Source organism: Mercenaria mercenaria, chromosome 1 (assembly GCF_021730395.1).
Source record: "Mercenaria mercenaria strain notata chromosome 1, MADL_Memer_1, whole genome shotgun sequence".
NCBI classification, from domain to species: Eukaryota; Metazoa; Mollusca; class Bivalvia; order Venerida; family Veneridae; genus Mercenaria; species Mercenaria mercenaria.
This window is the reverse complement of record NC_069361.1, coordinates 14,634,330-14,922,687: the sequence shown is the minus strand read 5'-3', so window position 1 is coordinate 14,922,687 and position 288,358 is coordinate 14,634,330. Positions and strand designations below refer to the sequence as shown.

At 35.5% G+C, this 288,358-nt stretch overlaps 9 protein-coding genes across 15 annotated transcripts; 4 read left to right on the top strand and 5 right to left on the bottom strand.

Annotated features, from left to right (window-relative positions):
* Window positions 1–8,767: 8,767 nt before the first annotated feature.
* Window positions 8,768–35,963, bottom strand: LOC123544920 (3'(2'),5'-bisphosphate nucleotidase 1-like). 2 transcript variants are annotated; one of them, XM_045331076.2, is made up of 8 exons: window positions 35,804–35,963; window positions 30,315–30,419; window positions 25,829–25,939; window positions 25,070–25,118; window positions 24,254–24,397; window positions 20,555–20,697; window positions 17,377–17,745; window positions 8,768–14,395 (listed from the first exon to the last, which is right to left on the bottom strand). In XM_045331076.2, the coding sequence occupies exons 1-8, from the start codon at window positions 35,927–35,929 to the stop codon at window positions 14,384–14,386; spliced, it is 1,059 nt and encodes a 352-aa protein (XP_045187011.2). In that variant the 5' UTR covers window positions 35,930–35,963; the 3' UTR covers window positions 8,768–14,383. The 2 variants fall into 2 exon arrangements, with proteins under 2 accessions (XP_045187011.2, XP_045187010.2); XM_045331075.2 differs by having other exon boundaries at window positions 9,043–10,483.
* A 13,249-nt stretch (window positions 35,964–49,212) lies between these two features.
* LOC123544916 (N-terminal kinase-like protein) lies at window positions 49,213–111,263 on the top strand. The gene is made up of 20 exons (XM_045331072.2): window positions 49,213–49,441; window positions 58,744–58,803; window positions 59,237–59,317; window positions 64,174–64,296; window positions 65,464–65,690; window positions 65,927–66,017; window positions 66,175–66,330; window positions 67,320–67,478; window positions 67,875–67,982; window positions 69,929–70,042; window positions 71,016–71,108; window positions 72,830–72,892; window positions 75,313–75,501; window positions 79,251–79,326; window positions 87,061–87,183; window positions 95,097–95,272; window positions 96,385–96,528; window positions 98,152–98,502; window positions 98,971–99,190; window positions 109,901–111,263. The coding sequence occupies exons 1-20, from the start codon at window positions 49,328–49,330 to the stop codon at window positions 110,041–110,043; spliced, it is 2,811 nt and encodes a 936-aa protein (XP_045187007.2). The 5' UTR covers window positions 49,213–49,327; the 3' UTR covers window positions 110,044–111,263.
* Window positions 79,335–84,293, bottom strand: LOC123544918 (complement C1q subcomponent subunit A-like). Its single transcript, XM_045331073.2, has 2 exons — window positions 83,795–84,293; window positions 79,335–80,145 (listed from the first exon to the last, which is right to left on the bottom strand). The coding sequence occupies exons 1-2, from the start codon at window positions 83,883–83,885 to the stop codon at window positions 79,733–79,735; spliced, it is 504 nt and encodes a 167-aa protein (XP_045187008.1). The 5' UTR covers window positions 83,886–84,293; the 3' UTR covers window positions 79,335–79,732.
* A 2,640-nt stretch (window positions 111,264–113,903) lies between the features above and the next one.
* On the top strand, window positions 113,904–117,131 carry LOC123544919 (uncharacterized). The gene is made up of 3 exons (XM_045331074.2): window positions 113,904–114,337; window positions 114,643–114,753; window positions 115,294–117,131. The coding sequence occupies exons 1-3, from the start codon at window positions 114,155–114,157 to the stop codon at window positions 115,420–115,422; spliced, it is 423 nt and encodes a 140-aa protein (XP_045187009.1). The 5' UTR covers window positions 113,904–114,154; the 3' UTR covers window positions 115,423–117,131.
* Window positions 117,132–118,691: 1,560 nt separating this feature from the next.
* Window positions 118,692–124,723, top strand: LOC123545780 (uncharacterized). 2 transcript variants are annotated; one of them, XM_045332089.2, is made up of 3 exons: window positions 118,692–121,752; window positions 122,007–122,114; window positions 123,021–124,723. In XM_045332089.2, the coding sequence occupies exons 1-3, from the start codon at window positions 121,570–121,572 to the stop codon at window positions 123,147–123,149; spliced, it is 420 nt and encodes a 139-aa protein (XP_045188024.1). In that variant the 5' UTR covers window positions 118,692–121,569; the 3' UTR covers window positions 123,150–124,723. The 2 variants fall into 2 exon arrangements, with proteins under 2 accessions (XP_045188024.1, XP_045188023.1); XM_045332088.2 differs by having other exon boundaries at window positions 118,696–121,752; window positions 122,004–122,114; window positions 123,021–124,722.
* A 2,820-nt stretch (window positions 124,724–127,543) lies between these two features.
* Window positions 127,544–143,842, bottom strand: LOC123544915 (uncharacterized). 3 transcript variants are annotated; one of them, XM_045331071.2, is made up of 5 exons: window positions 143,681–143,842; window positions 142,888–143,084; window positions 135,899–136,105; window positions 130,034–130,141; window positions 127,544–129,581 (listed from the first exon to the last, which is right to left on the bottom strand). In XM_045331071.2, exons 3-5 carry the CDS (start codon window positions 136,091–136,093, stop codon window positions 128,739–128,741), a joined length of 1,146 nt encoding a protein of 381 aa, XP_045187006.1. In that variant the 5' UTR covers window positions 136,094–136,105; window positions 142,888–143,084; window positions 143,681–143,842; the 3' UTR covers window positions 127,544–128,738. The 3 variants fall into 3 exon arrangements, with proteins under 3 accessions (XP_045187006.1, XP_045187005.1, XP_045187004.1); XM_045331070.2 differs by having other exon boundaries at window positions 142,979–143,084; XM_045331069.2 differs by lacking the exon at window positions 142,888–143,084.
* Window positions 143,843–146,361: 2,519 nt separating this feature from the next.
* LOC123544914 (uncharacterized) lies at window positions 146,362–150,021 on the bottom strand. The gene is made up of 3 exons (XM_045331068.2): window positions 149,509–150,021; window positions 148,528–148,629; window positions 146,362–148,263 (listed from the first exon to the last, which is right to left on the bottom strand). Exons 1-3 carry the CDS (start codon window positions 149,782–149,784, stop codon window positions 147,835–147,837), a joined length of 807 nt encoding a protein of 268 aa, XP_045187003.2. The 5' UTR covers window positions 149,785–150,021; the 3' UTR covers window positions 146,362–147,834.
* An 18,070-nt stretch (window positions 150,022–168,091) lies between these two features.
* LOC123544913 (protein c-Fos-like) lies at window positions 168,092–172,724 on the bottom strand. Of its 3 annotated transcripts, none has more exons than XM_053540319.1 (6): window positions 172,590–172,724; window positions 171,958–172,221; window positions 171,294–171,497; window positions 170,671–171,131; window positions 170,335–170,442; window positions 168,092–170,154 (listed from the first exon to the last, which is right to left on the bottom strand). In XM_053540319.1, exons 3-6 carry the CDS (start codon window positions 171,487–171,489, stop codon window positions 170,011–170,013), a joined length of 909 nt encoding a protein of 302 aa, XP_053396294.1. In that variant the 5' UTR covers window positions 171,490–171,497; window positions 171,958–172,221; window positions 172,590–172,724; the 3' UTR covers window positions 168,092–170,010. The 3 variants fall into 3 exon arrangements, with proteins under 3 accessions (XP_053396294.1, XP_053396275.1, XP_053396285.1); XM_053540300.1 differs by having other exon boundaries at window positions 171,993–172,221; XM_053540310.1 differs by lacking the exon at window positions 171,958–172,221 and having other exon boundaries at window positions 172,590–172,721.
* A 28,150-nt stretch (window positions 172,725–200,874) lies between these two features.
* Window positions 200,875–215,666, top strand: LOC123544911 (uncharacterized). The gene is made up of 3 exons (XM_045331064.2): window positions 200,875–201,467; window positions 204,471–204,537; window positions 211,785–215,666. The coding sequence occupies exons 1-3, from the start codon at window positions 201,384–201,386 to the stop codon at window positions 212,330–212,332; spliced, it is 699 nt and encodes a 232-aa protein (XP_045186999.2). The 5' UTR covers window positions 200,875–201,383; the 3' UTR covers window positions 212,333–215,666.
* The last annotated feature ends 72,692 nt before the right edge of the window (window positions 215,667–288,358 follow it).

Genomic DNA, 288,358 nt, shown 5'->3' with positions numbered 1-288,358 from the left:
TAATGAAATTATTTGCTTATTAGAAACATCCTCAACTATTTACTGGATATATTTCTTTGCCATTCCTCAACACAAACCCATTCGGTAGATGATACCAATTCATCGTATTTGCTTGTTTTTGCACAAATTTTCCCCATGATGAGATGTGTCGTGCGCAAAACTAGAATCCCTTGCTAACAGGTAAAGGGCACACTCGAAGGTCAAAGGTCACCGGGGCTCAAAGAATACAATATAATACATTCTATTTTCAAATGACCATATGGAAGGGTTCCTGTGCTGGAGACCCAAGTTTGAATATTTGAGAAAAAATGTGTTAACTTTACATTTTGTCAAGCAGATTTGTCTAAGACAAGGTGAAATGAGTTTCAAGTCAGTTTATCTGTTTGACTTTGTGTCTGTTTAATGTTGTTGTTTTTTTAAACTTGAAATTTTTGTGTCCTCAGTATCATTTATGGAAGCCAGGTTTCACTGTGACAGTCAAACATAAAGGCAAAAACTGTAATACAGGTACTTTCAAGTCTTGGATTTTATGTCTGGTCCATACTTATTACCGGTACCATCTGAAGTATACATGTATTTCAGGAAACTTGAATCTTCCACTCATTTATAGGGACATGAAGAACTCTTGGTTGGTTGGCCCAAGGTCACAGTATCAAATAAGAAAACATTTTGGTACTTGGATTTTGTATTTGGTCTATACCTTTTAAACCCATTGTCAAATATTATTTGTTGCTATAGCATCTAAAATTTCAGCTGTAGCAAAAACATGCCTGCATGCTTTGTTTTGTTCTGTTTCAGTCAAGTAAAAGGACCTGCATATTCTCCAAACTGTCTGCCATTAATTTAATACACCATAAAAGACACAATAATGACATAATTTTTTGATGTATTTTTCATTGATGCCATAGCGTGACTTTGATGTGACAACAAACTAAAAGAATATGCATAGTCTCCATATGGTCCTTATTTACACACAAGTTTCAATATTTTTCAAATTCATCTTGGGATGCAGATTTTGAGGATAGACAAATACTGAAGCGTCTTGTAAGGAAATAGTTCCTGAATCTATGCTGGCAATTTTTGTATCATCAGGTCAAGCTTTAGTGCTGACCTTACGTGAAAGCCAGACTGCAAAACTCTCAAATTTGACTTGTAATATTTTACTTATTGAGCAGACTACCAGAAGTTGTCAATTTTCTAGATTTTGACATATTCAAGGGTCATAACTCCAGAGACTTTCTGAATGGTTTTAAGACTTGGCCAACATAACATTCCAACAACAGGTTTGGTTAACACTGGATAAGAATTGCTAAAGTTGTTACATTCAAACCTGTGTTACACAAAGGAAAAGACCAAACTGGTTGCTTAATACAGGTGACCACTTAACACAGGTAATGATTTTTTTCAGGAGTATAACATTTTGTTTCGAAGTATGAATAATGTTAGATATTCAAGGGACACAACTCCAGAGCCACAGGGACACTCTGGAAGGTTAACTTTCGAAAGGCTTGAATATTCAGCTGACAATCAAACCTAACTGAGATATGCCCATAAACATTATGATCAAGTCTGATGAACACTGGATAAGATGAAGGGCAGAAACTAAATTTTCACAATTTTTGATAAAGGGCCATAATTCTAATGCCGCTGGGAAAATCTAGCTGGTTATTGAATCTAACACTAGTAACAGAGACATGATGTCCATAAACATTTTGACTACAGTAAGTTAATCACATAATACAAACTGTTTCACAGGCATGTATACTGGTTGTCAAGGAAGTACCCACTTAGTAATGTTGGTATAAAATAAAGGGCAAGTAATAGAGATATATCTTATTCTGGAAATAGACCAAACATTTTAGAATGTGGTTTAGCACCAAAAACGTGAACTGATTCAATACTAAAATTCTCACTGTGTTAAATGTGCACAAGATGAAAATAAGAAGTCAGACCTAATAGCAAGTGTGTCCATCTCGAACATCAATACATGCTTGTTATCTTGGCGAATATTGCAAATCAGACTCTGTATATAATACTTAGGGATGGCATTCCATTCGTTTACGAGCGCTTGAATCAGCTGCTGAGGGTTTTGGATGGTATTACCGTTATTGTAGACCCTTCGACCAAGTTGTTCCCACAAGTGCTCTATTGGACTGAGGTCCGGTGAAAACGCTGGCCATTGTAACACGTTAATGTTGTTAGCTATCAAAGTGACATCGGGGTGATTAGCAAGAAATGGTAGCACTTGCGGTTGCAGCACATCATCAACCTAATGCTGTGCCGTAAGACTTCCATCAATGACTGAGTGGTGTCCTATAGTTCCGTATGATCCCGCCCCATACCATTACACTCCCTCCTCCCCATTGTGGTGCCTGGCAAACACAACAGTTGGCATAACGCTCGCCGCATTGACGCAATACTTTACGACGTCTATCTGGCATATCCAAGCAGAAACGAGACTCATCCATGAACAAGACACATTGCTATTGATGCTGCGTCCATTGCAAATGATGACAACACCAAATGACTCGATTTCTCTGACGTTCTGGTGTTAACATATTGCCACAATATGCGTCATAGCTTAGTATCCCAGTTTTATGGAAGCCGAGAGCATAGCTGACTCACTGACACGTCCAAGGACACTTACAGTCTCTCAAGCAACTTGTACTGTAGTGCAAAGCCTGCCTATAACGCAATTGCGAAAGCACAATATGCCGGTCCTGTTGACATGACATAATTCTCGGATGTCCAGAACGTTCTCTGTCACACACAGAACCAGTTGCATTCTGCCGTTTGACAAGTTTTCTTATTGTGCAATGTGTAGAATTCCACCTGCCAATAAGACATACCACCCTATATTATGCCAACGGCTTGGTTTGGTTAAACGCCATTCAAATGTTCTATTTCAGTGCAGTAATAACAAGAGCTGTCCGTAAGACAGCCAAGCTCGACTATTCGAAATATTGTCACAGAAGCAGGAAATTATTACCCAAAATGTTAAATATCAAAAGAGTTTTAAGTTCGAAAGGGGACATAATTTGACCAAAATGCATATCAGAGTTATGGGACTCGATGCTATCAACTAGTTTTATAATCCCGAAGAAACATGTTAAGTTTCAATTCCATAATCTGCATTAGTTTTGGAGATAGTAACTTGCATGTAAAACTTTAACCAGAATTTTCTAAGTCCAAAAGGGGGCATAATTTGCTCAAAATACAAGTTAGAGTTATGGAACTTGACCCAGTGAGCTTGGTAATTGACCAAGAAAAAGAATAAATAAGTTTCAAAGCTATATGCCTTTTGGTAATAGCTGTATGTACTTGCACGCAAAACTTTAACCAGGATTTTCTAAGTCCAAAAGGGGGCATAATTTGCCCAAAATACATGTCAGAGTTATGGGACTTGATTCTATCAACTAGTTTTATAATCCCGAAGACACATGTGAAGTTTCAATTCAATATCTGCATTAGTTTTGGAGATAGTAACTTGCATGTAAAACTTTAACCAGGATTTTCTAAGTCCAAAAGGGGGCATAATTTGCCCAAAATACATGTCAGAGTTATGGGACTTGACCCAGTGAGGTAGGTAATTGATCTAGAAAAAGAAAAAATAAGTTTCAAATCTATATGCCTTTTAGTAATAGCTGTATGTACTTGCACGCAAAACTTTAACCAGAATTTTCTAAGTCCAAAAGGGGGCATAATTTGGCCAAAATGAAGGTCAGAGTTATGGGACTCGGTGCTATCAACTAGTTTTATAACCCCAAATACACATGTGAAGTTTCAATTCAATATCTGCATTAGTTTTGGAGATAGTAACTTGCATGTAAAAACTTAACCAGAATAAAGTCCAAAAGGGGGCATAATTTGCTCAAAATACATGTTAGAGTTATGGAACTTGACCCAGTGAGGTTGGTAATTGACCTAGAAAAAGAATAAATAAGTTTCAAAGCTATATGCCTTTAAATGATAGCTGTATGTACTTGCATGCAAAAACTTAACCAAGGTGTGACGCCGACGCTGACGCCAGGGTGAGTAGAATAGCTAGACTATTCTTCGAATAGTCGAGCTAAAAACTATGGTGTTTTTCTGTAATATCCTTACACAGTGATTGATAACACACAAAAAAACTTTGTAATGGACTCTTGTGCTACAGGCCCATTTTGCAAGTGCATCACAAGCAAGCCAAGCGACAGTTATATTCCGTATATTTAACCGTAATGTCATCTATTGTTGACCATAAAACCACTTTATACCATTTGAATTTCAAGCTCAATTGCTTGGGACAAAATAAAAAAATTTTCAGAGTGGGTACTTTCTTATGACGGTGAGTATATAAAAGAATTATAACAAGAGCTGTCCGTAAAACAGCGCGCTTGACTTTTCTCAGTGCTTGACTGAATTAGAGCTTTGCCAGTAAAAAAAAAAATCAAAGTTATAAAGGGACATAACCCTGTCAAAATTCAAATCAGAGTTACAGGAATTGTGTGTCCTGGTGAAGACTTTAATAGTAAATAACTATTCTGAGTTTCAAGTAAAAAGCTTTAATAGTAAGAGATATTTGACTATCAAAAATTTTAACAAAAAATTCTAAGTTAAAAGGGGGCATAATTCTGTCAAAATTCAAATCAGAGTTATGGGGATTGTTTCACCTGGTGTAGACTTTGATAGTAACAGAGATATTTGACTTTATCAAAAACTTTAACCAACAGCGACGCCGACCCCGGGGCGAGTACAATAGCTCTACTTTTTCTTCAAAAAGTCGAGCTAAAAATACAGTAACTGGGTGATGAAATTAGAAAAATAACAGTTTTTTCTACTTATTTTGAATTTATTAATTCTACTTTGGTTATAATTCAGGAAGAATCTATCTAACATTGCTTTAATTGATTATAAAGGTAACATGTACATTGAGTGACATAAACATTGTAACTAGCACATTTTGTTTGCTAAATCTATAAGTTCACCTAGCATGATAACAAAATATAACTCTGTTTATAAAATATCAAGAATACAGATATCAAAGTAATATACTTGAAATTAAAAGCCGTTAGTTAAGGAACTGTCCTTTAACAACGATCGATAATTAAAGTTAATTGTTGATCATTCTACTAAAGCATTACATGACTTTCTGTAAATGAGAATACAGATTTCACAAATAGAGTATACAAAAAGGAACTGCAGTCATAAGGTTGTAGTCATAGAGTATTGGGAAATTTTACACTAATGCTTTGTTGAGATAATTAAAACTATAAATTCATAATTTTCCAAATGTTCCATACATTATAAAACTTAAGCTTCAAACAATTCCAGAAAATGCATAAATATACTTCCATGGCAAGAGAATAATATTGTGAGGCATGAGGCCTCACGACCTTTTTTGATGCAATTGTTTTGCACACTGGCACTAGAACCGCAAATTTAGCTTTGAGTGGCCTATTTTCATAAATATGTGCATTATTTTTCAATTTATAAAGAAATATAAAAGAAATGGTGCCTTATTATATATTACGTCCCACCCTCTTTTCTTATATTAAAACATGGTAATGAACGGAATCCGACATCACTCCGTTTCGCCGGTCATAACTTTCCGTAGAAATAAGCTGTCGCTGATACTCATGTACCGATCGGAAGGTCTTACATTTATTTAACAATGACAACAAAAAATCCCCACCAAAGAATGCTATTTTTGCAGAAATCAAGCGAATTTTATCGCTTTAGGAATTATTTACATCTCGATCACCCATCAACTTCCGCTTTTACCAAGTGCGAGCGATCTCATTGGACGGAACAAAAAGAGTCAAATGGCGCGATATTTGAATATAAAAAATCCAAACAAACCAGAACAGTATATATTTCTGTATAACTTCTTCTGGAAAAAGTCATGAATGAGAAAATATCCAGAACGATTTGTCCAACAGAAATAGTATAGTGGTATCCTGCTTTTATGAATAAAATAATATAATTTTTCAATTTGATTTGCCGTGGTACTAAGATGTAATTGATGGGGCAAATCAAATTGAAAAATTATCTTATTATATTCATAAAAGCAGGATACCACTATACTATTTCTGTTGGACAAATCGTTCTGGATATTTTCTCATTCATGACTTTTTCCAGAAGAAGTTATACAGAAAAATATACTGTTCTGGTTTGTTTGGATTTTTTACATTCAAATATCGCGCCATTTGACTCTTTTTGTTCCGTCCAATGAGATCGCTCGCACTTGGTAAAAGCGGAAGTTGATGGGTGATCGAGATGTAAATAATTCCTAAAGCGATGAAATTCGCTTGATTTCTGCAAAAATAGCATTCTTTGGTGGGGATTTCTTGTTGTCATTGTTAAATAAATGTAAGACCTTCCGATCGGTACATGAGTATCAGCGATAGCTTATTTCTACGGAAAGTTATGACCGGCGAAACGGAGTGATGTCGGATTCCGTTCATTACCATGTTTTAATACAAGAACAGAGGGTGGGACGTAATATATAATAAGGCACCATTTCTTTTATATTTCTTTATAAATTGAAAAATAATGCACATATTTATGAAAATAGGCCACTCAAAGCTAAATTTGCGGTTCTAGTGCCAGTGGTTTTGCATTGTTTTTACGGCCTATGGGTAGTTTTTATTTTTGATGTTAAAATTGTCAGGCTATCTGTCAGCTACTTTTTAATCACAGTTCATTGTTCTGTAACATTTCCAGACATTGACTGATAACCAGTCGCATTGTTAAATTGTTGTTTACTATATTACATTTCAAAATGTTAGAACTCTACTTATGTCGTGCTTGTGTCAGTTAGTGAAACTGTAATTCTAGCTTTTTCACAGGGATTTTCTATAAAAGTACGCAATGTCAGCCTGAGTTATTCAACAGTTCAATCAACAATCACCTGCTGTATTAAATTAAATCGATGTTTTCATGTAATGTCCATTGTTGACTTTGTAAAACTTCATAAAAGTTTATGTCAGTTGAAATTTTGACAGTTGTCAACCATCTTGGATTTTTGTACGTATGCACCGGGTGACTAAATCTCTGTTTAGGCGGACCGAAATCGCTTCATTTCTGCAGAAATAGTTAACTTTTATTGTCAAGTATTTGATATTTAATACTTGGCATGTAGTGTTGATTCGTAGCGTTCTATATTGTTTTATTATTTATTTCTGTCCGACTTTGTTTGTTTACACTAGTTTAGAGGTTAAGCTCCGCCTTATTTGCATATAAGGAAATGTTCGTATCCCGAATGACGTCATGGTCGGCCGAAGTAAGTTCGTAGCATCAACTCGGTTACGGACCTGTCCGGGTATTTCCGACTTTGACCTTATTTAGACTAATTTAGATTCTGGTATTCATCCTCATTTGCATACCATGCATACCACAAAGGTTAATTATTAGAACGCTAGACTCATCACTTTGCCTCCGTCTCTCGTATAGAAAGGCTGTTTGTCAGTTTGTTCTTAGACATTTTTTTATTTACACTTCTAAAGCCTATACGAATTATTCAAACTTTGAAACTGCACGGTACTTATTATCATTAAATTATACAGATATATTTATTAGCAGTATTTGGCTGTTTTTCTCTTAGAAAACTCTGTAATTTTAGAGTTGGTTCTCGGTCCGCCTGCTACACGACTTTTGCCTGATATTTTCATTACTGATTATTTTATTCAGTTACTGGTTTCCCAGTAGTTTCCGGACCGAAATCGCTATTTTTTGCCTGTAACTTTCAAACAAAACATAGTAGAAACATAAAATTTTCACAGAAAAAAACCTAGGTTCTTCATGAACACCATGCAGAATTCGTATTACACTTGCGTTCATAACACAAATGTAGATGAGGCCTCAAATGGGGCAATTAATTCCATTAATATCTCAATAAGTCCGAGTAGTTTTCCGGACCTTTCATTGCACAGTTGTAACCTTTCTCTAAAAGCAAACATTTCTGATTTCGTTACACATATTCAAAATTAAAACATAATTCTAAGGCGAGATGATGATTAGAAAAGAATATTTCAAGAATTTAACAAATACTAGATTTATAATACGCTCATTACAGTTATGTCTAATTACGTTTGAATGACGTTTGCAACGTCGCGCTAAAATGACGGGACGTATTGAGCGAGCTGGTAATATTACAAAAAAGAAATTAAGAACTTTTAATACAAATAACAACTATTTTCTAAAAAACAACAAGACCGGTCTCAGAATTGGTAGTCTAACGGCCTGACCACTCGGGCATGGACACTGATGCTAAAAATTTGATTGATAGACGGTATCATAGGTAAATCCCTGTCTATTTTGGTTCCTATTTTAATAGATGATTGAATGCCGTAGTTAAGTGAAAAGGTCGGTTTTTCTGACTTTCGTTGTTTTATCGTATTACTATCAGTATGTTTTACTGTATCGTCTGTAAATGGGAGCATCAATTGTCTGATGTTTACCTTCAAGGGGCCTCAACTTCTGCGCATGCGCACTGTAACTGGAATTCCCCTGCGGTTGACAATCTCTTTTGTAAACATTACATCGAAGTAAGTTAAAACAACCGGGATTTTCAAATGATAAATAAGTTTAGTAATGCTAGGTTTTCGCTGCTAGGTAAAGGCAACAAATGTCTAGATAATATGGTATTGTTACTCAGATGTTTTACTACGGCGTAAAGTCTATACAGCACGAAATGTGAAAGGTCCGGAAAACTACTTGGGTCCGGAAACTACTGGGAAACCAGTATAATTAATAGTTATTGTTAAGGCTTCCCATAAATAAAAGTTGTTTGAAGCCGAAAGGAACGTTGTCATTAGCTTATTTTAAACTTTGAAATAAATTTGAACTCGGGCGCTACCAGCTTTTTAACTTAATTGGGCGCTACCAGCCTTGTCTTGGGCGCTACCAGCCTATAGGGTCGCGACCAGACCCTAGTTAGTCAACATATTGTTTATCCCTGAACAATGAATAACCTTGTAGTATTTTAAATGGTGGACTCAGTCCCCTGACTGTAGTCCCCTTGCCCTTGGTCTGTTTACATTAACAGTCTTTTTACCCTAACCCAATTAAAGTACAGTGACTGGGGTGGGGGCACTACAATATAATTTAAAAATATCTGAAAATAAAAAGTGCAAAATTTTGAAGGAAATGGTCCCTTTTTAATGTGACAACTTACATTCTGATTTTAATTAGCAAATAATTGTAATTCAAAAGAAAGATGTTATTCAAGAAGTTCAAACATTGAAATAATGACAGTTCACTCAACTATACTTGATACCAGATGGACATGATTAACATAAAAAGTGTTGCATATTACATGATTTTCATCAAAAGACTATGTAAACTAATGAAATTGCACAGTGTTTTTTTTATAACTTTTAAATACTTCGATATTCAAGTTCTCTCATTTTTATCCTTTTTATGGAATTCTTCATAGTTTATACACATAAACAATTTCATACTTAATAAACTGGAATTAAAGTAAAAATCCAGAATTGCCAACGTTAAGTGGCTAAATACATTTTATCAGAATTTTAGCTTTCAAATTAGCTGTAAAGAAACTAAGCAAGTTTGGACAATTTTATCAATAGTGGGTCTACAACAACATTATGCAAAGTTTTTTAATACCACTAATACCAACTGAATATGCTAATAATATACACAAACTAAAGAATAATCACTTTAGGTAGTTCTGCATGTTTGGAACGAAAATTTTTTCTACAATGTAGAATTTGATTAAACCATTATTTTTCAAAACTTCAGAATATACTTAGAAAATCCAGCAAATAAAAAAAAATTGGGTCGCAAGCTTGATTTTTTGCTAGACTGATTTGAAAAATTTGGACTCACACAATTATTCATATAAATGGGAGTCTATGGCAAAATCATCTTTCACAAGATTTTTGGGAATAGAAATTTTTCTACAATGTAGATTTTGATGGAACGTCTCTCAGTTATATAAATCAACATATTGCCTATAAAGTGGTGAAATTAAATGTATAGGTCCATGTACTTATTTTTGAGATATCTGACCATAATTAAAGTGATTTTATTTTATTCTATTTTGGGTTTTACGGCACACCAACACAGTACAGGTTATATGGCACCAAACAGGACTACAAATTTTGGTTCCACATCTCAATTATAATTAAAGCAAACTGCACATTTCAAGCTAATTTTAAAACATTATTTTGAATCATTTAACGTGTTAGATGTTTTTATATTACATTTTAACTTTAGAAAGAAGGAACAGTGTCATTGTAATAAATTTATTCACAGGTCTTTAATTCATTTCTGTATGCTGAATCCAGGCTTAATTCTATGTTTTTCGGTTAAAATTTATAAGTATGACCCTATCAAACATGCAAAACTACCTTAACAACTCAGCTAGGATCAGATGTGATTTTAAACAAAAAGCAAGTATGTCCATTTAGAGCTTTGAATCTTCCTGGTCAAGACGACGTTTTCTAGCCAATCTCACAGCATCATCAACTGTATGTTCCTAGGAGAAAGAAAACAACGCCTTATTGGACAGCCCTAGAAAAACATCCTAAATTTTAGCATAGAATTAATCCTTAACACATCTGAAAATAATTCTTAGAAATTTTTCCTTCTTAATTTTTTTCTTTCAGTTACACAGATAATTGCTACACAGTGGCTGGGTCTATAAAAAATAAGTCTGGAATCAAATCTTAGTCAAAATTTTTTGGGACAGACCATGTAACTAATGCCAGATGAACTTTTGGTTCAGTCCTTTAGCCTTATTTTACATATTAACTATATTTATGTACAATGTATTAAAACCAGTCAAAAACATATTAATGAGCCGCACCATGAGAAAACTAACATAGTGCATTTGTGACCAGCATGGATCCAGACCAGCCTGCGCATCTGTGCAGACTGGTCAGGATCCATGCTGTTTGCTAACGGTTTCTTTAAATTGCAGTAGGCTTTGAAAGCGACCAGCATGGATCCTGACCAGACTGCACAGATACGCAGGCTGGTCTGGATCCATGTTGGTCGCAAAGCCACTATGCTTGTTTTCTCATGGTGCAGCTCATTTCTAGTCTGATTTTGTCTAGCAATAGAATCTTTCCTCACAATCAGAGAATTATAACAAAATACATAATAAAAGTTGATACTATTAAAAATTCTCTTTTTTTTTTGTTTCACTTACAGCCGTTCTAAATATACCAGGCTTTTCAAAGATATAAAAGATTGGCCAATATTGGCATTTTTCATTATCATGAAAATGTAAATATACTTAAACATTATCTTCCTTCGTCTATTCTCATGAAATAACACTGTAACACAGTCAAGTACACACCTGCTAACAAAAACTCTCAAAAATGAAGGCAACATAGTGCTTTATATAATACTAAATTTTCAATAAAAATATTACTGAGGTAAAAATATGTTTTTTTGAAAACAGTAGTGAAATCTCAGAGTCACCTTACTTTCAAATGAAAATAATTTCTCAAAAAAACATTCTAACTAATACTTTGATCATTCATTCCTTTTTCTTTCAGACAATTTCTTTTGTTGTTATTATCGATCACTACATCAAACTTATAAAAACAGTAACCCATATTTTTAACCAAAATGGCCAAAATGACAGTGTTCTACAAAACAGTATAGTGACATAGTGTAATTCCATACCAATTATTAATATAGAGTGATTCCATACCTATTACCCATATAATACAAATAAATTTTAAAAATTGTACAACATGTCCTAATAAACATTTACTATTTACATAAACATTGACACAATAATTTGGCATAAAATCTAAAAACTGTCAACAGAATATAAAAGAAATTTGTTACTATAAATAATACTATAAACAATAACATGTAAAAGTAATGAAAAGATGAAAATGGAACAACAATAGTATAATATGTAAAAAATGATAATAATTGCTTACATTTGTGTCTAAATAATATATATTTAAGTGAAAAAAATCCCTTTTTAATCAGCAGTGTTCTTGAAGAAACTTACAAAAGATTTAAGTCAGTACTGCTATATAAAGGCTCCAATAGATTTCTGTGTTAAGAGTTGAAAACTGGAGAGTGCAATACAATTAACCTCACATATGTAAAATTTATTATGCAGAAATCGACAAAAAAAGAATATTCCAGATACACAGAATCTGGCAAAAGACATATTTTATAAACACTGAATGGAAGTAGACAGACTAGTGATTATACAAGCTACACATTGAAATGCTTGATAACATCTTTAAGTAGACAAGCTCCATACACGGTCTATACCTTTCAGTTGATTTTGTTTGTTTGTTTTGGATTTAACGCCGTTTTTCAACAGTATTTCAGTCAAGTAAAGGCGGGCAGTTAACCTAACCAGTGTTCCTGGATTCTGTACCAGTACAAACCTGTTCTCCGCAAGTAACTGCCAACTTCCCCACATGAATCAGAGGTGGAGGACTAATGATTTCAGACACAATGTCGTTTATCAAATAGTCACAGAGAACATACGTCCCACCCGAGGATCGAACTCACGACCCAGTAATCCGTAGACCGACGCTCTATCTACTGAGCTAAGCGGGCGGGCTACCTTTCAGTTGAAGTTAAAGTCAAACTTATACAGTTCAAGTAAGTCTATATAACAAACATTATCTCAGTAAATCTCTAGAACTGACTGCTTTTTTGACTCCTATAAAGTTAAATTAATCATCAGTCTAGAGGCTAGTCTAAACGTTTAAGTTTCTTGAAAGGAAAATTAATTGATGATACCGTCAGTGACAGACAAAACATAGTTTATTGATACTTGCTGCTAAGCTAATCTATTAACATAATGCAACTGTTTAATTAGCTAAACATTTTACAAATGATGGACGATACATACATAGAGTTAGTGATCAGTGATTTTCATGGTCTTTTACAATGTAAACAGAATTTACATGTTGTATTATATGTTTTATTTGCTATGTAATAACATAATATTGTTAAAATTACAAAGAAGACTTCATTTATGTCAAATAAGTAAGTAAATAAGTAAGTAAGTTAATATTTTATTTAACGAGGCTACACATTGGGTGTCCCCATCTACCACGTGGGCCTCAACGGTTTTATTTATCATTCAAATTACACTCGTGCTAACCTCTCAATAATACATCTTATGCACTACACATGAAGTTAAAGCACTCAAGATAATCTCACCCATTAACCAACATAGTGTTTTACTGTTTGACACAAGGGTGTAATTTGATACAGACATTTTCACAAGTAATAGAATAACAAAATTTGTGATATTTCACTTTGACCCTTTGCTGACAATAATTATGTATACCAGTATATGTATTTGTAATACTATACTGCCAGTAACAGGAAAAACATTTAAATAACGCAACTTCCGTTATATTTTAACAAAATCAAAAGCAGTACCATAAATATGTGACAGTAATAAAAACACACAATGCCTTGTATCTCCTGCTGGAACCATTACAAATTAGGAACAGTAACTCCTATATTTAATAGTTTTCGCCAAAAATTCACTTCCCTTGATAAAAACAACAACATTGCCATAAATTATTTGTTTGATTGATCTGGGTCTGAAACAGGGTTACATAAGTATCTAAGTTACCCGTACCTGTATGAAAAAGCAGACAGTTATGCCTTTTCCATCTGAATATAATTGTATCAAATCATCTGACATGTTTTAGATCGGTGCACGACACTTGGTCGAAAGACACTTGGTCGAATATGACACTTCGTCGAAGATGAAACATGGCCGAATCCGACACTTAGCCGAATCCGACACTTGGTCTAATTTTCATATAAAACCAGTATGCCATTATGTAAAGATGTATAGTTTCATAAATATGGACTGAGATATGCGAATTACGAATACGAAATTCAGCCATCACTTGCTGCTTTATCAAAATATGGCACTTGCTTAAACTGGAAGTAAAAGGTTGCACTTATTTTTCATATTTGTGAAGACAAACAGGTGAAAATTGCATAAAACATTTGCTTTTTATGTAGAGTGGAATGGGTTATAATTTGGAAACTGGTTTTATTAAGTATCACATCAATTACACTCCATACTGAGGTAAGATTACAAGAAAACTACACAGGAACATCTTTGAATTGTGGTGACCACTCAAACACACTGTGTCCATCTGTTTAGTTACACTGTGCAGGCACACAAACTGTGACATACACACATGTATAGATACACATTGAAAATTTTATTTGCACTTAACAGTTATCATCAAAATGCATCCTTTGAGCATGTAAACAATAAAAGTATACAAGTACTATAAAAGACTGACACTTAACATCAGTAAAGCAATTATCATTTAGAAATGACTAAAATTGTAAAAATGACTTGTGAAGAAATGTCCAGGTGCGCAATGAGTATGTCTGGTACTAGCAAAGCAGATCACTGGGATACCTACAAAATCACATATACAAACATGTCAGTTACACAGTTTAAGGAACAAGACATGTTAATTTATTGTGAAGGCTTTCGTAGCATAGCAGAACAGTTACAGAAGTGAATATAGAGAAAACAGATGGAATTTCAAACTATGAAATGTATTTAAAGCTTCAGGAGTTTCATGCAATTGTATAATATCCAAAAAATATTCTATAAGGGAAATATTGACTACTGAAATGTGTCTTTTAAGGCAGTATACCCGCGATATTCCAGACTTTCTGTTCAATTACATATTTTTTGTATGCAATTTCGGCATTTTATGGTATGAACGGAAAGCCAGATGCTCGTATGTGCTACATATCATCCCAAGAATGCCATAAAAGAATACATAAAGGCATAGAAATGACCAACTGAAATTATAGGTCCACTATCTTAAAAGTAAAAAATAATCAATAAAAATCTTAAAATATTCCAGAACTTGTGAAATCTGTAGAACAATACAGTCACAGTTTCTATGATACAGACCAAGAAGTATTGAATTTATGTCATCTATAGATGATCATACAATATGCTACAGCTCAATGGGAAAATGATCATAAGATATACGATATAGTTCCTGTGGAAAGACCATATCAGACAGGCTGCATGCAAAGTTCTGAGAATGTTTGTTGTTGTTTCGTCAAAGAAAATGGGAGGATTTTGCAGCACTAGAAGACAAGCAAGTTACTGTTTGATTAATCTAGGTTTTAACTAGACTTCACTTTCAACATTAGATTTTAAACAATAACAATAATTTTCTTCCAAGAATAAAGGGTGTAAAATAGTTTTTTTGACAGGTTACTGTGATATCAATATTCATTTAAGACTAATTTACAGTGATTTCATAACTGCTTCAAACCACAAATAAAATCTCGACAAATGAACAATATTTCCTTTTTATGTCAACAAAACAATTATGTTTATGATTTTGAAGTGAAAAAAAAACTGCATCTACAAAATAGTCATTTATGAGGTTTGGTGATGTTCAGCCAAATGGTATACACCAAGTAGTGTAAACACTGTAAAATTTGACAAATAAAGGACCAAACTCTACTGAAAATCATTGTACCGGAACAATTCAATCATAAGCACAACTAGGCTTTGCAATAATCATTTCTGTGAAGTTTGGTGTAAATCCACCTGGTAGTGTCAGAGGAGTTGTGTGGCAGACTGACAGACAGCACTAAATCAGTATACCTCCCCCACCCCCACTATATCTGTGGGAGACATAATGATATTAAAAAGATTTCACAGTATCTGTCACTGCAAATTTAAACTATTCTGAACAAATGATTTTTGAAAAACTGCAATTTTCACTCAATTTAGCAATAAAATTGAAATTTTCAGAACATCTTAGTAAGCAACTTACACAATGTAAAAATTCTGTAAGAGTTTTTTGATAGTTTTCATATGCCAGAAAAATCCACTCCATAAAAAGTAAATAATTCAAATCACCTCAAAACTCAAGAACAGTTTCTACTACTAGCCCTGGGAACTTGTTTAATAATGTATAACATTTACCTGGGTCTTGCAAAAGAAAGAAGAAAATAATGAAAACCATATTTTGGTGGATCAAACAATAAGATGTGCAGCTATCATGTAACAGTATTATTACATCTTGAAATATAAAAGTCAATTGTATCTCAGGGTATACCTCAATTTTTAATATACCATTTACAGTATGTCAACCTTAACTTAATATCTGTAGAGAAATGCAACTGTGTTGAATCCTTCCGGTAGTGTAAATAAGCAAATTTCATGTTTTGAATACAATTATTTCGCAGCTAAATCATTTGAAAGTTCTGGAATACTTGAGCAAATTAAGTACAGATTACCCTGCTTTGTTATAATTATGTACAACAAATTGCTTCTTTGAATCAGTGAAAACATCCTATAAATGAGCCGTGCCATGAGAAAACCAACATAGTGGCTTTGCGACCAGAATGGATCCAGACCAGCCTGCGCATCCGTGCAGTCTGGTCAGGATCCATGCTGTTCGGTAACAATTTCTCTAACTCCTATAGGCTTTGAAAGCGAACAGCATGGATCCTGATGCACAGGCTGGTCTGGATCCATGCTGGTCGCAAACGCACTATGTTGGTTTTCTCATGGCACGGCTCAAATGTCAGTAATACCATATAACCATACTTTAACATGTACAACATGTATGTTGTCTCTGTAGCCCTGAGGTTATATCTCCAAAAAATTGTTTTCATTTTTTTCCTGTCTTAAGTTCAAACTTTCTTTTATATTTTATTTCATATTAATCTTTAAAACATTCTTTTTATTGCTCTGTTGCACAAATTTTACTGTTTTTTTAATTTATACAGCAGATGAATATGTTTAGGCATGAAAAATCTGTCAAATATAAAAGCTTGTTGTTTTTTTTTAAATCTTGATGGTGAATGGCCCAATAATTTTTACATAAATGAGTTGAATGGAACCTTTACATGTTTTATAATATAATTTTTATTATAAACTTTTATAAAGTTGTGTTTATGATGGTATTGTCTTACGTGTTACATTTTTCACCTGACAAAATAAATTTGGTAAAATAAACCTGTCACTCAAAATAGCCCCATTATTATTATACTGACTCCACATATTTCCATGGAGGGTCACTAACAAATCCTGCAATAGATTTGTTTCATCAACCGTTTATTTTTAGCCTAGAATAACATGAAAATCTACTGACCCTCCACAGATATATAAAAGGTCAACATGTGACCACCTTTTATCTAATGAAAATGCTAGAATCTTATGGGAGGTAAAACCAATGAGGTAAAGGCTTACGTTTGTTTCATACAGATACTCTCTAGTTACTACAATTTGATTCTCAAAATGACAGCATAATGACTACAATGTGTATTGTGTTTCAGATCTTACTGAATGATTTAAAAGACAGCAATTTAGAGATGTGTTGTTTCAGTAGTGTCATTGATTAACTCTGTTATTACCTGATCACACTGTGACTGCTTGTTGTTGCCATCTACCTTGTCTGCTGGGGTCACATTCAATTTTTGTTGTGATAACGTAGCTTCAAGTGTAGGTGGCGCCGGCTTCACTGATTCGAATTTTGCCAATGTCTCCTCACCTAATGTCTTTATTTTATCAACATACCAGTCATGATTTTCAACAGTGGCTAACACACCACCTGTATTTTTATGAACAACATTGGCATGGTATGGTATAGGTTTTCCGTGTATATCGCTTAATTTACCACCTATGGCATGTAGAATAGCTTCTGGGGCACAAGTGTCCCACTTCTTACAGCCCTGGCTGGCAAAAACATATGCATGAGCTTTCTTCTCTATCAATAACAAAACCTGAAATAATATCAATAATCACAGTATCCATAGTCAATATCAAAATAAAATAAGCTGCATTCATAGTCAAATCAATTTATGAAACATATGAAACTAGAAAATCAAATTTTCATGTTACTGAAAAATCTTATACTCAAGTTGACATGAACTTGTGCCACATCTAAGGCAAGGATAACAAGAGCTCGTTGAACACGAAATGCCCCCCTTGATGCATTTAGTAATTGCACAAGGAACAGAAATTATATGCTCACTGTAAACAAAAGTTCTACCATTCTAATTTAATCTGACCTCGACCTTTAACCTATTAACCTAACAAGAGATTACAGAGTGATCTTGGCGCCGTCCACTGAGCCATTTTTTAATGTTTCAAATTTCAAGACTAGCTCAAGGTCAAAATCAATGTCAAATTTCATTTCGGTACAAAAACAATGTGTATGTGGTCCAAATTTGAAAGCTGTGGCTTGAGAAATGTGAAAGCAGGTCACTTGATCAATTTCAAGGTCAAAGTTCATTGCGGTAGACAGAACTATGCATGTGCTTCAAATTTGAAGGCTGTAGCTTGAGAAATGTGAAAGTAGGTAATAGGTAAAAACAATGTAAAATTTCAATTCAGAACACAAAAATATGCATGCGGTCCAAATTTGAAGCCTGTAGCTTCAGATATGTGAAAGTAGGTCACTATGTCGATCTCAAGATCAAAGTTCATTTCGGTACACAAAACTATGCATGTGGTTCAAATTTGAAGGCTGTATCTTGAGAAATGTGAAAGTAGGTCACTAGGTCAAAATCAAGATCAAATTTTATTTCGGAACACAAAACTATGCAAGTGGTCCAAATTTGAAGCCTGTACCTTCAAAAATGTGAATGTAGGTCACTAGGTCAATAACAAGGTCAAAGTTTTTTTCGGTACACAAACCTATGCATGTGGTCCAAATTTGAAGGCTGTAGCTACAGAAATGTGAAAGTAGGTCACTAGGTCAAAATCAAGGTCAAATTTTATTTTGGAACAAAAAACTATGCATGTGGTTCAAATTTAAAGCCTGTACCTTCAAAAATGTGAAAGGCGGTCACTAGGTCAATAACAAGGTCAAAGTTTTTTTCGGTACACAAACCTATGCATGTGGTCCAAATTTGAAGGCTGTAGCTACAGAAATGTGAAAGTAGGTCACTAGATCAAGATCAAGGTCAACTCAGGTCAAGGTGCATCTTGCCACTCAAAACTATACATGTGGTCCAAATTTAAAGCCTGTACCTTCAAAAATGTGAAAGTAGGTCACTAGGTCAATAACAAGGTCAAAGTTTTTTTCGGTACACAAACCTATGCATGTGGTCAATTTTTTGAAGGCTGTAGCTACAGAAATGTTAAAGTAGGTCACTAGGTCAAGATCAAGGTCAACTCATGTCAAGGTTAATCTTGCCACTCAAAACTATGCATGTGGTCCAAATTTGAATAATGTAAGTTATGGACATGAAGGTTCTAAGTTTTTTCCCTATAAAAGTCTATATGAACCATATGACCCCTAGGGCGGGGCCATATTTAACCCTACAGGGATAATTTGAATAAACTTGGTAGAGAACCACTAAATGATGCTACATTACAAAATATCAAAGCCATAGTCCTTGTGGTTTGGACAAGAAGATTTTCAAAATTTTTCCCTATATAAGTCTATGTAAACCATGTGACCCCCAGGGCGGAGCCATATTTGACCCTAGGGGAATAATTAATAACCACTAGATGATGTCATATACAAAATATCAAAGCCCTAGGCCCTGTGGTTTGGACAAGAGGTTTTTCAAAGTTTTTTCCTATATAAGTCTATATAAACCATGTGACCCCTGGGGTGGGGCCATATTTGACCCCATGGAAATAATGTGAACAATCTTGTTAGAGGACCACTAGATTTTGCTACATACCAAATATCAAAGCCCTAGGCCATATGGTTTTGGACAAGAAGATCAGAAACAGTTTTAACTGTTCCTGGCCAATGTGACCTTGACCTTTGACCTAAAGACCTCAAAATCAATAGGGGTCACCTGCTGGTCATGGCCAACCTAACTATCAATTTTCCTGATACTAGGCCCAAGCGTTCTAGAGTTATTGCCTGGAAACCATTTTACTGTTCCTGGTCACTACTGACCTCAAAATCAATAGGGGTCATCTGCTGGTCATGACCAACCTCCCTATCAACTTTCGTGACCCTAGGCCTAAGCGTTCTTGAGTTATCATCCGGAAACCGTTTTACTGTTCAGGGTCACTGTGACCTTGACCTTTAACATACTGACCTCAAAATCAATAGGGGTCATCTGCTGGTAATTACCAACCTCTCTATCAACTTTCATGATCCTAGGCCCAAGTGTTCTTGAGTTATCATCCGGAAACCGTTTTACTATTCAGGGTCACTGTGACCTTGACCTTTGACATACAGACCTCAAAATCAATAGGGATCATCTGCTGGTGATGACCAAACTCCCTATCAACTTTCATGATCCTAGGCCCAAGCGTTCTTGAGTTATCATCCGGAAACGGATTGGTCTACATTCCGACCGACCAACAGACCGACCGACCAACCGACCGACCGACCGACCTACCGACCGACATCTGCAAAACAATATACCCCTCCTTCTTCGAAGGGGGGCATAATAAATAGTTAGGTCATATGTACAGTCTGCACCTATCAATCCATCAAAGCAGCTTGCATGTTTTAATGGTCATATGCATGTAAAAATGAATTTTATCCCGCATTGCAACACAACTACAAACCTGCTAAGTTTCTACACCTACTAACTTAGACTAACAATGTATACAAACCTTATGTCCAGCCCCGCCCACTCTGAGAACCTCGGAAGGTTCACACGCCTGTACAGTCTTGGTAATTGTGTAGTCGGAATGAGATCTTGTTGTTGTTATTATTCTACCATCTAAATTCTCATTTCTTTCGAAACCAAATGCACCTGCCAGTATAAAAGTAAAATATTACAACCTGCAGGCTTTACCCGCAATTCTATTTGTCTGTCTAGAATGATATAATTTTGTCAGACTGCCGCAATGAAATAATCTGTTGCCTCATGGGACACTTTGAGACAATAATCAAGAAACACAAAAAGCTAAAAATTAATAAGCAATAAATTTATTTTTCAGTTGGTTGGGGTAATGTGAATGTGGGGGACAGCAGGTTGACAGGATTCTAAGAAACAATAATTATCAAGAAACTAAACAAGAGCTGTCTGTTGACAGCGCGCTTGACTATTCAAAGAATTGATGTAAGTATGGGGTCAAAATATTACCAGAGATTTTCAGAGAAAAGAAGAAAAATAGATAAGACAAACAATGTACCTGTATTTGTGGAATTGGATAAGTCTTGCACTATATCGCAATGTGTGACCATGATGGTAAGCAAGTGTTCAAGGTTTCAAAGCCATTATATCAAACAGTTTAGACAAAATATAGAATGTTATGTGAAACTTAACTAATTTCTATGTCAAAAAATGGCCATAAATGAGCTGAAGTCCTTGTCCTAGTTATGTAGTCTTGCCTACATATGAAGACTATGATATTAAACAAGTGGTCACAGTTTCAAAGCCATATGACAAACAGGTAAGGCAAAATATGGACTAGTATGAAAAAGTTAACTGACTTCCATGTCTAAAAAGGGCCATAATTCAGTCAGAATAGTTGACAGAGTTATGTACTCTTGCCTACAGATGGAGATCATGATGATAAACAAGTGTTCAAAGTTTCAAAGCCACATATCAAATAGTTTTGACAAAACATTGACTTGTACGAAAACTCAGCCAATTTCGAAGTCCAAAAAAGGCCATAATTCAGCTAAAACAGTTGACAAAGTTATGTACTCCTGCCTACAGATGGAAATCATGATGATAAGTTTCAAAGCCACATGTAAAATAGTTTTGACAAAACAAGGATTAGCATGGAAATTGTACTAATATCCAAGTCCAAAAAGGGCCATAATTCAGCTGAAATACTTGACAGAGTTATGTACTCTTGCCTACAGATAGAGCCTGTTATAATAAACAAATGATAAAAGTTTCAAAGCCATATGTCAAACAGTTTTCACAAAATATGAACTGGTACGAAAAACTTAACCAAGATTTTTAAGTTAAAAGGGGCCATAATTCAGCCAAAATCCTTGATGGAGTTATGTTCTCTTGTAAAACTGATGGTACACAAGTGTTAAAAGTTTCAAAGCTTTATCTCAAAAGGTTTTGTCAAAATGTGGACTGGTACGAAAATCTCAACCAAGGTGTGACGCTGATGCCGTGGTGAGAAGGATAGCTCTACTTACTCTTTGAACAGTCAAGCTAAAAATTTAAAATGTCCTTTTTTTTTATTAATAAGCTAGTGTCAAGAAACAAGTAAGTGAGAGGGAGGGGGTGAAAGGATGTTGTAAATTTGGTTCCTGAGATACTTGCCATCAATCATGAACAGAATTTTGTTGGAAGTACAAAAAGGGCAAGATTTCAGCAAAATGATAGCAAGAGTTATTGAAAATAAGCCATTCAGTTGGTCTTATCAAGGGAAAGGCGTGAAGTTTCACTCAGTTGTGATGAGTAGCTGGGATATCAGCATGCTGCAAATCATTAACAAGTTGTCTATACCAGTGCCAAATATCTCTTGTTACATCTGTCACAACAAGCTTAAAAAGCTATGTGCTCATCTTTTGATTAAGATATTTAATCACTAGCAAATAACTCAAATTTATGAAATCCTGATAAAATATATATGAATTGGCTGAAAGTAACTAGAGCTATAACTGATGCACTGACACAGTACATTGCAATTTGACACACACAAGATTGCATAATTATGTGGACTGTATGTATATAGACTCTTATGTATATTTTATTTATTTATTTATTTTGTTGGGTTTAACGTCGCACCGACACAATTTTAGGTCATATGGCGACTTTCCAGCTTTAATGGTGGAGGAAGACCCCAGGTGCCCCTCCGTGCACTATTTCATCACGAGCGGGCACCTGGGTAGAACCACCGACCTTCCGTAAGCCAGCTGGATGGCTTCCTCACGTGAAGAATTCTACACCCCAAATGAGGTTTCGAACCCACATCGATGAGGGGCAAATGGTTTGAAGTCAACGACTCTAACCACTCGGCCACGGAGGCCCCTTCTTATGTATATAGTATTATTAGTATAGTAACAAAAAAAAGTCCCGCAACTCTGCAGAATATTTTCCTGAAAGAACCTAACATGCACCATGCACAAGTAAGGTTGCTACTGATCACTTGACTGAAGTTTCATTAAACTGTGTGCAATGGTTCGGGAGAATAGGCGCGCACAAGATTTCATATGCAGACTGTATGTATATAGTATAGTAACAAAAAACAAAGTCCCATAACTCTGCAGAATATTTATCTGAAATAACGTAACATGCGCCATGCACAACTAGAGTTGGTACCGATCATTTGTGTGAAGTTTCATTAAATTGTGTGCAAGGGTTTGGGAGATTAGGCGCACACAAGATTGCATATGCAGACTGTATGTATATAGCATATTAACAAAAAACAAAGTCCCATAACTGAGCAGAATTTTTTTTTGAAAGAACCTAACCTGAACCATGCACAACTAGGGTTACTACTGATCTTGTGTGAAGTTTCATTAAACTGTGTGCATGGGTTCAGGAGATTAAGCGTGCACAAGATTACATATGCAGACTCTATGTATATAGTATAGTAACAAAAAACAAAGTTCCCTAACTGTGCATTTTTTTTGTCTGAAAGAACGTAACATGCACCATGCACAACTACTGTTGTTACTGATCACTTGTGTGAAGTTTTAATTGTGTCAAGGGGATGAGGAGAGTTGGTGTGCACAAGATTGAGTCTACAAACAGACAGACAGACAACCTGAAACTCACAACTTCGTTGTTCGTGTGTACAAAAATGACTGTTACTTTGTATGTAGAGTTGCAAGTACACTTTATGTCATTTAAATACAGCCATTGTCAAAACTTCCAGTTTTGTTACAGCTGCATATACATATTCAAACTTCATATACCTAATAAAGTATACATTATTAGTATCTAGTATGTTAAATTTATGTAGTTTCACTAGTCTAAACTTCTCATCAGCATCCAGAGATTTCCAAATTTTTGTGTCCCTTATTTGTATATTATGCCTGATTACACAGTATCTAGTGAATCCATTAAGTACATCATTTAGTTACCAATGTTGGGGTTGCTAATGGTTACCTAAAGTTTAACTTGTTGAACTATACATTGTCATATCACTTACAGATCTTCTAATAAATTAAGTTAATGCTTTTACTTCCATGTGCTTCATTACTAAAAAACCTTAATTTACTTTTACCTACTTACTGCCAGAACCTCCTAACTGCCTAGTAAACAGTTACTTTTAAGCAAAATATTTCCATCCATGTCCAAAATCGGCGAAAGGGTCTTTTAATCAAACAAGAAACTTGTACTTTTACTAAAAACCTTTTGAATTTAATATGTAAATTAAGGGCTGGCTTACCTAGACCAAGAATTCCCCAGATACACCTGGATTTACCATATCTAGGAAATGCCTCATAATCATGGAAGGGTTGGTTAATGATTCCAGCTGTGGCAACACCATTTACAGCTATACCTATCAACACTGTCACATGATCTAGAAATCCTAAAAACAAGCATTCCAGTTTATATAATGATTCTAACAAATTGAACTGCATTTAAATAACAAACAGGAGGCCCAAACTGGCATAAGGCGATCACCTGAAGAGGACCTTGACCATATGACCTTGTTTTTGACCAAGTTTGGTGAACAGTTCATTAGAACAAAAGTTATCAAAAGATTTTTTTGCTATATTTTGCAGTGACAGCCATGTTGGTGATATGCACAATAGGCTTGGTACTGGTCACTCCTGTGACTTTTCGTCGAAATCCGGCCAGCAGTTTGACCTGTGAAAGCCAGACAAGCTTTATATGGATGGACGGACAGACGGCGAAGGCAAACAATATGTCTCCGCCACCTATGGGGGCGACATAATTATACACCTTGAGTAAAGTATAGAGTCCCCTGCAGTGACAGACAAGCTAGTTCAAGTGAAAAATGTTAACCACATGGCTACCAGGACCCAAGCTACAAACTGTCGGACTGACCCACAGCAAATAATCTTGTACTAAATGGTCTTACATGTATACAAACTCAGTCACAAGTTTTCAACACTATATTCACACTTTCATTTTGAAAGTCTTTGTTGTTTTGTGTTATATTTATCATAATCCTATCAAAAATCTGATACATGTTTTACCATCTATCACATCTATACATGATAACTTTATAACAAACCCTCTGTGAATTCTTTAGTTCCATCTAATGGGTCTACCCATATAACTATCTGAAAAAATACAACACATTTTTTTTGTTACTTATAAATATAGAAAATTTCATTGTCATAATAAATCTATGTGCCACTTCAATTAATCCACCACTTGCCTTCAGTTTAACATTACAGGCAAGCTTGCTTAGCTCAATTGGGTGAGCACAGATCTATGGATTGCGGAGTTGTGAGTTCGATCCCTGACCAACGCATATGTTCTTCATGATGATTTGATAAAAGACATTGTGTCTGAAATTATTCATCCTCTAACTCTATTCATGTGGGGAAACTGGCAGTTACTTGTGGAGAACATGTTTGTACTGGTACAGAATCAAGGAGCCAGGTTAGGTTAACTACCCGCCGTTACGTAACTGAAATACTGTTGAAAAACGGAGTTAAGTTCAAAACAAGCAAAAAATAACACTACAGTGTATTAACAGACTTTTACTTGCCCACAGCTGGGGTGAAATGTTTCAATCCATTCCCATTAGTGGATACCGAGATACCAGTCAACCTTAACCAAATTGGGATACTTACACACGAGTGATTGCAACACTTCTTCCTATTCTTTGAATAGTTGAGCTATTAAAACTTCAAGTGTATAACTTAACATGATGAATTACAATCTTATGATGTCTGATGACACTAGGTCAAATTCTTTTTGAGATATGCATGACAAAGACTGATGAATCCAAAGAGTGCAAGGAATATGAAAATTTCATACTTACTTTCTCATCAGGGATATTCTGTAAATGCTTCGGACACTCATGTTTCAGCACCTCTTCATCAAACCCTAGCTCTATAAAATCATCAGGGATTTTTGTGGTTGGAGCCAACTCCTGCAAAAAAGAAATAAAACATCCATGGACCACCTAAAAAGATGAAACGATACACATTATACAGCTATCAATATTATACGTAGAATTGGAAATTTTCAATAAGGGAATGGCTCAACATTTTCATATATATTTTTTCACCCTTCTCATGATGAAGGAAAGCTACAACAATACCAGCAGTTGCAATAGCCTTTTCAGCAACATTCCTTATACTAGTACAGCAATAACCCTTAGAAACATCAATATGTTCAATCTGTATGATCATTTCCCATATCTAAACAGTGACAGCTGAAGGAACTATAAATAATGGATTGCAACTTTCAACATCACTGCAGACAATCTGTACCTGGGGAATGGTGGCAAGGCCCATTAGGAAGGGAAAATTGTGTTGTCACAACTAAAACAGAGGAAAAATCGTGCGGTAGTGAAAAATTTTCATAGATATATTACATTCAAAAAGAAATCATTTGATCTTCATTAAACCTGTAACTAAAAGAAACTGGTTATCAGCCATAGCATGTAATAAACTTACTTCATATCAGTCATGGCTTATATTAACCATCCAAAATGACCGTGTCCTAGTTTTTAAATGAGCCACGCCATGAGAAAACCAACATAGTGGCTTTGCGACCAGCATGGATCCAGATCAGCCTGCGCATCCACGCAGTCTGGTCAGGATCCATGCTGTTCACTAATGGTTTCTTTAATTGCAGTAGGCTTTGAAAGCGAACAGCATGGATCCTGACCAGACTGCGCGGATGCACAGGCTGGTCTGGATCCATGCTGGTCGCACAGCCACTATGTTGGTTTTCTCATGGCGCAGCTCAAATTAGTTCTTAAGTAAGAGGTTATGCAGGCCAACAGTCTGCTTTAATTAAGTGGTCTAATACTTTTTTTTTTACCATACAACCCTATGCTTCTATGATTTGTAATTTTCTAGTGGTTTGCTGATTAATCATGACATTGACAAATCATAAATAAATGCTTCATGAAGTAAACGTCGAAGAATTTTTTTGACTGTTGAAGAATTTCTTCCTAATGCCCCCCAAAAGCAACTGAAACTGAAACTGAAACTGTTTCATTTGATTAAACGCCTATTTTTACGCAAAACATATTCAATGGCGTTTTACAAATACATAAAAATACGACAAAAATTAAGATATTTAATGACATATAACATAAATGAGCATAAATACCATTGTGAATAAACTATTTAGTAAGCATTTAAAAAAAAAAAAAAAAAAAAAATGATCAGACATCAGATAAAATTAATAAAATATTAGAATATTAAGATACAGTAAGACAGCTGTTTGTTATTAAGTAAGAATAAGTGGGTTATTGCGACATGTCCAGAAGTTATTACCAACAACTGTATTTTATATTTGTTATAATATAGTTCATTTTCGAATGTATTTACACAATAAAATCATCCAGTTCACGTTACTTCAGTTTCTTAAAAATTACAGTCACAGTCTCTAAAAGAGTGCAAAGTAATCTCCAAAATAATGAGTTTTCAACTTCTTTTTGAAAACATCTATTGAGTCCGAGTTCCTTATTTCCATAGGCAATTCATTCCAGAGTTTAGGTCCAACAGTACCAAAACTTCTGTCGCTGAACGTTTTGCGCTTGTTCAAAGGAACAACGAAACACCCAGTAACGGAGTTTGAAGAACGCAAGTTTCTTGTCTGTCCAGTAAATTGCCACTTAAATTATAAATGTGCATTCAAAATGATTTCTAATTAGACAGAATAGTGAAAATTGACATTTCCTGGACATTGTATTCAAAATGACCAAAGTATATGCAACAATGTTATTGGCCAAAATCGAAAGATTTAGCCTTTTCATCTTAATTTGGTCAGAATTATTCAATTACATCTTATTTTCATCAAGATCATTTTTTTGTATTAAAAAAACTGGCACTGAAATTTTTGCAATATTTCCAAGTTCTAGTGCTTCCGTATATGGCGTGACAATTTGTATTAAGACAAATGACTTGTTTAATGAATATTGGCTTGAGAACTAGCTTACATATAAATGCTTTTCTAAGTTGAAAAAGGGGCATAATTTTGTAAACTGCAAGTTTGAGATATGTAACCTGGTTCAGAATGATATTTGATATGCTCAAGACTTATGAAGAGTTTAAAAGGGGCATTAATTTGTTAAAATGATAGCCGGCGTTATAAAACCTGCCATGAACGGTCATCTCATAATGGTAAAGCTGTGACTGTGTAGAGAGTTTCAAAAATTTATTAAACAGTTTCTGAGAACAGGCTTACAAGGAAAACTTTCATAAAATCACAATTACAAAGGTGTAACTATTCAGTCATGTAGTTTCTGAGAACCCTGCTTCAGGCATTTGTATGTTAAAATGGGACATGATTTTGACAAAAATTAAAAGCTATAATTATGTAGCTTGTACTATGATAACTTCATAATCCCGAAGACATGTGAGAAATCTGAAACCATATGGCTCAATAGTTTCTAAGAAACTTTCTTAGTTCTAAGCAATACTTCCATGAAATTTCTAAAATTAAAAAGACATAATCATAATTTTGATAAAATAAAAGCTAGAGCAATCTGACTAAAGTACTTGATCTTCTAAACGAAGATCTGAGAACGACCCATTCACATTCGTCTTCTGTATATTTTGGATTTCCAGTATTGCTATTTTTATTTTATCCAATCAGACGACATGTTCAAATGTCAAAGAGTAAGAAAAATGTGCAGTTATTCCAGGGCTCGAACCCAGGACCCCTCGCTTACAAAGCAAGTGGCCTACCGACTGAGCTAACCTGCTATCTGATACATTATGACATAAGAATTGTAAATATCAAAAGTCAAGGCTACAGGTAGATTTGCAAGATGTTGTAAGTTAGGCTCTGATTGGCTAGTGAAAGGGTCGTCAGAACGAGGCAATGAATAGGTTGTTCTCAGATCCTATGCGTAGCGTAATAGGATATGTACTTAAGTCAGATTGAAAGCTAGAGTTAAGTTACTTGCCCTGTGAGGTCAACAAATGATGTCAAATACAGGTGAGAAGTTTGGTATCATTTAATCTAGCAATTTTTGAGAAACCTGCTTACATGCAAAACTTTTATTCTCTTTGAAAAAAAATTCAAATAGTTGAGCTAAAAAAGAACAAATTCAGTATAATATAATATGGCAATTATATCTTGTCACCATATTTCACAACTATGCTTAAATTTACTTAAAGAATGTTTTCTGGTAATAAATAGACTTTGTTTCATGCTGATGTAACAAATCTTATTTTTACATCTTTTAAATTTCAGAATGAAAATATTTTATACTTGATAAAATGGAAGAGGAATGATGTTGCATATTGATTCACTTACATAAGAGGTTAAAATCTGGGATGGTTTTTATCAAAGTTAAAGGGTCTCATGTATTTTATCAGGTTAAAAGCTGGGACGGTTTTTATCAAAGTTCTGATGTTTTTTATCAGGTTAAAAACTGGGATGGTTTTTATCTAAATGGCAATATTGAAATAAACACTTCACACATTATAATATCTAGTACAGCATTATACTGATAGCCAAGGTAATATTAGTTCAAATTATAACTTTCTCATTGCTGTCCATTTCTGACTGTGATTGTTACTTGTATATACTCAGAACTATCAGTTTAAAAATACAAATATGAGAAAATATCTGAGTGAATCTTAAAAATGCAGATTGCAAGCTGAAGTTGAGTTTAACAGAATTATACTTATGTCTAACTACTTATGACCAGCTCTATTTCACCTTAAGCATGAACAGATATACAAGGCACATTATATGTAACACAGTGGTGATGTTTTCATAAAACATATTGAAAACATTACCTTTTTGATTTTTTGCCATTAAGTTTTGTTTGTTTTGGGTTTAATGCCATTTTTCAACAGTATTTCAGTAATGTAACAGTGGTTAACCAAACCAGTGTTCCTGGATTCTGCACCAGTACAAACCTGTTTTCCACAAGTTACTGCCAACTTCCTCACAAGAATCAGAGGTGGAGGACAAATGTCTTTTATCAAGTCATCACGGAGAACATATGCCCCACCTGGGGATCAAACTCACTACCCCGCGATGTGTAGATCTGTGTTTTCCTTATTGAGCTAAGTTAATGTGAAGAAAACAACTGTTGATTAGGTTTTTCTCAACCTTTTATCGATAAATAATACAGTTTTCTGTGACTTTTCTCTATAAAAATGTGCTCAATTTGAAAGACATAGCAGTGATCGCAGTTACTTTGGAAATATTGGGGTACAGGGAACACATGAATTGCTCGACTTATTTGAGGTGCTTGATCCGTCAATTCTCCATCAAGCAGTGTTTGTATCTTGAATTTTGTACTTTCTATACACATTAAGAGTACATACTTCCTCGCCATATATTGCAATCTTAGGAAACTGCTTGTGTAGTGAAGCCACAATACATCGCTGTGCAGATCTATCAGCCTCTGTCTGTACATCATTTTTGCCGCTCTGAAAAATAATCAGCCAAATAAATGCTGCTTTAAAGGCATTAGCAACCAAAATGATACTTGAAATTGTGAGTATGAAGTTGGGGAAGTGGAGGTGCCTCGAAGATTGACTGACTTATGGTAACCTTTTATACAAGAGGGCCATGATGGCCCTATATCGCTCACCTGTTATCATTGCACTTGAGGACAAGAAGGTCCTCAGAAAAAATATCTAAGTCCAAAGGACAGCAACAACAAAGGGAAGAAATTTAACCAAAAAGAAAAAAAAAATCTTACAAGGTATAGATATGTTAAAATACACCTAAAAATTGGAGGTACCACAGAAAACTGGTCTCGTGTTTTCCCTACGACCATTAATAAAAAAAGTTACTAAAAATAAGCTATTTATAGTAACGTAAAAGGGAAGTAATTAAAAAAAATAAATATTGTAAGTGGACAAAAGAAGGATCTGCCAAATAAATCTGTTGACATAAATGAAATTTCAGATCAGTATCTTCATTAGTTATGGAGATATAACAATTTTAATTTGAAATAAAGGGAGGTAATTTGACATAAAATCAGTCCATAGTTATCTACCCTGATTGTCTCAGTCCAACTAATAACAATAATGAAATTTCAAATAAGTCCTGTAAGTACATACTGATATAAATCCATTTTGATTACAATCAGGGGAGGTAATCAGATATAAAATAACTCTGGAACCTATGATTGGATCTGATTTGTCATGGAATCCAAGATTTCTTGTTGTTAGAGGTATTTTGGAAGTTTGTATCAAATAAAACCATAAATGAAGTCTCTATATGGCTGCAAAAGCCAAAATAGCCAATTTTGGACCTTCAAGGGGCCATAACTCTGGAACCCATGATGGAATCTGGCCAGTTGATGAAAGGAAGCAAGATGTTGTGGTGATACAAGTTGTGTGCAAGTTTGGTTAAAATCAAATCATAAATGAAGCTGCTATTGTGCAGACAAGGTCAAAATAGCTAATTTTGGCCCTTTCAGGCGCCATAACTCTGGAACCCATTACGGGATCTGGCCGGTTCAAGAAAGGAACCGAGACCTTATGGTGACACAAGTTTTGTGCAAGTTTGATTAAATTCAAATCATAAATGAAGCTGCTATTGTGCAGATAAGGTCAAAATAGCTAATTCTGGCCCTTTCAGGGGCCATCACTCTGGAACCCATAATGGAATCTCGCCAGTTCAAGAAAGGAACCGAGATCTTATGGTGATACAAGTTGTGTGCAAGTTTGGTTAAAATAAAATCATAAATGAAGCTGCTATTGTGCAGACAAGGTCAAAATAGCTAATTTTTGGCCCTTTCAGGGGCCATAACTCTGGAACCCATAACGGAATCTGGCCAGTTCAAGAAAGGAACTAAGATCTTATGGTGATACAAGTTGTGTGCAAGTTTGGTAAAAATGAAATCATAAATAAAGCTGCTATTGTGCAGACAAGGTCAAAATAGCTAATTTTGGCCCTTTCAGGGGCCGTAACTCTGGAACCCAGAATGGGATCTGGCCAGTTCAAGAAAGGAACCGTGATCTTATGGTGATACAAGTTGTCTGCAAGTTTGGTTAAAATAAAATCATAAATGAAACCACTATCGTGTAGACAAGAAATTGTTGACGGACGGACGGATGCACACATGACGGACGACGGACGAAGGGTGATCACAAAAGCTCACCTTGTCACTATGTGACAGGTGAGCTAAAAAGCCAGTTGACCTATGACTACTTCCCCATCCTCCTCCAATTTTTTCAAATTAGGTTTTCAAATAAATAATAAGTCATGAACAGAATATCCGATAAAATAACTTTGTAGTATCAAAGAATAAACGTTTGCACTTATCTACAAATCTGTGTAACAAAGAGCAACCCCAAATTATGTTTTGAAATGATCATATAGTTATCTGTATCAAGTACCCCTAATCTCTCTCGAGAAAGTTTTGCTAAGCAATCTAAAGGTCATCTACTGGTAAAGACGGCAAAGAATGAAAACAGAAAATATGTAATCTAAATACATTTCTTTAAATCAGCTACGCATGTTTCATAGTCTTGCAATGGTGAAAGTTTGTGCAAAGTTGCAGACACAAAAATATCATCCCCTAGCACTGAATGTGACCTTTAAACTAGAGTTCTTGGCTTTGCAAACAACATGTTACCTTGTTATAATAAATATCTGAGCCTACACAGTAATTTGTAATACATCAAGTGAGAAGCACAAATTTAAAATGTATATGAAATGGTTTGCACACATCTCTACTTTTGTCACAATTAGCAAATGTGCAAAAAAAAACACATTTTATCTCCCCCCAAAAAGAATTTTTTGGCAAAAATGCATGACACTGTTGCATATACAGCTAAATTCAACAAGTGGATGTACTTCTTTTTTAAAAATTCAAGCTTAGATGGCTAACCTGCTAATTTTTTAATTTTACTTGTTAAAATCTTTTGTCAGGGGAGTCAACACCTGAATACATCAGTCAAGTATAGATATCTAGGTGTTGTCTTGACACTTCACCTGATGATGCTGAGATAATTATTTACCTATGATGTAAATGCAATGCATGTATTAACTGTATTTATAGTTTGCAGTGAAGAGACAGAGACCCATAAGCCACAGATTCAATATGAATCCCAGTTAGAGCTGAATTTGTTGATCATGGTCTCTACCACTCTGTTACTCAGATGCCAGTACCGATCAGGTGTTGATGAAGCAGGCATGAAGCGTATTTTAAACTTTTTCCACAAATGCAAAAATATGGGTCCTCTGCAGCACTGTGGTTAAGGTCACTGACTTTGAATCACCTGCCCCTCACCACTGTGGGTTGAACCAATTCTTCTTCAATGATTTAACCTAATGATCTAGTTTTTAACCCAAGTGACCAAGTTATAAACTTTTCTCAATTTTAACAGGCCAGCATTCTGACCAAGTTTCAAGAAGGTCCAGAATTAAGGGATGTCAGGAGTAGGTAGGGATGTCAAATATATAACTCAAAGACTGAAGACAATTAACATGTAACATCCGCTAATAACCGGGTGAAAAACCCTGAGCTGTATTTTCATCCACTGCACCTTTACAATAAACACAGAGTGACTTCAGAAGTAAATATCACAGTAAATCAGAAAACAAGTTCAGTTTATTTAATCAGACATGTCCTAGATGGTATATCAAAGGTTCATTTAAACATCATATTTTCAATTAATTGGCATTACTCCTTTTAGAATTCAATTTAAAATTTGAGACTTTAAACAGGGAGTCTGATAAAGTCCAAGTAAATTTTTATGATAATCACTATTCTTTACGTCTACGTTCCTGCAAGGGGTTTGGCGTCAACAGAAGATAGATAGATTCTGCATTGCTCTGGATATGCTGACTATGAGTATGAATAGGTTATCAGTAAGTTTCTTGATCTTGATTACATTTTAATCTACATCTACGGAGATACTCCCAACAATCAATCTCTGATCATAACTGGGAGGTCGGGGCAGTTGTTAAAAGCATGTTGCTATGTTACATGATACATGATATTCATGTTGTTAAAAGAGTGAGAGCAGTAATATATACAGCTTGTTAAAAATAAAAACAGGATGATGACGTTAGTACATCAGGTCATTTGTGGGTTTCAGCCATTTTTGTTGACTTTGAGTTTTTGGCATTTTATGAAAAATCAAAGTCAACAGAAATGACTGAAAGTTTTAATTGCCCTTTATTTATACATACCATAAGTAAATCAATTAATTTCAAGCTGCGATTTTGTGTCTAAATATAATTTTAGCAGTTTTCAAACACTTGATCTGTAAATTTACAGATTGAAAAATCTGTAAATTTATAGATTATCTGTAAATTTACAGATAATCTGTAAATACTCCACTTTCCTAGACCTGTACATATACGAATCTAGGTCAGATGTGAAGCACTGTTAATCCCAAATAAAAAAAAATTATCATTCAAAGCATTTATAAAATGTGTAAACTTTTTCATGCTTGTTTATTAAACTAAGTCAATAGTCAAACTATTACTGGTTCGAGTCGTAAATTCGGCCAGGTCGTAAATATTCGGCCACCCACTTTAAAGCTTTTTTTTCGAGCCAGATGCTTGAGAACGCATCTGTGTCATCACAAGCACTTGCGTTAGCAACAAAGTTGGCAAAAAACAACTAGTTGAGGTGTGTAGAAAAAAAGTTGTCCTTCCCTAAAGTTGTGTACTCTAAATAGCAAATATTTTGTCTCGCGGGTCGCGTGACGTCGTTGCACACGCTCGTTTATGCTGAGGCCCGGCAAGGGTTAATTCAAATCTAAACTTTATAACACAAAAAGAACATGCGCTAACTAGCATAAAACGCGTTAAAACCAAGAACATGAATATATTGTCCCTCAACGTCATTGAATTTCCATGTCTACGTTGTTTTTTCACGTTGACGTCATTTCCTTTTGAATTATTCGTTTTGGGGCCGTAATACCTTTATGCTTTGTCACGGAACGCGCATATATAAAAAGGTGTTGTAATAGCACGTGAGCGAGAGATTCTCTTTACTCTCCTGTTGAAACACCCCCGAAAAGTGACAAGAACAGCAGTTTTATGCTAGAATGTGTGATAATCAGTGACGTAAAAATTAAACTACGTCATGCTGGTGTGAGAAGGATGACAGGCGCTTTTTAAATCTCTGTTGGCAAATATTTCCCACGAGGTATGCTATTGAAAATTGATTGCAGTTTGTTGAAAAAAGAACAATTTTGGCTGTAGCATCGATTTATTTCCAAGAAAATGTTGAAAATACAACCAACTTTATGTTTAAAAAGTGGCCGAATATTTACAACCTCTAGAAGGTAAAATGTGGAGGCTAAACCTGTCTGTTATTTTAAGCGCGGTTGTATTGTTTACCATACTGTAAACGGCCGTTAATGATAACAATCAATGTTGCTTGTATCAAAGCACATACGGTAGAAATTTTGTACAAATCAATTGTAAAACGAAAGAAATATTTATGAAAAACCGCAAAAAGTGGCCGAAATTACGACTCGAACCAGTATGCTGTTTCAGGACAAAATGAGTCCCAGATAAATTACTGTCTGATACTAGTAACATTCACACTAAGGTCATAAATTAGGACGTTTTACATACACAGTTATCTCTCGGGTAAGTTATCTCTCTTGTTAGCTGGTAGGACAGATAAATGCAAACAATAAACGATAAAGAAATTTGCAATAACATAAAACATATCTGATAATAACTCAGCTTGTTTATTTCTTCAATTAGCTACGACAATAATTCACACAAAATCTTTGATCATATTATTTGTAACATGTTCGTTCACGAAAAACAAAATGACAACGGATTTACAGCGAATATTTACATGTCAAAACAACAGAAAAATACATGCCTTTTCAACTATTCCTAGGTCACCCTTTGAAAGAACATCCCGAGCAATCTTTGCTGCTCTGTATGACACTGCTACTGAGGAAGACACAATTCTCATCAACAACGGTACTGTTTCTGCGACGGCCATGTTTGTTTATGTTTGCGACTAAGATATGTCGTAAAATGCTTATTAAAATCAAAGAAGTATATTTTATAGCTCTTTGTTAAAATGCAATGTTAAAGTCTTTTACTTGATAAAAACCGACAATCGTACGTTAACACTACTGATAAGGAAAGTAATTTTCTTGCAATTTGATGAATTTATTTAGTCGTAAATTTGCTATGTGCACATACGGTGTTTGTCACACTTTTATATCAGCCGAGTGTCCTATCTTTCAGCCAGAAATCTAGAACAAGCTAGAATTATGTCAAACACCTTTACTGGTTAGAATATCGAATGATATTTCACGACGAATGTGTCGCATTAAATTGATGAATTGTTTAACAGAGTTGCGTCACAGTCAGTTGGAGTTATACAGACATCAAATCTCTCCTGTTATGGATGTACGCACGAATACATATAGATTGATTTATACAAATAGCACGGTTTTAATATAATTTCACAGAAATATTCATTGGAGACTTTCTTCCAAAACCCTTCAAATCATTAAGGTATGTTAAAAAGGTGACCAGAAGGGGCTTTCTTGAATGTGGCTATATAGTAGGAACATTGAGAATTTCCTTGTCAGATTGGTTTGATTTTTTTTTCAGTTGACTTCTACCGAAGTGTTTAAGCCAGCTGTGAAACTCAGTTTGGCGATCTAGGGACATCATAATTCTCTTGTTTGTAATTCTAATCAAAGAGCTATAAAAATAAATTTTATAATTTTATACTTCTTTGTTCTAATAACATCTCAATTGGCAGGATTAAATCCAACGGACCAATCTTTTTCCCATGTCCCTGGTGAATAAGGTTTAGGTCTCTTACTTGGATCTGATAGCGAGATAGACAACAGTATCTCGTGAAAAAGTCTAAAAAAACAAGGAAAAATATCAAACAGGGAATGCCACGTTCCTTATCCAAAGGATGTCATTGATATACTACAGAAAAGTAATGTGTCAAAATATTTACCTTCAAAGTCATCCTGCTGGTAGGGTGACTTTCGGAATGACTACTCCAAGTTGTTTACCTCATTATTTACTGATGGCCTTACCGAAATACAGTTATAATATGGGTTTGTTGACCTTGTTCTAGATTGTCATAAATCTCCGGTGAAACTCACTGTTTGGGATGCACTGCTGTATGTTGCGTTCTGGGGAGGCTGCGGTCTTGGGACGTGGTTTTTCCCCGTTAAATAGTTATCCTTATTTTTCTATATTACGTTTCGACGGGAAGCCATGCTGATACGGGCTGAGAATGTTGTTTTCATCACAGAAGGACATGGTTTTGGATACTGAAACGTGTTCCATTAGTTTTGATGCAACAGATGTTAGAAAGACTGGTCTACAATTCCTGTGTTTCATATACGTTATGCACATAATATACTGAACAAAATTTCTAACAAGACTCCACATAAAAATGGCTGCGTGAGGGTGTTGCACATTTCATTGCCCCTCGTGAACAGACTCAATCAAATCTTTAGTATCCTATTGTGTTGTCTGGTTGCATTCTATGCTTTCAAAGAATCTTTTCACAAATTTCTGTTTATAATTTATGCTAGTACACCATATCTTTTGAAATCTGATAAAACTCAGCAAAATTTGACGCCTGTTGACCAATACTATTATCTAAAATTGCAAATGCAATATCTTGTACGGCAATGAAATATCTTTTGCCTAGCTCCTTTTCAAGACAAACAAGCTGGATTGTTAACCCGACTGTTCGAAGAACAGGTCAAGCCTTTGCACTCACCGGTTCGCCAGTTTCTGCGTCCGCGTCCGGATTGGTTGTTCTTGCCAGTGAGTTTGTATCTTATCATGGCTTGAGGAGGACTCTATGATAAGCAGTTTTTAAATCCTACCAGGACTGAACTGTTTTGATATCTGTCTTTTGGCCTGTTTCGTCGGGCCCTTAAGGGTGTTTCTCTTGTTGCTCTGTCTTCTGAAAAGGCATTGAGTACATACGTTTTTGGTTCTTAAGGTTTGCTTTTTATATATTTATACACGAGCATTTTTGTGTTTTACATACCATGCCTTTTTGTTTCCATTACGTGTGTTAAAGATTCACCTGGAGGGGATTACGTTTATTTACACTGTCCCGTATCTTTGGAACATGGTGGGGGTAAGAGTGAGGTTGGGTGCGCACCATAAACCGGTTTAAGCTCCCCAGTGGTGTTTTTGCCACTGACCGTTCCAAGGCGATGCCCCACTGTGTTCCTTTGTTTGTTCGTTTTGTCATGTGTGCAAGTTTGCGTGTGTGTGTGTGTGTGTGTGTGTGTGTGTGTGTGTGTGTGTGTGTGTGTGTGTGTGTGAGTTTGTAAACGCTGCCAACTGGGTAATTTCGTATGAATACACACCAACGTACTGGGGATACGCCTCGAACCGGGGAATTCCCCAGTTCATTTTAACAATACCACGTTATTCCTGACCTTCAAATTAGTCATATCTCGAAATTTGAGCTGATTCTGAGCGATAGAAATTTATTCCCCGGTACGCCGGTTCTGGTCATACACATATCTCACACACAATCAGAATTTTACAACGGTGTGTATCTTTCGCTATTTACTGCAGTTCCCCAGTTTACCTGTATACAACTCATAGTACATACACACAAAGGTTTAAATTATTTTCACTAATTTAACATAATGATTTCGTCATTATAAGCTTATGAGTGAAAAGATTATATTGATTAATTCATCAATTACCAATTAAATATCTTTTTACGTTCACAAGACAGTATTACATATTTATGTTACCGCATATCTTTTCCGGTTTATTGTGTTATGCGCTTTTATTTCTAAGTTAATGACTTGATTGACAATACTGTTAAACTGAGAATATTATAATACACAGGAACATTACTCAAAATATACATTCTATATAATATTCATCGCATTTAACACCCTTTCAACTTCAGGCGCGGTGCTGAAATATACTAATTCCTTTTGAATTACCGTGCTGCATTTGAAAAAATAAATGTAGTATTACCTCCAAAGATGTTCATATATTCAGCTCATAATGCAATTACCTAATTAGTATGTAAATTCAACAGTAATTAATACAGCAAAGCCAGAGAATTTTAATACAGTTTCGTTATTTGTAAGAAAAGAACAACAACATTAGTACATTAACTTATTGATATTATTTACTACACATCAAAGAAATGCATATGAGGATCTGACTCCAGTACGTTTTAAATACTGATTAAGAACACGTGAAAATAATAAAACCTATATCATACAGTAGCTAACTCATGCAATTATCTTAACACAGGATTTTCATGCTATTTTCGCGCTGATTTTGTTCAGCAATCGCAATGTGTTGAAATCTATGATGTAAAAATGTCCCAAAAGTAAAAATGATACTAATACCTCTCAAAAACCTGTGCTGCATTTGAAACAACATTTGTTATGTCATTACCTCCTACGATGTTTATACATGTAAAAGCAGCTGTCAACTTGTTACGCAATTATCTACGTATGTTGAAGAGAAATGAATACTACAAAGCCGAAATAGTTTAATACAGTTTTATTTTATTAAGTATTTGTCAAATTTAGAGACCACATTAATCATAACATTAGTACATTATCTGAATGATTTTATCTACTACACATCAAAGAAAAATGACACAAGGATCTGACTCCAATACATTCTTAAAACTGTTTAAACACTTGGAAATTCTAAAGCCTAGATCATAGCTAACTCGTGCATTTACCTTAACACGGGAATTTCATGCTATTTTTGCGCGATTTTGGTTTAGCGACCGCCAAGTCTAGAAATTCATGATATAAAAATGTTTCAAGAAAGCATAGGCTATAAAGTGTGTTGTACATGTCCGAAATAATTGTAGTTTACGACGGTTCAAATAAAATGATAATGCTGCGGCTGCACGGGTTTAGGATCATTTGGCAAAAAATATAGAAACCGTGAGACATTAATTAAACACATGGGAATCACAGCAGAACAATTCTCATGCAAAATAAATAAATAAATAAATAAATAAAATAAAATTTGATGTTCACATAACGAACAGATATATCCTACAGAAAAATTGTCCCCAGATCCTGCAACCTGAAGCACACTATTTTAAAACTTATATCATGAATTTGCTTTATTTTAATAAGCGTCTTATCTTTATAAACTGTCGCTTTTAGCATTATAAAAGTTATTAAGTTGTTACACAAAAACCATTGACGTGTAAAGTTTGAAAGCTCAAAGTCTCAGTGCGTTACTGACATACCAAGGGTAATTTTTACAATGCATATGCTCATTAACCAAAAGGAGTTTTTTCTGTCACTGACATTCCTATCATTCTACAATAAGTATGAGTATGACATACAATTATATCTGCGCATGATATTTTCTTCGACTTCAGGTCCGTATAAGTTCAATTTGATCAAAACAACGTTTTAAGAAATTTTGTTTGTGGGAACGACCTCACACACCTGCTTATCAGTTTTGTTCATTCAGCGATATATCACACCGTGCGTTTATTGCGGTAGCATTTTATGTGGTATTTTGGGGAAATAAAGAACGAAAATTATTGATGATTGAACTGACAGTGCTGATGAAATAGAAACAATCACAGTATTCTACAGATGAGTTCCCGAGTAATTAGAAAATACAATATGTAACGCATCGTATGAATTCACAACTTATTATACGTGTACTAATCGTTTGATTGAAACTTGAAAACAGAGAAATTTTATTGCGATTGAAGGATTTTATTGAATATAAAGCTTTTAAATACATAACGATATTACTCGTTGTTACATATATGGTTATTTCATACTTCACTCATGTAACTGACCGACACAAAATAAGACATTTCCCTATTCGGTGGCACATTAACGCAGTATTTATTATGGGTGCAAGTATATTTATCTTGATTTACTGGTATTAATAGCATTGAAGGAAACACAAATATATAATAATCATAAAAATACTTACGATATAAATGTTTTGATTAAAACAACAATATCATGAATTTAAAATACCTATGACTGATTTCATTTTAATCTTCCTTGATCAGAACGAGTTTTACACGAGCATTCCGTTTCTGCATGTACTTTGTTTTGAAAGAGTACTGATAAACTTTGCGGTAAATTCAGCTGTTGCTTCAGTTTTCATTCTCCAACCTTTGTAATGTTTTACTTTATATACATTTTTGTGATCGAAACTCCAGATAGTTTTGTTTGCAATTAAATCATGTTCAGTTTCTAAAGGAAAAATCGTCACAAAATTGGGAAAAAGACTTTCCGAGTGTGGGACTCGAACACACGACCTTCACAAATTTTGAAAGATTAACTATGTAAAGTCAACGTTTTACTGAAGCCTGGTTTTCTAAAAACAAAGATAAAAACAAAACCTTTATATGGGAAAATAGGTTGGAAACAAAATAACTATGACTTGAAATGCTGTAAACTTTGTTTAAGTCTTTTTTAATATTGATTTTCAAGCAAAAGTCAGGGACTGCGAGTCATTGCGGAGTTTGAATTAAGATTCAACGATTTTTATTTCCTGTTTCAGCATATCGAACCTAAAATTTTACTAAATGCATTTAAATAAGCGCAAAATTCTTTTTTTTTTCTAAGAAAATCAAGTTTTCGTTAACCTGTTATCGGAGAGAAAAGCGCAAATAAAATTAAATGCTTTGTTTCTGTCATTCTTCCTGATTTAGAGTCATGTGTTTGCCTCAGTTCTATCTTATTCAAATTAATTACCTACTACTATTGTTTTCGTCTCAAGCCTGAGTCATGAGTTGATATCATACTCGGGGAACGTCATTTTTGTAATGCCTTATCTTTTTGAAACTTATCATTATTAAATAGCAAATGGTACTAGAATTTAAATCATGATAATGTATACAATGTATATATAATAATACACAGTTTAAATGTAGGAACACAACAACTGAACAATATACTGAATATTACGCCGATTGGGAGATTATCCAAATAAATTGTCTGTGTTTTTGTTGTATGCATGATTTCGTTTATCCGAATGGTTTTTCAAGGAACCACACTGATATGTTTGACTGTTAATTTTGTCTTTTGAACGAGTAGAATTGAAGGAAAAATAAACTGTCTGCTTAGCACAGATTCAAGGGTAGATCCAGGGATTTGGGAATTTTTTCTCGCCCGCTACGCTTGCATAGGTAATTCATCATTTGTTTTGGGGTGAAAATATAAATATGCATTTTTTCTCGCTCGCTATACTCGCATAGGCACTTTGTCTTTTGTTTGGGTAAAACCATGCATTTTTTTCTTGCTCGCTACGCTCGCACAATAAAAGTCCGACAAGTTTGCACGAGTTCCTATAAAGCTTTTTATTTTACGTTAATAAACTTTAGTAACCCCTCCCCATAAAAATCCTCAGAAATCGGGCTTAGAAATTCCATTCCGAGATACTTTTAAAAGCAAGAATAAGTCTGACGAGTCATTAAAACATGGACTATACGTAGCATGTTATTTGGGTTGATTGTATCATAAAACCTGTCCTTTTTCAATACCAAAAAAAGCACCTCAGAACGCCAAGAATGCACCAGATGGATCTATTGTTTTCAAAATGTTCCGGTGGCGTGGGGGGGGGGGGGGGGGGGGGGGGGATGAAGACATGCCCACGGACCCTCCTAGTTGTTCTACTACAAATATTTTGCACCCCTTACACCAAATCCTATATCCGCCCTGAGATTTGTGAATGCCTAACTATTTTTTTTTAGTTAAAACATAAAGAAGGAACTAAAACATACAATATTAGTAATACTTATTCTTGCAAACCAGACGGGGATTTCCGGTATCTTTACCGGTGCTGGAAAAGTCCATCTTACACCCCGGGGTGGTGTAAGATGACTCTCGTGCTGTAAATGACGTATAAGAACTACATATATGTAAAAGATTTGTGTAGTAATTTATATTCTATTTAAAAACGGAATAAAAATTCAACACCTTGACAGTTCCTATTGGTTCCTGATAGTATATTTCTCGATTCAAATCACGTTATTTTATCAAAAATTCATAACGTTACGCTGCAACTGGTAAAACAAAACCGGAACTAAACATTGTTGTTTGTTTTGAAACGTCATGACGTCTTTCGCTGCCCATACAACCAGTGAAAGAATCTTATAATATCGTTATTAACATTTGACATAGACAATTTTTGATTGAATGTCGAATGATTGACGTGCTACATGTACCTACATACAGAATATAGAACTTTCTCTATTGTCTGACCGCCTCTGTTTTCAGGTGGTTAGAACCGCTGACTTAAAATCACTCGTAAGTACTCACTGATTGAGGGCATGGGTTCAATCCTTGCTACCGACCAGGTCTCTTTATGCAAGAAAGATGGCAGCTTGAGTACTAGTACTTGATCTTTCCAGGAACGATTGTCGGGTAAACTGCCCACCTGGCATAACTGAAATAGTGTTTAAAATGGCGTAAAACCCAACAAATCAAATTAAGTCCCTCGGTTGTCTTTTCTCATATATATGATATGTAACAGGAGCTTCCGCATTCACCATTTTAATAGCTAGTTCCTCGTTTCAACTTTACACACGTACCCGGTTAGTTATACACTTGTACCTTATTTAGTCTTTACACTAACTCCCCGTTTTGTTGAAACACACAATTCCACATTTCGTCTATACACAAACACCCGGTTTGTTACACATTCACCTCAGTTGGTTTAAACACAAAATTCCCCGCTCTGAATGTGAAAAATCTCATAGCTTAACAATTGAAGATAGCTTTAATCTAAAGCCTCGGATAATTTTAAGATCATAAGAATAAGAGTTGATAGAAATATGATAACTGTAGCTACAGTAATAAAGAAGTTCCCAGTTGGTAGGTTTATAGCTTACATCCCCGATTGGTTGCGTTTACATGTATGTGTGTGTGTGTGCGTGTGTGTGTGTGTGCACGTCTGCGTGCTGTGGGTTTCGTTTCGGGGAGGCTGCGTTTTTGATACGTGGCATTCCCTGTTTGATATTTGTCTTTGTTTTTTTTATATATGTGGCACCCAAAGATCAACCGAACGACAGGAGGACATGAGTTTGACCACCTTTTTTTACCAGCCTCCGGCATTTATCAGCACAAAGAAACATTCACTTTTCCCGAACCAGAAGAGACTGGAATCAAATGTCAACCGCTACAGCAGATATTCCTCCCTTTCATGACTTCAGGACTGTTCTGAATGGACCCTATTGAATTGTGAATATCACTAAGGACCGCTTAGGACTGTTGAGGATGTTTTAAGGACAATTTACGTGAGTTGGAGTAAAATAACTCAATTTGTATGCTTTTAAATAGTTACAGTGGTCAGCATTTTTGCTGATGGTGGCAAATGGGTTTACAAGTTTTGATTTATCCAAATCATACTGCGAACATAATAAGTCTCCTTTGCTCTCCTTCTTGTTCTCATATTTACTTTTTATTTAAACCGTATTATTTACTATTGCATTTTTGGTTGCTTTTCAGGTTCTTATAGCAGTTTTGAATAAATCTGAATTTAATAAATACCGGGCGGTTTTGTTTATACGCCCAGTTTTTAGTGATCATGAGTGTCCCTTAGAACCCCTAAGTGCACCTTAGTTATTTATAAAGTCGAACTTTGTTCGCTCGAACTTGACGGGACCGGCAAAATTTGTTAGAGTTATCGGCCTTTCGAGCCATCGGGGATTGGTTCATTTTAACAAAGTGCGTACGTGGTTGCTTGACTTCAGCATGTGTATACATGTTACCGTACGCGTTGTAGCCTCCTTAAAATCCCTACAGTAAGTAGTACATGTGTTTCAAGTATTACCTTTTTCAACGATAAAAAACAACTGCTTAATTTCTCATAATGTATATTTATATGCATCATTTATGCAGTAATCATTATACAAAATCTTTTAGCTCACAAATCATTAGAAATCGACGTAAATGACATAATTTGTCTAATTTTACTTCGACCGATCATACTGTGCAGTCGTTTCTTATGTACTCTTTGAATTGTCACTGATAGTAGTTTAATTTGTTTACTGGCTTAAATTTTACAGGTAATAACTGACATAATAGACTTCAATTTTTACGAAGGTTTTCTACGTCGTGTCAAACATTCATTTGCTGCAAGAAACAATTACCGTTCATAATATTAAAGTGTATACCAAAAACTCCCTTGAGTGAAAAATGACACAATGGTCAAAATCCCCTCAAATGGAACAACAGGGTGGTCATAATCCCCTTGGCAATATTGATGGAGTAGTCAAAATCCCCTCGATAGGTAGGTAAAATCCCCTCAGTGATAAATATAAAATAGTAAGGCAAAGATCCATTTTTTAACTGTTTTATCATTCCGATTAAATGTTTAAATGAAATCACGGATGGATGACATACGACGACGGAAAGTGATCATACTAGCTCATGTTGAGCGTTTCGTGCTCTGGTTAGCTAAAAATTGCTCATATGTTACACATGTATTTAATTAATAGATTTTGCAAAAAATAATAATAACAAGTAGGTTTCTTTTAAAATAGACACCTAGGAGAGGTACAGTGTTGCTTCTTTTAAAGTTATGTCAGGGACATAGATCTGGTTATATGATAGGTTGTGCTATAAACGAAAAACAGTTTCCCTGATGCAGATCACTGTGACCTATTAGGGGTCATCATTCTGTTGGTGATGGCCAACCTTCGTATCAAGTTTAGATCGTAGGCCCAAGCTTCTTTGGGTTATAGTCTGGAAACTGTTTTCCTGTTCCAGGTCACTGTAACCACGACCTAATGATCTCAAAATTAATAATAAAATCTGGAAAGTAGATCCCTCGGAAGCACCGAAAACAATGCAAACAGTAAAAATTGCAGACTCGGTTTGATTCTGTTCATGAGTAGTAATGAAAATGCAACACTGCCCACGCCCCCTAGCACCGGCTTAAGCAGTATTCAATCTTCAAATCTAAATGAGTTGAAATCAATGATCCCGAAGGACCAGAAAATATAACAACACTGAGATGAAGTCGGGGCGACTTTTTACGGCCGCCACACAGCACTTAACACCCGCTGTTGTGAAGTAAATAAAATCTGGAAAGTAGATCCCTCGGAAGCACCGAAAACAATGCAAACAGTAAAAATTGCAGACTAATAAGTCATCTTCAGGATATGATCAACCTCCGCCAATCCGATGACTGTTATAGAGACTTAAGCATTTCCTAGTTACTGAATTTCATTTACAAATGTTCAAAAGCTACCACTGCATTAATTGTACACTGAAGTCTTTGGCTCCAAGTCCGAACTTGGCCCTGGTGAAAGCTGCCAAACTGGCATCTTACCATTTTTGCGAGAACCTCGCCTGACAAGCTTGTTTGTCAACTGCCCCATTCGTTTGGGCTCCGAGAAGCTTTAGAAAAGCTTGGAAGAAGGACGTCTGCCGGAAGTGAAAAATATATCATTCTTTTTTTAAATGTTTTTTTTTCAGAGATTTTCATTGTTAATGTGCTATTTGAAAAAGAAATTCTAAACATTTTATTTGTTCTAGTTTATTACTCAGTTTGTAAGTTTTATATGTCGAATTTCTGCCTTGTTTTGACATGGAGGTAATATAGAGATGGATCTCTATATTACCTCCATGGTTTTGACCACGTGATTTACATCTCTGCTACCACTTCCGACTATAGGATGGAAGACACAGAAGATCTTCTAAAAACAGAAGACGCACAATCGAACATCTCGGAAGAGCTCTTCTTATTCCGGCAGATGTTTCGTGGCCCAAACGAACGGGGCAAACGCACCGCCAGTTTAACAATAAATTTATTTAATTGAACGAAATATATATTTTAACGTTATTCAATGCATGTGCATATCTTTGAATACCGCGAACAAAGAATAGCAAATATAACTGAACCGTTTCCAACATTTGTAACAATAGTATTACACTATATTTCTTTATTTTAAACGAACAATTATTTTCGTCTTTGGGGATTTCAAAACTTACTTGTGCGCACGCGCATTGGGCCATTTCAGACTGGCTCACCGTAATTTGCGTTAGAAAGTGAAATCTAACGCCGTAAAATTAGTAGATTAGCCTAAATCCTTGTAGTTCGAAAGCCAACACTATGGAGAGGTCTAGACCTCTCCAACAAAAAGGACTAATGTGCAAATTATATGACTGATTATTGTTTATTAATTTTTATCCTTCAACAAGTACATTATAATGGCTTAGTAAGTTAGGTGCACCATTCAATTATTTTTAAGAAAGGTACTCTTTCCCCTGCTTTATTCCTGTCTCCTAATAGTCCCATACTGAAAACAACCGCTGTGTTCAAATGACAGATATCAAAATGAAATTAGAAATTTGAGTGAAATGGATAATTATGAAATATATAATAAAATTTGAAAGTTCTTCCTGACGGTATATATATTGGCTTTGCCCTACATAAGTAGTGTGCGCTTCACTGGTTTGCGACGTGGGGCACACATGTTTGTTTCTATGAAGATTGAGTGGTGATCACTAATGCCAGGTAAGGCTCTGCATCGGTTGATCAGTTCTGGTCTGTTTGTTTTCCCATATACTTCCATTATATCATTATGGCGTGTACGGCTTTCTATAAACCAACGTATTCACCGAAGCAAAAGAACAACGAGATGATATTCCACTGAATGTTATTGTTCTCAATTGTTAATCCACTGCTGGTAAGAAATCATCATTTGAAGCCATGCTAAAAACCATTGGAGCAGACATTGTAATTGGTACAGAATCCTGGCTGACATCAACTCACCACAGTGCTGAAATTTTTCCAGACACATACAGAGCTTATAGGCGTGATCGGGAAAAGGGCAAAGGGGCGGTGTTTTCATTTTGGTCAGTAACAAGTACAAAAGTATGAAACCAGGGTAACTCTCTACTGACAGCGACTGTGAGATACTTTGGACCCAGGTGACGATTTGTGAGAATAGTAACCAGTTTGTGGGTGCCTTCTATCCTGCATGCGACATCCCCAGTCCCAGTGGAACACCCTTCCCGTATATGTACAAGACTGAGGTCAAGGAGGACGGAATCCTGAAACTACAGAAGCACATCAACCCAAGGAAAGTTTGAGGTCCTGACGGTATATCTGCAAGGATTCTCAAGGACCGCACCAATCTTGACTATGATATTCCAGCATCCCCTCAACGAAGGCAAGGTTAAAATTCCGGGTGACTGGAGACAAGACAATGTTACAGCAATTTACAAGAAGGGTCCCAGACAGGATCCTGCCAACTACAGATCTGTCTCACTAACTAGCCTGTGCTGCAAACTACTTGAGCACATCATTGTAAGCCAGACACTGAAGCACCTTGACAAATACAATATCCTCCATGATTGCCAGCACAGATTTAGAGCTGTGAAATGCAGCTTCTAACACTTGTTCATGAGCCGGCTTCATCCCTGGACAAACGGATACAAACGGATATGATAGTCCTTGACTTCAGTAAGGCATTTGACTGAGTCCCACACCATCATTATGGAATAGGAGGTCAAACACATAAATGGACCCCCTCCTTTTTGCATGACAGGACCCAGCTCATATGGCCCAAAATGTGTACCCCTGCACAAGTGTGTCCATTTGTAACCCACTATGTACGGTTGGTTACCAGGGTTACATGCTCTGTGACTTTGGTTACTTAATAAATTACTCTTCAACATTCCAGTGTCAGTGTTCTCACACTCTATAACGTGATAACGCGACACCACAAGGAAACATGACACCAGATCGGACAACTGAAAATATATTCTGCGAAAGAAATAAGCCCCCATTTTAAACGCAAAAGTGCAAAAAAAGGTATTTTATGGGTACTTCTTCAGTTACACCACGAGGGCACATTTTCGACCCAGAGGGTATTAGTTGATGGTCAGTGTTCAGATGAGGCCTCAGCCGTCAATGGTGTCCCCCAGGGATTGGTCCTAGGTCCTCTCTTGTTCCTTATTTTCATCAACGACCTCCGTGAATACATTCCAAGACACGCCTTTGTGCAGATGACTGCATCCTATACCGACAGATCACGTCTGAACAACTTCTACAAGAAGATCTGGACACACTGGCCAAATGGGAGTTGACATGGGGTATGGACTTCCAGCGCCAGAAATGCAGCGTTATGAGAGTTAAAAGGTCAAGATCTCCATTACAAGCACAATACTGTGAATACAGGCTAAAAGCACTGGAGCGGACATCAAAATATCACGGTGCCGATATCCAGTCTGACCGCAGGACCAGTCTACGGCGACCGTATCAGATTATTTTTTTACCAAAAAGTAGTCTTCGTTTCCGGTTTGTCACTTCCGGGATTTTTGACACGCAAAATGTTTACAATTTCTTTATCAATGCGCTCCAAGTCGTTTTGAGAAATGGAAATACACTTAGCTAAATTTTAAAGATGTGGTCAATATTTTCGCGTGATCCGGCAAAGGATTTTGCGTATGTTATCGGCGAGAGAGTCCCTGGCTTAGAGGAGAAGTCGGTCTGGTCACTTCACCAGGGAAAGAAAAAGGTAAAAATAAAAATTTTGATGTATTAATATGTATTAAGGCACCGCCTGGAATGGGGATTTTTCGTTTTTATATCCTATTATATGCTTACAATGGAAGTATTCACTACTCAAAAGAAAGTGAAACTTAAAGAGAACGTATTCACTTGAAACAAAAAGTTTTAGCCATCATGCCTGTTACAGCGAATATCATACTTTGCAAAATTTATGGAAAGCTGGTGTCACGGTGTTGTCATTCGCTGTGTTCTCGCACTGGATTTAGGATTTTTTGTTTGTTTGCACTCCACGCAGAAATTTGACAGCCTTTACACTTTCTTACTACCTGTAGGATGATTTTGGGCTCTGTAGTGAAGACTAGGTACTTTTTAAGCCCCTCTTCTTTCGGACTTTATTGATGACGTTATTACTGCGAGATCTCAAAACAAATTTGGTAGTTGTGTTGGTAACAGATAAAGAGTACAGGGCATTCAGTTGACCCGAGGTCCGGGTTTTGACCCGCGAATATCGAGAAAAACTCATATTTGACCCGCATAAAATATGCCCCGTGCGTCGGCTTGACTCGCGGAAATTTACTTTGATGCATCTCGAGTTCGAAAGTTCTGCCCCTTGTCAATCAAAATCCTAGTGAATTTCAATATTGTTCGCCTGCACAAGCGGAAGTATAGCAGTAGGCGGAGCGTCGTATGTTAATTAACTACTGACAGATGTCAATCACACCACGCGCCAACTGACACATGATCATCTCGCGGTTTGTATTTAGTACAATAATGCCTCATCATTATCAAAGGTGTTTATTGATCAATTTGTAAAAGTTAATTGATAAACAATGCAGCCTTAGATTAACGTGTTTGTACCACTTGTTAATTATTTTGTGTGTTTGATACGATTACATGAGCCGGTCGGCCATCACGGTCTATAGCATATTTATTATTATTGCCGAGGCTGTTTGGGCCAAAACAAAGTTAATACTTTAAATAAGCAGAAATTATACGTTGTATGGTGAAAAAATGAAATTTAAAACAGGTATTTTATCAAGGATTTTAAATGTTTACTTGTCATTTGTCACTTTCACGAACACCATTTTCGGACATTTTTATCATTTGTTACAAGATTGTTATAGTACAATCTAAATAAAAAAGCCAATAAAAAGTCTGCATTTAAGAAAAATATGATCACTGTTGCCAAAGCAGTTCTGATTTAGAAGAATTTGCCGAGAATAAAAGCATGCAAAGCATCAAACCCCACCCACCTTTAGGCAATGTGCAAAATAAGACAACTAAAATATGAATTGCTTAAAAAAATCTGTAATGACTAATGTATTTGTTTTAGATAAAGTCTGTGGGAGTTGCATTAATAACAGTATAGCTTGACCCCTGAAAAGCTGATCTTGACTCTTGAAAATCTGATTTTGACCCTTGAAAATTTAGGCTGAAGAGTCAATGACTCTTGAGTTTCAGAACCTGTCGAAAGCCCTGGAGTACTTAGTTACAAAAGTTGTCCCATGACAACATCTATTCTGGTCTCAAAACTGGTACAGCATGTCTCCCTGCCAGTGATGGTCAAGTCTGATCTTGAAACTATGGACATCCTTGGCATCAACTACTTCTTGAGACAACCGATTCCAAATGTCAATCGCTCTATGTGAAAATTGATTTTGACAAAAGGTTGTTCTACAACGGGGCTTTTCAAGTTTTAAGTTGTAGATGATGAATAACAGAAAAATTTCTCAAAGGAACAGTCATCTATACCTTTAACAATTTTGAAAGTCTGGATAGCATCACCACGAATTCTAAGATGAGCAAGTGTTGGTAAATTCAATTCCCTAAGACGTTCTTCATAATTATGTAAGGTTTGTAACAGAAGGCACTAACTTAGTAGCTCTTTTCTGAAGTCTTTCTAAACTATCTATGTCTTTTCTGAGATACGGATACCAAACAACATTAGCGAATTCCACATGTGGTCGAACCAAGGCTGTATACAGTTTCAAGAATGCATACTTGTCAAGATATTCAAAAGATTTACTTATAAGTGCCAAAATACTATTTGCTTTATTAATCTTAGTAAAAATGTGTTTACTAAATTTCAAATCGCGTTCAAATAATACTCCAAGGCAGTGATTTTTTGCGCCGATTTGACTCCGAAATTCGGCGTCTTCCCAATTGACAAAAATGGTCAAAATTCCCAAAAAATGCTTAAAAATTCCCCCAAAAAAAGATGATTTTTCCCAATTAGATTGATTTCTTGTGAAAGTTGAACTAAAACGATGCAAATAATCATAAAAATTCCGACTGTAATTATGGTTTATTCGCAGAATTTTGTTGCCAACTCGAAGCGCGTTGTTTACATAAAACAGGTCACGGCATAGTACGGCATTTAGTATGTCTTTCATCACGATCGCAAAACGCTTTTTAATACGTCAAAATGAGTCGGAAAAAAATTGTTAGAAAATTACCTAAATTATAGAAAAATGTCGCATAATTCCAAATATTATAATAAGAAAATAAAACTTAAACACGCCATCGGTACTCCGGACATTCGAACATCTTAAAATTGGTAAAGTTAAAGAGAAATTAAATTCAAATCAAACGTCAGAAAAGCAAAGTGATCTGTCCAAGAAATCTGAGTCCCCACAAAATGACCCTCAGAAATCAACAGAAGCTCATGGTGACCCTAAGCTATCTGAGCCATCAGATCCTGTGACATCAGAAAATAACCTGTCTGTTCAACCTCAGTGCATATTTGAATGAAATAAATTTACCTTAAAATAAAACTTTTCAAAATGATTTATTTATTAAGGTTTGTTAATTTTTCCCAGTTTTGAAGTTTATCGCGCTAAAAATTCCCAATTGAAAAGGCATGGGCTGTTGCCAGAAAAAGTAAAAAAATCACTGCAAGGTCTGTTTCTTCTATATCAGATTTTAGTTTGTTTGTGTTCATAAAATATTCTTTCTCTGGGTTTCCATACCCATAATGAATTACTTTACATTTGTTCACATTAAAAGTTAGTTCCCATTTTTCTGCCCAATCGCAAATTGAGTTCAAGTCAGTCAGAAGATGGTCAGATTCTGTAGTTGGTGCATATAACTTTGTGTCGTCAGCAAAGATTTTAATGTTGGTGTTAATTCCATCTACGACACCATTTACATATAAAATAAAAAGTACCGGTCCCAGCACGCTACCTTGTGGGACACCACTATCAACATTTCTCCAACCAGAGGTTTTACCTGTTTAAAAATTGTTTTTCAGTTGCATATAGTATACTCGTTCAAATTGAAAAAGAAATAAAAGAATCATGTTGGCACTGTTTACGAATTTCTGTGACTGATTCGGGGTGCTGTGTTGCTCATGCAGACAACTGGCAAAAAAATTTCAGCTCAAGAGATGTTTAAATGCTGTTACGGATCTCTGAGATGAAACGAATCCCATACTGAGACCTAACCAGGAATCATGCCAGAAGTCTGTCACGCTATAATTTCATCAGATGAAATGCAGTGGAATACCCTTTACTTTAAAATATTTCTAATCCATTATTCTTATGATCTGGCATAAAATATTCCATGCAACATAATTTTAACACAAGTTGTTCACACAAGTTTCAAATTGGTACCCCTGTCTGCAATATCTTGTCCGCCATTGCAGTTGTCACCTGATCAGGGTACTCTTCACTTTGAAAACCAATAGGCAGTATAGAATCGTTATTTATTGACTTTTTCTGAGAACTTAAACCTTCTACAAAACCTGTTCTAAGGTATGTTTTTATGAATTTTATCGAAAATGGTTATGTTTATGATTAAATTAAATTCATAAACATTATAAATAGGTAAAATTTTGATCTTGATTTTCAAAAATAACCATGTGCTCGGAACTGTTGCATGATGTCATCAATTTCTCACGAGAGACTGTGCGAGAAGTTGCGGTTTGATACTGGTTACTTAACCAAATGGGGTTTCACCAGAACTTAATGGACGCGACCATCAGAAAATAAAAACAGCGTCAGTTAAGTTATGGTAGTCAGAACTAGCAGACAACTAGTCTACGGACTATACATAAACAGGAACCAGAAAACATCGAAAAAAATTGCCTCTGTATATGCAGACAACAACGATGAATAACTATATACGGACGTTACCGTCTTGGGGATTTTCATCCCCTATTATGCTTCCTAATAATGAAATAAGGCAAGCCTCATAGCTAGCTCAACGAATTGTGCGCAAATACACAAGGTTAGACCAGGGTTTTCATTTGATCCGGGTCCGGACCCGGGACATTTTCAAGAGATGCTCATAGGACCCGGTATGGTACTTGCCTGTGCGTCATTCGGGACTCGTGGGCATTTTCCTTTGATAATCCATTCTCTTACAGGGGTCGTGCTGTCAGTTGCCAATGGCGCCAGATGCGCTGATTTACAAAATCTGGCGCTAATTTGGATTAATTGGCGAAAGTTTCTGGCGACAACAAAGCAAAGATCGGGCCGAGACATTTCTTCTTCATCATCTTACATCGTAGCTGTAAAATCTGCCACTCCACCTAATTCTCGCCTCCGGGCGAAATCTTTCAGAGTGATGTAATCTGTTTACTTAAAGTTGTGAAACTTGATGCACACACGGCATAATACAATAGATGTAAATTATCGATAAATCCATGGTTACTTCCGCCTACTCGCCTGTCAAACTTCAAACTGTCAAACCAATCATAGCGTTAATTTATCAATATTGTAAGCTGATAATTTTATCGAGTGCAGACTTAAACCTCCTTTAACATTATCTTATGCATCAGTCGTATATTATTTCTTGATTTTATTATAAATTACATCAAAATTGATTTAAATATGTCCAATTTCTATAAATGAATTGCCCGGTAACCGATTCCACGGACGTCTGAACTGCCGCTGTAGAATTTGATGAAACTTGAAATAAACATGAACCAACATACTGCGATGATGCCTGTCATGTTTTTTTTTTTTGATTGGTCAATTTCCCTCAGAGTTATTGCCCTTGATTTAATAAAAAATGTCCGTCTGCAGCCATTGCTCAGTAACTAACAGGTAGAATTTCATCAGATTTAAAATAGACATGAACCAAGATACTGCACTGATGCCCGTCAAGTTTTTTTTTTGATAGGTCAATTTCCCTCAGAGTTATTGCCCTTGATTTAATGAAAAATGTCCGTCTGCAGCCATTTCTCAGTAACTAGCAGGTAGAATTTCATCAAACTTGAAGTAGACATGAACCAAGATACTGCGACAATGCCCTTCCAGTTTTTTTTCGATTGGTCAATTTTCCATATAGTTATTGCCCTTTAATTGTTTAAAAATCCACAAATCTGTACATAACAAACCAACCAGTTGGAAGAATTTCATTAAACATTAAACTTCTTCCATTCTTTTCCATGAACATTTATTATAAACATTATAAACATGTGATGTTGTGTACCTACACCTGGTCACCACCTTACCTTGCTCACCCCCCCCCCCCCCCCCCCCCCCCCCCCCCCCCCCCATTTTTTTTTTTTTTTTTTTTTTTTTTTTTCGTTTTCTTTGTTTGTTTGTTTGTTTGTTTTGGGTTTAACGCCGTTTTTCAACAGTATTTCAGTCATGTAACGGCGGGCAGTTAACCAAACCAGTGTTCCTGGGTTCTGTACCAGTACAAACCTGTTCTCCGCAAGTAACTGCCAACTTCCCCACATGAATTATCAGAGGTGGAGGACTAATGATTTCAGACACAATGTCGTTTATCAAATAGTCACGGAGAACATACGCCCCGCCTGAGGATCGAACTCGCGACCCCGCGATCCGTATACCAACGCTCTTACCTACTGAGCTAAGCGGGCGGGCGTTTCGTTTTCTGTCAATATTTATAATCAACATGTAAACTGTTGTATCCTCACCCCACCCCCCACCCAAACAAACCATTCATTTTCTTTTAATTTGATTTTGACTAATGAAATTATTTGCTTCTTGGTAACATTCTTAACTTTTTGCTGGATATAATTTTTTGCCGTTCCTCAACTCTGACCCTTTCGGCGGGGGATTCCAATCCATCGAATTTGCTTGTTCTATTTGTTTTGTAGTTTTGAAAATAAAACTTAAGTAAATGAACTTGAATTTTGGTATTTGTTTTTGTTCTTGTAGTTTATAATGCAGGTAAAATGAACTTTCATTTCCCATCTTCCTTTGGCACCAATGTTGGCTCTAGTTGCGCCTCTTTGGCTCCAACTTTTGCCAAATGACGAAAGTGTTGGCGACAGCTAAAAATTATCCAAAACCATCCCTGTCTTATCATTAATTTCCTACAGTAAAACTGTGTCCACGATTAACTCATATATTCTAAATAAACAATGCGGTCACTGAAAGCACGTATGTGAATCTCCAATACACAAATAATGATATGCGTGACATAAGCATTAAGGTATGGAAGGCAGAGTTAAACAACCGTTGACAGGCGATCTAAAGGCGGAACAGCAGTAAATTTCTAATGTTTGATGTTACGCTAGATGTTATGAACACAAGCTAACTTAGAGATGTTGATGACTCGCACATGTTTGGCGACAGATTAAAACGTGCGGCTGGTCATTCATTTTAATTGAGTAGGGATTACAAACAAAGAAGTTCATTACGGATTACATCAGGTGAGAAGTCCTTTTGTCTTTAAAGTTCAACACTGTGATCCGTTTCGGCAAATTTAATTGCGTTAGAATGTCAATAAATGATCTATAACCTGTACTTATGATGCACTGTTGTAGGGAAAGTCATTCTAAATTTACATTTCAAAGGGTAAACAATGTTGATAGTTTAATGTCATTTACATGCATTCGTAATGTGCGCTATGTTGCAAACAAAGGTGGTCAAAAACGACCCTGGATGAAAATCAGGTTAAATGTGAAAATTTGCCACAGACTCCAGCTAAACAACTTTTATTAATGATATTGTATTACCAGCTGCACATTACTAATTAAGTATTTTGGAAAAGGACCCTTCAAAATTTGGTCCCAAGGGTCCTGGGACTCTTGGGTTTTCAGGTTTAGCAGGGATCAAATTTAGCGGTCGCTAACTCACAAAATTTGAGTAAGAATAAAAAAATGCGAGTAGGAAATCATGGCGATCACTTTCGAAAATCAACAAATCCATTGCTCCAAACTCCTTTGGGGTAGTTGTTTTACCGATAATCACGTGACCGCTTGTAGACACTTGTCGCTTTATACAAATGTAATTATCGGATAGCTAAGTAAGCGTCTAGACGATATTTGTTTTCGTTTTGGTTGGTGATTCACAACTGCGAAAATGGAGAGAAAATAACAAGTTTCTTCGGGCGAAACGGCCCGGAGCAACCGAAAATGCTAGCAACATCACGGGCAGTGACCTGAAATAACCTAAAACTTCCGAGTCCAGCCAAAATTTCAAAGAATCATAGAGTGCATTGACTCTTTCTTCCGAAACCAGAAAGTCCCGGCCTGATCGAACCATGAAAAAGTGGGAAACGCAGCTGAACATAAAACTTTTATATGAAACCAAACAACAAAACAACTTAATAAATTTAGCTTGTAAACAACCTTTAAATAATTGCTAGTGGAACCCACCATTTTGCTAGTGGAAAGAAATGGCACTAGCAAAAAATTTCTAGTTGGAAAAGAAGTTAAATTTGATCCCTGTCTAGTGGAGCCCCTGGTTTGATACTCAGTAAATTCCAGAGAGCAATATTGGTGGGCATTGTCACCCGCTTGTCATTGATAGCCGCTTATAGCCAATCAGTGTTACCCTTTTACACTACTCTGTGAGACAAGATGGAATAGGTATGATCTATGCAATTACATGTGATTGTCGGCATTTTTGCATAGGTCATTAGGTGACAATCTCTGATTGTAAACCAACAGTTTATAAAGTGTTTGATACCGCTTGAAGTAATTTCAATTGTTTTCTCGGTACTTATTACTTGGTCAATCATAATTATGAATCTTTGAGTAATTTTAAGATGCTGTCATTGTGGTTTTACAGTGATTATTTCTCTGCAAAATTGCAAAGAGTTTGTTTCAAATTTTGTTACAATGCCGGGAGCCCGCCCGCTTAGCTCAGTAGGTAAGGGCGTTGGTCTACGGATCGCGGGGTCGCGAGTTCGATCCTCGGGCGGGGCGTATGTTCTCCGTGACTATTTGATAAACGACATTGTATCTGAAATCATTAGTCCTCCACCTCTGATAATTCATGTGGGGAAGTTGGCAGTTACTTGCGGAGAACAGGTTTGTACTGGTACAGAATACAGGAACACTGGTTAGGTTAACTGCCTGCCGTTACATGACTGAAATACTGTTGAAAAACGGCGTTAAAACCAAAACAAAAAGTTACAATGCTGGGTCAGGAAACATTGTTTAGTGTAGGGGTTAAAAGAAAAAGAGACAATGCAAGTGAATCCTTGGACTCTGAGAACAATTGTGACTGTACTAAAACAGAAACTGAAATGCTGAAACACATTTCACCTATTCTGTCTTTACTTTTTTAGGTCACCAGAGCATTGTTTAGGTGAAGTATTGTGATCACTAAATGTCTGTCATTTGTCCACAATTTGTTTGTGCAATAGAGGCCAAAGTTTTGATGAAACGCTCAAGTCTATCCATCAGTCTAGTTAGGACTGCAATTTTTTCAACTTTGGGAGCTTGAAATTGCTAGTGAGAACCCAGGTCAAGATGTCAAATTGAGCTTGAAGGTTGAATCTGTCTCTGGGGCATAACTTATAAACTATTCAAGGTATTAACTTCAAGCTTGGGATGTAGGTAGGTGGTGATGAGACGATATGCATTATAAATGAACCAGGATGGTAGGCTAAAGGTCAAGGTCACAGCAAGGTCAAATCTGCCCATCATATTTTGTGTCCAGAGCATAACTTAAAAATATTAAGGTATTCCCTTTAATAAAGTAAACTTTGAATATAGGCAGGTGATGCTGAGACTATGTGCATACTGCAACAATATCTACATTACACCACCCCCCACCTCCCACCCCAAAAAATGAGTATTCTGTCTGACAATTCTGACTGACCAAAGGGATTTCACCATGACTGCTGGTCCTGATTTCAGGAATTCCTCTACATACCTCTATTGAAAATGGACATTTCAGGCATAAGAAAATATATTTTCAGGTTGATTCACAGTCCTGCTACAATACTAAGGTATACTTTCTCTCAATGCCTTGGCCATAGACCTGAATCAGCTGTAATCACAGTTCCACTTCCAAGACTGGTGCTTGATATTGCATGAATGAAAGTTATAAATTATATGTGTATCTACTGGTGATTTGATTTCTTTCTTAATTTCAGACAGGAGGAGAACCAGTGTCAGTGTTTGTATTTGACATAAAATCCAGCAGTGAATCACAGGTAATACTCAGAATTGAACTGCTTGTTGAAGTGATTAAATTAGCTTACGGTAGTTTCAGAATTATTTGAGAGGACATTGTCTCATAAAACTAAAAGAGATATTTAACAAGAAATTTACTCTTTAAACTTTTGTTTACAATTATACATAGTGGGCAAAGGTTTTCTAGATGAAAACATTCTCACATACAAAAATGATACATGTAACAACCAGTTGTTACGTTTTGCTTCAGTGTTGACTGATTAGTACATAACAGCTAGTTTGGCTTTCCTCTTGCTGAAACAGTAAGATGTTGTCTTGAATCAGAAAAGATCTTTTGAGTACCAGTTAATGACGCCACTTGAATATTTGATGATAAAATAAACTAGTAACGCAAACTAATGAAGAGATAAAATATTACAATGTAGTATTTTAAACTTACCATTATCATTTCAGACTGCACTAGCAAGGTCATCCTTCAAAAGAATTAAAACTCTGAGACATCCAAACATTCTCACCTTCTTAGATGGAATTGAGGTAAGACACATACTGAAATATTGCCATATAAACTTTTAATTATGTCTCCCCCAGGAGACATATTGTTTTTGCCCTGTCCGTCCGTCCGTCTGTCCGTCCTTCCGTCTGTCTGTCCGTACGTCACACTTCATTTCCGAGCAATAACTGGAGAACCATTTGACCTAGAACCTTCAAACTTTATAGGCTTGTAGGGTTGCTGGAGTAGACGACCCCTATTGTTTTTGGGGTCACTCTGTCAAAGGTCAAGGTCATAGGGGCCTGAACATTGAAAACCATTTCCGATCAATTACTAGAGAACCACTTGACCCAGAATGTTGAAACTTCATAGGATGATTGATCTTGAAGAGTAGATGACCCCTATTGATTTTGGGGTCACTCTGTCAAAGGTCAAGGTCACAGGGGCCTGAACATTGAAAACCATTTCCGGTCAGTAACTTGAGGACCACTTGACCCAGAATGTTGAAACTTTATAGGATGATTGATCATGAAGAGTAGATGACCCCTATTGATTTTGGGGTCACTCCGTCAAAGGTCAAGGTCACAGGGGCCTGAACATTGAAAACCATTTCCGATCAATAACTAGAGAACCACTTGACCCAGAATGTTGAAACTTCATGATTGATCATGAAGAGTAGATGACCCCTATTGATTTTGGGGCCACTCCATCAAAGATCAAGGTCACAGGGGCCTGAACATGGAAAACCATTTCCGATCAATAACTGGAGAACCACTTGACCCAGAATGTTGAAACTTCATAGAATGATTGTACATGCAAAGTAGATGACCCCTATCGATTTTGGGGTCACTCCATTAAAGGTCAAGGTCACAGGGGCCTGAACATTGAAAACCATTTCCGGTCAGTAACTTGAGAACCACTTCACCCAGAATGTTGAAACTTAATAGGATGATTGGTCATGCAGAGTAGATGACCCCTAACGATTTTGGGTTGACTCTATGAAAGGTCAAGGCCACAGGGGCCTGAACATTGAAAACCATTTCCGGTCAGTAACTGAGAACCACTTACCCAGAATGTGAAACTTATAGATGATTGGTCATGCAGAGTAGATGACCCTAACGATTTTGGTCTCTAGAAGGTCAAGGACAGGGCTGAACATGAAAACCATTTCGTCAGTAACTTGAGAACACTGACCCAGAATGTGAAACTTCATAGGATGATTGTCATGCAGAGTAGATGACCCCTAACGATTTTGGGGTCACTCTGTTAAAGGTCAAGGCTACAGGGGCCTGAACATGGAAAACCATTTCCAATCAATAACTTGAGAACCTCTCGACCCAGAATGTTGAAACTTCATAGGATGATTGTTCATACAGAGTAATGACCCCTATTGTTTTTGGGTCACTCCATTAAAGGTCAAGGTCACAGGGGCCTGAACATTGATAACCAGTTCCGATCAATAACTTGAGAACCACTTGACCCAGAATGTTGAAACTTCATAGGATGATTGAACATGCAGAGTAGATGACCCCTATTGATTTTGGATTCAGTCAATTAAAGGTCAAGGTCACAGTGGCCTGTTCATGTAAAATCATTTTTTGGAAATAACTTGAGAACCACTTGACCTACAATGTTGAATCTTAATAGGATGATTGGACATGCAGAGTAGATGACCCCTATTTATTTTGAGGTCACTTGATCAAAGGTCAAGGTCACAGGAGCCTGAACAGTGACTTGAGAACCACTAGGCCAAGAGTGTTGAAATTTAGCAGGATGACTGGACATGCCAAGTAGATGATCCCTATTGCAGCCAACCATCAGTGTCTCTTTGACTTTCGCTCCTGACCCCTATTGACTTCTTGCCTATAGGACTTTGCATTTGGGGAGACATGTGCTTTTTTACAAAAGCATTTTCTAGTTTATTTTGTGTGTTTGCATTGCTAGGCTTTAACAACATTTTCATGGGTGAAAGTTTTCCGGACCACTCCGGAAGTTCCGGATTTTCCATATCGGCTGGGATCGTTTTTCCAAATCGTCTAAATCCAGGGGTGGTTAGATTGTCATCATTCAACAAAGCTTGAAAAATCAAACGATCGCCGACAAACACAATTGACTCTATTTATCACATATGCCGTTTGCAGCGCATCTCGCATATCGTCAATATATAACGACAATTTTGATTGGCTCGCGTAGGCGCTGTACTCCAATGAAAACAACTGTCACATTTTTCATAAATTTTACATGCGCCGAAAAGTTCCCGCGCATCAGAATTTGCAGCATGCATTTCTCGATTTCTTGCATGCAATTTTATCTTCAAACACGAGGAACATGTAGACGTCACCCATATTGCGAGTTATGTCTTATGCGAGGAAATGATGCAGACAGTAAAGACAAATTGTCCATAATAATTCCGGAGTTAGTTAAATTACCATCCTGGATATATTTAGAAAGTCCCCGTTGTGCACATTCTAGATATAAATTTTGTTATGAAATATAAAATAAATTATTGCTGTCTTGCTTCAAATTTCCTTTAAAAACGGACTTTCAGACAGAGAACGTGCTAAGTTTTACGATAAGATAGAGCCGCATCAAAATAGGAATATATAATCAAGTTTAGCATGATTTTGTGGTGCCTTTCCTTTAAAAATTTATTGTATGGCTATACTGAGATAATACATTCTAAAAAAATCGAAAATCAAAATGAAAGCAGCTCCGCTGTGGCACTATAGTGATAACCAAAATAATAATTAAGTATATTTTTATGACATTTTGACAGCTGTTTCACGTGATTGCTAAGTTTCGCGTGACTTCACCACAAGAATGACAAAATGGCATGAGCTTCTCAATTAAAACTGATAACCAAAGGTGTGATCCCCTTTTTTGTTACCATCAAATGGCAAGTAATTTCCGGCAATTAACGTGTCACCTCGTGTCAGTTTTGTTGTTCACAGTTTGATCTTGGTTAAAGATAATATTCGATATCTAATAGTAGCATAATATCTGTGATTTTTTTTATATTTCTTTCATCAAAATACTATTAAATTTACACGAAATTTATTTTGTTTGAAAGAAATATAAACCTCTCGATCTTTTACGGAGCGTAACGGCAATCTAAGATTTTAGCATAGACAGTAAGCGCGGAGAGTAGCTTCCCTTTACCAAAATGGCAACAAATTGTACACAAACCTGTTTTGAAGTTGGAAAATTGTCTGTAACAATTTTTATGGTAAAAAAAAACACGCCGGAGTTTTAGATTGCTGTGAAGACCATTCGTCTTGATACTCAATGCAGTCTGGCAAAGTTTTAACTATATACTAGGAATGTTAAAATTTATGAGATTGTTGATATTCACAGTTTAGTCAAGATTCTCTTGGTATTTTATTACATGAAAAAATAAAAATATTGCTAGAATTTGAAGCTTGTTTCAGTCTGAATCTTACAAAAATATGTTGAGGGTATATTGTTGAAACAAGTCCTTGACTTAGAAAAGTTACTGTTAACTGAAAATCATGCATTTTGTGCATTATAATTAGTAAATTTTTGGCACACATAAAAATTATAAGGCTAGAATAGGGCTGTTCTAAGCGTTCAAAATCACTTATTCTCAGGAGCTTCCGGGGCTCTTACCAGGGCTTTGCCCTGGACCCACCGCGGCCCCCAGCAAAATTTTCAGGATTTTCAATATTCCATACTTTCACCCTTGCATTTTCAACAAATTATATATGTAAAGCAGTTGACAATTTTACCTTATTTCTTGAACCAGTACTTTCTTGTTCCCAGCAAGCTACCTGAAACATCCCTTACATGAAAAAATTGAGATGAGTTACTTTAACCATAGTGTCATTGTTACATCTTGATTAAGAACACCTTCCTTAATCAGGGACCAGACTTGAACTTCTCCCCCAGTATTTCTAGCTGGACAAGCTAGACTTGTTGCATAGGTAAATGCAATTGACTTTTCTGTATTTATTCTGCCTTTAAGTATAAACAGCTGTGACACTTGTAAAGAAATGAAGAAGATCTAACAAAATTTGTTTTTGTCATCAGTCTTGCATCGTGAAATGCTGTAGAAAAATACTGGTAGTAACATGGGTGACCCTGTAATTTCATTTAAGTATTAACTTACTGTTACATCATTAAAGTGCATTAAACTAAAGCTATTTTGCTGTTATCAGTTTCTAATTTTAAGTCTTTTTGATACATGCTTAAAACAGCCTCAGCAAAGGATTTTTCATTTACTTTAAAACCTAGTAACTTGTTTATACCTGGTAAGAGGTCACTACACAAGGAATGCTTTGGTTTGTTTGGATGGGTTTAATACCATTTCTACAGTATTTTATTTAGATATGGTGGTTAATTTACTGTACCACTGTTTCTGGATTCCTTACTTATTACATGTTATGTAGTGAATTACAGAAAAATTAGAGTGAGATATGTCTGGTATTTTCGCAGTGAAAAATATCAAATATGTTTTTCACTGGTAAGAAACTATGAAATGGGTAAATTATGTCAAAACATGATTTAAAAAGAAAGTTTGTTTGTTTGACATGTAAGATCAAAATATCTTTCACTCATGTACACCATATCTTGTATTTTCACTCGTGGCTGTGCCATTCTTGAAAATACAAATGTATTACATTATGACATCTGGTGTTCACTTGTGAAAGATATTTCAATCTTACACTGAAACAAACAAATATTCTCTATTTGTTCTGTCTTGTTCTCTGTTAGTAGTTGGTTTCTTTATGACTTGAATCAGAGGTAGAACACAAATGACCTTAAAATGACATTAGACATGTTTTCTGAAGTCAGTCATAACAGTGAACCTATGACCTACAATATCTGTAATATGTATAATGTGTCAAACAGCATTACCGGTACTTTAATAACTTTTTTATAGACAGATAAAGTGATATACATAGCCACAGAGCCGGTCACTCCCTTGTCAACATACATAGAGAACAACGATGCTTCAGAAAGGCAAAATCAGCTGGCAATTTCATGGGGGCTCCATAAAATTACGGTATGTATCACAGTAGTACAGCAGGGATCACACTGGGTTTTCTTTTCTCTGAGCCACTGCTTTTTCCGAAACATTAAATTTTTTAGGCAAACAACTGCGAAGTGCATAGCATTAACGTTCTTGTACGACTACCAAAGTACTCACACCACTCAAGAAATTAATGTATTTATTAAATCTTTTTACCCCTTTAAAAAGCTATTGAGAAATATCAATTTTTGTCAACTTCTAAAATTATTATTGTTATAAACATCTGCCATTTAATAAAAAAAGACTTTTGAAAATCACATTTAAAATAAAGATGCCAATAAAGAAGATTTTTTAAGCAATTTTCGGAGCCACATTTAATTTTTTGTCGCAAATGGCTCGAGTGGCGATCGACAGCGTGACCCCTGTACAGTGAAGGGAAAAGAAAGTTTTGGGCCAGTTTACATGGTCAAATTTAGTCTCAGCATATTAGACTATTATAAAAAAAATTGGTTTATCTGCAGAAAATAGCGGAGAATAATTTTGGCAGTGCCAGAGAGGAAATATTGAGAAATAATGCAAGTGGGTTGAGTATACAAAGTTTATGGAGAGATATCCTACTCAACCCTACGTTGATGTCTCTATCTGCAGCTTTGTCAAAGTTTTTGTGTACTTTTACATTATGTCTATTAATGTAAATGCATTTGCTGTAAACTTAAAATAGTTGTTCCACATCATAGCAGAATTCATCTGACAGAAGGGCCATAGTTTTTGCTTAAATATTTCATGAATTTTATATTTCTCCTTTTTACTTTGAATTTCAGTTGCAGTTTTATGCACTTTCACTCTGTCTCTGTGTTTACTAAATGGATTTTATTTAGACTAGGGATAGTTGTTCCGCATCATCCCCCATGTTATATATCACAAGAGCCATAATTCTGGCACCAATATTTCATGAAATATGCCTCTTTTTTACTTAGAATTACAGTTTAAAGTTTTGGTGCACTTTCACTTTATCACTTTTTTTACAAAATGAATTTGAATCAGACTGGAAATAGTTGTTCAGCATCATTACCCACATTGTATGACACAAGATCAAAATGACTCCTGTGGTATTTCTCGTTTCCGCAGATGTGCCCTATTTCACTATCCAGCATCGAAATAGTTGAGCATCAAAATATTTTTCAACTTTTTTATTTACAGAAAGGATTATCATTCTTGGTGAATGACTGCAATTTGATACACAATAATACTTGTATGTCATCGGTGTTTGTGGACCAGGCAGGAGAGTGGAAGCTAGGTGGGGTTGATTATTTGTACCCTGCCACAGGTCCTGAGAGTGTTCCACCAGTTAAAATATTGCCCTACCTAGAAAGATATGACCCTCCTGAAAAGTCTGACTTAAAGAGGGGAATCAAAGGAGAACAATGGTAAGACATTGAATTGTTTTCTATCAAATTATTTATCACAGTTGTCAGGAGAGAAAAAATCATTACTGTATTAAAAACACACTCAAAACTAGATCATTAAAGCAGCTGAGCCACTTGATTTTGTAGATGGTATTTCGTTTATATATGAATACGTCTTATGTTAGCCTTTTTAGCATTGTAGTAAAAACAGCATAAAAGTTACACGTTTAATTGGTTATTATTATTATTATTTATAGGTCCTCAGATATGTGGGGCCTTGGTTGTCTGATATGGGAAGTCTTCAATGGACCTTTACCACGGACGTCAGCCCTCAAAGCTTTTGGAAAGGTAAAGGAGCTGTTTGGTCTTAATTGTGAAGCACAGCAACATTGATGTTCTTTTATATAGATTGGTAAAGGGAAAAAACATAAACTGCAGTGTTTATTGAAATGAAACTTTTTCTCAATTGCAAAAAGAGAATAAATGGTTTTAAATTATTTTGCAGATACCAAAGAACCTGGTGCCTAACTACTGTGAACTTGTGAGTGCAAACCCGTCGTCCCGTCCCAATCCTGCCAAATTTATCTCTGACTGTTGTAGACAGGGAGGCTTCATGAATAACCCTTTTGTGAAAACTATGCTCTTTCTTGAAGAAATCCAGGTACGCAATTCTATGATTTCAACATGCAGAATTCTCTTTTCAGCAAAACTTTACATGTCTGTTGTTAACATAATTATATATATAGATACATATATCAATGTAAAAGTCTTACTGTAGACATTCTTGTTTGTTACATGTGTTGAAAAGAAAATATTTGAGCCGTGCCATGAGAAAACCAACATAGTGGGTATGCGACCAGCAAGGATCCAGACCAGCCTGCGCATTCGCGCAGTCTGGTCAGGATCCATGCTGTTCGCTTTCAAAGCCTATTACAATTAGAGAAACTGTTAGCGAACAGCATGGATCCTGACCAGAATGCGCGGATGCGCAGGCTGGTCTGGATACTTGCTGGTCGCATACCCACTATGTTGGTTTTCTCATGGCGCGGCTCATTTAATGTTACCAGTTTCTTTTAGATATGTTTAATTCAGCTTTGCAATTATTTATTCATAATGTGTTTTCTTATTTTAAATTTAATTAAATGTCTTTGACATATATATACTAAGTAGTCAGTTGTTTGGGAAATCTTCACATTTTTATACCCATAACTACAAAGAATAGGGGGGCGGGGGTATATTGGAGTTACGCATGTCTGTCCTTCCGTACATGTTGGTGTCTGCTCCAAGATTATTAGGTTCAAGGTCAAATTCACACTTGAATGTCAAAGGTCATGATCACATTATTTTGCTTTCCCAGTATCAGAGTGGTGACTGCGGGTATTAATCACCTAAAGTGTTAGCTTTATAAGTAAGTAGGGGTATTTTTATCAAACTAAAAAAGATACTGCAACTACACTGGTGTTTTAAAGACATCTATTTAGTTTATAATTTTTATTAAATAAATCAAAAGTACCATTTATCATACATACCTAGTGAACAATCAACATTTTTATACTTATGGAAATATAGCTCTCAAAACAAATCCTGTGTTTGTTTACTATAGTCCAGAGTGGTACTTGAGATGTTTATGCTGAGGTTGATTATTTTCAGATAAAGGAACCATCGGAAAAGTCAAACTTTTTCAGCAAACTTACAGATGCTATAGACACATTTCCAAAGCAGTTAAGTCGACACAAAGTGTTGCCCCAGTTACTGCATGCCTACGAGTTTGGCAACTGTGGATCAATGGTGTTAGCTCCTCTGTTCAAGGTACTCGTTCTTGCTTTTCTGTTTATCTAAAAAAGTAAAATAAATGTCACATTTTTTGCTTATTCTGATTTTGTTTTAAAACAGCTTTTGATTGGTTTTATAAGATTTGGCAACGTTTGTTTAATTTAGTCATAACTTAATTAGTTAAATTCATTAGCTTGGAATATTGATCTGAATGAAAAAGGTGGAAGGTAGGCAAAATTATCAGTTGTAATCATTTCTCCAGCATGTTCATGAGCATGAATGCTTCACTTGCATGTTACTGAATATCAACAATAACTGAATAAAAAAACGTCAAAACTAAGGACTTAATTCATATGAATGGTTCTTCCAGCTTTTGGATCTGTTGACATTAAGCCTGCACTTAATTTTTCAGCTGACTGTTTTGTTTTATAGGTAGGAAGGTTATTAGACAATGATGAGTACCAGGCAAAGATTGTACCTTGTGTTGTCAAACTGTTCTCCTCAACAGATAGAAATACCAGGGTGAAACTACTACAGCAGGTGATTATTCTTAACCCTTACCCGGCTAAATTTCTATAATGAACTTGTCCATCTCTGAATTTGGACAGTACCATTAACTGTTAAAAGGGATGCTTACCAAAAAGATACTGACTGAATAGCGAACAGTGCAGATCATGATCAGACTGCACGGATGTGCAGGCTGATCATGATCTACACTGGTCGCAAAGGCAGAACCAATCGTGTCCAGCATGCTAAGGGTTAATATTCAAAGTTTTGGTGATGAATATATCACCATTGTAACTGACTTTCATTTTCAAATGTACAGCAGTGCTCAACATGTTCATGCCAGTTTATTTCAGTCACGTTATTCAAGATATATACAGTAGTTTCCCCATGCAAGGCTTACTGAAATGTTAAGTGACTACGGAATGTTCAGCTACTATTGAAACATATAGAGAAAACAAAACATCAAATATAAAGAATGAACCTGAGATTGTAGGCAAGAAGATTTAAATAGCCTTGGCACACCTGCAATTCTCCTGGTGCTTTTCTTATCCTTCGAAAAACTACAGAATACTGTTCTGAATTTAAGAAATAATACATAGCAGAACCATGTTTTAACCCTTAGCCTGCTGGCGGCGATTGGTTTTGCCTTTGCGACCAGTGCAGACCAAGATCAGCCTGCACATCCGTGCAGGCTGATCATGGTCTGCACTGTTCGCTATTCAGTTAGTAAATTTTCAGTGAACACCCCTTCAAATAATAAATGGTATTGCCAAAACTGAATGATGGAACAGTCCATTTTAGAAATTTAGCAGGCTAAGGGTTAAGGTAGTTCTACATGTTTGATAAACCGGAAGTGATGGCGTAACGTCATTTATCCGGAAAACGTAGAATAAAACCTGGATTCGGTGTACGGAAAAGAAAATAATTTTATGAATTAATGGCAACCTGTGAGTAAATTTAGCACAATGACACTGTTACTATATTTCTAAAATTAAAATATGATAATGAAACATCTGACGCGTTAAATCCAAAAGAATGTCTTAGAATTAGCGTGAAATGTGCGGTTCACTTTAATCTTGGTCAAATATCTAATAAAATAAGCACACCGACCTATGCATTTTATTTCACCACAATATAGGCCATATGTTTGTTTTCAGTTTTGAGAAATTTCATTAAAATCTACATTGTAGAAAAATTTCTGCTGGCAAAAATGTTATGAAAGTTATGATTTTCCCATAGACTCCCATTATGAAAAATTGCGCAAAGTCCAAATTTTTCAAATCAGTCTAGCAAAAAATCAATCACACAACCCTATTTTTTTATTTGCTGACTTTTCTAAGTATATTCTGAAGTTTTGAAAAGTCAGAGTTTAATCAAATACTACATTGTAGAAAAAATTTCGACCTGAATGTGCAGAACTACCTTAACATATCGAAACAATACGATGAGGTTATACTCTTGCTGAATAATATGGCTGAGTGAGTTATACACACTGCATATAACTGATTTGTAATGTTGAGATATGTTAAAACTGGCTTTATATTATTTCCATTTTAATGTCTTTAATTTAAACAAGTAGATGAAATAGGGAAGCACTATTTCATGGCATATGTATGGTGCCTGACATACTATAAAAGCACATATTTTTGCTAGGTCAAAATTTTGTTTATTTGACATATTGAGTATGTTTTCAAGTTTTACTTTTAGATTATAGAAATTGTAAAAAAGTAAATCTGCTTGTTTTGGCTTTTTAATAAGTCGGGTTTACATAAAAGTTACTCATCGTAAAGCGTTACCTAAAGATTGATCGCTATTAATTGTATGGTTGTTTTAACATCTTTAATTACATGTAAACCTTTTAGTGATTTCTTGTATGGTACCAATGTTACAGCTTCAGACACCAGGAAAATATTTTAACAGTTTTGCAAAATCACTTTCTTGTTTTGCAGTTATTATAGATAGATTATATTTTATTACAGATAGACATGTTTGTTGAACATTTACATGCTCAGACTGTGAATGATAAAATCTTTCCCAGTATTGTCACGGGCTTTATGGACACAAACCCAGTAGTGAGAGAAAGTACTATAAAGGTAATATTTTCTGATCTCTAGAAATTTGGTGGGGTTTTTAATGTCATGACTCAGGGTTGTCTTTATTAGGCATATTTCTTATTAGCAGAGGGTGAAAGCAAGGCAGCATGTATACCTGAAAACAATCTGTTTTTGTGCCCCCTATAGCGGCTTACCCTCCACCCTGCACCCACAAAGTCTTTGATACGAGGAAGTCGTCCACTCACTCGTTCTACCCAGATGACTACATGTGTAGGAAATTACCAGGCACCTGGAGTCTTCACCATCAAAAACCGGATAGGGGTCATATGACCGCTACTAAGTCTTGTGTCAGCGTGACATTTAAACTCAACAAAACAAAAATTATATGTAAAATAATGACATTTCTTCAACTGATAACATAGGTCAGATAATAGTAACCCATTGTTAGGTAATATTTAAAGTGTGAGTGATATTTTCAATGTAATTAAAGAATTAACTTATTAAACATTAAAAAGTAAAGGGATTTTTATTTGTAATTACTGTTAAAGTAATAAACTTGATTCCTTTTAGGATGTTGAGAAATAGATCCAGCCTGTATGATTTACACTGGGCAGGGGCATACCCCAGCAGTTGGTCCTTCAATCTTTTGCTTAAGGCATTGTTTTATCTGTATTTGCTACATTGTCAAATAAAAGATTGCATTTTTAGCTCACCTGAGCACAAAGTCACTTGACTGTGACCTACTGACCTACTTTCTTGTGTGTTAAGACAGAGCCTTGAAATTTCGATGACATGTACAGTTTTGCACACCGATTTTAACACTGAATTTCAGTGACCATAAATGTGACTTACTTTCTTAATATTTTAGCATCAGTTTGTCATTTGAAACATGTAGCTCATATTACTCAGGTGAGTGATCCAGAGTCATCATGACCCTCTTGTTAATTACTTCGGTCAGAAAACATTGTAATGAGCTAGTCAAGCTGTTGAATTGAACTTCTGCTACTTTCAGGCCATGTTACATTTAGCACCAAAATTAAACTACAAGAATCTGAATGAAGAACTGATGAAACATTTTGCAAGATTGCAGGCCAAAGATGATCAGGTATGTGTACTGAGGCCATAATCTTCAACTTTTAAAGCATGAATTAAGAAGAGCAATATTTAAGTTGCCTTTACTCTGATTTTAGCATACCTGTACTTATGATATTTTGCAAAGATCCAAAAAATGGAAGACTGCACATTCATGTGGAGTTTAATTTACAGTCTTTGCTTAATTAAGAATGATGGAGGAAAACAAAAAAAATAGCTTTTTGAAGTCTTCGGTCTTGCATTTCATATATTAAGTACATGTATTAATGTTTATGGTCCCTGTTTGTATAGTTGTTGTTAGAATGCATGGAGCTCTTAATGGTACAGGGTTTCAGAAATCCCATGTCCGGAGCCCGGGGGCTACCAGAAAATTCTGTCGGGCTACTAAATTTTTTCAGAGCGTGCCCGCCGGGCTACCTTGAAACTCCGTATCGAGTAGCCCGGAAATCAATTATTTAGTCTTCAAATATAATTTTGATAGTTGTCTATAATCCCCTTGTTTATCAAGAGATACATGCCCGAGGCTTTAATTATCTTACCACCTACTGTCACAATCGGCAAACAATTAACCGTTTAACCGTACCCGCAGGCAGATGTTTACAAAAACATGTGCAAGAGTGATTTTAGACTGATCCAATAACATCGAAATCGCTGATCGGTATTGTTTAAAACAATATGCAGACCAGTCTTAAAATTACGTCATTTTAGCGCCACCTGCCAAAGTGTACTTTCGATTTCGCTGACCTCAATACTTATCGTGCGATCAGAAAGAACAGATATTTGATTTTGAGGCAGATTAGTGCTTACACTGATTGTTTATGCTTTTCAATTTAAATACTTGCCTAACATGCAAAAAAATCGACCATGATTTTGCAAAATATCAGAAAGTATACAGAATTTTGGACAAACATAAATTCGGATAAGTGAATACACAGTGCCAAGAAACTGAGAGACGTTATATACGCGGTTCTAGTCCGTTTATTAAACCAGACAGATGTTTAGAATCAAACAGGTTCAACTTTAAATAATTTTGAGATAAATTACAATTCATACAGCTCTAAGTAAAGTTCTAAGGAATTTGCAAGTTTATAAAAATTGATTTGCATTCCTTTTTTTATTGCCATGTTGCAATAACTATCAGGAGTACTCCTGATAATATTTCTCAGTTTAAAAACATGTAGTTTTATCTTTTAAAATGAGAAAAAGTAGTAATGATAATTGCTATTTAAGAGAACAAAATTTATATGGCTAAAATTATGAAACCTCTAATAATTTAATCATTCCATTCACTTTAGTTTAGAAGCACATAGTAAATAAACCTAAATGTTCGGGCTACCAGATTAAAATTTTGGTAGCCCAATGGGCTACCAGTAAATTTGCAGATTTCTGAAACCCTGATGGTAAATGCCTTTTAATGACTACCAAAATGTATTTTTATTACCAAAATGTATTTTTTATTACCAAAATGTATTTATTTATAAAACTTGCCAAAATATTAGGGATGTAAGGGTAAGAACTCCCTGTAAACTAATTCTAGAAATACTCTGTAACTTTGTAAACCACAAAGCAATTGCAAAATGTTAGTTGTTTCATCATGCCTTCCTGTAGTGGTATAAATGGTAATAAAAATTAGCAGCTTTTTGATAAATTGCTAACAAAGTTTTCAGGGAGTTAAAATCACAGTACCAATGTTTTGTAACTTTGTGATTATTCAAAAGCAAAATATATTTTCAGGGAGGAATAAGAACGAACACAACAGTATGCCTGGGTAAAATTGGCTCATACCTGAACCCGCAGGTAAGTCAGCCTTCAGTGTTGCTTTCAAATGTGAATATATTCTGTAGTATGTATTGTTTTACGTCATTTAATTCACACTTTTAAAGACAACAGCAGTTGAGATGCGAGAATTTCTTTCTTGTGAAACTTTTTTAAACAATACCGTATTTTACCTAAGTCTTGGGACAGCATAAAATAATTATTTTTTTTCACTGTCCCAAGACATTTCTCGAAAAATAATTATTTTGAAAAGTGTCCCAAAAATATGGACACAATAATTGTCATCGGGTAACATCCCCCACCCACCCGTGTTGAAAGCGAAAAAAAAAACGATTATCAGAAAATAAACAAAGTAATTGGCCTTGTTTTTATCATCAATTAACACCCCCTAAAAGAGCTAAAAGAAGTGTGTAGGTATCATGACATTAGAAGTGGAGATCAAAGCGGTACAGCTTCCCCGAGATTTTCATAGTATAAAGTCATGTTTTCGTGCCATGTTGCACATCACTGTTTGATCATACCGCCTCGGTTCTTAAGTGCTGAGAAGTAGATCTGGTGTTGTAAAAATCAATAAAAAAAAGCTTCTTGTTAAGTTGTTAAAGCGAATGTGCAATATCCCATATAAACTGACAGGTAAACGTGTCAAATTATAATAGCGGATATCTTACCTCTGTGACCTATTTGCCCTCAAGGAAATTACAAAATGGTTTGAGAAGAATATCTTATTATAAAGTGTTGTGTCAAAAAATACATGTACATGTACAAAGATTCATTCAAAACTTATTAAAAATACGCAACAACATCATTATTGTTGTTTTTTTAACCGCATTTTCTATTTACGTTCACGAGGTCACGTAACAGAAATCTGTTTGCCAAAAATCTTTTTACTTTGTATTTTTAAATTGCTGCCGCCTTTTCATTATTTAAGATTTTTCTATTCTGTTTTTTGTACTTTCTGGTCAAAAGTCTGAATTTTATGCCCATAGTTTGTATCATTTATTTACTTTTAGAAAGAAATAAGTATTTAGGATCGCGCTGTTTGAAATTTTGCAAGTAATTTTATGAAAATTCGACCGTTTTTTATAGAATTTTGCCAACATTTCTGTCAAAAAATCAAAAAATGAATGCGTGACGCGCTTTTTTTGTATACGTGTCGATGAACAAAAGTAACGGCATTGTAAGTTAGACATTACGATAGGTCGCACGTGCTCGAGGAATGAAAAATTACCAGCATGGCGTTTTGATATCTGTACGATTCGCGGGTAAATTCCAGTCAGTGGTAAATAAAAGTAAATAAATAACGGAAAATGGACTTCCTGGCTGCAGCAAAAAAAAAAAAAAGTACAACACTTAACTGGTATGGTAAAAAAACACTTTACAGTTAACTAGTAAAAACACGACACGAAAATGGTAAAAAAAAATAGTCTTTGGTTCTCATAATTATTTGATATTTTGATCGATACAACACCATACAATGTATAATAACGGTATTTGGGTTACATCTTGAATCAGTACACAACCATAGTCCCAACACTTGGGGGACGAAAAATACGCTGAGAAAATACATGTCCAAAAACTTTCGGTCAAGAAAAATAATTATTTTTCCACATTTTAGGGGTGTCCCAAGATTTAGGGTGTCCCAAGACTTAGGTAAAATACGGTATATTATAGATTGTGTATATATCTATCATAATATTTCAACAGGCTGAAGGCTTGTGTCTTCCATATATACTTGTCTATAGAATTTGAAACACTGATTAGACAAGTTACAAGAGGAATGAATGATACAATATTTTTCATTTAAATGTTGAAGCTGTGTTTCTTCATATTTATATAGTATTTTTGGAAATTTAGACAAGGCTTTCTTAAGTTATTGCTTTAGGGGGAAAAAATAAGGTAATTTTGTGCAGTTTAGGAACTTTCTATCTACAATAATATTCTGTTAGTCAATAAAATATGTAGAAAACTCACAAAACAGTCACCTTGCAGAAATTTGTCATACAATAGAAAAATTTACTTGTACTTTATTTAATCATACAAATTAACCTATAGCCTGCTAAATTTCTAAAATGGACTGGTTCATCATACAATTTGGGCAGTACCGTTCACTAAAAATTTACTAGCTGAAAATCAAACAGTCAGACCATGATCTTGCTCTGCACTGATGGCAAAGGCAGAATCACTTGCCACCAGCAGGCTAAAGGTTAAAATATCTGTTTTAACAATACTGTTTTAGCATTTTCAATATCTAATATCATTTTAAGTTTTGAATATGTAAAAAATGCTTTGTAGAATCAATGAGAGGCTAACTGCTAGAAAGGTAGCATGTAAGTCCACACTAAAATTGATATGGGTTAAAATTGTCAGTAAGTTTTAAGCTGACATTTATTTTGTACTGCATTTAATTGATGCTAGTATACTGAATATTTTATGTGTTGCAGTTAAGACAGCGTGTTTTATGTTCAGCATTTTTACGTGCTATCAAAGATCCGTTCCCGCCAGCACGTCAGGCAGGTATTATTGGTATGGGTGTCACCCAGCATCTGTTTACTATGGCTGATATTGCACAGAAATTGATGCCACCGCTGTGTATGATGACCATGGATCCTGAGAAAATTGTTAGAGACCAGGTATACATGCTTTATTCTGAGTCCATCTGTTCTTTTATTTAAAAGGTTAGTTAGGATGTTACTGTTTGTACATATAATTAAAGTACAACAATTTCTTTATTAACTGTATGATATTATGAACTTCTGAAAACTGAAAATAGATTTTACAATTTCAAGAAATGTTATAGCGCATAAAAGAAGAACTATACATAATTTTTTTTTTTTTTGTTTATTAAACAACTTTCCATCAACTGCTTTTATGAGAAATAAGCAATACACAACACAGGAGTACATTGTTCATAATTAAGATGTTCTGTCATGGTATACATGGTAACAAAAATATCAAATTCTAAAGAAGTTGAGCTTCTATATCAGCTGACAGTACAAAAACAGCAGTAGAACCATTAGATATCATTGGTTCAAACTAGGACCTCAACAGTTTTGCACAATTTGAATTTAGTTATGTATAATCTCGTTAAATATAATGTTTGATCCACCTTTTCTGTAACAAGGTTTTCCCTTGATTTCTCTTGAAGTGTAAGACAATACCTTTGATTTTGTACATCATTCTAAAGAACACCTTTGGTGGGTATAGGATTTCTTAAATTCTCAAAATATATTGTTTAGTTTTGAATTTATCATCAAAAAAAAATATTTTGGTTGGTATTTTCCATTTTAATTTTCAAGCATTTTTACCTCAACATGTTTGAAAACATCAGTTTTGGCTTCATTTGTGAACTGATTTTTGTAAAAAAAAATCAGGATAATTAAGCTAGAATAAAAGCAACATTTCAGTGCAAATGCAGTTTTTATGCCCCCAAAGGGAGGCATATAGTTTTTGAACCGTCTGTCGGTCTGTCAGTCTGTCAGTCTGTCGGTCTGTCTGTCGGTCTGTCAGTCTGTCCGCAATTTTCGTGTCTGGTCCATATCTTTGTCATCGATGGATGGATTTTCAAATAACTTGGCATGAATGTGTACCACAGTAAGACGACGTGTCGGGCGCAAGACCCAGGCCCGTAGCTCAAAGGTCAAGGTCACACTTAGACATTAAAGGATAGTGCATTGATGGGCGTGTCCGGTCCATATCTTTGTCATTGATGGATGGATTTTCAAATAACTTGGCATGAATGTGTACCACAGTAAGACGAAGTGTCGCGCGCAAGACCCAGGTCCGTAGCTCAAAGGTCAAGGTCACACTTAGACGTTAAAGGATAGTGCATTGATGGGCGTGTCCGGTCCATATCTTTATCATAGATGGATGGATTTTCAAATAACTTGGCATGAATGTGAACCACAGTAAGATGACGTATCGCGCGCAAGACCCAGGTCCGTAGCTCAAAGGTCAAGGTCACACTTAGACGTTAAAGGATAGTGCATTGATGGGCGTGTCCGGTCCATATCTTTGTCATCGATGGATGGATTTTCAAATAACTTGGCATGAATGTGTACCACAGTAAGAGGACATGTCGCACGCAAGACCCAGGTCCGTAGCTCAAAGGTCAAGGTCACACTTAGACATTAAAGGCCTAGATTCACTACTATATAAGTGTCCCCCCCCAAATCCAATATACAACTCCCATCTTATCTGCTGCTTATCAGCGATTATGTAACAGTAACTGATTAGAGGGCAGTTAGCACAGCAGGGACCCCAACTAGACCATGAAGATGTGTGCAGTGGAGTTGAAAGAAATTAATTTTTTTTCAATGAATGTGGAATGATAATAATAATTATTATTATTTTGATATTATATAGATTATAATAACTATTACTTTAATGTTATAATAATAATAGTAATAATAATAATAATAATAATAAAAATAATCATAATAATTATTATTATTATTATCATAATAATTATTATTATTACTATTATTATATTACATATAGGATGATAAAAGATACAGTAATAATATTGAAAATAATAATGATAAGACACAAGTATAGTGAAAACTTCATGTCAAGTTCTTTGTGCTGACAAAAAATTAATATAAAATTATTGTATCTATCTATTCTGCCAGCTTTAGATGAGTGAAAGTCACATTTTTCTGAAATATCACAATTCTCTAGACAGAATTTGAAAAAAATAAAAACTTGCATATTTCTTTAAGAAAATTCCTCATTATCTTATTATTGTGAAAATAAGTTTCTGATTATTTTATTATTGTGTTTGATCAACAATATTTTTCTTTACATAGAAATGCCAAAAAAAAAACCTAGTATAACTTTAAATGTTATCAATTATTCATTAATTTAAAATAAATTACTTTGTTTCCCCTTCTCACTAATTGATACACTTGAAAGGTAGACTGACTCTCTAATAAACAACGACCCTTGTTTATTGGAACCATACTGTGATAGTCATTAGCCCCCAACTGTGCTGGTGAAGACAGAAATCCCTTGGCCCACTGCCAAAATCTAGGCCTTTAAAGGTCATTTTTCATGATAGTGCATTGATGGGCGTGTCTGGTCCATATCATTGTCATTCATGCATGGATTTTAAAATAACTACGCATGAATGTGTGACACAGTAAGACCACGTGTCGCGCGCAAGACCCAGCTCCGTAGCTCAAAGGTCCTAAACTCTTAACATCGGCCATAACTTTTCATTCAAAGTGCCATCGGGGGCATGTGTCATCCTATGGAGACAGCTCTTGTTTTCTTTTCAAAATTGTGATTTTTCTTTTCTTATTTTTTAACAGAAAAATACAGTTTTGGCCATAAAAAAAATTCTGTTATGGATTTGATGGATCAAACATTAATAATGAGAGTCAAGGAATTCATTGGGCAGTTTAATTGCTTACTATGATAGGATTTCCTACATCCATGAACCATGGAGTTCAGAGTTCAGAGTTCAACATTTTATTTAAGTCTCATCTTTGTGTACATTTATATAATACATATATAAAAGATTTAATTTAACACTGTACCACAAAGCCAGTCTATACAGATTGCAAGAGACTATAATATGCATTAGTTAAAAATTATAATAGTCTAAAACACATATTATCTTACATTTTAGAACTAATCTAAAATATCTGTATGCTTAAAAAAGAAGAGGGAAAAAATTGTTGGTTTTTTTTTGCAACAAGAAAAACTTCAATGTTTTACAATATTCACAGTTAGACCATAAAACATTTAACGGATGTGACTGTAGACATAATGTTTAACTTACTTTTTTCCTCAGTAAGTTCTGCTCATATAGTAAGTTTCTGCCAACTAAGTGCCAGCTTTAAATCTATTGTGTAAAGAGATTTTCATTTCCATTGAGATTGAAATGTCTATAGCAATTTCTTGGATGAAACTACGGGTCAGAAAATATTACCATGGCAATATAGGAAACTACAAGTTACACTAACTGACTGCGGCAATTTCTTGAAGGCAACTACAAGTCACACTAAATGACTTGCAATCTCTTGGAGGAAACAACAGGTCACACTGAATTACCATGGCAATTTCTTGTAAGAAACTACAAGTCACACTAAATTACCATGGCATTTTCTTGGAGGAAACTACAAGTCACACTAAATTACCATGGCAATGTCTTGTAAGAAACTACAAGTCGCACTGAATTACCATGGCATTTTCTTGGAGGAAACTAAAAATAGCACTAAATGACCATGGTGGTTTCTTGAAGGAATGACCACATTAAATGACCATTGCAGTTTCTTGGATGAAACTTTAAGTTACACTGAATTTAAGTATGACCAAGTTGCCAAAGTGCTTTATTCTTTTGTAAGTGAGCATTTAATCTAATGAAATATTGTTGCAGGCATTCAAGACTTTGAAGAGTTTTTATGAGAGGTTGGAGAAATTGTCAGAAAATCCAGACCTGTTACAAGAGTTAGGTAAGTCAATACAGTCAGTTTCAAGTACTTAGTAAAAACATTCAGTTGTTTGAGTTTTAAATTAATTATTGTGTTGAAATTCAATTGATAATTCTGTAGGCTATTTACAATATTGTTCAGAAGGTTACACTTCATCGGGTATCTGGCAAAATGTAGTAGTACATGCACATCAAGTTTAAACCCTTTTCTATTGAAATATTAATGTAAACTTGAAGTTCAATGTTTGGCAAAACTATCCTGTATAACCACACTTTTACACACATAACGTATACACACTGATATAAAAAAGTACATCTGCAACAACTGATAACCTGTTTGTGTAAAATTACTACTGTCTGCATAGTTTCATGAAATAATAATTCCTGTTTTGTTGACACACTGTACTTGTATATTCATGGAATGTTGTTCATTCTGTAAACCTCTGTATGAGCACACCACTGAAGCTGTTCCAGAGGTTTAAACCTTGCTGTAGCTTTGATGAATAGAGTACTTTGATCCATACTTGTTCCCCTGCTCTAAGGATAGTGATTCCATTTGCTGTGTGGCAGCTGTCATTGTTCTTATCATAGAAATAACCTTGCTGGATTTCTTTATTTCCTGCTACTATATCATACCCAAGAGTAGTACGACTAGGAACACAGAGCTGTATTGTAAACAGATATGTCCCACTGACCGGTGCTGTAAATGTACCAGAAGAGTTGTCATAGCCGTTTTCTTCATTCAGCCTGGTTGTTTTGAAGACAAGTATATCGCCAGAACTAGGAGTTATATCTTTAACATCTTTAGCTCGAAATATAACAGATGAAGAGATAGCTGGCTCTGGAATAAACAAAACAACATGATATATGTCATGCTTGAGTACTACAACCTCAGATTCAGATTTTCTTTTTATCCCCTGACGAAGGTTGGGGATATAGTTTTGGCATTGTCCAGACGTTCGTCCATCTTTTCGACTGGCCATCTGGTGCTATATCTCAGAAGTAGTTTTGAATGTTTAAATAAAACTTCATTTATCTGTTCACCAGTATAGGGGAATATGGCTTGTCAAGTTTCAGTCAGATTGCCAAAGTAACACCAGACATATGGCCCTTAGTAGATTCTATTGTAACTATATAGGGTACTCTGAAATCATTAATATTCGTGGGTTGAGTCAATCCACCAAATTTAATCCCAACAAACAAGTAAAATTCCCATTCATTTTATATTCAAAAGTTGAAATCCTCTAATTCATATCCCCATGAAATTGCTGTTTTGACCAAAACCACGAAATTTTATGCCCACGAAATTAAATGATTTTACAGTACTATTAATATGGCAAATTCTGCATCATAATTTTTGACATATTTGACTTAGAACTACAAAACGCTAATTAAATTTAGATTACCATAATGTGGTAGAGCACACACAATTTCGTCAGGATCTCTAGTAAAAATCCACATATTTGTACATAACAAACTAACCAGTTGGTAGAATTTTATTAAACTTCTGTCATTTTTGTACCCCCCGAACAACAAAGTTGTAAGGGGGGGGTATACTGGTTTTAGGTTGTCTGTCTGTCTGTCCGTAGACACAATCTTGTGTGCACCATCTCTCCTCATCCCCTTTACACAATTTAATGAAATTTCACACAAGTGATCAGTAACAACAGTAGTTGTGCATGGGGCATGTTAGGTTTTTTCAACAACAAAAAATTGCAGAGTTACGAGACTTTGTTTTTTGTTAACATAATTTGTACATACAGTCTTCCGAACCCTTGCACACAATTTAATGAAACTTCACACAAGTGATCAGTACCAACCCTAATTGTGCATGGTGCATGTTTTTATGCCCCGCAATAAAATGGGGGGGGGGGGATATAAAATTATCCCTGTTCGTGTGTTTGTTTGTTTGTTTGTGTGTATGTTTGTTTGTGTGTTAGGGAAAGGGTGGTGTTTGTGTCCGGACCATAACTTTGACATGCATGGTTCGATTTCAAAATAATTTTGACACAAATGATAAGCATGGATAGACGATGTGTCACCTTTAGTGATAGCTCTAGTTTTGAACATATATTATCAACGTGAAGTTGTGTACCCACACTCGGTCACCCACACCATCCTGATGCTGACGGGCCCTGTGTCACATGTCTAAATCATATTGAATGCAAAAGGATGAAACTATTTAGTAGTACAAATCTTATGTAAAGGAATGTAACCAGTGCGCAGATTCAAAGTGCTTCCAGTGTTTAAAAATGTGTGTTACCGTTTTATTGTACCCCCCGACAACAAAGTTGTAAGGGGGGATATACTGGTTTCAGGTCGTCTGTCTGTCCGTCTGTCTGTCCGTCTGGTCGTCTGTCCGTAGACGCAGTCTTGTGCGCACCATCTCTCCTTATCACCTTGACAGAATTTAATGAAACTTCACACAAGTGATCAGTACCAACAGTAGTTGTGCATGGGGCATGTTAGGTTCTTTTAGAAAAACAATTTGCAGAGTTATGGGACTTTGTTTTTTTGTTACTATACTATATACATAGACACAATCTTGTGCGCACCATCTCTCCTCATCCCCTTGACACAATTTAATGAAACTTCACACAAGTGATCAGTACCAACAGTAGTTGTGCATGGGGCATGTTAGGTTCTTTTAGAAAAAAAATTTGCAGAGTTATGGGACTTTGTTTTTTTTGTTACTATACTATATATATAGACACAATCTTGTGCGCACCATCTCTCCTCATCCCCTTGACACAATTTAATGAAACTTCACACAAGTGATTAGTAACAACAGTGGTTGTGAATGGGGCATGTTAGGTTCTTTCAGCGACAAAAATTGCAGAATTATGGGACTTTGTTTCTTGTTAACATACTATGTACATACAGTCTGCATATGCAATCTTGTGCGTGCCTAATCTACCAAACCCTTGCACACAATTTAATGAAACTTCACACAAGTGATCAGTACCAACCCTAGTTGTGCATGGTGCATGTTACATTCTTTTAGATAAATATTCTGCATAGTTATGGGACTTTGTTTTTTGTTACTATACTGTATTCATACAGTCTATATACACACAGTCCACATAATTATGCAGTCTTGTGTGTTTCAAATTGCAATGTACTGTGTCAGTGCATGCGGGGTGTACATTCATAACCTTTAGTGATAGCTCTTTTTTTTTCCTAGACTTTGATTTTTATGTCAGTTTTCAATATTTGCCCCCAAGAAAGAGGAAATTGTGGATTGTACAAAGGCAACAAAAGTTACCTTTAAAATTTACGAAAAGGATATCAACAATAATGAGGAATTGACTCGCGATGAAAATAACAACACCCTGTTTTTAAATATATTTATTTTTGTTCAAGTTTTAATTATAACTAAACAAGCAGTATGTGCTCTTAGTGTAATACCTAGTCTAAAACTGAGTGGATTTCTACTGCTACATGTAAAGTTGTATGTGTTAAGGAGTAAATTTCTTTGTGTTTTTATATGATTGTTCACAGAAGTACACTAAGTCTGCTTTATCTTCCAAAGTATTAAATGTTGACCAATGTTACTTTTGTCACATACAGGTATGTTGTTGTTAAATTCTTTTTAAAATGTTATCTGATAAAAAGTTTTCAGGGTATGATTAGAGCATTGTTCTGAAAGACTTACATTTAATATCAATGGTATAAAGGAGTACTGTTCAGTTCTACCAGGAAAGTAGAGTAAACGAAGTTCAAAGTTTTAAAAGATACAAATGTTTAACATTCTGAATTACCCAGTATCAAATGTAAACTGCTTTGAACTTTATTGACATTAAAGCTGTGAAGTTGTCACAGTGTTTAGTTACTATACTTGTATTTAAGAGGTGCTTCTTTAATCTGAAAATATATACATAAAACAGTGCCGATTCTTAGTACACAAGTCACATCTGTCCCATAGAAATTTATGAATGTCACATAACTTATTGTGTACGACGGGCCATTGTCCCATGGACAAAAATTCTTTCCCAGTCACTGCACACACGTTCCAGATTTCTTACTTGATTGTGCTGTCTAAAGGACATCTATTCTTTTAAGTTCAAATGTAATGAAATTATTTGCTTCATAGTAACATCCTTAACGTTTTGCCGGATATATACTTTTGCCATTCCTAACCACAAACCTATTCGGCAGGGGATACCAATTCATCGAATTTGCTTGTTAACTCTGTATATGCTTAGTAGGATTGTTCTGTGTCCAAAGTAGATGTTCATATTGAGTTCTCTTTTGAGGTTAATTACAAACAAATAGTTGTAATCTTGTAAATATTTATTTGATTTTGGTTGTGACAAGACTTAATTAAAATAATGATTACTGACACCTAAAATAGTTGAGCATTTCATTGCCAAAGTTAGTTGACATTAGGAGATGGGAAGGAGGGGAAGGGTTCTTCCTTTTTGTCACACAAATTCTAGTTTATAAATCAAGAGACATTGATACCAGACTCAAAGAAGTGTTATATTTACCTCTGATTTTTTCAACTTCTTCAGCATATTGAGTCATATCTGCTGCATTCTTTTCCTTCATTTCATTGAATTCAGTCTTGATATTTCCCATATCAGCCTCTATTTCCTGCTTGAACTGTGTTTTATCCCTGTTTAATCCTGTAACTTGTCTAACACCTTCTGTTGTGTAGACTCCAGCTCCTCTTTCATCTTCTGTACAAACATTTCAAGTTTGAGCATTTTCAACAGTGTTTGTTCTTCGTAGTGAAATCTAGAACATTGCTGCTCTGAAGCACTTGCTATGATTATAACACTTAATAGAGTGAAAACAGCAAACATGATGGAAATTTATTCCTTCTGTCTCTATATTGTTAGTATGTGCTTCGTGTTTGATGGTAACATGGAGAATGCCTTCAGCTTAAAGGATCATAGAATCCTATAAGAAGTTTTCAGGATGAGGGTATTTACAAAATTAGTTGTCAAATAGGATGAGTTATTAAATGAGCCGCACTATGAGAAAACCAACATAGTGCATTTGCGACCAGCATGGATCCAAACCAGCCTGCGCATCCGTGCAGTCTGGTCAGAATCCATACTGTTCACTGACGGTTTCTCTAATTGCAATAGGGTTTGAAAGCGAACAGCATGGATCCTGACCAGACTGCGCGGATGCGCAGGCTGGTCTGGATCCATGCTGGTCGCAAATGCACTATGTTGGTTTTCTCATGGTGCGGCTCAAATGAAGTTCCATTTGTATCTTTCTGATTACCTCATAGTATTCTGTTCCTGTTGGTATTTACAAATGTTTGCTTATTTAATCCACTGCTTACTCAAAAACTTGGAAGTGTTTTTGTAACATTTTTCATTCATTGGCATATATGATATGTTTAGTTCACAGATAATTTTGATACATAAATTACGCAATTTTACAAAAGATACAGGAATGTTTAACCCTCTGTTCGTAAGCTATGAGAGAACCCAATCTTCCTTCAGAGTCGCTCACGTTTCTGTTAACTGTTATAAATTTGAATCTGTTCTTGATTAACCCCTACCCTGCTATATTTCTAAAATGGACTGGTCCATCATTCAGTTTGGGCAACACAATTTATTATTCAAAGGGGTGTTTACTGAAAATTTTCTGACTGAATAGCGAACAGTGCTGATCATGATCAGACTGCATGGATGTGCAGGCTGATCATGATCTACCCTGGTCGCAAAGACAGAATCACTTGCCGCCAGCAGGCTGAAGCTTAATTGCTTTAAAATTGCATAAGGCTTATAATTTTATGTTAAAACAAAGTAGCTGTCCAAATAGATGTTATGCATAATTACTTGGTTAGAAAATCACTGCAACTTTTAACAGTTTGGACCAGAATTTGAGGAGGGATTCAATAATATTTTCTGCTACGTTGATCAAGAATCAACGCTTTGGCAAATATATGACAAAACAGTTATCAGGAATAAGACCAATAAGAAATATTAGCCACATTATAAATAAAGACATTATGAGCCAAAGAGGCTGCGTTCAAATCTTTTACCAACCGTAAAGGACAGTTTGTTGTAGAAATAATGTTTGATGTATAACTGTTGCCATTTCAAGAAATTTCAGTGAGACTCTTCGTAGACAATTACTTACTGTTTGAATGTCCCTGTTTGTTAATTAAACATAGAATGCAGTACACACCCAGAATTACAAACATTGGAATGGTTTTACCATCCGAGAAAGAATTGTCAGTAATACCATGGTAAAGCCTTGTACAGAACTGACGCAGATATTCTGTATATTTCAGCATTGTTTTGTTGATGTACAGAAGTTTTCACATTACAGGAGTTATGTCAGAATGATTAAAATGCCTAACAATATTTCAGTATGCTATACAATTTGTATGATTATGTTTTGTGGATTTTGCAGTCAAACTTTGTATTTGTTTTGCTTATATTTTTTTCCTTCATTTCATTGTTTAGGTGGAGTGTACAATATCAGATTGTGTATTTACAGAGTGCTGAATCTACATTTTCCAGTCTTGCTGTATTTCACACTTGTAGAACATTTTATATCCCTGTGAAACTTTATTTCCTTGCAAAAATGAAGAGGGATAAGATTTTCCCAAATCTTTTCTGTATCGCCTGTGCAATCAGATGTATGTCATTTATCTGAGTGTTATAGAAGTATGGAGAGTTGTCCTACTCGACCCGGCGTCAGTGTCCTTCCAAGTCCGCACTTCGGTTAAGATTTTGATGCACTTTCTCTTTATCTCTGTAATTACTTTATGGATTTGTTTCAAACTTAAAATAGTTCTTCCTCATCATCACCCACATCAAATGGCACAAGGGCCATAACTCTTGCACCAGTATTTCATGAATTATCCCCCCTTTTTACTTAGAATTTCAGGTTACAGTTTTGGTGCACTTTCACTCTATCTCAGTTATTATGTCTCCTACCACACAGTGGTGTGGGAGACATATTGATTTACTCCTGTCTGTGTGTCTTTCTCTGTCTGTCTGTCTGTGTGTCTGTCACAATCTTGTCCGCACTCTAAGTTGTACATTTCTCATTCGATCTTCACCAAACTTGAACAAAATATGTTTGACCACAAGTCCTCGGCCACGTTCGATAACTAGCCAAATCGGCCTAGGCATTTCGGAATTATGGCCCTTAAATTACTGTAAAATCGGCCTTTTTACTCTTCTCCACACTCTAAGTCAAACATTCCTCATCCGATCTTGACCAAACTTGAACAAAATGTGTTTGACCATAAGTCCTCAGCCAGGTTCGATAACTAGCCAAATCGGCCCAGGCACTTTGGAATTATGGCTCTTGAATTACCGAAAATCGGCCTTTTTACTCTTGTCTGCGCTCTAAGTCGGACATTTCTCATCCGATCTTCACCAAACTTTAACAAAATGTCTTTGACCGTAAGTCCTTGGCCAGTTTCGATAACTAGCCAAATCACCCAAGGCACTTCAGAATTATGGCCCTTGAATTACCCAAAATCAGCCTTTTTACTCTGCAAAGGTATATTTGTAGTGAGTAAACAGTATATAAAGACTGACTTACTATTCAAATGATTAGGCAGTTATGGGAGACATAACCTTTTCTGAAAAGCAGCTCTAGTTAAGTGTTAAAAGGGGTGCATACCATAAAGATACTGACTGAATGGCGAGCAGTGCAGATCTTGATGAGACTGCATGGATGTGCAGGCTGATCATGATCTGCACTGGTCGCAAAGGCAGAATCAATCGTGTCCAGCATTATAAGGGTTAACTGTGTTTCTTTTATTTTTTAGAGAAGGATGTTTTCTCCGGAGGTACAGTTAATAACACAGCAGCTGGCTGGGCAGGTTGGGCCATAGGTGGTGTTTCTACACTCACCTCTAAAGTGTACAGTAAAGCAACAAAGAAACAAACAGGTAGGGCAGAATGGATTATAGGTGGTGTTTCTACACTCAAATCTAAAATGTACAGTAAAGCAACAAAGAAACAATAAGATAGGGCAAGATGGGATTTAAGTGGTGTTTCTACACTCACAACTAAAATGTACAGTAAAGCAACAAAAGAGTAGGGTTGGGTAGGATGGGCTTAAGGTGATGTTTCTACACGAACATCTGAAGTGTACAATAAAACAGAAACGAAAAGGTTGGCAAGATGAGCTTTAAGTGGTGTTTCTACACTCAAATCTAAAATGTACAATAAAATGTAAGAGTGGTTGATCTGTATTGATTTTGAAATCAGAAGGTCAAAGGTCACAGTGGCTCTTGGTACAAAAAAAAATGGTGTTACCGCTCTGGCAGTGGATGATCCCTGTCGATTTTGAGGTCAGTTGGTGAAAGAACATTGTCACAGTGACTGTTAATACAATATTGGTTTCTGCTCAATGTTGGAAAGCCTGTGATCCTCATTATGGACAGGAACATTGAGCATGGGTGGTATTGAGGTTACTGGGTGAAAGGTCAAGGTCACAGTGACCACACACTTCATAATGGTCCATTTCTTAGAGATCAGGGCCACTGTCATTGTCAGATAGACATTTTTAGCAAGGTTGTCCATCCGCCTGTTAACATTTTTGTGCCCCCACCCCCCCCCCCCCCCCTCCCCCCCTCTTGAGTGGTGGGGGCATATAGATTTGGTCTTGTCCGTGCATCCGTTCGTCCGTCCGTCGGAAGTTCGTGACGCACCTAGCTCGAAAAGTATTTGATATAAATTAATGGAACCTTGCATGAGTCTTTATCATGATATGAACTTGCGCACCTCCAATTATTCGTCTGGCTCCGCCCCCTATTTTCAGAGTTATGGCCCCTGAAATAGTAAAAAATGCACATTTTCACCTTGTGACACGCCTAGCTCAAAAAGTATTTGATATAGATTCATGAAATCTTGCATGAGTCTTAATCATGATATGAACTTGCGCACCTCCTATTTTTTTCATCGGCTCCGCCCCTATTTTCAGAGTTATGGCCCCTGAAATAGTCAAAAATGCACATTTTCATCTTGTGACATGCCTGGCTCAAAAGTATTTGATATAGATTCATGAAACCTCGCACGAGTCTTAATCATGATATGAACTTGTGCACCTCCTATTTTTTGTCTGGCTCTGCCCCCTATTTTCAGAGTTATGGCCCCTGAAATAGTAAAAAATGCACATTTTCACCTTGTGACACACCTAGCTCAAAAAGTATTTGATATAAATTCATGAAACCTTGCATGAGTCTTAATCATGATATGAACTTGTGCACCTTCTATTTTTCGTCTGGCTCCGCCCCCTATTTTCAGAGTTATGGCCCCTGAAATAGACAAAAATGCACATTTTCACCTTGTGACATGCCTAGCTCAAAAAGTATTTGATATAGATTCATGAAACCTTGCATGAGTCTTAATCATGATATGAACTTGCGCACCTCCTATTTTTCATTTGTGTCCGCCCCCTATTTTTAGAGTTATGGCCCCTTAAATAGTCAAAAGTGTACATTTTAAAAATTGTGATGCACCTAGCTCAAAAAGTGTTTGATATAAATGGTTGAAAACTTGCATATGTCTTTATCATGATATAAACTTGCACACCTCTAATTTTTTGGCTGGTTCCACCCCCTATTTTTAGCTCACCTGTCACATAGTGACAAGGTGAGCTTTTGTGATCGCGCAGCGTCCGTCGTCCGTGCGTGCGTGCGTGCGTAAACTTTTGCTTGTGACCACTCTAGAGGTCACATTTTTCATGGGATCTTTATGAAAGTTGGTCAGAATGTTCACCTTGATGATATCTAGGTCAAGTTCGAAACTGGGTCACGTGCCATCAAAAACTAGGTCAGTAGGTCTAAAAATAGAAAAACCTTGTGACCTCTCTAGAGGCCATATTTTTCAATGGATCTTCATGAAAATTGGTGAGAATGTTCACCTTGATGATATCTAGGTCAAGTTCGAAACTGGGTCAACTACGGTAAAAAACTAGGTCAGTAGGTCAAATAATAGAAAATCCTTGTGACCTCTCTAGAGGTCATATTTTTCATGGGATCTGCATGAAAATTGGTCAGAATGTTTATCTTGATGATATCTAGGTCAAGTTCGAAACTGGTTTACGTCCGGTGCAAAACTAGGTCAGTAGGTCAAATAATAGAAAAACCTTGTGACTTCTGTAGAGGCCGTATTTTTCATGGGATCTGCATGAAAATTGCTCAGAATGTTCATCTTGATGATATCTAGGTCAAGTTCGAAACTGGTTTACGTCCGGTGCAAAACTAGGTCAGTAGGTCAAATAATAGAAAAACCTTGTGACATCTCTAGAGGCCATATTTTTCATGAGATCTTCATGAATATTGGTCAGAATGTTCACCTTGATGATATCTAGGTCAAGTTCGATACTGGGTCATGTGGGATCAAAAACTAGGTCAGTAGGTCTAAAAATAGAAAAACCTTGTGACCTCTCTAGAGGCCATATTTCTCAATGGATCTTCATGAAAATTGGTCAGAATGTTCATCTTGATGATATCTAGGTCAAGTTCGAAACTGGGTCACGTGCGGTCAAAAACTAGGTCAGTAGGTCTAAAAATAGAAAAACCTTGTGACCTCTCTAGAGGCCATATTTTTCAATGGATCTTCATGAAAATTAGTCAGAATGTTCACCTTGATGATATCTAGATCAAGTTCGAAACTGGGTCATGTGGGGTTAAAAACTAGGTCAGTAGATCTAAAAATAGAAAAACCTTGTGACCTCTCTAGAGGCCATATTTTTCATGAGATCTTCATGAATATTGGTCAGAAGGTTCATCTTGATGATATCTAGGTCAGGTTTGAAACTGGGTCACATGGGGTCAAAAACTAGGTCAGTAGGTCTAAAAATAGAAAAACCTTGTGACCTCTCTAGAGGCCATATTTCTCTATGGATCTTCATGAAAATTGGTGAGACTGTTCAGCTTGATGATATCTAGGTCAGGTTCGTAACTGGGTCATGTGCCGTCAAAAACTAGGTCAGTAGGTCGAAAAATAGAAAAACCTTGTGACCTCTCTAGAGGCCATATTTTTCACGAGATCTTCATGAAAATTGGTGAGAATGTTCAGCTTGATGATATCTAGGTCAAGTTTAAAAGTGGGTCACGTGCCTTCAAAAACTAGGTCATTAGGTCAAATAATAGAAAAACCTTGTGACCTCTCTAGAGGCCATATTTTTCAATGGATCTTCATGAAAATTGGTCAGAATTTTTTATCTTGATGATATCTATGTCACATGTGCTGAAAAACGAGGTCACTTTGTCAAATAATAGAAATAACGACGTCATACTCAGTTCAACACTGGGTCATGTGGGGTAGGTGAGCGATTCAGGACCATCATGGTCCTCTTGTTAAAGTTATGGCCCCTGAAATAGTAAAAAGATGCACTTTTTCACCTAATTATGTGCCTAGCTCAAAAAGTATTAGATGTAAATTCAGGAAACCTTGCTGGAGTCTTTATCATGATGTGACATTGCACACTTGGCATTGTTCTTGACAATCTTAGCTTTTATTACAGAGTTATGGCCCTTGAAATAGCCAAAATAGTGGATTTTTGTTTGTGATGCTCATAGCTCAAAAAGTATAGGGCCTAGAATAATGAATCCTTTTCATAAAATGTTTGTTGAGGTTATACCCCATTAAGACTGCAAACATTTGAATTATTGCCCCTTATTTGTGACAAATGTACCATTGGGGGGCACACCCTGTGTCCTACAGACACATTCTAGTTATAAGTGCTTTGACCTGTTATCCTCTATGAATTTGACAGGCATAGTTTTACTCAGAGCAGTGCTCTTGTTTCTCAGATGATATGCCAATTAAGTTTCTTTTGTATAATCCTCATTGTAAGATATATAATAATCCTCATTGTAAGATATATACCTTATTTCTTGTAAAATTCTCAAGAAATAAAGAAAAAATTTTACGTCAAAACTGATTAGTGTAGCTACCCAGAAATAATCAATGGTTATACCTGATCAGGCAAGTGGTTTAAATAGGAATATGAAATCTATAACATGTTTGAAATATACTATCATTCAGCTATACAGTATTTAGACACGATATGTGATAAATTATATATTGGGTTAATACTAAACTCAATATTGAGTTAATACTCAACTCAACTGTGATGATATGAGAAAATAAGTGCCAGCATGATAGAATCGGAGCCAGTGTGAGAAAACTGCTAATATGGGATTCTGAAGTTTTAATTGGTTAATACAGGGAAGTTTTTTCTTTTAACTTTTTCATATTTGGCCAATTTGTCTGCTCAAGATTTATGTACTTATCAATTAGTGTATATTAACAATATTTTTAACAGTGAGTGCTCTCAAGCAGTTTTATCTTTGTAGATTATAATATTTTCGGCGCTGCTTACTCATGGTAGTAAACAATACCATAATGCAGTTCAAATAGTACAGTTCTTGTGGGAAATGTGACAACTTTAGGAAAATAAAGATTAAATATGCTAAACATAGATTTGCTAAGAGGATGACACTTCTTTTAAGCAGACATTTGAAAATTTGCAACAACAGGTGATTCTTATGCTGGGGAAATGATGAAGTATCTGGAACTACACAAAACTGGCAAAAACAGATGATTGTTGTAAATTGTCAGCATGTTTGGATTAGATTAAAACGAGCATGGGGATGTTCAGTATGTGCTTGGTCTGTCATGTTATTTTGATCAACACATATGTGTACAGTTTTGTGTCTCGTTACTTGCAGCTTTCAAGAAATGAACAAATTAAAACAGTATGTTTAAAACCTAAATGCATTTCCTTGGATGAAGCTATATATACCAATTACCGTGAGTCTTGTGACCCCAAAGATGGAACATTCTAGTGGTAACAGTGCTGAATTGGCTACGATGCAATGCGAAGTTAACATTTGCCTTTTCAACAGCTGCCTTTAGTTGATGATTTTGTCATTACAGACATCTGGTATAAACATTTCATAAATTAAACATCATGAAAGTAAGAGAAAATGAAACAGAAAATATCTGGAATTAATTACAGTTACGTAGATACCATCTGGATAGAAAGTATAATATTATTTACTGATGATTATTGTGCACCCCCATGAGTGGTGGGGGCATATAGATTTGGTCTTGTCTGTCTATCCGTCCGACGTTCTTGACGCGCCCAGCTCGAAAAGTATTTGATATAAATTGATGAAACCTTGCATGAGTCTTTATCATGATATGAACTTGCGCGCCTCCTATTTTTCGTCTGGCTCCGCCCCCTATTTTTAGAGTTATGGCCCCTGAAATAGTCAAAAATGCACATTTTCACCTTGTGACATGCCTAGCTCAAAAAGTATTTGATATAGATTCATGAAACCTTGCGTGAGTCTTAATCATGATATGAACTTGCGCACCTCCTATTTATGCCCCCACTTTGGGGGGGGGGGGGCATATAGATTTGCCTTTGTCCATCCTTCCATCCGTCCGTCTGTCCTTCCTTCCGAGAATGTTGTGTCGCGCATAGCTCCAAAAGTATTTGACGTAGAGTCACAAAACTTTATAGGAATGTTGGTCAGCATGTGTAGTTGTGCACCTGGGGTTTCGCATCCGGATTCATCCAGTCGTGTAGAAGTTATGGCCCCTGACTTTGTAAAAATTGGTCATTTTAGTGTTGTGTTGCACCTAGCTCCAAAAGTATATGACATAGAGTCACAAAACTTTACAGGCATGTTGGTCAGCATGTGTAGTTGTGCACCTGGGGTTTCGCATCCGGATTCATCCAGTCATGTAGGAGTTATGGCCCCTGACTTAGTAAAAAATTGGTCATTTTAATGTTGTGTCGCACATAGCTCCAAAAGTATTTGACCTAGAGTCACCAAAGTTTACAGGAATGTTGGTCAGCATGTGCAGTTGTGCACCTGGGGTTTCGCGTCCAGATTCATCCAGTCATGTAGGAGTTATGGCCCCTGACTTAGTAAAAAATTGGTCATTTTAATGTGGTGTCACGCATAGCTCCAAAAGTATTTGACCTAGAGTCACCAAAGTTTACAGGAATGTTGGTCAGCATGTGCAGTTGTGCACCTGGGGTTTCGCATCCAGATTCATTTAGTCGTGTAGGAGTTATAGCCACTGACTTAGTTAAAAATTGGTCATTTTAATGTTGTGTCGTGCGTAGCTCCAAAAGTATTTGACCTAGTCAACAAAGTTTACAGGAATGTTGGTCAGCATGTGCAGTTGTGCACCTGGGGTTTCGCATCCAGATTCATTCAGTACTGTAGGAGTTGTGGCCCCTGACCTGGGAAAAAATTGTCATTTTAATGTCATGTAGTGGGGGCATCTGTGTCCCATGGACACATTTCTAGTTTTTCTTCTGGCTCATCCCCCTATTTTCAGAGTTATGGCCCCTGAAATAGTCAAAATTGCACATTTTCACCTTGTGACACGCCTAGCTCAAAAAGTATTTGATATAGATTCATGAAACCTTGCATGAGTCTTAATCATGATATGAACTTGCGCACTTCCTATTTTTCATCTGGCTCCGCCCCCTATTTTCAGAGCTATGGCCCCTGAAATAGTCAAAATTGCACATTTTCACCTTGGGACACGCCTAGCTCAAAAAGTATTTGATATAGATTCATGAAATCTTGCATGAGTCTTAATCATGATATGAACTTGTGCACCTTCTATTTTTCATTTGGGTCTGCCCCCTATTTTTAGAGTTATGGCCCCTGAAATAGTCAAAAATGTACATTTTCACCTTGTGACGCACCTAGCTCAAAAGTATTTAATATAAATGGTTGAAAACTTGTATAAGTCTTTATCATGATATAAACATGCACACCTATAATTTTTTGGCTGGCTCCATTCCCTATTTTTAAAGTTATGGCCCCTGAAATAGTAAAAAAAATGCACTTTTTCACCTAGCTATGTGCCTAGCTCAAAAAGTATTAGATGTAAATTCAGGAAACCTTCCTGGAGTCTTTAACATGAAGTGACCTTGCATACTTGGCATTCATCTTGAGAATCTTAGCTCTTATTACAGAGTTATAGCCCTTGAAATAGCCAAAATAGTGGAATTTTTGTTTGTGATGCTCATAGCTCAAAAATTAAAAGGCCTAGAATAATGAATCCTTTTCATAAAATGTTTGTTGAGCCTATACCCCATTAAGACTGCAAACATTTGAATTATTGCCCCTTATTTGTGACAAATGTAGCAGTGGGGGTCACACCCTGTGTCCTACAGACACATTCTAGTTTCAATATATTTACTGGTACATCAACTATGTATTTTGTATGGAAAGAAAAAAGCGTTTATTTTCGTATGAACAACATTGGTGTAATAATTAGGATGGCCCTTTTTGCAAGATTGCATGCCCAATCTGATATCATTAAAAAAAAACATGAGATTTAGAAGATTTTCTTCAGAATTGAACACCAACATTTAAAAAAGCAACATTAAATTATAGCAAGAACTAATTTTCTGATGGGAAAGTTCAATATTGAATCAACGTGACTTACTTATTTTTCACTGGATTTAACAGTATTTTAACTAAAAACCAGGTAATGTATTTTTATCAAAGAACAAATTACAGTAGAACATGGGAGGGTCTTTTTTTTGGTTGTTCTATTTAGATGTTGAAAAGATTGATATTTTGATATATATTTTGATTTCTAATACTCGAGCAAACCACATAATTTTGTAGCAATTTACTGTAAAAAATGTAAATATAAGAATTAAATGTTACTTTTTGCGACTTTTTGCAATTTTGTGATTCATGGATGATTTGCAAGAAATCCAAATGAGGTTTATACCCGTATAAATGCACAAAAAGTAGCATTTAATTCTTAGATGTAAAATTCAAGTGTTGTTTATATACAGGACCTCAGATGAAAGGGCCGGCCCAGACAGACACCAGTGCTGCATCTAAACCTACTGTAGAATCTGTGACACCTGTGTCACCTTCAGGTGTTAATGCTGATGATAAAAATGATGATATAGAGGAACAGAATGATAATGACTGGGGTGAAGATGATGATGACTGGGGCGAAATTGATGTAAGATTTTTTCCATTTCTTTGGTTAAATATAACGGATTTTCATATGTCACTGGTATAAGCTCACCTATATTGAATACCCAACCAGCATTACTGAAATGGATAATTATGTTTCCAGTTGGATCCATTTTTGTCAAGCCCGCTTGCAGTGAGCTCTATATAGTTGCCACTTTCGGTATATGTGCGTCTGTCCGTCCGCTTGTGTGTTACGTCTGTCCGTGCGTGCATCTGTCCGGATTTGTCCGGACCATAACTTTGACATGCATGGACCAATCTTGTTTATATTTGGCCTGAATGTTTACCTTGATGAGAAGGCATTTCGTGCGCAAAGCCCATGTTCCTGTCTCAAAGGTCGAGATCACAGTTGGAGGTCAAAGGTCAAATTGAAGTTTGTCCGGAGCATTTCTTCTTCATGCATGGTGGGATTTTGATGTAACTTGGCGTGAATGTTCACCATTATGAAACGGAGTGTCTTGCGCAAGAACCAGGTCCCTAGGTCCAAGGTCAAGGTCACACTTCACAGCTGACGGGCTCGATATTCTGCCCGTGGGCATACTTGTTTTCTAAAACATGGTTTTTCCTTGATTTTTCTTTCAACATATACACTGCATGCCATCTTGATTAAGTCCAAGGTTGATAATAGAAACTTGTTAAATATTCAAAATGTCCTGAATAGTTTTGACTTTATTGATAAAAAAACAATTTTCATAGGGTATTCTGTTGTAAATTTCAGTCATTTAGGACAGTAAAAAGTTGTAAAATTACAAGTATGACCTTACTTGTAAATGGTTTGATATGAAACTTCTTGGATATCTTACTCATTCCAATGTAAAAAAAAATGTTAACTTTTGGAAAAACAAACTTTTCCTGTGCTAGAATTTTACACTGGGGATACATAAAATTTACATTATTTAGTTTTTTCTTTAAAATTCAAATATCTCCTACTATGAGTAACCTTTATATGGATTTCGCAATTGCAAAAAAAATGTGATACACTAAATAACACTTTTCCAAATTTTGAGCATTGAAATTGAAAATAGTTAATTCACCTGTTATTTTTAGTACAAAGGTTAGTTCTGCTTTATACATGTTAACTTGCTGATACGTTTACAGACCCCAGCATCTACCAGTGAACATACAGCACAGAATGCTCAATCATATGGTGATGATGATGATGATAATGAAGACAATGATGATGGTTGGGATAATGAAGATGATGATAACTGGGGATCTATAGAGGCTGTGCCTACACAACCGGTAGATATCACTGTAGAGATAAATCCCTGCAAATTTGAGAATTATTAAGATATACAGCATGCTGCCTCCATAGCAACAAGGCTTGGGATGCTGAGATTAAGCTGTGACTCTGGGGAGGCTAATTTTCTTAGAACCTTGGCTAGCAGGAAAAATAGTAAAATAGTATACTGTCTTAATCAGCCAGCTAAGAGAGTAATACAAGTCAGCTCTTAGGGCATGTGGCTGCTTAAGACAAGTTGAATGTAGAACAAAAAGTTAATTTTCCTAAGTTAGCTGACTGACTGCAGGAGAAGTTAGCTGACTGGTTGCTGGAGAAGTTAGCTGACTGGTTGCTGGAGACAAATGGCTGTTTTAATCAGGTGGCCACTAAGGCAGATTTAGCATTTTACCTTTGTAGAGGAGTATTTCCTCTCCAGTTAAACTGTAGAAAGTGAATATGTATTTGCTCTCATGGTGGGGTGGGGGGTGGAGTTGGGAGGGGGCAAAGGTCAACATGAATAAAATATCTCAGCCATTCCACTAAGTCATAAAACTTAGACCCAGTGTACCTAGTCCATATAGGCTTATCTGGGCCAATACTGTTTGCCTTTGGGGGATTTTCTTTATTCAGGAATTCAAACTCTGTACTAGTTCCTCTATACCTCAGAGATGAAAAGTGTTAGCCTGTGGTCGGTACTTTATGTGCAGTCCTAATTTTTGTTTGCTTGTATGGCTCATTTGTCTTTCTGTTGTGTGTTGTACCTCTAAATGATCCCAGTTTTGTCTCCTTTTCCCCCCCCCCCCCCCCACTTTTTTTTGCATTTAAGAAAACAGTATTTACTACTTACTTATTTCAAAGCTATGTTTTTCTAAATCAGAGAAATAAGTGCAACGACAATAACGTCAAGTTATAAGTGTGACATCATTGAAATGTTTGTCAGGTATTTTTTGTTGGTCATTGCCTGAAAATTAGTGTTCAACAGACAAAAGTGATAACATTCTGTGTTTTGAATAAAAGAGAAATTTCAGTGCTGCACAGTGGTACAGGAGGTTTGAAAGTAGTCGAAAGAGTGTTATTGTAAACTCATGGTTCAGACCTTTGAGGACAATAACGCCCAGTTATGTTTTGAAAATTGAAGAGCTTCTTGATATGGTTAGGTGCATCTTAGTTCAGTGTCCAATTTCAATAGTATTGTAAGAATACTATATGTACAGGTATTATGTAATTGTAGGAAAGTGTAGAAAATGAATTTAACCGGGAGAATAGTTGACCGAATGGTAATTACAAATTGTATTAATTCGATTGATATGTCAGTTCTTAATGATGTTGAGCTGCTTTAGTTATATTGGCATTGCTATAGAAACAATTGATAAATATTGTAATGTTTAGAAATCTGTGGTTGCAGTATTTACATTTAGTTGGTTCTGATCCATCATATTTTCAAGCTTTAGCAAAATAGGACCTGAAATAAAGATTTTAGAGCACTTTTCGGGGTATTTTTAACACCTCTTGTATATAGTACTGGATTATATTTGTACAGTTTGGTTAGTTGAAGAGATCATGATAAAATAGATGAATTATTTACAATTTGCATAATGGCGGATACATTTATTTTATTCTGTTTATTTTATTCTTATTTTCAGTCACATTCTAGGAGTGCAAATAGGACACAAGATTCATTTGGAATTAACAAAACAAACAGTGAATCAAGTTTTGGTCATAAACAGAGTAAACAGTCTGATAGTGATTGGGGGTGGGGTAATGATGATATGTCAACATTTGAAAATGCTAGTACTGTTTCAAATAAGCAAGTAAAAGGAGCTTTAAAACTTGGTGGCCCTAAGAAAGCAACTAGTGATGATTTTGGTTGGATTGAAGAAGAATTTGCACCTATAGAAGACAGTAGTGTAAAACCAGCAAGTTCATATGATTGGGGAACTTCTGGTGAACATACTGGACAAGATTTCTTTTCTATGATTGATACTGGCCCTAAGGTTTGTGGTTTTCACTCATATTTTAGAAATATAAATGTCAGGTGTTTATAATTTCACACAGAAATTCATGAAGAATTGATAAACTTACTATTATTGTTTGTTTTTCACTAAGAAAAAACTACTTTTCAAAAAAGTAACATCATTGGCTTTGATGGAAAATACATGACATCTAAGTGTAGTTAAAAGTAATTTATAGCCAGAGTGTATAGATAGTGTTAAAATACGGTTTTGCTATAAATTATTTCGATTCCTATATGCCCTTAATCTAAAACAGTAGATAAAATAGAGTAGCGCTCTTTCTTGGTTGCAACAAAAACATTATGTCACCGCACGTTAACGTAAGTGTGTTTTAACAGAGACAAGCATATTAGAATGACAAATAACGTTGTGTTTGATGCTGTCATTTATTTATAACTAAAATTTTAGTCATAGTATAGTATTGTCTTACTAAGACAATATCTTTTACAGGTTGGTAAAACAAAGAGGCCACAAAGTCACTCAAGCGGTAGTTCCACACAGTCCACTCCCTCCAGAGAAACCACTCCCTCAAATGCAAAACAGCCTGGTTCACAGTCTAAATTAAAGGAACAGAACCAGTCTGCAGTGAGAGACAAAGGGGGAGGTTTTGACGAATCTGGATGGGGGGACACAGGAGGCTGGGAGGATGATAGCTGGGATAATCTGTCAGGTAAATGATGCCATAGCAGAGATAAAAGAAAAAAATCTTTCAGACTTGAGAAATAATGCTACCTTTGATCTGGGTTTTTTAAACTCATCTGTGCTCAGGGTGAGCTGTTGTGATCGCTCACCGTCTGGCATCATTCCGTCCACACTTTTCTTCAGACAACATCTACGAAACCGCTGGTTTGAGCCTCACACAGGGCGTTGAGTTTTTCATGTGAGGAAGCCATCCAGCTGACTTACCAAAGGTCTGTGGTTCTACCCAGGTGCTCACTTGTGATGAAATAATGCCCGGAGGGGCATCTAGGGTCTTCCTCCACCATCAAAGCTTGAAAGTTGCTATATGACCTATAATTTTGTTGATGTGATGTTAAACCCAACAAAAAAAATCTTCTTGTATGAAACTGCTGGCCCTATTTTAAAATGATTTTGCACAATTGGACCTTGTGTAACCCTCTGTCAAGATTGTTCAAATTATTACAATTCGTCAGAAAACTTGGATGCCAAGGGGTGTGGTCTCTTTTCCCTATATGTATAAATTGGGAACTTTAAAGACTTTCTTGTAAGAAATTGATGGTCCAATTTTGAAATAAATTCATTTAAATGGTCCTTGTATGATCATCTACCAAGATTGTTGGTATTATTCCGATTCCTCAAAAACCATGGCCATCAGAGGGCATGGTCTACTTTCCCTATATGTATATAGTGGAAACTTTAAAAATCTTCATGTATGAAACTGCTGGCCCGATTTTGAAATAATTTAACACAAATGTTCCATGTGTGATCGTCTACCAAGATTGTAAATTATTCAGATTCATCAAAAAACATGGCTGCCAGAGGGCATTGTCACTTCTTCCTATATGTATATGGTGGAAACTTTAAAAATCTTTTTGTATGAAACTGCTGGCCCGATTTTGAAATAATTTTACACAAATTGTCCTTATGTGACCTTCTGCCAAGATTTTTCAAATTATTTTGATTTGTCAAAAACATGGCTGCCAGGGGGTGTGGCCATTTTTTCCCTATATGTATATATTGGACACTTTGAAAAATATTCTTTTCAAAAACAGCAGGTTCAATTTTAATATCATTATGCCCCTCTTTGAAAAAGGAGGGGTATATTGTTTTGCTGATGTTGGTCAGTCTGTCCTTGACCAATCAGTTTCTGGATGATAACTCAAGAACACTTGGGCCTAGGATCATGAAAGATGATAGGGAGGTTGGTCATGACCAGTAGATGACCCCTTTTGGTTTTGAGATCTATAGGTCAGAGGTCAAGGTCACAGTGACCTGGAACAGTTGAACCGTATCCGGACGATAACTCGAGAGTGCTTGGGCCTAGCATCACGAAATTGATAGGGAGGTGGATCATGACTAGCAGATGACACCTATTGATTTTGAGGTCAGTAGGTCAAAGATCAAGTCACAGTGACCCGGAACAGTAGAACTTTTTTTTGCCAAATAACTAGAGAATGCTTTAGTCTAAGATCACATTTGATACGGAGGTCACTTATGACTGCTAAATTACCCATAATTATTGATTGGAGGTCAGTACGTCAAACATCCAGTGCACAGTGACCAAATAATTTCTGTTTCTTGTGCAGTTACTGAATGCATCAAGGGGGCATTTCATGTTCTATGTGTTCTATGTTTTACACAAATGTTTCTTGGGTGACCCTTTACATGGAGTGTACATATGATTCTGTTTCATCAAAAAACATTGTCACTAGGAGGTGTGGTCACTTTACCCCTTGTTTATATAGTGGAAATTTTAAAAAATCTTAAAGTTTGATATTGTCATATCACATCATTCCCCTAGTGTCTTACCCCACCTCTGCCCCCCTAGCCCCCCACCTAAACACGCACATACACAGTACCTGCCTGTATTTATGTAGTAGAAATTTTAAACTGTTCAAGCTAGCAACTATACTCAGGTGAGCGATGTAGGGTCATCATGGCACTCTTGTTTTTAGGTTGACTGTTCGAAGAATATGGAGAGCTATACTACTTACCCTGATGTCCCCATTGGTTAAAGTTTATATGAAATGGAAATATCTTGTATACCATCAAAGATATTTACTTCAAACTTGTAACACTTGATTATTATGTCTCCCCCCTCTGCGGGAGACATTTTTTTAGCTCACCTGTCACAAAGTGACAAGGTGAGCTTTTGTGATCGCGCAGCGTCCGTAGTCCGTGCGTACATAAACTTTTTGCTTGTGACCACTCTAGAGGTCACATTTTTCATGGGATCTTTATGAAAATTGGTCAGAATGTTCACCTTGATGATATCTAGGTCAAGTTCGAAACTGGGTCATGTGCGGTCAAAAACTAGGTCAGTAGGTCTAAAAATAGAAAAACCTTGTGACCTCTCTAGAGTCCATATTTTTCAATGGATCTTTATGAAAATTGTTCAGAATGTTCATCTTGATGATATCTAGGCCAAGTATGAAACTGGGTCAGCTGCGGTCAAAAACTAGGTCAGTAGGTCAAATAATAGAAAATCCTTGTGACGTGACCTCTCTAGAGGTCATATTTTTCATGGGATCTGCATGAAAATGAGTCAGAATGTTCATCTTGATGATATCTAGGTCAAATTCGAAACTGGGTCATGTCCGGTCCAAAACTAGGTCAGTAGGTCAAATAATAGAAAAACTTTGTGGCCGTATTTTTCATTGGATCTGCATGAAAATTGGTCAGAATGTTGATCTTCATGATATCTAGGTCAAGTTTGAAACTGGGTCGACTGCGGTCAAAAACTAGGTCAGTAGGTCAAATAATAGAAAATCCTTGTTACCTCTCTAGAGGACATATTTTTCATGGGATCTGCATGAAAATTGGTCAGAATGTTCATCTTGATGATATCTAGGTCAAGTTTGAAACTGGGTTACGTCTGATCCAAAACTAGGTCAAATAATAGAAAAACCTTGTGACCTCTGTAGAGGCCATATATTTCATGGGATCTGCATGAAAATTGGTCAGAATGTTTACCATGATGATATATAGGTCATGTTCGAAACTGGGTCAACTGCGTTCCAAAACTAGGTCAGTAGGTCTAAAAATAGAAAATCCTTGTGACCTCCCTAGAGGCCATAGTTTTCAATGGATCTTCATGAAAATTGGTGAGAATATTCACCTTGATGATATCTAGATTAGTTTTGAAACTGGGTCACGTGTGGTCAAAAACTAGGTCAGTAGGGCAAATAATAGAAAAACCTTGTGACCTCTCTAGAGGTTATATTTTTCATGGGATCTGCATGAAAATTGGTCAGAATGTTCATCTTGATGATATCTAAGTCAAGTTTGAAACTGGGTGACGTGCCATCAAAAACTAGGTCAGTAGGTCAGATAATAGAAAAACCTTGTGACATCTGTAGAGGCCAGATTTTTCATGGGATCTGCATGAAAATTGGTCAGAATGTTCATCTTGATAATATCTAGGTCAAGATTGAAACTGGGTCACATGTGGTCAAAAACTAGGTCAGTAGGTCAAATAATAGAAAAAACTTGTGACCTCTCTAGAGGCCATATTTTTCATGGGATCTTTATGAAAGTTTGTCTGAATGTTCATCTTGATGATATCTAGGTCAAGTTTGAAACTGGGTCAACTGCGGTCAAAAAGTAGGTCACTAGGTCTAAACATAGAAAAACCTTGTGACCTCTATAGAGGCCATATTTTTCAATGGATCTTCATGAAAGTTGGTGAGAATGTTCACCTTGATGATATCTAGGTCAAGTACAAAACTGGGTCACATGCCTTCAAAAACTAGTTCATTATGTCAAATAATGGGAAAACCTTGTGACCTCTCTAGAGGCCATGTTTTTCAATGGATCTTCATGAAAATTGGTCAGAATTTTTATCTTGATGATATCTAGGTCAAGTTCAGAACTAGGTCACATGAGCTCTAAAACTAGGGCACTATGTCAAATAATAGAAAAAAACGACGTCATACTCAGTTCATGTGGGGACAGGTGAGCGATTCAGGACCATCATGGTCCTCTTGTTTTTAGCTCACATGTCACAAAGTGACAGTGTGAGCTTTTGTGATCGCGCAGCGTCCGTCGTCCGTCCGTGCGTCCGTCCGTCCGTGCGTAAACTTTTGCTTGTGACCTCTCTAGAGGTCACATTTTTCATGGGATCTTGATGAAAGTTGGTCAGAATGTTCATCTTAATGATATCTAGGTCAAGTTCGAAACTGGGTCACGTGCTATCAAAAACTAGGTCAGTAGGTCTAAAAATAGAAAAACCTTGTGACCTCTCTAGAGGCCATATTTTTCACAAGATCTTCATGAAAATTGGTCAGAATGTTTATCTTGATGATATCTAGGTCAAGTTCGAAACTGGGTCACGTGCCATCAAAAACTAGGTCAGTAGGTCAAATAATAGAAAAACCTTGTGACCTCTCTAGAGGCCATATTTTTCATGGGATCTGTATGAAAGATGGTCTGAATGTTCATCTTGATGATATCTAGGTCAAGTTCGAAACTGGGTCAGCTGCGGTCAAAAACTAGGTCATTAGGTCTAAAAATAGAAAAACCTTGTGACCTCTCTAGAGGTCATACTTTTGAATGGATCTTCATGAAAATTGGTCAGAATGTTCACCTTGATGATATCTAGGTCAGGTTCGAAACTGGGTCACGTGCCTTCAATAACTAGGTCAGTAGGTCAAATAATAAAAAAACCTTGTGACCTCTCTGGAGGCCATATTTTTCATGGGATCTGTATGAAGATTGGTCTGAATGTTCATCTTGATGATATCTAGGCCAAGTTCGAAACTGGGTCAACTGTGTTCAAAAACTAGGTCAGTAGGTCTAAAAATAGAAAAACCTTGTGACCTCTCTAGAGGCCATATTTTTCACAAGATCTTCATGAAAATTAGTCTGAATGTTCACCTTGATGATATCTAGGTCAAGTTTGAAACTGGGTCATGTGCCTTCAAAAACTAGGTCAGTAGGTCAAATAATAGAAAAACCTTGTGACCTCTCTAGAGGCCATATTTTTCATGGGATCTGTATGAAAGATGGTCTGAATGTTCATCTTGATGATATCTAGGTCAAGTTTGAAACTGGGTCAGCTGCGGTCAAAAACTAGGTCATTAGGTCTAAAAATAGAAAAACCTTGTGACCTCTCTAGAGGCCATACTTTTGAATGGATCTTCATGAAAATTGGTCAGAATGTTCAACTTGATGATATCTAGATCAAGTTTGAAACTGGGTCACGTGCCATCAATAACTAGGTCAGTAGGTCAAATAATGAAAAAACATTGTGACCTCTCTGGAGGCCATATTTTTCATGGGATCTGTATGAAGGTTGGTCTGAATGTTCATCTTTATGATATCTAGGTCAGGTTCAAAACTGGGTCACATGAGCTCAAAAACTAGGTCACTATGTCAAATAATAGAAAAAAAACGACGTCATACTCAGTTCAAAACTGGGTCATGTTGGGACAGGTGAGCGATTCTGGACCATCATGGTCCTCTTGTTTTGCCCTGTCCGTCCGTCCGCCCGTCCGTCCGTACATCACACTTTATTTCCGAGCAATAACTGGAGAACCATTTGACCTAGAACCTTTAAACTTCATAGGGTTGTAGGGCTGCTGGAGTAGACGACCCTTAATGTTTTTGGGGTCACTCCCTCAAAGGTCAAGGTCACAGGGGCCTGAACATTGAAAATTATTTCCGATCAATAACTAGAGAACCACTTGACCCAGAATGTTGAAACTTCATAGGATGATTGGTCATGAAGAGTAGATGACCCCTATTGATTTTGGGATCACTCCGTCAAAGGTCAAGGTCACAGGGGCCTGAACATTGAAAACCATTTCCGATCAATAGCTAGAGAACCACTTGACCCAGAATGTTGAAACGTTATAGGATGATTGGTCATGAATAGTAGATGACCCCTAACGATTTTGGGGTCACTCTGTCAAAGGTCAAGGTCACAGGGGCCTGAACATTGAAAACCATTTCCGATCAATAACTAGAGAACCACTTGACCCAGAGTGTTGAAACTTCATAGGATGATTGTTCATGCAAAGTAGATGACCCCTATCGATTTTGGGGTCACTCCGTTAAAGGTCAAGGTCACAGGGACCTGAACATTGAAAACCATTTCCGGTCAGTAACTTAAGAACAACTTGACCCAGAAGTTGGCAGTTACTTGCAGAGAACAGGTTTGTACTGGTACAGAATCCAGGAACAGTGGTTAGGTTAACTGCCCGCTGTTACATGACTGAAATACTGTTGAAAAATGACGTTAAACCAAAAAAGAAACAAATCAAGCAAGCAACTAAACTCGGGTGAGCGATATGGGCCATCATGGCCCTCTTGTTTTTTATTAGCTCACCCCAAGCAGAAAGTGCTCGACATGAGCTATTGTGATTGCTCACTGTCCGGCATATCTCTGTCCATCCATCACACTTTCCTTCAAACAACATCTCCTCTGAAATCATTTTATATAAAAGTTGATGAAACTTGGCCTGGATGTCCCTTGGTCAGTTTCACTTGGTCACACATAGGGGCCACCAGAGTTAAAAATAGAAACCTCTTCAAATAACATCTCCTAAACCACTGGTGTGCTTTTGAAATAATTTCTCACAAATGGTCCACTACCAAGATTGCCAAATTATTCACATTTTGTGAAAAAGTATGGCCACCAGGGTGCGAGGTCACATTTCCCTATATGTATATAGTGGAAACTTAAAAAATCTAGTTCCCGATTTTAAATGGTCCTTGTTCAAATTAAACTGCTTGCCTGCTTTTCAAAATAAATTCACACAAATGGTGTTTGTGTGACCTTCTACAAAGATTTTTCAAATTATTCTGATTCCTCTAAAACCATGGCCGCCAGAGGGCATGGTCCTTTTTCCCCTATATGTACAAAGTGGAATCTTAAAAAGATTTCTTGTATGGAACTACTGGCTCGATTTTGAAATAGTTTCACACAAATGGTCCTTGTGTGACCTTCTACCAAGATTGTTCCAGTTATTTTGATTTTTAGCTCAACTATTCGAAGAATAGTCTAGCTATTCTACTCACCCTGGCGTCAGTGTCAGCGTCACACCTTGGTTAAGTTTTTGCATGCAAGTACATACAGCTATCATTTAAAGGCATATAGCTTTGAAACTTATTTATTCTTTTTCTAGGTCAATTACCAACCTCACTGGGTCAAGTTCCATAACTCTAACATGTATTTTGAGCAAATTATGCCCCCTTTTGGACTTAGAAAATTCTGGTTAAAGTTTTACATGCAAGTCACTATCTCCAAAACTAATGAAGATATTGAATTGAAACTTCACATGTGTCTTTGGGGTTATAAAACTAGTTGATAGCACCAAGTCCCATAACTCTGACCTTCATTTTGGTCAAATTATGCCTCCTTTTGGACTTAGAAAGTTCTGGTTAAAGTTTTGCATGCAAGTACATACAGCTATTACTAAAAGGCATATAAATTTAAAACTAATTTTTTCTTTTTCTAGATCAATTACCTACCTCACTTGGTCAAGTCCCATAACTCTGACATGTATTTTGGGCAAATTATGCCCCCTTTTGGACTTAGAAAATCCTGGTTAAAGTTTTACATGCAAGTTACTATCTCCAAAACTAATGTAGATATTGAATTGAAACGTCACATGTGTATTCTGGGTTATAAAACTAGTTGAAAGAATCAAGTCCCATAACTCTGACATGTATTTTGGGCAAATTATGCCCCCTTTTGGACTTAGAAAATCCTGGTTAAAGTTTTGCGTGCAAGTACATACAGCTATTACCAAAAGGCATATAGCTTTGAAACTTACTTATTCTTTTTCTAGGTCAATTACCAACCTCACTGGGTCAAGTTCCATAACTCTAACATGTATTTTGAGCAAATTATGCCCCCTTTTGGACTTAGAAAATTCTGGTTAAAGTTTTACATGCAAGTTATTATCTCCAAAACAAATGCAGATATGGAATTGAAACTTAAGATGTTTCCTCGGGGCTATAAGACTAGTTGATAGCATCAAGTCACATAACTCTGATATGCATTTTGGTCAAATTATGTCCCCTTTCGAACTTAAAACTCTTTTGATATTTAACATTTTGGGTAATAATTTCCTGCTTCTTTGACAATATTTGGAATAGTCAAGCTTGGCTGTCTTACGGACAGCTCTTGTTTAAAAACATGTCCACTAGGGTGCCTTGTCACTTTTTCCCTATAAGTGAATATTGGAAACTTTAAAAATGTTCTTATGAGACACAGCAGGCACAATTTTAAAACAATTTTACACAAATGTTTCTTGGGTGCCCTTTTATTAAGATTGTAGAAATTATTCTGTTTTGTCAAAAAACAGCAGCCGGGGTGTGTGGTCACTTTTCCCTACATGTATGTAGTGGAAAAATCTTTTTGTTTGGTATGATGAGGAAAATCTTGTTATCTCGCCTGAGCACAAAGTGCTCAAGGGTGAGCTATTGTGGTCAGTGATCGTCCGTCAACATTTTCTATAAACAAAATCTCCTGAACCGCCAGGCCAATTTTGATGAAACCTCACTGGGATGTTCCTTGGATGGTCTTTAAAAATTGTTCAATGAATTGAATTCTGTTCAGAACTCTGATTGCCATGGCAACTGAAAGGAAAAAATTGATTTATATAGACGTATATAGGGAAAAACTTTTAAAAATCTTCTTGTCCAAAACCACAGGGTCTAGGGCTTTGATATTGGTATGTCTCATTATCTAGTGGTCCTTTACCAAGATTGTTTAAATTAGGGTCAAATACGGCTGCAGCCTAGTGGTCACATGGTTTATATAGACTTAAATAGGGAAAATCTTCTTGTCCAAAACCACAGGTCCTAGGGCTTTGATATCTGGTAAGTGGCATCATCTACCAAGATTGTTCAAATTATCCCCCTAAGGTCAAATATGGCACTGCCATGAGAGTCACATGGTTATATCGACTGATATAGAGAAAACCTTTGAAAATCTTCTTGTCCAAAACCAAATGGACCCACCCAGGGGGTCAAATGGTTTATATAGACTTCTATAGGAAAAAGCTTTGAAAATCTTCTTGTCCAAAACCTTGGTGCGCAGTTTTTATATAAAAAAGAAAATTACGCTTTCACTCTGTGATCTACCCCGGGTACTAATACCGATTTATGGTTCGTTTGTAGGGCTTTGATATTGGTATGTAGCATTATCTAGTGGTCCTTTACCAAGATTGTTTAAATTAGGGTCAAATATGGCTCTAGCCTGGTGGTCACATGGTTTATATAGACTTAAATAGGGAAAAACTTCTTGTCAGGGTCCTAGGGCTTTGATATTTGGTATGTAGCATCATCTAGTGGGTCTCTACCAAGATTGTTCAAATTATATCACTAGGGACAAATATGGTCCCACAGATTTTGACACATGGTTTATATAGACTTATGTAGGGAAAAACTTTGAAAATCTTCATATCCAAAAACCACAGGGACTATGGCTTTGATATTTAGTTTGTAGCATCATCTAGTGGTCTTTTAGCAATATTATTCAAATTATCACCCAGGGGTTATAAATGGCCCTGTCCCAGGGGGCACATGGTTTAAATAGACTTGTACAGGAAATTTTTCAAACAACATCTCTGAAACCATTGGGTGGAAGTTGAAACTTTGTTTGGACCTTGGGTCCTTATGTAACACTCTGTCAAGATTGTTCAAATTGTCACAATTCATGAAAAAACATGGCCGCCAGGGGGCATGATCATTTTTTCCCTGCATATATATATTGGAAACTTGAAATATTCTTGTCAGAAACAGCTGGCCCAATTTTAAAATAACATTACAAAAATGTTGCTTGGATGACCCTTTGCAAAGATCATAGAAATAATTCTGTTTCATCAAAAAGCATTGCCACCAGGGGGTGTAGTCACTTAACCCCTTATTTATGTAGTGGAAACTTTAAAAATCTTCATGTTTGATAATGTCATATCACATCATTTCCCAGATATCTTGCCCCACCTCATCTCCCCCGCCCCACCCCGCAAGAAAAAAACACATACACATTACCTGGCTGTATTTATTTAGTAGAAACATTTAACTTGTCAAGCAAGCAACTAAACTCAGGTGAGCGTTATAGGGCCATTATGGCCATCTTGTTTGATATTGTCATATCACATCATTCCCCCAACTCCCCCCACCTCCCCCATCCCCACACACACTACACACACACACGCGCTTCTAGTGCAGGGAGTTGTGGGTTTGATCCCAGGCCGCGTCATACCAAAGACGTAAAAATGGTACTAGAAGCTTCCTCACTTGGCGCTCAGCATTAAGAGGATAGTGCTAGTACTGGTCAGTCCGGTGTCAGTATAATGTGACTGGGTGGGGTATCATGTCACATGTCTATGGCATGATATTCCAGTGAGGCAGCACTATAAAGTTAGGCATTGTGCTCACTGCTACAAGTAGACACCTTTGTTTATATGACTGAAAAATTGTTGAAAAAGACGTTAAACCCTAACCTCAACACACACCCCCACTCCCCACCACACACACACACACATTACATGCTAATATTCATTTAGTAGAAACTTTTACAATATTCTTGTCAGAAAACACTGGCACTACTTCAGTGTAATTTCACTGACATTTTCATTGCATTACCAAAACTGTTAAAGCAAAACTCGGGTGCCATCATGGCCCTCTTGATCTAAAGTATAATTCTTATTATAATAAAATGATTGTATTTTATTTTCCTGTTTAGCATCAAAGGAGACAGAAGCAGAAAGAAAAAAGCGGGAACGGGAAGAGAAGAGGTTACAACGTCAGCAGGAGATGGCGCAGAAACGCGAGGCCAGGAAGGGTGGTGCAATGAAACTTGGAGCCAAAAAATTAGCAGCAGATTGATATTGTTTGTGCTTGATGATTGTATGTTATTTATGTAGAAATGTCTTGGAGTTAATGGTGTCTGTATTTGTTACTGAAGAGAGACGATGTTTCAGATAGGATATTACACTTACGTTTGTGCAGAAATAAAGTGTTTGTCTTCCAGTATTATGTGACATATGAAGTAAGATGTAGGAATAGATATACAAACAAGCTAAGAATGCATTGTCTACAATCGTTGTTTAATGACTCGTATGAAGATATATCTCCACTGATCTTTTTTGACATCTTATTTAATCATTTGAGACATTATGTGAAAAGCTGCTTGCAACAACTGCTTGCACTTTTAAGAATATGTTGTGTTTTAAAGTGTTGTGTGTATGATGCTTTATGTTTATTTATGTTTTACCAGTCAGTCAGTGTCTTTATGTTCACAGTGTTATAGACCATCCAGTCTAAGATTATAAACTGTTCCGAGACCATTTTCTAGGTTTTGCGGATTTTACCACTAATCAGTTATATTATTGAAGAAAAAAACTACCACACTTTCATAGAGAATTTAGAGAAGTCTCCCAAGTTTGGCTTTTTATTTGGTATCCTGTAATATTTGCAGGCTAAACTTTTAAAATTCAAAGTGAACAAATGAAAGATATAAATATGAGGAGTATTCTTTTATGATATGAGCTGTGCCATGGGAAAACCAACATAGTGGCTTTGCGACCAGCATGGATCCAGACCAGCCTGCGCATCCGCGCAGTCTGGTCAGGATCCATGCTGTTCGCTAACGGTTTCTCTAATTGCAGTAGGCTTTAAAAGCGAACAGCATGGATCCTGACCAGACTGTGCGGATGCGCAGGCTGGTCTGGATCCATGCTGGTCGCAAACCCACTATGTTGGTTTTCTCATGACACGGCTCATATATTGTCTGTAGACAGGAGAATATTGCTTAGAAAGATTTTGTACATTGTTGGATAGCCACAATTGACTACCTGCATCTGTCAAACGTGGGTTAATTGGCTAGCTTCCTGCTGGTCTGCAAAATAGAAGTACAGTGGAAGAAGAGTGGAGGAAAGAACTGGTCGTGGATGTATGACATTGTGTTCCATATTAACATATTTAATGAATTTGGAGTTATGTGTATGACGTACAAACATGTGTATTATCATAAGACTACATGTATACGTGAATTATCGAGATAATGTGAAAAAGAAATGAAATAAAATGGGAAATTATTAACAAATTTTTATTGTTTGCTTGTAATTATTGTCATATATTTAAGAAGTTCCTGTAAAGTCTGCATTGCGCTCCATTACAAAATTGTTTTGGTTGTATATTTATAGGTCACTTTCGGCTGTATTGTAAAGGAGAAAGTGAGTGTCCTTCTATGGTTCAAGAGGTTCTGGGTTCAATCCATGGTAGAGACTGGTTTTTCTCCTCTGGTTTACTTTTAAAGTTAGAGAAGCTGTTTTTGCATTTATGTAGTTCTGATCAAAATGGCAACATTAAAAATGAACGATCTTGCATATAAGATATCCAGGTATAATTTCTTTAACAGGAATTTAAAAATTAATTACCTTATCAATAAGTCTTTATTATTGAAGGATTTTGTCTTGTTTCTTTTTAAAGATGTGTTGGATAAAAAATCATGGATATCGTTGAATGATTTCATTGTATTCATGATATTATCAAATAAAATAGATATTATCAAATAATTGAATTATACATGTCTGCAAATAATTTTAGATACCTTTTGAGTATATTTCATGATACCAAAGAATGATTAATGGTATCACAAAATGACTGATATGGATAAAGTAATGATATCATAAATTGAGAGAGAAAGATATTTTAAAATAATGAATAAATAGTAAAAGGGCACTTGATAATTATTGCAAGAAAAATGTCAGACATGTAAGTGAAAATTGACAAAAATAGAATAATGCAAAACTGAATATTAGGGCCGAAAAAGAGAGTGTGTAAATGTACATATTTTGAGGTATTTTCACACATTTAAAGTAGAAAGATGGAAACATTTTGTCCTTACTGCCAGCTGATCATTCAACAAAATATACCAGCAATAGAAGTAATGTGTATGATGACAGAATAGAAAAACATCCAATGGCTTTCCTCTATATGTATTCTTGTCTACCTACCGGTTTCATACATAATCATCAGGGCAGACATATAAAAAAAATCGATATATACATACGGTTCCCAAAGGCAGGGAAAACTGGGGACTGGTGTTCTTTGGGGCTTGTGCCCCTCGGTCAACTGAGAAATGCCCTATATTCGTCAATCTTGAGATTCCAAAATGCACCAGAGGTCACTAGTATGTTTCTACAATTTTCAGCGGGACACCCTAACTAGTCCAGTGGATGTACTTACCCCAGAGGTTGATTATAGCAATGGGAAGCTGTACAAAAACCGTGTCTGCAGTGGAGTCGTTATATTGCTCGTTCTTCAGATTAATGGTATTTGGATACTCGGAATTTCGACCAAAACATGCACCAGAGATCATTATTTCATACTTGTAATCCTGAAATTTATGCTTTAAGGAGGGGTTACCCCCAAAGTTTTACCCCCGGGTACTAACTCCCGTACTTACCTAAAAGTTCTTTAAAAACATTTAAAGTTCTACCAAAATAATGTCTGCAGTGAGGGCGTTATTATATGCATCGGTCTCTTCCTGCGTACAGGTAAATGATATTGGGTACTCTAAATTTAAACAAACAAAAAAATACGAAATCAGGGCCACCATTTCAGACCTGTTTTTCTGAAATTTCCACTTAAAGGGATACCCCACTCCTGTACATACCCTGGGCACGGTGCTTCGCGCCTCGCCGTGGGTACCCTCACTCGTACCTACCCGCAACGTTTTGAAAAACATTTAAAGTTCTCCCAAGCAAATCTAGATGGATACCCTATCACCCCCATTACAGGAAAGGGTACCATATCCGTACCTACCCCAAAAACTGGACAGGATTGAGGGGTTCTACCACAATATCTGCAGTGAGGACATTATATGCCTCGGTTTCTTCCTACGTCCAGATTAATGATATTTGGGTTTTCGGAATTTAAACTGAAATGAACCAGAGGTAATCATTTCATATATCTAAAATTCACCCCTTCCGTAGGTACTCCCTCTCTGCGCTACGCGCCTCGCCGCTGAGGTCTTCACCCTTTACTTGTGCCGCCCCACACTACCATTGCCCTCTTTCGCCACATTTCGGTAAAAAAAAATGGACCCGGGCCTGCTATGTTATATATTTTTTTATGGAAAAATACTGCTAGCATTTTATAGACCGTTGTTTGAAAGACCTCCCATTAAAATAATGAAAACATAATTCATATAAATTGGTGCTAATATATTATATATACCTTTTCCCCCACAATTACAGGTCGAGCATCAACGCCCTTTCTACTCAGTCCCGTTTGTAATATATATGTATTGTAAAATGTACTTATATCGTAAAAATATACTTGCAAAGAGTGTTTGTAGTAACCTAAATCCCTGAGGAACCCGTGGAAGCAATCCGTATCAAGTTTTTTGGAATGAAGTTTTTTTTGTTAAGATGAAGTTATTTGATGTAAACATATTAAATAGGCCTATATAATATGAATAGTTGAAAAAAAATCTGTACATAGAGGTGAATCTTTTTCTAAAATATACTGTTTACATATTTCTTTAATATATGGTGCTCAACAGATTAATTCTATTGTTATTGATTAATATAGGAGAGACAACTCGTTTATCTCGAATAGATGTTTTATGATCTTTTTACCTTCCCTTTAAGCGTCTCTAATGTATTTATACTGCTGATGCATCGTCGTCTATTTTCGACGCTATGTAATTTAATATTAATACATTTTGGTGTCTTTATTTTTTTGTATACTTTTGTTAAAAATAATTCTTTGCGCAAGCTGTAGTAAGACGCAAAACATAAATTTCCTGTCGAAAACGGGTATTATGCATGCCTAAAAATAGAACTTAAGGCGTTGCGATAACGTTAGAGCGAGAAAACGCGGGAACACGTTCATGCCGTTTATGCTGACGCACTCATTTTATAGCCGTGTGTGTTACGGTTGTTTCAGCGTAAAATATATTTAATATTCATATGAGAGCAAGAGCAAAATGTGGACAAATGACAATACAGAGGAGACCAAACTGCACCTCGCTGCGCTGGAATCTTACAGCACGGGAAAAATAACGCCGTTGTTGAAAGAAGAGCTCAAATATTACATACAGACACGACGTTTGTCAGAAGGCAAGAATGAACTCGTTGTAGATTTTGATACAGTACCCAAGAAATCACAGGTATGCTTGACAATTGTCTGTATTTATTGATTGAATGATTTATTTACATATTTATTTTGGTGTTGTGCTGTGTTTTTCCTTTAGGGTGTAAAGCACATTCCTAACAAAAATAAACTTGTTTAAAACAAGAAACCCCCTTAAGAATTAAAGAGGTCAATAAATAACAGATATTAGTCACCCGTGTAAGATGCAATCTAATTATAAAAGACTCGGTAATTTTCAGAAATTTCCCTAGGAAAAATGATAGTAATGACTAAGTCATATAAAAAGAGACAACACATTAAAAAGTAGTATATTGTTTCCAGAAACTACGACCGGATGAAGTTGCTAGACTTGAGAGGCGACGAGAACAGAATCGCAGAGCATCCGAGAAGTTTAGGAGCAAGAAGAAGACAGAAGTACAAAATCTGCAAAAGGTTCAAAACACCATTTTGTGTCTTATTCAAAGCTTTTAATGGAACAACAGAAGGGTAACGAAGACTATATATTCCCCTGATTCATTTTTACTGTTACTAGTAATTTAAGATTTGTTTTATATTACTATATGGGTTACACAGTCATTTCCTGGTTCCATCTGGCAATTAAATAAACAGCTATACAAATGTGTTCCAGTTGTTTACAAGAAAGGGTAACATTACTAATACATTAATTTTATATGTCCATGCCTTCACAAAGCGGTCGTTATAACTGTCTTGTATTTGGACGTCCATTTGAAATAGTCCTGCTTAGGTCGGTGATAGAGTGTGGGAAGATGGTGCACATTTTTATGCCCATGAACAGACTAACAGGCTTTGTCATTAGTTTGCATGTTTCGTATTTTCATTCTGAAAAGACATTAATTAAACTTTTAGCACACATTTTGAACTGTTTTGTAGAAAATATATACTCTTCACTAAAATGTAAAATTGTCATTTGATTTGAGGAATACTGTTTTACTTATTTCATTTTTTTCATAGATATATCAGCAGTTGGAGCAGAGAAATAAAGAGTTACTGAGAGAATTAGGTAATCTTCAAGCTGAGCGAGATGCTCTCTATGAACGTGTTATGAAAGTTCTACAGAAGAATAGTACCAAAACTGACTGAAACTCAGGGGACAATATAATGTAAAAAGAAGCCAACAATCGGAGGGACATTAAAGTGATGAGAAAGCAAACCACGGGGAGCCTTCGAGCATATCATTTTATTTTACGTTTGTTCAACAAAATCATTAAGACATGCGTTGTCTGAGGAGCAGTGAATTCATGATGAGGATGAGTAGTGTTACTAAAAAGGAATTATTTCAGACCTATTTTTCATAAATGACGGAAAAGAAATGTTGTTATGTTTACATTATGAAGTCTAGTTGACTTCTGTCTGCAGATAAGAAATTCTTTACTTTAGTACTTTTTTATTTCTTATTTTTACTGCAGATACAGAAATTTTTACTTTGGTACTCTTTTATTTCTCATTTAAACCACAGGTACGGAAAGTTTTTAATATGATACTTTTGTATTTTTTTATTTTTTAAAAGTTGAAATGATATAATTTCGTTTTTGATTGTTAACTTAGATGTATGCTCAAAGAGTTATTGTTTAAACTGATTATTTGATTGTATAAAACAATGAAAAAGAAGTCGTACTATACATACTAATGACCAAGATGTTTCTTTAGCACAAATATTTATATTTCTTTCTTTGCAAGAGTACACTTGAATCCCTGCATATAAATTAATTTTAATTACAAAACAGACCTTTTAAGGGTACTAAGAAAACAGAAAACATACTGTTTCATAATTTCATGACATTGTTGCTTTTTTTTCTGAAAAAAAATAACGACAGCTAATCAGTTGGGGAAAAAAGAAAAGAAACTTTTTACCCCATAAAGTAAGACAGGAGAGAAACTTCACAATGTTCTTAAAGATATACAGTGCCAATCTTTCAATAACATATTTTATTTCAAGATATTTACATAAAATGTAGAAATTCCTCGTCTAACATATATAAAACTTTACCAAATATTTAATAGTTTACGTTAAGACTTTGTTTAGCTACACATGCATTAGGTTTTTTTCAATCTTAAACTTAAGACTCATAAACTTGTTAACTTTATGTTGACATAGACTAAATGTAGCAGGTGTTCATATTTTCAAATATGAAATTTGAGTCTAGTATAGCTTTAAGCCAACAGTTACAGAAGGATACACTTTAGAATAATTTTTAGCTAACGTTTGGACTTTTTAAGAAAAAGCATTGTTCTAGTCGCATGACAGTCCACATATGGTATAGTTATCATCCTATACAATTAACATAACAATAAAATAACACAGATATCCGGTATACTCAGTTTCCTGACGAAAACTTTGATTTATGGAAGAACGTAAAAAATCTTCTCTGACTGTAACTAGATACTCTTTGGCAAGAGGCGACTAATAGGGTCTTAACACTTGATTTTGCTGTAACTCTGTGATTACAGCAGGTATGCAAATTTTGATTCCATACCTCATGTTTTTATTTCGATGTAAATAAGATGTGAAACCAAAATTTGTAGTCCTGTTTGGCGCCATATAACCTATACTGTGTTGGTGCGCCGTAAAACCCAAATAAATAAATAAATAACTCTTTGGCAAGAGGAATTTTACTCAGCGTTTGAACCATTATTCTGTACCTGCTAATGAAATTGTTCTGCAGCTGCTTTCTTCGTACCAGTACGTCTTTAATAGATATTTCCATATAACGACCAACATTTCTGGTATTACACTAAAATGTCATATCGTGTGCAATAGCCAGTTCAAAAATAAACGGTTCTTGTAGGGATTTGACTGTTGTTTATTTTATTTTTCATTTTTCAATTTTGCAAACAGTGCAGGTGTTCATCTACTATCAAGATGGTCTCTTTCCATTTTCAGTATATGTCCATTTTCTGTATATCTGCCTGTACATTCACTCGGTATTGATACATCCTATTAGCTCGTCTGAATTTTGAAAAAAAAAATCCACAAGATATTGTCATCACTTGATCGTTGGCGTTGGTTAAAATTTTCGTTTAGGTCCATCTTTTCTCAAAAACCATAAGAGCTACAGCTTTGAAACTATGCACACTTGTTTGTCATCATTAGGTGGCATTCTGATATGCATTTTGTCTTTTGTACTTAAAAATTTTGAGTTTCATAGTTGAAACTTTTGTTTAGGTCCGCCTTTTCTCAAAACTTATAAGAGCTACAGTTTTGAAACTTTGCACACTTATTTACTATGTAGGCCAAGAACCATAACTCTAACCAGAATTACGGTCCCTTTTGTACTTTGAAATTCTGAGCTATAACTCTTTTCTTACATACTGACCAGCACTTGCATACGAGCGATGGCACCCGTAGGCTCTTGTTGTCCTTTAGGATCGTTGAGTCCATTAAATATCTGTTTAAAAGAATTCCACTGAAGCCGGTGTAATGAAGTATTTCGACCCCCATAGAATAACGACCCCCCGATCATTATTCTATAGAAAATGTGACTCCTTTCCTGTAAAATATTGACTCCCCTTATAAAAAACTGACTCCCTTTGAAAACTCTATAGAATAACGACCCCCCGGTCATTATTCATAGAAAAACTGACCCATCCAAGTAAAATACTGACTTCCTAAAGATGACTCCTTTCGAATCTCATAGAATAACGACCCCGGTTATTATTCTATAGAAAAAGTACCTCCTTTCATGTAAAATAATCACTGCCAAAATTACTACATTCGAACTCTCTCATACAATATCGATTCCCGGACATTATTCTATTTAAAAAAAGTTACTCTTTCCGTGTAATACACCGGCTCCTAAAAAGACTTTCGACGATAATATCTATTAAAAAGTGATCCCCACCAAACCTAACGGACAATTTTACTAGATCTACAACTCTAATACCCTCCATTGCCAATAGTTAACATTTTGATTGTACTACTACTACTAGTACCGCTACTTCTATTGCTATTACTACATGTACTTCTTCTTCTTCTACTACTACTACTACTACTACTACTTCTACTACTACTACAACTACTACTACTACTACAACTGCTACTACTGATACTACTATACCTGCTTCCATTAATACGTCTTTTACATCTACCTCTTCTTCTCCTGCTGCTGTTGTTGCTGTCACTTATTTCTCTGCTGCTGCTGCTGCTGCTGCTGCTGCTATTGCAACTGCCACTGCCACTGCCACTACTACTACTACTACTACTACTACTACTACTTTCTATTGTTGCTGCTACCGTACTTTACTGCCACTGCTAAGTATTGCAACTTCTATTAATACTAAGTTCTGTGCTAGCAGTTTCTTGTGCAGTTTTCTTCTGAAGAATTACTTCATACCAAAGTTGGCAGAGATTATTGACACTGGTGTGTTTTGTGAACGTATTGTGAATTGTTATTTTCCTGAAAAAAATGTATACACCAAGATACAGCGTCTAGAAATAGAATCCATTTTGCCGTTGCGGAATGCTCTGATTTCTGTGTCAAGTGATGGTATCTGGGGCTAATGGTCAAACGGAAGGACGGACGGACGGACAAGGGCAAATCTATATGCCCCCCTCCCCCGAGTGGGGGCATAAAATGCAGCAATTAGGCCTTAGATACATGAGTTATAACTAATTTTGACCAAATGACCGGGGGTCGTTTTTTTATGGGAGTCAATATTCTTCGTGAGGTTCAGTTTACTTCACATGGGGGAGTCATGGTACTATGATCTGGAGGTCATAATACTATGACCGGGGGGTCACTTTTTCTATAGAATAATGACCGGGGGGTCATTATTCTATGGGGGTCGAAATACTTCATTACACCGACGCTGGGGGCGTGAAAGGTGTTGCACAATAATTACTTGTACAAACTCGGTCTAACCGAGTATGCTATTCTATTGCTTGGTTGCGTTCTATGTTTTCAAAGAATCTTCTTGTAGATTTCATTTATATTAGAGGAGACTGGTAAAGCGTAAACCGGGTTATCGTTTAGAGTTAACTCCATTTCTTGGTAACTCGTCGTTTTCTTACTTTCATAAAAAAGATGGGTTTTTCAACTGTATTAAATCTACGATCGTAATGCCAGGAACATGGTATGGCATATACATGTGTATAGTCTGTATTCAGACCGTATTTTTTGTTCATAGGAGACGACTCTAGGGGCTATGTAGGTAGTGAAAAAAATGCAGTTAAGACATTTTCTAAAAGAAGATTATCCAGTCGGTAGCGAGACTACGTGTCACGCTAACCTAACATCAATAAAACATCAATGCTTTATTTAAAAAAAAAAACAGAACTGCATGTACATTGTTGTACATCGGGATAATTTGGTGGTTAATTCCTCTAGTTATTTTGTTTGGTAAAGGCAGCACAACGCAACGGTGTTTGGAGTATCATTCCACGGCACGCCCAACGACAATGCATTCGTCCGAGTGTATGTACAGTATAGTCCTTCGACTCCTGGGTGGATATGTGCTTTCTATTAGTCGGCTAACTGGTGTCTGTTCTATATGATAGGCAGCGACAAGCGTATGCCAATTTCGGCTCCCAGTATTTCGTTCTATCCCAGAATTTTCTCTTTTTAAGCTACAATGCAGTATATGGTGGTCATTTAAGCAACTGTTATATATGGTTTCCCACACAATGCAGTATGTATGCATATATATAATGATAGTTATTTGTGTGGGAAACCATATAGAACAGTATAAGCCAAAAAATGTTAAAATATTTAGAAGTAGTTGTTTTTTCTTCGAAATGAGCCTTAATCTTAGTAATTAATCTAAATATCTCAAAAAGAAGCATAGATAGCCATGATTGTTATGGTATATGATAGAGGCAACTAGTTTTCAGTTGAAAGAAATAGGATAAAAATGTAATGTTTAGTATAACCGGGATATTTTCTCAGGAAGAAAATTACATCAACTTGTCCTGAAATTTAATTTATACTTTTGAAATTAATTCAAAACTTGTTATGATATTTTCCTTTCTTTACCTTAAAAATGGGCATGGTGACATACCCTTATCGCTGAAATTGATAGAGTATATATTGAAGTAGCTATAGACTGTAAAATTTAAAAAGAAAACAATTCGATTATATAAAAAACATGGTTTTTGTTGTAGTTCCTCATAATGTTAATCCTGAACCAATCATTTTGATGTCTCCCAATTTTGATCCTTTGAACTTGTGTTTTGGCTTTAAATGTACAATAAAGTACCAATATATGATTTATCCCTCGCTCTTTCTATAGATAAAGATACATGAGCATTTTAGGGGTCAAAGCAACAGTTTGCCCTGAATGTTTTAAGGTGCACTGCAAGTGAATCTTCTATATCTAAAGGCATACAGGCACTAAATAGAAAAATGGCGCGAAAAAAAATGGTAGTCGCATAATGGCGGATACAAATAGTCCTCAGTTTGTTTTCTTTTTGCTCTGTAGAGCTATTTTCCTTATTTTCTTTGCAATGTTTTTGCTAAAATCACATGACAGATCTGTGCTTGACATGTAGGTAGCATTTTCATAATGAAATAACAACATATGACAAAATTTTTCATGGAAACTTAGATCATACACCACCAGTATAATTTGGGGTCTCATTTTTTAGCTGATTTTGCAGTTTGTGTGTTTGACTGAAATTATTTTTCTTGCATCAAACATGACCCCCACTTTTCTTTTGATTTTTAGTTAGCACTGACAATTAATATTCTTCAAGAAAATTTAAGTTACAGACATTTAAAATGGGTCCTGATGTGCGCTGCGGTCATTGGAAATAGGTCAATTTTATATAGAATAAAGAACAAAACAACTATTTAGTGTGTTATAACCTAAAGCGTAGGAGGGACCCCTTCGATGATGAGAAACAACTCTTGATCATTTTAATAGATTTTAGCTAATTTTACTCTCCCTTTAATCATAAAGTCCACTTTAATGTTTCTATTTTTATCGCTGACGCATAAGCGCTTTTGACGTTATTAACGTTCGTTAAATTAATTTGCAGATATTTAATATCGATTAATTTATGCGTAATGCACATTTCTTAGCTTTAACACGAAAAATAAAAATGGTTTAAATCTCTCGGATACAGGGATTCTGGGATCCTAAAAATAGAAACACCGTTGCGATAACGTCAGAGCGAGAAAACGCGGGAACACGTCTGTGTCGTTTATGCTGACGCATTTACTTTGTACCCGTTAGTGTTGGACGCTTAAACGTGAAATATATTTAAAAAAAATACAGGAAAATAAGATCAAAATGTTGACAAATGACAATACAGAGGAGACTAAACTGCACCTCGCTGCGTTGGAATCCTACAGCACGGGGAAAATAACGCCGTTGTTGAAAGAAGAGCTGAAATATTACATACAGTCACGACGTTTGTCAGAAGGCAAGAATGAACTTGTCGTAGATTTTAATACAGTACCCAAGAAATCACAGGTATGTAAACCATGTTTATTTATTTAGACTTTCTTTTATACACTCAATCTGATGCACTTTATGGCTGAATTTGTTAACGTCGGCAAGGTCTCTCCTAAAAAATCACCTATAACTAACTTGCATTAGTCAGCCGTTAATTTGGTCTGATCATTGGAAAATCTCAGAAATTTCCCCTGTAATATCATAGAATAAAGGCCTTTTTACATATGAACAGGATAAACATTCATTTTAATGTTGCTATTTTATTTTAGCAGTTACGACCAGAAGAGGTGGCTAGACTTGAGAGGCGACGAGAACAGAATCGTAGAGCATCCGAGAAATTCAGGGGCAAGAAGAAGACAGAATTACAAAATTTGCAAAAGGTTAATACCAGTTTTCTAATTGCTTGGAAAAAGTCATTTCTATTCTTTAGTTGTACACAATGTACTGCGGTGCTTTTGGTGTATAAAAGAATTTTTTTCTCACAATGAAATGGCTTTGTTTTTTACCTTCATTTGATTGTCCAATTTTTTATGTTTTGGCAATTTCTTTTCTTTTTAAATTCTTTTGTTTCAAGAATGATTTACACCAGATCAAACTGTTTGTCAAAGATGAAGTTCGAGAAACTGATATTTTTTATGTTTTAGGAATTTAATCACTCTAGCTGAAATTATTTAACATCTGTCAACACCTGTTAAATAAGTCAAAAGATGAATTTATCTTATCATTTAAAAAAAATAATTAGATTCTATGGAAGATTTTTTTTTTTTTTTTTGAAAAATGATACTTAAGAATGAGTATTTTTCACACATGATGTAATGACATAATTTCAGCACCTTTTTGTTACCACAAGATATTTCCAGTTTTACTCTTTCTCTTCGCTATTGAAAACCATTTTTCATTTAACAATTGAAATAAAAGTAAAGTTGAATATTAAAATATAACAAACGTATTTAAGGACATATTTTGCATATTCTAAAAACATTTTGCATAGATTCTGCTTTGGGACTTTTTTGCATTTAAAGAACGAGACCTATGACCTCTATTCCTTATCGGTTATTTTAAATAAATTTTAAAGGAAATTCATAAATTCCCTCAAAAATTGCTTTGAAATGAAATTACATTATTCATGGTTTCTGGATTATACATATATATGTACTGGATATAATGCAACACTTGATTATGTTACAACAGAAAAACAGTCGGTGTCTACGTTAAAACAACACGACATAGTCGTATGACGTTTTTTTCTGCTAGAAATAATGTTTTCAGTTATTTATATTATACAGGTGTGTCAACATTTGGAGAAGAGGAATAAGGAGTTGCTGAGAGAAGTCGGTAACCTTCAGGCGGAGAGGGATGCCATGTATGAACGTGTGATGAAAGTTCTACAAATGCATGATGTCAAAACATACTGAATTTCAGGATAGTGAAGGACTTCCACAAAATGTTGTATTGTTTGGGATATGTTTTTGAAGAACACGAAGCTAGGTGCTTATATTCATGTTGATACGATATTTTGAAAAGTGTAATTTTGTTTGGACGACAAAAATGTTATGTATTATAATTATCCTATTAGAATCATTTCCAAAAAGTAAAGTTACTGATTGTTGTTATCAACAAAGAAGAGACCAGAGTTTAATGATCATTTATTGCTAGATGCACTGTTGAACATATGCACATAATTATTGTTAATCATCCTTATGAGAAGTGTAGTTAATTCAACTGCTTGTAGTATGTAGTATATGGGTTGAAATTGTTGAACAAAAATCAGCATAGACAGTTACAGTTTAACAAGATAGAATGGATTTGTATAGGTGATAATAGACATGTCTAACTGGAAAATGAATCATGCATTTGGTTTGATTTTATGTATATGACATTTTTATCGCGTTTATTGCTCAGATGCATATTATATACTGTATTGCACACAAATATTGTAATATTTCTAAAAACTAAACGTTTTTCCCCCCAAACTTGGTTAAACAATTGCAGTAACATTTCCTATGAGATAAAAGAGTGGTCTGTTTTGAAAAAAATCAAGACCTTTCATAAAAATGTGTCTCCATAATTATCTTCCGTGATAATATTTCCATGTCAGTGATGTTACCCTCTTAAATATATCATAGTAAAATATCAAAGCTGCAACCAGTTTATGGGAATATATTTCCACAGGTTCTTAGTATGCTTTAGTTTTGCTTATAATGATATATGAGATATGCATCCCCTGTCTGTATCATACCCCCATCTTCACAAACATTTTCCCCTGTCTGTATCGTAGCCCCATCTTCGCAAAACATTTTTCGGTTTCTAAAGAATTTCATAGGCTCACTCCTAACATAATAATTCCACCTTAAGAAATATTCATATTTTATGTCATTCTAATATCAAACTTTTATGCGATGTTATGTAACTGTTTTTCATGAAATTAAAATTAAAAACAATAACCCCAATAATTGCTGTACATCACGTGTATCAGGTATATCATATAAGAATCCACAGTTATTTGTTTTCCTCCTTCGCACTTCAATGTTTGATTTAGAGAACACTGAATCAGAGCTGTACAGGTTCGCGACTGTTGGATGATTATATCTTTGATGCTGCCAGACCAGTACTAACCCTTAGCCTGCTGGCGGCAAGTGATTCTGCCTTTGCGGCCACTGCAGACCAATATCAGCCTGCACATCCACTGTTCGCTATTCAACAGTCAGTAAATTTTCAATGAACACCCATTCAAATAGTAAATGGTATGGCTCAAATTGAATGAAGGACTAGTCCATTTTAAAAAGTTAGCGTGCTAAAGGCTAATGTGCCCCATTCTCTATATTGAGGGATGTAATAGATTTACGTTAGACCTGCTTGCATCCGGTATGATGAGGCTCATAATGCCTTCATTTATAATGTGACTGCCACATTATTTTGCTATGAACATAAAATATATTAATTCATTGCTAAATCCTATTTCTGATAATTGTGTTCGCTAATATTTATGAAAGGTTAGAATAGGCATTAACACAGTAGAAAATATTATAAAATCTATTGTTTTTATTACCTCCCTTTATGGCTCTATATAAGTTAATGTGCAGTATTAAAAGTAATGCTTTTCTAACAATGTCATTATGCATAATGTTTATTTAGAAAACCTTTTCATCTGCTTTTAAAATAGAATTTAAAATAAAAAAGTGGAAAACCACAAGTCGCCCAACACGTCATAAACGAACGGTCTGATTGAGCCTGTTCATGGACGGTAGTGGAAATGCAAGCTACCGTCCACGCCCTCTAGCCCCGAGTTGAGCAGAACTCAATATCTACACATGTTATAAGTACTAGAATATAATTTAGAGACATCTGCAGATGTATTCATACGGCGGTGCACATGGAACCTTCAATGATGCACGGTGTGCAATTCCATGAAGCTTTGTGGAACTTTAAAGTCTTCGTCCATTCAAACAAGATTACTTAGCAAAACTGGTAGAACACGGTGGTATGTTTAGGACACACATTGATCTTTATATATTAAATTATCTCATGTGCACGACATCTTATCTTAAGCGCAGGACATCTTATCTGGAGCGCTTGACATTTTATCTTCTGTGCACGACATCTTATCTCATGCGAACGACATCTCATCTCAAGCGCACAACATCTTTTCTCGTACGCTTGACATCTTATCTCGAGCGCATGACATCTTATCTCGTGTGTACGACATCTTATCTTCTGTGCTTGACATCTTATCTTGAGTGCATGACATCTTATCTCGAGTGCTGAACATCTTATCTTGTGAACACGACATCTTGTCTCATACGCATGACATCTTGTTTTGAGCGCTCAACATCTTATCTTGTGCACACGACATCTCATCTCGAGCGCACAAGATAAGATGTCGTGTGCCCGAGATAAGATGTCATGCACATAAAATAAGATGTTGAGAGCTCAAAACAAGATGACGTGCTTACATGATAAGATGTCATGTACACGAGAAAAGATGTTGTGCGCATGAGATAAGATGTTGTGTGCTCGATATAAGATGTCGAGCGCACAAGATGTTGTGCGCACAAGATAAGCTGTCCTGCACACGAGATAAGACGTCTTGCGCATGAGAATATTTTATCTTAAAAAAATAAATGCATGTCCTAAACACACCACCGTAGTAGAACCTGAGGTCACCCTTGTTGTTAATGTGTATGAAGAAATATGTTTCGAATAAACTGCTCTCAGAGTTGACAGAGGTCAGTGAGAAAAAGCGCAGTGTCAATGAACCATAACTAGCTGACCCAGTTTTAGAATTATCTCCCTTCATTTGAAAAAAAATTGTCCTGAGCATAAAACTATATGATGGAATGACTTGATACTTCACACAAATATAGAGGTCATTGAAAGGAAGTGCAGTAATCAGGACCTATAACTCTAGCTGACCCAATTTTTTTAATTATCTCCCTTTTTTAAAAACGCTTGTGCAAAACTATGGAAGGGATTGACTTGATACTAAATATAGAGATAGAGGTCAGATAGAGGATGTGCAATGTCAAAGAACCATAACTCAAGCTGACTCCATGTTTGAATCATCTCCCCTTATGAGAAAAAAGCTTGTCCAGAGCATAACATGAAAACTATATGAGGGATTAACTTATTACTTTACATATTGATAGAAATCAGTAAGAGAGAATGTACTGTCAAAGAACAATAACTCTAGCTTTCACTTTTTTAAATTATCTCCCTTTATGTATGAAACCGTTCCATGTGTATTACTTGAAAATTATATAAATGATTGACTCAATACTTTATATATTTATAGAGGTCAGTGAGAGAAATTGCATAAGAACCATAACTCTAGCTGGCCTCAATTTTAATTACCTCCCTTTGTGTTAAACACTTTGCCCAGAGCATCTCTCCTTAACTATAGGAGATACTTTCTTCGAACTTTAAATTCTTATAGAACACACTAAAGGGGAGTGCAGTAACTAAGAACCATAACTCTATATGACCCTGTTTTTGAATCCCCCCTTGGGATATTTGCATCGAGGAGCATCCACCGGTGTATCCGATTGCCTTGTTGGTAATTCAATTTTATTCATGATTCCTCATGCTAGATAGCCACTATAAAAGTGTAAGTGCAAGCAACACTTTTGCAGCTTGAATGCAGTATCTACTACTGTTCCGTAAATGCTACAAATATGTAAGGGGTAACCTTGATCATTTCTCCAGTGGACGGCATCAAATCTCCCGCATTGAGTGTACGCACGCATTGAATGTACACTATTAAACCTATGTTAAACCTAACCTAACCTATAGTCAGTATATAGTACACTCAATACGTGCGTACATCCAATAGGGGCGATTTAATTTTGGCGTTAAAGGGACTTTGTCTTGACTTTTGACCTACAGACATATGGAATAGTAGGATAATCTATTTAAAAACATTCAATTCCTAAGAGTTCAGGAACCGTCTTCTGTCTGAAGTCACTGTGACCCCCATTCCAATAAGGATAGGTCATCATCCCATGAAGTTAAACATCTGTATGCCCTAGCGTTCGGAAACAGTATTCACCCCCGTGGTGATTGTGTCCTTGACTTTTGACCCTAATAGGGATTACTTACTGAACACAGACACTCATCCTGTAAAGTTTGACCATTGTTGGTCTTTTTTTCTCCTGCTATTAATCGGAAACCAAAATGGTCCATTGACCAACAGAGAGACACACAGACAAAAACCAACAGACCAACCAACCGATATGAGTAAAATATATACTCCGTTTTATTAGAAGGGGTGGGACATGAAAGCAGAACTAGAAAGGGAGCAGTGACAATAAAATTGTACTTACAGTTTATTCAATAAACAAATAACAAACATGTTTGTACATACAAACAGAAAATACAAACATAAAAATATTAAAAAACATTTACCCATAGAAGCAACGTGTACGTATATTACAGACACATCATGAAAACTGGCTTTAAAAAAATCTTAAAAGGCCCAATTATGTGCCAACCAGTTAGGATGTATAGGTATTTTTATCAAACAAACAATATACACATATAAACAAATACATTACATCGATGTACACCGGTTTATATAAGACATAAGTTTATACAAGCATCTTTACAAAAAAAGTTTATTAATGTGTTTTAAACACAACTTTCTTGTAGCAAAAATGTGTAAAATCGATGAAATGCACCAAATCTTAAAATACTCGTAGCACCACATTTGTTATTGACAGCCAACTCCCTTGACTTAGCACTAGTATGTTACTGACTAAAGAAAGACTCCTAGTCGAAAAATCATTTTGTGAGGTATGGCATGTAAGGATCTTGAACACATTTGGTATGATAATGGTAAAATGATGCATTGTTGTGAAATGATGAATTTATTTCTTATTCTAAAATGACAATTTATTAATAACTTCACACCTCATCTTTGTAAATACACCTCTTCTCTTTAAAGTGAACACATCTCTTAAAAAAAAAACCTCGTTACTTTGAAGAACACGCCCTTATAAGAAGCAAACATTTATTAGAAAAAATAAACGCCCTAAATACTGATAATGCCCTAAAATGGAATGATTTAAACATCTTGAAGACAACCGTAGTTTAAAACAACAATATGAATGAAAAAAAATGTAATTAAGTATATGTAACCTGTTATGCAAAATTAATGTTTCATGCCAATGAAAACTTGTATGTCTCTATACATTAAATTTCTACAAGAAATTCTGAAAGTGGAGCGTTTTCAAGTTTGTTCAAAACAATCAGTTCAAATTCATAGCATGTTATATACACTTAGAAACAGATGAAAATGAAATAGGTGAAAAAAATGAATATATGATCCTATCTAAACTATGAAACATATTATGATATATTAAAATGTATATGAACATGGCATATAAAATATCTGAACAGGGTATATAATGCAAAAGTACATGTAAAACCCAATAACCAACTATGATATATGAATTTACATCATCAAATGACCAGATCTAAAAACGACATGTTTCGAGGGCTACAAAAAGTCAGTAGAAGGTTGGAGATGTTGGACCGGGTGTTACACCAAACCTATCAGCTTCGTTACACTCTGGCACCGTCGCTTCATCCTCAAATACAGGAATCAGTGGTACAAGGTATCTATCAAATGCATGGTATTCTTCTAGTCCTATTTTCTCATTTACCTCATTTTCGTTTATAACTTGATCTGCTTTGGTATCACGCCTGAACCCATCTGTTGTGATAATATTTCCAGAGTCATTATGAGGCAAGCTCTGGTTTGGTTGCATAACACTTTGGTACTGTTCAAATGGTATAGTTTCATTTTCAAACCGGAAAAATTCTTCGTCACTAAGAAAATCAATCTCTGAACCTTGCAGAGTACTAGCCTGGTTTTCTGAGCAAGTTATGGTTTGATCAAAATTGTCAAATGTTTGAGCGGCGGCCATGTTGGCTGTTTCAACCTGTTGGTGTGTACTGCAACTTCTGAAATTACTGTCTGCAGAGAAACGCCGTGGTTGGTAATTCAGTGAGCCTAGATTTCTTGGCACATCCTCTGAATATCGTCTTGGTACAACTGGGAAGTTATCTTGTCTGAAGATTCCTGAGGAAGTGGAAGGCATGTCTATAAACGTAGCAAACGCTTCACGTGTGAGAGGTAGAGATGGGGGTGGAGGCGATGGTGTCGGTAATGGTGATGGTGAATGTTTACCTGGTGTTAGTTGTTTTGGTGGGGATGGGCTGTTTGCGGCGGGATAACCCGTGAATGCTTGTTGTATTTTCAATTTTTCAAGGACTTTGTGTTTTTCTTTTTCCAGTTCTTCTATTTTGCGCTTTAATGTGTAATTCTTTAATTCTTCTTCAGCAAGTGACTGAAATTACATAAAAACATGCACATACAACTTTGAGAAAGTAATAAATTCAGTGTTTCTTTTAAAAAATAATCTTTTTGTTTAATATTTAATGGTTCGAAACTAGACAAAACAAAGTTCGGCTCGATGAAATGAAGATGCATAAATAATTTGGAAGTTTTATCAAACACCTACAGTAAGTACAACAATTACACTTATCAATTATTCCTTAAAAAAAGTTAATAGATAACATATTTAACATTAAATCCTAACGCTGACACTGGTACGTGCATAACTGAACAATGTATAAGCCGAATCAATACTCATTTATGTTGGGGTTTTCATATTTTAAACTTTCTGATGGAAAAGTTATTAACAATTGATAATATCGGATGGTGACACTTCCTGTTGGAAATATGTATGTAAAAACTGACAGGCTTTGCACATTTTATCAAAACAATTCATGCGCTTACTGTTTTTAGATTTTCCGAGACGGATTTCCTTTTGTTTCTACACTTGGCAGCGGCTATTCTGTTTCTCTCCCTACGGTGGTCCCTCTTCTGCTCTTCTTCTGGGGTGAGCTGTAATAAAACATTCAAAGCATCTGTGTCATAAAATTCTCTTTTAATAGCATCTTTTGATATTCAACTTAAGCTGGATTGCCATAGAAACTTTCAGCGTCAGTATGAACGCGTAACTACATATTAAAGATTTCTTGATCTAAATTGACTTTGTACGTCTAAATAGCTAAGGTATCACAACTTTATTTTTGGGGTTTTATAACACTGTAACCTTGACTCAAACACAATATTAGAGGGTTCAGCACACAATAGAAGGAATAATATTATAACTTTTATCTGAGAAATTTCCCATTTTGCTTTTGACACGCCCGAAGTCGGTAGGTCAATGTCACAAACTGAGTTCAAATGTAAAATTTCTCCTTTGCATTTTGTGTCCGGTGCACAACTTCAAAACTACTCAAGGTATTGACTGTAGATTTGCATTATGCGTGGGTGGCGATGAGACGATTTGCATAGTCAACAAACACATTACGTTTGCTCCGCCTCCTCAACATTAAATCCATTCTCCCTAGCACCCCACCCCTCCGAAAACACACACACACACACACACATTTAGTATCTCGCGCCTGCGCCGCACAAGCCCTCCCCAAACACACAACAAGAGGGTCATGATGACCCTGGATAATCACCTGAGTAATGTTTCAAATGTCGAACTGATGCTAAAATATTAAGAAAGTAGGTCAGTAGATCACATTTATGGTCACTGAAAGTCAGTTTAAGATCGGTGTGCAAAACTGTATTTGTCATCCAAATTTCAAGGCTCTATCTTAAACAAGAGGGTCATGATGACCCTGGATCGCTCACCTGAGTAATATGAGCTACATGTTTCAAATGTCAAACTGATGTTAAAATATTAAGAAAGTCAGTAGGTCACATTCATGGTCAAGAAATTCAGTTTTATGATTTGTGTGCAAAACTGTACATGTCATCCAAATTTCAAGGCTGAATCTTAAGAAACAAGAAAGTATGTCAGCAGGTCAAGGTCAAAGTCAAGTGACATCATATTACTTAGGGTCATCAGGTAATTATTATTATACAGTCATGGAAATAGGATCAGATATTTTTTTAAGTATTTTTTCCTATATAACTCATATAATAATTAAGTGACCCTGGGGCGGGGCCTCTTTTAACCCCAGAGGCATAATTTGAACAATTTTGGTAGAGGACTACTAGGCAATGCATCATACCAAATATCAAATGCCTAGGTTGTGTGGTTTCAGACAAGAAGATTTTTAAACTTTTTTCTATATAAGTCTTTATAAAACATGGGACCTCCAGGGCAGAGCCTCTTTTCACCCAAGGGGTACAATTTGAACAATTTTGGTTGAGGACCATAAGGCAATGCTACAAACAAAATATCAAAGGCCTAAGTCTTGTGGTTTCAGGCAAGAAGATTTTTAAACTTTTTTTCCTATATAAGTCTATGTAAAATTTGGGACCCCCGGGGCGGGACCATATTTGACCCTAGGGGGATAATTTGAACAATCTTGATAGAGGACCACTAGATGATGATACATACCAAATATCAAAGCCCTAGGGCCTGTGGTTTTGTACAAGAAGATTTTAAAAGTTTTCCCTATATAAGTCTATATAAACTATGTGACCCCCGGGGCGGGGCCATATTTGAAACTAGGGGGATAATTTGAACAATCTTGGTAGAGGACCACTAGATGATGCTCCATACCAAATATCAAAGCCCTAGGCCGTGTGGTTTTGTACAAGAAGATTTTTAAAGTCTGCCCTATATAAGTCTATATAAATTATGTGACCCCCGGGGCGGGGCCATATTTGATCCTAGGGGGATAATTTGAACAATCTTGGTAGAGGACCACTAGATGATGCTACACACCAGCTATCAAAATCCTATGCCCTGTGGTTTTGGACAAGAAGATTTTTAAAGTTTTTCCTTTCGGTTGCCATGAAAACCAGAGTTCTGCATGGAATTCAATTCTTTGAACAATTTTGAAAGGGGGCCACCAAAGGATCATTCCTGTGAAGTATGGTGTAATTCTGCACAGTGGTTTTCAAGAAGAAGATTTTTTTAGAAAATGTTGACGGACACACGACGGACGACACACGACGGACGACGGACATTGACCGGTCACTAAAGCTCAACATGAGCCTTTGGCTCAGGTGAGCTAAAAACAAAAAAGTAGAACAGTAGGTCAAGGTCAAAGTAAAGTGACCCCTAATTACTTGGGGTCATCAGGTAATTATAATAAAACAGTCTAGGAAATATGATCAGAAATTTTAAAGTATTTTTTCGATAACTCATATAAAAAGTGACCCCCGGGGCAGGGCCTCTTTTCACCCCAGGGGCATAATTCGAACATTCTTGTTAGAGAACCACTAGGCAATGCTACATACCAAGTATCAAAGGCCTAGGCCTTGAACTTTCAGACAAGAAGATTTTTTTAATTTTCTACACAAGTCTATGTAAAACTTGGTATCCCCGGGGTAGGGCCACCTTTCACCCCAGGGTAATAATTTGAACAATCTTGGTAGAGGAACATAAGGTAATGCTACATACAAAATATCAAAGGCCTAGGTCTTGTGGTTTCAGACAAGAAGATTTTTAAAGTTTTTTTCCTATAAAGTCTATGTGAAATTGGGACCCCCAGGGCGGGGCCTCTTTTCACCCCAAGGTAATAATTTGAACAATCTCGGTAGAGGGCCACCAGGCAATGCTACATACCAAATATCAAAGGCCTAGGTCTTGTGGTTTAAGACAAGAAGATTTTTAAAGTCTTTTCCTATAAAGTCTATGTAAAATTGGGACCTCCGGGGCGGGGCCTTTTTCACCCCAAGGTTATAATTTGAGCAATCTTGGTAGAGGACCACCAGGCAATGCTACATACCAAGTATCAAAGGCCTAGGTCTTGTGGTTTAACACAAGAAGATTTTTAAAGATTTTTCCTATACAAGTCTTTGTAAAATTGGGACCCCCGGGGCGGGGCCTCTTTTCACCCCAAGGTAATAATTTGAACACTCTTGATAGAGGACCACCAGGCAATGCTACATTTTTTTCCTATATAACTCCATGTAAAATTGGGACCCCCGGGGCGGGGCCTCTTTTCACCCCAAGGTAATTATTTGAACAATCTTGGTAGAGGACCACCAGGCAGTGCTACATACCAAATATCAAAGGCCTAGGTCGTGTGGTTTTAGACAAGAAGATTTTCCCTATAAAAGTCTATGTAAACCATATGACCCTCAGGGCGGGGCCATATTTTATCCTAGGGGGGATACTTTGAACAATATTGGTAGAGGACCACCAGATGATGCTACATACCAAATATAAAAGCCCTATGAACTGTGGTTTTGGACAAGAAGATTTTTAAAGTTTTTCCTTTCGGTTGCCATGGCAACCAGAGTTCTGTATGGAATTCAATTCTTTGAATATCTTTTAAAGAAGACTATCCAAGGAACATCCTTGTGAAGTTTCATCAAAATTAGCCTAGTGGTTTAGAAGGAGATGTTGTTTAAAGGAACGTGTGGACGGACGGACGACGGACGGTTCACAAGCGATCACAATAACTCACACTGAGCACTTTGTGCTCAGGTGAGCTAAAATAAAAACCAATGAAACAATCTTCAAATTTTACTTTCTCCTCCTCTGATCTAAACTTTCTGGCGTATATTGCCCTGCTTTGGGGAGCTCTTGTTATAACATTTGCGAATTAATCAAAAAAAATTCTTAGTTTAAAATAATAACTGATTTTAAATGTAACCACAAAAGTATTTCAGGAAAATGTGATGCAGAGTGTCCCATTATATCTCACTACACGATATCCTGTCATATATACTCGTACATACTCAGCTGCACTTATCAATTTCCCTTTGAATAACGTTTTACTGATTATATTTTGAAGTGCTTTATTTTTCTTCTTATGTAGGATTGATCGGCAAAGAATGAGAACAATTACATTGAGGTCCAAATAATTTATTTTAAAATCGGATGTGGTAAGTATTCATTTCTGTTTACTTAATCCTTTACAGGAATTTTATCTATTTCCTGATCAGGTACAGCGACGGATCTACTTTTTGAAGAACGTGTAGGCATCAATGAGCTGAACTAATGCTAAACAGAAGATTGTCGAGAGGAGCTACACTAATGCTAAAAGAGATGCTGGTCGACAGAAGCTGTACTGATGCTAAACAGAGCTGATGGTCGAGAGAAGCTGCGCTAATGCTAAAAGAGATGATGGTCGAGAGAAGCTGTACTAATGCTAAACAGATATGATGAACAACAGAAGCTGCAATAATGCTAAACAGAGACGATGGAAGAGAAGAGATGCACTAATGCTAAAGAGAGATGATGAACGACAGGAGCTGCAATAATGCTAAACAGAGATGACGGCCGACAGGAGCTGCACTAATGCTAAACAGAGATAATGGCCGACAGGAGCTGCACTAATGCTAAACTGAGATGACGGCCGACAGGAGCTGCACTAATGCTAAACAGAGATGTTGAACGACAGGAGATGCAGCAATGCTAAACAGATATGATGAACAACAGAAGCTGCAATAATGCTAAACAGAGACGATGGAAGAGAAGAGATGCACAAATGCTAAAGAGAGATGATGGGCGACAGGATCTGCACTAATGCTAAACAGAGACGACGGACGGAAGAGAGGAGCTGCAATAATGCTAAACAAGGACGATGGTCGAGAGGAGCTGCAGTAACGCTTAACAGAGGTGTTGGACGACAGGAGCTTCACTAATGCTAAACAGAGATGACGGCCGACAGGAGCTGCACTAAAGCTAAACAGAGACGATGAACGACAGGAGATGCAATAATGCTAAACAAGGACGATGGTCGAGAGGAGCTACAGTAACGCTTAACAGAGATGTTGGACGACAGGAGCTACACTAATGCTAAACAGAGATGATGAACGACAGGAGCTGCAATAATGCTAAACAGAGATGATGGACGACAGGAGCTACACTAATGCTAAATAGAGATGATGAGCGACAGGAGCTGCAATAATGCTAAACAGAGATGATGAACGACAGGAGCTACACTAATGCTAAACAGAGATGACGGCCGACAGGAGCTACACTAATGCTAAACAGAGATGATGAACGACAGGAGCTGCAATAATGCTAAACAGAGATGATGGACGACAGGAGCTACACTAATGCTAAACAGAGATGATGAGCGACAGGAGCTGCAATAATGCTAAACAGAGATGATGAACGACAGGAGCTACACTAATGCGAAACAGAGATGACGGCCGACAGGAGCTGCACTAATGCTAAACAGAGATGATGAACGACAGGAGATGCAATAATACTTAACAAAGATGATGGACAACAGGAGCTGCAATAATGCTAAACAGAGACGATGGAAGAGAAGAGGTGCACTAATGCTAAACAGAGATGATAGACGACAGGATCTGCACTTCAGCTAAACAGAGACGACGGAAGAGGGAAGCTGCACTAATGCTAAATAGAGACGATGGTCGAGAGGAGCTACAGTAACGCTAAACAGAGATGATGGACGAGAGAAGTCGCACTAATGCTAAAGAGAGCTGATGGTCGAGAGGATCTGCACTCATGCTAAGTAGAAACGATGGTCAAGAGCATCTGCACTTATAGTAAGCAGAGAAGATGGTCGACAGGAGCTGCATTTCTGCAAAACAGAGACGATGGTCGAGAACAGCTGCATTGATGATAAACAGAGATGATGATTGGGACGATCTGCACTAATGCTTAACAGAGATTAAATGACTTGGAATAAGGAGTTGATTTACCTTGCATTTCTCTGGCTCTTTAAATACGGGCTTGGGTAGTTCTGTTTTCCCAGCAGCTAGTCGCTGTGTCTGTATTTTTAGCTTCAGTTCTTCTTTTATAATTGGTGTGAGTGACTTTGTTTCTATAGATGCAAGCGTTGCCTCGACTAGATTAAAGTCTAGACCCTCCAGACGAATGCCACATAAATTCTGCATCTTTTCTGATTCCTGAAATATGCATAGCAACAACAGTTAATATTCGAGAGAAAATTGTTGTAAACGTCTGAGATTCAAACATTGTTATATACTATAAACTCTAACAATGTAATAGACATTGAAAACAGACAATTTAATTATATCTTTGTAATTTTTATAGTTAAATGTTAGTTTAATATGTTTTGTTAGATTATTATGATCTTTTATGCATAGACGACTGATAATCAATTCATCTGTTTGATACTGCCTGCAAAAATTCGCTGTCATCTCATGAACTTTAATGTTTTTTAGACCAAAATGGTTTGCTATATTTTCTTCTCTATCACCCTCACACCAAACAGTCCAAAATTAAAGCGCAATATGGAAACAAATGAGTGTTTTATTTAGTGCGGGTAGAAAAATAAAAGTCATTTCCTAAATATGTATGATTGGTTTTACAGTGAAATCTGTCAAATCTACAACAGAGAAAAGCATTATTAATTTTTGTGCCCTATACCCCTCACCCTGCCTCCCCCACTCCCTCTCCGTCCCAAATTTTGTTTCGATGGGTACTTTGATTTTTCCGTCCGTTCTTCCGAATTAAAGTTGTGCATATCTAAAAAGACCTCATGTTAATCAGAATGTGAAGTTGTGCACTTTGGGTTTTGTTTGGAATTTCATTCTGCTGAACTAGAGTTATGGTCCTTCACTTAGTCAAATATATGCATAAAAGAGCTTAAAATTTGTGTCGCATGTATCTTAAAAAGAATTTGACCTTGGTTTAAGAAACATTATTAGGAATGTTATTCAGCATGTGAAGTTATGCACCTGGTGTTTTGTTTAGGATCCAGACAAAAGTTCAAAAATATAAGTTTGCATCGCATTTATCTGAAAAAGCATTTAACGTAGAGTCATTAACCTTATAAAATTATTACTCAGCATACGAAGTTGTACATTTGGGATTTTGTTTGGGAAATACCATATTCCTGAAATTCTGTGATATTAATATTACAATGATGTTAATGGATTGATTTCTTTTATGCAGTTTATGCATGTATAATCTTTGCAAAATCACATGCCAGGTCATAAAATGTACAGGTTTTTTTATAGATTGGGCATGTATATGTTGTCTTAATGTTTTTATTGTAAATGTCAGTGTTGGTTTGAAACATGAATGATACTTTAATAAATTTAATGAGGTGTTTGGAACCCTGGCGAAATTATAGGTTGCCTGTTTTATTTGGTAGATTTTAGCTGATTCTTAACGTTTTCAACAGGCTGTCTAATTCTAATGTTTTGGGAGATTCCATATTTCTGAAATTCTGTCAGTGATATTAATATTACAATATTGATCTCTTCTATGCAGTTTATGCATATATTATCTTTGCAAAACCACATGGCAAGTCATAAAATGTACAGGTTTTAGTCTCCTATAAATCTTTATAGATTGGTCATGTATATGTTGTCTTAATGTTTTTATTGTAAAGAATGAGACTTTAATAAACTAATAAACAAAACTGTTAGGGCTTTTACTCAGCCAGCCATTAGTTATGGCCATTGTCAAAGTAAAAATATACATTAAGGCCCTTAAAGTTTGGGAAGCATGTATCTTAAAAATTATTTGACCTGGGGTCATGAAACTTTATAGGAATGTTGTTTAGCACATGAAAGCGCGCAGCTAGTTTTGGATTTAAGCCCTCATACTCATACCCCTATCTCGCCCTGCCCTCTCCCCAACACACATGCACACAAGTAAAAATAAATATAAAAACAAAGAAAAATATACTCTTTCTGGTCCTTTTATATTAATTCTAGAAATATCAATACCCAATCCCCACCCCACCTCTCTGGTGACTTACAGTGAACTCGCCTATTCAGAACCAGTCTGTAAATTGACTCACTTCCAAGCTTTTAAGCAGCCGTCGCGCATACGTCAAGAAAAAACCGTAATTTTATATCTAATGCATTAAACTAATAATTCATTGCTGGTAAATGTTCAAGTTATACATGATCCATATTTGCAACATTGTCCAAATGCTATATTTTTTCTTATATGGAAATCTGACGAATGTAACCAAAAATGTCAGATTCAAGAAGCGCTTGCGTTCTAGTTTTTTAACGAAATGAAACGAAAGGGAGATTAAAAAGAACGAAATTTTACGCTCTTTCCAGTCATATATCCCATATTAAAAACAACTTGACCATTGAGATGCCTAAAGAGGAAATATAGATGGCATATACTGTGCCTATTCCGAATCACACATTTTCAGTTCTGTTCTGCTGCATGCTGTTTAAAGACTGCAGTAAAAATGCCGATTCAGTGTGTCCAAAATCTTAATTTATGTTATTATTTTTACCCATGGCCAGATGTTAAAGAAAAAGGCGGAGGTATTATTATACCATTTTATTCACACGAAGGACAAGTCCGCCCACATTACTGTTTTAAAGCAGCATATATTTCAATAATGCCAGAGAAGGATGTCATGCCTATCGTTTTAGTCATTTAATTGGCCTTAAATGCGATTATTTCTATTCCTAACATAAAATAATTTCAGTCTTCGCTTCAAGATGGTAGTTTTTTGTTGTTGTGTTTGTGGTGATTCGTAATAGGCGAGTGTGACCCAGATAACGCACAGTACCAGTCTGATCAATTACAGAAATCTATTACAATTTTTTGTTTCGAATTTCTTTTCATGTTATTTTGATCATGACATATTTGTCCAGCATTTAAGATGAAATTTATATTTGAAATATAAAGTTGACAAAGTAAAACGATAAAAAATTAAAAACTGGTTCGGAAAGGGAAAGTTCGCTGTATATCCCCAACAAAAGGTAATTGAAATGTTTACTTAGTCTTGTAATTGTCAACAAGTATCATACACGTACGCTCGAACGGTTACATGAAGTGGGGAGTGGAACACCAGTGTCCTATGCACACTTATCTAGTTATTCAATAGACATACTATGATATTTCATTAGTAAACTATTTTGTGACGTCGTTATTTTCTGCAGTAACATTCGGGAGAACTGTATGTGTAAACATGTATTATCGTCCAAAGACCATTGGTTAATGAAGAAGTGCCTCGGTCATTTATTTGTGTCCTTGATGCCAACACACTGGGTTATCACCATCACAATTAATCACGTCCGTTCAAAAGTTATTTTAAAAATCTATCACCATTTTCGAGCATACACTAGTCCATAGAATGATATTAAATCGTTATTTCCACCAATTTCTTCAAAAAGGTCTTATCTTTGAAAGTAGCATAACAAGAAAGTGAATAATTATCACTGTGACGCAGAATAGAGTTTCTTCATTGAAGTCTGAATTATAACTTTTATTTCAATTAAGGGGTGATGCTACACCCGATATATACAGGCATCATATCGTCAGATAAATATCCCTTAATGAATCTACATGTCACATATTTTACCTTGCCTGCATAAGTAATGCCTATTTTGACATGAATATAACTGCGTGTTAACATATTTCTAACCGTAATAATCATAATTATACAAAAAAAATAACATGCACGAACTATGATTTTTCTACACGTTACGGAGTCATCCACTTTTCTGTCATTTTACGAACTAGTTTTCTTTTCCAACAAAATAGGAATTAAGTTTAGCATGTCAGAAATCTAAATTTGATTATCCTGGCAACATTCTACTCTCACCATCGGTTACTTTTAATACAAATTTATACACATTTTCTGCAGTTTTTTTTTTAGCTTTTTATCATTTTGAATATCATACACATATCATTCATGTGTGACCTTCAAAAATACACCATTCTTTGTGCGGGTTTTTTTCTCTGTCTATTGAATGGCGGTTTCTGTAAGATGTTTCTTTTTAAATACACTACTTTAAAACTACCAGCATTGAAGTAAAAATCTACAAACCAAACCACTTTTTCCCTTTCTTTCTCATCCTTTTATATTTTTATAACAAACAATCTTATCTTCATGTGCCATATTTATATGCTAAAAAATAAAAACAGCATGTTTTTTTCCAGAAATATTTTACAAAGCCGGAAAAATTGTAATGTTAAAAACAATGAAATAAACTACTGATCTGTAACTTATTGTTTTTACTTTGTTTTTATTTATTTCTATTTCTTTATTTTCGGATGGTCAGTGTTGTTGCTGTGTTGATTTTTTTCGTGTTTACTATCTGTGTAAATACACTCATTGTTATTTTTGTTTTCATCTATCATATTTCATTCATTTATTTTATTATTTGTTCATTTATTTATTTATTTATTCATTCATTCATTTGTTTACAATCTGTGTAATTACACTCACTGTTAATCATTTGTGTACATAAGTAATGTCATAAAGGCATAATTATTTTATTTTATTTATATTCTTTTTTGCAATATTCAAGATTGCGAGATAATTTATTTGCTCTTTTCTTTGAGAAAAGGAAAAAATAAGTATAAAACAACATGTTTCAGAAGTTTTATGGAATGCCCTTCACCCCCCCCCCCCCCCCCCCCCAAAAAAAAAAAAAAATAATAAAAATAAAAATTCTCAACTTCACTGACTGTAAATAATTAATGACTGCAAGAGAAATCTGCTTGTTTCCAGGTCAGGAACATCCAAAATAAACCTACTTATCCGGACTTGTCCGCAAAATCTGTGAAAAGATAATTTTGAAGAAGCAACATGTTAGCAGACTCAGTCTGTTCATAACAGGTTCATCCCTCAAACCCCCTAGTACCGTCTTAGAGAGAACCATGATCCAAATGGAACCAGAAAATAATATTGTAAGACCTGAAAAAGTTTAATATTTGATTTCAAAACCTTCATGACAAAAAAAAAAGGAAATTTTGAAGTTTATCAAAAAATATATCAGATGTTGTCTTTGTGCAATTTATCTTATTAAAGTTCCACATGGTAGAATCATCGATGTCATCACATGCTGCAATAGTTCTCTTGAAATTTTATAATAATTGAATACGGTTAACTTTTATAATACATTGCTTTTAGAAAAATAGGTCTCAGTCATTTCTTCAAGCTATTGAACAGCCCTGCTTACATTTTGCTTTCAGACTGTGACGTTATTTCCCATGTCAATGTTATGTCTGGTTTTTTGTTTTTTTTTGTTTTTTTTGTTTTTTTTTTTTATTATTGTTTTTTTTTTCTATTCTTTGTTTCAGACGTTTTGTTGTGCTTTTGCTTGCCGTTTTTCTGTTAAAATTGCCGATGTTCATACTCCGACGTCTAAAAGGTTATGTTTTAAATGTTTATTTAACACCGACAAAAACATTTTTATATATATTTTTTTTAAAAAAATATCCAACTCAAGGCCGACAGAAACTCTGAATAATTAAATTTCATACCCCTTCCAACACTGAAAAAAGCAATAAAACTTCTCAGATACACTAGTGCTGCTTCCTCAAAAATGAAACAGATTTTTTTTCGATTATTTCATTTCTTAATTTCCTAAACAAAATGTATTATTAATGTATATTTCTTACTTTGATTTTGTTTATGTATCATTACATTCCGCTAAAAAATCAAAACAAAAATCTCACAAACAATGGACTATGTTAATAAAATTTCATCTAAAACTTTCAAAGGAGGGTTCTGCCATCTTTGTACTTTTGGGATTATTTACTTCTTGAAAACATGTACATTTTCATAAATATTTCTTACATAGAAATTAATTAAACAACAATTTTCAAACTGCTTCTTTCTTTCATTTTTCCAGCTTTAATTTGGCTTAAATCATTCAAGTAAATTTCATACTGTAAAACATATTCTAACTCAAGAGTGTATCATCTTCATCATCATTATTGTTATTATTATTGTTATTATTGCTTTTAAAAAAATATTATAAGATAAAATACTAGAACATAACAAAACATTACCGTCGTGTACAAAATGCTTCTGAGATATTATATTAATTCATGTTGATATTGTAAACGAAAATAAACGTTGATAAATTGTATCTTGGATTTTTTTTAAAAAAAATGAATTCTACTAATTGTGTGTAAAGGTGACTGTTGTCTTCAAAAAAAATATACATGTCAAACAAGATCTTTTAAATTCATTGACAAGTGTAAATAGCTGTTTTGGTGCGAGTGTTTGCTACTCGCAACAAAAACAAAGTTTTTTTTATTTATTTTGTTTTCTTTGCCACACATTTCAAAAGCTGTATTATAATTTGTAAAATAGACCTATATGATTTACAAAATAAACGTTTTCCCCGCTATATATTCGTTTTAAAATAAAAACGAAGTTCAAATTTGATGTCAACCTTCAGTCAAGTTTTATGCATGTTTGTGAACAAAAATAAGGATACAAAATGTTAATGAAAAGCACAATGGAACATATTCTGTCGCAAAGTATTCATCCGTGCGCGGACGAGCATATTTTCCTTGTGATAACACATCACTAAATCCATGAAATAATATACTGCATGTACAATATACAGAATTTATTTATTTATCTACTTTTTTATAATTTATTTACATGTCTGCTATGTACATACCTAACAAATAACATAGATATTAAAGTGATATAAATGACTGGAAAATGTTTCAAATAAATGTGTTCGAAGAAATATTCATTTTTTATGCGTTGCAATTACTTAGTGTCCCTGCAAAGTACTAACATAAAGTAGGGATGCATGTGTGGTTATACATCTGCTCAAATAAAATTAATATGCGACTGCAAAAAACATCTAATCGGATCCTGGCAGTTTCATAAAAATGTTGTTAAACCCACAAGAATTTATTCCCGTTTGTACACAGCATAATCTGAGTCATATTCATTCGCGTTGTCTGAAATAAAAATTAGGGAATTCACCTTTTAAAATTTATGTAACGCCACTTCACATGTCTTCCTAATCAATAATTAATTCAAATCAAAAACAAATATTGTAAGATTTGTAACTTGCCGATTTTAAAGCTAGTCCGACGCTGGTAAAGTGCGAACCCCTAAAACGTTTTCACTACGTTTGCTTCAATTTCGCTGAGACATCAAGATGGCGGATGGGAATTCCCCTTAGCATAGAAAAAAAAAAATATTAATTTTTAACGCTGCAGTCATAACGGTTAAATATGTAAACTCGGAAAAGTTGTCAGTGGAATCCCTAACCAAATAGCATTAACCGTTTCATTATGCTGTCTTTATTTATATTTTAACTCGAATCGTTCATTATCATGTATGATCAGTTGCAATGCATGTTAAGGTTGTTGGGGTCGCGGGAGATGAGTGGGGTTCAGTGGCTTATTAAGATTATGATACCTGCGATTTAAATGAAAATAAGTAGTAAATACAATGATATAAAAAATATTACAGAAAACAAAGGTCATTGCAGGCAAATCACTACAGTCCCAGAAAATAATACATTAACAGAGCTTATATAGATCTAAGTTCAGTGCATATACTGACATTTTACCAGTTAGAATTGTATTAAAGTATATTTTCTGCTTTTCTTTTTGTTTTTATTCACTTTGTGTATTTTATAGTATTTAATATATAGTATATAATTAACAGAGCGATTGCAATCTCTCTTGTATCAAAAATCTATAGATTTTATCTTTCATTCATATCATTGCATTAATTCCACAACACTAATAATATAAAGTATGTTTACCTTCAACGGCTGCATGTTTAGAAATATTTAAATCCCAAAATCGATCGAGAAATCAATCAAAATAGATATAGGTACATTTAAAACTGCTTCTACCAATGCCCGTTAAACTTATGAATGAACAGCTCAGCAAGATTTTGAGCGAGTCTGGGCATGTTTTGCTACCCACGTGTGTGTTGCGGAAGGGAGGTAATAATATAAACATTGCAGCGGTTTATCGGAGCGGATCGTCTACCATAAAGTTAGAAAACCTCCGCATGAACTTGGCCACGTCACCGAGAGTGACGTTATTCTTGTCTATTTATATACAGAAGGGGAAAACCAGCTAGTTATTTATGTCACAACCGCAGCTAAAACAAATCAATCGACCTTAATTAATTATGTCGTTTGTTACTAGTAATGCTGCAATATTGCATATAGGTATCTTTAGAGCTAAATTCTTTGTAATAAAACTGTGTAACAGATACATGTAACTTTTTCTCTACGTCTGTCTATTATTTTATCTAAATAATATTATGATTTTGCCAAGACAAGTCGAGACACGCTTACGATAAAAATAAATTCCCCACATTAGTCTGCTCTTTGCACTTTTGCCACCTCTGCAATGTCAGTTGCATCAGAAATATTCTGTGGTCTACCGAACAAGGTCGTTCTCCCCGTTTTGCATCAGGCTTTTTGTAGGTAAAATCTCGAGACGGTCGCGGAAAAAAAAACTGTACTGAAGGAAAGTTCAAATTTCCCGCTGCACGCCACAACAATCATTTGTTCTGTGTAGGACACAGTCTCGTCATTGTGTAAAACTCAATTCAGTTTAGTAAGTCGAAGTATTTCTCTGTCCCTGGCAAGCAAATATTTCTTTAAATATGTGGTCGGCAAGATGAAATGTACATCATTATTTAATATAGTATAGGTCAATAATTCGTTTCATTTAAAAAAAAAATGTGCACTGCGTGTACTGCGGATATTTATTTACTTATCTTTGCGACTAAGCTTTTAGTTTTCCTAGTTGTTTTCAATGCCATGAAGTCTCTTTGTGCTTGAACATAAGAGTTATTACATTTTCAGGACACTATATTCAGTTGAGATCAAGTGTGACCTTTTTCATTGAAGCTAAACTTGAACATTTTTAAAAAGACACATATGCAAGTAACAAGAAAAAAATACTTACTTGTAACTATAAACACATAGATCTTATCTTTATGAATTACTCAATTTATCCAAGTGTTGCCATATTTTTTGAAAGCATATCCAAGAGTTGCCACATTTTTGAAAGCATATCCAAGTGTTGCCACATTTTTGAAAGCATATCCAAGTGTTGCCATATTTTTTGAATAATCCTATCATCAAAACACTACACATTATTTAGACTTTGCTTGACTTATACAGAAGATAACAAGGTTCATGTAAACAGTTACACATTTTCTGTTTTGTTTTTTCTTTTAAATTGTGTAGATTTGTTTTCAAACTGGAAACTGGGATGAAAAAAAATGTCCTATAGATTTACTATACTGAATGTGACATTCTTTACCTCAAACTGTAAGTGTGCATTTATTATGTTTGGATGTACTTGTTAGCTTATTGTTCTAAGTCATATTACAGTTTTGTAAATTCACCCACTAAAACCATATACAGTACAACCTCTGTAGAGCAACACCCTTTAGGAGATACAAATATTGACTGTTATGTAGAGGTTATTGTTCTGGAGAGGTAAATTTGATAGTATACTTCCGCAAATTTTGATGATTGATAAGAGAGGGCCACTCTGGAGAGGTTGTACTGTAGATTAATGTTATATTAGGAGCATGAAACTGTTCAAACGCAACTTTGATAAATGTTTTTTGTTTGTTTTTTTTTTAATTTATCTGTCAATTGAATTTTCCCTGATGAACAAGAGTTAGCGCGCTGAAAGTTGTTAAAAGTTGCAAAAGTACAGTCCATTCTTACTCAAAGGAATAAAGTTTAGCATTCTTTTTATCATGTTTTAATTAATGGGCATGTGTTAGGATAAAAAAGAAACTAGACCTTCAAGTTAATCATCTGATTTAACACCGGACCAGGACGTGTCGTGCTCTCGTGGTTGTACTCCATCTCAATTCAGAAAAAAACGCTAAGACTTTAATTATTTCTGCAGTATATTGTATTGCGCATCTAATGAATATCCTATTTTTTTTAAATCTGCACGACAGCTTAAAATTATGTTTAATATACATTGCTAATATGCTTTAATTAGATACATTCATAAAATTGGTTTATGTTTTTGGGGACAAATTTCGGTATAAAAAGGAGATCCAGCACAATAAACATTTACATTATGCAAAGAAGACCAAATGTAGCTGGTATCTGTTTTATCACATTATAAACCATATACACATCTGTTTGGTCATATGAAAGCAGTTAGTCATTAAACATGTCAGAGTCGTGTTTTGTCGCAATTTGTGTGTAAGACAAATACACCAGTAGGGATCACCGTGATGAACAGGGTACTAACTTTCGCTCGATATTTCGGAATCTCGTGTATCTGCTCTCCATACCAGTATGGCAATAATACAGTTGTATAGTGTTGTACATAATTATATTGTTAATGGTGGATGCAAGTTGTACTGTAGAGTAGAGAAGAAGCATTTGTTCTTGACGCATATTTATTTCTATTAAATCCTTCGCATTCACAGAACAAAAACAGGTGATCAATTTTTTTGCTTTATTTTTCATCATAAGTTTTATTGACAAGTGCAAAATAGTATAAAAACATTTCAAAGAGCTAAACTTCTACACAATAATTTAGCATCGTTACATCAAGGCAGTAAGCTTCAGAAATTTCAACATAACATTAACTGAACTAACTTTATAAAAATAATATCTATTCACATAATATTGTACCTCTTATAATGTTTTGACTTTGCCGCTCACATAACTCTCAGGTAAAACAGAGTACTTCAGAAATATAAATCTTAAATATAACAACTGTAACTTGTACATATAATCATTTAAAATACATATATCATTTTTTCTAACAAAATACTAAAACTTCAAAGTGTGCGGAAATAGGAAAATTCTGCTTTGAGAACAATGAAAAAAAACAATACATTAAACTGAGATCTGAAAATCTGATGATGAAGAATGATTATTTACATAGTATGAACATACACCTTCCCAAAGGTATGGTTTCTCTGTCCTATCCTTGCCCAATACTGCATTATCATGCACAATTGGCTTGCCAAGTTAAAACCAATGCAACCTTGAAGTGCACCTCAATCTAATCCTATCTAACCACAATCTAATCCAAACCCAACCCTACATCTCTCACAACCTTTTATCAAAATACATAAAATCTCTTCTCCTTTCTACTCCTAACGTTTCATACACTTCAAAACAATAGAGAAACAATTCAAGTATCTTTCACAAACGGCAACATGATGAAGATGGCCCGATACTTTTAATTGTACCATTTCCGCCAATCAATAATGGGCATGAAGGAATGCACGTGAAATATTGCATAGAACAAGGAGTTATCAAGTTATTTCACAGGGTAAGTATTTATCAAAATAGTAATTAACAATATACTGGATCATATTAAATCTGACCATCTTGTATCTATGTCAGCTTGCTGCTTTCTTATTACTGTTTGTTTATGAATAAAATTACAGCAATTCAAACACGTTTTCAAGGCGAATGTGATGACCCCAAGCAGACATCGGTACAAGTTAGCATGTTAGCATATCAATGAACTAAATCTTAACATACCAACAATTATACTCATCTTCTACATTAGTATTCGTTGTAATACACTTTAAGTAATAGAATTACTGAATTGATATCTATGTCCACAGCATCGTTCTTGAATTGATATTTTAAATCACCTCATCTACAAACTATTGTACAATCATTATAGTCAGCTGATTGAAATCTTTGAAACTGTTGTAAAATTTGTAGTGAACAATGTCTTATTAAAATATTTCTAAACAAGAACTATAGCAATACATCATAATAAATTTAAATTAATTCTAAATTAATCTGATAACCAAATGGATCAACTTGTCTCCATTTCACGTGCTTCCTGTGGCGGTATTTTGTCGTGCAGTTATATTATCTGCAGATACAATCCCCGGAATAAACAGGTGACAGAGCGGCTTAAAATCAATAAACATGAGATTGGGGCCTCACGATATCGAACTTTCCTCCGTCGGCCTGGCGACTCCTGGCATGCACAGGGGCATGTTGTTGTTTTCCTCAACTACCATGTTGAGGGGTCTAAATCCTTCGGGAATAGGTGTAAACTCCTCAGGATGATGTCTGAAGTTGTCTGGCAGAGGTGAGAAACTTGCAGAACTAGAAGAAGGTCCAGGGATAGATGAACAAATCTGTGTAGGATTCATAATATCTGGTTGTGTAGGAGGATTTGCAGGCTTAGGCCCTGTTTGAATGTTATTGCAATTGTTAGGATTTGGAGGACTAGCAGGTTGGTGGAAAGGACACCAGGGAACTCGAACACAATTTTTGAGATATTCTTCCACGATGTGTTTTTCGGCTTCAAGATGACGGACTTTTTCCAATAAAATTTTATGATGGGATTCGAGAGATTCCAAAGTCTGTAAAATAAATATACATTTTCATCATCAGTACAATAAAATCATTATCTAATAATATATTATTAGTTTTATTAAATGTTTACTTTTCTCTAATAAATAATCATCATTATCATCATGATCATCATCATTATCGTTTTTATACATTATTTAATACTGGTCTTTATCAATCTGTCAGCTGACTGAGATGTAATTACAACTGTTAATGGGGGAAAATATAGAATCTAAATAAGTAATAAATAAATAAATAAATGAAACAGTGTGTACCTTTTGTGCTGCAGTACTTTGTTGTCTCCTGCGCTGTCTATAATTCTGGGCAGACAATTTATTTCTCTCCCTTCTTCTCTCTTTCTTCAGTGTAACAGGATCCTGAGAAACAGAAATATATTAAAGTAACGCCAGACAAAATATAACCATGAAAACTTAATTAGGTCCAGAGGGAAACAGTCATTAGTTCAAATCATAGTGCTAATATTCGAATTTCGCGCGCACCTATAGAAATAAGTAAATAGTAATTTAGTTGAGATAAGAATGGCCCGAGTCCTGGTTTTGAATTTAGCTTATTGTCTTGCTGAAAAAATCCATTTGAAGAGCATAATAACTGTTGGATTAATGGTTTTATTTCAATTTACTAAGTTTTATTAATTTGACAATTAAATTGCATGTGAAAAACTATAAATAAACTACAGCTTTTCTCACACTTGTCTATTTATAACCGTTATCTCATTGCTCGTGAACAGCAAATGTCAGATTTAACGATCGTTATCCATACTGCCCATGACCTTGAGCGTTTCTCGCTTAACTGATTTACGCAACATTCCGCAATAAAGCTATATGTAAACTGGGTCTCAATATACACACTTATTGTGATAATGCACCAAATTGTGCATATTTCGACAGAAGATAAACCATTTTTGCAAGTATGATGTAAATACATACATACGTATAAATTTAATTCAACGGGAAATCCCCGCTAGGTGGCGCAGTTTTACACTTAACACCGGCTAAACAGCTGATTCGCAGCTGATCGAAACGGGAGCGACCGAATTTCTAATTGTTGTGTAACTTAAAAAGTACTAACACAGTAACTTCAAATATGGCATTTTCTAATAGATTTCTCATCCGTTTAGCCAAAATAACTTATTCTTCCTCAAATATCATTCAAAACTGAAGAGAAAACGACTATTTGTCATATGCGTCAAAATTATGTCGGTCAATGTATTCGCTATAATTAACCCGTAAGGTTACCTGGTGAAGTGTGTTGTTGTTTTGTATGTCTCTGGCCCTGTTGCAGGCCCGGCTGTCCTCCTCGGAGTCCACACCACTGAAAGAATCATTTGTATCCGTACTGCAATCAATCACAAGAGAAGTTGTCACACATTCAGTTTTCAGAGATTGTTTACTACTTTCATCATCATGAAGTGCTCCGAGTGCCTTCATCGCGGCAAATCGGTCAATCATATCCTCTCCGGAGCTGTGCCGGCTTCTTGGCGTGTTAAATCCCTGGCTAATTACTCGAACCATTTTTCTTAAATTTCCAACTATAACTTTTCACACAAAATAAACCTTTTGGGCTAAAATTCACGAATATTACAAGAGAGTTTCGGTTTAACGTTCTGCACAGTATCGATTCAGTTAGTGTTATGAGACCTCAGTGTTGATCAGCTGTGAAGGGACCATGCGTTTAGAGCGTGATCACTCGAAAACCTAAGGGTTTATATTGGTAAATCGGTAAAGGCTTGCATCAGCCATTCGGGTGGTGGATTTCAAGGACGTAAACGAGCTTTTTATTTTAGTTGATTATTCTTCTAGTATGTTCTTATGTGTACGTGTTTATATACTTGTAGTTTCATCAGAAAGGGTTTTATATGATATACATGACTGATGAAATATTTCCGTATGACTATAATTTCCGTCGGACACGTCAGAGATATTTTAATTACAACGCTTCGCCGAATAACCATTAAATTTTCTTGTTTAGATAGACATTAATTTTCTTCATTAATCAAAATATGTCTGTGCAAAATCTACACAAAAATAATATTTTAATTTGATAACGTATTATTATTGTTATTATTACCGAATGTAATTAAGGTGTTGCTGCAGGTGGAAATCGTTTTTATAGGCTGGAACGAAGCAAATTAAAAAATGAACATTGATTCCTATTGCTGTTAATGTTAAGAATTAGAACGAAACGCATGCTGTTTATTTGCCATTTTTGCACATATGACTGATCTTGCAAAATTATGTCATTATTGTTAGAAATGAAAAATTGAAAGATTTGTTATGCGCTGCAGAGGACAATGTTTTATCACAGCATCTTTTTTGGTTGTTAAGGAGTTCAAATAATTGAGAAAACCTTTTATTGCCTTCGCATATTTTTTGGGGCTATGGATGGCTGGTCTAGTCTTCATTCGCATTTTTATTATATCTTAAGTCATTTGTGACTATTTTATTTTCTGACATCTTTAAATAATTCATTTAGTGATATATTTAAAATATAGTATATTTAATGATATATCTAACTGTAATTTAAGACTTCATTAAATATTTTTCTGATATCAAAAAGAATTATTTGAAGTGATCACAAAATTGAATATTTGATAGCTGTAAATATGAGCACTTTTACATATTTATATCCTAAAATCATAGTACGGCAGCACAAAACTAATGTGATCCTAATACATGATGTTAGTGTGGGAATTCGTCCTTTTAATGATATCGATTTTGGGATATCCAAAAGTAGTGTTGTTTATTATGGATATCAAATATTCATATAACAATATCATAAAAATTAAATTAAAGATGTTTAACTTTAGTAATATCATAATATCACTTAATCAGTCTATTTTATGATAGTCTTAATTATGTTTAATTACTTAGTTATCTACAAATTTGTGTGGGGGTGGGGGGTGGATATCGAAAATCATCTATGGATGTCATAAAATCGAATTAAATATATCATAAAATAAAAAATATTTTATGACATCAAATAACTGAATTTATTACATCATAAAATATTTCTATATATTTACTACACCTATCTGAGTAATATTTATATTGCTGGATGTAATACAGAGAGAGAGAAAATAGATTGAAGCTTACAATTTATAAATTATGACTTTTCATAATTCTATGTTTAAATCCCATTAACAATGCATCTTCGTGTCTTTTACTGTAAAACATTATAAAGTTTGTCCTAAATCTAGATCTTCCAACCATTCCGATTAACCTAATTTTCATAAAAGTATCTACATTGGATTGTTACAATATAACGTATCAGATATTGTTTAGTTTTGGTTCGGATGAGTTCTTTTTGACTTATACATGCTTTCCTACTTTGGTGTATTTCGTACATTAACAGTGAAATAGTTGGTAGGGAAAACATTCATGGTTTATGAGGGTTAATTTTTATGTAAATTTACATGAGCACCACACGATGCCGTCTGTTCTTATTACATTTTTAAGCGAATGCCACTATCTGTATTTACAATATCACCTAGGCAGGGAGCACCATTTACCTGTTTAAACACACGCCCGGCCTCCGTCGGTATTTTGCTACTGACCATCCCAAAGATCCATACATACGCTGCTGTAGAGTCTTAGAGTTGGATATTCACCATTTTTTTTTATTATAAATGGAATTGGAATGTCCCAGACGCGTTTCAGACCCACAGATCCCTTTACAAACGGGTTGCTGGCAGTTCCAAGGTCAGGGTCACCATTTTCAACTTGTATGTCTACCTCATCTGTGTATATTCATGATTATTACACAGGAGACGAAAATAATTAAGCACACTAATGGCAAAAAAAAACCCTCGGTATCAGAAACTATTCATTCTTTTGAATCAAGATGAAAATTCTAAATAGTTGTTGCGACACATTTCACGGCTGAATATCGTATTTAATGATAAAAATAACAACAACAATGATTTAAAGAGATGAAAGTCGAGCTATAAAACACGTGTTGAATTTTTTCAGTCTGTGATGATATTATTTTTATATAACGTATTTCTTTTACAAACGTTAATTATTACACCTTTGTATAGCTAATATTATTTTTAACCTCTGCTTATAAATTTTGTACTCATAAACAATTTTTCGCTGTTTGTCGAAACAATTAGTAAATGTTTAAGAATTGAGGATTTGACCAAATTTACTTTGACAATGATTTATAGTTTCATTTCAATATAAGTTTCATTTCGTCCTTGAAATCTGTTTTCAATTGGCTGCAAACGTGCCAATCAAGGATAGGCCAATGTTAGTTTTATTTCGATTGCTTGTCTGTTTTATCACACCTTTATTCTATTTTACTAGAATGTACCTAGCCAAAATGTTATATAGAATATTTTTATGCCCCTTCGAAGAAGAGGAAGTTCATGTTTTGCTCATTGTCGGTCGGCAGACTATGGTTTCCGCTCAATAACTAGAGTATGCTTGGTCTGACAATAGGCAAACTTCATATGATCATCGCCTGTGGTCAGTATTTGACCCCTAGTGTTTTTTTGTTGTTGTTGTTTTGTTGTTGTTTTGGGGTTTTTGGGGGGAGGGTGGTCAATATTTCAAAGATCAAGGTTACAACGACACAAGACGGAAAATTACTAAAGAACCATTAGGCCTACTGTCTTCGAATTTCATAGGATTATTGCCTTTGGTCAGGGGTTAGCTATATCAAAGGTCAATGTCATAGTGATGTCGGGACTGAATATGAGACAGGACATCATGGGGGCATACGTGTTTTACAAACAACTCTTGTATTGTAATGATTTAGAATTTTATTTTATAATTTTATAATTGAAGAACAAAATAACCGTAATTTGGAAGTACAAATTGATTGATTGTGACTTTGTTTATAAATGTTCAAGTTCAAGTTCAAATTTTATTGCAATTTTCGGCAAATCCTTGCCTTTGGCAATACATACAAAACATAATATATACAACACTTGAAATAAATGAATTTACAGACGTTGATGTAGACTGAGTGGAGTGTTTGTAAGGTAATTTCAGCCGTGCCATGGGAAAACCAACATAGTGGGTGTGCGACCAGCCTGGATCCAGACCAGCCTGCGCATCCGCGCAGTCTGGTCAGGCTCCATGCTGTTCGCTTTTAAAGCCTATTGGAACTGGAGAAACTGTTAGCGAACAGCATGGATCCTGACCAGACTGCGCGGATGCGCAGGCTGGTCTGGATCCATGCTGGTCGCACACCCACTATGTTGGTTTTCCCATGGCACGGCTCATTTGTATATTGAACTCTTTGATCATACAGTCGTAATATTTTGACTGAAACATATTGTTCTGTTTTAATTAAAGCGAAGTAGGCTTATATCATTTCATGCTACAAAAATCATATTTGAGCCGCGCCATGAGAAAAACAACATAGTGGCTTTGTGACCAGCATGGATCTAGAACAGCCTGCGCATCCGCGCAGTCTGGTCAGGATCCGTGCTCTTCGCTTTCAAAGCCTATTGTAATTAGAGAAACTGTTAGCGAACAGCATGGATCCTGACCAGACTGCGCGGATGCTGGTCGCAAAGCCACTATGTTGGTTTCCTCCTGGCGTGGCTCATTTATAATACAAAAGAAACAATTTTAAGTTTCGACATTGGATGACCGAATGTTCAATACATATTAAATTTTTACTGGAACTACAGTTGCACATGCCTACAATGCTATTTGCGATAAGATCCTGTTTAAGCGGGGGCGATTTCTTGTCTTGTGTAAATAATTCAGTGTGACCTCTGAGATTAAATCACAAAATAGCCCTACATAACTATATTACTCTATGACTGACAGTTTCCTGCTTGTAAAACACTCTAAAAATATATATTAGTTATAACATAAAAACAAGAGGGCCATAAAGGCCCTGTATAGCTCACATGACCTATTGACTAAAGATCATCAAGATTAACATTCTGACCAAATTTCATTAAGATATGATTATAAATGTGGAGTGTTACAAGCTTAATATTTGATTTGACGTGGTGACCTAGTTTTTGACTCCATCTGACCCAGATTAAAACTTGGCCTAAAGATCATCAAGATTAATATACTGACCAAGTTTCATTAAGATATGGCCATGAATGTGGCCTCTAGAATGTTAAGTAGCTTTTTCTTTGATTTGACCTGATGACCTAGTTTTTACCCCACCTGACCCAGATTAAAACTTTCATCCAGATTAACATTCTGACCAAGTTCATTAAGATATGGTCATAAATGTGGCCTCTAGTGTGTTAACTAGATTTTCCTTTGATTTGACTTGGTGACCTACTTATTGACCCCACATGACCCAGATTCAAACTTTACCTAAAATCGTCAAGATTAACATTCTGACTGAGTTTCATGAAGGTACAGTCATAAATGTGGCCTCTAGAATATTAACAAGCTTTTCCTTTGATTTGATCTGGTGATCTAGTTTTTGACCCCACATAACCCAGATTCGAACTTGATCTAAAGATCATCAAGATTAACATTCTTACCAAGTTTCATGAAGACACAATCATAAATGTGGCCTCTAGAGTGTTAACAAGCTTTTCCTTAGATTTGACCTGGTGACCTAGTTTTTAACCCCAGATGAGCCAATATCGAAATTGTCCAAGATTTTATTGATAGTAACATTCTGGACAAGTTTCATTAAGATTGGACCAAAATTGTGACCTCTAGAGTGTTAACAAGCTTTTCCTTTGATTTGACCTGGTGACCTAGTTTTTGACCCCAGATGACCCAATATCGAACTTTTCCAAGATTTTATTGAGGGTAATATTCTGACCAAGTTTCATTAAGATTGGGCCAAAATTGTGACCTCTAGAGTGTTAACAGTCAAATTGTTGACGACGGACACAGAGCGATCACAAAAGCTCACCTTGAGCACTTCGTGATCAGGTGAGCTAAAAAGAACTTCAAAATGCATGCATCATAATATTATGTCCTACCCTCAGGAGTTGCGCATTAAATAATGTAGATGGACCTTATGAACAAATCCATAGTGGATACAACAGACAGCATTATAAAAACAGTGAGAGAATGAGAGGATTTCGTGCTCTGATAATAATTAACAACTTATTAACTAGGTGGCCGATAAAAAAGTTCAGTTCATATGCACTCCTCTGCCTGATTTAAAACGTTTGCAACTATATTTGGTATACATTTATCGATTCTTTTGTATATCTTATTCATTATTTTAATCATTATTCATATATCATCATTGTTAAAGCATATTACATAATACACAATGTCATATCCATTAGCTGTATCTACTGCAATCAACCGTTATTGTTGCATCAATCACGTTCTCAGGTAATACCGTAGGTGTTTGTCCTATTTACTGAATATGGTGGAGGTCATTCTGGAAGGTCTTGGTATGAAAATTGAAAACCAGCCTATCTACTGAACGCCAAGCCTTAGTTCCTTGCGATCTCGTTGCTTTCAATGGTCCGTACTTGTCGTAGGCCACTTTGATTTACCTCTAGATTATACTTTCGTCTTACGGTTAACCTTGTCGAGGAATATAATACCTACTTTTATAAAAGAACAAATGTGCACTGTTAAGAAATGCAGGTCATAACAATTGCGATACAATTTTCGTTCCGTCCTTGAAATCTTTTGACGGAAGAAATATAGTATAGTTAAAATAGTCTCTTTGTTTCGTCAGTTATCAATCATCGACATTAGGTTACATTTTGTAACGTTTTATGTATGAACGTTACTATCAATGAGTTTGTTATTGTTTGCTTTATCTGTCGATTTCTGATATTTATAACTGATATACAACTATTTGCTGATTTAATGTACATATAAGTGGTTTTGAATTGTTTTGACTTTCTATAATTAGAACAATGCATTACTTGGACTCTGTTTTGCTACTATTTCTGACCCTTATAATCAAAATCGTACTTTTTCATTACCCCTTTTGAATAGACTCGAACAAACCAACTCTTCTATTATTTTGCTCGGTTAATGTTTTGACTTTTTAATTCGATTCCTTTTACGGCCATATCAAAGTACAAAGAAAAGCTACAATAACAATACTAAATAGAACATACTTATGTTCGTCATAAAATGTTTCACTGTTTTAACAACGTAATGTTCAAAGCAACAATTTATGTAAATAATTACTTTTCCCCTGGATGATGTGTACGTACACAGTGTGCGTCTGGTAATGTAATATGTAGATATTTGAGCGGGTGCATTTTGTCTTTTTACATGTAATTAATTCATAGAAGAAATTCAGCACTGAACAATTCTGATTTATCCGGTCGAACCATACCATTTTTGATAAAATATTTTGGAGGATCCTTTGGAAGCATAGAATCCAACCATGGAAAATTAAAACATATTCGATTTGGTTGAATATGTTTATTGTGGTGGTGGTTGTAATGAAATTTGTAACATCCCTCACACCCCTAGCACCGGCTTCAGCTCAGTTCTGTTTTACAGAAGCATTGAATAAACTCCATGGTCCGAAATTATTTTATAGTTGCCATTTAAAAATCAGTATATGTCCTTAATGTCAGCCATTTTTGTTTCATAGTTATTGTTAAGTTTAAAGTAACACACATTTAGGTGATCTAGCGACTTCCCATCTTCAGTTGGTTGAAGAAAATATCCTAGATGCCCGTTTGGGTGATATTTCAGGCATGAGTGGCCATGAAATCATTCTACCCCACCCCCAGCAAGATTCTGAACAAACAAAAAGCAGTAGATCGATATCTGCTACCTTAACCATTTGGCAACCAAGTAGGGCCTTCTATTCTAAATGTATATTAAGAGTATAGATAAATATCCAGAAGCTAGGTCAGCCGAACGAAAAATATTTCAAAGCCGATTAACCTTATTTCGAGAAAAGTATAAAAGTATCGAAAACGCATACTGCTTATACAGGTGACTTATTGATATTGCTAGGTTCACCCGATAGTAGGCTTATAAAGTTCAATGATCGTGTTTTGTTTGCTATAGGTAGCGTGTTCTTTATATTGGTCACTATCTATTTGTGGCATTTCACTTATCTTCTTACCGGTCGATACAACTGTGTATTCCACTATTTTGCCACTTCCATATTATTCAGTATGACTCATTACTACTGTATTTACTCTCTTTATTGACTTTTTATAGAGCATTGCAAAAAATGTATCTGTACAGGAAAAGTAAAATTTAAAAGACTGAAATTTATTAATTGCATTAATTTGATAAACTAATGTCTTGGATTATATGTGTTTATTTAAACTACGAGACAACAGTATCCAGTTCTGACCAGAAATTGGTTTTTCATGTTTTATATAGAATATTTTTATTTTGTAAAATGAATAAATGCCATGTTCGGTGAAAAAGCAACAATGTGAGATGCATCATAAGAGTTGATATATTATGTTCAGTAGCGGAGAATAGATATACAAAATTCTAGTTCTAGGTCGCATCAAACCCCCGCAGCCAAAAAATACGACAAAGGTAATAAACAGTTATAAAATTATATTCCTAAATTTAAAAGACATTTTAATAGTTCTCAGTAATAGATGGTTAAAATGGAAGACCATTCTATTAAAAAAATTATATAGGACAGTGAAATAGTTTGGAACCCGTTTAAATGTAATATCACATTAAACATATCATTATCTTACCCCCGAATCCAGTTGTAATCTTTATCTATGTTTTACTTCAATGTCGTTGCTTCAAACTTTTCTGTCGGTTTACTTTCAAAAATATGAATTACAATGTGATGATAAAATATCTTGAAATTTCATTAGACGGGATTTTCGTTTTTGCCCTTGAAATCAGAGTTACAGTTTTTTGTCCATATTTCTTTATTTCGTCAGCTGTAAATGACTGAGACCAGGTTACTTTATATATCGTTCTACATACCAAGTATATCATCAATGATAAGTCTTCGCTATGCTATTTTTCATTATTCTTTTTCAAATCCATGCACTCAACCTTCCTCTTTTTAACGCACCGATTTAAAAATGCATATACTATTTGCAATTTGTTTTCAAAACGGTAAACAATAATTAACAGCATATGTTGGGGGGGGGGGGGGGGAAACCGAGGCGGATACATTATTTATATACCTATACAACTTAGGTATCATTTTGAAATATGGCGGTTAATTTATGACAGTTCGTTAAAAGGTAACGTCGGCATGTGCGCGGTTTATGTAACAAATTTCACTGCGCGTCATAAGTTTTGTTGTGAACGAAACATTGTACGCAACAGAACGAAACATTTAAGTTTTCCATGGCGCACATTCCTTCAAACAAAATTCATGTTTGCGTTTTTGCATGCTAGCCAGTATGAAATAAATCGTTTTGTATTTTCGCAGCAATATAAGCCGCGTGCACGCGAAACATTTGCTTTCGTTTCTGCACACGCGCCAAAGCACCAACACCAAAATTTTTGCACGAAATAAAATGTTTCATTCTATTGCTGTGGCGCGCTGACAGTATCATTTTTCACACAGGTGCGCGCTTCGTGACGACACAAAGAAACTTTCAGCTTCTTACTTCTGCTCGTGCCGGGACGAAAAACGAAATATGATACATAAGCAGCACTAAAGCCCTCTACAGACGGTAGGTTTTTGTTGTACAACACTAATTATCTCAAAGATGTACAATTTTGAAATTGTACATTTTTCACATACAGACAGTATTCCATTCCCATATAGATCACAGAGATTTACCTAGTAAACATAGTGCATCATGTACTGAAAAGAATGTAACTATTAATAATAAAAAATAATATTCACCTTTTTATGTCCCATGAATTTGATTACGCATGACACAAATGAGCCACGCCATGAGAAAACCAACATAGTGGCTTTGCGACCAGCATGGATGCAGACCAGCCTGTGCATCCGCGCAGTCTGGTCAGGATCATTGATGTTTGCTTTCAAAGCCTACTGCAATTAGAGAAACCGTTAGCGAACAGCATGGACCAGACTGCGCGGATGCTGGTCGGAAACGCACTATGTTGGTTTTCGCATGGCGCGGCTCAAATCATTTAACTTTTCAGTGTCATCTTTTTTCCATTATGCATTAGAGGCCATTTTATATTCAGATTGTTTTTATTTTTTGGGCAATGATTTCTGGAATTTCGTTCACTTGCCTCTTATCAACTAATTATTTACCAATTTGTTGCTTGTCAACGTGGGTGGTACGTAAGGCAAAACTTACGAAATAGAACATGTCCTAATCTGTAAGTCAAGACAAGATTTACGAAATCAAGGAATAGCATCATACACACGATAATATTTGGCTGTACATCTTGAATTTAATTGGTGTTGTACAACAAAAACCTACCGTCTGTAGAGGGCTTAACGCCAATGCAACATAACAAAAGGCTTCTTTGGTCGACACATACTGCTGCTTCTTAATTAAGAAACGTTTTGTATGATATAAAATTATTATTTTTTTTATTATTTTTTTTGTTGGGTTTAACGTCGCACCGACACAGTTTAAGGTCATATGGCGACTTTCCAGCTTTGATGGTGGAGGACGACCCCAGGTGCCCCTCCGTGCATTGTTTCATCAGGAGCGGGCACCTGGGTAGAACCACCTGGGTAAAACCTTCCGTAGGCCAGCTGGATGGCTTCCTCACATGAAGAATTCAACGCCCCGATTGAGGCTCGAACCCACATCGATGTGGGGCAAGTGATTTGAAGTCAGCGACCTTAACCACTCGGTCACGGAGGCCCGATATAAAATTATAACACCTCATCATAGAATGAGTCGGCATGAAACAATTGCGGCTGCGAATCGTGTAATTCAGTAATTATCAAGCTTTCCTTGCTTTATAATCATTCAAATCTCGCAGTGTTATAAAAAATGATTGTTTTGTATTATAGATAAAATTAATGTGCAGCATGAAAAGCAGTCAAAAGGGACTATATCTTTTTATAAATATTTAAATGAAATTAAACACACTTATTTAAAGAGATAGTGTGCATTAAGGGAGATATTGAACGGTTTTCCATACGTGAGATCCGCGTATTACAAATAATTACAAAAAAAGAGAGAAAATTTATACGAACAAATCACCACCACAATACACCAGACCAATTACGACAAAGCGCCTAGCAATACAGATTTCGCAACAAATCCACACAAACTCAGTAAAGGTTTTATTTATATACATGCCAAAAGTGCACAAAATCATTTATACAATGTCTTTGTCAGGCAATCTGAAACTTGTTTATTTAAATAGTAGATTTATAGATAGCAGATTTCTTGTTGCATAACAATATTACAATCATATTTACATATAAAACATTACTATAAAATACTGACACTGGCCAAACATTGCACTCTTAAGCAAGTTAAGTTAAAAGTATTTTAATCAAGTTATCACAGATACATCAATCCAGTCCAAAGAACAAGGTCAATAATGGCGGCACATTAAGAAAATTTACAAACTGAAGCAATGAGTTTAGGGCTGCATTGATAGAACTATAAAACATTATAAGAAAATCTCTAAGACTAAATACATGTAATTATTGATCTGAACTATACAATCCCTGGAAATATTTTTTTACCTCAATTTTAAATTGATGATACCTTTTATGGGATTATATGACTTCTAGAAGGTTATTCGATACATTTATACTTTTATAGTAAAATGTTGCTGTTGATGTAGAATTCACAATAGGTACAAAGAAATTGAAAGCACTTTTTCTGGTCTTGTATGAATGCAGATCAGCAACCCTATTAAAATTTTCTGACAGATATGATGGACATTTTCCATGCACAATATTGTGAACATGGTTCAGACTTAACTGTTTAACTCTGTGCTCAATCTAAAGAATGCCTAATGTCTTAAAATCTTAACTTAAAAGAGACGTTCTAGGCGAATAATTTAAAATAAATCTGAAAACTTTATTCTGGGTTGTTTGCAGCCTAGTTCTGAGCTTCTTATTAATACCATTAGTTTAAACAATATTTTTATTATTTTTTAAGCAACATACACATAGCATGTACAAAAAATGTTTACATGTCAAATACATGGATTGGAAAACAAGCTGATAGCTTATGTAAATTCCTTTCCAAAAAGGATTAATACCATTGTACCATGCTGAACAGGCATAATCAAACTGACATTGAATTAATGAATTACATAATGTTTTTCTCATACTTTAATTTAACACTTTGCTTTGTCTATAAAGAAATTTCAATCTACAGTTTACTTTCTTTATTTGTTTGCCCTTTGGTAATAGTGATATCACTAACTTCAGATTGTAATGAGTTTAATGCTTTTTCAAGCAACTCAACTTACAATGTTAAAAATATCCCGAATGACTTTTTAATGAAAGAAGACATTATTGCAGAGCTACACTCTATCATTTTTTCATTGGAATCTAGTTACAAGATCAAACAGATATTGACAATGCCTATCAAAATATTTGCTTGTCTGTTAAAAAGGAAATGGAAAAAGAGTTACCAAAACAAAAGATTCATACTTTAGAATCTTCCCGTAATAAAAAGAAAAAAAATCGGCAAACAGTGGTGGTCTGAGAATCTGACTAAGAAATGGAATGAGGTTTGTAGAATAGAAAAAGAATATCTGAAATGTACAGATATCCATCGGAAAAAAAGGTTAAGGCAGGCTTATTTACAATGCAGAAAAGAATTTAATAAACAGGTACAAAAATCAAAACGATTATATTGGTTTCACACACAAAATGAACTTTTAAAAAATGTACAAGTGGCGCCAGAAAAATTTTGGAAAACCATTGGAAAAATAGGGGTCTCCTCAAAAAAGAAAAATAGTATTCCTATGCAGGTTTTTGATCATAATGGTCAGATTTTAGATGATAAGTTGTCTGTACTGAATAAATGGCAAACTAGTTTTTCTATTTTGTACAATGTGCAAAATGCTGACGACAATATTGAAACTCAAGAGGAGGAGGATGCACCCCCCTCAGCTATGTCACTTCCTCTGAATGAAGAAATTACTATATTTGAGGTTAGAAAAGCAGTTGAACAAGCAAAATTGGGTAAGGCATGTGGTGAGGACTGTCTTCCATATCAAGTTTTTAAAAATGACACCTCTATTTCATACCTGCATATTCTATTTAATGTTTGTTTTAGAACAAGCCTAATACCAACAAGCTGGGGAAGATGTATCATTAACCCTATTCCAAAATCCTCTGCATTAAATGTAAGAGATCTTATGTCATATAGAGGAATTTCTCTTGCATCAACTATGTACAAATTATACAGTTATGTTATAAGTCAAAGGTTATCTCGATGGGCTGAATCAAACAATATTTTAGTAGATGAACAAAATGGATTCAGAAAGGACCGAAGTACATTAGATCACCTATCAACTCTAACTAATCTTGTTGAAACTAGGCTTAAATATAAACTTCAGACATTTTCAGCTTTTATCGATTTTAAAAAAGCCTACGATTCAGTACGTCGAGATATTCTTTGGAAAAAATTAAAACATATGGGAATAAATGGTAAAATGTATAAAGCCATTAAGTCACTCTACAATAATGTATCATCGTGTGTGAGAATAAATAAGATGTATACAGATTGGTTTGATGTTAAGTCTGGATTAAGACAAGGTTGTGGTCTGTCGCCTATTCTTTTTAACTTTTTTATCAATGATATGGCATTGAAATTGAAGGCATTAGACCTAGGTATTGAAGTAGAAAATGGTGATAAGGTATGTATTTTGTTATATGCAGATGACGTTGTTTTAGTAGCAGAAAATGAAAAAGATTTACAAATGATGTTAGATCATCTTTATGAATGGATAACAAATAATGGGTTAAGTATTAACGTTACAGAAAGTAATATTGTTCACTTTAGGACAAGGAGTGTTGAAAGAACTAATTTCAATTTCATGTGTGGGGAAACATCATTGAATATTGTTGATAAATATGTTTATCTGGGTTTAACTTTGGATGAATTCTTAAATTATAATACAACGGCCAAGTTTGTGGCACAGTCTGCCAGTAGAGCACTAGGATTGCTGACCGCCAAATACAAGTTAGTTGGTGGAATGCCTTACAATGTGTTTTCTAAACTGTTCGACTCTTTAGTTTGGTCTGTAATTGCCTATGGCACTGCCATTTGGGGTACACGCCAATTTCCATGTATAGATGCTATTCAAAATAGAGCAATGTGTTTATTTTTAGGAGTATCAAAATACACCCCTTCAGCTGCTTTAATTGGGGATATGGGTTGGCAACCAATAACAATAAGACAGTTGTCATCAATTACTAATTTATGGGTCAGACTTTGTAAAATGTCAGCTACTAGGATAAACCATAGAATATTTTTTTATACTTTTCATGCAAGTAGTAATAGATGTAAGAATTGGTGTTACAGAGTCAAACTATGGTATCAAAAAGTCAAATGCAATGAATTATGTACGCTAAACTTGGTAGCATCTAAACAAAGCATTGTTGAAAAGGTAAAGAAAACTGCAATAGAAGAATTTGTTAAAGACTGGAAAAATAAAGTAAACTCAGATATTGGAAGTAGTAATGTTGGTGGAAGTAAACTGAGAACATATAAACTTTTTAAAACTGAATTTAAGGTCGAAGAATATTGTAAAAAGATTATGTCTAGGACACATAGATCTGCTCTAGCAAAATCGAAACTGGCAGATATGAAAGGCTCCAGTTGCATGAACGATTGTGTCCATTCTGTATTAACAAGGTTGAATCTGAATTTCACGTAATCATGGAATGTCAGTTATATGATGACTTAAGAATTAGTTTATTTAATAACATATGTTCATCAAATGAAAGTTTTTCAAAGTTGTCTAACTCTGACCAATTTCAGTACTTGTTTTCTAGTCAAAATCATATTCGTATACTAGCCAAAACCTGCTTAAATATTTTAAGACAAAGATATGAACACTGATATATTTAGTAGATAGGTTGGTTTTAAACTGTTTAGATTTAATATGTACATATTGCTAAACATGTTTATAAATACAATATTTAGTTTTTACGTCTGTCTAGAGACAATTATTAATCTTTTATTGTAGATGAAATCATTTCTTAATTATGTGTAAATTTTTAAAAAAGAAATAACCATTCACAGGTTTTAGTTTTATGTAAATTTCAGGCGTAGCTACACTTAGAAAATTATTATTATTCCTGAATAATGATTGTCTCTAAACTTTTAGTTTTGTACATTTGTGTCAAGATGGGGTGTAAGACTTGTTATTTTACATGGTAAATAGTCTCTTATAATTCAATTATTGAATGACATTGTACTTTTATGATAGGAATTGTATAAAATGTATATTGTAATGTTGTACAATGACGAGACTTTAATAAACGAATAAACTAATAAACTTCTTTATAATGTCATTTATACAAGTTTCACCAGAAAGATCGCTGTCTAATACATTAATACATGTCCTAAATACTTTACAGATTTTTGAGACTTAATTATTTTATCATAACAATTTACATTAAATTCATCTACCTTCTTTAGTTTTCCTTTGCTACCAAATAAAATACATTCTGTTTTCCCAAGATGTAAAGACAATTTATATCTACAAGCCATTTGCTACATGATTTCAATTCCTAATTTACACTTGATACTTGATATATTTCTATGTGAGTAGATGACAGCACTGGCATCAGCATATAATAAAAGTTTACAATCATCTTTGCTAATGCTAAAAGGCATTTCATTGACATTGCATAAAACATATAAGGGGTCCCAAAATACTACCTTGGGGAACACCACAGATATTATTTTCTTGACTAGAAAAAGTATCATTTTAACATGTATTATTTGTTTTCTGTTAGACAGATAAGACTCGAACCATTCTACGGACTCTACGCCCATTGCTTTTAATTTACTACAGAGAATTTTATGATCTACATGATCAAAAGCTTTTTGTAGGCCCAAAAATACCATCCCTACATGTATAGAGCCCTTTTGAGGTCTGTGACCTGATATGATCTGTAAGATGTATAAATAAAATCTGAAAAGAAAATCCCTCGGAAGCACCGAGAACAATGCAAACAGTGAAAATTGCAGACTCGGTTTGATTGAGTCTGTTCATAAGCAGTAATGGAAAATGCAACACTGCTCACGCCCCCTAGCACCGGCTTAAGCAGTATTCAATCTTCAAATCTAAATGAGTTGAAATCAATGATAACGAAGGACCAAAAAATATAACAAATATAACACTGAGATGAAGTCTGGGCGACTTTTTACGGCCGCCACACAGCAATTAACACCCGCTGTTGTGAAGTAAATATAATCTGAAAAGTAGATCCCTCGGAAGCACCGAGAACAATGCAAACAGTGAAAATTGCAGACTCGGTTTGATTGAGTCTGTTCATGAGCAGTAATGGAAAATGCAACACTGCTCACGCCCCCTAGCATCTTCAGATCTAAATGAGTTTAAATCAATGATCCCGAAGGACCAGAAAATATAACAACACTGAGATGGCATGAGTCCGTAGAACAGTTGTGTCGGAAACCAAACTAAAAATCGTATAAAAGCATATTTTTAGTTAAAAATGTTTCAAGTTGATGCTCTATCTAAAACTTTAGACACAATACATAAAATGCTTACAGGTCTATAATTGCCAACGTAAGATCTACAGTTTTTCTTGTTCAAAGGTTTTACTCTTTCAGATTCTAGCTCATCTGGAACTTCACGGTCTACTATTGACATGTTTATAATGAAACTTACCGGAAACACCATCTCTGGTGAATCTGGCTGGTACATTATACAGGGACATTAATGAAAATACAGAAAGCTGTGTGTTTGTTCTAGTTACCTCCCTTCCATTGCAAAATGAAATCCGTCCAGTATCTAGACCTACGACAAAAACGAAAATGTTGCAGGCTCGTTTTGATTGCCTGTTCATGGACGGTAGTAGAAATGCATGTTACCATTCACGCTTTCTAGCCACGAGTTGAGCAGAACTCAACATTTACACATGCTACAAGTACAAAAATAAGAACTTAGAGACATCCACAGATGTGTTCATACGGCAGGTTGTCACCATAAGCAGCACTGGCAATTCATCCAGAATTGATTCCAATAGCGAGAACGATTTACAAGCAAGTATAATCGCTATCCTTATCTACGGTACCTGTCGTCCGACTAATTTGATTAAACCATAATTGCTCCGATAGTTCTAGGAGAGGCAGTAAACAAAACGGATAATATTTTATTAGAAATGATATTATTGTAACAGTGATACTTCACCAAACATTTAAAGGTTGCTTAATCCGGACGTGGCTTGGCGGACAGGTTCCCCTGTATTATCATGTAGAAAACTTTAAAAATACATTATCTTCGGAATGATATAGTTCCAGTTACCGATAAAAGTGCTGTGTGTTTTGACGCCACTAATAGTCAAACTATATATTTTCTTCACTGCTGTATATGTCTGGCTTTCTTACTGTGGCGGCCGTAGAAAGGCTCCCCATGTTTAGATTTAGTGTTGTTATATTTTCTAGCCCCTTTGCATCATAGAATCCATTCAATACCAGTGTAATAATTCCGCTTTACCCGGTGGTAGGTGGCGTGAGGGTGATGTACTTTCCATTACCTCTCATGAAGAGTCAAACCTTCGCTGATTGCATGCTATACACCAAAAGGATCGTCTAATATATTTTATTAACTAACACAACAGCAATCAGATTCTGTAAGTGTCTTATGGTGGCCGTAAAAAGTCTCCACGTACATGGATTCGGTAGTGTTACATTTTCTGGTTCTTTTGCTCAACACGACAAAAATGAAAATGTTGCAGACTCGGGTTGACTGAGCCTGTTCATGGACGGTAGTCACGCAACCTAGCCTTACTTATTAGGCTTATGTGGGATGACTTATTTTATGATCTGTCATCCCTCTAATACCCAAGTCACACATACGGCGCGGATAGCTACGTCTGGCCACGGATAGAAACATAGTAATCCGTATCGATCCGTACCTGAGCTGTACGGACTTGTGACAAAGGATTACTACTTTAAGGTACGACTCAGGTACGGCTCAGGTACGGATCGATACGGATTACTACGTTTCTGTCCGTGGCTAGACGTAGCTATCCGCGCCGTAAGTGTGACAGGGGTATAAGGAGAACAGGACAGCGACAGTCAAACGAGGTCCCAAAACGGCCTATTATTTGGACTACATGCTACCGTCCACGCCCTCTAGCCCCGGGTTGACTAGATTTCAACATAAACACATGTTACAAGTACCAAAACAATTTAGAGACACCCGCAGATAATTCCATGAAGAGCGGCGTGTGAGCCCCAGTTAAATGGAATTGCCCTAAACGAGAAAACAATGAAGTCCATTCAATATATCTAGGAAATAGAATTTCGCTTTAAGCCGGTGCTAGGGGACGTGAGGAGTGCTGCACTTTCCATTTCCCCTTGTGAACAGGCCAGATAAAACGTTTGCAATTATTTTGCTTGGTCCAAAGAGTATATCAGGTTTATTTCACGTTTATATACTAATCTCTGCGGTCATCAGAAAATACGAATAGCATCAGTTAAGTTATGATAGACCCATGTGACACCATAAAACTGCAACTTTCGCAGATATTCGCTTTACGGGAATGTTCCCGCGTATGATCTCATTTGAATAAACCCTGTGAATATTCATTGATAACCATGTGATTCATCTCCACATGATTGTGAGTGCGCATGCTCACCTGATCTTTAAAACGGGAATTCCCCGTATCTAAAAATGGACACAAATACGAGAATGTTCGCTGTGACTTAGCACATTTGATATATAAGCGAAAATCGACGGGCACTTCAAATACACTGTTATATTGTTATTTAAGCCTTTATTTCGCAAGCTGTTTGGTCAAATAATCCGTGCAAAAATGAAGAAGTTACTGTTATTTTTAAAAGTTTTATTAGATTCAACCACTAACAAAACAATATACAATATCAAAATGTCATATCTTAATAACAAACAAACAATATCAAAAAGTAGAAAAACTGTCAGATTTGTACGTTTAATGATACCGGGTGATGTAATGCAACAAATGGTCTTGTTAATATGCCTATGTGTGCTGCCTATAAATACATAATTATGTCGTAGTAAGACTTCAACATGAAGGACAACAAAAATACAAGCGCTTTAGCTCGCTTTTCACAGGTGAGATGAAAAAAATGTATCTTCGTATGCATCAAAGGATGTAAGAAGTTGTTGGTTCATTATTTCAAAGTATATACGGGGAAATTATGCAAACAAATTCTACAAATGACCACTTTCACAACATACCCACTTCACACAGTTTCAGCTCATTTTTTCTCCCAAATTGTGTGATACTGGCAACTATCATACAATCTATAAATGACGATGAATACTTCAATCAAGACATATACGACCTATGCTTCCATGAGCTGTCTTGAATATTCATAATGTTTATTGTGAGAAATGGCGACTGTGTCATGAAAAGAAAATGTATACAACGTTTTCAACCCTTTAAATACATACACGTTTATTTTGCCATTTATATTCGTCTAAAATATTTGCCATCTTTACGCTCAATTAAACATACCAAGGTTAAATAAAACATTTTATTACAGAAAAAAGTACAGCAAGATCAGATGTAGTAAACTTATAAAACTATACCAGAAGAATGTAAAACAAACTATTTAACTTCTGTATTTTCTCTGGTGAAGCCTGCACCAGTAGCTGAAGCAGATTCAGTAACTTGAAAATGGACTAGAAATGAGACTCAGAAAGACTTCTCATAAATAAAATAATTTTCATAGCTTATAAAATACATAGCCGTTTACATGCCGGAAAGTAAGTGATATCTACCTATACAAGTGGTCAAAACTTCTAGGTTATCTTTGACACTTGTGAACAATTGTAACTGACCCTAAAAATGTAACTCTGAGAAAATTATTGTAATGAATTTCTTTTAAAAAAATGAAAGTAAAGTAAAATCTCTTCTTACGTGAATATGAATATGAATACGAATACATATCAAAATACATAAAGAATGTCGCTTTTATTCGATCCATTCATAAAATAGCTTAACATTAAATAAAGATAACAATCCTATTTAAACAAAACACCCACGGTTTGACCTCGACAGGATTGGTCTATATCTCTTTCACTGAACGCATTCTGTATAACCTTCATATTTGCTACATAAGCAGATAACTCAAAACATTTAATTCGTAATGAATTTTTGGCAATATTTTTACTTTCATGTTATAAAACAGTACACATACACAGTCTTTAACTGTTTCAACAATTTATACTTCAACATGCAATATATTTTACATACAGAGATATTCAATGAATGTCCCTGATAAATCTATCATTTTGTAAAACACTATACAATGCAATAGGCACAACTGTTGTGCAACCAGCAAAATGTTTATACTGTTTTATACATGTGATAAAATGCATTTGTTTAATATACAACCTCTAATATCAGCAAACCTCAATGTATTTTTTTTCTGTGCACTTGCAGCACTTTTCATGTTTTTATATAAACATGTTTTCTCTCGTGTTTCTCTACATCAAGCAGAGCGTCATCAGCACAATTATGTGCAATTTGCCTAAGCAAAACTACACAGTTTAATTTGTGAGACCTTAGTTGGGTCTTCAAACTTCAAGGACCAGAAATATAGCCTACAGTATTGACTGATCTAGACCTTTAAGTCTGAAACTCTAACATTCACAGGATTTCGGAGTATATCCTGAAAAGACACTGAAACAAGTCAAGTGATATCACCAGCAGTTAGTGTCATGTCGGGGAGACTGTTCCATGATCAGAGTTCAGGAAATCCATCAAAAGTTAGCAGATTTAGCCCGGAATTTGGGACACACGGCTTTGTGAACATTTATCATTTCTAACAGTGTTTCACGTTCATCTAAAAGTTTCTGAATTTCCGTCTTGTACTGATTCTGGCGTTTCATTAGAACCTTTGTTTCCTGTAATTAGAAGATACAGAAACTATGAATCTTGATAAGAAATATACAATCTTTGTTATATGTATTGTAAATTCCATTGTTTAAAAAAGACCATAGTTTATACATATTTATTTTTCAGATCCAGTGCTATTGAATTCAATTAGACTTGGTGTTTAGCACATGCAGTTAATAGGTACTTACAGCTTCTAATTTATCGCCCAGTATTCGTTTCTTTTCTCTACATTTCTGAGCAGCTAGTTTGTTTCTTTCTCGTTTTTCTATTCTTCTTATTTCTTCTTCCTCTGTCAGCTGTAATATAGATAACATTCTTCATTGTAAATGGGCTAAATATTCGATTCATGTTGTGATGTTTAACTACACAAAAAAGTATTACGGAATGAAAAATATACTTTGTTATAAAACACGTCTACACGGAAATTAATAATACTAGGTAAGGTTCTTAAATGGTGTTTTGAATGGTCCTTGTCTACAGTGGATATGTCATTCTTAAAGCAGACATACAAAAATTCTGAGTACCTGTTCTGGAGCTGGTGGAACAAATTCAACTTTCAGATCTTCTTTCCCTTCCCTTTGTCGTTTACTTCTGATTGCAAACTTCAGCTCCTCTTTGACAAATGAAGGTACATTGCTGGAGTTAGAGTCCAGTGATGAGGCAGTGTCGGGTGTTGGGGGCATGGTAGAGATTGAAGATGATGTAGGACTAAAAGGTGTGGAGGAAACCCGAGTTGCAGAATAGGACTCCGTGTCAGAAGTGTCTTCTGTGAATGTCACGTCGTTAATGTCGCTCACTTCCGTAAGGAAACCAAGGTCTATTGTGGAAAATTGGTCTGTACCAGGTTCCGGAAATTGGAATATAAACTGATTACTTGACTTGTCTGGCACATCTAAGGTAGTTAAGATTGTACTACTGGTACTTGGAGTTTCCTGTGGTATTTCAACAGTCTCGGCAACAACCTCTACAACTTGACAGCCATCGTCTGTGTAAAGTAATGCACACGATTTAGTACAGACTAATAATGTTGTTGTAAGATACAGTGCATTGAAAATACATGTATTTAACGATTCTGTATGTTAAACATAAAAGTGTTATTCAAAAAAAGGTAAAGTTTGACAAAACATTTCTTTGTAAAATTGCTTACCACCAAGTATGTCCATGTCTGGGATAAGGGTTGCCTCGTCGTTTGGGTCTATGATGTCAAGTATATCAGTGTCTAATTGCTGATCTCTCTCTAAATGAGGTGCGAAGAAACTAAGATCCCCGTCAGGGGTAATAACACCATTGGCCTTGTTCCCCAGCAAAATCTCAAGGAGGTCTGTCTGTCCGTGCATTACCATAGTGATATCTGCAAGTATAATTAAGATAAAATTATTAATTTTCAACCTAAATGTTGTCACGTATTGCATTACTGTTATGTACAGAACTTGATTCATCTGGTCAAAGAAGTATAAAATACATTTATTCTTATAGCTCTTTGATCTGGTCTGGATAGCTTTATAGTTTATACACTATACGTCATATTAATCTGTGTCATATTTACTAAAATCTTAGTGTTTCTGTCAGCGGCAAAATTAATTAAATGATGGAAATATTTATCTTGTTGCTATGAAACTATTCTTATAATACGACCTAAATCATAAATACAAGTACTTTATCTTCTGTTGTATAAAGGTGGTAATATTGATTTCAGATATAGGTCGTCTCTATTATTTGTAAAGTAAATATTTGTAAACAATAATTGATTTAAATAACAACCTTGATATCATGTTATTAAGTATTAAAATAATTATTTAAGGTACATGTACTTGTAAATAAAACTTATATCGGATGTTTTATCAACCTAAATGAATTTTACGCCAGATAATGCCGCCGCTTTCACCCGTGTAACAGGACCGCTCCCAACCTAAAACTGCCAAGCATATTTAACAAACTCCGCCTATATGATGTCATTCGCGCATGCGCTATCGTTCCAATCTGAGGGGATTTCCAATTTACTATGCTCGACCGACCGCAACCACATTCCACAACCGCAAAATATGCAAGTCTGCTAGAATTTGTTTTCATTTTTTCTGCGAAAAAAAAAAAACGAAACAAAAAAGCTTTAAAGCGTTAATTTGTTTTGTCTGTGCTTAAAAAATATTACTATAAATGTTTATCCTACATTTTAACATAGGAGGGGTTAAGCAGCAAAGATATAGTACATCCGTTCTTTTGTGCTGAAACTTTATCAAATATAAAATCAGTGGTGTGATCCTTGAATTTCGTAATAACGAAAACAAAAAATGCGATACTGGGAAAAGGCGACAATTAAACCGATCAATTTTGTGTTAAAATAAGATATAATTTCTTAGTCTTTCGTATACATATAAATAGTAGAGTGCATGTATAAAATAACAAATATAATTTCGAAGGTAAATATGAAAATAAATCGTTATACCTTTCTTTGTCAGCTACTCAAAATAATGTTTAACAATCCACAAATTAACTAGAGATCTCGATAAAACTACAAGCACACATTCACAACCGAGTCAAAACGTTTACTAAGCGTTGTGAAATTTTGGTTTATTTATATGCGACCTGGATTATTCTAAATATAGCACAGATCACATGACAATAATACCGGCTTATGAATATTTAAATCGCGCGCACCGGCTGATTTGCATATATTGGCCACGTTATCCTTATTTATTGCATCAGTTCTGTAGAAAAACCAGGTTTAAGATTTGCAATGCACATAATATATAAACAGCATACTACATAGAAATTTCTGCTTGATTAATGAAGTACAAGTAATGTATGTGAAGAAATAGTCATATCTGCCGGTGGTCACATGGTTAAACACTCAAACATAATGTAAACATTGAAGACGCGTTTCTGGCCACGGTGGCAATAGATATCGATGAATCATTAACTGTTTAGATTACGCGGGAAATTATATATCACATGGAACGTACCAGAATAAATGAACTCCGAGAAGCCTATTCTACTTTAACAGAGCTTGTACCATTTCCAGTGTGACTCGGGAAACTTGCATATTGTAATAAATTTATCTTTTTTTGTGATCGCTACTGCTTGACCATCTTTTTTTATCACTGGAAGAGGTTTCAAATGTTAGAGGGATAGAGTTCTAAGTCATTTATGTTTTTTCTAATTATGATATTTCAAAAGAGAAGTACTATTAAATAATATTCATAATCAATACGACAATAATTACTGAAGATACGTGTCTTCTAAACTTTAAGTGCTGCTATGCAACGCAATATTTGTGCATGGTTTCAACGTACACGTTGTTTTAATATTTTTAATGTTGTACATATATTCATACTTTCAGTCTACTTGAGTATACAAAAATGTACCTGTTTATGAAATGGCCAAGAAGACTTGTAACTCTATAGTAAAGTTACTTTTTGAGTACCTGTAGCAGTAAACATTAAATAACACTGAGAAAGCGCAGTGATCGGCGTTTTGAGACAAAAAAGTATCTTATAATTGTTTTTTTTTTATGAGACAATACATGTACATTAATTTTATGCACTATCTAGTTCTAGGGAACTGTCCCATTTAGTTTGTTTGGACTTTGTTTGTTAATCTGCTATACTGTTTCAATATTTGTTTATGATAGAGCATTTTACTTACCCTTTACCATGCTGGACACAATTGGTTCTGCCTTTTCGACCAGTGTAGATCATGATCAGCCTGCACGGATGCAGGCTGATCATGATCTGCACTGTTTGCCATTCAGTTAGTATCTTTTTGGTAAGCACCCTTTTTAACAGTTAATGGTACTGTCCAAATTGAAAGATAAAGACAAGTTCATTATAGTACTTTAGCATGGTAAGGGTTAACATTTCACAACTAAAACTATGTATTTATTATTATCATTATTATTATTATTATTATACGATTTCACCTATGATGTTTATCTTTCCCATCACGTATCAATAACATTTAAAAATTGATCTTACCATATTCTAATCTAGTTATTTCACCTTTTCGAACGTGTTTATAAATGTTTTACTACAGCGCGTTACAACTAAAGCCAGTATTGACATAAACTACGTATTCCGGGTATTTAAATACCGACCTATATATGTAGAACGTAGTGGAACGATCTGACGAATGTACATTTATAAACACTATTAGAATAATATAAACCGCTTCACATGACCCTTACGTGAAGCCCGGATAGGCATAAATCCAATATATGACACCTTTATGCAAATTAGTTTATTAATCATCAACGAGTCATCAATTATTTAAAAACTATCCCCTACAAACAAAATCATTTTTCTACATTTCAATTAATTTTACCAAAAATATGAATTATTACCATCATAGGTGATTCAACTGTAGTCAAAATATTTCCGTCTTTCCAATTGTTAATAACATAGTTAATGAATAATAAATTTGCATGCAATAAATGTAAGTTTACATTCACTATGCAACTTTTTATTGAAAAAGCTGACTGATACGTATAAACTACTTTATTTGTATTCGGCAGGTATGCAAATACTTGATAATCCTGAAACATATCACCTTGAACTGTCTATGGCGTGAGCTTCCACATGGTCATCTGACAAAATGAGTCATTCAGAGGAATTAACCTGAATTAGCAGCTGGTCGGTCTACTGTGGAACCGAAATATCCTCATATAATTATACGCTACAAATTCAAGAAGCGGAAATATGACAAACTGGAGAACAACAAATGGACATTTATAGTAATATACGTAATGATCATCCTGGACCACTTTGATAATACCTTCACTTTACATAAGCTAAATTTCTTTCAACAGAAACTGAACGAATTGATATAGACTCACGCACAGACGAATGCGAATGAACTTAAAGAGACTAACGGACAGACGGACAATTGAAAGAGTACCCATGCGAATAACCTTACAGAGACTCATGGAAAGTGTATCACTACTGTTGAACAAGAAATATCTTTAAAAATGGTGGTCGGCGAATTGTAATAAGGAAAGAAGTTAATGAATTTTTCATCTAACATTCATCTTTCATCTAACATTTTTCAAATTGCAAAACTAAACACAGCACTTTAACAATTTAAATGGTTCTCTTTTAATTTTTCGCAAAGGTTTCGTAGGGTTGCACTTTTGTTTCGTTTATCCTTAGACGAATAATTACAGCAGTAGTTTGATGAAGATTCATGAAGCGGTTCATGAGAAGAGGTCATTAAACGTGTTTATATTTTTAGCTAAATTGGTCCCTATCCCCATTTGTAACAAAATAGCAGGAGACCTTACGATATTGTTACACATCGAGTTTGATAAAAATCCATTACATTTTAGTGGTTAATGCGAAGAAAGGCATATCTACTTTTAGCTATAGCAAGGGCGTAGGAGCTGGGGCGGCAGGGGCGGCGCCCGCCGCCCCAATATTTCGAGGAGCGGCGAAATGCCGAACTCGTAAATTTTTAAAAAGGCTAGAAAATATATAATTGAAAAAAAAAACACAGCGGTCTTCCATTTATCATGAAGTGCATCGGCGACTGATATGTACACAGAATCTTGTCATATCACTGACACCTTGCTAGATCACCTTGGTGACGGGGTATTGTACAAAATCGATAATCCGCAACGACTGTTGTGTCTAAAATTCTGCCGACAAAGGAAAGTATCTTGAGTAAAACACAAACGCAAATCGGGATCTTTAGATGTCTTATTAAATTAAATATTTTTGACACTTAAACATATTGTTTGAAAATCAAAGGCACCAATCATTATGATTAAATTCAACGCATAAAACGTAGAAAAATCCTCATAGATTTTACAGATCTAGTAAAATTAACAAGTATTACAGCTTCTACATAAAAATATAAAATGCCAATCAGCCTCGCAATTTTGCATTTCCAAATCGATCATTTGGTAAAAAGTACCCTCAATGGTTCAAAGAAAACGGTGAACTGCGTTTTACCTTTATAATGCCATTTAATGACTAAAATGCTATAAGGATTGGATTACCCCTTTATGTCAGGGTCTTGTGCTCGATCCCCTACTTAGACATTACTGGATTTACCCTGGCAAGACATTGTGCGTATCAAACATAGTAAACTGTAAATAGGGGTGAAAACTCGAAAAAAAAAACGAGTTTGTTCAACAGACACTGAGCAGTCCAAGAAGTCGCCAGATTGCACCATTTACTCTAGCTATATGCAAAATTTTCCCGGGGTCCACCCCGGACCCCGTTCATAGGAGGTTCACAGCCACCCCCTCCGCCGCCCCAATGCTCAAATCGTCCCTACGCCCCTGTATAGTGGTCCCTAATAGAGCCCAAGTTCCTATATAAATAAATTTGGAAGAGGACCTTATAATGATGCTCCAGACCAAGTATGACAAAGCTCCACCAAGCTGTTCATGAGATGCTGTATAAAGGCATTTCTAGTTTTAGTTCTAGCAGCCCCTAAAAGGGGTCAAATGTCCCAGCTGAACAAAGGAAAATCTTTTAAAAAGCACTTCTCTACATAAAAGACTCTTATCACACCCTTATTCATGTGATACGCAGACCGTATTCAGCTCTTTCTTTAATTTGATATATGTTTGTATTTGAACAGTTTTTTTTTATCATATTTATTAAACTTACTTATCACTTTGAGATATATCAATATTCTTGCTAAATATACTGAGCCAAAGTTAGCTTTAAAACTGTGAACAGCGTCGTTTAGGATAAACGCTTTGTTTACATTTCACTCAGCGTAGCACAATCAACAGAGTGAAAGAAATTGACACTCTCGTCCAATCAGGTAGAGTGTTGCATAAATCTTCCATTTTGATAAATTATCTATAATGCGTTATCAAGTAGTTTGATTTGCAAACTGAAGTCACGTGGCATAGGTAACGAATTCGTTCTTAGACGGCTTTCGCCGAAAAAAGAGCTAAATCCAAATAAACAAACACGCAAGTGAGCACTTGTTAGTGCGAATAGTCGTTTCAACTGATAAGAAAATGACAGTAAACGTTATAATTTCGCTAGAATTATTTAAAGTGCATTTTTCATTACATGTTAGTTTTAATTGTCCCTTTTGGCTCTTGTTTGATATGGGATCTAATTTATCCCGTGGGAAAATATTCCAAGGAGCGCACCATGGAAACTTCGAGCAATGAGTACTTTATTCAACACAAAAGCATGTAATTGTTTGTACTATACACTTTTCATAATTAATAACAATCAATACAGTGATCCAAAGTACAAACATAGGCATTCGGCACATTTATTTGGTCAATAATAATACTATTTATGATAAAAACATCAATGGACCCAAAAATAAATCCAGCACGCATTTACTAAATTGGTCCTGGACTGTCTATTGATGGTTTTATCATCTATCATATCATATCTATGCATATATAGCATCATTATTGACGAATACAGTGTTTCTTACATATATCAATAGGGATGTAGGTTAAGTGATAATCCACTGTCTTGTTGTCACGGTACATTGGTAGCCAGCATCGTTTTGTCTATCAAAATATGCTAATAAATTCAGCGAACAATGTATTCAACAGGAAAAACAATTATTTACGTAAATGATTTTCTCGGAAACACTTTAACTCATAAGGTAGGTGTGGTTGTAAGGTAAAATAACACAATCAGAAAAAAGTATATCATCATAATTTTGTTGTATATACAGTCAAACCTATGTTAAGCAGCCAGCCAAGGGAGCAACATAATCTGGCTGTTAAAGGCAGGTGGCTGCTTAAGAGAGGTTGAAAGTAGAAAGTCAGTTTGGGAAGTAAGCTGACTGGCTGTTTAAGGCAGTTGGCTGCTTAATAGAGGTGACCGCTCAGGCAGGTTCAACAAATATTTGTGAATATGATATAAAAGGGTAAAATCTGTTTCAATTTTGCTAAAACAATTTTTAGATTAGAATGTTTGGAGATAACTGCTTAAGGGTGTGTAAACATAACTTGTGCCCTCGGGAAGAATTCATGCCGTTAGGCCTAACAGTTATTTATTGATGTGTCCGTTATGTATTGTTTTTTGTACATACTTCAGATCTACTGTAAAATCATTTAATTTCGTGGGCATAAAATTTCGTGGTTTTGGCCAAAACGGGAATTTCGTTGGGACATGAATTCGTGGATTTCTACTTTTGAACATAAAATGAATGGGAATTTTACTTGTTCGTTGGCACTAAATTTCGTTGATTGGCTCAACCACGAAATCCACGAAAATTAGTCCCCCACGAATATTAATGATTTCACAAAATTGTGAATGTTCAATGTTCCAAACTGAATTATTGCTATACTACGTATTTGCGCGCATGAATGTGTAAAATACCCGGAACCAACTGCCTTTACCTGAGTGATCTATACAGAAATATATATAAAACATTTCGGGAAAAAAGTATTATTTTATTGCCACGAGCTCAGGTTTTAATGAGATGCAAGAACACTTGGTTGCAAAATACCATTAACTGTGTTCCATAAACTGTGTTAAAATCGATCAAGAAAATGAACCGACTTGTACTGACACGGACCTTAAGCATTTTTACATATATTTTCATTTTTTTTCTTTTATTTGAAGCTTCCGACACATTAGTCATGTATTCTGGTACATTTTGCGTCTTGTTTAGTTTTTATGTTGTAGAAATATTTGATAGTAAAAATATGTTTTAAGTTATTTTCATGTTGCTACGTACTCCAGTTATGATTACGAGGGTTATTACTGCTGATTTTTTTTCTCCAATACGTTTACTCCTTAAGTTGAAGATATATATATATATATATTTTTTTTTTTTTTTTTTTTTGAATCACAAATAAGTATCACGTATAAAGTATACTAATCATTATACTTGTGAAAACACGAGGAGTAGTTAAGTGTGACCAGATTTATAATTATGTAAAAGGCACACTGTTATGCAAATTTGAAACACCGTTTCTCCACATGATCGCCTATTTATTTATTTTTGTCAGATTTTTGGCACGTCCAGAGATCTCACATCAAAAATCCCATAATATATTTTACCTCATAACAAACACACATATACTTCAATTTCAGATTAACGACACAAAAGGAAGTCTTCAAAGACTTGTTCACTAGACTGGCAGCAGTCGTTAGAGTCCTTTAAAAATAAAATCCTCTCAAACAGCACTTTCTGAGCTTAGAGAGAACAGGATTTCCTTAGAAATTACCAATGTCATAACGAAGAAAGAAACCAATTTTATTACAGATCACTTGATCTCAACAGACTTTGTAAGTCTAGTAGCTGATTTGTATATGTGCATGTATATTCGTAATGTTTCGAAATAAATATTATTTAAACCAAATCTAAAACAGGAAGAACATTATCAGCCTCGATCATATCGAGATGGAGTTTAAGAAATACGAAACGATGATAGAAATTGCGAATTTGTAATTTTTTGAGGGCACAACTAACTATTAAAATGTGTATGTCAGTTTTCAACAAGTTTACTTGTTTTTAAAAATACACAAAAACAATACAACTATTTACCGCTTTATAAAATATTTTTTCATTGTACTATTTCACTTTTATTCGATTTTGTTTCATTAAATACTCAGCTATGTTTTGTTTTTTTCTACAGCACGTCATGCCACCACCTGTCATGTTTATGCAATGTACTTTTTGTATTGAAAGGACAATTTGATAACCCATTTGTTTGATCATCTATTGCAGTGGTTTAAAAGGTAATAACCACATGTAAACAAGACTTAAGAATTACTCATATAAATGTTAGTCATACCAAATATTGTAGCGTCATTTTCACCTTCAATGTTTGGGGATGTACCCTGGCCTATATAGCAGTATTAGTAGTAATGATGTTATCTTGCAGATCCAGGTTAACTTTGTACCGCCAAGAAGCAAGAGCCCTTTATCTAATAGTTTATCAATAGTACCTGTCCGTGCGTCTGTTCGCGTGCCGATACAATACTAACTGTTCATTTTGTACCTGTGATCTACATTCCGACCTCAGTGTTGTACTAGATATCTCCGTATGGTGACCTTCGGTGTCTTATGAATCACATTCTGATAAAATAGATATATTCTGCTGTTCACGTGTTTGTTTACTTTTCCTTGTATCGTAATACTACAATGACAAATCGTATATATCAGGAGTGTCATTACACAAAGGAGATCAGTAAAATATATACATGTACATATGTGTGATTAGGAGAAAAAAGAAATTAAAAAAAAATACATTTGATACTTACCGAGAAAAGAATTTGTACTTATGCTATAAGTCCTTTGTCGGAAGCTATGTAGAAATGTATATGTCCTGCGGGTCTTCTGCCCGTATGTCCGTCCGTCAGCCTGTCCTTGTCCGGATACATTATTTGAACCAATCAGGTCATTGTATCAGATAGGCAGCTTTTATTCAAACTTGATATAAGCATTAATCTGCAGTACCCGAAACCGACCGCGAGACTTATTGCAGTATCAATAGGGCGCATCTTTCCTGACTGAAAACCGTTCTTTATCAGCGAGTGTCTACCAAGATCGAGCTTTATAAGGCATACTGACACTAATGAAATAATAACATGACCGATTTGTCATGGATACTTTGATCATACACCACCACTACAATTTGGGGTCTCAATTTAACTGATTTTTGCAGTTTGTGTTTTTGACTGAAAATATATTTCTTGCATCAAATATGACCCCCACTTTTCTTTTGATTTTTATTCAGCACTGACAATAATCGTCAAGAAAATATAAGAAAATATAAGTAATGGGTCCTCATTTGTGCTGCAGCCATTGGAAATATGCCAAATTTATATAGAATAAAAAAGAGCAGCTATTTAGTGTGTTGTAACTTTATAAGAGGCGATTGACTGTGGCGGTTGATTGTCAGTAGGTCAAACGGGCTACGGATATTGTTTTGTTCGTTTAGAGTTTAACGCCGTTTTTCAGCAGTATTTCAGTTATATAACGGCGGGCATTTAGTTAACCTTACCAGTGTTCATGGATTCTGTACCAATACAAACCTGTTCCCCGCAAGTAACTGCCAACTTCCCCATATGAATCGGGTGGAGGACTAATGATGTCAGACACAATGTTTTTTTATCAAAACGTCATGGAGAACAAACGCCTGGGATCGAACTCACGACCCCGCGATCCGTAGATCTGCGCTCTCCCTTTTGAGCTAAGCGGGCGGGCACGGATATTGTGAACTTGAAACATAAATAGTATGTTTTCATTCAATATTGATGCGGTCAATATCTACCCTATTGATTTTGTGGTCAGTACGTCAATGGTGACCTAGAAACATATATATTCATTATATAGATTTAGCAAATACTAACTTTGCGGTAAGTCTACTTTGATCAGTAGTGAGACCGTACTGAGATGTTGATGTTGACCAAATGCCAAGGGCATATACAAACTTTGACAAGGCGGTTACTGACGTCATTTTTAAGTCAGTCATTTTATAAGTGTAGCCTATAGAAAGTGTCTTAGCCTATAGATGTGAAAATGACATGTAGTTCCTTCGAATATCTCTACATTTATTCACCTTAAAGGGCCGACTTGGTTCTCCAGGCAACTTTTATCAGTTATCTGCTTACAGCTATAACATGAAAATTTAATGGCCATTATACCCAGCATGAGAGCAATGAATTCGGTCAGTTTTCGGAATCAGGTGTGTGTTTTTACATGTAGAAATTTCACACCAAGAATATCTCTGAGAGAAAACAAAACTTGAACTCTGAATCTCAATAATATTCACACACAAAAAAAAAAGAAAAAAAAAAGATTGAAATACACGAATTTAAACTATTCGGTACTAACTTTATTATGATGTTATGGATTAATGGATTTGTGTCACACTTAAAAAAAATAAAGTAATGCAACTTCTTATAGCACAATATAAACTAAATAAACTACAATAGTGTAGGTTTATTACTGTTTCCATGTCGTTATCCAGCCACTGGCCCTATTTGATGAGATTTATTATATTTCTAGAGTATATTATTTTTCATTAAACATGTATATTGTTGTTATCTTTCCATGAAGTAAATCTGTATCTTCGTGAATATTTAATATGTAATTTATTGTAAATATATTTGTTGTAAATACATTTATTGTATATACAATCGTTTACATTTATTGTAGTTATTCTTTCATCATCTGTTTATATATATGCACAGACATTTATAGTTACATGTATGTAAATAAATTACTATCTGGCCTTTTCTTCATCATTTTGGGAATGCCACCAAAACTAGTGGAATTGGGATAATGCTCTTGTGGGAATATTTTCAAATTTCAAAAATCTATGTAAAAATATTTTTATGTAAAATACCGGTAGTAATGAATTGCATCCGGGAATGTCATCTAAATTTATTATGTTGAGCGCGCTTAAATAGCGGTACATAAACTCGTGCGCACAGAGTCTGCCGTGCATAGAAGATAATAGAGGGTTTGAGATTTCAACATTCGCCTTCCCCTTCAACGTCTCTTGCGAAGTTAACGTATAAAGTTGAAGTTCGATTAAAATTCCTTGAGATTTCAAACATTAGAATGAACCTTACTTCTTTTAATCCGCCCATTCAATTTATCCATAATTATGATCGTTTTTTTTTTTCGTGCATTTTGATACCAATTGTCCGAAAGGGCAGGAATTTTACAAGCGGCTTTAGAAATGAAGACAATGAAAATTAAATAAAAAACATTTCAATTATTATAATCATCGCATGGATATTAGAGCGATTACCAAAAAAAAAAAAAAAAAAAAAAAAAACAGACGATAAAACAATGTGAACAATGTAAAAAATCGTTAGTGTTGCTTCAAACATTTAGGTTTTATATAGAATTATGTCAGTATAGTCAGTATACAATGCACGATTGTAAATCATACATGAGAGGAAATAAAAATGATAATTACATACCTAAAATTATTTTCCATTGGGTTTCAATGGACCGCGATCGTGCAATATTTTTTCCATATCATGACGTTGAACGCTTTCATATCGGACTAGTCCCTATCCGTGACTCTAGTTACCTCCCCTGACGGTGCGTCCACTGCGGATCTCGTTTCTTTAGATTTTTTGTCGCTATTGTGTGTTTGTTTAATTTGTAATTTATGCAACATTTTGTTTACTTTTACACCTAATATGAACTAAGGCAAAGCCTCAAAGCGAGCTCAAAGAAATCGGATTTATCTAAAAATATTATGCATCATTTATTTGTGACAAAGAAACTATTCACTAGTCACAAGAATTCAGGAGAACCTATTCACTTGAAAAAGTCTATATTTAGTGTCACCATGCCTATAACAGTGAATATCATACGTTGCAAAATTTATGGGAAGCCGGTGTCACGGTGACGTCATTACCGCGTTCCCGTTACTTTCTGCTTATTAATGACATTTTTTCCATTTTCTGGCCGATGCTTGATCTTTTAAATGCAAAAAATATTTTTTTCAAACAACTGCAAATCATTCTTTCATTATTGTTGAGTGATGAATAATTTTTAGCAATTGAATGAAGTTCTGTATTCACTCCGGAAAGAAGTACTTCCTGTGAGCACCAGTCCGCTAGGGTGCGCTTTTTTAAAACTTCCGACGAAACTTTTCAAATCCATCACCAAGTGTGAAAGTATACTTGCGTTACCGTAAAGCACGATTCTCGAGCTCGCTATTAGATACTGGCATGTAGTAATTTACCAGACTGAAATGAAATGAAAGTTATAATTACGTCATGAGTTGGACTAATATAGGACGTGGAATGGTTTCTTAACGTTGTAATGGAAATAATCGCGTGACGTCCATGGCGTCCACGCGCACGTTGCGACAACAAGTTGGCGTCATTTTCGCAGAAAATATTAATGCGCGTCAGTTTGATTTGTTGCGTTTTCGGAGAATTTTTTTTCAGTATTTTTTCCTGTCTTTCGTAACAGAACGATAATTTAGATATAAATTAATCATTTGATAGTGGACATGTAATAAAAAGCATGCCGTGAATTCCCAGTCAAAATTACCACTTTGGATTTTCGCAGTAGAGAACTGTGGCAAGTCTATATTTCATGTAGTTTTCGTGCGGCTATCAGTGTGTAACATTAACGTATTCGCATTGACCGTTAATTATAGGCTATGATACCGCTATGGCATTTATTTTTATCCATCGGTATTTAACAAATTAGAAGGGTTAAAGACCCACCAATACTTAGTGGTCTACTTTTTCCTCCCACATGAACTTTGTGCAAATAATTCTGGTAATACTGGTATCATACAACTATTCTACAAGATGACAGGTGGACAAGCTCAATCCGGTTTTCATAACTTCATCTGCAAACTTAGACATTCTCTTCTCAGTATAGTTTTATAAAAAAAATAGAATAATAACTATCTTACACTGTATATAGAAACAAAGTGTGATCTAAACTCACTTTAATACATGAAGTACGGTGCATACTACTACATTAATTGAATAATATATTTAGTAATACATTGTCTTAGCCTTATATCTGTTACTGCCAAACTGTAATTAGACACTTGTTATTTCTCATTTCTCCATACAAAAATGTATAATTACAATTATGGAACAATCTGACTGAAGTATTTGATCTTCTAAACGAAGATCCGAGAAGGACCAGTAATAATTTTAAAGTAGTAATATGAAAATTAAAAAATATATACTTCTTGCTTGTGTATTTATAAGTGATACCTTTATGAAATAAAAGTAGACTTATATAGCGGAAGAAATGTATTTGAATATTATCAAAACAAAACAATTAGGTATAATGAAGAATTATGAAGATAAATGGTAGAATTACATGTATATATGTCACAGGGAGAAAAATGATGAATTCAGCAGTTGACCTCTAACCCAAGTCAGAGAATGAACCTACAACATTAAGTTTGTTGAGAGAAAATATGAAATGGAAAATCAGTTCCGAAGAAAAGTTACTGAAAATAGAAAGAAAACAATAATTGACGAATTTCAATATAAAAAGATGACAGAAATGAATTTAATATATTAGAAATATTATAACATATGAAAAGGGAGATTCTCAAACATACCGCAATTTTCAATTTATTGGAAATATACTTTGATGTTTACATTAACACAAAGTGGACAATAAATGACCCATATTTTGTTCCAAATAATTGCTTTTTATTTCTACTTGTCATAAAAAAGATGTTTACATTAACACCAAGTGGACAATAAATGATTATATTTTGTTCAAAATAATTGCACTTTTTTTTTTTTTAGCTTTACTTTAATAATAAAAAATGATGTTTACATTAACACCAAGTGGACAATAAATAATTATATTTTGTTCAAAATAATTGCTTTTTTGCTTTACTTATGATAAAAAATACAGTCCATAAATTTTTCATCACTTATACCACTTATATTGGAACCGTAGAAGAACATTCTAACAAGTTAGAGGACTAAGTGTTGGTATTTTCTTTTTTGTTTCCCTTCTTGGCAGCCAATACAGCGTAAGTCTCACTCTGGGAATTGTAAATACAGGCAATGTCCCTGTTATCCTTAGCTGACCTCTCAATTGCCCAGTTGAACTTATAAATTCATGTACCTCACTATATATTTCTCTGACCTTGGGCCCACGATCCCATGACCTTCAGCCCATCCCATCCCATCCCATGAGCCCATCCCACGAGCCCATCCCAGGTTTTCCAGGCTGCCGTTATGCACGGCACGTTTTCTCGTTATCGGGGAATATTTCTGCTAGTTAATTTCAAAATTTCTTGATTAATGATAGAGATACGAACCGGACATGAAACAGACCCTTTTAAACTTTCATTTGACTTCTAAGTGTAAACTTGATCTTGGAGCTAGGGGTCTGGGTCTTGCGCGTAATCATTTTGTGGGGTCGAATCTACGTGAGTTTTTTTCATGTTTTGTGTGTGTGTGTGTGTGTGTGTGTGTGTGTGTGTGTGTGTGTGTGTGTGTTCTTTCTTTCATAGTTTGTATTTGTATGTATGCCTTTATATAAAACAACAGTATGTTTATTATTTGCATGGCTTAAATGCATGCATTTAGTCAATATCATCTTTATATAATGGTAAACTTTTCTGAACTGCCAAATCGGCTTATGATACTTCTCTGTTGTGTTGTCATATAGTTCATGAAGGAATATAAATGTTTACGAAAAAAAAATAATGTCGATGGTGAGTTTCGAACTCACACGGCAAAAGATCTGTTTAACATGGACTGTATGCTTTACCACTGAGCTAATTTGCAATTGGTACAAAATCTAGAAATATTTAGATGGTAACATGATTAATGACAGAGTTACGAACCTGATATAAAACAGACCCTTTTAACCTTTTACTTGACTTCTAAGTGTAAACTTGGTCTTGGAGCTAGGGGTCTGGGTCTTGCGCGTAACACATTGCCTCCTTCTGGTAAACATTTATGCCAAGTTGTTTCAAAATCCCCTCATGGACAAAATCCCCTCATGGATAACAGAGTTATATATCGGACACGTAAAGATCTATTATGATATGACTTCTAAATATGATCTTGACCTTGGAGCAAGGGATCTGGGTATTGTGCGTGACACATTGTCTGATTATAGTTACCATTTATGCCAAGATATTTCGAAATCCCTCCATGGATAGCAGAAATATGGATCGGACACAAAAATAACCCTGTTAACATTTGAACACAATGTCTGACCTTGACCTTGGAGCTAGGGTTCTCATGTTGATAAACATTTATGCTAAGTACTTTTAAAACCTCTTGATGAATGGCAAAGTTACGATCCGGACACAGAACAGACTGTTTGACTTCTAAATGTGACCTTGACCTTGTAGAAAGGGGTCTGAGTGTTACACACGAAACGTCGTCTCATTAAGGTTAATATATTTATGCCAAACTATTTCAAAATTCCTTCATGGATGATTGAATTACAGCCCGGACAAGAATTTACAAAGTTACGGTCGGACGGACGGACAACGCGATTTTAATATGGCCACCTTTGGGGCATTAAAATCAAAGAACATACTGTAGTGTAAATAAAAAGTTATTTGCTGAAACATCTTTAAAGGATGTAAGGATGTTATCATTAAATAAAATCCTAAAATTATCAAATGTTTTTTTTTTTAAATTCTTGAAATAGATATATACTTAATCACTTAATAACAACATAATATATTAGGCCCTAACAAAATCTGAAAAATAGATCCCTCAGAAGCAACGAGGACAAAACAAATAGTAAATATTGCAGACTCGATCTGACTGATAGTTGGTTTAATTTGTACGCTAGTCAGCAGTGTACATGTATTTAGATAATTTACAACCATGCTTTACACGGAAAGAATTTGCAACCATGCTTTGCACGGAATGTCATGGATCAGAGGGATAGACTGGCTATATTCATCACTAAAACCCGGCAAACTCTATGAAATCTAAAGTGGTAGAATATTCATGGCATGGGTTATCAACTTTGTATGTGGATATATGCACTCGTTCTTTCGCAGACAATATTGCGCTCCTAAACTTGCGCAATATCATCGCTGCATAACCCGTTTATATATTCACATACACAATTAATAACTTACAATGATCGTATCAAAGTGATAATGACACTCTGTTTGACTCTGTATAATGCCAAACTCTCAGACAGCACAATATGATTTTAATATACTATTTTATAAGTAAAGCATCTGCGGATCCAGGAAATTTGGTTAGAGGGACACCAACATTAAAGAGGGGGTCACCCACTTCAGGGGTGGGGGGAGGGGGGTAGGGGTAGGGTAGGGTAGGGTAGGGTAGGGTAGGGTCACACCGAGTTTCAAGACCGACTTTCTTTGTAAAATGTAAGAAACAAAGGGGGAACTAGAAAATGCTTTTGTAAAAAAGCGCATGTCTCCCCCAATGCAAAGTCCTATAGGCAAGAAGTCAATAGGGGTCAAGAGCAAAAGTCAAAGAGACACTGCTGGTTGGCTGCAATAGGGATCATCTACTTGGCATGTCCAGTCATCCCGCTAAATTTCAACACTCTTGGCCTAGTGGTTCTCAAGTCACTGTTCAGGCTCCTGTGACCTTGACCTTTGATCAAGTGACCTCAAAACAAATAGGGGCCATCTACTCTGCATGTCCAATCATCCTATTGCGTTTCAACATTGTAGGTCAAGTGGTTCTCAAGTTATTTCCAAAAAATTATTTTACATGAACAGGCCACTGTGACCTTGACCTTTAATTGACTGGCCCCAAAATCAATAGGGGTCACCTACTCTGCATGTTCAATCATCCTATGAAGTTTCAACATTCTGGGTCAAGTGGTTCTTAAGTTATTGATCGGAACTGGTTATAAATGTTCTGGCCTCTGTGACCTTGAACTTTAATGTAGTGACCCCAAAAACAATAGGGGTCATTTACTCTGCACGAACAATCATCCTATGAAGTTTCAACATTCTAGGTCGAGAGGTTCTCAAGTTATTGATTGGAAATGGTTTTCCATGTTCAGGCCCCTGTGACCTTGACCTTTAACAGAGTGACCCTAAAATCGTTAGGGGTCATCTACTCTGCATGACCAATCATCCTATGAAGTTTCATCATTCTGGGTCAAGTGGTTCTCAAGTTACTGACCGGAAATGGTTTTCAATGTTCAGGCTCCTGTGACCTTGACCTTTAATAGAGTGACCCCAAAATCGTTAGGGGTCATTTACTCTGCATGATCAATCATCCTCTTAAGTTTAACATTCTGGGTCAAGTGGGTCTCAAGTTACTGACCGGAAATGGTTTTCAATATTCAGGCCCCTGTGACCTTGACCTTTGACGGAGTGACCCCAAAATCGATAGGAGTCATCTACTTTGCATGTATAATCATCCTATGAAGTTTCAAAATTCTGGATCAAGTGGTTCTCTAGTTATTGATCGGAAATGGTTTTCAATGTTCAGGCCCCTGTGACCTTGACCTTTGACGGAGTGATCCCAAAATCAATAGGGGTCATCTACTCTTCATGATCAATCATCCTATGAAGTTTCAACATTCTGGGTCAAGTGGTTCTCTAGTTATTGATCGGAAATGGTTTTCAATGTTCAGGCCCCTGTGACCTTGACCTTTGACGGAGTGACCCCAAAATCAGCAGGGCCATCTACTCTTCATGACCAATCATTCTATGAAGTTTCAACATTCTGGGTCAAGCGGTTCTCTAGTTTTTGATCGGAAATGGTTTTCAATGTTCAGGCCCCTGTGACCTTGACCTTTGACGGAGTGACCCCAAAATCAATAGGAGTCATCTACTCTTCATGATCAATCATCCTATGAAGTTTCAACATTCTGGGTCGAGTGGTTCTCTAGTTATTGATCGGAAATGGTTTTCAATGTTCAGGCCTCTGTGACCTTGACCTTTGACGGAATGACCCCAAAATCAATAGGGGTCATCTACTCTTCATGACCAATCAACCTATGAAGTTTCAACATTCTTGGTCAAATGGTTCTCTAGTTATTGATCGGAAATTGTTTTCAATGTTCAGGCCCCTGTGACCTTGACCTTTGACGGAGTGACCCCAAAAACAATATGGGTCGTCTACTCCAGCAGCTATATGAAGTTTGAAGGTTCTACGTCAAATTGTTCTCCAATTATTGCTCGGAAATGAAGTGTGACGTACGGACGGACAGGGCAAAAACAATATGTCTTCCCCGGGGGGGGGGGGGGGGGGAAGACATAATTAACCCACAATGTCCCTCTGTCAGGCTCTGGTTCCGTGCATTTAAAGAATGGAGTTATCCCATACGGCTATCAGGAAACGTCTCTCATCATGGAGTAGATGTAAAAAGAATGAAGTTTCGACTTTCGTGATATCACATCTTCGGACGTTCAAAACTTCACTTCATACGACAAAAAGGCCCATCTGGTATAAACGATACCGCCTGGGGACACAAATATGCCGTAGAAGTTAAAGTTTGAACAAAATCTCAAAGTTTCTCAAAATCAATTGATAACTTCATACTTACAGGTTCAATTCAATGTATTTAGTTAAAATCATTAGCCATACAAAACTTCATTATTCTTATACCTATTGATAGTGTTCCGCATCAAATTTAGTCTAATTATATATATGGATAATCAAATAACGTAATAAGCAGAAATCTGAAACTAAGCTTTTTGTTTCACATAGTAATAAAGAGAAGTCTTAGGCTTACGTGATATTACATGGAAAACTTCAGTAGCAACGTGTGATATAAATAAAATACACGCATATCAGTGACGTTTTACCCAAAATATATATGTGAGACGTTGAATGGGGAAGACGAAACTCTCTAATAATTATGCTGTGCGGTCGGCTGTATTAAATAAGTTCATGTGTTCTTAGAAATTCATATTTCTGTCAAAACGTCTGATAAGTCAATATGTACACGTGTTTCAACAACAATGACAATATTTCTTAGATGTGTTTTATAAATGTGGCTAATGTTTCAATGTTCTTAGTATGATATTGAATATAGGACAAACATACTGATATATCATAATATCCTCACCTAAAACTGGACAATCTGTCCCGTCATTACTTATAAAGTTAGTTTGATTACCCCAACTCTACAGTATATAAAATATTACGATGCCTTCTATATATAACAAAATAAAATAATTTAACGTCAGGTATCAAATACAAGTATTAACTATTAAAGTTACAATGAGATAAATAGAACCATTTGACTGAAAAAAACAACAACACATAATATTTCTCTATAGAAGGTTGTTTTTTAAATCACTGCTTTTATTGGACGTACTAGTACACCGGATCGGTGAATACTGCCAAATAAGGTATTGGAAATGTCGACGGGTATGTAACTGAGCCTCGGTGTAGATATTTATAATGCATACTTGCATTGATTTAAATAGAAATTATCTAACATTTGTTTATCAAAACATTTGTTTATCAAATTTGTATTAATTGATTATATTTCAGTCCTGTTCCATTAATAGGTTAATACGGCTAAAATGATAAAACAGTAAGAGAAAACAAACAGACATCAAGCAGGGCAAATTTCTGTAAAAACTTTATAACTGATGAATGAGTATCTGTTACAATATGCAGATAAATTCCAAATATGGAAACACTTCAAACAGTTTTGACCTTATAAGGTAATGCGCAATGTGGCGCAAATTTTGGGACTTGTTATCGGACCGGTAACTTCGTTTCAATCGTACTGATATGGTGGTATAAACTATTTCGCGATCTTGATTTAAGACACCATATCATGATTCTTTGTGTTTTGAACACAGTTAAAACACTGCAACTTTTATCTAAAAGTCAGGCAATAGTCTTCGCGAACATTGACCTGCCAATGAAAATTCAGTGTTTAAAATAAGTTCAAGCATCCAATGAGCAACCAGGGATTTTCAAAGTTTGACATTTGCTTATAATTATGCCAGGTTACATGGTATCTGATAGGCGAATGGTGTTAGCCTGCAGAAAACAGATAGACATCAGAATTGACACAGAACTTTAGTGCCAATTTTCAAATAGATCTCAAAGATTTACTTCTTAGGATTCATTGACCCGGCTGTATTTCAATACCACGGAGACAGCAGTGTATTGCTAATCTTATAGTAACATTTTTTGCAGTAACGGAGTGCAGAGAAATGAAAGCAGTAACTTTAATTCGTAACATATTTATAATTTGTACCATGATCGGATTCGCTTAATCGGTACTGCGCAACCTGGCCTAATTATCCATTAAATGTGTCAAACATTTAAAAAAAAAATCTCTGGTTGCTGATCGGATGTTTAACTTAGTTTAACTATAATCAAGTATTTTAGTTTCTCCTTTCAACTTGCATACTAGTATAAACGCGCTTCATATTAAACTTACAATGTTTTAGTATAATGCATACGAAGAAAGCGGTGACGTGAATTTTATCTATTTTTTCCCTGTCTTTTTTATACAAAAAAAAAGAAAGAAAAAAGAATTGCACCTCCAACTAAAATTGTTTTTGTCTCTCTTTTTTGCTGAAAAAAATTCAAGACATGACTAAACGTTGGTCGCCAGTGTCATTTTATTTTTGTTTAGAAATATCTGGAAACGACAAAAGTTATTTATAGGGAACCTTTACTATTCAAGTAAGGAAGAGTATTTGTGCTAGGTGGCTGTTACTTATTAACTCAAAGTTTTGACATACTATCTCAAAATTTAGAGATGAATTTCGACTTACAATCTCGTTGTTTTAATTACTTGAAATTTCGGTTTACTCACTAGTATCTACTATATATGGACGTAAATGAGTACATTGTATATAAAAGTCCCGGTCGGAATCAGGTACCTAAGGTAGCCCTGGTGGGTCATGAACGAGTCAGTGTTTGTACTTTTTACCCTGATTAAATCTGGAAGGTTTTCAGCCTGGATCGAACACCACGACATGGAGATATAGTCATGTCCTGCACGAACGTTTAGTCATAGGATTTTGCCACTAAGAACGGGTACCTAGGGTAGCTCTAGGGTGAGGGCAGACCGGGTGCCTAGGGTAGCTTTAGGGTGAGGGCAGATGGGGTACCTAGAGTAGCTCTAGGGTGAGGGCAAATGGGGTAGCTAGGGTAGCTCTAGGGTGAGGGCAGATGGGGTACATAGGGTAGCTCTAGGGTGAGGGCAGATGGGGTACCTAGGGTAGCTCTAGGGTGAGGGCAGATGGGGTACCTAGGGTAGCTCTAGGGTGAGGGCAAATCGGGTACCTAGGGTAGCTCTAGGGTGAGGGAAGATCGGGTACCTAGGGTAGCTCTAGGGTGAGGGTCGAACGGGTGCTTAGGGTAGCTCTAGGGTGAGGGCAGATCGGGTGCCTGGGGTAGCTCTAGGGTGAGGGCAGATCGGGTACCTGGGGTAGCTCTAGGGTGAGGGCAGTTCGTAGAAGGTGCTCGTGTAATGTTTCATCTTAAAGGTTATCGATCTGGTTCGAGCCCCTACCACCGTAACATATACCCATACTATACACGGACATACAGGAACAGGTCGTCGCTATGTGTTAACCAAAGATCCTTTATCTGAAGCAGTCCTAGAGGCTTGGGTAAGTCATACATGGATGTATGGTAGGGTAATTTTAAGCACATGTAGATGTAACTTACTTAATAATGCTTTGACCATTCTTCGAGTCCTTACAAGTACTATGTATGGATGTTTAGGCAGATGTATGAACTTTTTTATTTTTACTATTTAAGAGAAAATCAAGCAATGTCAAATATCTTCCAAGCTCTATCAAACTTATTCATTTTGACATTTAATTAACAGACGAACTATATAGAGAAATTCTGAGTTGATAAGTCGAAATTTCGAGTAACGTACATCAAAATTTTGATTTGATATGTATGGTTATCCGTTTTTTGGCCAGTCGTGCTGTCGTGTTGGCACCTCCGCCATAACGACAGCGCAAGTACTGAAAATGTAGGTGCACATGACATTTTTCTGTCGTGTGGCGCCCTGTTTGTCGGTGGCAACGCGACACAGAGGCACGACAATACTTTTGCCGTGTGTCGGGCATGCGACAGAGGCAGACACATTATTGTCGTGTTTCGCCGTAGTAAATTATAAGCATACATTTACATGTTAATAACTAATAGTGTGCTATTTACAGTACTAACTTTATTTTAATTCGATCGTAGAGGAAGCTTGGAGCTAATCTGAATCACTCACAAGTCCGCTTCCTTCAGAAGCAAGTACTGGTGTCATATGAGAAGTATAGTCGTGAGCGGAACACGACCATTGCTACAGGTTTGACGCTTAATACCTTAACCGCAATCCAGTCCACACAATAGCATTTTCCTGCAGTGTGGGCACCAATGCGATCAACATGATTCCTAGCACATTAATTATTGTGTTGCATTGCCTATTTCTTATCTGTCATACTTATTACTGATCTATAAAGTGGCTATTTACGTATTCTGTATCTTGTGCATTACTATTCGTAACTGTGTGCATTAACTCATTCGATCTTCAGTGAAATTATTGTATTTCTGTATTGTGCATTAGCTTATTTCGTATCTGTGTACATAACCAATTCGGTTATCTGTGCTAATACTTATCTTCTGCATAGTCATGCTCATATTTGATGACATATTTCTGTATCAGTGTGCATTAGCATTATTTCTGTATCTGTGTACATTGCTTATTTCTTATCTTGACATTGCTATTTCTGTATCTGTGTGCATTAGCTTATTTCTGTATCTGTGTGCATTAGCTTATTTCTGTATCTGTGTACATTGCTTATTTCTGTATCTGTGTGCATTAGCTTATTTCTGATCTTCTGTGCTTATCATTGTACATTGACTTATTTCTTTCTGTGTACATTGCATTATTTCTGTATCTGTTCATAGCTTATTTCTGTATCTGTGTACATTGCCTTATTTCTGTACGTGTACATTGATTATTTCTGTATCTGTGTACTTGCCTTATTTCTGTATCTGTGTGCATTAGCTTATTTGTATCTGTGCATTGCTTATTTCTGTATCGTGTACATTGCCTTATTTCTGTATCTGTTATTGTTTTTCTGTATCTGTTACATTGCCTTATTTCTGTATCTGTGTACATTGCTATTTCTGTATCTGTGTACATTGCCTATTTCTGTCACTGTGTACATTGATTATTCTGTATCTGTGTACGTTGCCTTATTTCTGTATCTGTGTGCATTAACTTATTTGTGTATCTGTGTACATTAGCTTATTTCTGTATCTGTGTACATTGCCTTATTTCTGTATCTGTGTACATCAGGTTATTTCTGTATCTGTGTGCATGAGCTTATTTCTGTATCAGTGTACGTTGCCTTATTTCTGTATCTGTGTGCATTAGCTTATTTGTGTGTCTGTGTACATTAGCTTATTTTTGTATCTGTGTACATTGACTTATTTCTGTATCTGTTTACATTAGCTTATTTCTGTATCTGTGTACATTAGCTTATTTATGTATCTGTGTACATTGCCTTATTTCTGTATCTGTGTTCATTATCTTATTTCTGTATCTGTGTATATTGCCTTATTTCTGTATCTGTGTACATTAGCTTATTTCTGTATCTGTGTACATTGCCTTAATTCTGTATCTGTGTACATTGCCTTATTTCTGTATCTGTGTTCATTAGCTTATTTCTGTATCTGTGTACATTATCTTATTTCTGTATCTATGTACATTAACTTATTTCTGTATCTGTGTACATTGCCTTATTTCTGTATCTGTGTTCATTAGCTTATTTCTGTATCTGTGTACATCAGCTTATTTCTATCTGTGTACATTAGCTTATTTCTGTATCTGTGTACATTAGCTTATTTCTGTATCTGTGTACATTGCCTTATTTCTGTATCTGTGTTCATTAGCTTATTTCTGTATCTGTGTACATAAGCTTATTTCTGTATCTGTGTACATTAGCTTATTTCTGTATCTGTGTACATTGCTTATTTTTCATGTATTCTGTATCGTGACATCAGCTTATTTCTATCTGTGTACATTAGCTTATTTCTGTATCTGTGTACATTAGCTTATTTCTGTATCTGTGTACATTGCCTTATTTCTGTATCTGTGTTCATTAGCTTATTTCTGTATCTGTGTACATTAGCTTATTTCTGTATCTGTGTACATTGCCTTATTTCTGTATCTGTGTTCATTAGCTTATTTCTGTATCTGTGTTCATTAGCTTATTTCTGTATCTGTGTACATTAGCTTATTTCTGTATCTGTGTACATTGCCTTATTTCTGTATCTGTGTTCATTAGCTTATTTCTGTATCTGTGTTCATTAGCTTATTTCTGTATCTGTGTTCATTAGCTTATTTCTGTATCTGTGTTCATTAGCTTATTTCTGTATCTGTGTACATCAGCTTATTTCTGTATCTGTGTACATTAGCTTATTTTTGTATCTGTGTGCATCAGCTTATTTCTGTATCTGTGTTCATTAGCTTATTTTTGTATCTGTGTACATCAGCTTATTTCTGTATCTGTGTACATTAGCTTATTTCTGTATCTGTGTGCATTAGCATATTTCTGTATCTCTGTGCATTAGTTTATTTCTGTATCTGTGTACATTGCCTTATTTCTGCATCTGTGCATTAGCTTATTTCTGTATCTGTATACATTAGCTTATTTCTGTATCTGTGTACATTGCCTTATTTCTGCATCTGTGCATTAGCTTATTTCTGTATCTGTGTACATAAGCTTATTTCTGTATCTGTGTACATTGACTTATTTCTGTATCTGTGTGCATTGACTTATTTCTATATCTATGTACACTAGCGTATTTCTGCATCTCTGCACATTGTCTTATTTCTGTATCTGTGTTCATTAGCTTATTTCTGTATCTGTGTACATTGCCTTATTTCTGTATCTGTGTGCATTAGCTTATTTCTGTGTCTGTGTACATTGCCTTATTTCTGTATCTGTGTACATTAGCTTATTTCTGTATCTGTGTACATTAGCTTATTTCTGTATCTGTGTACATTGACTTATTTCTGTATCTGTGTACATTGCTTTATTTCTGTATCTGTGTACATTGCCTTATTTCTGTATCTGTGTGCATGAGCTTATTTCTGTATCTGTGACATTGCTTATTTCTGTATCTGTGTACATTGCCTTATTTCTGTATCTGTGTAATCAGTTATTTCTGTATCTTGTGATGAGCTTATTCTGTATCTGTGTACGTTGCTTATTTCTGTATCTGTGTGCATTAGCTTATTTGGTATCTTGTACATTAGCTATTCTGTATTGTTACATGACTGATTCTGTACCTTGTACATTAGCATTTCTGTATCTGTGTACATTAACTTATTTCTGTATCTGTGTACATTGCCTGTATTGTGTTCATGCTATCTGATCTGTGTTCATTAGCTTATTTCTGTTCTGTGTACATCGCCTTCATTGTGTCATTAGCTTATTTCTGTATCTGTGTGCATTAGCTTATTTCTGTGTCTGTGTACATTGCCTTATTTCTGTATCTGTGTACATTAGCTTATTTCTGTATCTGTGTACATTGCCTTATTTCTGTATCTGTGTACATTGACTTATTTCTGTATCTGTGTACATTGCTTTATTTCTGTATCTGTGTACATTGCCTTATTTCTGTATCTGTGTGCATGAGCTTATTTCTGTATCTGTGTACATTGCTTTATTTCTGTATCTGTGTACATTGCCTTATTTCTGTATCTGTGTACATCAGGTTATTTCTGTATCTGTGTGCATGAGCTTATTTCTGTATCTGTGTACGTTGCCTTATTTCTGTATCTGTGTGCATTAGCTTATTTGTGTATCTGTGTACATTAGCTTATTTCTGTATCTGTGTACATTGACTGATTTCTGTACCTGTGTACATTAGCTTATTTCTGTATCTGTGTACATTAACTTATTTCTGTATCTGTGTACATTGCCTTATTTCTGTATCTGTGTTCATTAGCTTATTTCTGTATCTGTGTTCATTAGCTTATTTCTGTATCTGTGTACATCAGCTTATTCCTATCTGTGTACATTAGCTTATTTCTGTATCTGTGTACATTGCCTTATTTCTGTATCTGTGTTCATTAGCTTATTTCTGTATCTGTGTTCATTAGCTTATTTCTGTATCTGTGTGCATTAGCTTATTGCTGTATCTGTGTACATTAGGTTATTTCTGTATCTGTGTACATTGACTTATTTCTGTATCTGTGTGCATTAGCTTATTTCTGTATCTGTGTGCATTAGCTTATTTCTGCATCTGTGTTCTTTAACTCATTTCTGTATCTGTGTACATTAGCTTATTTCTGTATCTGTGTACATTGACTTATTTCTGTATCTGTGTACATTAGCTTATTTCTGTATCTGTGTGCATTAGCTTATTTCTGTATCTGCATTAGCTTATTTATGTATCTGTGTGCATTGACGTATTTCTGTATTTGTGTACATTAGCTTATTTATGTATCTGTGAGTATCAACTTATTTCTGTATCTGAATACATTATCTTATTTATGTGACATATTTCTGTTTCTGTGTGTATTAGTCTATTTCTGTATCTGTGTGCTTTAGCATTAACTTATTTCGGTATCTGTATACATTAGCTTATTTCTGTATTTATGTGCATTAACTCATTTCTGTTTCTCTGTGCAGCATTAAGTTTATTTCTGTATTTCTGCAGGTACCTGCGGGTACATTTTTTATTTACATCTACAGGTATATTTTTGTACCTGCACGTATAAAATTGTACCTGCAGGTACAATTTTATACCTGCAGGTACACTTTTATACTGCAGGTACAAATCACAATTGAACGTGGAGATAAAATTTATACCTGCAGGTATAAATACTTTTGTACCTGCAAGTATAAAACTGTACGTGCAGGTTCAATGTACCATCTATGTACTTTTGACCCAAATGGTACGCCATACTGTAGGTGTAAAAATATACCTGCAAGTACAATTTTAATACTCCTTGTTCCATCTATTTACTTATGCCATACTGTTGTGGGGGCTTTCTCTCGCTCTGTTCCACTGCGTCTGTACTGGTTGGCGCCCTGAGTGGCTGCCTTTGTATTTAAAGCGCCTTTGAACATGTTTGTCATGAAAATGGCATTATATAAATATGGTATAATAATAATATGCTATGTTAGGTTTTCATATAGTTGTGCCGAGTACTGACAAATTTCTGAATTATAAACAGTAAGATTACTTCAAACTTGCATAGCAGAATAAGGCAACAACATTCAGACAAAATAGGAGTCTCTCTTTTTTCTCAAGAAAAAATATTTTCCCACGGACTTTTCGAAAATTTTATCTAAGACGTCAGTAGTATTTCTTTGGTGTAAGGGAAAGAACATTTCCACATGGGTTAAAGAAAGGAATAAAGCCGGAGCAGTTATCTTTCTTCCGAAAGCCGCATATAATTACGGAGACTGGCGAATTTTTCCGAACAATACCGATGATGATCTATTTAAAGATTGGTCTACTTAAAAGTATGTCAGGTATGGGTTTTCATGCGTTACTATTTTTAGTCTTTATTTATAGAAAACTGTTTGTACAAGGGAAGCAACTACACAAGGCATGTCTAGTATACGAGGGTTGTATGACCGATACCAGTAATATTATTGCCCCAAGTGAAAGCCTAAGGTAACGTCGCCAGACTTTATAGGTCAATGTTACTACTTAATAAACGGAAAACCGAAGAAATTGTATTGACAAATTACGGTCAATTTTACATTAATTTTACTTTAAAACTCCAAGAATACTACAAAGCTTGGTAGGGTGAGACTCTATGGTTGGAGTATTTGGCTACGTTGGGTCGGGTTAGTCTAAACAGTGTTTATGCCTAATACATCATACGTCTTATACCCGCAATGAATACAAAATCTGTTTCATTTCACCGATCGGAAAGGATGGGAACTGATTATATTTGATGTATCGAGTCTGTCTATAGCTTAGGGAAATGTCCTCCATTCTTTAAATTTTAAGAAATCGCTGCCTGCTTCGCTCATTTTGTTAATAATTTCGTCTGTTTCCAAAACACGCCGAATGATAAACACGTTTTTAATATGGTGCACGATGTGTGCCAATAATATAAGAAGTAGCGTTTGTATCTTGAATGCTGTAAATGAAACTGTACAGTGCGTTTGCAGCAGTTATAATAGAAACTAAGTTTCAAACAGAGTACCAACTATTGCTTGCGGAAGATAGGGAAATCTATTGATCCTTTCTGTACACCATAATCGAAGCTCAATCATCCCATAATGATCATTGATCTGTAATAACTGTGTCTGATTATTCCAGTAGAAAGATGTGAGCGTTGATTCCTCGCCCATAATAATTCATTAGAACACTGAGAGGTGACAATGAACTTAAATTGAAAGACATGTAGCCGAGGACACAAAATCGATGTAAATTTACCAGTCTGTTTGATTATTGTGTACGCAAAATGCCGGCTAGTTATTTGATGCATTATGATAGAGCATGTCCCCCTAAGCTCACCAGCTGTCGCACTGTTGTCACGTCGCTATAGTGTCGCGGTATCTGCACGCGGGAACGTGAGCAGCGATTAATATGTCCAGATATAAAAAGAAAATACCTATCAAGAGGCAACTCAGACTAGAAATAAGTCCTTTAAATATTTGAAAAGTTTGTTCCGTTCAAATGGCCATTTTGTTTTTTATACGGATAATATTAACCATTGGTACAGACTATCTAATGCTCTGTCTCTAACCACTTTGACAGGCATTCTGAAATGAAATATATGTATTTCCTAAATTATTCTTCTGTCATTTTTACTTTAAAATTTCTCCCAATTAAACATTTCCTTTGCTTACAATGTAGATCTATACATTTTTGTTACATTCTGTATATAATAAAATCCTTAAAGAAACTTAAAAGAAAATGCATTTAGCCTAAAAGTTTAGGATGCTTTTATTAACGTCTGTGTCATTTTCATAACTGAAATTGCGTTGGACTCTATTGTCAGTACGAATTTAAGACAACCATATTCAAAGAGATAGTTTATATGTACACAGGGGTATTTGCTACTCTTCTTTTCCATAGGAGGGAAATATGCACAGTGACTGCTAGCATGCCTTCATTGATGCGAAAATAACAGTATATGCGTCGCTTCGTCGCACTGTAGATCTGCTTACAACTAAACCATAGATATCAAAATCATGAAACGGGCTATATTGATTTTGGACACGTGCCAAGCAATTCGCATGTGCAATATAGCGGAATTCTTTCGAGCCAATCAAAATTCTTCATTGTGCGGCCTTTCTCATTCTCTGTTCGCGGCGGAGGTTTGTCGTGTTTGCACCAAATATTTCATATTAAATTTCCGCTTTTATTTACGGAACATGCCAGGTAAACTTTTATAAATATCCAATGTGTACTTGAATTTGAAATAAATGAATGATACCGTTTGATTATTTTATCTAATCGCAAAATGTTGACCTAATTCTTTTTATGCTGACTTCCCCGCAAGCAATGTAATCTCCTACTACTACAATAAATACACACACTTTGTGTAGTACGAGAAGAGAAGAAAGAAAATTTGTCAATGGAACGAAAATGTGTGTGTAAGTTCTGATTTTGTGCGCGGCTTTGGCTCTGGAATGGTAGATTTAAATAATATGTGATATATAATAGAATTTAACCACTGTCATGAGCAGACTCGACGAAAAGTGTCTAAAATCCCGCAGTTAGCAGATGTACTCCGGTGATAACGCGAGGGCAAGCTAGTTGTAAAATTTGGGATTTCATACTTGGAACTAATTTCACAGGCTTTGTCATACTGGAACTGATACCTTCTATATTTTAACTATCCGGCAGCTTGAAGGATTATTTCGTCACTGTGCTGACTGCTGTGTGGTATGACGACAGATATGCTGAAATTTTTGACAAAGAAGTTGAAATCCCAAAGTTTGAGCGAGGGCCAAATAGAATACGACCCTGAGGTAAGTTTCAGGTTTTTATAAGTTTATATTTCAACCGACTGACTTAATATTACTATTTTATACTCTACAGCAGATTAACATTATTTTTTTAGAGCTGTACTCTGAACTTCTCTTTTATAGTAAATGTAAAAAATAATAAAAAATTCAAAGAAGTTATTTAATTTGGAGTATAGTAACTGTTGTAATATTAAATTAAAGAAATATTTTTACCATAGAGCTTTTTCATTTTTTTTTATTTTTTTTTTTTTTTTGATTGAATTAGAATCTAATCAAACTTTCAAGGTGTCACAAAATTTTCAGTTTTACAATGTTACATTAATAAATGTCACCTCATTCCATAACCTGCATTAAATTCATGCAGCAGTTTTCTTTTATTACAGTTTTAAATTTAAGATATCATGCTTGAAATGGCTGAACTGTGCTAAGAAACACTAAAATAAAAACTATTATAACAAGTATATATTTACTTCCCAATTATCCCTATCATCCACATGTCTTGTTTCAAATATTACTGTGCCAATCTTGAGTTCTTTTTTCTCCTTTTTTAACTAATTCTGGTTGTATCACTGTTTTGTGAAGAACAATTCCAAGTGGAGAGCATTAAATATATCACAGTTGAAACTTGTAGAAATTACAGCATTTTTATGTAGTTTTTGCCATTAAATTAGCATGTTCAAGGATTACAGGGGCTGGGAGGCAGGACTCATTTCAGTATTATTAATGACTTCCTTACAAAATCATACAGGCCACCAACAGTCACATTTGTCTTAGCTTCGGGCCTAAATTGTCCATTAGAAATTAATTACCGTCTTTGTATCAGCAAAAAGAACAAAACTTTAACAAAGGATTTGTTTGTTGTCTCAAGGATATAGATTTAAAATTAATTAAATGAATCCAGCTTTTATGTGACTTAAAAATATCAGTTTAATATTTACAATATAATTAAAAAAACAATTAATTCAGGTTTTTTTTTCTTCTGAAATATAGGCCATTATATTTTAAGAGCCGTTCAAAAACATCTAAGTTAAGACCGGCACATTCATTTAAGACTTAGAGCATGTCAAGTTTGCATGTACCTCACCAGGTGATCTGTTTGGGATTTCACTGAGCCAGACTTTTAGAGAAAAATACACATTAATTTGATATTTCATGCATATAGAGCACCTTGAGTCATGAAATGGTGTACAGTGAAAGGAAGTGGGGGCACCTGAGTGTCCTAATGGCTTACAGACACACATAATTATAAAAAAAGATGTACTTAATATGGAATCTTTCTAAGAAAGTACAGTATGATAATTAACTTGTTTGAATGTATTAAGATGCCATCATAACCATTTTTGCAAGCTGGCCAGAATCGCATGTTTTACGAGTACAAGAGGAAGATTTTGCCAAATGTTAGAACCGTGTTGTTAATGCAGCAGTGCCAGCGTTCCTGCCTGTTTCTGTAAGGTTCATTGCTAATTGGCAGGCAACATACAGGTGTTTTCTGTCAAACACGAAATTATGATTTATATTTAATATGCTCGGCTACTGTGGAAGGGCGCCTAATGGCCATTATACAATGCTAAATATGCAAACTTGCCATGTAAATCATCAAATGGTGTCAGAATTTGGTCTTATATTTCTTTGTACATGCCATCCTGATATTCTGTCTTCCCGCAGTTTAGCTTGCAACGGATGCACGCACACATTTCAGTTCATATTTCAAGCTTTAGATGCAGAAGTTTCCGAGAACTATATACTGCAGCAGAATATGTAAATATTCTGCATATAGTCGTAGCTGACTGTTTTATATGTAATAATTTCTGCAATTTACATTGCAACATTGTGCATGTTTTGTAGTTTAACTGGTAATCAGATGCATTAAGTCTGCACGCCCACATACCTTTGTTACAAAAATATAATGTAATTTATCAGAGGGTTGCAGCTAATTTCAAGTGAAGGTGTGTTAAGGGGTGTGTTAAGGTTTATAGACACCTGCTCAAATGAAGGTTACAGATAAAGGCTTACGGACACCTATTCAAGTGAAGGTAAAAATATATGCTAAGGTTTATATAGACACCTATCTGGATCTAGAGAAGGTTATATATAGGTTTACATAAATAAGGTTTTTAAACAACTACTAGACAGAGTCACTAGTTGATTAGGGGAGTAAAATGTTTACTTTTTTCCTTTTTTGCCTTTTAAAGTTTTTTTCTCACTTTTTACCCTATAAGAATTAAATATAATGCTTGATTTATGGATATGTAAAATTTTGATTAAATACTGGAATTGTTACTGGAAGGAAGAGAATTCAGTCACTGGTTGAAAATTAAGGCAGAGAAAACGATTATACTGAATGTATATAAAAATAACTTTATACAAATTTAATGTATCAGGTATTTTAAGGAACCTGAGTAGGAGGACAAAATTTCATGTTTTTTTTTTCAAAAACTCGCACTACATAAAACCTGAAAAGGTAGTATGTAACCTATCATGTTGGTTTGCTAGGGGCTCAAATGGGGTCATAAAATGTTGAAATTTTCCACTGTTGATAGAACCAGTGACTGGACATTATACTTTGGCTGTTTCCTTGAGATCAAAACAAGTGACTAAAATATTTTTATGCAACTCCATCTTAAATAATCAATATCTTAAATATTTCCAACAATGCTACTAAAGATGACCCATATTGTCAAAGACACAGCTACAAATACAATGGAAGCCTATATGCACTCATTAATTTATAGTGTGACACCTGCTTGATAATTCAAATACCGTAGATGTGAGTTATAAAGACAGCTGCATTTTCTGTGATTATACTGTGAAATTATTATTTACCATGTCATCTGTACAAATATAAGTCTTTCTCCTCCACTTGGCACTTAAAGTTTAATTATATCTAGTGCTGATGCACAATATGTTTCAGTCCCTCAGTATTTATATGAAGTGCCATTATTTCTGACACAAGGTGTAAGTGCCATTTTGCTTTTAAATAAAACCTGTGTATTGGTGTATTTTCAGGATGGTGATGATGAGGAGAGGGATTCAGGGACAGAGTCTGATGAAAATTTTGATGATGATAACCCTTGTAAGTTTATAGGATTACTTGCATTGTACATGTGTATTAGAGCAGAAAAGAGAAGCTGTGTTCTGGTTAACTGACCACTGCATGGTATTCAACTGAAATACTCCAGAAAGATATTAAACATGCAAGTTTCAAACAAATTTCTATGTCGAAAAATTTGCATAAATGATGGGAACACATACAATAAGTGGTTTTTCCGCTGCACATTTTTGGAGTGGGTCAGGTGGGGAGAGGGATGGTCCTCCTATTCATTATAGGAGCATGCTCCATAATTTTCACAACACTGTATCAGTAGTGTCACTTTAGTCAGCTCTTTACAGTAATGTTATAGCGGTCAGTTTGTATGGACTGTGATCTTAGTATTCGTACTCATTATACAAAGTAGAATTCTCCTGTTCTCTATTTTTAGTACAGTTGATACCAGCAAGTAAGAAATAATTTGCACACTGAGGGTGATTTACACAGAATAAAACAACAATTACATAAAATTTGTAAAATCATCCAACAATCACTGTTGCCAACATATACCTAAGCCCATTTGTTTTTCTATGATTCCATGACTATTGCTTCGATTTTAAGAACTATGGGTATTAGGGGCAAGAGCCTTACTTCATTCCATGTGCTCTTTGTCATTCATCCCATTACAGCTGCCAGCAGTTAATATCAGCATTTAAGGGGCTAGAAATAGTGTGTACCTTAGTCATTTTGTCAAATGCTCCCCTGGAAGTGAAATCTTGTAAGGTCAAGTCAGGGTGAGAAATATAGGTGATCTGTCATCTGTCAGTATCTTGTATCTCCTCATTAATTTATCATTATCACTTGTCATTAACACAGCCATATTGATCTGACTGATGTGCTAATTGATTATCTAGATGCTCACTGGAAAGTCATGTTAAAATTTGAAGTTTGATAGAGAAAGCAGGATTCTGAGCCAGATCAGCTGACAAGTTTTGAACCACTTCCAGTATGCACATAAAATAATCAGAAATTTACATAAGAAGATAGAAGAAAGTTTGGGCATCCCTGCCAGGAACAGACAGTCTTGCCGATAACTTTTTCTGCATGGAAAACTACCTGGTTTAAGCAACTGAAGCAATCCTTATGTTTCACCAACCCCAAGATGAAACATTAATACATAAAATTACATCCTCATGTGGCTTTTTATTTATTAACTAATTTACATACTGGCTATTATGCATATTTATAAAGTATCTGACTTGTACATTATTATAACCTGATGCATATCTTGCAGCAGTGATAGGTCAAGAACTGAAAATATCTCCAAAATAGTGAACTGTGTACAGAAAGTATTTGATGATCAAATATTTTCCTGAATCCTGGTCAGTCTGTACATTGTTAATACACATAGATATGCTTATCATGTTCAGCTGCTCTCGGTGCATTTAGTTAACCAGGTATACATTCCCCCAAAATTTCATCTGCAGTAACACCTAGGGAATACATAAAATGAGGCTTTAACATAATCCTTTAAAATTCTAATCAAACAATTTATTAGTGACTGATGTCTGAGAGCTGGCACAGGCTTTTGGAATGTCCAGTATGAAATATAACCTTTAACCTTTTCCCTGCTAAATTTCTAAAATGGACTGGTCCATCTTTCAATTTGGACAATACCATTAACTGTTAAAAGGGGTGCTTGTAACCAAAAGGAGACTGGCTGAATAGCGAACAGTGCAGATCATGATCAGACTGCACAGATGTGATCAACTGATCATGATCTACACTGGTCGCAAAGGCAGAATCGATCGTGTCCAGCATGGTAAGTGTTAAGACCTTGAACACTGAACACTGTACCTGCTAATGGATTTTTTATCAGTACTTTTAACTTTATTTGCATAATAAAATATTCACCTATGTGATACAGTTTGTAAGGTATGTAGCAAACATTGATATTGGTCAAAATATGGGCCTAATTAAGTATTGATCCAAAATGCCTTGGATTGTTTCCAACAGGTAGAAGAAATTACTAAGTTCTTTGGTGTTTTTACATACTAAACAAATAGGAAGGCAAAATTATATCTGAGTGTCTTCCTGCATGCTTTGATAGGTGGAATAGTTTATACTTTGTACAATTATTTCAAATGATCTAAATAACACCCACAAAAATTAAGTACCCAGGAAATAAATAATCTATTTTAAGACTTTAATTAAGGACTGGCACTTACTTCTCTTGGCATGCATTTCTGTTTGATTCTATCCAATGAACATCATTCTAGGAAATAAAATAATCAATGGAAAATGTTTCTGGACAAATAGACATTCGTCTAAAGCAAGTCACTTTGACTTTTTTCCTGGTAAAACGGCTTTGATAAAGACTGGATTTTTTAGTAGATACTTTTGTAGGTTAATTGCTAATTTAGTTCAGACAGAAACCATTGTATTAGGGCTACTGGTTTCATCAATATTTTCATATCTTTGGGATTGGTAAATATGTCTACAGGGGTTAATATAAGATTTCTTCACACAATTGGCAGTTCTGTCTGACCCCAGTATGTGTGGTCATTTTTTAATGCTTCAAAAGGTTTTGCTTATTAAAGTAAATTTACCATCAAGTATCCAAACTGGGGACCTATCATCAATCAGTTATATATACTTATAAACTGAAATGGACCGTACTCCTACAACACTGTAGAGTGGGCAAGAGCTGTAGAGAGGGCAGGCAAGAGATTTAGGGTCGGCAAGAGATGTGAGAGGGCAAGAAATGTAGAGTGGGGAAGAGATATAGAGAAGGCAAGCAAGAGATATAGAGTAGGCAAGCAAGATATATGTAGGATGGACAAGAGATGTGAGAGGACAATGGATGTACAGTGGGCAAGAGATGTAGAGTAGGCAAGCAAGATATGTAGGATGGACAAGAGATGTGAGAGGACAATGTATTTATAATGGGCAAGAGATGTAGAGTGGGCAAGAGATGTAGAGTGGAGTGGGCAAGCAAGAGGTGTAGAGTAGACAAGAGATGTGAAAGGGCAAGAGATGTAGAGTGGGCAAGAGATGTAGAGTGGGCAAGCAAGAGGTGTAGAGTAGACAAGAGATGTGAAAGGGCAAGAGATGTAGAGTGGACAAGAGATGTAGAGTGGGCAAGCAAGAGATGTAGAGTAGGCAAGAGGTGAAGAGTGAGCAAGCAAGAGATGTTGTGAGCAAGACATTTGAGAGCGCAAGAGATGAAGAGTGGGAAGAAAGTCAGAAATATGGATGCAGTCAGAAATGTGGTAGTTTTAGAGCAGGACCCAGTCAAAATTGATGGTTTATTACCATGGTAGTTTATGGTCACTGGACAGTGGTTGACCATGTGCGGTAATTGGCACCACAGTCATAGAACATGGTATCAAACCATGGTCGACCAGGGTTTTTGACCATGGTCACAAACCGTGGTAAAAGTTATTGGCACCACGGTCATAGAACATGGTATCAGTACATTGTCAAAAACCATGGTCAACCACCATTTTCGACCAAGATCCACGTCCATGGTCGACTGTGGTGAATATTGACTACCAAAAACTGTGTAAATATGAATTTGAAAGGGTCATGAAAATACATGACAATTACAGTCTATATCTGTTTTTGCAAGTCAGTCATTTATATGTCATAAAAGAGCTAAGATGACAACAAATGATAATCAGACTATGAAAGTTTACCTTTTAATCTGTCTATAAAAATACAGGAAAACTATTCTGTAACTAGGAAAACCTTTGGAGCCAAAATGCAGTGAGGCATCTGGTGCATTGTACTTGACAAGTGTGAAAATTACTAACACGACCATGGTAGTCCATGGTCAACCATGGTTGAGAAAAAAAAATTGACCATGTTCAAACTACTGATCGTCTTTTTCTGACCATGGTCGTCCATGGCCAGTCTGATCTCACCATGGCTTACCATGGTCCTGACCGTTTTTTTCCTCCATGTTAGTTAATGGTCAACCATCAAAAACCATGGTGACAATGTCCAACCATGGTCGTCATTTCGTTTGGGGAATTAATTCATAAAATGAATGATAAAATATATGTATGCTAATTTCAGTTGTAACATGATAGGACTTGTTTGATGTACTATATTAAGGAAGTGGTGCAATACAGTTTAAGTGGTTGATATTTATACAGCCTTGTCAGTATACAAGTGTGTCTGGAATCCCATATAACTACATGTATTTTACATGTCATATCTTAATGGGGAATTACATCTTGCTAACTCTACAACCTGATAATTAAGAGGCATCTGCGCAGTCCACCAATAGAGATGGAGGATAGAACTGAACAGTATAGATACATAAATATTTACATGGTTTACTTTATAATTGATATATCCAGAATCAATGAATTACCAACTCTCTGTTGGTATTTGATCAGTCAATCTCATACTGTTGTTACAGTATATTGATTCCTCCAAAAGAATGTATTCTTTAATGTATACACTTTGCCTCAATCAGAAAGACAGTGTTAATATGGGGTTAGAAACCATGATCTTGAGACTGTTTTTGAAGTGGACGCCACTGTAGAATTTATAGTATAAGGTCAACCTTAAAAAAAAATCTTTTCCTCTACCGTGACCCTGGGTAAGGCAGGGATGTACATTAAGTCTTTTTTTTGTTGTATCATACCAGTATCCAAATATTTGACATTTATAATGTGTTATAATTAAAATAAGTCTGTGCCTCCCGCATATTAATATAGTAACAAACAATATTTTATTTTTGCAGGCCCTGAGGACTTAGTCCAAATTATAGGATGTTTAGGTGATAACTTTTCACTGGAGGGATGGCAGATCATAAAATCAGCCATCCTGATAAGCCATTTTGTGTTTTTAAAATGAGGGACATAGAAAAATAAATGGGAAAAGGGAATTAGATGTACAGATGCACCAAGCATTTAATTAGGCCCAGACATTACTGAAGGTACAGTAAACATTGCTGACAGGTTTTATGTTGTGTACTGTAAACAGCCTACTTTTTTGTCTGATGATAGACATGTATCACCTAGATGTGTTTCTGCTGACAGACAGACATCATTTAGTTTTCTGATTCACACGCTTCCATGTAACAGGGATGTTCTTGGAGTTTTTGCAGAAATCAATACACAAATCAATAGCTCTTTCAAGCAAAATCTACATGCTTCAAAAGGCGGTGAGCTGAAAAAAAATTACTTCAGTAACTTGTAATCAAATAAGTCTGCTTTTTTCCAGTCTTACAATGGCTGTAGTCCATGGTGATAATCAAATCTCGTAAGGACTTGAGTCTGTGGTCAGGGACTTGAGTTTGATTAATATTAAATCTTGTAAGGACTTGAGGCTATAATGATATGAAATCTATGGTGATATGATATCTTACAGGGACTCGAGACTATGATATCTTACAGGGACTCGAGTCTGTGATATCTTATAGAAACTCGAGTTTATGGTGAAATGAAATCTTACAGAGACTTGAGTTTGTAGTAACTTAATCTGTTGCTGGTGATATCATAGCCTTACATCTGTTGCTGGTGATATCATAGCCTTACATCTGTTGCTGGTGATATCAGAGCCTTCAAGCACCTGTTACAGGTGATATCTAGTCATACAGGCAACTGTGACTGATTTAAATACAGCTTTGCAAGCTTCTTTGGCCATTTCTGTATTAGGATCTGGAACAGTCAATATTAGAACATTTGAAGCATCTGGCCATTTCTACAAGCATCTGGAACAGTTGATATGAGACCCATTCAAACTAAACACATCTGAGGCCAGCAGTATAAAAAAAATGTTAGAAGTAAACAGTAATACTTTACTCACTTAAATACTTTTCAAGGATTTAGATTCAAACAAATACATTTTTTTAATTCATAACGTTTACATGCTACATGTATATAGTGTTTCTAAGACTCCTTTCTCACCAATAAACATATGCTACACACTGCTTAGGGTAAACAATAACCAACAATTCTGTTCTAAGAGAGAACTAATTAGAACACCAGTCCTAGTTATGTACAGTAGAAAAATCAATTGGCTAATCTGTCTAAGGCAGTAGTGGGTGGGTGCTAAAAGTTATTAGATTTTTCACCATGGCATCTGATGTAGCATTTAATAATATCATGTAGGAAATGATTGAGGCATCATGTAAGTATGGTCAGATCATCATGTAGGAATTGTGTGTTCAATTGTGTGATCACATCATTATTATATCTAAGAAATGTGAGAATGCATCATGATGTAAGAAATTTGTGAGAATGAAAGAAATTTGTGACCACATTTTTTTTTGTAGAAAATGTGTGAGTGCATCATGATGTAGGAAAATTTTAAAGTCATCATGATGGAAATTTGTGATCACATTATTATCGGTATGTAGAAAATGTGTGATCACATCAACATAAAGGAAATGTGTGATTGCATCATCATGTAGGAAATACATTATCACACCTTCACATAGGAAATGTGTGATCACATCATCATGTAGGAAATAAAATAGAAAAAATATGTGACATTGCAAATTGTGCCGACTTTCATTATAAATGATGACACCAGCCGTTTTGTTAATAAACTTGACAGATTGGGAGGACTATTTTCTATGAACCTAATCAGATTTACTGTCATGTATACATGCAAGAGAACATACTTGATAATGTATTTCTGACAAATTATAAGCCAATATTGTCAGTAATTCATTATCATTAGTAGTGCCATCATCAGCGTCATCATTTGTGGTGGCAGGTCAACAGGAGGATTTAAAGCAGCTTAACCTTTACCCTGCTAAATATCTATAATGAACTTATCCATCTTTCAATTTGGACAGTACCATTAACTGTTAAAACGGGTGCATACCAAAAAGATACTGACATAATGGAGAACAGTGTAGATCATGATTTACACTGATCGCAAAGGCAGAACCAGTCTTGTCCAGCATGGTCTTAACCCTTGGTTTACAAATTAGTATTCAGCACATTTTCATATTGGTTATTATTTGCATCATTATCACCATTTATGAATTTGAAGAAGGCGTTATACTTATGTTAAAATATAATCAACCAGCTGACCAAATATAATGACATGGTTAAAGAAGCACTGCTTACACTTTTAACAATTACAGCCATAAAGGGAGGTAATAAAAATAATAAATACAGTAATGCATCCTACTAATAGGAACAAGGAATACTGAAATATACATAAAATGTTTTATTTTTAACACAAACCTGTACCCATTACTCATTATGAAACTTTTCTATACTTGCCATGATATAATCAACATTTTCATCTTCTACTTTCAGACGGATCCGACACAAGCCTAAATGATCTTACAAATAAGAACAAAGAAAACACTACAGATGACAGTTCTGGTGACAAATCTGGCACAAAAACGCACGAAATTAGCGAACACAATTTTGATACAGTTAGTTGTACATCGGATTATGAAAGACAAAGTCTCGACTTTGATAGACATAGTTCAGAAGATGAATTAGTGACTATTAACAAAGAAAATGTAGCGGAGAAGCGTAAGTGGTCGCAGGTGCACTGTTCCGGTTGTTGTGATAGTTCTTCAGATGATGAAGTGAAAGAATTCCTCCTTAATCCTCAGCCGGTATTGCTGAGTTCAACCCCACCGAAAGGTGTTCAACGTGTGAAAGTTTATACTCGTTTTCCTTCTCAGAGACAGGTTCTTGCTCGAATGGCACCAATTACGGTGACATCAGTGTCACCAAGGAAACGACACAGACATGCTACCTCAGAGAATGTTTATGAAACGGAATCAGGTGCGCTAACTCAAAGACCGTGTTTGGACTTTGAGAAGATGCAGCAGGTACAAACTTTAGTCTGACCCAGAATTTGTGTTCACGTTTTCCACAGTTATTTGAGTGTGACAATTTCTCTGGGCCACACAAAGTTGAAGTGTTTTGCGTTTATTCAATGGAAATTATAACGTTGTGTAAACACAAAATGGTGATTGGATGTAAAACATTCAGGGGAGCTACTGCTTTTTATCGCAGATTTTTATAGGGCACGTGGAATTTAATCAACGCTCATCATGAACATTTGTTTCATTTGGACCATTCTTCCCATTTTTTTGTATTTCTACGCACTTGATTATGGCAATGTTACATATGCGAATGTGGCAGAAGGAATTGTCTATCTCTTAAAAGTTGTTGTTTATGCTTGAATTAAGTTTAAATGCATTACTACGCTTACATTTACGTGTTCTCAAGTTGTGTTAAACTAACAATTGCATCAAAACAGATCAACTTTGATGTATTTGAAGGAAGACATATGGGATGGCTGATATTGACAAGGACTTACAGATGAAAGGATAAGAAACTCTTTATATATTCCATGTAAAAGTGATAATTTTAAGAATTAGGTGAATGATCAGGAATGGCAAGAGTATAAGAGATTATGATGTATCATTTGAAATGGGCCTACAAGTCCAAGCAGTTATATTTATCTGCTGCATCAATTTCATATCTTTAGAAAGGGAGATTTTTCATATTTTTAGGCAGTAAACTTTATTTATGTTGGTTTTGTGTTACATGATTCAATGTGACTGCGTGTAAAAAACAAATGACAATTGTTGTCCATTTTAGCTAAACAGAGGCTCATCGAAGCTGCATTATCCAAAATATTTGCTTTGTTTCTTTGTGTAATTGTTATGTTCCACGTTTTATCATGGGTTTGGTCCTAATTAAAGCTTAATGCATGTATTTACTTGCTAGAAAGGTAGCTACTTTGGAAATCAGCAAGTAAGCCTAATCAGAGAAACATAGTTGTCAGACATCTTTTTAAGGAATTTGAAAACAAAGTGGTTTGTGGATGAGTGATGTAAAATACTCCTGGCCCCTTGGATTAAAATTGACAAAACAGGTGCTTGCGGGGGCTTATGGGTAAATGATAAAATCAGTATTGTTAAAGGTAAATCTATCGCTTCTTATCCTTCCACCAAAGTCCTTGATATTGATGTTGACTGTATTTTTTGCAATTTTCCGTTTATTTGCATGTGATAACTGTATATCGATCTTGTATCTGTATTTTTTTGCGTATACATTGTAAGACAACTTTCATGGTGAAAAAGGAACTACCTCAGGGGGTGTAATGAATGATAAGTATGAAAGCAGACGGTTTTAATTGTGACCGCAGTAAATATAGAAGTAAATATGGCAGTCACAGTATTTAATTTATGACCTGCAAATTGTATAGCTAAGAACCATTAACGATGTGAAAATGATGTGTATGATGAATGGATGACAGAAATAGATATAGTTTCATGACAAATATAATTCAGGGACATTGTTTGAGATATAAATATGACTGAGACAAAGAATTGTTAGAACTGACTTCATTTAGCGGGATTTCTGTCTTGTACTTACAAGTAACCACAAGTTAAGTTTCCATAATTCAAGTTTTTGCTGACATGCTAAGTTGAATTTTGTATATTTAACTAACCTTGCTAAATTTCTGTAATAAACTTGTCCGTCTTCCAATTTGGACAGTACCATTAACTATTAAAAGGGGTGCTTACCCAAAAGATACTGGCTGAATAGCGAACAGTGCAGATCATGATCATACTGCACAGATGTGCAGGCTGATCATGATCTACACTGGTGGCAGAGGCAAAACCAATCGTGTCCAGCATGGTAAGGGTTAAGAAAATATATTTTTACATGTATTTAAAACTTAAAAAAGGATATTGCAAAATATGGAAATTGTGTCATTTACATATATTTTTTTTGAAATTGAGAAATTTAGTAAGTGCAGTATTAACTTGATAGTTTTGTCCTTCAATCCTATCACGCTAACTTAGCCATTGTACGGAAATCCTGCTTGGTCAGGTCAGTAAACGAATGACAATGAATTTGTTTTAATTTTCTTTTAAGATTGTTCCTTATAACTATAGTTTAAGTACAGATGTCTTGACAAAGTATCAGGGATGTTAGAAAGATACACTTTATGCTGAGAGCTCAAAAATCTTCTTTCTCTCAATTGTTGATTGCAAATTATCAGGGATTAAATTTTGATTTACAAGGAATATTTTATTTGAAAAAAGTTTTATTTTCACTGATGAATGTTGTAAGTTGGAGATCAAAGGGAAATGAAACAGTACTTTTTTTGTAAAAATCGAAAATAAGTATGAATCCATTAGCAGTAAATGGAAGAGGTGTTAGGAATGTATAATTGATCTTTTACAGGTACTTTAATCCTTACCCTGCTAAATTTCTAAAATGGACTGGTCCATTTTTCAATTTGGGCAGCATCACAAATTATTTAAAGGGGTGTTCACTGAAATTTTACTGACTGAATAGCGAACAGTGCAGATCATGATCAGCCTTCATGGACGTGCAGGCTGATCTTGGTTTGCACTGGTCGCAAAGGCAAAATCACTTGCCGCCAGCAGGCTAAGGGTTAATCTAATGGTCAAAACATTAAAGGAAAAAAAGTTAAAAGAGGTGGGTTGTTATTCAAGGCCTAATAAATTTTCTTCCCGTGGGCTTCCTAAAATTGTGCACTTCAATCATATTTCTGTTTAGAGATATTTCAAGCATACTGTTGTTTGTATAAAGGAAACTGCGAAAGATATTTGGAATACAGTTTTTAAAAATGGTTTCTGGTTTTAAATTGCTTGTTGAGAAGGGAGCATGGCCAGTAGTGACACAAACTGGGTGTGGCTAGTGGGCTTGGGCATGGGTGGAAGTGACATCTACTGCACTTGATAGGTGGGTTTAACCAGAAATTACATCAAACTGTCCTGCTCCAAATCTCGACATCAAACTGTCCTGCTCCAAATCTCGTGCTCCTTAGTATCTACTACCTGTATTGTCTGCCTCGCAAAAATGAAACATTGCCTTCGAGGTATTTTGAATATCTAAATAATTGTAGAGGAAAAAGGTGGAAGAAGTTTGTAAAGACTATTGTTGAATATCTTCCCTATTTTATATTCAATATCATCAATGTGCTAGATATTTTGTTAAATGTTGTTTCAAGTTTTGTGTAAATATTTCAATTTTCCTTCACAATTCAGGGCATTTTTGGTAGATTTGTCTATTTCAATAGATAACATTGCATTTTACATGCTGTTTCATACTTTGTCTCTATTATGTATGATAATAGATGTATATTAATATATATGAAAAAAAAATCTTTAAAAAAATATAAATTTAAACCAATGGTTTGTTTCTAGTGTTTTTAATCCTTTGTTACTGCAATGGAACCGGGCATTCTTAGGTTGCTCCTATCCATCATTAAGACTTCTGCACAGCCCTATTTGATAGCATTTTCATGTGTCCAACTTTTTGGCTCTTATTATGATATACAAGCTTAGATAGAGGAGATGTCCTGTAATGTTGTAATTATTTATTATATAATGCAGATAACTAGATATTCAATATTTAGCTCCAGATTTTCAGTAGTATGTGTTTTTAGCTAAATGGTATAGGTAGATGGTCCTTTGTCTGGCATCCTACATCAGCATTATTACAGATCTTGATCCCTGAAATTTATGCCCAGAATTTCACCAAACTTGGTTTGTAGCATTCTGGCATGGACATTTTTCAGGTCTACAAATGGTTCTGCTTGATCCCATTTCGGGGCTGCCTGAGTTAAAAATAAAGGAATTAAAAAAGTATTAAACAACTTCTCTTGGACCTTTTGGTGGATCTTCACCAAACTTATTCTGTAGCATCAAACTTGACCCCAATAATGGGTCACCGGTTCTTAAGATAGAGAAACTTCCAAACAACTTCTCATGAACTGCTTGTCTGTAACCTCCTTGACTCCTAGTAAGAGCTAAAATGGAAATGAAAAATCTTAAAGGATTTCTGATGTGAAGCTTCTCTTGGATCTTCTTTATATATAATGGAGAGCAGTTAACCTAACCACTGGTTTCTATACCAGTACTAACCTGTTCTGTGCAAGTAACTGGTACATGAATCAAAGGAGGATGAATGATTTCAGACACAATGTCTTCTAACAAATCACCATGCCGAACATAGCCTTGCCTGAGGATCAAACTCGCACCTTTATGTTATGAGATCCCTTCCCTTGCAAGCACCGAAGTTACAGCAGACTCTCATTTATTCCTATATGAGCCGTGCCATGGGAAAACCAACATAGTGGGTGTGCGACCAGCATGGATCCAGACCAGCCTGTGCATCCGCGCAGTCTGGTCAGGATCCATGCTGTTCGCTAACAGTTTCTCCAATTCCAATAGGCTTTAAAAGCGAACAGCATGGAGCCTGACCAGACTGCGCGGATGCGCAGGCTGGTCTGGATTCATGCTGGTCACACACCCACTGTGTTGGTTTTCCCATGGCACGGCTCATATTATCATGAAAGATAAGGAAATGTGCAACACCCCTCACAGACATTATATGGGCTACTGTTCCAAAAAGACCATGATGTTATATACATGTATAGTAAAACTGAGGTTAAATGATGATACAAAAGATGCTGAGTTGGCAGGTATTTTTACAAGTGGATAGCAAACATTTTTGCTGCACATATGAATGAGTATGAAAATATAACAACCCATTAAGATCGTAAAGTAATAATAAACATGGGTGGTTTGTCTAAATAAGCTGAAAGCAAACAAACAAAATTGAATGAAACGTTATACATGTATAGCCATGAACCTTTCATTTTGATAATGTTTCATGGTGTATAGTCAATGTACTGCAAATATTTATCAGAATTATTACTGCTTGAGGGTACCACTCAAAATCTCATGTGGCAAAATACAACAGCAGAGGCTAGTATATCTATTATATGTTACAGTTTTGTATTTATTTTTCATTGCACAGGGATGGAAACTAAGAAACTATCACCTACTGTTGCCATATCATTTTAAATGATAGCTTATCTAGATTTGTTACAGTTTAATGTAGTTGTTGCCCATACATAGGAACTAATGCATAGTTGCTTTATACAAAATATACTTGTACCTATGAATATACTATACACCTGGTCAAGCCCCTATTATACAATTCGTCAATTTACTCATATTAATTCTACTTGCAAGGCAGTCAAGGCTTGTCATGAGCAAAACACCACCATTTTGTTTTTATGAGTGGGTTGAAAACCATTAAAAATGACAAAATTCAGTACAATTAGGGAAGATTTTAAATCCTCCTTTCCAAAAGGACAATAAAACATGTAAATGCAGCACATTTAATGTTACCTGTTTGTTTGTTTGTTTTGGGTTTAACGCCGTTTTTCAACAGTATTTCAGTTATGTAATGGCGGGCAGTTAACTTAACCAGTGTTCCTGTATTCTGTACCATTACAAACCTGTTCTCCGCAAGTAACGGCCAACTTCCCCACATGAATCAGAGGCGGAGGACTAATGATTTCATTTATCAAATAGTCACGGAGAACATACGCCCCGCCCGAGGATCGAACTCACGACCCCGCGATCCGTAGACCAACGCTCTACCTACTGAGCGGGCTTTAATGTTACCTGTACATGCACATGTTTACTTTATAAATACCAACATTGCAACCTGGTAAAATGGGTTTCTAAATAAATTGTTAAAGACAGCTGCAGAACACATACTTGTTTACAACCAGAGAGCCAGAGTAGACCAGTTTACAATATAAAAAGGAGATAAAAGGAGTTAACTTGTCAGTTTTATATAATAATATATTGATATAAGGTCTTGTTAATAAACATGCCATTGATTGAATGCAGCCTGCAGGTAGCAGGTAAAAATTGTGTTGGCACAGAGAAAAACAAGACACTGATCTATCTCCAATAACAAGAACTTTTTCTTTCACCATTTAGAGCAATATTGGCTGTTATCCAGTTTGTAAAGCAATTTTGTTTTATATTTGTCATTTATCGATACCGGTAGTAAAAAGAAATATGTGATATTGGTGGAGAAAGAAACACTGTCCCTTACAACACATTACTTCATTATGTTGTTATCTTATATGATCACACTTAATCTAATAAATGACCGGACATTTTCCTCAGATATGTCAATATTACATACAACTGACGGTCACTGGCAAATTAACCGATTTTGGACTACACACAAAGCCCCAGGGGACCTGATGAAATTACAGTGATAGAAAAACGTGAAAATGACATTATGCAATTGGTCAGTGACAGTGCGGTTATTGCCAGGTTTAATGGCCTCTGCCAGTGTTATTTTACATGTCCAGTCCAGACAAGTTATTTCATTTATAAATTATTTTATACAAAATTTGGTCAGGTTATCAGCCTTTAAATTTAGCCTGCTGGTGGCAAGTGATATTGCCTTTGCGATATGTCAGCTTGCATGTCTGTGCAGGCTGATCTTGGTCTGCACTGTCAGTAATTTTTCAGTGAACACCACTTCAATAATTAGTGGTAATGCTCAGATTAAATGATGGACCAGTCCATTTTAAAAATTTAGCAAGGTAAAGGTTAACAGTTTGTTTCTTTATATAAAAGGTATATTTAGGTTATAACACACTAAATAGTTGTTGTTCTTTATTCTATATAAAATTGACCTATTACCAATGGCCGCAGCACACATCAGGACCCATTTTAAATGTCTGTAACCTACATTTTCTTGAAGAATAATGTCAGTGCTAAATAAAAATCAAAAGAAAAGTGGGGGTCATGTTTGATGCAAGAAAAATAATTTCAGTCAAACACACAAAGTGCAAAATCAGCTGAAGAATGAAACCCCAAATTACACTGGTGGCATATGATCTTAAGTTTCCATGAAAAATTTTGTCATGTTGTTATTTCATTATGAAAATGCTACCTACATGTCAAGCATAGATCTGTCATGTGATTTTAGCAAAAAAATTGCAAAGAAAATAAGGAAAATAGCTCTACAGAGCAAAAAAACTGAGAACTATTTGTATCCGCCATTATGCGACTACCATTTTTTTTGCGCCATTTTTCTATTTAGTGTCTGTATGCCTTTAAGGGACATGCAGGTGAAATAGTGGACAAATATTTTCTATAATGATAGAAGGATTTTAATTTCTCACATTTTATTGCCCTTGCATGGTAGTTAAAATGATTAATAATTTCTTACCTTGACGAAACCTGTTTGCGGTTTTATGTTTTTGCTAATTTGACCTACGATATTCATACCAGGTTAGGGTAATCCATGAAAGTTACTATAAAATATTATATTTCGTTTTAAAATATACTTATTTTACCACTTACATTAGGATTTAATTGATAGGTATTGATTGATCCTGATGAAGGTGTAGGATACTCCGAAACCGGTCGATCAAAATAAATAAACAGTTAAACTTTTTCCGGTGTTTGACGTGTGGTCCTTCTATCTGTTTGTATTTATAGTGTTTTAATTGATTGGTATTAGTGAGAAACAAAGTTCTTTGACATTATTTAATTTTGCCAGGAATGATTTTGAACAAAAGAACTTTGTTGTAAAGACATGTGTTTTGGGATTTAATTTCATCAATTGACTGAAGGTAGACACGCTGATTAATACTGCTTGAGGTCACTACGGGGATGAGGGAGAGTTTTTTTACATTTTCATATTAAAAACGGTGGACAAAAGCCCAATAAGAAAAGCTACATTCAAAAAAAGCAGCCACCCATTCAGCACTCCGCATGGAAATATGGGTGTATGTAAATGTTTACAAGTACATAATATATAGTGGCTGAATGTAAAATATTAACAATAATATGAACAAATTTAATGATAATAATAACATAAAAGTAACAAATAGACACAAACATACATTGAAGAAGGAACACAAAAGGGCACCACCTAGGAATGGTCAGTCGCAAAAACACCACTTGGGAATGGTGCCAATTAAAGCTCAGTCTTCAACCCCTACCAATTTGTTCCTACATTACAATGTATTTAAAACCGTGTGTTGTTACAGATATGAAAATACTAGTGAAAAAATCAGCGAGTTCAAAGCCCTATTCAGTATTCAGCTAGTATCACACTCAAGTGCTCTTGATTGCTAACTTTTTAAGTCTAGTATTTTGATAAAGTGCAGTTGATATATAAAAAGTCAATTTTATAATTTTGTTGGGTTTAACGTTGCACCGACACAATTATAGTTGCAAGCTTGATGGCTTCCTCACATGAAGAATTCAATGCCCCGAGTGAGACTCAAACCCACATCGATGAGGGGCATGTGATTTGAAGTCAGCAATCTTAACCACTCCTCCTAAAATGTCAAAGCTGAACTGGTATCTGACACAATTTTGTAGCTATCTAACATTTATAGTGCAGCTGATACCTGAAACAATCCAGTAGATTTCTGACAGTGCAAGTGATATCTGACACAGTCTAGTAAGAATCCAACAGAGTCTACTTGTACCTGGTATCTGACACGTTCAAGTAAACATCTGACAGTATGCAGCAGGTATGTAACAGTGCAATTGTCTGGCAGAGTGCAGTTGATATTATACGAAGTCTTAGAAGACATCAAAGTGTAGCTGATAGTTAGCAGTCTCTTGGTTATCTTACATAGTGCAGCTGATATTTTACACATTCTAGAAGATACCTGACAGTGTGCAGCTGATATCTTACACAGTTAAGTAGATATCTGGTGGAGTGAAGCTCATTTTTAACACAGTCTAGTAGATGTCTGACAATATGCAGGTGATATTTGACACAGTCTACTTGATATCTGACAGTGTGCTGCTGATATCTGACACAGTTTGATTGTTATTTCACAGTGTGCAGCTGATTTCTGACATCTAAAAGGGTTCATTTCTGTTATAGTCTGAAAGGTGTTATATAGAGTGCAGCTGATGTCGGACACAGTTGGATAGATGTCTGACAGTTTTGAAGGTGTCTGACAATGTATAGGTGATATCTGGCATAGTCTACAGATATCTGAAAAGTGCCTGACACAAAGCTGCAGTTAGTAAATGCAGACTATTTTACAGCCAAGTGCAGATGATATTAGACATAGTCTAGTAGATAATGTGTGTGTGGGGGGGTGTGTGTGTTTGTGTATGCGTGTGTGTAATAGAAAATCTTTATATTTTATTTTGAAAATATGTATTTAATTCCTGTTTCTCAACATAACCTCACTGACTGCAATCTCAGTGCTTTTTAACATGACACAACACATCTCTGTTCTTCAACATTCAGTTTTAGCCCGCCCGCTTAGCTCAGTAGGTAAGAGCGTTGGTCTACGGACCTCTGGTCGCGAGTTCGATCTGGGGCTATCTGTATAAGTTCAATCCTGTGACAGTTTGATAGAATCGACATTGTGTCTGAAATGCATAGTATCTGCAATCTGATAATTCATGTGGAAGTTGGCAGTTACTTGCGGAGCGTTTAGACTGTCAGAATAGTGTACTGGTTGTTTGTTAATGCGGTTAATGAAAACTGAATATTTGAAAATAGCGTTAAACCCAAAACAACAACACAAAAATGTTCAACATTCAGTTGCACGAGTACAGTAGGTGAGAATTAAGTCACAATATTTTACCTACTAAATAGAGGCTGCAAAAAAATCAACCTTTGGTTTAATAGATTTGGGTCAAAGCATGGTAACAAAGACATTTATTTTCCCATTTATTTAACCCTCTGATGACTAACACCATTTTGTAAAGGTAAGGAAAACTGTTTGTACTAAACATAAAGAAAATGATTAAATCTTGACCTTTAAATTTCAACATCAGGCTTTAAACATGTCAGATGTTTTGTGTACAGTAGTATAGATATTATCAACAGAACTGACAGAGGATTGCCGGGCTATTAAATTTCATTTCTCAAAAAAATAAATTTTATTCAGTGTTAAACAACCACTTAAGAGTTAAATTATTATAAGTTACACCTGAGACCAGCATTTGACAACAAATTAAATTGAACTAATAATAAAAGAGAGTTAAGAGGAACAACACATCAAACACCGGGTGTAGTTAACAAATTTAATAAAATCTACCGGTTTCGGTCATATAATGACCTTCATCAGGATAAAATATAAAGAAATTTCTACACTGAAGTATATAAAATGTGGACGACTTTGATGACAAATTGTTACTATAAATAGATTGGTTCTGGCAACTGTCCAAAAATTGTTGGCATCGGTCCAAATGTAAAAGGAGTCTGTTTTTAGAGTTTTTGTACAAGAAGAAATAATTTTAACTTAATTAAATATTCCGTAAACTCTGTTGACACTAATTAATTGTTCATTCTCATTACTGAACATTCCGTACTCGTCCTGGCATAAGGTATCCGTGCTGGAACAGGGTGTTGGTTGGATTGGCGACAAGGGCGATGGTATATTGAATGTAAGTGTTCCGATTGGTGGTTCTTCCTCGGACTTCCTGCTACGTTTAAGTTTCATCTTGGGTGACAAATTAAATTATTGAGAGCATGTTTTCTTCAAAATTTTGGTTCTCCAAAACACATAAGTCAACCCCCATTTTTAACTTGTTTTGATGCCTTTTGTCAGGCCAGTTTTTGGAATTTCTAAGACAAAAGTAGCAAGTATTAGACGTAAACAAAAATTGTTTGTTTCAGGTATCCCAACCTACCCTAAATTTTTGGCCCGACCCTAAATGTTTTTATGGCCTTGGAGAATATTTTTTTTCAACTTTTTAACAAAAAGTTGCAAAACTGCACTTTTTATGCTTTAAACATGGCCAGTGATGTTAAAAATCAACTTACTGATGCTCTAAAGACATAACCCCCTTATTTGTATTCATTTTTTGACACAAAAATAATTTCCGAAAAGTCTCCCTTAATAAAAAAAAATTCCAAAAAAAAAAAAAAAAAAACAATTCCGACCTACCTACCCTAATTTTTTTTTAGCATGTTACCGGAAACAAAGAATTTTTTTTTTAGGCCTTATAGTAGAATGGTGTCTTGGAATTTAATCCATAGCTTCAAGCTATTACAAATTTGCTTAATTATACATGCTGCAATGTTGTTATCTAACAAAAAGAGTTCACATGCATCTCTAAATCTGGGACACTTCACAGTGTGCACTGGTATTGAATTTGATATGCTTGAAATATTAAAGGGAAAAACAGCTTTTGTCCTTATACAATTTATTGCTAATGATGGTAATCTGTTTTTCAGTTTTTCTCCTCAAATTTTCTCCAGTTTTGCATCCAGCTGCTTCCTAGTTTGCATAAATGATTGCAGGAGATGAATCAGCTTCCTTTGGCAGGCAGATTGCATGTGCACTTTAACAACATTGATTTTTCATATAAAAAGACAAAATTAACATGCTATATTGTTACTTGAGGCACCAACGTTTTGATCAAGGCTGATATTACAGTAAGCTGTCTTTTCTTGCAATATGTAATTTTCATGGTTAATGTAAAGTTTGTACTCATATATTCGCAGCAAAATTGCATTAAAATGGTACCGTAAAACTGTGGCAACCATGGCAGCAACACCAAAAGTAAAGGTATTTTACTGCAGCAGAATCCAATTTGTTTGGTGCACATAGGTTTTGTAGAGATCTTCAGTTTATTTTTCGTATAGGCTTAATTTTGTTTTTGCTGAGTACTGCTATTTGTTTTTTGTGTAGAGGTTATAAGGATAATTAACACAGGTTGTGCTGTCATGCCTTGCTTTTCAGATGGGCTGTTAAACACAGGCTGTTCTTGTGTGCCTTGTTCTTCAGATTGGCCATAAACACAGAATGTACTGCCATTAACACAAATTGTGTCACCATTAACACAAGTTGTGCTGTCATGCCTTGCTTTTCAGATGGGCTGTTAAACACAGGCTGTGCTTTTGTGCCTTGCTCTTCAGATTGGCCATTGACACAAATTGTACTGCCATTAATACAGATTGTGACACCATTAACACAGAATGTACTGCCATTAACACAGATTGTACTGCCATTAACACAGATTGTGCCACCATGAACACAGATTCTGCTGTTCTGCTCAATGCTTTTCAGATGGGCTGTAAAACACAGGCTGTTCTGGTATGCCATGTTCTTCAGATTGGCCATTAACACAGACTGTACTGCCATTAACACAGATTCTGCTGTCATGCATTGCTTTTCAGATGGGCTGTTAAACACAGGCTGTGCTGGTGTGCCTTGCTCTTCAGACTGGCCATTAACACAAATTGTACTGCCATTAACACAGACTGTGCCACCATTAACACAGAATGTACTGCCATTAACACAGATTGTACTGCCATTAACACAGATTGTGCTACCATGAACACAGATTCTGCTGTTCTGCCCAATGCTTTTCAGATGGGCTGTAAAACACAGATTGTACTGCCATTAACACAGATTGTGCCACCATTAACTCAGATTGTACTGCCATTAACATGGATTGAACTGCCATTAACACAGATTATGCCACCATTAACACAGATTCTGCTGTCATGCATTGCTTTTCAGATGGGCTGTTAAACACCGGTTGTGCTGGTGTGCCTTGCTCTTCAGATTGGCCATTAACACAGATTGTACTGCCATTAACACAGATTGTGCCACCATTAACACAGATTGTACTGTCACTAACACAGATTGTACTGCCATTAACACAGATTGTACCACCATGAACACAGATTCTGCTGTTCTGCCTTGCTTTTCAGATGGGTTGTAAAACACATGCTGTTCTTGTGTGCCTTGTTCTTCAGATTGTGCTATTAACACAGATTGTACTGTCACTAACACAGATTGTACTGCCATTAACACAGATTCTACCACCATGAACACAGATTCTGCTGTTCTGCCTTGCTTTTCAGATGGGCTGTAAAACACATGCTGTTCTTGTGTGCCTTGTTCTTCAGATTGGCCATTAACACAGATTGTACAGCCATTAACACAGATTGTACCACCATTAACACAGATTCTGCTGTCATGTGTTGCTTTTCAGATGGGCTGTAAAACACAGGCTGTTCTTGTGTGCCTTGTTCTTCAGATTAGCCGTTAACACAGATTGTACTGCCATTAACACATATTGTGCCACCATTAACACAGATTCTGCTGTCATGTGTTGCTTTTCAGATGGGCTGTTAAACACAGGCTGTGCTGATATGCCTTGCTCTTCAGATTGGCCATTAACACAGATTGTACTGCCATTAACACAGATTCAGCTGTCATGCCTTGCTTTTCAGATGGGCTGTTAAACACAGGCTGTGGTGTGCCTTGCTGTTCAGATTGGCCATTAACACAGATTGTACTGCCATGTGCCACCATTAACACAGGTTGTGCTGTCATGCCTTGCTTTTCAGATGGGCTGTTAAACACAGGCTGTACTTGTGTGCCTTGCCCTACAGATTGGCCATAAACACAGAATGTACTGCCATTAACACAAATTGTGCCACCATTAACACAAGTTGTGCTGTCATGCCTTGCTTTTCAGATGGGCTGTTAAACACAGGCTGTGCTTTTGTGCCTTGCTCTTCAGATTGGCCATTAACACAGATTGTACCACCATTAACACAGGTTGTGCTGTCATGCCTTGCTTTTCAGATGGGCTGTTAAACACAGGCTGTGCTAGTGTGCCTTGTTCTTCAGGTTAGCCATTAACACAGGTTGTTCCACCATTTACACAAATTGTGCCACCATTAACACAGGTTGTGCTGTCATGCCTTTCTCTTCAGTTGGGCCTTTTTCCTAAGATGGGTCATAAACAGAGGTTGTGAAAATGCACCTTGCTCTTCAGATGGGTCATTAACAGAGGTTGTGCAAGCATACCATGCTCTTTAGATTGGTCATTAACAAAGGTTTTACTTGCATGACTTGCCCTTTAGATGGATCATTAACAGAGGTTTTGCTTTGCTGTTATAATGGGTCCTTAATAGAGATATTATAGGTCATTTATAGAGATTGTACTGCCATGCTTTGGTGCTATGAAGGGTCATTAACAGAAATTGTGCTGCCATGCTTTGCTGTTATAAGTGTCAACAGAGGTTGTGCTGCCACACTTAAGTGTTATTAGGGGCCATTAACAGAGATTGTGCTGCCATACCTTACTGTTACATGGTGTCATTAATAGAGGTATTACTGCCATGCCTTGCTGTATAAAAGTCATTAACAGAGGTTGTGCTGCCATACCTTGCTGTTACAAGGTGTCATTAATAGACATACCTGCCCCTCATGTGGATCATTTAGAGAGGTTATGTTAGTCTGACTTTCTTCTCTGAAGGGTCATCAACAGAGGTTGTGCTGGCATGCCTTTCTGTTATAAGGAGTCATTAACAGAGGTTGTGCTGACATATATTGCTCCTCATATTGATCATTTTATAGAGGTTGTGCTGACATGTATTGCTCCTCATATTGATCATTTACAGATGTTGTGCTGGCATGCCTTTTCTGTTATAAGGAGTCATTAACAGAGGTTGTGCTGACATGTATTGCTCCTCATATTGATCATTTACAGGGGTTATGCTGGCACATATTGCTCCTCATATTGATCATTTACAGAGGTTGTGCTGACATGTATTGCCCCTAATATTGATCATTTACAGAGGTTGTGCTGGTATGTATTGCTCCTCATATTGATCATTTACAGGGGTTATGCTGGCACATATTGCTCCTCATATTGATCATTTACAGGGGTTATGCTGGCAAATATTGCTCCTCATATTGATCATTTACAGAGGTTGTGCTGGCATGTATTGCTCCTCATATTGATCATTTACAGAGGTTGTGCTCACATGTATTGCCCCTAATATTGATCATTTACAGAGGTTATGCTGACATGTATTGCTTCTTATTTTTATCATTTACAGAGGTTGTGCTGACACGAATTGCTCCTCAGATTAATCATTTACAGAGGTTAGGCTGGCCAGAGGTTATGCTGACATGTATTGTTCTTCATATTTATCTTTTACAGAGGTTGTGCTGACATGAATTGCTCCTCATATTGATCATTTACAAAAGTTATGTTGGTATGTATTGCTCCTCATAGAGATAATTTACGGAGGTTGTTCCGGCATTAATTGCTCCTCATGTTGATCATTTACAAAAGTTATGCTGGCATATTGCTTCTCATATAGATCATTTACAGAGGTTATGCTGACATGAATTGCTCCTCATATTAATCATTTACAGAGGTTATGCTGACATTATTGCTCCTCATATTGATCATTTACAGTGGATATTCTGGCATGACTGGCTTCTCTGGTGGATCATTAACAGAGGTTGTGCTGGCATGCCTTGCTGTTATTATAAGTCATTTATAGGGGTTGTGTTGTATTTTTATGTTTCCTCATAAGAAACTGTTACATATTTATGAGTTGATATTCATCACCATTATTGTCAGTAAGAAGTTTTCCTTCCGACTCCCTTTGTTTATAAGGAACCTATTTTACTGATAATTAGTGTAAAATTCTGTTGCAAGCATCTGAGGTTGACACCTATGTCATATATAGCAAAATAGAAAATATTCAGTTCATGCTTTTCTGAAGCACTTTTCCAGTGCACTTTTATTCAGATGTGCAGAACTACCTTAATTATGGTAGTAAAAATAAAAGGCACCTCATTAACTTTTAGAACTTCAGATTTAATGCATGATTGTAAATTATTGCTGATTCCTATTTTCGTCTCTTATTAAATATGCAAAACCTTCATACATTTATATTAGAATGTGGGTGTATTTTATGGAAATGACTGAATCCATTAAAAGAAAATAAACTTTAGAAGCTGTTATTTTTAGAAGCTTTCATCTCTATGTGTTACCAACAGCTCAATTTGAACATTTATGAATATGGTGTCAGATTACGCGTCTCCGAGGAGATGATGGTAATTGAAGCATAGGCACCGTTTTAAGGCCTAGTTAGTTCACCGGTTGAGTGAAAATATTAAATATTGAAGACTTGAATTATTTTAATGACAGTGTTTAGAATGTTGAAGCTTTTAAAGGAAGGTTTTATGAAGCATAACTCTAAAATACAGGATGTTTGATTAGCGTCCCGGGATGAAAGAAGCTCCTTTGAAAGAGTTATGAATGACAACATATTGATTAAACCTGTGTGGAGAGAATTGTTTATTGTAATATTCACAAAATTTATTGAATGGGAAAGCAAATTGATACGAAAGTAATTTACATAATTATATGTCACACAGTGTCAATTGAGAGCATTTTCTACATTTTATGATGGTACATAATATCAAAATTATGGTCTGATATTTTAAGATATTTTCCTTGGGTGCCCATGTAAGAAAATTGGTCAAGACATTTGTGAAACAATGGTGGGCGGGTGATCTAAGGCCATCACAGCCCTCTTGTTTTAAGGATCAGGTTAGTTTGAGAGACTGATTTAGATATAACGGATCATGTTGCAGTACCCTAGCTGTTTTCCAAATCTTTGTTCTTTGTCATGCATGCATGGTTTAAAGCACTGAAGCCCACTATCCTTTAAAGCATGAGCACTCAGGCCAGTTAGTCGAATGGAAGACAAAAAAGAGCAGCTCAGAAATTTCTAGTAAAAGGTGAAGGTAAAGGTCTTGTTTATTATAGTGTCAACCCTATTGAAAGGGCCAGCCAATTTGGCTTCTGAGACACCTTTATTGTGTGTACCAATTACCTCCCAATTCCTACTATTATGCCAGGCGCAGGCGGATAGAAGTCGGTATGTGGAATGAGATTTAAACCCCATACCTCTAGATTGACAGACACTAGACCATTGGGCCACCTGCAAATTCAAACCTACAGTCTCTTGATGACAAGGCTTTGGCTTGAAAACTCCTTCAATATTGTTTTTCTGTGGTTGTTCAACAATGCATTAATTATATCAAAATTATCATAATCTTAAAATAAATGTATCAGTTAAAAATCTAGGCATGCACAGAACATGTAGAAATGCATAAACTTTACATTATAGAAAGCTGTTCCTCTCATGAGGAACTATTTGTTTATCTTTAGGATCAGCACAGTGAAAATTCCAAAAGTCAAAATGCCTATACTGCCTTTGTAGTTGAAGGACTTAAATTAGGTTTTACTTTGTTTTTATGAAAGCCTGTTTGCACCACTAAAAGGACAAGAGGGTAAAATAAAACTACGTGAGAGTCATTTGATAGTTCGAAAAATAAAGTAGATATAAGAGCCGAAATAGATAGCCATAAAAAGTAACTAGATATATTTTTTGAAAAGGAAAAAGATATTTCTTTGTATCTTACAGATTATTTAAATGTTTGGCTGTTTTTTAACGTTCAGCTTTGTTCAATGCCTAACAAAGGCTGTATGCAAATATAGTTAATGGTCTCTGACACAGACCCATGCTTATATAAAACTGATACTTTTACAGAAATCTTTTGGTACCTACCTTCAGATGTCAGAGAATGTTTTTGGATATCTTTGTAGTAACTGACTAACTTTCTTCTTTCTCAGTCACAAGAAGTACAGAATACAGTCAATAGAAACAGGATAGTCATGTGCAGCAGTCTCAGGGAGCGATGTGCAGTTGTCAGAAGCAACATAATTGCTTTCAGCTGTTTCAGGGAGCCATGTACAGTTGTCAGAAGCAATATAATTGCTTGCAGCGGTCGAAGGGAGCCATGTACAGTTGTCAGAAACAACAAAATCACACGCAGTTGTTGCAGGGAGCCATGTGCAATTGTAAGACACAACATAATTGCTAGCAACAGTTGCAGGGAGTTGTGTACAGTTGTCAGAAACAACATAATTCCATGCAACAGTTGCAGGGAGCAGTGTACTTGTGCAGTAGTTGCAGAGAGTCATGTACAGTTGTCAGAAACAACATAATCCTGTACAGCAGTTGCAGAGAGTTGTGTACAGTTGGCAGAAACAACATAATTGCTTGGAGTGGTTGCAAGGAGCCATGTACAGTTGTCAGAAACAACATAATCAAGTGCAGAAGTTGCAGAGAGCTGTGAGAAGTTGTCATAAACAACATAATCCTGTACACCAGTTGCAGGGAGCCATGTACAGTTGTCAGAAATAACCTAAATTGCTTGCAGTGGTTGCAAAGAGCCATGTACAGTTGTCAGAAACAACATAATCAAGTGCAGAAGTTGTCGAGAGCTGTGTGGAGTTGTCATAAGCAACATAATTGCTTGCAGCAATTGCAGGGAGCCATGTACAGTTGTACAGCAGTTGCAGGGAGGTGTGTACACGTGTCAAAAACAACAAAATCCCTTGCAGCAGTCGCAGGGAGTCATGTAAAATTTGTCAGAAACAACATTTTCACAATAGTAGTTGCAGGGAGCCGTGTTTAGTTGTATGAAACAACAGAATCACATGCGGCAGTCTCAGGGAGTCAGGTAATTGTCAGAAACAACATGATCTCATGCAGCAGTCATAAGATGACATGTACAGTTTGTTAGAAACAACATAATTGCATGCAGCAATCACAAGGTGGCATGTACAATTTGTCAGAAACAACATACAGTCGAAACTCGGTATCTCAAATTTCGAGATAACCAAAATTCGAGTTATGAGGAGGGAAGTATATGGACGAAATGTGTACACATTCCGAAAAGATTTAATAAAAATAAAAGTGTTTCCTTGATGTCGTGTATATGCTGTTGGCACTTTACGTGTTCACGATCCCGTACAATTTGTGTTTATCAAAGGTTTCAGTTTTTCGAAGAATAAAAATGATACTAACCTCAAACGTTTTTGAGTCAAGTTTCCTTTTTTGTACCACGTTGCTCCCCCGGAGGATTGACAGTATTTCGATCTGACATTTTGAACGAATTATGTCTTCCCCCAAGAAGTTAATTTTTAAACAGTCTCATCGCGATTACCTCTAAGCCGTATTAAATATTCCCATTAATTCATTAGTTTAAAATAAAAGCAATTTTCATAAGTCTAATAACAAATGACTTCTAATTAAAGAAATCTAATGTTTACATCAAACAATTATCATTATTGCACATGCAAAAAAGTATGACATCATCTCACTTTGATAATTGTCGCACCTTTGATATGTCCGCATCACGGCTTTCTGGTTAGGCAATAAACATGGACATGTGTTAAAAGCCAAACACTTTCACAATGACATGTGTGAAATTTTATTGAATATTTTTCTCACTTCGACTTACCGGGTTTCCAATGCACTTGAATTTTAATGACGGGACTGAAAATCCCTTTCGACACATCCGGAGTCTCGGTAAGTCAAATTTTGACGTAACCGAAGTTGAATTACATGCATAAAGAAGGAAATTTGACGGGACTTGAAAATTTCTTCGACTTAAGTGGAATTTCGAGGTAATCGAGTTTGAGATACCGAGTTTCGACTGTAATTGCATGCAGCAGTCACAATGTGGCATGTACAATTTGTAAACAACATAATCCCAAGCTGCAACCATAAGATGGCATGTACAATTTGTCAGAAACAACATAATTGCATGCAGCAGTCACAAGGTGGCATGTACAATTGTCAGGAACAACATAATTGCATGCAGCAGTCACAAGGTGGCATGTACAATTATCAGGAACAACATAATCACATGCAGCAGTCACAATGTGGCATGTACAATTGTCAGAAACAACATAATTGCATGCAGCAGTCACAAGGTGGCATGTACAATTGTCAGAAACAACATAATCACATGCAGCAGTCACAATGTGGCATGTACAATTTGTCAGAAACAACATAATTGCATGCAGCAGTCACAATGTGGCATGTACAATTGTCAGAAACAACATAATTGCCTGCAGCAGTCACAGTGTGGCATGTACAATTTGTCAGAAACAATACAATCCCATTCTGCAGTCATAAGGTGGCATGTACAGTTTGTCAGAAACAAAATAATTGCATGCAGCAGTCACAACAAGCATGGCATGTACAAGTTGTTAGAAACAATGCAGAAGATGCAGGGAGTTGTGTATTAGGTATCATAAGTGACACAATGGCATGCAACAGTCACAGGAGGGTCATATACAGTTGATCATAATTATGCAGCAGTTGCAGGCAGTTGATATATTCATTTGTCAGAAACAATATACAGTCGAATACCGTTACCTCGATATTCAAGGGACTGTAAAAATTGCATCGACGTATCCGAAGTTCGACGTAACGATAACGACTATCTTGGACAACTTTGTACTTGTGTCGGACGTCTATATTTGTCACTATATCCAATGCTTTTTTTCAGAGGGCTTGAAAGAGGAAAGAAATAATATAATGTAAATACGATTTTAATTTTATTGACAAATAAACATCTTAATTAAATAGTACATACATACATTTAAGTTTTAAATGTTTTCAACATGTATGTGTAAACATTAGCATTTTATTCCTTCCATAAACAAGTCTGAATGCAGCTGTAATGTTCCTAGTTGAGTAGTCATTTTGACTGTGCTTCGATAACGAAAATTTGCCGGTGTAATACGCATATTGTTACTCAATCCTAAATGGCAGATACAGAAAAATATTTCATCCAAATTAGCTGTTATATTGGAAAACAAGTTGCCCGCTTGCACGCTGCTTTATAAGACTAATTATTGGGAATTAAATGCAAACTTCCTAACATTTGAAGTGGATTAAAGATTAAATAACAAACACACTAAATTGATTATGATAAATACATCGCCGGACAACAATAGGTTGCTTTTCACACCTTACAAATAACATGGATATTTTTGACACGCTGTGATATCGACGAAACCAGGTGTAAAAAAATTACAGGTAAATTGACGGGACTGAAAAATCTCATCGAGCTAAACAAAATATCGAGCTAATCATATCGAGGTAATGATAAATAATTACACTAGAATATATAGGGAAAAATTGGGACCGCCTAAGACACATCGTGCTAACCGGAGTATCGAGCTAACCGATATCGAGGTAACGATATTCAACTGTAGTTGCATGCAGCAGTCACAAGGAGTCACACATTGTTGTGTACAATTTTCAGAAACAGCATAAAGATGTGCAGTCAGTTATTATTATTAACAATTAATCAATTATTATCTTATAAGAAACAACTTAATTTGTGTGCATCAGTGACAAGGAGTCATGGCTGCAGCCGGATATCAGACTGAACTGTTACATTTATATGGACAGAGCTATAAACAAGTTGACTACATTCACATTAATCCTAACCACGCTAAATTTCTACAATGAACTTGTCCATCTTTCAATTTGGACAGTACCATTAACTGTTAAAAGGGGTGCTTACCAAAAAGATACTGACTGAATGGCGAACAGAGCAGACCATGATCCGTGCAGGCTGATCTTGGTCTGCACAAGCCACAAAGGCAGACTTACTTGCCGCCAACAGGCTAAGGATTAACAGTGTTTATCATTCATCATAAAACTTCCAATTCATGCCTGTTCAGTCTTCAGTTTACAAAATTATTTTAGTTTCAAACCATGTGGACATTTGAGACTATTTATTTGCTGTCATAGCAAAATATGTTGTCAGGCCAAATGCAACGTGACTGAAGCAGAATTTTCTGCTATTCATTCTTCACAATTGTGGTTAAGGTAGTTCTGCATGTTTGGACTGAAATTTTTTCTACAATGTAGAATTTGAATAAACTCTGACTTTTTAAAAATTCAGAATATACCTAGAAAATTCAGCAAATAAAAAGAGAGGGTCGTATGCTTGATTTTTAGTAGACTGGTTTGAAAAATTTGGACCTCACGCTGTTTTTCATAATGGAAGTCTATGGGAAAATCTCAACTTACATAATATTTTCGCGAACAGAAATTTTTCTACAATGTAGAATTTAATGAAACTTCTCACAGCTGTAAATAAACATATGGCCTACAATATGGTGAAATGAAATGTATAGGTCCATGTGCTTATTTTTAAGATATCTGACCATGACTGAAGTGAACTGCACTTTTCACGCTTAAATTTTAAAACATTATTTTGAATATTTTAACGTGTCAGATGTTTTAGTATTATATTTTAACTTTAGAAAGACAGTAACAGTGTCATTGTAATAAATTTACTCACAGGTTGCTATTAATTCATAAAATGATTTTCATTTCCGCACGAATCCAGGCTTTATTCTACGTTTTCCTGATAAATGACGTTACGCCATCACTTCCGTTTTATCAAACTTGCAGAACTACCTTAACAGAGGATATTTTACTTGAATGCCGTGTCTTTTTATATTGAATTTATTAAACTTGTTTAATTAAGTGAGTTTAATGAAGTGAGTGTTGAAAGACACAAAATTTTATGTAATAGACATATTGATGCAACATCAAAATTTCTTCTTTCTGTACCTGTTATAGGTCAAGTTAAGTCAAACAATGTCTCCTACACTTAAAAGGACTTCAGGGTCAAAGTGTAATGCCAAAATTAGGTAATGGCTTTACTTCAGTCTATTAGAGTCAAACATATGATAAAGGAAGTTATGACCAAGTATAAGTTTCTGTTAATGTGAGCAATGACCTGTGCAGACTTAAATTAATGGTTTGCTAAAGCTGTTTTGATGCATTCTTGCAAAAAATTCTCAAGTGGGAGTGTTCCACTTGGTTTTATGGGTGCTTATATTTGAGATTTAAACACTGATTCTGCACTTTGTTTGCTATACCTGTAGCTTTCTCAAGTAGAACTTACTTGAAAGTTTTTTTTAGAGATTCTTATTTAATTCTGGGGGTACTCCTAGTTAAATGTGTTAACCCTTACCCTGCTAAATTTCTATAATGAACTTGTCTATCTTTCAGTTTGGACAGTACCATTAACTATTAAAAGGGGGCTTACCAATAATAAGATACTGACTGAATGACGAACAGTACAGATCTTGATCAGACTGCACGGATGTGCAGACTGATCATGATCTACACTGGTCGCAAAGGCAGAACCAATTGTGTCCAGCATCATAAGGGTTAATACACAGTCATGTGAATAACTTAGAAACATTTTCATCCTCTTGTATTATTATAGCTTGACTGTTTAAAAGTTGCCAAACAACAGAGATTTTGTGGTGGCCTTGTCATCAGTGCCTGCATCCCTGTCCAAGCACATCCTTGGCTTAATAGTTTTGCATGTAAGTAGCTTTTAACCCTTTTAACCCATGCAGTCTGATCAAGATTTGCACTGTTTTCCATTCAGTTAGTATCTTTTTGGTATTAAAGCACTCCTTTTAACAGTTAATGGTACTGTCTAAATTGAAAGATGGTCAAGTTCATTATAGAAATTTAGCAGGGTAAGGGTTAAGAACTGTGAGGTCAATATGCTTCTAAACTTTACATAATTATGTCTAAGGGATCTTGAGATGATCTCACACGACAAGTTACACAGCTATAGCTTATATTTTGTAAAAATTATGATTTTTTTAACATAGAAATTTTGTGAAAATACTGAATACAAGCAACTTTTTCAAATACTGCTTAACTGAATGCTTTCAAGCTACTCATCAGTTTTTGGCATCATCATAAAAATGACTATTACGAACAAGGTTCCTTCACAGATACTTGGGGTCAGGACCACCCATACCCACCCCACTCTCCTGTGCCCCTGCCTAAGTTTAGCGAATATTTTTAGCATTTTAACATATATTTAGCATATATGACGATCTACGATTCTGTTACCATTCTGTCAAATGAAACCAGTCCTGACAATTGACGTTCGGGTCCCGACAATAAAATCAATAATTATCATAAATCAATCAATCTTACTTGTATGGCACAGTGTACTTCCCTGTGATTAGATCCCTGCTTTGCACTGCGCATAGCATACGCGGGTACCAAACTTGGATTTTTATCATAGGAAGTGATGATCCGCTATAATATAGTAGTAATTTTAAAAGCGTATTAATTTTTGTACCCGATTTATCATAAGCACAGCCCTTACGAAAATGAAATATGGAAACAAGCTGGCATTAAGCTGCAAGGTAACTGTCAATGATCTGGCAACAGTCTGTCAAAAAAAAAAAAGGTAACTGGAAATAATCTGATTCCTATATGGGAACAAACTTCCAAGAAAAAAAGTTTAGCTGAAAATAATATGGACACTATTTCCATATTATTTCCAGTTTCTGGGAATAATCTGCAAACTATATGACAATAAACTGGCTCATAACAATCAGCATGTAAACACACTGACAATATTGTCAGCTTGTTTCCAGTGTCTGGAAGAAATCTGGCAGGAAAATGGCAAGAAACTGGAAATAAAAAACATAATTTCTATAATCAAATTGAATGAGTACTGAGATACCAGCTTGCATACAAAAACTTAAGCAAAAAATGCTATGTGGAAAAAGGGGCTTAATTTTGGAAAAAAGTATAGTTATGGGACCTGCTTAGTACATGTCAGGTCATGACACTGAACAAGTGTGTAATTAGTTTCAATCTATAATTTTGTAAAAAAAAAAAAAAAAAAAACGAAAACATAGGGGCATGTCCAATAACTTCTATTCTTTGAATAATCGAGATAAAAATTACATAAGTGACAATATTGTATGGATTGGCTGTCTGTCTGACAGTACATTGGATATAAATTTACTCAGAGCAGATTCTGACAATGCACTGGCTACACAATGGCAATACACTGGCAATATACCCATCTTAGCAATTTTCACAGCAAAACAAATATTACAAGACACCTTATCAAAATGGCCAAGTGTTGCATTTTTCCCTCCAAAACTATTTTCAGTTTTCAATAGTTTTCCAGCACTGATGGGCACATTGTAAAGGTACTTTTTCATCATTTTACAGTTACTTGTTTTCATTGTAACACAGATTCTGTCCGCAACAAGTATTTTTGCTAAACAGATACAGCAATTTTAAAAGTCAAGTATTTTCGCTACCCTGTAAAATAAAACTTGCAGATTTACCATAATCTTTGTCAAATTTCCTTTGGTTTCAATATTATATTATTGATAACTGAAATATTGCAAATCTGAATTTGTATTAAAATTGAGTCACAAGCAAATGAAGGTTTTAAGTCACATTAAAATTCATATTAAACATTAATAAGGATAAATAGAAAAACATATATACTAACACTAAACTGGAAACAAACTTCCCATACACTGACAATGCTATGACAATACAATGGTAATAAAGACAATTTTCCTAGGGGGAAATAAAAAAAATTAGTAATACTGAGTAGTGAGCGATAAATTGGGATACTAGTCCATCTTTAGCTCAGTAGGTAGAGCGTCGATCTACGGATCATGGGGTCGCGAGTTCGATCTTAGGACGGGGCTTGTGTTCTCCGTGACTATTTGATAAATGACATTGTGTCTGAAATCATTAGTCATCCACCTCTGATTCATGTGGGGAAGTTTGCAGTTACTTACAGAGAACAGGTTTATACTGGTACAGAATTCAGGAACACTGGTTAGGTTAACTGCCCCCTGTTACATGACTGAAATACTGTTGAAAAACAGCATTAAACCCAAAACAAACAAACAAAACTAGTCCATCTGCCACACTAATGTATACCCGCTGTTACATGACTGAAATACTGTTGAAAAATGGTGTTAAAACCCAAAACAAAAAAACACTCATGTATAAGTGCTCATAACTTTGTACTGCATAAAGGAATTTAGTTAAAACTTTAAATAATGATTCCAGTTTGCTAAAGTGTTTCTCTTGTCCATGTAAGAGAGCCTGGCATGTTGTGACTGACAAAACAATGACAACACACTGGCAATATGCCAGTGTGTTGTCAGAAAAATATTTCCAGTTGACTGGCTGTGCACTGACAATACAAGGACAACAGACTGGAAAGTCCAAAAAGCCGCTTGTTGTCAGTTGTGTATCCAGTGTGTTGCCAGATTGACATTGCATACCAGTTTGTTGCCAGATTGTTGTCAGTGTTTATTTCCAGATACCTCTATATAATTTAGCTCCTTCAAATAGTTTTATATGAAAAATCAATGAAATTTTGTTAAAACGTCATTACAAACATCACTGACAACAAACTGTATATAAACTGGCAGCAGACTGGAAATTAAATTTTACAGCTGGTTTTCAGGTCTGGAAATCAGCTGACAAGCACATGGATACATGATGGTTATTAAGTGGCAACACACTGGATCAGTTTATTGTCAGCTCTGGAAATAGGCTGGCAAGTAACTGGATTTTAGAGTATTATTGACTGGAATTACACTGGACATAAACTGACCACACACTGACAATAGGGAAGGTTTTTCATAAGGGAGTGCAAAGCAGGGGTTCAAGCGGCAAGCAAGTGTTCCTGAGTGTAAGTTTCACTTGTTGGAAATCTTGTATTAATAAGAGAATTGATAGTAAAATACACTTTTTTTTTTAAACACGCTAAAATGTTACAAAATGCATTTTATGATCGTCACATAATTATGCTCAATACACATGATACATGTGAAAATGCTAAAAAATATTCACTTTATCTAGGCAGGGGCGGAGGAGAGTTGGGTGGGTGGGGGTGGTCCTGACCCCAAGTGTCTGTGGGTTCCAAATATGTCCAAATCACAGTTGTATGCAAGCAGGATCATGTTGTCATTGTATCTAACACTTAGCCTTCAAGAGCATCATTCTATACAACTTTTAATCAAAAGTACAATGTTACATTATATCGTTGCCAAGTTACCGTCCCCTCATGTGAAAGAATTTGCATATGATTAACACACAACCTGCAGTTCTCATTTTGCAATCTTAGATGAAAAAAAAACGTTTTTATGTAACATAATAGTTAAGAAATAATGTATATATGTTTTAAGGTTATTAATTCACAGAAAGAGGTTATATGTCCATGGAATAATTTCACAAATGGAGGGTGTAGAGGAGTCTTGTGGCAGCACCTTGCTATGTCCCTCAACACAGACCACAGGGGTGTAGAGGGGACTTAGGGTAGCACCTGACTATGTCCCTGAACACAGACCACAAGGGTGTAGAGGGGACTTGGGGCTGCACCTAGCTGTGTCCCATAACACAGACTACAGGGGTGTAGAGGGGTCTTGGGGCAGTACCTAGCTATGTCCCTCAACACAGACCGCAGGGGTGTAGAGGGGTCTTGGGGCAGCACCTAGCTATGTCCCTTTACACAGACCACAGGGTTGCAGAGGGTATGGGACAACACCTAGCTATGTCCCTTAACACAGACCACAGGAGTATAGAGGGGTCTTAGGGCAGCACCTAGCTATGTCCCTCAACTCAGCTGCAGGGTGTAGAGTGGTCTTGGGGCAGCACCTAGCTATGTCCCTCAACACAGACCAATGGGGCATAGAGGGGTCCTGGGGCAGCACCTTGCAATGTCCCATAACACAGACCACAGGAGTGTAGAGGGGTATTGGGGCAGCACCTAGCTATGTCCCTTAACACAGATCACAGGGGTGTAGAGGGGTCTTGGGGCAGCAGCTAGCACAAACCACAGGATTGTAGTGGGGTCTTGGGACAGCACCTAGCTATGTCCTTCAACACAGACCACAGGGGTGTAGACGGGTCTTGGGGCAGCACCTAGCTATGTCCCTTAACACAGACCACAGGGGTGTAGAGGGGTCTTAGGGCAGCTCCTAGCTATGTCCCTTAACACAGACCACAGTGATGTAAAGGTGTCTTGGGGCAGCACCTGTCTGATCCATTAACTCAAAACACAGGGTTGCAGAGGGTCTGGGAGCAGCACCTAGCTATGTTCCTTAACACAGACCACAGGGGTGTTAGAGGGGTCTTGGGGCAGCACCTAGCTGGTCCATTAACTCAAAAGCAGCACCTAGCTATGTTCCACAACACAGATCACAGGGGTGTAGCGGAGTCTTGGGGCAACACCTAGCTATGTCCCTCAACACAGACCGCAGGGATGTAGAGTGGTCTTGGGACAGCACCTAGCTATGTCTCTAAATACAGACCACAGGAGTGTAGAGGGGTCTTGGGGCAGCACCTAGCTATGTCTCTTAACACAGACCATAGGGGTGTAGAGGGGTCTTGGGCAGCTATGTCCCTCAACACAGACCACAGGGGTGTAGAGGGGTCTTGGGGCAGCACCTAGCTATGTCCCTTAACACGGACCACAGGGTTGCAGAGGGTATGGGACAGCACCTAGCTATGTCCCTTAACACAGACCACAGGAGTATAGAGGGGTCTTAGGGCAGCACCTAGCTTTGTCCCTCAACTCAGCCGCAGGGTGTAGAGTGGTGTTGGGGCAGCACCTAACTATGTCCCTCAACACAGACCAATGGGGTGTAGATGGGTCTTGGGGCAGCACCATGCAATGTCCCATAACACAGACCACAGGAGTGTAGAGGGGTCTTGGGGCAGCACCTAGGTATGTCCCTTAACACAGACCACAGGGTTGCAGAGGGTATGGGACAGCACCTAGCTATTTCCCTTAACACAGACCACAGGAGTATAGAGGGGTCTTAGGGCAGCACCTAGCTTTGTCCCTCAACTCAGCCGCAGGGTGTAGAGTGGTGTTGGGGCAGCACCTAACTTTGTCCCTCAACACAGACCAATGGGGTGTAGAGGGGTCTTGGGGCAGCACCTTGCTATGTCCCATAACACAGACCACAGGGGTATAGAGGGGTCTTGGGGCAGCACCTAGCTATGTCTGTCCCTCAACACAAACCACAGGAATGTAGAGGGGTCTTGGGGCAGCACCTAGCTATGTCCCTCAACACAGACCACAGGGGTAAAGAGGGGTTTTGGGCAGCTGTGTCCCTCCCTCAACACAGACCACAGAGGTGTAGAGGGGTCTTGGGCAGCACCTAGCTATGTCCTCAACACAGACCACAGGGGTGTAGAGGGGTCTTGGGGCAGCACCTAGCTATGTCCCTCAACACAGACCACAGGGGTATATAGGGGTCTTGGGGCAGCACCTAGCTATGTCCCTCAACACAGACCACAAGAGTGTAGAGGAGTCTTGGGGCAGCTCCTAGCTATGTCCCTTAACACAGACCACAGGGATCTAGAGGGGTCTTGGGGCAGCACCTATCTGGTCCATTAACGCAAAACACAGGGTTGCAGAGGGTCTGGGGGCAGCACCTAGCTATGTCCCTTAACACAGACCACAGGGGTGTAGATGGGTCTTGGGGCAGCACCTAGCTGGTCCATTAACTCAAAACACCTTGGGGCAGCACCTAGCTATGTTCCTCAACACAGACAACAGAGGTGTAGAGGGCTCTTGGGGCAGCACCTAGCTATGTCCTCAACACAGATCACAGGGGTGTAGAGGGGTCTTAGGGCAGCACCTTGCTATGTCCCTCAACAGAGACCACAGGGGTATAGAGGGATCTTGGTACAGCACCTAGCTATGTCCCTTAACACAGACCACAGGAGTGTAGATGGGTCTTGGGGCAGCTCCTAGCTATGTCCCTTAACACAGACCACAGGGATGTAGAGTGGTCTTGGGGCAGCACCTAGCTGGTCATTAACTCAAAACACCTTGGGGAAGCACCTAGCTATGTTCCTCAACACAGACTGCAGGGATGTAGAGGGGTCTTGAGGCAGCACCTAGCTATGTCCTCAACACGGATCACAGGAGTGTAGAGGTGTCTTGGGGCAGCACCTACCTATGTCCCTTAACACAGACCACAGGGATGTAGAGTGGTCTTGGGGCAGCACCTAGCTATGTCCCTCAACACAGAATACAGAGGTGTAGAGGGGTCTTGGGGCAGCACCTAGCTATGTCCCTCAACACAGACCACAGGGGTATAGAGGGATCTTGGTGAAGCACCTAGCTATGTCCCTTAACACAGACTACAGGAGTGTAGAGGGGTCTAGTGGCAGCTCCTAGCTATATACCTTAACACAGACCACAGGGATGTAGAGGGGTCTTGGGCAGCACCTATCTGGTCCATTAACTCAAAACACAGGTTGCAGAGGGTCTGGGGGCAGCACCTAGCTATTCACTTAACACAGACCACAGGGGTGTAGAGGGGTATTGGGGCAGCACCTAGCTTTGTCCCTCAACACAGACCACGGGTGTAGAGGGGACTTGGGGCAGCACCTAGCTGTGTCCCTCAACACAGACCACAGAGCTTTTGAACGTTTATTTTATAGATTAAAAGAGCGCTATAAAAATCTGGTAAATAATAATAATTATTGTAAATTTTAATTTTGGGTAAACAAAGACTGGCTATGAAGGAATCTTCTTTGCATTTTATAGGCTTATTTGTTATTGTAATCAAGTACATAAAATGCTCCCAGTTTTATTGTACTTCTATAAGCAGCTACTTTGAGCTTGACTTTTGACAAATTTCGTCATAAATTGGACTTAAAGACAAATGGAAACATTTATATTGTCCCTCTGTATACAATAAATGTTCTTTTCCAAAATTAATTTCTAATGACAGGAAATAAAATTTTGTTGCCAGTAAAGTTAAATGTAGAAAGGCTGCATTGATTTCATATGGCAATGTAAATCAAGATTTTGTAGTTAATATAGATGTTTAACCAGAAACACAATACTGAATTGTAATTTTGTTGTCATGATTTGGAACGATTTTGAACGAAAGTTTCAACTTTCTAAATATTATTTCCCTGTATTGTCATGCCTGCTCTTTAGTCTTCCGTTTTATTCAATGACCACACGTACCACATGGTGTTTGCGTCCCAAAACAAACACTTAAAATACAGTACAGAGGGAGAGGATTTTATTTCCCCGATGAAAGATAGTTTCTCATTACAATAAATTGGAACAAACGAAGTGGAAGTTATACGTGGGTGAAGACCCGACATTGTGGTGTAGTTTCTTTGTTTGCAGATTGAATCTAAATCATACATGACCACTTTAGGGCAATCGAGAAAAATAGCTCTGCTTTACTTCAGTTACATGACTGCACGAGATCTCTGATATATGATTATAGTAACAGCTTGCGACGGAAAAAACTGCTGAAACGTGAAAAGCGGAAAAAATCTCCTCAACACTATTATTTGTTGTGACAAAATATTTGCATTATTTAACAATGCACGCATCCTAATCATGATTCCCCATGATTGAAATAAATGAACCAGTTACGAACAGTTACTGTATGTTTAATTCATAACAAAACATTTTTATTTTCCATTTAAGAATTTAATTACCATCTGAAAAACAGTTGTGCAATATTTAAATAATAAATGGGAGTTAATGAAAGAAAACATTTCATTTCAAGGAAGAGTTGGCAAGTTTGCAAAACAAAGTCAATATGGTAATGCATTAGTAATGTCATGTCAAATATTTTTGTTCTCTATTAAAACTTCTCCCTGTTTGGGACATTTTTCTAATAAAAACAACATTTTATAATCATAATAAAACATGCCCTGAAGAGTCATTTAAATTGTGATAGAGGTAAAATATTTTTATTTTATCTTTCTGAATAAGACAATGTACAATGGTTTTTTGTTACACCAACCTATGTTAAGCTTTATAATCACTGTAGTGTAATTATATTTTGTATATAATATAAATGTGTTTTTAGCTCACCTGAGCACAATTAAAGTACCCAAGGTGAGCTACTTTCATCGCCTTGTGACTTAGTCATGTGTCATGGTCAATTATTTTACTGTTAAAACTCTATTGGCCCAGTGTTCATGAAACTTTGAAAAAATGTTGCCCTCAATAAAAAACTCACATGTTAAAAAAAAACTGTGCTATCTGGGTTCAAAAATTAGATCACTAGGTCGGCTGAATAGGGAAATCATGTTGACACACTAGAGGCAACATTTTTAATTGATTTTCATAAAACTTTGTCAGAATATCAGTTTCCAAGAAATCTAGAAAAAAAATCAAAAGTGGGGTATGTGGTTTTGAAAACAGGGTCACTAGGTCAAATCATAGAAAAACCCCAGAGGACACATTTCTACTTTCAGTTCATAAAACTTTGTCACAATGTTTGTCTGTGTGACATCTAGGTTGCCTTTGTTACATGAGGTAAAAAACTAGATCACTATGTTAGATCAAAGAAAAACATTAACCCTTAGCCTGCTGCAGGCGAATTTAACAGCCTTTGCAAACAGCTTGGAACCAGATCAGACGCCGATTAAATCGGCGTCTGATCAGGTTCCAAGCTGTTTGCTACTCTGACAATATTTCTTCCAATTTTGGAGCAAACTGAATGAACTTTACAATTTTAGCAGACGACATTTCCAGCAGACGATAATTTATCTAGCATGCTAAAGGTTAAAGAGGCCACATTTTCTACTTACCCGAGGTCTTAAACTGGGTCACTAGGTTAAATCATAGAAAAACTGTGTCCAAATTTTCCGTTTGATCATCATAAACTTTGTCAGAATGTTTGTCCTTATGAAATCTAGGTCAAAAGTGGAATGACTAAGGACAAAAAACAGAGATAAATCACAGAAACACCTTGTAAACACTTTATCATCATAAAGCCTTCTAAGGAATTTGTCTGTATGGAAAAAGGTCAACATTGAAAACTAGCTAGGTCACTATACCAAATGTTAACTTCTAGCCACATTTCTGTCTGATCTTCATGAGACTTGATCACATTGTTTATCTCCTTAAAATCAAGGATAAAGTTGTAACAAGTCATTCTGGTAGAAAACTAGGTCACTAGGTCAGATCATTTAAAAAGTTGGTAAATGATTAGCCTGATTACATAAAATAATCTCACAATGTTTGTCTCACATAACTTCACTGAAATAATCCTTTAGGTGAACATACACAAAATGTGGAAAATTATTCAGTTTTCAAAAACATGACACTTAGAACGATAGCACTTTTTTATAATTATGTATTTAATTATTTCATAATTTTATTCATATAGTGGAAATTTTAAAAAAACCTTCTTGTCAGAAAATGCTGGCCCAATTAAAAGAAATCAGATATTTACCATCTAAATTGTTCAAGCAATTTGTGAAACTCAGGTGAGTGATCTAAGGCAATCATGGTGCTTTTGTAAATGCAAAGATTTAGCATTAAATAACTATATCTATTTATGTTGTTAATTGGATGAACAAGAAGACTTATGAACGCGAAAACTTAGAGCGTAATAGAATGCCGCTTAAGCCAGTGATAGGTGGGATGAAGGGTGTTGTACTTCCCATTACCTCTCATGAACAGACTTAATCAAACCGAATCTGCTATTATTTTGCTTGTTTGTGTTCTGTGCTTCCAAAGGATCTTCTTACAGATTTTTTAGACGTATTTGGAAAAAAAAAACATGTCCATTCACATCTTTGTAACATTTACCGGTAGTTATTAACCCATTTTCAAAACTCATTTATTCTTGAAATGATTTAGAATTGAAATCAATTATTGTTAAAATGCTTTATTTGACCTCCGTGAATGTTTCATTATTAGCCTTTCCAATAATATTTCCTACAAACATGTTTTAGATGAATTAATAGAAATATCAATCATTGAAACAAACCAAGTAACAATCATTATTATTGAGCTAGAGGCACACTTTCTGTGACAAGTAAACCCTTCATGGATAGCCTTGATTCAATTTGGTTAAATAAAATCGTGGAAAAAAAAGAATTGGTCATTTATAGATAAGACATGTTAGCGGCTGTCAGTGTTTGTTCTGGGGATCGAATGTTGACAGCCGATAATGAATTGATATTACCTTAGGAATGAATTGGTTGGTAAAGAAGAAAGAGCCCCTTGAAGACTTTAACATTGGTACATGACATGACTGGTCATGATTAAGGTTTGTGGACTTTAAGCTGTGGTACTGCTATTATTTTTCCTGTTTTTCTACATTAAGGTCACACTCCCAGGAAACGATCATTGAATGATAAACTGATAATGCTCCGGAAAGTTCATGCTCCTGCTGCTAGTAAAAACGGAAAATTTTGGGTTTATTGACAACAATATCTAACAATATCATACTAATGACAGTGTCTTGCCTTTTACATATTACTACATCTAAAAGTATTTATCATAAGCGTGGCAACCACTATAAACAGTAAATCAAATACGTGTTTCATCTATATAGAAGTCATTTAAGATTTCATGCTACTTCAATGAAATACTGAATTTATCACTGAAATAATTTTTTATTTCACTGTATGAAACAGTGAAAACCATCCTTTTATTTTTCACTGTACGAACTACACTTGAATACGACAAAGTATATGATTTAAATAAATTGATGCAATATTTCATCAGTAAAGTAAATAAAGTGAAATTGTTATCCAATGTCATCACCCACGTCATATGACACAAGTGCAAAAATAACTCTTCACCATATTTTCATGATATTCCCCCTTCTTGCTTAGAATATATTATGTAATGTTTGTAACACTTTATCTTTATCTCTCTTATTATTAATTCACTTTTGACACAGACTCAACTATGTCCAATATCTTCATATCCTTACTGAGTCATTAAAAACACCATGACAGCCCATCTTCCTCAGATTGCCTAGGGCAAATTTCACTATCCAGCACGAAATATCGAGTGCGCTGTCTCCTGTGACAGCTCTTGTTTATAAATGCCAAAATCGCATACAAAGTATATGTAATCATAATGAAAATGCCAAGTGTTATGTAGGGTCTACTACCTTAAGTGGTCCCCTATATACACTAGGGATTATAGTCCATACTGCCATTAAGTGGTCCGCTATATACATTAGGGATTATAGCCCATACTGCCATTAAGTGGTCCCCTATATACACTAGGGATTATAGTCCACACTGCCATTAAGTGGTCCCCTATATACACTAGGGATTATAGTCCACACTGCCATTAAGTGGTCCCCTATATACACTAGAGATTATAGTCCACACTGCCATTAAGTGGTCCCCTATATACACTAGGGATTATAGTCCACACTGCCATTAAGTGGTCCCCTATATACACTAGGAATTAAGTCCACACTCCATTAAGTGTCCCCAATATACACTAGGGATTCTAGTCCCACGCCATAAAGGTGGTCCCCAATTACACTAGGATTAAATCCACACTGCATTAAGTGCCCCTATATACACAGGGATTATATCCACACTTGCCAATAAGTGGTCCCCTATATACACTGGGATTATAGTCCACACTGCCATTAAGTGGTCCCCTATATACACTAGGGATTATAGTCCACACTGCCATTAAGTGGTCCCCTATATACACTAGGGATTAGATTCCCACCACAGCCATTAAATGGTCCCCTATCTACCCTAGGGATATATCCACACTGCCATAATTCCCCTATATACACTAGGATGATATCCAAACTGACATTACGTGTTCCCAATTAAATAGTGGTTTTCTTGCTTCCTCGCAAGATGTGGGTTTGAAATTCATTTCAATAAGTGTCCCTCGAATATTTATAGAGATACCCAAAGTGAAAATATTTATTTCAAGTGCAGCTATTATAAAATTCAGATGTTTTCATCTGTGTTCACAAATTCATGTGGGCACGAACAATTAAGTAAAATTACCAAGGATACATTGTTTTAAATGTAAGATTAGAAAAATTGCAATAAAATTGAAAAAAATTTAAACATGTTCAAAATGATTGTTTTAACCAGGCAATTAATAATTCAGCGAGATGATCAAACCAAATGATTTATTTTCCTCAACATTTAATTGATCAAGCCTATATCTCAGAAAATAATATGCTTTTATTTCTGTCTCTAACTATATTTAAGAAATATGTTAAATAGTGTGAAACCATCAAATAAATAAAAGCCTCAGTGCGAGACTACGTATCTGTCTCCTATACTTACATATATTGAAGCTGTTTTTACACATTGCGACAAAATACTATTTCAGATTAAATCTCTGTGGATTCAAAGACTGTGACTTGTCCTACTCATATCCTGGTAATAACCTTTAACTATAATACCATAACACTCAAAAGACAACTGGGGCCTGACCTAATTAATCAGGGCCAAGTTGGAATCACATGGTGGGAAAGAAGTGGGGCATACTGGAATCATGGTTTGGAAGGAGTGTACATATTGAATCATGTAAAGGAGTTTGGCCCATGTTAGAATCATGGTTGAAAAGTTTGGGCCATGTTAATCAGGTTTGAAAGGAGTGGAACATGTTTGGAATCAAGATTTTATTGGAAAAGAGTGGGGCATGTGAATCATGGGTTGGAAAAAATGATAGATAGTGTTGAAATCATGGTAGGAAATGAGTTGGGGCATGATGAATCATAGTGGAAAAGAAGTGGGCATGATGGACTCATGGTGGAAAGAAGTGGGGCCATATTGGAATCATGGATGGAAGAATGGGCATATTGGATCAGTGGAAAGGAGTTTGGGGCCATGTTAAAATCATGGTGGGAAAGAAGTGGAGGCGATATTGAATCCTAGTATGGAAAGAATGGGGCATATTGGTATCCTGGTGGACAGAGTTTGGGTCATGTAGAAATCATGGTTGGAAAGGATTTGGGCCATTTTAGAAATCATGGTGGAAAGGATTTTGGCCATGTTAGATATCATGGCTGGAAAGAGTGTAACATGTTGGAATCATGATTAAATGAAAAGAGTCAGGACATGTTGAATCATGGTTTGAACAAGAGTAGGGAGTGTTGAAATCATGAGGAAATATTGGGGCATGATTGAATCATAGAGTAGGCGAGAGGGCATGAATGGAATCATGGTGGAATAATTTGACTGAGTCCTATTTAATTCAACTAGTCATTGTGAGAAATATAAACACAGAAATAGGTTCATCTACATGATTGGTATTACAGACCCATTTACCATTCCAGACTGCTAACTGGCAGCCAGCTGCCTCATCCTTCCATCAATACTTGACAATCCAAAACCAAACAGATTTGCCAGCCTTAACAAGAGGTTAAAACATAAATACACCAGCCTTTGACTTTTTAACCTTCATAATAACTTTTTTATGATTATTATTTATGTTTGACTGGATTTAGTATTCTGTAAATATTAGAGTACAGATGTTTACACGTAGTGTTGGATACTTTAATGGCCAACATGCTTCTTGACTATATTGTTGATAATTCTTCCAAGTATCAACATCAGCCTCTCCAATGTTTCACAGTGGCACAAAGGCATTTAACATATTAAAATGTAATTTTAAGAGTAAATATAGTTAAAAAATTGATCTTAATACAAGGGAAGAAGGCAACATATATTTTTCTTGTTTACAAAATTTTACCAATTTATAGCTCAAAAACTTGTAATAAAATGATGTATAAGAACAAAAAGATTGTATGAGTTAACATTGCATTATACTTTGGTTCATCAAAAAAATTGCTAATTAATGATGAAATTGCTAAAGGCAGGCCAGCAGGTTCACCATAGCTCAAGAGCTACAAAATCAGAAGATTTAAGGTCATTCACAAAAATGTTTTTAAGAAAGTTTGAAGGAATATTTTTGTTCTGCCTTTACTGTACATCAAGCTCTCATTCGAACTTCACAGGTTCCATTTCTGGCACTTCACACGTTTCCAATTCTGAGACTTCACAGTTCCATTCTGACTGACACAGGTTCCAATCTAGACTTCACAGGTTCCATTCTGACTTCACAGTTCCTTCTGGGTCATCACAGACCCATTCTGAGACTTCACAACAGTTCCATTCTGCACTTCACAAGTCCATATCTGGGACTTCCACAGGATTCATTCTGGACTACTCATTCCATTCTCGAACTTCATTCACAGTTCCATTCTGGGAATTCACACCACTCCCATTCTGAACTTCACAGTTCCATCTGGTACTCACGTTCCATTCTATAGACACACCGTCCCCATTCTGTATTCTAAATTGTCATTTCTGGTATTCTAAGCATAATGATGGACCTGTTTTTGATGATAAATGCCAATTCAAATGTTGACAAAATTATTTCAGTTTACCCAGTTTTTGCTTTCACAGCTTGCTTTAAATTACTCTAAAAAAAAAAAAACAGATGAATATTATACGCTATACTATGTTTTTTTTGATTCAGGGAATATTGTAGGTGAATTTCTTTCAACCTTGAGACATAAATCGTATATTCCCTGGCATATCATTCATCTATATTTTGCATGTTTGAACAACATGGTTACTCACTGATGTTTGATTACCTCTCTTAAAATGTAACCATGCCAATTAATCATATGATATATATGCCAAATGATTTCCCTATCTGTGCCAATATGACACCACCCTCTGATTATATTTTGAATACTGTTTTACTTGATGTCAAAATGTTTATTTTAGGTCATTTTTCTAGTTATACCCCATAAAGGAAGTCTAAGAAGTCCCTTCATACATTTTGCATGCACCTGTATAACTCCTGGAAAGGTGTTTGCTTAGATTGATACCATTTTTGGTACAATATGATGATGATCTAGTCGAGGAATGGTTTTATTGAGGTTACCATCCCACCATTTTTGACAGAAATCTGACCCCTTTTCACATAAAGTTTGTTTTCCATCAATAGCTCTTGGTAGATAATGGATATGAACTTATTTTTGGAGACTGGAACATGAAATGTAATGTGCATGTGAGGTTCCATTTCAGTTTACAGTCAGTATAAATCTGTGATGATTTTGTGGCCCATTTTCAACTTGAAATAATGTCTTGTTGAATAATTGAATTCTTTTGGTAGACAGTACAGATTTATAAAAGGCAGGCTTATTTAAAGTATAACCAACTGTTTGGCCGAGTTATCATTCTTGACTTAAAATTAGTTTTTATGTTCATTATTCTCGAACAGATAAATGGATGGATTTCATCTAATTAAAAAGTATAGACCGTCCATGAAAAACCAACATAGTGGTTAGCGACCAGCATGAGGATCCCCGACCAGCCTCGACCCGCGCAGTCCTGGTCAGGATCCATGCTGTCGCTAACAGTTTCTCCAATTTCAATCGGCTTAAAAAAAGCGAACAGCATGAGCCAGACCAGACTGCGCGAAGCGCAGCTGGTCTGGATCATGCGTCGCAAACTCCACAATGTTGGTTTTCCCCTCACGCTCTTATATCATAAAAAAAGGCAAAACAATAGATTAGATAGAACAATTTGTGTTAAATTAATGCCCTTTTTCTAACTTAACCGTTGGCAAAATGATTTTGTCTGTTTTTTTTTTCAAATTTTTTAAAAACTTTTAAATGTTGATTGATTTAAATTCAAATTTGGTACTCATGTATACCTGAATATACGCTGTAAATGATTATAAAATACAGGACTAATTTCGATTTCATCACAATTCAACAAATCTTTGTGATTATGCCCCTTTTACAACTTAGTCCTTTAGTTTTCCCTACAAGAATGCAGTGTTTTACAGGGTATTACTTTTGTCTGCCAAAAGGCCTGTCATCTGTTCCTCTGACTTAAATCAGTCTTCCCCTGTTTTAACATAGTTGTAAAACATTCATTCTACACTTTCAGCACACACAGTATGCCTAGCAATAATTAAAAATATCAGAAATGGGTGTAACCGTTTTAGAGTTCAAGGTCCACCCTACTGTCCTTATAATTTATTTAAGCTTCAACCAGTCAATGAAGCACCACAAGTCTGGAACAAAACAATTATTTCGGAATTGAAGCAGCTGCTCTTAAGCGAAGAGCTGCCTTACTAAAGGTGACCACTAAAGAAAGTTCAACTGTAATAGATTCTCTTCTTTTAGCCCTCGCTTTCTCATTCCTGCATAATTAAAGAATGTAAATTCGACACAAATATGGATGTTATAATAAATCTTTTTCAATGTACTTTAGATCAGGTCCTTTAATTCAAAGTACTTTCTCCCCATGTATTTGTACCCTTTTAGATTGCTTTACAATTTAAATTGTGTTATAAATATCAAATGAGACAGAAATATCTAGAAAAGAGAAATTATACCCATCCCACGAACTATGGCGATATCATTCAGCTAAGTTGGGGTATCTTATGTAGGGTGACTTGTAAAACTATTGTCTACAATGTTAGTTACAAGAAAGATAAATCACACTTAAAAATAACAATGTCGTAAAAAGTGTAATTGATTCATAATTGCTTTTTAAAACCTATGACATTTAAGAATAACAATGGGTTTACAGCATCTATTCATTTAATTCTGTTGTATTTAAGTATAGTTTTTCCCTTTTGCAGTAAAAAAGAAATTACTATGTAATCTACATAAAAAAGCCCACACCTCTTAGCTCAATAGAAAAGCGCAGATCGACTATTGCGGGTTGTGATTTGATCCCCTGGGGGACATTCCCTTATGAAAAAACCTTCCTATTGTCAGTGTGGGGTCATTTATGTCAGTGTTTCCATCATTAATACTCTAAAATCCATTACTTGCCAGCCAATTTCCAAGCTGACAGTAAACTGAATCCAGTGTTGCCACTTAATAACCATCAGTGTATCCATGTGCTTGTCACACCGATTCCAGACCCTGAAAACCAGCTGTAAAATTTACCTTCCATCTCTGCCAGTTTATATACAGTTTTTGTCAGTGATGTTGAAATACGTTTATACCAAAATCATTGATATTTCCATAAAAAACATAAAACAATTTCAAGGAGCTCAAATTATTGTAATAGAGGTATCTGGAAATAAACACTGACAACAATCCTGGCAACAAACTGGAATGCAATGTCAATCTGGCAACACCTATACCTACTGACAACAACGCTTTGGACTTTCCATCTGTTTCCTTGTATGGTCATGCACAGCCATCAACTGGCTATATTGTTCTGACAACACACCTGGCATATTGCCATGTGTTGTCATTGTATTGTCATGTATAGTCAGTCACAACATGCCAGTCTCTTACATGACAAGAGAAACACTTTACAAACTGGAATCCATTATTTAAAGTTTAAAACTAAAATTCATAGATGCATACAAAGTTATGAGCACTTAGAACATATGTTTTTTTTTGTTTTGGTTTTAACACCCGATTTCAACAGTATTCACAGTCATTAACAGCGGTATACATTAAGTGGGCAGATGACTAGTTTGTTTGTTTTTTTTGGTTTAATGCAGTTTTTCAACAGTATTTCAGTCATGTAACAGGGGCATTAACCTATCCAGTGTCCTGAACTTCTTACCAGTAAAATCCAGTCTCTGTAATAACTGCCAACTTCCCCACATGAATCAGAATGGATTACTAATGATTCAACACAATGTCATTTAACAAATAGTAGGAGAACCCAAGCCCCTCCTCAGATCGAACTCGCAACCCAATGATCCCTAAGCTCCTCTAAACCTACGAACTAAAGATGGACTAGTAATCCCAATCTATCGCTTACACTCATTGTTACTAATCTTTTTTTATTTCACCCCCCCCTAGGAAAATTGTCGTTATTACCATTGTATTGTCATACATTGTCATGTATGGGAATTTGTTTCCATTAGTGTCCCTTATATATTTTTTTCTATTTACCTTATAATGTTTAATAAGAATTTTAATGTGACTAAAACCCTTATTGGTCTTTGTGACTCCAATTTTTAATCTCAAATTCTGATTTGCTATATTTCAGTTATCATAAAAAATTTGAAACAAGAAATTTGAACAAAGATTATTGGTAAATCTGCAAAGTTTAATTTTAACAGGTAGCAAAATATACATGACTTTAAAATTCATGTACTGTTTAGCAAAAAACTTGTTGACAGAATCTGTGTTACAATGAACACAAGTAAACTGTAAAAAGATGAAAAGTACCTTTACAATGTGGCCATCAGTGCTAGTAAAACTATGAAAACTGAAAATAGTTGTGGAGGGAAAAATGCAAACACTAAGCCAATTTGATAAGGATCTAGTAATATTTGTTTTTGCTGTAAAATTGTTCTCAAATGGTGATAAGTGTCCGATGAGAAGAGGAGCGTACGAGAGTATGTGATGAGATAGTGCCGTCACTTGTGGTAAGGATCACCTACAGCCCTTCTTGACTGATAAATTATGGATACATCCTAAACTAGATGACGTATGGCGCGGGGGGGGTATTCGACAGACAGCCTATCCATACCTTATTGTCAACTTAGGTAAGTTTTATCCTCGATATTCAAAGAATAGAGTTATTGACATGTCCCCAGGGGGGGCCTATTTTCCTTTTTTTTTTTTTTTTTTTTTTTTTTTTTTTTTTTACAAAAATTATAAATTGAAACTATTTACAACCGTTCCCCTCCCCCACAATATTACATGTTTTACATGCTGATTGTTATGAAGCCAGTTTATTGCATATAGTTTGCAGAATATTCCCAGAAACTGGAATTTAATAGGAAATAGCGCCATATTATTTTTCACGAAACTGTTTTTCTTGAAGTTGTTTCCCATAAGGAATCAGATTTTTCCATTACCTTTTTTTTAGCTCACTTGAGCCAATCTCAGGGGAGTTTTTCCTGATCACTCAATGTCCGGCGTCCGTCGTCCTCGCTGTCGCTGGCGTCTGTCGTCTGTCGACCTTCGTCTGTCCACATTACTTGTGTAGCGATAAGGCTGTATTTTTTCAATTAATCTTCATGAATTATTGGTCAGAATATAACCTTGATGAAAATCTAGGCCCAGTTCGAAAATGATCATCGCTCAAAACTAGTCACATAAATAAAGAAACCTGTGTATGCGTTAGAGCTGATTTTTTTCATTTAATCTTCTGAAGAGTTCAGAATGAAAACTTTGATGAAATCAGAGACCGAGTTCGAAAATGTCTCTCTCGGGTCAAAATCTAGTCACTAGTCAAATCAAAAGAAAACCGTGTTATGCATAGCGCTGTATTTTCAATTGATCTCATAATTTTGGTCACAGATTGATTGCCTTGATTAAATCTAGCGATATCGAAAATGTCAGCTGGGGTCACAAACTAGGTCACTAGGTCAAATCAAAGAAAAACCTGTGTATCGATAGAGGCGTAGTTTTTCAATGATCTTTATAATTTTGGCAAAAGATACCTTGATGAAAACTAGGCCGAATTCGAAAATGTCACTGGTCAAAAACTAGGTCCACTAGTCATATCACGTAAAAAACCTTGTGTATGCGGAAAGAGCGGTAATTTTTCAAGTGATCTTCATTAATTGTGTCAGAATGATTGCTTGATGAAATTAGACCAATTCAAAAAATGTCATCTGGGTCACAAACTAGGTCACTAGTCATATCAAAAAAAACCTTTGTATGCACTAGAGGCTGTATTTTTCAACTGATCTTCATAAATTTTAGCCAAATGATACTTGATAAATACTGATTTCAAATGGTCATCTAGTCAAAAACTAGTCACTAGGTCCAATCGAAGAAAAACATTGTGTATGCAATAGAGATGTATTTTTCAATGATCTTCAGAAATTTGGTCAGAGTGATTGCCAGATGAAAACTAGTCCGTTTTGGAATATGATATCTGAGTCAAAAACTAGTTCACTAGGTCAAATTAAAGAAAATCCTTGTCATTTTATGCGATAAAGACTGTATTTTTCAGTTGATATTTATGAATTTTGTCAGTTTTGATTGCCTTAATGAAAGCTAGTCGAATTTGATATGGGTGCATCTAGGTCAAAACTAGTCACTTGTCAAATCAAAAAAACGTCCTGTATGTGATAGACTGTATTTGGCAGGGATCTTCATAATTTTGTCAAATTTACCTTGATAAAACTAGTCGATTTTTGAACATTCATCTAGGGTCAAAAACTAGGTCATATCTATGAAAATGCTTGTTTATCGCAGAGACCAATTTTTTGGTCCAATCTAATGATAAATGTCAGAATATTTGTGTCCCATAAATCACTAGGTCAAACATGTTTTACCACTGTTATGGAGGTGTTTTCTTATGACGACTAGCCCATCTTCTCTTGTTTGACAGACTGTTGCCAGATCATTGACATTTACCTTGCACTTAATGCCACTGTTCCATTATTTCATTTTCGTAAGGATTATGTCCATTAACAATTTGATAAAAGACATGTGTCTGAAATCATTTGTTCCCCACCTTGATTCATGTGAGAAAGTTGCTTTTACATGGAGAACTGGTTTATACTGAATACAGCACTAGAAAACTGTTACTGTTAACGCCCAGCCATTAAATATTATAACTGAAATGTTTTTTGGTAATGGAGGTACTGTGCATTATGGCAGATAGTGAACTGCTAGCTATGGTACCACTTGCTTACTTTCATAAGACAAAGACTTCCTTTCAGAACAGTAACATAATATAAAAGTAAAACCCTTTACTTCCTACTTCTTACCTACCCGGAAACCATTCTGGACACTTTCTAAACTTTTTTCTACCTGCAAATTGGACCCGCCTGGGGAAACCCTGTTTATCCGACCGCACGCCACCTATATTACCCAAAATATGCGGGTGTTATATAATAACGATAACTTCTGAAACAATACTCCATGGCTAAAAATAGAAACGGAAATCCACCCAGAAAAACAGATCGAATCGTGTCCTTACGAAGGTTTCCGAACATTATCCGGCCATATACAAATACCAGTTGTACCTCCCAAAGCTTTCCACAAGTTTGTAACAACTTTAATATGTCATATAACTAATTTGAGTCATAGCTTTCAAGATAGTATATTAATGCAGACCTAGTGATCTACGAACATGTCGAATTTCGGCATCATTGCCTCTTTTTCGCTTCAAACCCGCCAAATATCTCACATGTTAAATAGGCTAATTATAGAAATCGATAACTTAGTGACTATAAACCCTCAGATTTTCCCCAGCGTTGAAACAATCAGAAACTCGAATAATGATCACTTAACACTATTAGCGCAAATTAAGTGTGATCTTTAATGCATAGATATTAGGTATGGTTTCTTCTGACCAAGCACAACTATTATCAACGGCTCCCCAGGCTACTTCTTTACCATTCAGCCTGCTTGCCTTCCAGCCTAACTAAAATGCTGGTAATTACATCATAAATGCCTGCAACTCCATTAATCAATAAAATGCTGAACAACCCTCAAAAAAATGCTGTAACTACATCAAAAAAATGCCGAACAACATCCATAACAACAAAATGGCTTAACTATATCCCAATAAAATGCAGGAACAACATCATAAAATCTTGTAACAACATCAATACTACAGGACTACATCAATAAATGCTGTAACTACATCAATAATCAATAAAATGCGGGGAACAACCTCAATAAAATGCTGCAACTACATCAATAATCAATAAAATGCTGGAAAACATCAATATAATGCTGTAACTACATCAATAATCAATAAAATGCTGGAACTAAAATCAATAAAAATTCAGAACAAACCCAATAAAATCGCAACTACATCAATAATCATGAAAAATCGTAACACATCAATAACATGCAGGAACAACATCAATAAAATGCTGTACACATCAATAAAATGCTAACTACATCAATAAAATGCAGAACAAACATCAATAAAATGGTGGACTGTATCAATATAATGCAGGAACAACATCAAAGAAAATGCCTGTAACTACATCAATTAAATGCAGAAAAACATCAAATAAAATTACTGGTACCAAACATTCAATAAAATGCAGGAACAACATCAATAAACTGCTTGGAACTACATCAATAATCAATAAAATTCTGGAACTACATTAATAAAATGCTGTAACTACATCAATAATGCTGTAACTACATCAATAAAATGCTGACATTACATCATAAATGCAGGAACAACAACAATAAAATGCTGAAATTACATCATTAAACAATAAAATGCTGGAACTAAATCGAATAAAATGCAGCACAACATCAATAAAATGCTGGAACTACTCAAATAATCAATAAAATGCAGACACCACATCAATATAATGCTGTAACTACATCAATAAACAATAAAATGCTAACTAAATCAATAAAAATGCAGGAACAACATCAATAAAATGCTGGAACTACATCAAATAAAATGCTGTAACTACATCAATAAAATGCAGGAATACATCAATGAAATGCTGACTTTACATCAATAATGCTGGACTACATCAATAAATGCTGGAACTACATCAATATAATGCTGGAACAACATCAATGAATGCTGGAATTACATCAATACAATGCCGGAACTACTTGAATAAAATTGCTGCAATGTACATCTATAAAAGCTGGAACTACCTCAATAAAATGCTTGAAACTACATCAATAAAATGCTGGAACTACTTGAATAAAATGCAGAAATACATCAATAAAATGCTGGAACTACATCAATAAAGCTGGAACTACATCAATAAAGCTGGAACAACATCAGTAAAATAGCTGGAACTACAAATCAATCAAAGCTGGAACTACATCAATCAAATGCTGGAACACATCAATGAAATGCTGAACAACCATCAATGAAAATGCTGTAACCACATCATCAAATGCATGAACTATTTCAAACAAAAATGTGGGAACTACATCAATAAATGCCGAACAACATCAATAAAATCAGGAACAACATCAATAAAATGCTGGAACTACGTCAATAAAATGCCGACAACATCAATAAAATGCTGAAACAGCATCAATCAAATCGGGACTGTACCAATAATATGGTGGAACAACATCAATAAAAGTGGAACTACATCAATAAAAATCCGGACAACATCAATAAAATGCTGGAATAAGCAATCAATAAAATGGTGAACCGTATCATAAAATGCTGGAACTGTATCAATAAAATGCCCAGAACTGTTATCAATAAAATGCCAGAACTGTATCATTAAATCTGACACAACAAGCACAAAGAATGCTGAAGCAAGAAGCAAAAACAACAAAATAAAAAATTACACTGAATCAGAATGAAACAGCTATCCTACCATTATTATATCTTAAAAAATACAGAAATCTTCTAGATGCTTACAACAATATGATGTAGATAACATTTAAAACAGTCAAAAATTAAAACACTGACATTATATAAATTTACTCATTCTTTTTGAGAAAATACTGAAATAAGCTAAAATTTACATACAAAGCAGTACAAGTTATGCAGAAAGAGAAAATCACAACAAAAACGAAACAATGTCATTGTCATAACCCTGTTTTGATATTTGTATGATCATTCTGGAAAAAAAAATAAAATATACACCTGGTATTAATCATTATTATTATAAAAGGTAAACACACACAGTTTTGGTGACTTGAAAATACTATGCATATTAAATGAATAGAATTATATCTTGTGTGATTTTATTTTGGAAACTTTGAATTTAATATCATTAACATCATGTTATCTAAATGCTTTTATTTCACAATGTATATTAAATAATTGTTTAAATGTGCAAAATAGCAAGGCGAGTCACCACATTTAAAAACTCATTGTTTGGTGTCTCCCCAACCCTACTTTTTTAATGTTGGTAAGTATAGCATTCTTTTTTTTTTCGTTTGGTGTGGATTAACTTTTACCATAATAAAGATTGTTTTCTTACAGAATATTTCTTCATGTAAAAATATGACAAATCTGTATATGTTGTAATAAAAGGAGAAATTAAATAATACAATTTTAAACTTTCTTACCTTATTATTTTTGCTACTTGAAATATATCGTATGCACACTTCAGTCCATACCAAACTAAAAAAAATTGACGCAATGTCCAATAAAAAATATTGGGCGTTAGCATTTTATGCGTAGGTAATACAGCAACAAAACCTATTTTTTAATTTAGCCCTCAGCAATTTAGCTAAGAATAGAATTCTAGAACAACAACTCAAACTGCATAGGAAAAATACACAAACAATCTTACCTAACTGTTATAACAACATACACAGACTGTTTTGGAACAACTACAAAGTCTGCTAGAACAACATACACTCACTATGCTAAACAACATACAAAGACTGCTAAACAACATACACTACTTTTAGACCAACATGTGCAAATTTCTAACCAACATAACCAAGACTGTTAGAACAACATATACAGACTGCTAGAACAAATAACCAAACGACTAAACAACAAATACAGACGTTTAAACAACATATACAGACTGTTATAATACATAAAACAGACTGCCAATCCCTAGAACAACAACCCAAGACTGCGAGAACAACCTATACAGACTGTTAGAACAAAAAATCCAGACATGTTTAGAACACCATATACAACTGTAGAACAACATATACAACTGCTAGAACAACATATACAGACTGTTAGAACAACATATACAGACTGTAGAACAACATAAAACAAGAACTGTTATAATGACATAAACACCTGCTATACTATAACAACATACCAAGACGCTAGAACAACAACACAGACAGCTTGAACACATATACAGACTGCTATAATGACATTAACAGACTGTTATAATGACCATCCACAGACTGCAGAACACAACCACAGAGTGCTAGAACAACATATACAGACTGCTATATTTACATTGTACAGACTGTTATGATGACATACACAGACTGCTAGAATGACATGAACAGACTACTAAACAACATACACAGTCTGCTATAAAAACATACACAGACTGCTAATACATACACAGACTGCAAAATGACATCCACTACTGCACGAATGAACAACACAGACGCTAGAAACACATACACAGTCTCTAAAAAACATACACAGACTGCTAAAACATACACAGACTGCTAGATGACATACCAGACATCTAGAATGACAAACACAGACTGCTAGAATGAACCGTACATTCATGGATGGCTAAATGACATTCACTGACTGCAGAATGACATACACAGACTGAATGACAACATACACAAATGGCTAGACAACGTACAAGACAGCTAGAACAATATCCTCAGACTGCGTAAACAAGATACACAACAGTTGGAACACCATACACAGATAGGTAGGTCAACATATGCAGATCACTAGAACAATTAACATAAACTGCCTAGAACAACTTAAACAGAATGCAGGAAACAACACACAAAAGATGCTAGATCAACATTCACAGACAGACAGATACAACAATAAACAATGAATGCTAGAACAAGCTACATAGACAGCTAAACAACATTTCTAACTGTTGGATTACTACACAGACTACCGAATTCTGAACAGATTCACAGACAGAACAACATACAAAGAATGTTTGACCACCATACACAGACAGCTAGATCCACATTCATAGACTGTTGACTAACAACACAACTGCTTGAACACATTCACAGACCAGCTAGAACAACAACCACAATTTAGAACAACTACACAAACTGTGAAACAACATGTACAACATGGAACACATTGCACTATCTGTTAGAACAACATTCACAGACTGTGAAAAAAAAAACTCAGACTGCTAAAACAACAACAACATACACTGTCTTGTTGGATACCGCCTGTTAGATAGAGCGTTGGTCTACTGCTCGCGGGGGTTTGAGTTCGAACCTCTGGCAGGCATAGTTCTCTGGACTATATGAAAACACATTGTGTCCTGAAATCATATCCTCCACCTCTAATCATGTGGGAAGTTGGCAGTTACTTGCGGAACATTGTACGGTACACTGGTTAGTTTAACACCCGCCGTTATATGACAAAAATACTGTTGAAAACGGATAAAACCCAAATCATACAAACAAACACTGTCTGTTGAACAACATGCACAACTGTTTGAAAAAATAACTCAGATTGTTTGAACAACATGCAAACAGCCAGAAAAACAGACATAACTGTTGGAAAAACATGTAAGACAGGAGAACAAACAAATTATACAGACTGTTTAGAACAACATACCAACAGCCAAACAACCAGACACCCAGCTTGCTAAAACAACATACACCTCCATCCCAAACAACAGACAAACTATGAAAAACATCACAGACAGTAGAACAACATATACAACTGTTTGTAACAGCGATCGCCAACACACAACAACGAAACAACAGACACAAACTTTGAAAACATACAAAGCACAGATAGAACAACAGAAACAACTCTTTGAACAACAACACAACACCAGGACAACAGACACAGACTGTTGAACAACATACACAACAACGGAACAACAGACTCAAATTTTGGAAAAAAATATCCAAAGACAGATAGAACAACATGTACAGACCTGTTTAACAACAAGCACACCACCAGACAACAGACACAGACTGTTGGAACAACATACACAACAACGAGAACACCAGAACCACAAACTGTTGAAAAAATACAAAGACAGATAGAACAACATATACAACTGTTTGACCAAATGCACAACAGCCTGGACAACAGACACAGAGTTGGAACAACATACACAACAACGAGAACAACAGACAAAACTGTTGGAAAAAATACAAAGACAGATAGAACACATATACAGACTGATTGAACAACATGCACAACAGCCCGGACAACAACACAGCCTGTTTGGAACACCAAACACAACAACGGAGAACAACATACACAAACGTTGAAAAACATATAAAGAACAGTAGAACAACATATACAGACGGTTTTGAACACATGCACAACAGCCCGGACAACAGACACAGACTGTTGGAACAACATGAACAACCAACAAAACAGCAAACACATCATTGGAACCACCTACCCCAACTGCTAGAACAGCAAACACATACAATGCTAAAACATTGCATTTGTAGAAAATGTATTTATCACACACAAAAAGATAACGAAGTTTTACATATACAACAAATTAAACTGATTACTATAATTACAAAAAAAATGGTTTTTATTAATCACAAGTCATAGTATAAAATCATAATATTCTTACCAAACACTTTTCAGTAAACCTTGAATTCCCTTTTAGAAACACAAAGTTTGCTGTAAACTGATTTTTAGGCTCGGACTATTCATAGAAAAGTAGAGCTATTGGACTCGCCCATGCGTCGTCGATCCGCGTCGGCCGTCGGCGTCCCCATCCGCGTCCGATTTTGGTTAATTTTGTCTGTAAGCTGTATCTTCACAACCACATGTGGAATGGTTGAAACTTCACATCACTTATTCACTGTGATAAACTGACTACACGCACAGGTCCATAACCTATTTTGCTTTTTTACAAAATTATGCCCCTTGTTTTGACTTCCAAATTTTTGGTTAACGCTTTACTGTCGCACATGAAGGTGTAACGTGCTCACATCTCCTATAACTCTTCAACCTTGTGGAATGGAATTGAAAACTTCACACACTTATTCACTGTGATAAACTGACCTCATTGCAAAGGTTCCATAACGCATGTTGCTTTTTTACAAAATTAATGCCCTTTTTCGACTTAAAATTCTTGGTTAAGTTTGTATGGTAAGCTGGTTATCTCAGTAACCACAGTAGAATATGAAACATCACACACTTATCAACTGTGATAAACGACCTACATTGCACAGGTACCATAACTCTATTTTCTTTTTTACAAAATTAGTCCCCTTTTCGACTTAGAAATTATTGGTTAATTTTTCAGTAAGCGGTAATCTCAGTAACGACTTGGGAATGATTGAACTTCACACACTATACTCTGTGATTAAACGACTACATTACACAGTTCCATAACCTGTTTTGCTTTTTAATGAAATTATGCCCCTTTTCGACTTATGAAATTGCGTTGGTAAGGTTTTTGAATTAAGCTGTATCTCAGTACACACTAATGGCGGAATGGATTGAAAACTTCACACACTTGTTCACTGTCATGACTGACATCACTGGAAAAGTCCTATAACTCTACTTTGAGCCAAATTTTTTCAAATTATGCCACTTTTTAGACTTAGCAGTTTTTTGGTTAAGTTTTAGTATGTATAGATGGTATTTCATTATCCACTTATGGAAAGATGGGAAACCTCACGCTCTTGTTCACTTAATATCTGATAAGGCACTGTGAAGGTTCCATAACCTTTTTTTAAAAAATTATGCCCCTTTTCGACTTTTGTATTCATCAGTGACAAGGCTGTTGAATAGTCTAGCGTTGCCAGTCCCTCCGACAGCTCTGGTTTTTGAAAACACAAATTATATCTTTTTATTTTTGTAAGAATTACATTATGAAACCCTCTAATCTGTCATACTAAACACTATGTTTTTCAGATGTCAATATCTAATCACAAAAAACATCTCAACGAAGATTCATGTACTCGATTGTATCTACAGTGAAAGAATAACATGTTTTAATTCCATAATCATAGCTGCCATTTCTTACAGTTAACAATTTCACATGCGCAATGAAACAATAAAGTAACAACATACAGTTTTAATCAAACTATTTTAGTTCTTTGTCAAAATATGGGGAAAGTTATTTTTTATAAATATAAGTCCCTCTACTAAAAAATACATCAAATAAAGCATAACAAAGACAATAGAAGTATAGACATTTTTCAAGAAATCTTATTAGATTACCTTTAATTCAGTTCCATTTTTTATTGTCCGCTTATAAACATAAAGTATCCTTGACAATTTCAGATAAATCCTCTTTTCATCACACCAATTGCTTAATTATTAGAACAATCATAATGTCCTATTTACCATGATTTTCAGTTAACATCAATCAGTATGTATAGTTGGTTTTTATTTGTCGTAAGTATAAATTAACCAGGCACTGACTATCCTCTATGTTTATGTAAATAATCATAATATTTACCACATATACACTTAATATAACATCCTCATGTCATTGAGCAGATGTACATGCGGACAATCGTCAGGTACCAATCCTCAGGGTTGTGGTTCAAGTCCATCTGTCGTCTTTCCACACAGAACCTATAGTCTGGATATCAGCTGCAACCAAATCGAACACCAGACAGCTGGCAATGTACGCCAAAGTGCTAACCACTGAGCCACTAACTCACCCTCAAATGTATTTATATGGGAAAGAAAAAGGAAACAACACTGATATATTTAACTTTTTACTTATTCAGTAAGAGCTGTTAATTATAGAAGACTGTGTAGTGGATAATTTTATAAGTATATACATTAGCTTAGAAGATAATACATATAGTCGTGAGACTGTGTATTCCATTGAAACAGGTTTTCTCATTTTAAAGTACCTGTAGATAAGAAGTTTTTCATGGCTTTCAAAGCCATATTCATTTATAACCTCAATGGGTTGAACGAAAACAAAAAATAATCAACACCCTTATACAAAGGCTACACACAATATATATCTGTGTCGGTTAGCGCGAAAGTTAATAAACCACAAGTCATATAATCACCCAAGAAACACAAACCAGGTAACCAGCAACCCTTTGATCGAACACACTCACAACACATTGCATGGTATCTATACAAGACGCGACAACATGGTGACCGTTTTTGAAAACAGAAGATTCATTAAAAATATTTCTGGTAGAAATTACTGAATTAAAGAGGAAAAAAATGCTCCTAGTTTTTTGCGCTACTGACACTGTATTAGCTCGATCATAAATGACAAGAATTATAAAACAAAATAATTTCTGATATTTGGATATATGTTGGCAGTTTGAAAATAGTGAAAAGTGGAGATGTGCCTTTACATTTTTTTTTTCAAATATGATTTATAATCTGCAGTCTGTTTATGGTAAGCCAAAGTATTCACTGGGATGTAAGTTTAAAATATAACAATGGGTTTTTAATGAGATTCAGCACAATAATGTATAATTATGTGGATTGTTTAAATATTATAATGTCTTTTCCTCATTACACATTCTAGGAATCACTGTTCTGATAAATATATGTATCATACAGATGTTTATGGTGTAAATATAAAAAATATAATCTTTACGAAACCCTCTGCAAAATGGTAAGTTAGGATTTGCCACTTCACGCTTCTGCGGAAACAAAATTATTGCCCTGAATGGTTGCTGCTTTAAAACATCCCATGAATACAAATGATCTGATCATGACTTATCTCAACACCTTTACATTAAGGTAGACACAGAAAATAGATTGTAAAGAAGATCCTAAAATATACATCAAGAAACAGCTTGATTATTGATGACCTGCATCCAATCCTGGTCTCTACCATCATTACAAGGTCTGCTTGGGCCATTAAAGTGGGGTTGGGGCACTAAATCTAAAAATTAATATCTTTAAAAAGCTTCTTCCCTAGAATTGCTTGATGGACTCCTGAGCTGTATTTCCTTAAAGAACCCATGACAATATCATATAAATAAATAACCCACAGAAAGTCAATATTTCTGTTTAAAACAGTGCAAGAACAGTGCATTTTTTCTACAAATAAGAACAAATCATGGTGTCGGTCAATTTACATATCAAAGAGGAAGATAAGGAAACACTTTGTTTTGCTATATTTACACAAGCTGCATTGATTACTTGTTGTGCACATACAAATGGATCCCTGTTATATTTCCTAGGATCAATTTCCCATATAACAAAATGATTACTTGGCTATGTAAGACTGTCATACAAAACCATAATAAATACAAATTCTATTCCAGAATAGTTTACTGCATTCAAAATTGATTGTTTCATCCTCTGATTACTTTACTAAGGTCACCAGATGGGCACCACATCTTGAGTGCTCTATCTTGAAGCCTAGACCATCCCGGTGGGCCGATTGAGTAGTGCTGGCCATGAAATTTAGTGAAGGTCACCAGATGGGCAACACCATTCTTGAGTGTTCTATTTCTTTGAAGCCTAGGACCATCCCTGTGGGCCGATCTTCTAGTGCTCGGCCATTAGAATTGTAACCGAGGTCATACCAGAGGCAACACCAATCAGTGAGTGTTCATTCTTGAAGCCTAGACCATCCCTTTGGCCATTGCAGTGGCCATTAAATATACTGAGGTCACCAATTGGCAACACAAATCTGTGAGTTTTGTTCTTCTTGTAACCTGTGGGCCGATTGCTAGTGCTGCTAGTGAATTTACGAGGTCACCAGATGGGCAACACAAATTTTTGAGTGTTGATACTTCTTGTACCTGGGGCCGATTGCTAGAGCTTGCATTAATTACTGAGTTCACCAGATGGCAACACAAATCGTGAGTGTTGTATTCTCTCTTGTACCTGGTGGCGATTGCGAGTGCTGCCATTAAATTTACTGAGTCACCAATGGCAACACCAATCTGAGAGTGTTCTATCTTAAGCCTAGACCATCCCTGGTGGCCGATTGCTAGTGCTGCCTTAAATTTACTGATCCCACCCAATGGCAACACTAATCTGTGAGTGTTGTTTTCTTCTTGTACCTGGTGGGCCGAGTGCTATGCTGCGTATTGAATTTACTGAGTCACCAATCGCAACACCAATCTTGACGTCATGTGTATTCTTCTAGTACCTGTGGGCCAATTGCTAAGCTGGCCATTGATAATTTACTGAGTCAACCAATTGGCATCACCAATCGTAGGTTGTATTGTTGTCCTTGGCCGATTTGCTATGCTGGCCCATTAATTTACTGAGTCACCCAATCGGCATCACAATCTGAGTTTTGTCATCCTTGTACCTGTGTGCGATTGCGCTAGTGCTGGCCATTGAATTACTGAGTCCACAATCGCATCACCAATCTGGAGTGTTGTAGTCTTGACCTGGTGGCCGATTGCTAGTGCTGGCCATTGAATTACTGAGTCCACCAGATCGCGCATAACCAATCTCATGTTTGTATCTTGTCCTCGTGGCCCGATTGCTATGCCCTCATCTGAATGTACTGAGGCCCACCAATCAAACACACCCAAATCTGCGGAGTTTATCCTTGTACCTGGTGACCATTGCTGTGCTGCCATTGAATTACTGAATCACCAGATGCAACACCATCCTGCGTGATGTTGTAGTCTTAGCAGCCTAGCGAACACCGTTCCCTTGGTGCGATTGCTAGTGTTGGCCATTCGTACACATTCTAAGAAGACTGGTATCTCTATTCACCAATACAATGTTTCAAAACTGTTATACACAATCACACAGTAAATTAACTATATTCTCATTGTATTTCTATTTATGCATTAAATTACCATCCCTCTTTTAGCTTTGTCTTAGACACTTTCTTTGTAAAAATCATGATGCTACTGTAACATGTGTTTATCCCCAGTGTAGTTTATAACAATAATTCTTATAATTAATCCATATTTTCTACAAAAAACACTGCGAACTTTCTGACATACACTTCGTTTCATCAAATATGCTAAGATTCTAAGGATATGGTCTGTAGAGTCTCACAACCCAAACCGCTGACCACATTGGGAACACAACAACACACTTGGCAGCCCCCAGAGACTTAGCCTTTCCAATAAAAAAAGTGACCTCGCGGTATATATTGGACATATCCACATCCCCCCCCCCCAAAATGCTTACTTCTGAGGCCTGTTGGCTGATGTATAGTCACTGACTTCAATCACTTGCTCTCACCGATGTTGTTCGAGCCTCACTCAGGGCGTTTGAATCTTACATGGGAGGAAGCTATCCAGCTGGCTTACGAAGGTTGTGGTTCTAACCCAGGTCCCCCCATCGTCGCGGATACACTAATACATGAAGGGGCAACCCCTAGGTTCCTTCTCCATTATCTAAAGCTGGAAAGTCGCCGTATGACCAATTGTACCGTACGACGTTTTCAACCAACAACCCCACCCAAAACAAACCTATTTCTGAAAATAGACATTTGTCCCCCAATATTTTTGCCCCCAAGGGGAATTATGTTAAGCGGAAGTATAGAAAAGACCTGAGTGCAAGACATTAATCTTACTGCATGGAACAGTAGCTTTGATCTTCTTTCTTACAATTTCGTGAAGATCATTCCAAATGACAAGTTTTTAGTGTTAAAACATTGCACAAGTTAAATATCAAACATTTTCATGAGCACTTTTAGAACTATTTTGACATTAGAGGACTAAAATTTTTGGTTGTGGGGCATATAAAAACGCAGTGAGGGCAAATGTTTGTATCTGCCATTTCAACTAAAAGGCCGCAAAGTCCTACGAACCTCTCAATTTGTAATTTGTCCAGAACCATGGCCTTTGCACTAAGACAGTTTTGAATTTCTCTAGTTAAATTTTTCCTTAGGTCACATTTCTTGAATACTGTAAGAATGATAGCTTTGAAACTTTGTTTATCATCATTAGTTGATTGTGTAGGCCCAACCTGACCATGATCTGAAATGCGGTTTTATGCCCTTTATGTACTTAGGAAATTGAATTGCGTGGAGAAGATTTTGTTAAGGCCTCACAGTGATGTTTTGTTTGAATATCAGATCGGATGACACAATAATTGCATAAAAGATCTCTGTAAAAATGCCCTTCAGCTTGCATGATAAATAGCCACTTTTTTTTTTTTTATCTTATTTTAAGATCTTGGACTTTGAAGCCAAATCTAATCTGTAAAAATCTGTATCGATTTGAAAATATTGTCTAATGGCGGCTCAAAAACTGTAACCATATGAAAACAGCAGAGCGGTTCCATGTTCATTAGGTCTGAATTGTAATTAGCTGGGAATGTTTCATGGAGGCTGGAAATGTTTCATTTAGGCTGGATATAGTCAGTGAAATATTATTATTTCTATGTATTTTTCTTGTGTAATTTCAATCAATGCAACAATAAGGATATCAGGTGTCTTTCCTTTGAGACTTTATCTGTTTCACCCCAGTTTACAAGACATATGTCAGTTGGATAATTTACTGGCTCTATTTTAACGCTAATTTTGCCCAGCGTGCCACAGGATTATAGTATTAAATGCATGATTTCACATATGTTAAATTAATGTAATGAAAAGATTACAGTGAACACTGCATGCAAATCGACGCAAATAATGGTAAAAACTGACAACACCTTCAATACCAAAAAGAAACAAACCCAAAAGCAGTTCTTGGTAGAGCTATCAAAAATAATGAGAGCAAACTTTACTGTTTTTGTCAGGATACCAACCCTTATCATATACATAGAAAAAATCTTGAGTGGCTAATATTTTTGCTTCCCCCATTCTAATGAACAGGGTAAGGTGGAACGCAGTTATATTTGCATTAGCATCAGTTTGGTTTGTATCGGTTCAGTCGTTGTTGCCCTTCTGTCTTTGTCAGAGTTGAATAATTTCTGCCCTCACTTGATCTCACAATCCTTCAAACAATAGTACCTGATTAGCTTCATGGACAGATCAATGACCTCTTTGTTTTGGGGCTTAGGTCAAACAAAAAGGCCAAAGGGTCCTAAACCTTGAAATGTCTTCCCCTAATAACTTGAGAAAATAAACTTGATACCTATGATTTGGCTTCTGAAATAGATGACCCTGATTTCTTAGTTCAATATGTACAAAGTCAAGTCACAGGTCCTGAACATGAAACTGTTCCTATGCACTGTAACTTGATAATCACTTGACCAAGAACCTTCAAACTTGATTAAAGCCCAAAATTTGTGGGTGCCTTAATGAAGTAGAAGACACTACTGGATGACATAACCACTAAATCTGTTTAAAACCCCGTAAAATATCCTTAAATAAAAAACCGTTCTAATTAACCCCATATAATCTTGCAATCACTAAATTTAAAACAGGTTTCCAATATTATGGGTTACAAGTAAGGGTACCATTAAAACACCCATTTTTTGACCAGAAATCATGCAATTAAAAAGTTGTTGTAGCTGAAAAAGTTTTGAATTTAATCAAATTATTCATGAACTCTTACTTGATTTCAATGCCCATAAAATTTTTAGGTTCTGTATTATTTCATTAAGATTAAAATTAATGGCCCTTAACAGCAATGTTATGCACATTCAATTGTACATTCTTAAAATTGATGCAAAAAAGAAAAAATAAGTGCCATTATTACATGATACTGTTAACAAACTACAACATACAACGCATTTATGGGCCCTTAACCATTGGTGCCCCATCAAATCTTAAACATTGGTAAACAATTTGTTCCAACAGAAAACTAATGGCCTTTAAAGTAACTATTTCATATTTATTTCCATTAAAGTCTTAATTTCCCCTTTATGCAGTTCCCCATTACTTCAAAATTTTGCCAAATTTTAATTGATACAAAAAATCCTGATTTATCTTAATTGAAAGCAGGATGAGGATAAAAAAAACTTACAAATTTTATTTGGAAACCTCATCTAACTTATTTGGTAAGTGTCCATACGTATTGATGCATGTCACTTATTCTGTTTTCCCTGTTTTTTCTGTTTAAATGATCAGCCTTGGAATACAAAAGTGGTGGGAGGATACGGGAATTAAATTAGAGTTGAGTATAACAATGTAAATGCACGTTAATCTCCAATTCAGACCCTTAGTTGAACTTGTTTCAACAGATTGAATTCCATAAGAAAGTTTTAAAGTTAGAACAAAGCTGTCCGTAAGACAGCACGCTTAACTTTATGCTGACACGAATAGAGTGGGCATACTCGTCAAAACTTTGAAAGAAACAGAGCTTGACCTTATATAAAACGGACTAGTAAGTTAAAAAAAGGACATAACTCTGTCAATACAGTTTCAGTACAGAAGATCTGCGGATTCGCGTTTCTTCTGTGTCAGTACTATATGATAATAAATAACTTAAAGTTTTCAAGTCAAAGCTTAATGGCTAACAAAGACATTTGACAAAACATGTAAAAATGCAAGCTAATAATGCTACATTGCATAGCATAAATATTTCAAAAGTTTTGCATATCTATGTCATAGATTGTGCGGTTTAAAGTTATTAAATCCATTGGATAGAGTAAATTACATATTTTCCTTAAACCGCCTTATCATGCGATTATTCAATAGCGATACATATTATTTGACAAAATCGCGTTCTCAAACTTAACATTTATTTCGGCACCACGCGCACTAAAAATCGAATTTTCTCAGCAAACACAACAAAAATCCAATTAGAACAACTTTATCACATTTGTGTGGCCTATAAATTATAATGTACAGCAAAAAGCCTTTTAACATCTTGTTTTATAAACATGGCAGTTATAAGCACAAATACTCTAATAAGAATTGACATTATCTTAACGATTCTGACTCTGGTGGTAAATTTCATGGCCCTTAATTTGATATACAATTAAAAAATTACAAACTCAGTAAAATTAATCTGACATATATAATGAGACCATTATTAATTCTCAGAATTAACAGCCATTAACCAGAGATAAAAAAATTAATGGCCTTCTTATGTTTACGAATTTAATGTAAGTTAAGGTACCTCACATTTAATGCACATAATTTAATGCCATTAAAAATATTTAATGCGGTTTTTAAGGAGCCAGTTTAGTTTGTTTTTAGCACTTCTTCATTGAGCCCTCAAAGTCATTTTAACACAACTAAAGCCTACTATTAGTACTCAGGCGTTTATAATAGTCCTTATTGTCCTGATCTCTTTAAGAAACTTACAAATAGCATATACAAGCTCTCGCCGAAAAGCCATTAAAGCATAGTAACAACGACAGTTAGAGGCTCTCGCAATTAGAGAACGCTCTGAGACCTGTATGAAAAACTCGCGTTAAAAATGTATTGAAAAAATTAAGGCCATTTCAGAGCCAACTATTTTATTTTACGGCAATTTGCATCCATAGGTGAGAACCCCTATCTACTGTATTTTTTAGGTCAGTAATTAATATTAGAGTCAGTGGGAGCGAAGGTTCACATTGGGCCTGAACCTTGATACAAACTGTGTCCACTTGGATACTTAAGAACTACATGACCCTCATCTTAAAAATTTGATAGCATATGGGCTCACAAAGTATGACCATATTGTTTTTGGGGTTAGTAGTCACATTCAGGTCACTAGTGATCTTAGGACTGAAAGCGAGGGACAACCACATCATGGGGACATTAGTGTTTGTTATTGTTTGACAGATTTGAAGGCAGGAAAACAAGTTCTTTCCTTGGCATAAAGCATCTACCACAAGTTACTCATTTTTGTTCAAACACTCACTCAATCTTAGTGTGCATGTTACACATCTCTCTCTATAGAGTGTGCAGGAAAAAAATTTAGGCGGAATGTTTCATAAAAGTATTGAGAATGTCTGGTTGAGGAAAGCACTTTTTCACTTTTACCACAATTGAGCAATTTCCTTGGATGTATGATACCAAAAGGTCCCACATGCCTTTGGCCCCGCTGTTTTTTAGCTACACACTGAGCACTGCTCGGTAGTTTTCAGATCACTCGATGTCCCATCCGGCGTCCTGTCTGTCTGTCTTCTGTCTTCGTCTGTCCAACATCTAGCTTGTCTATGTATGTGAATAAGAGATGTCTGAATTTCTTTACACCGAGGCATGCTTCATAGCGAAAATTATCTGGAGTGAGAGACAGAATGTAACCTTGATAATCTAGAGCTCGACACGTTGTGCAAAATGGGTCATTCTGGTCAAACAAGTCTAGATCACTAGGTACAATCCAAAAGAGAAAAATAACCCTTGTGTATGCGATAGAGCTGTAATTTTTCAATATTCTTCATGAATTGTTGCGGCGTCATATCATAAATACTTGATGAAGATGCTAGCCGGAGGTAGAGACAGAAAACGTCATCGGATCAAAACTACAGTCAATACACTGATCAAACAAAGAAAAACCTTGTGTATGCCATAGAGGATGTATCTATTTTTCAATTAATCTTCATGAAATTCTTATGGCAAATGATTCAGTGATAAATCTAGGCAATTTTGAATATGGTCCACTGGGTCAAGAATAAGTAGGTCTCAGCTTAGGTCAATCATAAGAAAAGCTTGTATTGCGATAGAGGCTGTATTTTTCAATTTGATATCCTAAATTAAGTTCAAAATGATAACCTATAAAATCTAAGGCGAGTTTGAAAAGGGGGGTCATGTGGTCAAAAACTAGTCACGAGTGTCAACATCAAAGAAAACATTGTGTATGCGTATAGGCTATAATTTCAGTTATCTTCCTGAATTTAAGTCAGAATGATGCCTGATGAAATCTAGTCCAAGTTGAATAATGGATCATCGAGGTAAAAAAGCTTGATCACAGTCTAAATCAAAGAAATACATGATGTGTATGTCTGATAGAGGCTGTATTTTTTCTTTTGATTCTTCATGGAAAATTTGTCAAGTGATAGCCTTGAAGATATCTAGGGCATTTTGAATATATGGGACATCTGAGTCAAAACTAGGCTCACAAGGTCAAAATCAAGGAAAACCTTGTGTATAAATAGGATGCATTTTTACACTAGATTCATAATATTTGGCTCAGAATGGTTGCCTTGATGAAATCTAGGTCAAGTTCTGATAGGGTAGTCTGGTCAAAAACTAGGCTGTCTAGGGCAATCCAAAGAAAAACCTTGTGTATGCATAGAGGCTTTTTCTTTGATATTTCAACGAATCTTCATGAAATTTGGACAGCAATGATACCTTCAAATGAAATCTAGGTCAAGTTCGAATATGGGTCATCTGGGATCAAAAACTAGGTCACTAGGTCAAATCAAAGAAAATACTTATTTATACTAAAGGTTTTTGCTCCAATTTTAATGATAATTGGTCAGAATATTTTTTTCCATGAAATCACTAGGTCATACATGTTTACACTGTTATATGGTGTGTTTCTCAGGTGAGCGACCTAGGGCCATCTTGGCCCTCTTGTTATAAACATAGAAAATCAAAATTTTGTTTACTATATCAATAATAGTTAATAATAAACTAAAGGGAGGTAATTCACTTACAAAATGGCAATTAAGTTGTTTTTAAGTGTAACAATATCATGCATATTTGACAAATAAATCATGAAATGTGCAATTGTTCCTAATAAATTCATTACAATTATTAGTTTGGTAAGTGCCCATGGACTCGTACTTTTATATGAGGAACTATGGTGCTGCTCATTTCAACTTTTAAGTCTTTTGATGGAAGTCTATTGATAAGGTCCACATAACTAGTAGAAGCCCAGTACTACAGATCAGGTTGTTGCCAGTTTTTATTCATTAGAACTCCAGTCTTTCTTATACTTTTTTTTTTTGTTCACATCTTTGTGGCTGCTGAGTGCACTGCCCAGGTAAACCACTACCTCCCAGGGTAACTTTCTGTCTGATGCCTTTTCTTCATTATTCTCAACAACTTGTTTATGTTAATCATCAACTGGTAGCCCTATCGTATAACAGTAAATATGCAGAAAAAATAGTTTAAAACTTTATGAGAAACTACATGCATTTGTGATTTATTTGTGTTCACCAGACACTGGCATGTCAGTAAATAATTAAACAATTTTTCCTTATGTTTTTCTGAATAACCTTGATGTTATGCGATCTGTCATATCTGGTAATGGACTTAGTGTTCGGATATACCTCATGAGCAGAAACAAAGGTATACCTTTTGACTGTAGGTCATAGTTCACGTTTTTGCAAACAAAGCATAATTTATTATTCAATATTCATTTACCTTCTAGTTTTTCACAGTCTGTGACCTTATATATTATCATAGCTAGAAATCTTTGTGATTATAAAATGTATGTGACAAATTATATACCACTAGGCACACATAGATACCAATCTTGAGGTATAATATCCACTATAAAAGGTTGATCTACTATAAAAGGCCTAAGAAAGTTGGGCAACAGCCAAAATCTTCATTTGTTTGGCTCTCTTACCTACTTAATATATTTTTATCTACTAAATGTATTTTAAAGAATGATGAAACTTGTATATAAATATGTTTTAAGTTTGTATGTGATCAAATACACAAACATAGTAACACATTTTTTGATACTGTTGTAAATGATTGATGAGTCTGCAACCATTGCACTGGTCACAAGTTGCCAACTGCTGACTTTCAATCACTTGACTCTCACCGCTTAGCTCAGTAGGGAGAGCATTGGTTTAAGGATCGCGGGGTCGCGAGTTAGATCCCCTGGCGGGGCGTATGTTCATTTAAACTAACTGTTCACAGAGTTCTAAATACACTTCAGATTTTCACTGAAGTATTTCTTAAATATGATTTTCCAATCCTGGCTGCCCAACCAAGATAGCGTTACTTTAGCTTAAGTATAAATTAAATTAACATATTTTGCCTAAGGAATAATATGAATAATAAGCACTTCTGTATCAAAGTTGTCAAAGACTTGCATTGACAAGTACATAATTTGCCAAAATTCATTAAAAATGCAATTTTATTAAATCATTATTACCTCCCTTTGTCTATCTTGTGCAACCTAGATAGAATGAAAATAGATCAATTCCGAATTTGTTTCAAGTTGTCGAAATATCCCAGTATTTATTAAATGCAAATATAAAACTAGAAATTATATTGAAATCAAAAGAAATATACCACTTTTTAAATACCTTTATATCAAAGGGATGAAATTACAAAATTTCATAAAAAGTAATATAATACACATTTCCAATAGGGACCTAACTCTATGTAATGCTTCGTTTTGTTCCTTAACCAAATAATTGTTTCAATGCACATGATAAAAGAAAATATATCAAATCTTACATCTTTGAAAAGCTCAGATCGCAAGCTTTCTAATGGTGTATATCTTTAGAAAATCGAAAAGAAACTATGACACACTGGCAGTTTAAATATAGCATTTTCTACAGATTTTTAGCGTATAAAGTAACGTTTATACTGTTAAATGTTAAAGGGGCATACCCTATAACAGAGGGCAATTAAATATCTTCATAAATCATGTGTAAATGAATCACTGAATCAAAAGGAACAAATAAAAGAAACATCCAACATCACCAAGCAGTGTACTTAAAGAACACAACATATACGGCGCTGCAGCAGCAAGCAAATTCGCTGTGAAAACCACGCTATTTTACCTTCTTTCTGGATTATTTTACACGCACCTGCACCTTTAAGACAACTTCAATTCTCATAATTTCATAATTTCTGCTACACATTCCAGCAATAATGAGTGAAATTCACGTTTTACTATTTATCAAGTTGTTGTTGTACAATTTTGGGTGGATAGCGATTTATTATAGACAGACACTATATAGGTGATTATTCACCCAAAACGGAATAATTGGATATTCTTCTTGAAAAATGTAATAAGTTCTTCTTTTAAGTATGTCTAGCTTATAATATACGGTTGCTAAATTTTGCTAGATGTAGGGTATGCCTCTTTTATTTGAATAAAAAAGACATGGATCTAATATTTCTATTATCTATATTCTCTTTGTGAATATCTGTATTTCTCATTGGTATCATTACAGTGAATTTTAATTAAGCCGATGAAGGGTTGCCTTGCCCAGCTCGTCAGTGTGTTTCAAGACACTCGATGGTTTTAGTCAGAGCAGAATTTCTAGTATATAATGTAACATTAATGCAAATGGTTTGAATGTTAAACTGTTTCATGGAAGTGACTTGAACTGTTACAGCAGAGTGGTGTATTGCACATCAAATGCGGATTTCAACCTTTCTGTGCTTTCAGCGCTTTGATTATATCTGAGTTGATGACTTACTTCTGTTTCATTTTCATTATCTTTTACGGATTTCCATTACTTTTAAATATTAAAGATCCTCCCATTTTACATAATTTATTATGTTTTCATAAAACATTTTCCATGCTCCTTTGTTGTTTTCATCATTTATCTGTGTAATCCAACATGCTTTTAATGCATTCAGAAAATACTTAAAATCAATTATTTTTAAACCTCCTTCATCACAATTGAGTGTTAATATATCTCTTTTGATATTTTTTCTGGTTTATCATTCCATATAAATTTAAACATTGCTTTTATTATTCATTAATTTTGCTATCTAGGGGTGTTGGTAGTATTGTACGCGGGTATATTAATTTCGGTAGAGCAAAGGTCTTTATAGCTCATACTTTGCCGAGGAGTGTTAATTTTCTATGTTGCCATTATTTAAGACTATTAAAACTATTCATCTTTGGTTGCAGATTATTATCAAGGTTTTTTTCATAGTCATTCGAAATATAGGATTTATCAAGAAATTAATGTATTTTATGTTTATAAAAAAATATGGCAACCACATTATAAACAATTTTGGCATACTGAGCAGTTAACGCCCTTATGAAAAACCTTCCCTATTGTCAGTGTGTGGTCAGTTTATGTCCAGTGTGTTTCCAGTCAATAATACTCTAAAATCCAGTTACTTGCAAGCCTATTTCCAGAGCTGACAATAAACTGATCCAGTGTGATGCCACTTAATAACCATCATGTATCCATGTGCTTGTCAGCTGATTTCCAGACCTGAAAACCAGCTGTAAAATTTAACTTCCAGTCTGCTGCCAGTTTATATACAGTTTGTTGTCAGTGATGTTTGTAATGACATTTTAACAAAATTTCATTGATTTTTCATATAAAACTATTTGAAGGAGCTAAATTATATAGAGGTATCTGGAAATAAACACTGACAACAATCTGGCAACAAACTGGTATGCAATGTCAATCTGGCAACACACTGGATACACAACTGACAACAAGCGGCTTTTTGGACTTTCCAGTCTGTTGTTCTTGTATTGTCAGTGCACAGCCAGTCAACTGGAAATATTTTTCTGACAACACACTGGCATATTGCCAGTGTGTTGTCATTGTATTGTCAGTGTATAGTCAGTCACAACATGCCAGGCTCTCTTACATGGACAAGAGAAACACTTTAGCAAACTATCATTATTTAAAGTTTTAACTAAATTCCTTTATGCAGTACAAAGTTATGAGCACTTATACATTAGTGTTTTTTTATTTTGGGTTTTAACGCCGTTTTTCAACAGTATTTCAGTCATGTAACAGCGGGTATACATTAGTGTGGCAGCTGGACTAGTTTTGTTTGTTTGTTTTGGGTTTAATGCTGTTTTTCAACAGTATTTCAGTCATGTAACAGGGGGCAGTTAACCTAACCAGTGTTCCTGAATTCTGTACCAGTATAAACCTGTTCTCTGTAAGTAACTGCCAACTTCCCCACATGAATCAGAGGTGGATGACTAATGATTTCAGACACAATGTCATTTATCAAATAGTCACGGAGAACACAAGCCCCGTCCTAAGATCGAACTCGCGACCCCATGATCCGTAGATCGACGCTCTACCTACTGAGCTAAAGATGGACTAGTATCCCAATATATCGCTTACTACTTAGTGTTACTAATTTTTTTTATTTCCCCCTAGGAAAATTGTCTTTATTACCATTGTATTGTCATAGCATTGTCAGTGTATGGGAAGTTTGTTTCCAGTTTAGTGTCAGTATATATTTTTTTCTATTTATCCTTATTAATGTTTAATATGAATTTTAATGTGACTTAAAACCTTCATTTGCTTGTGGCTCAATTTTAATACAAATTCAGATTTGCAATATTTCAGTTATCAATAATATAATATTGAAACCAAAGGAAATTTGACTAAGATTATGGTAAATCTGCAAGTTTTATTTTACAGGGTAGCGAAAATACATGACTTTAAAATTTCTGTATCTGTTTAGCAAAAATACTTGTTGCGGACAGAATCTGTGTTACAATGAAAACAAGTAACTGTAAAATGATGAAAAAGTACCTTTACAATGTGCCCATCAGTGCTGGAAAACTATTGAAAACTGAAAATAGTTTTGGAGGGAAAAATGCAACACTTGGCCATTTTGATAAGGTGTCTTGTAATATTTATTTTGCTGTGAAAATTGCTAAGATGGGTATATTGCCAGTGTATTGCCATTGTGTAGCCAGTGCCTTGTCAGAATCTGCTCTGAGTAAATTTACATCCAATGTACTGTCAGACAGACAGCCAATCCATACAATATTGTCACTTATGTAATTTTTATCTCGATTATTCAAAGAATAGAAGTTATTGGACATGCCCCTATGTTTTCTTCTTTTTTTTTTTTTTTTTTTTTTACAAAATTATAGATTGAAACTAATTACACACTTGTTCAGTGTCATGACCGGACATGTACTAAGCAGGTCCCATAACTATACTTTTTTCCAGAATTAAGCCCCTTTTTCCACATACCATTTTTTGCTTAAGTTTTTGTATGCAAGCTGGTATCTCAGTACTCATTCAATTCGATTATAGAAATTATGTTTTTTATTTCCAGTTTCTTGCCATTTTCCTGCCAGATTTCTTCCAGACACTGGAAACAAGCTGACAATAATATGGAAATAGTGTCCATATTATTTTCAGCTAAACTTTTTTTCTTGGAAGTTTGTTCCCATATAGGAATCAGATTATTTCCAGTTACCTTTTTTTTTTGACAGACTGTTGCCAGATCATTGACAGTTACCTTGCAGCTTAATGCCAGCTTGTTTCCATATTTCATTTTCGTAAGGGTAATGTTCCAAACATTGTCTTGTTGATGTAAACAACTGATGCCAGTTTTTATAAAAATCTTTCAATTTAACCCTTAACCTGCTATATTTCTATAATGGACTAGTCCATCTTTCAATTTGGACAGTACCACTTATTACTCAAAGGGGTTTTCACTGAAAATTTACTGACTGAATAGCGAACAGTGCAGACCATGATCAGACTGCACGGAAGTGCAGACTGATCTTGGTCTGCACTGGTCGCAAAGGCGGAATCATCTGCCGCCAGCAGGCTAAGGGTTAAATGATATGAAGCAAACACTAAGTTAAGTTATTTAACCTTTGACCTTAACGTGTCACCTTGACCTTGGACCAAATGTCTCAGGTTGCATGTTGTCTTGGTGAGATAAATAAGTATAGTAAAATATACAAAGTTATTTACACAATATGGAGTTGGCACAAAGTTAGGCTATTTGAACTTTGACCTCCAAGTGTGACCTTGCCCTTGGATTTAGAGACTGGGGTTGTGAGCTCTGCACTTCAAGACGATGGGGTTAACAGCGGATGCTAGTTTTATGAAACCTTCCCAGCAGTTCAGAAGATATGGAGAGGACACAAAGGACAGACCAACTGACCGACAGAAATGTGTTACTCTGATAAGCCCTGGTATACTTTGTATCTTCGGATATAAATATCAGCTCACCCACTTAGCTCAATGAGAACAGTGCAGATCTATGGATCATGAGTTTGATCCCCAACTGAGGCATATGTTCTTCTGATTCATATGTAGAAGTTGACAGTTACTTGCAGAGAACAGTTTAGTACAGATACAGAATCCAGGAGCACTGGTTAGGTTAACGGGGCTCTGATATATAACTAAAATACTGATGAAAAATCGCGTTAAACCCAAAACAAATATATATATCAACCTATCTACTATTATTTAAAAAATATCTAAATCATGTGCTATATAAGTATTACAATAAGAACTTTAGTAGTTTTGTGTTTCCCATGGCAACCAGACAAAAATGTGAAACAAGTATATTACTTTAATTATATATCTCATGAAATTTTGATTAGACCAAATGAAAAAATACAACCATAATCAGACGTAATTACACAATCCAACCTTAACCCTAATATTTCAATCTAAATTATCTCCCTTTACCTATTCAATTTATATTTTTAATCCTCATTAAGTGAGTTACATTTTTGTTGAACAGAGGATGATGGACCAGAATTATTTTCAATTGGAGCTTAAAATCTGCATTTCTCAGATATAAGATTTAAGCTTGCTTACAACACTTAGAACAAAATAATTGTCAGCAAAGTCCGAATAACTGCTTTATGGCAGAAATAGAATCATTTAGTCTGTAAACACCGATTTGAAAATATTTTGTTTTACACTGTACAAAGTTAGTCCAATTAGATCCATCTTCATTTGCACTTGACTCGCACTTGACTAGTTCTTGTACCTGCCCGGAAGATCTAACAATTTAAAAAACAAAAATAAGAAGTTTGCAATGAAATATGACCCCACAGTCAAACTGTGATACACTGTTCCATGGGAAAGGACTGTTGATTGATAAGATGTTGCAATGCCTATATTGTAGGTGACTAGAAAAAAAATGTTTGGTAAACATTTCTAGGTCAAAATAAACAACTGTTAAGCATTATATTTATAGCTCATAGTTATCTTCAAAACATCTATTTTCCATGCTTAGATACCACTTTTCCCAATCATTTCAGAAATCAGTAATAAGTCAGGCAACCTCAAACTTGGTATCAGCCTATCACATTACTCTTTATGTCTGCTTATCTATCATGCGTTCAAACTACAATGATCAATTGTCATCAAAGCGTGCAAATTGAGATTTCAATCAACATTGAACGCTATTGATGTTTGAATGGACTAAACTATCTGTAACAAACACAATGACTACAATTGCTGTCACCCGAATGACCATCGCTACTTTATCCTAAATTACGGTTGTGACAAAGAACAGTTAGACCTGATTCAGGATGTTTTCAACACCCATTTAGCATTCCTCCCACAATTCTTTGAGTTCAACAGGAGTAAAATAAAGTGTAGATCCATGTTTATAAGGACAATAACTATCTCAGGAACACTTGTGTTAATGGGTTGCATTATAGTATCTCCATTTATAACACTGTTTTGCAATATAGCTCCATTATGAACAACTGTTAAACAACTGTTCAATACCGATTCATGACAGAAAACCCATAAACATTTAGATACTATCAGTTACTAAAGGAAACTACATTAACCTAATGACTCCAGTGATACTGACCAGGTCCTTATCAGCAACTCTAACCACTCACTGCATTAGCCAAACATAAATCTACATTCCAAATACACATTTGGTTGATACAGCATTTCTTGCAGAGCTTTTCCAAAATATTTGCTGCTATCTACGAATATAACAGAATTGTGCTATATATTATGAAATGAGAACCTTCTAGGCTGCTCTATATCTTTCATGTCATGTAACAGTCAACCACTTCTGAATCACGACAGTAACTGTATGACCAGACTTGAATTGCCACTGTTTGTACCATTATTCCTGCCCGCCCGCAGCACACAGATCTATGGATCATGAAGTCGGGAGTTCATTTTCGGGTGGGGCGTATGTTCTCTGTAACGATTTGAGAGAAAAACATTGTGCCTGAAATCATTTCATCCTCCACCTCTGATTCATGTGGAAAAGTTGACAATTATTCGTGGAGAATAGGTTCGTACTGGTACAGAATCTAGGAACACTTGTTAGGTTAACTGCCCACCATTGAATGACTGAAATACTGTTGAAAAACAACAAACAAGCAATCAAAAATTTTCTCCTGTTTTGTCATCCCATTTAGCTACAAAATTTAATAGTACAATAATACCTGATACTTTGTGCAAGCTATTCAACAGTGTAGACAAAAACATAAAATATAGTGTGTCTCTGCAATAAGAACCACTGGGAACTGTGATTGATGCACGATGGAAGATAATTAATTATTCAATATGCATAGTACCCATTTTTGCCAGATTAAGCATCTGAAGTGAGAACTGCTTTGGGTGCACGCACATTTTAAAATATACATGCACGTATATATATGCGTGCATGCGTATATAAATGTCCACCTATGATTACGCATGCAAGCTTTAAATTATATGTCCATGTATATATTAATGCGTACAATTGTAAATATATAGGTGCATATTGTGTATATTTAAGTGCAACTAGAATGTGCGTGCATGCATAAATATATATGTTCACATGTATATTTTCATACGTGCACGCGTAAATATGTAGGTGCACGCATATATGAAAGTACACACATAAATTTATAAGTAATAACAAGCGCATGGATATGTAACGTGCACGTATAATTATAACAACATACACTTACATAATTAAGCGTGTACTTATAAATATATACAGGTAGATGTATATATTTACGCCAGCATGCATATTTTTATACATGCACGTGTATTTTGAAATGTGCATGCAAGTAAACATCTCATCTCCAAAACCCTTGAGTATCACAACTGCACCCACAGTTGCTGGAAATACTGCATCAATTTGGGTTTCCTTCAATAATTCATGACACTTTCTTTCATTTTACCATACTCTGAAAAATGTCCCTAGGGTATAATGTACAATGGCATTTTCTTTCTGGTCTCAGGTGCCACTGAAATGCTAAATAGGTACATTTGAACATATGCATGCCACAGAATAAAAACATTATTTAATATAATGATGCAGGCACCAGGATCACAGTGGGTGTCATTATCACTACCGGGTATGTCATGTAACAGCTGGTATACCATTATATTTAACTTAAGGCTGGGTTATGTAGAATGTCCATGTGTTGATGCATAATTTGCACAATTTGTGTAATTGGGGGCACAAATTAGGCTATTTGAACTTTGACCTCCAAGTGTGCCCTTGCCTTGGATTTGGAACTGGGGTTGTGGTCGCACTTAAAGGAGGGGGTTAAACAGGGTTTGCTAGTTTTTATGAAAACCTTCCCAGCAGTTCAGAAGTAGGGAGAACACAAAGGCAGAAAAACGCCCGACAGAAATGTGTTCTCTGATAACCCCTGGTAACTTTATCTTCGGTTAAATACAGCTCCCCACTTAGCTCAATGAGAACATGGATCTATGGATCTTGATTTGACCCCCAACTGGGGCATAGTTTTGATTCATTGTAAAATTTGACAGTTACTTGCGGGAAACATTTAGTACAGATACAAAATGGGAGCAGGAGGTTAAGGGGGCTCTGTTTAAATAAAATACTGATGAAAATCGCGTTTTAAAACCCAAACAAAAAAAATTTATAAACCTAACTATTTTTTAAAAAAATATCTAAATCATGTCTTTAAAAGTTTTAAAATAAAATTAGTTTTTTGGGTTTCCCCTGGAACCAGAAAAAATGGGAAACAAGTATATTATTTTAATTATAATCCATGAATTTTGATTAGCCCAAATGAAAAAATAAAAATTCAAGAAATTCAAAATCCAACCTTAACCAAATATTTCAATTAAATTATCTCCCTTTACCCATTCAATTTATATTTTTTTCCCCATTAAAGGGGTTCATTTTTTGTTCAGAGGTGATGGACCAGAATTATTTCAAATTGGAGCTTAAAATCTGCATTTCTCGATATAAGATTTAAGTTGCTTACAACCTTAGAACAAAATAATTGCGCAAAGTCCCAATTAAAGCTTTTGAAAATAGAATCATTAGTCTGTAAAAAACCGATTTGAAAATTTTTTGTTTTACACGTACAAAATTAGTCCAATTTGAAATCCCTCTTCATTTTCACTTGATGCACTTTACTAGTTCTTGACCGCCCGGAAGATCTAACAAATTTAAAAAAAAAAAATAAAAAGTTTGCAAAGAATAAGGCCCCACATCAAAATGTGATCACTGTTCCTGGGGAAAAGGGCTGTTGATTGTTTTGATGTTGCAATTCCTATATTGTAGGGGATGAAAAAAATGTTTGGTAAAATTTCTAGGTCAAAATAAACAACTGTTAAGATTTTTAATTATAGTCAAGTTTTCTTCAAAACATCATTTTTCCTGCTTAGTACCACTTTTTCCCAATCATTTCAGAAACAGAATAAGTCAGGGAACCTAAAAATTGGGATAGCCTATCAAATTATCTTTATGTTGCTTATCTTTCTGGTTCAAACTACATGTCAATTGTCATCAAAGCGTGCAAATTGAGATTTCAAAACAAAAATTTAAAATATTGATGTTTGAAGGGACTAAACTATTGTAAAAAAACACAATGACTAAATTGCTGTCCCCGAATGACCATGTTTCTTTATCCTAATTCGGTTTGAAAAGAACTTTAACCTGATTAGGTTTTTTTAACCCCTTTTAGCATTCCCCCAAAAAAATTCTTTGACCCGGGGAGTAAAAAAAGTGTAGCCATGTTTTAAGGCAATAACTATCTCGGGAAACTTGTGTTAAGGGGGTGCATTTGACTCCATTTTAACACTGTTTTGCAAAAGCCCCATTATAAACAACTGAAAAACAACTGTTCAATCCGATTCATGACAGAAAAACCCATAAACATTTAGATACATATTTACAAAAGGAAACAAAACCTAATGCCCAGTGATACTGCAGGCCCTTATCAGCAACTTAACCATCACTGCATTACCCAAAACTTAAATTACTTTCCCAAATACACTTTGGGGATCGTTTCCCTTGCGGCTTTTCCAAAAATTTGCTGCTATCTAGATAACAGAATTGTGCTATTTATTATGAAATGAGAACCTCTGGCTCCTTTATCTTTCATGCATGTAACAGTAAAACCACTTCTGAATCACAATAACTGTATGCCCCGCTTGAATTACTTTTGTACCATTATTCCTGCCGCCCCAGCACAAGATCTATGGATCATAAGTAGTTCATTTTCGGGTGGGGGTATTCTCTGAAGATTTGGGAAAAACTTGGCCTGAAATCATTCATCCTCCCCCCTTGATTCTTGGGGAAAAGTTGACAATTTTCGGGAAAATAGGTTCGTCTGGTACAGAATCTAGGAAACTTGTTAGGTTAATGCCCACCTTAAATGATGAAATACTGTTGAAAAACAAAAAACAAGCAACAAAAATTTTCTCCTGTTTTTTCACCCCATTTAGCAAAAAATTTAATAGTACAAAAATACCTGATCTTTGTGAAGCTATTCAACATGTAGCAAAAAAAAAAAATTAGTGTGTCTCTGCAAAAAGAACCACTGGGAACTGTGTTGATGCACGATGGAAAAAATTAAATTATTCAATTGCTAGTACCCCTTTTTGCCAGATTAACATCTGAAATGAGAACTGCTTTGGGGTGCACGACATTTTTAAAAAATTTAAGCCTTTTTTATGCGTGCTGGTATATAAAAGTCCACCCAGATTTGCACAAGTTTAATTTTTGTCCGTAATTTTGGTACAATTGTAAATAATAGGTGATATTGTTTAAAATTTTCAACAGAAAAGTGGGCATGCATAAATATTAGTTCAATTTAAATTTTTTTACGTGCACGGTAAATATTGGTCACCCCGAAAGTAACCCCCTAAAATTTTTAATAATAACAAGCGCATGGGAAATTAACGTGCAGTATAATTTAACAAAATACACTTAATAAATTAAGGTGTACTTTTTAAAATTATACAGGGAGATTATATATTTCGCCGATGCTATTTTTTTTAAAATGCACGTTTTTTGAAATGTGCATCAGTAAAATTATCTCCAAACCCTTTTTATCACAACTGCACCCACGTTGCTGGAAAAACGCATCAATTTTTGGTTTCCTTTAATAAATTTTGCATTTTTTTTCATTTTACCATATCTGAAAAAAGTCCCCCAGGGTATATTTTACAATGGCTTTTTTTTTCTGGTCTAGTGCCCCTGAAAGCTAAATAGGTACTTTGAAATATGCATCCACGATAAAAACTTATTTAAAAATGAGCGGCACCGGGCAAGTGGGTTTCTTTTCACTACCGGGGGTGTCATGTAACAAGGGGATACCCTTATATTTTTTAAGGGGGGTAGTAGATGTCCAGTGTTGATGATAAATTTTCACAATTTGTGTAAATCCAGATAAAATCATGTTGGCTAAATATAGATAAAAACACTGACAGTCATGGGGAAAAATTTCAGAATGTTTTTTAAATTTATGTAAAAAAAAACGCCAAATGATTTAAAAAAAATTTTGGCAATTTTTTCATTCTTCACTTATTATTACTCATTTAAAAGGTGTCTTTTGCAAAAATTGAAGCATGCCCATAGTCACGTACACACTCAGAGCTTGTGTTAAAATTCAAAATTAAATGTTATTACATGTTGAAATCAGTGACAAACTCATAATGAACAGCCTTTTTTAAAGCTCCCAACCTTATTAAAAAAATTCTGCAAGTGCTCTTTAGAGCTATTCATTTATCAATAACCCCGTGAGTTGATTTTCGGGGGGGCGAAAGTTCCCGGACTATTTTAAAACGCATTGTGTCTGAAATAAAGTCCTCCCTCTGATTCATGTGGGGAAGTTGGCGTTACTTGTGGAGAAAAAGGGTTTTTATGGTACAAAATCCAGAAACATGGTTAGGTTTAACTGCCCGCCTTAATGACTGAAATATTGTTGAAAAACGGCGTTAAACCCAAAACAAACAAACAAACAAATACGCAAACATTTTGAAATGGAGATTTTATGCAACATTAGTGGCGCAATATTATTCAAAGTAAAAGAGTGCTTTATAATTCTAATGACACAAAACTAAGTATGCGTCTTTGTTGCCCATTCATTTTTACACACATTTTTTGTGTTTAGCTGAATAAATTTGAAAAATTATCAATGTAAATGTTAATTGTTTTTGATGCCAGATCATCCATTAAGGTACTTTCAGTGATACCATCCACACCTGATATGTAATTTGTAAGTACCGCACAGTATTATGGCGTTTTTTTTTTTAGCATCATGAAAAAAAACAATCGTTCTTAGATTCCGTTTAAAGGAAATAAAGAAAAAATATAATAGTTGGCTTGGGCGCGTGGTTGAGTGGATAGACATTAATCATTTTGTAGTGATAGTCTTGATGGTTCGAACCTTGCATCCGTCATTTTTTTATTTCGCATTTTATTTATATACTTTGTGTTAGTTTGTTTTTCTCTGATTTCTAATTTATATATTCACAAAAGCCTCAAAACATTAGATCATATTAAAGATGAAGCATATATAAACATGAATACGTGTTAACAATGACATATGTAAGTTAGTAAACAAGTTAGTACTAGATTAACAAATTTTTGCTGTTTTCTTTGA

Bases quoted from the DNA above. Each gene is read 5' to 3' on its own strand.
- LOC123544920 (XM_045331075.2), bottom strand. From the start codon at position 35,929: ATGGCCGTCGCAGAAACAGTACCGTTGTTGATGAGAATTGTGTCTTCC. The intron at 25,940-30,314 runs GTATGTACTCTT...TCTTTTTTGCAG, and splicing joins TTGCAATATATGGCGAGGAA to GAGTTGGCTCCAACCACAAA. The intron at 24,398-25,069 runs GTTTGTTATAAA...GCTTGTTTTTAG, and splicing joins AACTAAAGAATTCACAGAGG to GATTTCTAGATCATGTGACA.
- LOC123544916 (XM_045331072.2), top strand. From the start codon at position 49,328: ATGTGGTCAATATTTTCGCGTGATCCGGCAAAGGATTTTGCGTATGTT. The intron at 79,327-87,060 runs GTAAGTCAATAC...TTTATTTTTTAG, and splicing joins AGACCTGTTACAAGAGTTAG to AGAAGGATGTTTTCTCCGGA. The intron at 95,273-96,384 runs GTAAGATTTTTT...ATACGTTTACAG, and splicing joins ATGACTGGGGCGAAATTGAT to ACCCCAGCATCTACCAGTGA.
- LOC123544918 (XM_045331073.2), bottom strand. From the start codon at position 83,885: ATGGGAAATATCAAGACTGAATTCAATGAAATGAAGGAAAAGAATGCA. The intron at 80,146-83,794 runs GTAAATATAACA...TGTTTATTCCAG, and splicing joins AGAAGTTGAAAAAATCAGAG to AGCCAGCTATCTCTTCATCT.
- LOC123544919 (XM_045331074.2), top strand. From the start codon at position 114,155: ATGTGGACAAATGACAATACAGAGGAGACCAAACTGCACCTCGCTGCG. The intron at 114,338-114,642 runs GTATGCTTGACA...TATTGTTTCCAG, and splicing joins CAGTACCCAAGAAATCACAG to AAACTACGACCGGATGAAGT. The intron at 114,754-115,293 runs GTTCAAAACACC...TTTTTTTCATAG, and splicing joins AAGTACAAAATCTGCAAAAG to ATATATCAGCAGTTGGAGCA.
- LOC123545780 (XM_045332088.2), top strand. From the start codon at position 121,570: ATGTTGACAAATGACAATACAGAGGAGACTAAACTGCACCTCGCTGCG. The intron at 121,753-122,003 runs GTATGTAAACCA...ATTTTATTTTAG, and splicing joins CAGTACCCAAGAAATCACAG to CAGTTACGACCAGAAGAGGT. The intron at 122,115-123,020 runs GTTAATACCAGT...TATATTATACAG, and splicing joins AATTACAAAATTTGCAAAAG to GTGTGTCAACATTTGGAGAA.
- LOC123544915 (XM_045331069.2), bottom strand. The intron at 130,142-135,898 runs GTAAATCAACTC...GTTTTATTACAG, and splicing joins AAGAGCCAGAGAAATGCAAG to CTCACCCCAGAAGAAGAGCA. The intron at 129,582-130,033 runs GTAAGCGCATGA...ATGTAATTTCAG, and splicing joins TCTCGGAAAATCTAAAAACA to TCACTTGCTGAAGAAGAATT.
- LOC123544914 (XM_045331068.2), bottom strand. From the start codon at position 149,784: ATGGTTCGAGTAATTAGCCAGGGATTTAACACGCCAAGAAGCCGGCAC. The intron at 148,630-149,508 runs GTAACCTTACGG...TCTGTTTCTCAG, and splicing joins ACAACAACACACTTCACCAG to GATCCTGTTACACTGAAGAA. The intron at 148,264-148,527 runs GTACACACTGTT...TTTATTTTACAG, and splicing joins AAAGTACTGCAGCACAAAAG to ACTTTGGAATCTCTCGAATC.
- LOC123544913 (XM_053540319.1), bottom strand. From the start codon at position 171,489: ATGGTAATGCACGGACAGACAGACCTCCTTGAGATTTTGCTGGGGAAC. The intron at 170,443-170,670 runs GTACTCAGAATT...TCTATATTACAG, and splicing joins TTCCACCAGCTCCAGAACAG to CTGACAGAGGAAGAAGAAAT. The intron at 170,155-170,334 runs GTAAGTACCTAT...TTCTAATTACAG, and splicing joins TGGGCGATAAATTAGAAGCT to GAAACAAAGGTTCTAATGAA.
- LOC123544911 (XM_045331064.2), top strand. From the start codon at position 201,384: ATGACGACAGATATGCTGAAATTTTTGACAAAGAAGTTGAAATCCCAA. The intron at 201,468-204,470 runs GTAAGTTTCAGG...GTGTATTTTCAG, and splicing joins AAATAGAATACGACCCTGAG to GATGGTGATGATGAGGAGAG. The intron at 204,538-211,784 runs GTAAGTTTATAG...TTCTACTTTCAG, and splicing joins TTTTGATGATGATAACCCTT to ACGGATCCGACACAAGCCTA.